This window comes from Anabrus simplex, chromosome 5, assembly GCF_040414725.1.
Source record: "Anabrus simplex isolate iqAnaSimp1 chromosome 5, ASM4041472v1, whole genome shotgun sequence".
NCBI classification, from domain to species: Eukaryota; Metazoa; Arthropoda; class Insecta; order Orthoptera; family Tettigoniidae; genus Anabrus; species Anabrus simplex.
In genome coordinates this window covers 387,343,872-387,632,229 of record NC_090269.1, presented here as the reverse complement: position 1 = coordinate 387,632,229, position 288,358 = coordinate 387,343,872, and the positions used below count along the sequence as shown (strand labels likewise).

General features: G+C 41.1%; 1 protein-coding gene across 1 annotated transcript; it reads right to left on the bottom strand.

Moving 5' to 3' along the window:
- Positions 1-162,979: 162,979 nt before the first annotated feature.
- On the bottom strand, positions 162,980-284,656 carry LOC136874962 (uncharacterized). Its single transcript, XM_067148674.2, has 6 exons — positions 284,512-284,656; positions 240,334-240,561; positions 188,750-188,860; positions 186,645-186,872; positions 168,967-169,097; positions 162,980-163,201 (listed from the first exon to the last, which is right to left on the bottom strand). The coding sequence occupies exons 1-6, from the start codon at positions 284,630-284,632 to the stop codon at positions 163,121-163,123; spliced, it is 900 nt and encodes a 299-aa protein (XP_067004775.1). The 5' UTR covers positions 284,633-284,656; the 3' UTR covers positions 162,980-163,120.
- Positions 284,657-288,358: the final 3,702 nt, after the last annotated feature.

Here is a 288,358-nt window from a genome sequence, read left to right as displayed (position 1 = left end):
ATTGTATTTCCTCTAATAACAATAACCACCACCACCACCACCACCATCACCACCCTCTAATTAACGTCCCCCCCTTTCTCTATTTATCATTTCTTTATCAATTACTACGGCAAGTTGTTTCGAGTTGAACCTCGTATTTCTTTCATTATTTCTTCCTATTTTTTAAATATATTTTTTATTTGGCTTTATTCTTTTTTAACGTTTTAAATTATTTTATAAAACCTATATATCCACTTTGAAATTTGACGAAATTAAATCCTACACTGTTTTCCTAGGACTTCATTCACGTCACCTTTTGCTCTTCGGCCGGAGAAACAAATGCCTACAAGACCTGCCTAGCAACGACTTTACATAAGCGAATATTTGACCTGCTTATGAACTTCAGCTATATTTGTTTTCGGCGCAAGATAGTGATGTTCTGTTTACTCTCTTGACTGTGATTATTGTGTTTTGAACATTTACTGAATTGCTACGTTATGATACAATGTTAATTTTTTGCCTGTATTCAATGTGCTAGTTGTTTTAAGATCTTCGCAAATTGGCTGATGATGACACTTAAAATGTGTTGAAACCGGTCCCATTAAACAGGTTGTAACTACTTTTTACCATCTTATTACGGAGTATTGAAAGGTGGATCCTAACCTATAATATTGTACATCTTATTTCTCTATTCAATACGGAACAATAATGAAGTTTTTAACTTTAAACATACCATTTATATTGATGTACTTATGGATCTGAATTACTTCCTTTTTATGATGAATTGCATCATACTCTAAATAAATAACCATAAAATATTGGTAAGTATAAATTCAGTTCGACTCCTTGCTGAGTAGTCAGCGTCGGGGACTTCGGTTCAGAGGGCCCTGAATTCGATTCCCGGCCGGGTCGGAGATTTCAATCACTTATAGTCGAACCCTCTCACTGGATGTTTGTGTTTGTCCTTCTTCATAAACATACAACATACAGTTCGCAAACGGGACTCTACCACGGTATGGGACAAGCTGTAGAGGAAAAATAAATAAATAAATAAATAAAGAAGAAAAGGATGAACAATTGTTTGTTATGACTTCGGCGTGTGAAGTATATGCCTATTTATATATTTCGTTTACCTGCAAGGTAGCCCAAAAAACTAAGGTAACAAGAGCTCACGCTACTCTTTTGTCAAAAATTACGAGGAAAAGTCGTGCGGCATTCGTCTGGATCTATTCCAACAGTCCGGTGTGTTTAACTTGGTGACTCTGAACAATTTTGGCCTGATCACACGGTTCGATTACAAATCACGTGGTATTTATTGTTGCGAATAAAATACTCTGTTTTACCGATCTAATTTAATGTAGGATGACCCAATAGTACACACACAATTACTACATTTGAGAATGAATGACAACAGTTCCCTAATTGCTGTCTATTTACAAAATCTCTGTCCTTCTCACAGTAGGTAGTCCGGCTCGCTGGTATTACCTCGGACGGACGATAATCCTTATTGACAGGCCTCACTTTTACTTTCCTTCGCACGCTCTGTCCCTTCACAAAACATCTGCAAGCAGACAGGTTCAAACACACAGTCTGTTATCGATCACGAAGCACAGCGACTGTTCCTTGGATCGGCTCCTGATATGTCTGCCGCTTACACAGCCTTTTCACGTGGCCACTAAAGGTCTGCATTTTCCGTTTGTGGTCGGTCGAACGAAGGTAGTCGTGTTGTTAAGTCCTGGTCTGCTTAGCGCTTGGCAGTCTGAACGAACGCACCACATTCAGTCCAAATGATTACTCATATTCGCAGTCACTACAGCATTCGTTGCGAACATAGAACGGGAGTCCAAAGCAAAAACTGACAGGAATCAATATGGATTACTAAAAAAGAAATTTATGTATTTATTTCATAGTACGAAGGTACATAGGCTTTGCCCAATTACGTTCCTCCATGACATATAGACTTTAAACTTTAAATACATCAAATAAATATAATAACAGTAGTAAAAATAATAGCAGGAAGTAAAAGAAGAAAACTAATAAGCAGAACACAATTTAAAATTATTACTACAAATGAAAAACATAATAATATATGTTATACATCAGCCATAGGAAATTAATAAACAAGTTAAAAATAATACAAAAACGTATGAGTAACTAGCATTCCAGAAAAAATAAATTTAATAATGATTTAACAAAAAATAGCCTTTATTTGCTTATTGAACCACCTAGCGCCAGCAAATAAATCAACTTGCGCACTAATTGAATTATAACTATTATAATGTTTTAACTAGTGCTGAATTAGAGTGATGAAAGCTTCTTTATCTTGGGATGTGAAATAGTGCTTGCTGTCGTGATGTTGTGGTACATGAAATGGAATGAAGGTAAGTAATTCTTGAGAGTCAATGTTTCCATTCAAAAATATTCCTCAATATATGTAACTAAATTAATGTTATCCTGGTTTACAAAGACGTGAAACTGAACAAACTTCATAAAAGTGGGTCGAAATATCAAATGGACAAAATACATTGAAACTTTAATGATACAAATATCCTAGAAATTTCTTTTGGACAGTCTCAGTTTGACGTGTTTGGCCCTTATAAAGGGGGTCCCAGATTACAGATGAATATTCTAACTTGCTTCGTACTAAACTTACATACAACTTAGCAATAAGTTCAGGTTGAATAAATAATTTGGCATTTCTAATAATAAAACCACGTATCTTGTTAGATAGACTCAATACATTTGCAATATAACCATTAGAAGTTAATTTCATGTCGAAAAATAATTCCTAAGTCAATAATAGACGTTACAATATCAAGTATCGTATCACCAATATAACACGTCGGGTTTATATATTCCTTTTTCCTGGTAAATTCCAGAACATTACATTTCCTAACATTTAAGAATAATTTGCTGCTATCACACCATAATATAATATTATTAACATCCTTTTGCAAATCATTCACGTCACTGCATTTATGTATGGTCTTATATAACTTTACATCATCAGAAAATAACATAACAATCAGAGGAACGAATAATTCCAGGCAAATCATTAACCAAAATGAGAAATAGGAGAGGCCCAAGATTGAACCCTTTTGGCACACCAGAAGAACTAACAACGTTATGTGAAATTTCACATTTGAAACCAACAGATTGCTGCCTATATTTTAAATGGGAACTTAATATTTAAAGTAATGGTTTAGAAACTCCAAACTGATGCAGCTTTGTCAAAATAATTTTGTGGTCCACCTTATCAATCTATATCCATCAATATTACATCGTATCTTCTATTTGTGCTTTGTAAATCTTTTGAGTAAAACCCAGCAAATTAGTAATGGCAGATCTGCCGGGCATAAAGCCATGCTGACATTGTGATAGCTCTACCTTAATATGGTCGCAACTCCTAGAATGAAGTATGTGCTCATTACCTTTGCTATATTATTTATTATTATTATTATTATTTATTTTCCACTAATTGTAGTTACAATTTAGGGATGGTGAATGGAGAAAGGGCATAGCCCCATATACACAAAAGTGCCTCCATCACCACTTAAAATTATAATATACAAATATACAATTACATTCTACATGATGTTCTTATATACAGTTAAAATATTTACATAGGCATATTTACATACAGTAATACTCACAAGACCTCTTCAACATTCAAGTCATTCGACACACACACACACACACACACACACACACACACACACACACACACACACACACACACACAGAGTCTCTCTCTCTCTCTCTCTCTCTCTCTAGAAACCCCACATATATTTTAGCTAGGCCGGCTCACTCATACACATTTACCGTCTCAATCACTCGGGACCCCATAACTTTCATCCATCCTCCCACTCATACTGAACATTCTCACTGTAGATAAATTATGTTTTGTACAGAGGGTTTTGTTACATTAATTACTTTACTTTAGGATTGGATTTTTTCACATTTTCCACTATTCCGGGAAAAAGGATGTCTTTAAAGAAAGATTGAACATGAAGCTTAATTGAGCAACCAGTATGTCAGCACAGCCCTTGATTATGTATGGTGGAATGCCATCAGGTCTGCTGGATTTCTTAGGTTTCAACGTTTTATTAATGACTGTTCTTACTTCATCTACCAGTATGTGAGTGATGTTCAATTTATCGATCCTGGGAAGAACAAAAACTTCATTCAAAGAAAGATGTTCCACATTAGAAGTAAAATACGTGTTCACATACGTCGATGCGAAATACTCGGCAAACCCATCTGCAGTGTTTCCTGGTGTGTAACAATGTTCATTCCACATGAACGTGATTCCCACTTACTTTTAACATATGTCCAAAACTGAATAATATTATTCTTAACTTCATTTTCTAAATTGTGAATATAGACAGCATAAGCCACGTGTAATTTCATTTTCAGTTCCGACCTAATTTGTCTGAATCTCGTATTGTAATATTTCGAAAATCTCCCTTCTATAGCACATTTCTTCTTTATTTTTTTGGACAATAATATCACGTGTGAACCTAACGGGATATTGGATTTTCGAATGACTTTCTGCTTTGGAACGCAGTTTTCGAAACATTTGTACAGCGATGTATAAAAGAAATCAACAGCAAGATCAATATTTTTGAAGGAAGACAATTAACTCTAGTCGAAGTCTCGTATGTTACAATACAGCCACAAAAAATCAAAAGTTGTAATTTCGCTATTAATTATTGGAGGCAATGGAACTTTTTTAATGGGCGGTAAAACTAAACATATTCGAGAGGGGTGTAAAAAGTCTGTTAAAGGTAAGTTGATGTGAAGAGACTATACCGTCATCTTGACCCACGACGACTTGGCTATGAACATGGACATTTTCATGGTTTTCGATTTGGACAGTTGTTATTAGTAGGCTGTGTACCTGATCTTGTTATATTTTGTTATGTTTGTTATATTTTATTATGAAAGTTTACGTTTGTTAAATAGTCTGTTGACAGTGCAAGTGAAACTTGCTCAGTATAGCTGTATCTTGTACTTCGTGGATAAATAAATAAATAAATAAATAAATAAATAAATAAATAAATAAAATGCAGGGAGCTGTAAGTCTTCAGGTACTAATGTGAATTCGTCATGCTTCAGTTCAACTTGAATATTACCTAATACTAAATCTAATGTTTTAAAATTACAATTTTGAATATTGTCACGTGATGTTAATCCAAGATATGAGATGAATTGAAATAGACGACGACTGCTCATTGATCCTTCATTAAAGTTATAACTGGCATTAATAACTTCAGGTATGTTGAAATCACTGACAATAAGGCAGTCAGATATTATAACACCCTCTATGTTTTCAACGTAATTGAAGTATACTTCATATACAGAATGTTTAGAAGACGGAGTAATGCACATAACATTTATGATTAGCTTACGAGTATGACCCTGAATGTAATAAATGGTTAATTCATTCTCAGGCATCATCAAATATTAGTAGAAGATTATAAATTTTAGAAAATAGAAGCAAATATTTACACACATATCTATATAAATAAAATTGTTTCTGTTTGTCTGTTTGTCTGTCTGTTTGTCTGTTCCACCATCACGTCGAAACGGCTGGATAGATCTCAACCAAACTTCATATTTAGAGTATACTGACCCCGGGGAAGGTTTCGATATGCATATCATTTTAAAATCTTTGAAAAGACGGGGGTTTTATAGGAAAAACGGTTTTCCTCCATTTTCTCTTATACTATTATAGGCAAAATATCGAATTTGTCGTATAAGGACGAGACAAAGCTCAATTTAATCCTCTTGACGCAAAGAACAAAACTCGGTAAGCCCTACGGGCCCGAAAACCATGTTTTAAGGCCCTAAAACCAACCGTTACGGAGATATTGGCACCACACTACCCCTGCTCTAGGAATCGGATAAAGAAATGAACTGCCGTAACCATGGCAACGTCAGCTCCAGGATTCTAGAGCAGTGAGATTATGGATGTACGTTTGGGCATAGCTGTCAACCAAAATAGGTACAAATAAGACTTAATATCTGGGAAAAAATATACTGTTGTGTAAGGCACTCATAGGACTCCTTTGGGCGGGGATGGAAAGGGGGTGAAGAACGAGTGTAAAAATCTATATAAATAAAATTGTTTCTGTTTGTCTGTCTGTTTGTCTGTTCCACCATCAAGTCGAAACGGCTGGATAGATCTCAACCAAACTTCATATTTAGGGTATACTCATCCCGGAGAAGGTTTTGATATGCATATCATTTTAAAATCCTTGAATAGACAGGGGGTTTATAGGAAAACCAGAATGGTTTTTCCACCATCACGTCGAAACGGCTGGATAGATCTCAACCAAACTTCATATTTAGAGTATACTCCTCCCGGGGAAGGTTTCGATATGCATATCATTTTAAAATCTTTGAATACACGGGCGGTTTGTAGGAAAACCAGAATGGTTTTTTCCACCATCACGTCGAAACGGCTGGATAGATCTCAACCAAACTATATATTTAGAGTATACTCCTCCCGGGGAAGGTTTCGATATGCATATCATTTTAAAATCTTTGAATACACGGGGGGTTTATAGGAAAACCAGAATGGTTTTTCCACCATCACGTCGAAACGGCTGGATAGATCTCAACCAAACTTCATATTTAGAGTATACTCGTCCCGGGGAAGGTTTCGATATGCATATCATTTTAAACTCTTTGAATAGACGGGGGTTTATATGAAGACAAGAATGGTTTTTCCACCATCACGTCGAAACGGCTCGATAGATCTCAACTAAACTTCGTATTTAGAGTATACTCCTCCCGGGGAAGGTTTTGATATGCATATCATTTTAAAATCTTTGAATACACGGGGGGTTATAGGGAAACCAGAATGGTTTTTCCACCATCACGTCGAAACGGCTGGATAGATCTCAACCAAACTTCATATTTAGAGTATACTCCTCCAGGGGAAGGTTTCGATATGCGTATCATTTTAAAATCTTTCAATACACGGGGGGTTTATAGGAAAACCGGAATGCTTTTCCACCATCACGTCGAAACGGCTGGATAGATCTCAACCAGATTTCATATTTAGAATATACTCATTTCGGGGAAGGTTTCGATATGCATATCATTTTAAAATCTTCGAATAGACGGGGGTTTATAGGAAAACCCGAATGTTTTTTCCACCATCACGTCGAAACGGCTCGATAGATCTCAACTAAACGTCATATTTAGAGTATACTCCTCCCGGGGAAGGTTTCGATATGCACATCATTTTATAATCTTTGAATACACGGGGGGTTTATAGGAAAACCAGAATGTTTTTCCACCATCACGTCGAAACGGCTGGATAGATCACAACCAAACTTCATATTTAGAGTATACTCCTCCCGGGGAAGGTTTAGATATGCATATCATTTTAGAAACTTTGAATACACGGGGGGTTTATAGGAAAACCAGAATGGTTTTTCCACCATCACGTCGAAACGGCTGGATACATCTCAACCAAATTTCATATTTAGAGTATACTCATCCCGGGGACGGTTTCGATATGCATATCATTTTAAAATCTTTGAATAGACGGGGGTTTATACGAAAAGCAGAATGGTTTTTCCACCATCACGTGGAAACGGCTCGATAGATCTCAACTAAACTTCATATTTAGAGTATACTCATCCCGGGGAAGGTTTCAATATGCATATCATTTTAAAATCTTTGAATAGACGGGGGTTTATAAGAAAACCAGAATGGTTTTCCTCCATTTTCTCTTATACTATTGATTTTCTGTAAACTTCGTTTACCGTACGTGAAACGTCTCTTAATTATAAACAACTTTCGTTATGTTCGTAATTTACCTTACTCTTTACATGACGGAGAAATTTACAATTTTCTGCTGGTACCATGCTCTGCATTGAGTGACCGACAGACCGACAACGAACCTACAGGTTACCATGGCAACGTCTCTGACTGCATGTCAGCAGGGAAGTAACGTATTGCCATTTTCCTCATCATGCTTTTAAATTCGTGGTTGTTCCTTGGGTAGAAGGCAAGAGAGGCGTCAATCGGCCTATCTGCGGGATATTGGCGGAATATCGTTGGATGTTATAACCGCCTTAGAATAGATTAAGTAATAACACCATTAGTCATCTTCTTATTATTTGTTTACCTAGGAATCAATGGGCCTAAATTTCTCCTCTGTTACCGCTTTATTATATCCATTACTCACACTAGCATAATTTATTGAGGGGCATTTGATTTTCCAATACATTAACTTGGCATTTACATATTTGTCGTTTTCCGGCTGCCCTCAATTATAATCCATTTTCTATTACTTTCAACTTTCTTAACTGTATTATTTCTTCCTTAATTACGCCGTATGTACGCGAGTGCTACAAACTACTGGATGTATTTCCACCAATACTCATATTTAGAATACACCTGTCCTTGATAGGTTTTAGGGCAAATATTGTTTCTAAATCCCTGAACTGACTGGGGGTTTATACGAAACCGAAAGTGTGATTTTGCACTTCCACAAAATATACACAACCAACGTTAATTTAAATCTACCTGCCTCGGTAGAAATGAATTTCTAAACCTTTTTTCTCATGTGCATCATTTCGATACGAGGATTAATAAGGGAGATATCATTAACGGACCGTTTTTTTGTACAAGTACCATCGGACTTAACACACGAGCGGGTGCGTGTAGAGCTTATTCCTTACAACTTGAAAACTACTGATGATATTCGAACCAAAATTCATATTTAGCATCCACCTGTCCAAAGGTAGGTTTTAAACGTAAATAACATTTCATGTTCCGGAATGGACTGGCGGTTTATAGGGAACCGAAATGGTGATTTTACTCTTCCACAATATATAGAGAACAAGACCAACCTGACTGGAAATCGACCAAACGTGATGGAATTCCACCTCTAAACCTTTTTTCATGTGCATTTTTTCGTCAGGAGGATTAATAAGGGAGATATCATGAATGGTCAGTTTTGCAGGTTAAGTCCAGCGGACATAACCAAAAAGGTGTTTTACATGGAGCAGATTCCTTATCTACATAAATCAAATCGTAACGACTGTGTGCCTCTACAATGACTATTTTGGCGAAATTTTCGTACAGCTTTCCGTTTAAGGGGTAATAATGACCATCCGCATAATTTTTGGTTTAGTTTCCTGAAAGTCCTAATTTTTACCCGCCTCGCCCAAAATCCAGATTGCGGCATAATCTGCCAGAAGAAAAAGAAGATAATTGAAATTTGACAAAATTATACGTTTTAGACTGTAACGAACGGAAAACATCCAAGATCATTAAATTTTTCACTTTTTATCCCCGAAGAATATCGAAATATGCAGGCAATTTTTATGATGGTGCATACCTTCGGAAATTCCTATCACATAACCGATTGCACAATCTCCGTTCAATTTGGAATGATCTACAACCTTGGTCTTATGACTTTTTGCCGTATCTATATCACTTTTACGTTTGATTTTTCTCTATTAATGGATGTTAAGTCAATTTGGAATTTTCACATGCATAATTCATACCTTCGATTACTTCTATGAAATACAGAATCATCAAACTCTTCACGAAAATTGGCCCACCCAGTAGCCATATATGAGCCAAATGCTATGTATGTGGCCGTCACATAATTATTCGAAAATTAATGTAATGTGAGATAATCTTACAAGAACGTTATTCTGTTCCACGTTTCTAACTCAATCTGACCCAAGAATAGATTACATATCATAGGACCAGCCATTTAGGCCACTAAATCCGGCGTGTCTTATAGTATAATCCTTTGTCGATATGACGTACGTTTAGTAGCAGTTAATCTGTAAATGAAGGTCTTCAATATTGTAAACACGCATATACTTTCGTATGTCGATCTATATATATTCACTGATGTCGATTTTTAGCGATCGAGAAAGGGTGGGTCTGCTATTGTAATCAGTACTCCCCACACCGACTTTGACTGGCAGTATGAAAGGGTTCCTTCTCCAACTCCTGTGTAACTGTCATTAGTAAGGAAGGTCTACAATTGGAATGAATAGTTCACTTCTCGATTTGACTTGCAGAAGGCAAGTGAGCATGCAGTTTTGTTTAAAACTCCCCTACCCGATTGTGTTTGGCAGTAGGCAAGGGTGCCCGCCATTATAAAGAAATGTCCTCATCTAAAATGTGACTGGCATTAGGCATAGTGGCCTGCTTTGATGGAAACTCACAAACTTGGTGTGACTGGCAGTAAGCTGGCTGGAAGTAGGAAAATGGGCCTGGCATTATAATGATAACTGCACAACTCAATTTCGAGTGATAGTAGGATAATTGCCTGCCATTATAATAAAAACTGTAATCTGTCTGGAAGTAGGAAAGGGGGGCTGCCATTTTAACGAAAACTCTCCAAATCGATTCTGTCCGTATAGTAGGCAATGGGGCCTGAAATTATAATGTAAACTTCCCAACTCGATTGTGAATGGCAGTAGGCCAGTGAGCCTGCCGTTATATCACAAATCCATAACAAACACTTTACATTGGAAACAACTTACGGGGACCTCCTCATGCTCTTCCTCGGATAACGCTAAGAGACATGCAATTTTAAAACAATCTTATTGACTGCATGCACACTATTTACTTCGATATTCGAATACAATGTAGAATACCGTAGCGAAGCACGGGTACATTCGCTAGTAATTAAATAATTTCAAAAAAGATGTACGTAGGTAGATCAAAAGTTTAGTTGCACTAATGCGCCGCAGCAACACGCTGTGTGTCGCAAACGTGGGCACAGCGCAGAAAGGGACAGACACTGCCCACACGTCTGTTAGGCAGGTCGCTGTGGTGTCTCGTCTAGTATTGTGTGAATAGCGGCCAAATGCAATAGCGCGTCAACTGGACGTTCACTCCAAATATGAGGTGCGTGCGACAATCCGATTCCTATGGGCCAAAAGGAAGAATTCCACGGATATTCATCGTGAAATTAGTGCTGTGTATGGGGAGCGGGCCATTTCCCGGCAAGGTATCGTAAAGTGGTGTCAGCAATTCGAGGCCGGACGTAGGGATATCACGGACAACCATCGCGTTGGCAGGCCCGCAACGTCGAGGACCCGTGCAAAGATCAACAGTGTGAATGCGATCATTAGACAGAACCGGCGCATTAAACTGAGAGAAATCGCAACGCAGACATGTCGTATGTCAGTGTGTTCGCCATTGTTCACGAGGACCTTGGATATCGTAAGCTGAGTCAAAGATGGGTCCCACGTCTTCTCACCGATGGGTACAATGGACAACGTGTCCAATCCTCCCTGGCATTTTTGCAACGCTATGCCGCAGAAGGCAACGGGTTTCTACGGTGAATCGTCACAGGCGACGAAACGTGGGTCCACCACTTCACCCCCGAAACGAAGTGAGCATCAATGAAATGGGTGCACCCCTCATCACCACAACGAAAGAAGGCCCAGGTTCAACCTTCAACCGGTAAGGTTATGGCGACATTGTTCTTTGACATGGAGGGTTTGCTGCACAGGGAATTCATGCCGAAAGGAACGACGATCAACGCGGCGTCGTATTGTCAAACGTTGCACCGGTTGCGTAAAGCGATTAAAGCGCCGGGGGAAATTCAGCCCCGGTGTGATTTTGTTGCACAATAACGCAACACCTCACAAGGCCCGCCAAACGAGAGAACTGCTGCAGCGTTTCAAGTGGGAGGTCTGGCAACATCCATCCTACAGTCCCGACCTAGCGCCATATGACTTTCATCTGTTCGGTAACCTCAAAACGGAGCTCGGTGGTCGACGTTTCCAGACCGATGAGGAGGTGAAGGTCGCTGTGTCCGAGTGGTTGCAGAACGCTGGAGGAAATTTCTATGCAACCGGCATCGACAAGTTGGTTGTGCGTTCGTAGAAATGTTTGGAGTCTCTTGGAAACTATGTGGAAAAGTGACGTTACAGTGTATGTCGTTATAGTCGTGTTGCTGTTGTATAGGTGGTGTAATAAATGGCCATAACTGGAAAGTGCAACTTATTTTCTGATCTGCCCTCGTATATGCAAATGCATGGAAATCAGGAAAATGAAGAGCGAAGTGTGGGAGTAGTACTTACTAATAACAGCTGAAAATAGGCAATATGCAGGATATGTGCAATGTAAATGCTGTGTCTCCTTAATAACGTTTGCGTCTACTACCTCACATATGAAAGCACGCGTGTGTAAAGTGTGACCGAATACAATGCGTCCATCAAATGCGTACCACGTGATAACAAACAAAACACTAGAGGGAAGTGCATCAAAATGCGTGCAACAGATGTCTGTCCCTTTACCGTTGTTTTGGGAATAGGTCCCTAGATCTACGTTTAAAATGAGTTAATGTTGGCACAGACTGTGGACGAATAAACGTTATCGATATTCTGACTACACCGATACATTTATTAAAATATCGCCTCTCTGATAACGATCCCCTTGCATAGTGCAAAAAGAACAGCACAGAATATCCAAGATTTGCTCTGCTAGCGAAGAAAATGTTGTCTATTCCAGCCTCCAATGCGGTAAATGAAAGACATTTCAATTCAGCTGGCAATTTTATTGGTGACAAAAGGAGCTCGATTAAACAAGATATAGTAATTGATGCTCCTTTGGTTCATTCTGTATTAAAACAGACATCACAATAATGATGAATGTTTGTGACGATGTGAAAGACAATACAAGTTAATGTTCCGTGTGTACTAATTTGACAAGTTGATCTTACAGTGGTTATAGTAAGTTTGTAATTACATCAAATAATACTCGGTTAAAATATTTGTATGCTGCACAACATTTTGTATTTAGCCACTCTCCGTTTAAATTTGCTCGTCGTAACTTCGCTGATATTGTCCCCAAGAGCACCAGCCGCCTTACGTCAGACTAAATGCTGCTAGCCGTGCTAGTCAACCTGAACAAAGTCGACCGTATGAGGTTCAAGTGAGCGTGGGCGAACAAACTGGATCGTTTCCAGACCTCTAGTGGCCACTCCACACAGTGAACTACTTAGCACTGATAGCTAAACAACGGTCACATAAAAGCAACGACTCAACCATGCTAACGAGCATTACAATTCTCCTCACAACAACGACAATTAACACTGCTCCAAATCAACTCACATCAGTAATAGAATCAGGAAACTTACTGAGATGCTTAAACAATTAGTGACAATTAGGGAGATCGTGGGTTTGAACCCCACTGTCGGCAGCCCTGAAGATGGTTTTCCATGGTTTCCCATTTTCACACCAGGAAAATGCTCTGGCTGTACCTATCCTAGAGAACGGTAAAATTATTCACTACAGTAAAACGGTTAGAAATCTCGACATAATTATAAATTAAACACTTGATTGGTCTCATCACACAAAAGAAACCCGTAAAAAAATTTGGAACATTTCACCCGCTTAAACGACATACAGAGATGTATTTCCGTATGAGCTAAAGGCCAACTAGGCCAACTAATTCAGACACTGTTGTTCTCTCTTCTCGTTTATTGTGACTTTCTTTTATTTGACATGACAAGGGAACAAACATGTAAACTGCAAAGAAAACTGAACCCCTGCCTGCGATTTATTTACAATACAGGGTACGATGTTTATATCAGCGCATACTATTAAACTGTCTCATGGTTGAAGCCTCATAAATGTCGGCAACTACACATTCTAACGATGGTGTTTAGATTGTTAACTGAAAACCAGACGTTGTATATTAATTTCTTCTAAATTCATATTTTTATCATCATTTCATGATCTAAATACCCGTTCGAGCTCTTCCTTTCTATTCCTGTGCACCCTACAAATAAAATTAATAGACCGAGCAAGTGGCCGAGTGGTTCGCGTCGCACATATGTGATCTTGCATTTGGAAGATCGTTGGTTGGACTCCCGACATTTCATCCAGCTCCTTAAGGACCAATCAATTGAAAGTACGGACCTATTAGTAAGCTTTGACGTCACGTCACTTTTCACCAAGGTGCCGCTAACAGAAGTATTTCCGCTATTAGACCAGAAACTTCCAGAAGACCTGTCAACACTAGCTAAAGAATGCCTCAGCGCCACTTATTTCTGTTTCAACGGGGAGTTCTACGAACAGACAGAAGGGGCCGCGATGGGGTCGCCACTCTCTCCAATAATAGCAAACTTGTATATGGAACACTTCGAACAGAAAGCCTTAGCTACATCCGCCCTGAAACGGAAATGTTTTCTCCGTTTTGTGGACGACACTTTTGTAATCTGGCCTCACGGGAGCAATAACCTACAGCTATTTCTGGACCATCTCAACTCCATACACGTAAATATTCAGTTCACCATGGAAATAGAAGTAGACGGAAAACTACCGTTCCTGGATGTGCTAGTAATACGTAACCCCAACGGGACGCTGAGTCGCGCAGTATACAGGAAACCCACTCACACAGACAGGTACCTACACGCCTCGTCTCACCATCACCCATCACAAAAGCAGGCTGTCCTAACATCACTAGTGAACAGGGCCATAGCGATATCTGACGCAGAGCACCTCGAGGAAGAAAAAGAACACCTCACGGAAACCCTTAGGAAAAATGGCTACTCGCTCAATAACATCCGACGAGTCCTTAAAAAATCAGAAGAGAACAAAGAAAAGGCCGCCGCAGGAGAAAACAACGGGAAAGAAGAACTGACCCGCCAGAAAACAGCGATACTGCCATACATTAAAAACACTACAGACAGGATCGGCAAGATACTGGACAAATACAACATAAAAACTATCTATAAACCTCACCGTAAGCTAGCCCGTTATCTACCACCAGTAAAAGACACAATAGAATTACAGGCCCCTGGAGTGTATCACATTGAATGTAGCTGCGGAGCTTGTTATGTAGGTGAGACAAAACGTCTGATCTCCACCCGCCTAAAAGAACATATCCGTCACACCAAGAACCAAAACACAGACATTTCAGCAGTAGCCAAGCATTCCTACGAAACTAGGCACGGAATATCATTTGACAAGACCAAGATCCTAGCAGCTATCCCTTGGAATCTGGAAAGGAAAATCCGCGAGGCTATCTAAATCAAGAAACATCCGAACAACATAAATTTAGAAGAAGGATACAAAATCAGTAATTCCTGGATGCCTATCATTCATAGTTTAAGACATACAGACTACAACATAAACACACGGGCCGCAACCCCATTACATAACAGCGCGGGCAAGCCCCCACTACCTGGCTGTGACAAATACTTTCCAGAAGTCTCGCGAGACAGCCAGGGCTTACGTCAGCCAGAAAGGCTAGGATATAAAAGGCCAAGATCAAGGCCACTCTAGTAGTGTAATTTCTGCCTGGGAGACTGATTACCTCGGATCGAGTAGGGGTATTTCAGTCGCCTTGACAAAGAATACTGCAATGTATTCGAAACGTCGGCAAACTGTACGTGATATACGTACAAGTACTACACAGTTCAACCCGGAAATTAAATTAAATCAATATTTTCCCCAGTTTGCCTTCTTGATTTCCAACTTTATATTCATACTAGCAAATGTGTGCGTGCTTCGCTGCGGTATTCTACATTGTCTGTGGATTTCTCCACAAATTACTATAAAGACAGTGAGTAAGATTAAATTAAATTGCATGTCTCTTGGCGCTATCCGAAAAACAAAACAGGGAGGACGCCGTACATGGCTTCCGATGTAAGGTAGGCACTGGGGAAGTTTTGACAATAATTGCAGGCCAGATTTCCTACTGCAATCATAATCGAGTTCGGGAGTTTCTACTATAACGGTAGGCTCACTTCGCAACCGCCATTCACAGCAGAGATGGAGTTTTCATTAAAAAGACGGGCCCCTTTTTATAATGCCAGTCACAGTTGAGTTGGAGATATGTGATGAAAATCGAGAAATGCAGAGCTATCTACCGTATCAACAATCGAAACACGACTATAAATCATAGGACCATAGCTGTAGACCTATCCAAATTGAATTGCAATTGTGCTGTTTTGTAATACGACTTACCGTTTAGAAAAACCTACCCCGAAACGAATGTCTGTACTGTCATTAAAATGCACCCATATTTCGACATTTTCCGGGGCTAAAAGTTATACACTTGAACAGCTTGGAATTTTTCCAATTCCGGAGGTGCATTTCGTCCTGAGGTTCACTCAAGTTACACCAAAAATTAGTACCGGGTTAATTCAGGGCAAATGCGGCCAGGCGATGAGCTAACCACTCTACCCTATCAAGTGCCGAGGTTACGGATAATGGAAGGTTTTGGGATTAGGAACTGCATACATACGGACAAATTAAGGAAGAAAGTAATAGAGTTAAAAAAGTTGAAATTAATAGGAAATGGGATTATAACTGAGGACAGTCGGATAGGACAAATACGTAAATACCAAGTGGATGTATTGGAAAATAAAATGCCCCTCAATAAATTGTGATGATGTGAGTTATGCATATAGGAAAGCGGCAACAGGGGAGATATTTAGGCGCATGGATTCTTCAATAAACAGATAATAGGATTATTTGCCTAAAGAGGCAAGGCAGAGGCAAGAAATTAAAGCGGATAACAGAAGTAGAATAGAAATACAGTAAAAACGATAGCAAATACCAGAAAACACCTTACGGTGTGAAATTATGGGCAACACTCCGCAGTACTCTTCAAGTGTTAACAATGTCCCTTAGTGCTATCCGAGGACAATTGTAACCAACGGTATTCCGCCAATATGCTGCCGATTAACTTCTCTCTTACTTACAACCACGAGTTTACAAGAATGATGACGAAAGTGGCAATATGTTACTTCCCTGCTGGCAAGCAGTCAGAGACGTTGCCATGGTAACCTGTAGGTTCGTTGTCTGTCTACCGGACAGTCAATGCAATGCATGAGACCCGCAGAAAATAGTATGTTTCTCCGTCATTTGAAGAGTAAGCGAAATTATGTACATAACAAAAATTATGTATAATAAAGGACGTTTAACACATAGTCCACGTCGTTGCTGGGAATTGGAGCGGGAGAGTTTTCCTTCCTTGGTGGTTCAGGCCTCTCGTCATCCCCATCAGAAGAATGAATTGCCTGTCTTCTAGCAGTGGCAGCAAAGCTGAGTGATGTTCCAATGTCGATCTTGAACTCCAATAGGTCATAAGTTCTTTACATCTGTGACCAAGGTGAAGTATCAGTCGCATTTCCCGCAGTGAACTACATGTTCACTAGGAGTTACATCTTCCACCAGTTGCACTACAACTGACCTTCCAACACCCAAATAAGGGGAAGGCTTGCCATTAGGCCACACTTTGGCTTCTTGATAGATGGAAAGATCTAGTACGAATCCGTCTGGGCTTGAAAGAACAAAATTTTTTATACCAACTGGATTTTTTTTTTTTTTGCAAACTGTCTCAGTGACGCTGTTCCATTAAATGGAATCATATGTACATCTACTGACATACTGCGTGAAACTGGAAGGGTCAAGCATTTTCTATGAAGAGTATCAATTATCGGCTGTACTTTCACATCTTTTCCTGTTTTTATTCATCTGAAGCACCTAAATTGTCCACAAAATGCAACTAATTCCTCAATTTCAACATTCTGTCTCTGGAAAGGACAGTCACTGCAGGTACCCTTAAACCCTGACGATAGTACATCCGAAATCTAGGATATTCCATGCATCCTGTAATAATATGTGAAATATCAATAAAAAATGTGCCCCTACAAGTTGCTTAATTTCCTTCGTAATGGTCTCAAGTGGTTTTTTATTATCCTGCAAGGCTCTGATATTAGTTTTTTCAGCTACAATCTTCCAGAAAAGTACTGCCCGAAGTACCTGAGTGACATCCATACTTCTCTCCCACAGATCATTCTTTCTCAGGTAGATCATTCACTTTGTCATCAAATTGCTGCCTCTTGCATTTCATATGTTGAGCCGATCACCTTAGATGTTAGGGCCCTTTAAACAACAAGCATCGTCATCATCATCATCATTTCATATGCCTTTGCTTGGTAGACTTTGATGTGCAGTAGATATGTATATCTTCAGATTCATCTGGCTCTGGTGATGAATCAGTTTTCTTCGGAAGAAACCACATCCCACGTTGGATCGTCATCATATGATAAATCAGCAATGTGCTGCCCTCCTCCAATAGAGTGAATATGTCCTCATGTGTGATAGGTTTCCTGTAAACTAAACATAAAAGAAATATTATTATTATTATTATTATTATTATTATTATTATTATTATTATTATTATTATTATTATTATTATTATTATTATTATTATTATTATTATTACACACAGTATAAGAATAATTAATCAACCTATAAATTAATTTTGGATATATTCTATTTCAATGGAACAAACATTCAGACTGAACTCAGTTAAGATCTCACTTTGCAAAGACGTCATATTCTCCCATCAAAAATCTGAGATACTGAACAGAGACCTGGTGTCCAGCCGACCGGACTTCCTAAGAAATAGACGATTAAGTAAATAAATTATCTAGCTACATTACGCTATATTACATAGAGAGCACCATTACATATATAAATAATTTCAATTCATAAATATGCAAGAATTAGTAAATTACTTCGATACTTACCCTGACTTCGTTGGAAAGTCTTCCTACCCATCTCAGCTATAGATGACATGATGGCTGAACACTAGTCAGCAACTTCAGAAGCATAAAATCAAAACTTAAAGAGTAAAAGACGGTACATCTGCAGCATACTGGACAGCAGGATTTAGAGAGTGTAATATGGTATTTCTAGTATTTACAGCTGTATATAAGTGTGTCCAGCCGGCTGGACTTCTGGACTGAGGAGGTTAAATGCCCCTCTAGCATAAGTTGTGCCTTCTACTGATTTCTGTGCAGTTTCTTCCAATATGATCCTCTTCTTGCATTTTCTTGCCTCTTTTGTCGCTTGACGTTTCCTATTCCCTGTCGTCACTACTCTTGTTTCATCTTCATCAACCGGGCGAGTTAGCCGTGCGCGTAGAGGCGCGCGGCTGTGAGCTTGCATCCGGGAGATAGTAGGTTCGAATCCCACTATCGGCAGCCCTGAAAATGGTTTTCCGTGGTTTCCCATTTTCACACCAGGCAAATGCTGGGGCTGTACCTTAATTAAGGCCACGGCCGCTCCCTTCCAATTCCTAGGCCTTTCCTATCCCATCGTCGCCATAAGACCTATCTGTGTCGGTGCGACGTAAAGCCCCTAGCAAAAAAAAAAATCATCTTCATCACGTAGAGCAAGTTCACAAAATGTTCCAGGTTCTATCCCTAACGCTTTCAGAACAAGCAGTCTACTCTTCATGCCACCATGGAATGTGATAGTTGCATCATTTGTAGCTATTTTTACTATTTTCTTTCCACAAAAGCCAGTTTTAGGGTAAGTTCTCCATATTTTTGAGACTCATTTGCATTTTGAGTGTTTGATCCCACACATCATAACAGCAGTTCAGTTGCGACTAACCTTTTAAATACAGGCTTGATTGCCTCCATTACTGCAGGTGGTAAGGTATTCTTATGAGTATTCGATTAAATGAAATGGAAAGAGCACGCAGGGGCGTGGCAGTGTGGCACACCACACTCAGGGCGAACATTTGGTGCAGGGCTTTGTCTTTTAAATCATAACTCAAAAACCATGGCATATAATGGCATTTTTCTTCCACCAAAATGTTCCTAAAGTATAGGAGCATAAAATTAAAAATATTTTGAAAAATTGATTTTTTTGAGGTCATAAGCTGTACCAGAGCGCTTAATGTACAGCTCCAGAATGTGCATACATACAGTACATACATCACCATCATCACAAACATTACAACGTTCAGTCTGCAAAGCAAACCAAAGTCACCTCCGTACAGGCCATGAAGGCCCTTGGAGAAGTGGAAGGTAAAGTCTTCCACCATTGTTAACCTCGGCACGTGATGGGGTAGAGTGGTTAGCTCTACGCCCGGCCGCCTTTTCCCCCAGGAATTAACCTGGTACTCATTTTTTGTGTAGGCTGAGTGAACCTCAGGGACATCTGCACATCCGGAAGTGGAAATCTCGTTTCTTAAATTTTACGACTTCCTGACGGGGATTCGAACCCACGTCCTTCCGGGCGAACCGAGCACGCCTTTACCGCCTCGGCCAGGCAGCCCCTGTTCAGTCTGCAAGCCTCTGTGAATTCACTAAACGTCTCCACAATCCTCTATTTGCAACTAGTGCTGTGGCCTCATTTAGTTCTCTACCTCTTTTCTTTAAATCGTTAGAACTGAGTCTAACCATTGTCATCTTGGTCTCCCTCTAATTCTCTTACCCTCTTACAGAGTCCATTATTCTCCTCGGTAACCTATCCTCCTCCATTCACCTCACATGACTCCACCACCGAAGCCGATTTATGCACACAGCTTCATCCATTGAGTTCATACCTAACTTACATTCATCTCCTCATTCCAAGCACCCTCCTCCCGTTGTTCCCACAGTTTTGTACCAGCATTCATTCTCGCTACCTTCAGGTCTGTTACTTCTAACTTATAATATATCCCGAGTCAACCCAGTTTTCGCTCCAGTAAAGCAAAGTTGATCTGAAAACAGACCGATGTAAAGATAGTTTCGTCCGGGAGCTGACTTCTTTCTTGCAGAATACTGACCGAGCTCGACAGCTGCAGTCGCTTAAGTGCGGCCAGTATCCAGTATTCGGGAGATAGTAGGTTCGAATCCCACTGTCGGCAGCCCGGAAAATGGTTTTCCATGGTTTCCCATTTTCACACCAGGCAAATGCTGGCGCTGTACCTCAATTAAGGCCACGGCCGCTTCCTTCCCACTCCTAGCCCTTTCCTGTCCCATAGTCGTCGTAAGACCTATGTGTGGCGGTGCGACGTAAAACAACTAACAGAATACTGTTGATCGCAACTGCGAGCTCACTGCATTATCTTCACTGCAACTTGATTTAATCTCTCTTACTATACCACTATCCTGGGAGAATACGCATTCTGAAAATGAAAATTTACAACCTGTTTTCCAGTCCATAGCCAGCTTAGGGATGGAAAGGATGAAGCCCCCATCTTGCGGCGAGGATAGGAATTGTGCCGGCTGCCGAGGCCTGTCACACTCCTCTGGGGCAATGTGTAATGACTGGCAGATGAAATGAAATGATAATGCAGAATGTTGCTGGAATGAATGATGACAGGGCAAACCGGAGTACCCGGAGATGTCCCACCTCCCCTTTATTCAGCACAAATCTCAAATGGAGTGATCGGGATTTGAACCACGGAACCCAGCGGTGAGAGGCCGGCGCGCTGCCGCCTGAGCCACGGAGGTTCAGGAGAAAACACCCTCTAAATACTTGAAATTATCTACCTGTTTCAGCTTTGTGTCACAAATCTGAAATTCACTTCTCTTGGATTTCTTACCTACTGACATCAATTTAGTCTGGTAATTGTAAACCACTGAAAACCATCTTCATGGTTGCCGACAGTGGTGTTCGAACCCACTATCTCCCGAATGCAAGCTCACAGCTGCGCAATCCTAACTGCATGGCCAACTCACTCGGTATATTTTGTGTTCTGCTTTTAAGTATCTGAAAATGGTCATTTGTTCAGACGAGATATGTGTCTTCGTGTATAGTACTGTAAATTCTTTTCATGTCTTGCACCTTAAATTTGTTTATATAGCAAGTTGTGTTCGACTGACTGGAGAGATATGCTTCTCATGAACACAGCAACCAACAGTAATTGCTCCTGCAGTTTCTCAATTACTTGGTGCGAACTATAAACAATAATTACGTACCCAGTCGATATTCATTTCATCATAGACTAGTTGGTAGGGATAATTGGTACTTTTTCAATATAAAACAGTGTTTTGAATAAACACCCGACTCTATTGCATTCAAATTAAATATTGATGAGTACGAGAGTGATTTCATATCTGGAATATGTTTCCCATGTGGCTAAAAGCAGAGTAATGTTCCATATTACGCCCTGGTAATGGAATTAAAGTTATGTTCCTAGCACCACATTACTGTACCTTCGAAAGTAAAAGTGAAGAAAGACCATCCTGTATTTAATTACAGTGATACATCACATGCAATGAACAACAGTCTGGCTGAGAATACATTGTGATGAAATATCCACATCTATGTACTGTATATAAAATAAGAGTTTTGTCTGTCCATTGCACAGAATTTAAAAAGGAGTGTATTTCTGTATCGGTCGTGTCCACAATAACAAGGAGATACACGTTTTAATTGTCTGTCTGTCTGTCTGTCTGTCTGTCTGTCTGTCTGTCTGTCTGTCTGTCTGTCTGTCTGTCTGTCTGTCTGTCTGTCTGTCTGTCTGTCTGTCTGTCTGTCTGTCTGTCTGTCTGTCTGTCTGTCTGTCTGTCTGTCTGTCTGTCTGTCTGTCTGTCTGTAAGCGCATCACGGGGAAATGGCTGAAGAGGATTTAATGAAAATCGGTTTGTAGAATAGGAGAATAAGAAACTACAGTCTAGACTAAAATTATTTTATTCATCCTGGATAAAATGGTAGTTTAGAGGAAGGCGTTTAAAATTGAATGTTTAAATAACTGTGTTGTTGGTCCTATCGAAAAGTACTACATAACAAAAGTTATAGTGTACACAATTTCAGATCTTTTACACTTTTTCAGTTTTATCGCACCGACTATGATAAGAGTGGTGTTTCGGAGTCGGAAGAAAATTAAATGTGAAGCTCTAGAATATCGAACGCTCATAAAATTGATCAACAATAACATTACATTGACCATTGTTTGCTGTGATGTTCCTTTACTCTTATCGTGCCACTCATATCCAATAGATGGGATTACTGCTGGATGCCGAGTATAACAGCCTGCCTAAATATTGGCGGAAATTAGCTGGGGAATTAGACAACATTCTTCTTTAGCATGCCATTCATCTAGTTCATACATTTTCTGATACTGCTGGTACGTAACACATAGTATTCCAGCTGTTCGATCCCTACTCAGAGGCGTTGATTGGAATGAACAGTGTCACACTTAATGAAAAAAGTGTCACACTTAATGAAATATTTGTAGGAAGGAATAAAAACATGATTTTAGCAGTAGTAGTAATAGCAGTAGTAATAGTAATAGAAGGACAGCTGCCTGGCCGAGGCGGTAAAAGCATCCTCAGTTCACCCGGAAGGACGTGGGTTCGCATCCCTGTCAGGAAGTCGTAAAATTTAAGAAATGAGATTTCCGCTTCCGGAGGTGCACATGGCCCTGAGGTTCACTCAGCCTACACCAGAAATGACTACCAGGTTAATTCCTGGGGGCAAAGACGCCCGGTCCTAGAGCTAACCACTCTACTCCTTCAAGTGCCTTTACCTTCCACCACTCCAAGGGCTTCCATGGCCTGTACGGAGATTGCTTTGCTTTTAGTAGTAGTAGTAGTAGCAGTAGTAGTAGTGTTCACGGCTGTGTGCGGCCTGGCCATTCCCGCTCTGGAACTTTAGACTGTTAGATCGGCAGCGTAGTACTAATCGTTAAAAGTGAAAAAAATGAAATGGCGCATGGCTTTTAGTGCCGGGAGTGTCCGAGGACAAGTTCGGCTCGCCAGGTGCAGGTCTTTTGATTTGACTCCCGTAGGCGCCCTGCGCGTCGTGTTGAGGATGATATGATGATGAAGACGACACACACACCCAGGCCCGTGTCAGCGAAATTAACCAATGATGGTTAAAATTCCCGACCCTGCCGGTAATCGAACCCGCGATCCCTGTGACCAAAGGCCAGCACGCTAACCATTTAGCCATGGATCCGGACGTGAGAAATGTGAGGATTTTAATTTGATTGAGTATTTTATATGATGGCATTGCTTCTCATCGTGACATTCCTACTGATGTCATTGTAATGACCTATGTTGATTTCAGTTGGGAAAACCATTGAGACAGCCATTCTGAGAAATTAAAACGCAGTTGGAGAGTGAGAGTCTGCCATTATGATGAAAACTTTTCAACTTGATTGTAACCGATGGTAGACAAGAGGGCCTACCATTACAATGAGAATTCCCTAACCCAGACTTCACATGAGTAAAGACGCATAGTGACATCAACCAATCAACTGATCTTCATTTAAGGCAGTCGCCCAGGTGGCAGAAACCCTATCTGTTCTTTTCCTAGCATTTTCTTAAATGATTGCAAAGAAACTGGAAATTTATTGAACATCACCCTTGGTAAGTTATTCCAGTCCCTAACTCCCCTTCCTATAACCGAACATTTGCCCCAATTTTTCTTCTTGAATTCCAGCTTTATCTCCATATTGTGATATTTCACACTTTTAAAGACACCTTTCAAACTTATTCGTCTACTGATTTCATTCCACGCCATCTCACCACTGACAGCTGGGAAGATACCACTTAGTCAAGTAGCTCGTCTCCTTTCTCCCAAGTCTTCCCAGCCCAAACTTTGCAACATTTTTGTAACGCTACTCTTTTGCCGAAAATCACCCAGAACAAATCGAGCTGCTTTTCTTTGGAATTTTTTCAGTTATTGAATCAAATAATCCTGGTGAGGGTCCCATACACTGGAACCATACCCTAGTTGGGGTCTTACCAGAGAATAATATGCCCTCTCCTTTACATTCTCACTACACCCCTAAAAATACCCTCATCACCATGCGAAGAGTTCTGTACCCTTTATTTACAATCATATTTATGTGATTATCTCAGTGAAGATTTTTCTTTATATTAAGTGGATCGGTACAGTAAACAACCTTCAAAAATTTGATTTTTCAAAGTATTTTTTTATGTTTAACTACGCTCTTCTAGTTCATTTTGGTGAAAGAATTATTTAAATATCTGCACTAGTTTAGGAGTTATGATTTAAAATGCTAGACGTTGCATAGGCTATTTAGAGAATCCTGAACGTTCTGGAGATAAGGTATGGCGTACGGTACATAACATACATTGGTGAAGGTGACACAAAGTCATTCAAAGCTGTGTAAGATATGCAACAGTATGGTCCTAGTGTATCAATCACCAAAGCTGAATGTGTTGAACATGTTCAGAAACGTATGGGCACACGACTGAGAAATCTGATGAAAGAATTCAAGGCGGAAAAACTTTCAGATGGCAAATTACTGTCTGGAATGAAGATACTGACAGATTCTGCAATAAAAACTCTGACGACCTACGGTGAAAATGCCATAAGAAGTAACTCAACATCAGTAAATGATATGAGAACTGCTATCTGGGCTATTTGGTACTATAAAAACTCATCTGATGAAAATCCACTTCATTACTTCTGCCCAGAAGGAGATCATTCCTGGTGTCCGTACCAGCGCGCTGTTACTGCAGGCAGAGTTCAAGAATACAAACACAAAAACACATTACAATCAGCCGTTATGGATGTGGTTAAGCCTGTTTTCAAGGATTTAGTTGCTATTAAACTGTTGAAAAGGTGTTTAGGAGGTTATACACAGATGTACCCAAAAACTGGATTCTGTGGAAATATAACTGTGAAGATTGCCACAAATGATGCAGTTATGACGTTTAGTGATGGAGTTAAGAGTAGGTTGGCTGTGCTGCAAAAAATGGGCTGAATCCTGGTGTCTTTTGTGAACGTGCAATGCTACAAGAGTACGTGATGCGTATGAAGTCTGCTGAAAAAAGGGTATGAGAAGCCACAAAAGGGGCCAACAAAGCAGAAGAAAATTAATACTGGTATATGAAGCTGAGAAAACGGTTTTAGAGGAAACATTCTATGCTCCAGCAGCATTTTTGCACACACTGGTAGGCTGCTGTGCCTTAACAGGCGTCATATAACTTTGGAGCTCATTTTCTCAAAACCATATTTTTCAAAACCATTTCCCTTGTAACTCCTAAATTAAATGGTGTATTGCAATGCCACTTTTATCACATGATCTTAGTGACAGTGTCTACAAAACTGACCTAATTCATATGCCTAGGGTTGATAATTGTTTGTAAAAAAATTATCTACCTGCAAAAAATGACCAAAATATGCAATATTTAAGTAACATAAAATTAAAAATACTAATTTGGCAAATACAGTTCTGGAAGTGGTCATTTTTGTAGCTGTCACTTCAATCAGTACACTTAAAAAAGCAGAACACTAATATATTGATAAATGGCCCAGCTATGAAGGAAACGGTGAGTACAGACACACAAGGAGCCACCATTTTGAATAATTAATTGGCGAATTCGATAATGCCAAAATCAATTCTGAGATATGTGCTTGCATAGTAAACATGTGGTATGCTTCATTTAGAAAGTTTCATTGTCATACATACAGTAGAATCTGATATACAAATTATTTAAAATATCCAAATTTTGAAGGTTGTTTACTGTACCCATCCCCTTAACACCTAGGTACTCCCAATGATCCCCGAAAGGAACTTTCACACCATCAACGCAGTAATTAAAGCTGAGAGGACTCTTCTATTTGTGAAACTCACAACCTTACTTTTAACCCCGTTTATCGTCATACCATTGCCTTCTGTCCATCTCACAACTTTATCGAGGTCTTCTTGCAGTTGCTCACAGTCTTGTAACTTATTTATTACTCTATACAGAATGACATAATCTGCAAAAAGCCTTACCTCTTATTCCCCTTCTTCACTCATATCATTGATATTCAGTATGTGTAAGAAATATAAGTGTAAAAATAATACTGCCCTGAGGAATTCCTCACGGAATTATTACAGGGTCACATAAATATTCGCCTACTCTAATTCTCTGATATATATTCTCTAGTAATACAGCCACCCATTCAGCCACTATTTTTTCTAGCCCAATTGAACTCATTTTTGCCACTAGTCTCCTATGATCCACCCTATCAAATGCCTTCGATATATCAATTGTGATACAGTCCATTTGACCTCCTGAATCCAGGATGTCTGCTATATCTTTCTAGAATCCTACAAGTTGAGCTGCCTTCTATCGAACCAGTTATTAATTTCGCAAACGTGCCTAATATAATCAGAAATAATGCTTCTCCAATGCTTACATGCAATGCAAATTAAACTGACTGGCCCGTAATTTTCAGCTTTTTGTCTATCACCCTTCCCTTTATACACAGGGGCTACTATAGCAACTCTCCATTCACTTGGTATAGCTCCTTCATGTAAACAATAATCAAATAAGTACTTCAGATATGGTAATACGGTATATCCCAACCCATTTCTTTATTTTATGCCCAGAAACCTTATCAATTCCAACTGCTTTTCTAGTTTTCAACATTTTTATATCTTACTATATATGGCATTGTAATCATAGGTAAATTTTAATACTTTTTTAGTATTAGTCACCTCCTCTATCTCGACATTAACATTGCACCCAACAATCTTTACATACTGCTGACTGAATACTTCTGCCATTTGTAGATCCTCGCATACACATTCCCCTTGTTCATTAATGATTCCTGGAACGTCCTTCTTGGAACCTGTTTCTGCCTTAAAGTACCTATACATACCATTCCATAATTCAATAAAATTTTTATGACCGCCAATTATGCTTGCCATCATGTTATCCTTAGCTGACTTCTTTGCTCGATTCAATTTCCTAGCAAGTTCCTTCAATTTCTCCTTACTGCCAGAGCCATTTCTAAGTCTATATCTTTCCAACCTGCACCTCCTTCTTAGTCTCTTTACTTCTCTGTCATAATATAGTGTGGACTTTACCATTCCTTACCACCTTTAAAGGTACAAACCTGTTTTCACATTCCTCAACAATTTCTTTAAGCACATCCCAGAGTTTGTTAACATTTTTATTTACAGTTTTCCACCGCTCGTTGTTACTTTTTTAAACTCCCTCGTACCTGCTTCATCTGCCATATGGTACTGCCTAATAGTCCTAAGTTTAGTACCTTCCTTTCTATCACATTTATTTTTTACTACTTCAAAAACAGCTTTGTGATCAATAATGCATCTAATACTTCGGTTTCTCTACAGAGCTCATCTGGTTTTACTGACACCATATCCAGAATATTCTTCCCTCTAGTCGGTTCCATACCGGGCGAGTTGGCCATGCGCATAGAGGCCCGCGTCTGTGAGCTTGCATCCGGGAGACAGTAGGTTCGAATCCCACCGTCGACAGCACTGAAGATGGTTTTCCGTGGTGTCCCATTTTCACACCAGGCAAATGCTGGGGCTGTACCTTAATTAAGGCCACGTCCGCTTCCTTCCAACTCCTAGGCCTTTTCTATCCCATCGTCGCCATAAGACCTATCTGTGTCGATGCAGCGTAAAGTCACTAGCGTTTGTTGTTGTTCGGTTGGTTCCATCACTTTCTGAATCAGCTGTTTTAACTTATTTGCCATTTACCATTTGTTAGTCATGCTTCCTGTCGTTCGCATTACCTTCCCAATTGAATTTGGTAAATTGAGATCACCCGCTACAATCATGTTCCTTTCCATATCGTTTCCCACATAGCTGATTACCTTATAAAATAATTCTGAATCAGCGTCAGCGCTACCTTTTCCCGGTCTGTACACTCCAAAGATATCAATTTGCCCATTATCGTTTGCGATGAGCCTTACATCCGGAATTTCATGTTTGTCATTATTAACTCTTTCGTATTTTACAAATTCTTCTTTCACCAGAATGAATACTCCCCCTCCTACCATTTCTAACCTATCTCTACGATACAAATTTCAGTTCCGTGAGAATAGTTCTACATCCATTATATCATTTCTCATCCATGATTCAGCTCCTATTACAATATCTGGTAAGTAAGTATATATCTATTAAATTATAATTCTATTCCTTTCTTTTTAATAGTTGTACAGTTCAGCACTAACAATTTTATGCCATCCCTGCTTGACTTCCAGATCCCTGTACCCTTCTCAACCCACCCTAGACCTTCCCGTTTCCCTGAATGTACCTCCCTGTAACACTTCTAAACAAATTTCCTAACTTATAAGTACCACTGCGGTTTAAGTGAAGGCTATCTGAGCGCAGATCCCTATCTCCTACCCACCCATTAGGATCTAGAAATCTCACTCCCAGTTTCCCACATACTCACTCCATAGTCTCATTTAAATCCCCAATCACCTTCCAGTCTCTCCTACACATTATTCCACTGCTAACAATCTCCGCTTCCTTAAACTGCACCCGTGCTGCATTTACCAGATCCCACACATCCCCAACTATGTTGCTACTTATACCTGTTTGTCTTACGTTGTTGGTACCAACGTGAAACACTACCACCTTCTCCATTCCCTCGTCCTTCTCTTCTACTTTCCTTAAAATCTGCCTTAACCTAATTCCTGGATAACACACTACCCTGGTTCCCGTTCCTTCACACACACTTTCCCCACATGTATAACAATGGAATCCCCCATGACCAGAGACTCAACCCTACCCACCTCATTTGATCTCCTTTCATCCTGGTCAGCCCTAACTTTCCTCACTGCTGCAGAAACTACTTCTTCCTCCCTTTTTTCCCTCCCATGATCCTGTTCCACCTGTCTTTCCCTATCCTCTGCTCTACATATCCCTTCCCCTTAAAACTTTAGCCCATCTCTCTTCTACAACTCCCCCCTTTCCTTCCCATCCCTCTTTTACACCTGCTGTATCCTGTACATTGTTTGGGGGAAGCCTACTTTCTTTCCTGTCCTCTGAGAGAATCCTAATTATCTCCCTCAAACTCTCCAACTCCTCCTTAAGCCTGGCCACACCCACAATTCCTACATTTGCACTCATTAGCCATTCTTTACGGAACAACGAAAAGAAAAGAAAAAATAAACTAACTTATTTTCTGCTAAATAAGAAAGGAAAGAAATATTGTCTAGGTTAGTACACAAAGATCACACGACAATAAGGTAATTAATATAGGCTACCACAACACTACTACTTAGTTGTAGTAAATTGTTATCTTACAACACCCCTAACAGGATGAAAACTGCTATTAATTACTGAAAACCGAAAGGAATACACAAGAATTACACAATTATAAACAGCAGTTAAGTCTACCCTAATTACAACAACAGAATTCGAGTTACTACAGTACTTCTACAACACTACACAAATATTTCACAGTAATAGAATAAGCACACTAATTTCTAATAATATACTACAATACACTACAATAATTTTAAACTACGTTCAGACGTATCCTTATTACAATAGGTTATTACTAAGCAGAAACCGAAATGCAAATTACAATTAACCGAGCTCGATAGGTGTAGTCGCTTAAGTGCGGCCAGTATCCAGTATTCGGGAGATAGTGGGTTCGAACCCCACTGTCGGCAGCCTTGAAGATGGTTTTCCGTGGTTTCCCATTTTCACACCAGGCAAATGCTTGGGCTATACCTTAATTAAGGCCACGGCCGATTCCTTCCCAGTCCTAACCCTTTCCTTCCCCATCGTCGCCATAAGACTTATGTGTGTCGGTGCGATGTAAAGCCAATAGCAACAAAAAAAATACAATAATCGTTTGAAATACGCAAGAAGTACTCAAAAATTACCACAAAGCTAAATCCGTAGACAGATTATTGCTAGTAGGCCTACTATTTTATCCTAGTATGCTCCAATAGGTCCGCCTCTGTGGTGTAGTGGTTAGCGTGATTAGCTGCCACCCCCGGAGGCCCGGGTTCGATTCCCGGCTCTGCCACGAAATTTGAAAAGTGGTACGAGGGCTGGAACGGGGTCCACTCAGCCTCGGGAGGTCAACTGAGTAGAGGTGGGTTCGATTCCCACCTCAGCCATCCTGGAAGTGGTTTTCCGTGGTTTCCCACTTCTCCTCCAGGCAAATGCCGGGATGGTACCTAACTTAAGGCCACGGCCGCTTCCTTCCCTCTTCCTTGTCTATCCCTTCCAGTCTTCCCATCCCCTCACAAGGCCCCTGTTCAGCATAGCAGGTGAGGCCGCCTGGGCGAGGTACTGGTCATACTCCCCAGTTGTAGCCCCCGACCAAGAGTCTGAAGCTCCAGGACACTGCCCTTGCGGCGGTAGAGGTGGAATCCCTCGCAAGTCCGAGGGAAAAACCGAACCTGGAGGGTAAACAGATGATGATGATGATGATGCTCCAATAGAAATAAAAACTGCTGTTTTGTTAAATGCTGAAGGAGCGAGAGGCTACCATACACAATACACACGAATACATAAGGCAAGATAATATATAATATACCGTATCTATGTACGCTATAGTTCTTAACTGAAATGCGGTTATGTTATTTTTAAAGCAGGTGGATTACTATTATTTTCCCTACTACGTGGGACGGGGAATAAAACTGCCCTTGAAGGCTGAAAAATATGAGGTTGACTACAATAACTTATCTAAAAATCTTTAGTCGAATCTACGCCGGAGACTTGAATTGCAATTATTGGGATATACGAATTTGATTATTAACTTTTACTCGATGAATATTCGAAGGTACAAAGTGCGAAGTATGCTGGAGACTTGTAACTACAAATGATCGGAACATCGTAATCAGCTGATTCTTGTATTATTGTTTTTTCAGCTACCCTCTACTCTTTGATCTCATCGGAATGCAGCTAACAATCGTCAACAATCCAAAGACTGTTGAGTAATTCAGCAGTGAAATACCGTGTATTCTCTTTAAACTCTTTCTTTAAAACGAAGTTTACAGGTGTATCATATTATTTAACTGAAAAAAATTATTACTTTCGTGATAGTTTGAACGGATATCAATACGAAATACCGTGTCTATTGTCTGCTCGAATGTAAAAGTTGCAGAAGTTAGAATTCCTTATAATAATCTGTCTTTGTGAATATACCTACAGATATGTAAATATTTTTAACAAAATTAATATTATTACCTAAATTACACCTAAACCTAAATCTGAAACAAAGTATAGTATACCTAGCTAGCCTACTTAACCTAGAAAACGTAAATCTACTGAATACCAACGGAACTACTTGATACAAAATTCAAATAAATATCACTACTCTCAATTTCTACCAACAAGCACTAAACACCAATATATAATTAGCATTAAATGGATCACACACACACACACACACACAAAATTAAACTATTTTAATAGGTTCCCCGTCGCATTTCTGGGGTAATGCTAAGAGCTGTGCAATTTAATACAGTCTTATTCACAACGTGTACACACCTAGCCTAGAATTATGTATACAATGTAGAGTTCTGTAGTGAAGCACGGGTACATCAGCTAGTATTGAATATTTGGAATATGGCTGCCAGACCAAGGGCACCATCACTACCGACGGCGAGAACCTGGGTACCTGATCACTAGAGGGCGGATTCTGATGCACTAAAAACGACAAGATATGCATACTCCGCAAAATACTTGTTTACCCTCGATTTATAAGGTTGGTTCTCCAAATATCCACTGCTGAAGTAGAATACTTGCAACTGCTTTATTTTTGGCATGATTTCTACTGGTTACTGGTCTTCATAAAACGAAGAATTGAATGTGTAATTTACAGATCCAAGACATCGGTGGCTCCGGCGACCTTGCAGTACACTGAACAGACGTGTCAACGTCGGCCCATTATGCTCAGATACTGCATAACAAGAAAGATGAACGGCAGAGATGAAAGATATGTTAGAGCTACAAAATATTGGTCTGGACAAGACGTTTGGTCTGGATAGGTTAGGTCCTGCTAGTGACAAGACCATAGGAATTTAAAAAATTGTGGCATTATTTAATTTCAGACTGACTCTGTTTTAATTCGTCTATGAAATATGTTTTTATAGTATTGTAAGCCGTAGAGTTAAGTACAGGAAATACTTAGGTTGTGCGTGAATTTGTATATAACGATTTTGGATTCAGAGAGTTAAACTAGTAGTATTTCTTGTCATATTTTCTTTCCATGGAATTGCTTGTTGTACTCTTGTTTATGTTTGTTGTTGTTGTTATTGTTGTTGGGTAATTATGTTAACTTTACTTTAATATTACACTACTGCAGGTGACATTTGCCACCGGGATGTTTCCCACTTGTGATGTATTTAATAATAATAATAATAATAATAATAATAATAATAATAATAATAATAATAATAATAACACTCGCAATTGTAAAAGAGACATTGACAGACACAAAATCTAAGGTTAAATTCATGGGGGAAATCTCAGACCCTTTTCCGATCAAAACAGGAGTAAGACAGGGAGATGGGCTCTCTCCACTACTCTTCAACTGCGTCCTTGAAAAGGTAATACAGGAATGGCGCAAACAGAAGTCTGCCCTCAAGATTGACCAACCAATCACTCTTGGTAGGGGCAAATTAGCAGTAGACTGCCTGGCATTTGCGGACGATCTGGCAATCTTAACTCGTGACGTTTCAACAGCCATAAACCAGATCGAACTCCTGAAAGAAACAGCGGAAAAAGTCGGCCTCCAAATATCGTTTGAAAAAACTGAATACATGACCTGCAGCAAAGAAGCCCCTAAATTCATGGAGACAAAATATGACAAAATAAAACGGATCCAGCAATTCAAATATCTCGGTGAAATAATTCAGGAGAATGGAATGGAAACAAAAGCCAATGAAGTTAGATGCCAAAAAATGGAAACTGCGTATAGACTCACCCAAAATATCTATAACAAAAAGTGTCTCTCCAAGCATGCTAAACTAAGACACTATAATACAGTTATAAAACCAGAATACCTCTATGGATCAGAGACACTAATTTTGAACAGGAAAACTGATCTAGAAAATATTCAGAAAAAGGAACGCAAGATCATTAGAAAAATTTTAGGCCCAAAACTCGTAGATGAACAGTACCGCCTTAGAGGGAAACAGGAAATCAAACAATTTTCTAACATTCACAGCGACATCAGAAAACGCAGATTAAGATTCTTTGGACATATAACAAGGATGAACCCAGATAGACTTACCAAGCAAATAGTTGAATTTTATGAAAACCGAAGTAAAGCTAAAACGGACACAATAAAATGGATTGGCGAAATTAAAACAGATCTCAAACTGGCAGGAATTACACCTGAAGACATCCAAAGCCGGGTTATCTTCAGAACCAAAGTTCATAAGTGGCAAGTTGACCAAGAGGAAAAACCAAAGAAGAAGACCGGAACAACATGGTCTCAAGAGAGAAAAGAAGCACACAGCAAACGAATGAAGGAAGTGTGGGCACAAAGAAAGGCAAATGCCTGTCTCTAAGTACTTTGCGTAGTCCTAATGGGCTCATTCGCAATATATATATATAATAATGCAATAAAAATATAAGTAGGGCCTATGTATACCTTTTCGGGTGGGTAGCTTAGTCTCTGCCAAGTATCAAGGAAGGATCTCTCCTCTCTGCTACTTCAGGCATTACAAGATATTACAGACTGGAACTTCATTGACGGTTTACCATTCACGTGTTACTTCTCTAACATAGCTCCTCAGTTTTGCAGCTGTCCTTCCGACCATTTAAAATAAGGCAAATACACCTACCCAATATGGGAAACAATCTTCGAGAACGGACCGCTAAATTGAGAAGAAATTGAGACTGCTGCTATTCTAAAATTACCCAGCTCGATAGCTGCAGTCGCTTAAGTGCGGCTAGTATCCAGTAATCGGGAGATAGTTGGTTCGAACCCCACTGTCGGCAGCCCTGAAGATGGTTTTCCGTGGTTTCCCCATTTTCACACCAGGCAAATGCTGGGGCTGTACCTTAATTAAGGCCATGGCCGAGGCCTTCCGTATCCCATCGTCGCCATAAGACATATCTGTGTCGGTGCGAGGTAAAGCAAATAGCTATTCTAAAATTTTAAATTCATCGGCTTTTTTCGATCACTTATCACATACATTTCACCTGGCACGTTGTCTCCTCTCAAACTTGGTTTCTCAAAATGCTCCCCTCCTAGCCATTCGTGGTGATAGTGTTTCTACACAGACTGTCAGCCTGAATATTCAACACAGAGATTTCGTCTTGATTTTTGAATTGTTATCAAACTAAAATGTTTAAACCTAGAGGTCCGCAAGCTCACCATTAGCACTTATTGTTTCGTTTCCGTCTGTATCATTTATTTTATTTTCTTAGTTTCAGCACATTTTTCGGATTTAATTATGTTTTATATTAACCTTTTTCACTAAATTTGTCCCACAAGGGGGCATTCCCTACTCGTCACCACCGATTTCGCTCAAATTTATAGAACATGCACGGCTTGGCTAGAAATAAAAGTACCCAAAGTGGGAACTCCAGATGGCCAAGCGTATAGAAAATAAAAATAAAAATGAAAATGTTGATGCGGCTCTCGCACCGTATAAGCCACTTATGTTAGTGCGCACGCCGAGCAGTTTTTGGCCAAGCGGTAAGAGCTTGGAGTAGTAATTCGATGGTCGTGGGTTCGACTCCGCGTGTGGAGAGTATTTTTCTCAATTTTTATATTATTCATTTACTTTAATTTATTTTATTTATTTACTTATATGAAAAAGGCATATAGGACGCCATTTTTTAATGAGCGCACAATTGTAGAAAATTTGGAGTTGCGAACTTTCCTGACGTATTCAAACAGAAATTATTCTTTTTTTTTTCTCCTTTATTGACTATCTCCTCTCCTTGGAGAATGTGCCATAAATGTGAATAGCCGTTTCGATGTAGGATTCGTTTCCACCTGACAAGCGAAGGTTGTTCCTGGCGGCTCTACACAAATAATAGATTCTTGGCGCAGGTAGAAAAAAAGTCTGACAATGCTAACCCAATTTTTTACCTTTTCAATGCCTTTTTGTATAAATAAAGAAATAAAATGAATGATTCACCTCGTTGCTTAATTGGAAAATGAATAATATAAAAGTTGACTGAAAAAACAGTCTCCACACGAGGAGTCGAACCCACGACCATCGAATTACCAGTTCGAGCTCTTACCGCTACGCGAACTGCCTCGGCGTGCGCAATAACGTTAGTGGCTTATACGGTGCGAGAGCCGGGTCAACATTTTCTTTTTTATTTCTTTTCTATACGCTTGGCCATCTGGAGTTCCCACTTCGGGCACTTTCATTTCTAGCCAAGCCCTGCATGTTCTATAAATTTGAGCGAAATCGGTGGTGACGAGTGGGGAATGCCACCTTGTCAGCGAGTTTTTATTTCCGTCATGTCTGTTTTGTTTTTTCTTTCTCTCCTTCATTAAGTTTTAACACATTTTTAGCTTATATTATGTAGATTGCTTTAACCCCCCTTATTTCACTGAAGATGACTCGAACGAGTCGAAACATGTTTGAATTGTATTGCTCCATCTAATGATGGAATTATGTTTTGTATTGAATTAGGGGGATACATTTAATTTTTCCTTTGTAAAGTAAAACTTTACGTATCGTAAAACATTATTTTTCTATGCTTCCAACATCCGTACCGAATACCAAAACGCCACCGAGAAAAGTTACCCATTGACAAGTTCTTGTTAATATTGTCAACGTTTCCGACGCGAATGGAATTTCTACATATTAATTTCTTAGCATTGTGGCCCCTATTTCAATAGCAATATATAAGTTGCTTTATACGAAATAACAATAAAAACTGCAAGAACGCATTTATATCCATGTACTGTAACAGTAAATGTGGTACTTAGGTAGATATGAGACGCAGGGCGTGTACCATTCGTTGAAGTGCGTACAGAGGGAGAGGGTTTGTTTAGAAATATATCTTAAAATTTTTCCTCTGAGTTTATTAATAAATTCAAAGTCATGTCACCTCTGTACAGCAGATACAGTAGAAAATGTTCCTCGTCCTAGGGCTGGCGATGTCCTTGGATTCCGGCAGCTCCTCCTTTTCCCATACCAGTGAACCACCATTCCTCCCCCGATGGAAGTTCTAGAAGATCCATTCGACGTCTTGAAGATCCATACGGTGCTGATGAAGGGCGTTGAGGTAGTCCTCGTGAATGATGAACGTGAATGAACATCGTTAAGCCTTCTGGCGAGTTAATGCAAAGACTGCTTCTGCACAGATGAGAGGAAAGTTTATCAATGGTTTTAACAAGGTTCAAACACGAAAAAAATGTATCTTTGAGAGTTTATCACACGGTGAAATGTCACTAAATTTTGTCCCGTGTTAAATGAAAAGAAGGCCACTAGACTCGAATGAGCATGTAAGTTTAATACTCATAAAAATAAAAGTCCACTCGAAACTTATCGTCGAATTTTAACAGAGTCACTTGAAGTTTGTGGCACTTGGCATAATGTAAAGTAATGCCGCACGACTTAGTTCTTAGTTTGAAGCACTGTTCAACGTAATTTAATTGGATTAGAAAATAAAGATGTTTCACTCGTGAATTCGAACTCATTCACGTATTAATAATAATGACATGAAATTACAAGACGAAATTAATCATGTATTGACAGTCCTCGGTTCGACTGTTCGTAAAATCGAAACGCACAACTGAATGTTTGTAGAATTGAAATGTGCTGTTTAGTAGAATTGAAATGCACAGTTCACAGATCATGACCTACAAATATTTACGCAGTTCATTAAATGGTAAATTAGTGACGTAGTCATGCTTGCAATCGAGTAAATCTGGATTAAAACACAGTTTCATAAACTTGAAGTATTTAGTACTCTGTAAGGAGCAAACTGTTCTAAGTCCTGTCCAGAACATTAAACTTCAAATTACGAGCACTCGAAAACATTCGCAAGTCTTAGACACTCGTGTAGAATAAACAGTCACTTGATAATGTTCAGACGAAGCACAATTTATATCACGTCCCGTCGGAGTAAAAGTTTATCACTCACAGTATAAAGAAATCCGTACAAGTCCATATTCGACGCGATTGGGTTAAAGTCCACGGACTCAAAGATTGATAGCCTCTTCACGCTAGATCACGGTCCTCGCGAACCGACTGTATGAACTCCACTGCCTAGTGTGCACATACACACTCTGGCCACACACTCAGGCCACACACGGCTCTGCTGAGCGAAGCAGTACTGTATTTATATCTGATCCGGGCCTTCACATCTCGTTCCATAACTTTATCGCCTCATATCAGATTTACGTGAAACTCTGCAGGAACGTAGATAAGGGATCGGGTTACACGATGATGTTGTTAAATTTGACTAATTATTATTGTGGGGAAAGTTATTACCCATAGAAACTCGAAGAACATTCCACATCAGTCTAGGCTCTGTGTTGTGGTGAGGCATGCTGTGACGTCACCCGCTCTCTACGTCACACGCACACAGCTGTTGCTCGCCGTCCAGACAGTCTTTGCAGCCGCCCCGGAGCGTAACGCGTAAGTTTTAAAATTTCTATTACGGGGACTTGGTTTTGTACCGCCGTTACAGGTACATTACATGAAAGCTAAATGTAAGGTTTAAATTATGTTTCTTGTCAAATCATTCCTACAACACGATATCATTTTTTTCTCTAATACTAAGAGTATGCACGTACCGACGAAACTAAAGTGTTTTGATTCCTTAAAATGTTATTAGAACTAATTTTATTTTTGGCACAGAATGTACTTTATACGAATTGGCTTCTCAAACCATAGTCATTGAAATATGGCCACTGTCATATCGTGCAAATCGCTGTGCGTGCCTTTGAATCACGACGGGCCCGAATTAGTTAACTAATATAGGTTCTTGGGTACGATTGGATGGCAATGGGCTTTGATATTTAGAAATTTCATGATCTGAATTGAAGCGGGATTACAATAATTGAAATTAATAGGGGTCCTCCTAATCAGTACACAGACATGTATTAATGTGAATCAATCACTTGTCGTTCATATGAGGAACTAGTTTCGGCACTAAACTTGTGCCATCATCAGCCAACGAGTCAAAGGCAAACAACATTAAAACTCAGTTTTAAAGAATCAAAACACTTTAAAACTCAGTTTTTTTAGTTATTGTGTTTGCCGGATTTGACACGTTGACTGATGATGGCACAAGTTTAGTGCCGAAACTAGTACCTTATATGAACGACATGTGATTGATTCACATTAATAAATGTCTGTGTATTGAATAGGAGGACCCCTATTCATTTCAATTATTGTACGGCAAAGGGCTAACAGCCGTGTTATTGTCTCATGTGAAAATGGGAAACCTCGCAAAACTATCTTCAGGGCTGCCGATGAGAGGGTTCGTTCTCACACTCTCCTGAATGCAAGCCTGCAGCTACTCGACCATCTCGCTCGGCACAATACTGTTTTCAACGTACCCTGACCTGCTGAATTATTGAAACGTTAGAATGTATCGGTCCACAAGCCACATGGAACAAAGCCTAGTAGTATAATTTAGTTTGTAAATTCGTCGACATGTCATCAAATAAAATAACTAAGTGTAGGTGCCTCCTACACATCTGGATTTAATTAACACTGAGGTTGAGGGAGTAAGCGAAATATTCGCATGGATGTAATTAATCTAGTGGCTGTGTTCACCCATTCATACTGTGTTACGTTGATCACCTGCTCGCACTCCACAGTAGCACATAACACTGAGTTGCGATAAGATAGATAAAGTCATAGTTCGGAGGCCTGGGCTTCAAGTCCCGACACATTCATATGGTACTGAGGAAAATACTATAGGAGTTCTGGGACTACCCATCCTCAGTATGCTTTTCAATGTCGAAATAATTATTTCTACATATACAAATATATATGGTGTTGAAAGATGACTTATTATATTACGAACATAGTGAAAGAACATGAAAGCAGTGAGAACGATTTCTAGTACAATCCGATGGGAACAATGGCTGGAGGGAGGTAAAGCATAAGTTAGGAATGAACTAGACGGATGAAGCTGTGCAGTGATAAGTCATATACGGAGCGGGAAGTCTGTGTGGTTAGGCGCGAGCAGCTGTGAGCTTGCATTCCTGTGATAGTAGGTTTGAACCCCACTGTCGGCAGCACTGATTATGGTTTTACATGGATTCCCATTTTCACACCAGGCAAATGCTGGGGACTGAAAAAAAAAGGCGATTGGAGTGGGACAGTTACTTAGGAGAATAATACGGCCAGAAGTGGAAGATAAGAGAAACAGAGTGAAGACAAGGTGGCGATGGTTGGACTCAGGTTTTAATTGTATAAAGTTAAGTGATGTGGAGCTGAATGGGGTTGCAAATATAGGATTGTGGAGCTATTTTGTTCATTGCCAAAGGTTTCCAGACCGAACGCTGAAAGTCATGACATTATATAATGAAAATATATATAGGCGTACACATAAGCAGAACTGAAGAAAATTCTCTTCGCAAAGGAAGGCAAACAAAGAGCAACGTCGCAGACGGACGCACGTACTAGGCCATCGCACTTGGTTGTAGATAAAGTGAACTCGTGTCCTCATATTTCCCAAGATGGTGCAGCTCTTAGCAAGAACACCCCCAATGGAGGTGAGCTTCATAGACATTTTAAACCATATTTCAGCCCTTCTGCCAATCTTACATTTCTGGCAGTACCGGGAATCGAACCCAGCCCACCGAAGACGGCAGTCAATGGCTGCGAATCGTTACGCTAATGAAAGCGGACATGAAGGTCGGTAAAGCACAGTTTTATTGATGACACTGAAAGCTCTACACAACACCTAATTTGCATGCACAAAATTACCTGTGCAAATGGGCAACATTATCTACAGGAGACCGAAGAAAATTTATCCTAGCCGGGCTGAGTGGCTCAGACGGTTGAGGTGCTGGCCTTCTGGCCCCAATTTGGCAGGTTCAATCTTGGCTCTGACCGGTGGTATTTGAAGATGCTCAAATACATCAGCCTCGTGTCGGTAGCTTTACTGGCACGTAAAAGGACTCCTGGGAGAATAAATTACGGCACCTCGGCGTCTCGGAAAACCATGAAAGCATTAGTGGGAAGTAAAGCAAATAACATTATTATTATTATTATTATTATTATTATTATTATTATTATTATTAAAATTTATCCCTTGAGTAGTACGAAAAACACCCTACTCTGAACTAAGGTTTTGTGTCTGAATTATGGGAAATTTATGCATCATGAAGTGATATGATTATCATTTTTTGCCACCCGCAAAATCACGGTTAAAGGTTAGAAACCAGAAGGGATCATCAGAATTTGTTTTTATATATAATTCATGTACTGTCGGTTGAAGGTCGGACAGGGTTGGCTTTTTCCTCGGACTCGGCAAGGGATGCCATCCCCACAGTGTCCTGGAGCGTGAGATTTCGAGTCCGGGATAAAATTGGGCAGGAGGACCAGTACCTCGGCCAGGCGGGCTCACCTGCAATGCTGAAGAAAGGCCTTGTGGGCCAAGGGAAGTTTGGAAAGATAGGCAAGGAAGAGGGAAGGAAGGAAGGAAGGAATGAAGGAATGAAGGAAGTGGCTGTGGCCTTAAGTTAGGTACCATCCCTGCATTTGCCTGTAGGAGAAAGGGGAAACCACGAAACGCCACTTCGAGGATGGCTGAGGTGGGAATCGAACCCACCTCTACTCAGTTGACCTCCCGAGGCTGAGTGGACCCCGTTTCAGCCTTCTTACCACTTTTCAAATTTCATGGCAGAGCTGGAAATCGAACCCGGGCCTCCTGGGGTGGCAGCTAATCACACTAACAACTAAACCACAGAGGCGGGTAAATTTTTGTCAATGGGCACTATGCAGAGTGAAGAATAATGCAGCCTTTTTGTCAAGAGTCCTGTTTTCAGACGAATCACGATTTCACAACAATGGCGTCGTGAATGTGCACTATTGGAGCGGAGAATTCCCATTGGATAAGACAGAGCCCATTCCAAGTGCCGCAGGGAGTAAATGTCTGGTGTGGGATCTTGGGTGACTATCTCATCAGCCCATATTTCAGCCTCGGTTTTAATCAGAGCAATTGTAGCATTTTAGTAGGTGACCATGCATTCATCTGGCATGATTAAAACTGAGAATATTTCCGGTGGAATCAGGAGAGATTTCATGTAAGTAATAAAGACGAACGGTATTCAATGTTCGTAGATGTACAGGTGAATGGGGAAACCATCGTATATTTGTACCTCCCATTCAGAATCCACATCTTGAATTATGGTGTGGGAGGCAATAAACTACACATTCAGGCGGTCTCCGGTATCCATCAAGGGACAAAAAATAGTGTTTCGTCCATCTCTGCTATCGCCAACCCAATCCTCCGAATGTATCGCGGGAAGCAAACTTTCAGCACGATAACGCGCATCCCCATGCCACGGAATTAGCACGGCATGGTTCACCCCATGTACTCCCTCTACCTTGGTCTGCTAGGTCTCCGAAACTTCGCATTACTGGAACGTGATAGAAGGGTTCTTGATCTCTAACCTGGTTCTGGAAACGTCCATGCCGCGCAACGCCAAGATTTATAGCAATCGTCGGATACTGAACGGCACATAGACATTCAGCATTTGTGCGATAGGTTGTGTGCCAGTGAAGCTGCTTGTGTAAACGCTCAGATTATTAAGGTGTCAAACATATTTTGCCCTGTATATATCTTGTGGGCAAAATAACTGGCCCGAAAAATATTCACAATAGGACTGACGCGGGATTGACCCTTGTGGATGAACATCACAGAAGATCCTGGAAATGACCTCGTCTGAAGATCCAAAAGACTTGACTCTACTTCAGTCAGAAACCACCAGCAGAACTCAAAACGCGAAGCTTCGTCTGGAAACTTTAACGCATGAACAACAGTAAATTAGTAACGATTCAGATACAGGTCCTTTTTGATAATGTCTAGAAATAACGAACTCTTAATTTGCACTTGCACAGATAAACGGCGTTGAGATTTCGTTGGACTTCCTTCCAGGCTTCCCTTCACTCGAGCAATGTTTTCTGATGTTCGAACTCTTTCCGGATAATTACGGTTTTTATTCGCTACAGAGCCCGTTTCACGCCATTTCGCCACTAAGTTTTGCATTGCACCTCCTCTATCTGGATATTATCCTTGTAACCAACAACACACCAAGTCAACAGACCAAACTAACAAGTTCAAACACGCTCTTTAAATTGGTCATAACGAAGAAAGATGTATGTAGTACTATGAATGCAAAAGTTAAAAATCCAAAATCGACTGTATTCGAGAACAACAATATAATCGCTGTGAGTAATAAACAAAAACTAATTTTAACCCGCGATCACTCGCGCTATGAGGTTCAATCTAACATTTTTTTACAAATTTTGCTACAATTTGTTTGTATTTAGCTTTGAATCTATGTCCATTTGAAAATGCCTCATTCGGTCCGTTGAGCACGCCATGATGTATTTGTGTAGTAACTCTGATATTTTGGAGGGGAGGAAAGAGTCGGAGAAATAGCGCTCACGCGTTGTGTTAGTTGCTATCTTACAGCGCGAACGGTCGTGTGTGTGTAACCAGTGAGTAGCGTTAGGGGAGACCTAACAGGGCGAGTGATCACGTGTGTGTGATTTTCTACTATTTGAGTTATTGTTATAACCGGCAATATTAGTGTAAGTCAAAGACAGCAAATTTTTAGCTGGTTGTTAGACGAAAATTACGTTGATCACATGAGATTTCCTGGGATTAATTAGGTGTTGCTTGTGATTTTTTGCTAGTGGTTTTACGTCACACCGATTCAGACAGGTCTTACGGCGACGATGGGATAGGAAAGGCCTAGGAGTTGGAAGGAAGCGGCCGTGGCCTTAATTAAGGTACAGCCCCAGCATTTGCCTGGTGTGAAAATGGGAAACCACGGAAAACCATCTTCAGGGCTGCCGAGAGTGGGATTCGAACCCACTATCTCCCGGATGCAAGTTCACAGCCGCGCACCTCTAACCGCACGGCCAACTCGCCCGGTTTGCTTGTGTGAAAATGCTGAAAATAACGTTACACCATAGAATAAAGTAACCTATCTTTTAGACCGTAAACCAATATACTGTAGATTTCATTAATATTCCAAATTGTATTTGTAATTTAGTAACTAAGCTGATACGTTTATAGGCCACTTTTATCAGTTGGTGCTATTTCATTTGAAATAAATGTAATGTTTAAATTTAGCTGTATGTCGTATTCAATAAAAATAATAAAGCATGTTAAAATTATTAGTGTACAATAAAATGTCTTCATCATCATTTCATCCTCATCACGACGCGCAGGTCGCTTACGGGTGTCAACTCGAAAGACCTGCACTTGGGGAGCCGAACATGTCTTCGTACACTCCCGGCACTAAAAGCCATACGCCATTTCATTTAATTGGACCAAAAAAGGAATATAATGAAATGAAATGGCGTATGACTTTTAGTGCCGGGATGTGTCCGAGGACATCGGCTCGCCGGGTGCAGGTCTTTTCAAATTTGGTGCCCGTAGGTGACCCGCGCGTCGTGCTGAGGATGAAATGATGATGAAGACAACACATACACCCAGTCCCCGTGCCAGGGGAATTAACCAATTATGGTTAAAATTCCCGACACTGCCGGGGATCGAACCCGGGACCCCTGTGACCAAAGGCCAGCACGCTAACCATTTAACCATGGAGCCGTACAAGGAATATAATACTTCCAGATTACTTTTACTCAGACAGTTGAGGCGCTGGCCTTCTGATCCCAACTTGCCTGGCGATCCTGGCTCAGCCGGGCTGAGTGGCTCAGACGGTTCAGGCGCTGGGCTTCTGTCCCCAACTTGGCAGGTTCTATCCTGGCTCAGTCCAGTTGTATCTGAAGGTGTTCAAATACGTCAGCCTCGTGTCGGTAGATTTACTGGCACGTAATAGAACTCCTGCGGGACTAAATACCGGCACCTCGATTTCTCCGAAAACAGTAAAGAAGAAGTTAGTGGGACGTAAAACAATAACATTATTATTAATTAGATTTCTGTTAGTAATTCGGGCTCCATGTGGTAAGATCGTATTGGTATTATATACTTTAATAACATAATTTATTTATTTATTTTTTATTTTATTTTTTTTATTTTATTTTATTTTATTTTATTTTATTTTATTTTATTTTATTTTATTTTATTTTATTTTATTTTATTTGCTTCAGTGAATAAGTGATTGATAATAAATTAATGTTATTTGCTTTACGTTGCGCTAACTACTTTTACGGTTCCGGAGACGCCGAGGTGCTGGAATTTAGTCCCTCAGGAGTTCTTTTACGTGCCATTAAATCTTCCGACACAAGGCTGACGTATTTGAGCACCTCCGAATACCACTGGACTGAGCCAGGATCGAACGTGCCAAGTAGGGGTCAGGAGGCCAGTGCCTCAGCCGTCTGAGCCACTCAGCCCGGAAACAAGCGATTGTGGTGTGAAGTAGGCCTACATAAAAGTAATTTTCTGTAGCTACTGCTCGTGCAACCCTTGTAAAACAGACGCTTCAACGAGGATGGAGAAATTGTTCTGTATGAGAAACTGCGAGTTAGTGTGATGGACGGTAATATCAAGTGTGATGTTCGAGTTTCAGGAATTTTGGGGACAGCGCAAACGATCAGTCGCCGAACCAAAACAATTAACCGTTTCACGATTAAAATCCCTCGACCTGTTTGGAAATCGAATCGTGAGCACCAAGGACTGACGACTAAGACGCTGATCGCTTAACACTGATGCAGGATGTGTTTAGAAGTGAAAACTACAAAGTAGTACCATGGACAGGCCCTTTATTTAATATGTTGGTTTAACCGGCCATTTAATTACCTGTTCAAGGCCGGTTGAGAAAGTGCCCTCTGAAATAACATATTCGACTTAGATGACATGGATTGCGGTCAAACAGATCCTTAACATATGCTCCAGTAGGTTTGGTCAGTTTATCTTAAAGCATTTTTCTTAATTTGAGATTATTTCTGGAAGTTGTGGGACTTAGCCTTATAACTGTATCTTACTTGGATTCACATGAAAGTTTCCTTATAGTTATATTTTATTATCACCTTGCATATTTAAGTAAACAATAAAAGAATGTCCTTGTACGTCTGACCACGTTAAGAATATTATTTGGTCTTGCTCACTAGTTCTACAATAATATTCTTCGTAAATATTGACAAAAGGACATTCGTGTTGTCAGTTCCGCTAACGAGAAATGCTTGAAAGGATTTCTCCGGAAATTACTTTCTCGTCAGTTTTGTCTTGGAAAGTGAACAGATGTCTCTTATTTCCGACTGCAACCTCGAGTAAATTAATTAATTATGAGTTCCCGTGACCTAGCAGCGTTATTGATACATCCCCAGGCCTTAATATTCTTCGCGTTTTAAACTTGTTATCGTTTGATGTCATCGTGATGATCACCATCGAATTATTATTATTATTATTATTATTATTATTATTATTATTATTATTATTATTATTATTATTATTACATTTATACCTTACAGGTCTTAAAGTGTCTTGGAAACTTGTGTGAAGGAGACAGTGTATCTTTCTAATGAGATGATGAATAGGCAGATGAATTCCTCTCAACAATCATGATGCTAAATGAGAAGAGAAAGAATTCCAAGTAATGCGAGGACTACAGAACCATCACCATGCAGCTTAAGTGTTATTGAGAGTACTAGCTCCAGGGCTGTATGGAAAACTTTTTTTTTTTTACTAATTGCTTTACGTCGCACCGACACAGATAGGTCTTATGGCGACGATGGGATACGAATGACCTAGGAATTGGAAGGAATCGGCCGTGGCTTTAATTAAGGTACAGCCCCGGCATTTGCCTGGTGTGAAAATTGGAAACCACGGAAAACCATCTTCAGGGCTGCCGACAGTGGGGCTCGAACCCACTATCTCTCGATTACTGGATACTGGCCGCACTTAAGCGACTGCAGCTATCGAGCTCGGTATAGAAAACTAAGCCCCAGGGGCTCTGAACTTTGGAGCGTGGGTTGGTGACCACAGGGCCCTCAGCTGAGTCCTGGCATTGCTTCCACTTACTTGTGCCAGGCTCCTCACTTTCAACTATCCTGTCTGACCTCTCTTGGTCAACTCTTGTTCTTTTCCGACCCCGACGCTATTAGGTTTGCGAGGGCTAGGGAGTCTTTCATTTTCACGCCCTTCGTGGCCCTCGTCTTTCTTTGACCGATATCTTTATTTTTCGAAGTGTTGGATCCCTTCTATTTTTCCCTCTGATTAGTGTTATATAGAGGATGGTTGCCTAGTTGTACTTCCTCTTAAAACAATAATCACCACCACCACCACCATAGAAAACTAAGCTTTACTGTAGAACAGTACCCTTTTTGAAGACATGAAATGAGTAGAGATGCGACGGGTTTGTAGAGATCCATAGGTGAGAGACGTAGTGAGAATGGAAGGGAAGACTTTGTTATTTGTATTGACTTGGCAAAGGCGTTCGATAGAGTACAATGGAAGGAGCTTTGGAAATCCTAAAGAGGAAAGCAGTGGATAGGAACAGATAAGACTGATCAATGGTACAAACAGGAAATGAGATGATATACCAAAGTAGGATAGGAATGGGGAGTTAGACAAGGCTGCTTCCTCTCTCCCATATCGTTCCATATTTACCTGGAAGAGATTGTAGGGAAATGCCTGTATGGAAGAGAAGAAGTACGTGTTGGTGACAGGAGGCTAGAGTGCATATGATTTGCGTATGAGGTGGTGTTGTTGACTGAATGTGAACTGGGTATAAATAGAATGCTTAGCGGACTGGAATGCAGCTTGTGAGAGTTTATTATTGTAAGGTGGCTTTAGTTCTGATTTTGTTTTCAGAGGAAGTACGATGGAGCACCCGTCCTCTAATAACATTAATCAGAGGGAAATAAGAAGAGGTCCGGTAATTCGAAGAACTGAGCTATCGACAAAAAGTAAGGGCCACGAAAAACCCCAAAGTTCTCGCAAACTTAATACCATCGGGGTCAGAAGGGAAAAATAGTAGATCAAGGAAGGTCGGATAGGAAAGTTATGAGCCTGGCACACGTCAGTTTTCTGACATTTTTCAGAAAATTGAAATTTAAGTACGTCAGTTGGACCTCTTTTGTGTTAGGACTAATATTTTCCTAATATTTTCGTTTTTGGTGGATAAAGCACGCGCAAATTCAATAAATACCTGTATATTCATGGCCACATTTCACAACAAATTGAAAAATAAATAATAATGTTATTCTTTTTACGTCCCACTAAATACATTTTTACGGTTTTTGGAGACGCCGAAGTGCTGGAATTTCGTCCCGCAGGACTTCTTTTACGTGCCAGTAAATCTCCCAACAGGAGGTTGACGTGTTTGAGCACTTTCAAATGCCACCGGACTGAGACAGAATCGAACCTACCAAGTTGGATTCAGAAGACCAGCGCCTCAACTAACTGAGCCACTCAGCTCGGCTGTTGAAAAATCAGAATAAGCCTGTATTTGTACTTAGTAACAAAAATATTCTTTCTTTCTTAATCCGTTTACCCTCTAGGGTTAGTTTTCCCCTGGGACTCATCAAGGGATCCCACCTCTACCGCCTCAAGGGCAGTGTCCTGGAGCTTCAGACTCTGGGTCGGGGATACAACTGGGGAGAATAACCAGTACCTCTCCCAGGCTGCCTCACCTGCTATGCTGAACAGGTGCCTTGCTGGGGAATGGGAAGATTGGAAGGGATAGACAAGGAAGCGGCCGTGGCCTTAAGTTAGGTACCATCCTGGCATTTTCCTGCGGGTGAAGTGTGAAACCACGGAAACCACTTCCAGGATGGCTGAGGTGGGAATCAAACCCACTTGTATTCAGTTGACCTCCCAAGGCTGAGTGGATCCCGTTCCAGCCCTCTTACCACTTTTCAAATTTCGTGGCAGAGCCGGGAATCGAACTCGGGCCTCTGGGGATGGCAGCTAATCATACTAACCACTACACCACAGAGGCGGACAACTAAGATATTTTCATGCAAAATTTCATTTCAATTGGTCGTGTATTTTGTTTACAAGACTGAGAGAACCATTGCTCGAATTTCACAAAATTCTGGGTGATTCATATAAAATTCATGACTGAATAGGAATACTCGAAATATTTCATTTACTTTTCAAATGACGTGGGAGGTCTTGTAGTTTTGACTGCATGTCGCGCGAGATTTTTAGGCACTTGTTAACAGATGGCGCAGTTGGAGTTGCAAATTGCAGTTGATCATTGTCATTGCCGTTTGGTGCCCGACTCGTTGGCTGAATGGTCAGCGTACTGGCCTTCGGTTCAGAGGGTTGCGGGTTCAATTCTCGGCCGGTTCAGGGATTTTAACCTGCATTGGTTAATTCCACTGGCTCGGGGACTGGGTGTTTGTGTTGTCCCCAACATCCCTGCAACTCACACACCACACATAACACTATCCTCCGTCACAATAACACGCAGTTACCTACACATGGCAGATGCCGCCCACTCTCATTGGAGGGTCTGTCTTAAAAGGGCTGCACCCGGCTAGAAATAGTCACACGAAATTGTTATTATTGTCGTTTGATCATTGCAGGCTCCATTGTTGCTTTTTCATTGTCTGTCAAGATTCAGTGCAGATTACAGCAATGGGTATCTTTTCTGAAAATTCCACAGTTCTAGTCCTTCAGCCAAGCAACTCAATGTTGAAAAGATCCTACAGATATGAACTACGAATTTCAGGTAATTAAATAATAAAATATGAGAATAAATTCTTTATTTATTCCTAAAATTTCCAACCCTTTTCTTGATCATCTTTATCATCCGGTCGATTAGATTAGCAATTTGCCTTTTTGGACCTCTACTAGCGATAATGTGAGTCAATGTAGAGTTTCACTTAAGCCCTTATAACTACATTCCGTGTGGACATTCTACAAGAATTCAAAGAACACCTGAGGATATTGAACCAAGGAATACATTACAGAAAAAAAGTATGTCAATTAATTCGGCTAGGATTTGAATAAAAAAGAAACGAGTAAAGAAACGAGCGATTTAGGCTGTTTTACGGAACTGCATTTAGGTCAGAAATGATTTTTTTTAAATTTTTATTTTTATTTTGATTTTGATAGAACTGTCCAAGATTCACAATTTAAAATCCCTCCTGGTCCTTTAGCGCTTCAACTTTTGGCACCCCTACTTTGGATGCTAAGAAATGTTTTCAACATGACAACTATTGGATAACGAAATCGGTCATAGCCACAAAAGGCCATACCAGGGAATTTGGTGTTCGTAATCGTCCAGACACGAACACAATACTGGCACTAGTTGGAAACAACTGGACATCTTGTGAGTGAAACCGGCAGACATCGTCTCGACTTCTGAGGGCGTTCAAGAGCGACTACAGCAGTCGCCCTCCGTAAGTCTTTAAGGTGTCTGACACAGTAAACCGGGTTTTTTCTTGTCAGAGGTACCAATATATACAAGAAAGAGATATTGAATATATATACTGAATATGAAAAATATACATGAACAAATTAATTGTACATAGTTACAAACAAATATTGCAAATATTGCAAACAAACAAATGGTAGAACATACATAAAAATCAAAAGGAGAAATCAAGTATTACATGAAAATATCTACACTATATATACATTATTTACACAAGTTGTGACCAGTATTTTGTAATGTATTTAGTATTATTCCTCGCTATGTACGATCAGTTCAGCATTTTATTCATGCGTCTCTTACTGTCTGCGTCACGGTGAATTCAAATCTCAAGATTCCTTGAACCTTCTCTGATTTGGTAATGGTGAGCCATCTGGCGTTCGAGTTTGAACCAGTCGTAGGAGGTGACCAAGCGGTGCTGCTATCTAGCCGGGAAGTAGTTAACCCTGCTAGGCCAGTGATCGTGGCTTGTCAATAATGAAATCGATTGCAGTTTTTTTTAATTCTTGTTGGTGATTTGGAAGAAGACGCCTTGAAAAATTACGCTTCTGGTTCTGGTCTGAGGATAAATTATCCGTGAAGAGAAGGAAAATGATTGTGGGATTTGATCCTGGATAAACATTTCTCCATCAGGGCGTAAGGGCCTGAAGAACTGGTTTGTTATTTTAAAGAGATTTCATTTCTTCTTGCGTCTGACCTTGTAAGTAGCTTCAAGCATATCTATTATGGTTAACCTACCCCATCGAAGGCTGCTAATTATTGTGTTAAGAGACGTGGACACTACTAAACACTACGATATGTGTGATTTCCTACAGCTGATCTTTCGGACTTTCGAGCTTAAAATTTTTAAGAGTTAAAAAAAAAAAAAAAAAAAAAAACTGGACTTCATCATATCTATGTAATACTTTAATGTAATACTCATACCTTTGGTATTTGAATTCGAGTGTATGAAAGATATTAATGTTTGCTTTAATGCTGTTTTGAAGTTTCCATGTTAGTAAAAGTATATTTACGTTGCGGAGCTCCCAACTAACTACTATATACGAAGTGTTTGCTTAAGCTTATGATGGTTAACTTCTTTTCCTCCTTTAAATCGTAATAATTATGTTATTATTTAAATATATTTAAGCTCTTCGGAGCAAGTAAGAGGATAAGAATTAGTTTTAGGATGAAAGCTTTTCTGATGAATTACTCGGTACTTGAGTTGGGATTTGATCATGGTGGTTGTCACTCTGTTACACCTACCGTGTAACAGAATGCAAACGAAAGGGGGCGTTGCTCCTTTGTGTCTGACACATGAGTGTCGGGTAATTATTATGTCTTGACTGTCATCTGATTTTTTTTTTTGGGAAGGATTGTTTGCCCGTGTTGCTTACCTTTCTTCAGTCTTGTGTGACTGATTTTATTGAAGTTACTGTTCCTTGTGGGGTATCTAATTATTGTGCTACTTGTGGATTTATTCCATGTCATTGCATTATATCTGACTCATTTTTGAAGTAATGTGTGTTGTGGGTTATAACTGTTTCTCATACCATTTGTGGTAACCGAGATAATCGTTTGGAGAAGTTTTCAGCCTACATATTGAAATATTTGATTCAAGTTTTCTTATTTGAGTTGACCTCCCTTTACTTAAGGGATCTGAATTTTAATTACAGATTGGAAGTTGGTACTTACCTTAAATTATTTGGGTTGACTTAGTATTTTAGGTTGAACTGAACTACATTGATTTATTGTTCTGGAAGATTTTCAGCCCTCATTCTTAAAACTTGATTTTTATATTATAATTCTGAATTGAGTTTCCTTCATTTATTGCTCAAAATTTAAATTATTTTAAGAAGGTCAGATGTTCCTTACGATTTTGGCTTATTAAAGTTTTTCTTTAAATTGATCAAGGAATTATTATTTCAGCCAATTAATTAAGCTTATTTTAAGTTGATTCGCTTGGCCTCTTGTGTCCAGTGCTTTCTCAATCAGCGACGGCCCTTTGTTGGGATAATTTGTAAGTATTTCATTTAATTTTGCTTATTTATCCCTGGTCGTGCGAACACTCTTGACTCTAACCTTATGTTGTGAGAGTGTGTTTGGTAGCGCAGAGCGTGGTTTCCATAGCAACTACGTTCTGTTATTCTCGTTATTTGTGTTTGGTATCAGATTGCGTGGTTTTCTGTACAGCTACGTTCTGATATCTTGTGAAAGCATATTTTTCTTTCTTGTTTCTTGTGACTGTTGGCTATTTCGTTAGATCATCGATATCACCTTGGCTGAAATAATAAATCAATTAAGTCTAGGAAATTAAACTTGTGAAGGGAAAGACAGGCTTGTGTCGAGTGCTAACCTTGGCGTTTTCTGTTTCATATCAATATGAGTGCACGTGCTGTGTTGTTGCCAAGAATGTTGAGGAAGGGGAAGGTAATAAATTAGATCTTGATCACCTGCCTCTCGATCAAGCTTAAAATTCGTGATCTTTGTGCTAGGTATCCTGAAGTTTTCACTGATAAATTGGGATTGACTAATGTGCTTAAATACCACATTGATATTACGGACAAGATTCCTGTTAGATCTCCGCCCTATAGGTTATCACCACCTAAGATGGTTGAATTAAAGAAAATCATCGATAAGATGCTTCAGGATGGTGTTATTCGACCTTCTATCTCTCCGTACTCGTCTCCGATGTTTCTGGTGCCCAAGTCATCTGGAGGTTTCAGGCCAGTGACGGATTATAGAGAGTTAAATCGTAAGATTGTCATGCAGTCTGTGCCTCTACCGGATTTGCATACGTGCTTCTCCTGGTTCCATGGTGGGATGAATTGAATGTGTGATTCTGTGAAGTAGGCTGGTTACCTGATTCCAGATTGTGTTCCCTCCTGAGTTTCTCATATCCCTAATTCTATCCTGTTTGATCTCATGTTTCATACCTTCGCATTTATTGTTGATCTGTTGTGATAACAAACTTATTGAGCTCTCTTCATCTAATAGTACTAGTGGTCTCCAACTCATCGTGCCTATTTATGCCTCGCTATGAATGGTTTTCAATTTCTATCTTGGATTTTACTTGTTTGATATCTAGTTCTAGGTTACTTGAAACATAATTATTAATTATGGATTAATTGCTTGTCCTTCTTCTTATTCAACTAGGTGATGTAGTTGTGGAGGAAAGTTGAACCTGTGTTAGTTGAAAAATCATTTTATGTTCTGGTCTGTCAATTATGTTCTAGTGTTTTGAAATTGTGGTATAGTCTACTGATTAGGTGTTTATGCCATCTTGAACTGGGGAAGTATAAGGAAAGTGATTTCATCCTGTTGAAGTATTGTATACCCGTGTGGACTTCTCGTTGTAAGGTGATCTGGTACCCTGCCTATTCATCGCTGTTATCATCATTTTCTAAGGTGTTTCGGGGGAAATTTCGACTTGTTTTATTGTATATTGTTTAATTAGAGTTGTAGATTCATGTAATGTACTTAGAGTTTTACTTCTTCCGTCCGTTATGGTGAAGTGATGTTGAGATAGTTAAAGGATTCATGACCTAAGGAGTGTACCTCCTTTTGACCTTATGGTATGGTTTCTGATCCTTGTGTATCGGTGAAGTTTTGAATTATGGGTTTGATTTTGGGAATTATGTTGGGGTGGCATTATGGTTTCGTTGAGAGGTGACTGTGTTCCTCTGAAGTCATGATGGTGTTATTGTGGTTGTTGTAATGATATTGGGTGGGCACTCTGTGATTTGTGAGATGCTGTCGAGGATTTGTATGTCCTTTACCTTCGTGGCTGACACATCGGCACTGGTGGTCATTTGAGTGGTGATGTATTGTGGTTATTTGAGTTACTTTTATGTGGGTTGTTGTAGTATGGACACCTTGAGGAGGTTGTACATTGCCTTTTTATTTTTTTTCTCTTGGTGTCAAGGTGGATTTGGTGAAAACTCATTTTATGTATCTACAACTCATTTTAGAAAAATTCTTAACTATGTGTTTATTTTCAGGTCTGTCGCCTGACTTGTGGTTCAATTTCTTATATTCCCTGCCATATCTTGTTCATCTGAGGTCATATTACTTATGCTTGTGGATTTAGACGTTCATTTCAATTAACCTGCCTGACTAAGGCATTTAATAATGGGAGTTACATCTGAATGATGTCGTTGGTATTGTAAGTTATCGTTCTGTCATGAAGAAGAATGAGTATGGGATTATTCTCCTCGTACAGTCGGTATTGCAGTCATCGATCCTCTACCTGCATATGGGGGCTTGTAGAAGGAGTATGTGATTTCAGAATAGTGTTGTCTCCCGTGTTTCTCCTGGTCATTTTCTGTTCCGGTGTAGGTGTTGATATTGTGTGTTGATTGCCTGGTAATTGCTGATAGTTCGGTTGTTGATGACCCACCTTACGCGTACCCTACATCTGAATTATACATATGTCTCCAACTGTAATTGACCTTTTACCATTGCTTTAAACATTCATATCTTCTACTCTTGCTTTGCTTACTGTTCTAAACGTGTTATTCGGTATACTTCTATTTATTATTGTTTCTTGTTTTCACCTTCTGCTTGGAACGAGTATATGTGTAGTAAGCCTATGGAAGTTGAAGCTGTGAGAATGGAATATTAATTTAAGCCAAGAAATGATTTGAAATGTTTTAAAAATGGTATTTCATCTATTGATTGGGGGTTTTGATTTCACAGATATGTCTGTTAAAATTTTAGCCTTATTGATATATTGATTGATTTGCTACACTTAAACTTGATGTGATAATTATCGTGAATGATCTGATGTTCAGGTTTCGGCTCTTGCTGTGGTATTCTGATCGGATTGGAGGAAAATGATGATAAAGTGATTAGTGTGATAAGTTACTTAAAGAATTATCTATGTTTGTTGCACTGACTTACTTCTTGTGGAGGCTTATGTTTTCCTATTTATTTTGGTCCTTTTCTTATTCTTCTTCTTCTTCTTGTGTTTTCCTTTTGCGGTATTTATGTGGTAATATGGTTAACACTCATGAAGTCTTGTCATTCCCTATAATTGAAGCCCTGAATTATGTTCGAATGAGAATTATGCTATGTTTTAAACATTGTAAGACCTGTTTTCTTGTGTTGATTATGTGTCTGAAAATTTATTGTGATTAAGCAAACTCCGATTACCTTAGTCACCTTAGTATTATCTGAACATTTCAAGGAAAATTGGCGCGCTAATGATATTGCGCGTGAAAACATGGACTTAATTGAACACTAAACAACTGCGAGTGGTCTGTATCACTGTTATATATCACCCTAGTATACCTCTGTTCACATTGAGACGTGTTTATGTTAAATTATTGAAGATGGAACCTTTCTTACACATATTTTTGAGACAACTGATGGTTTTTAACTATGCCTCCTTGATATACGCCACCCCATGTTGATGCTTTCGGGGGGGAGGCTGTAATGTATTTAGTATTATTCCTCGCTATGTACGATCAGTTCAGCATTTTATTCATGCGTCTCTTACTGTCTGCGTCACGGTGAATTCAAATCTCAAGATTCCTTGAACCTTCTCTGATTTGGTAATGGTGAGCCATCTGGCGTTCGAGTTTGAACCAGTCGTAGGAGGTGACCAAGCGGTGCTGCTATCTAGCCGGGAAGTAGTTAACCCTGCTAGGCCAGTGATCGTGGCTTGTCAATAATGAAATCGATTGCAGTTTTTTTTAATTCTTGTTGGTGATTTGGAAGAAGACGCCTTGAAAAATTACGCTTCTGGTTCTGGTCTGAGGATAAATTATCCGTGAAGAGAAGGAAAATGATTGTGGGATTTGATCCTGGATAAACATTTCTCCATCAGGGCGTAAGGGCCTGAAGAACTGGTTTGTTATTTTAAAGAGATTTCATTTCTTCTTGCGTCTGACCTTGTAAGTAGCTTCAAGCATATCTATTATGGTTAACCTACCCCATCGAAGGCTGCTAATTATTGTGTTAAGAGACGTGGACACTACTAAACACTACGATGTGTGTGATTTCCTACAGCTGATCTTTCGGACTTTCGAGCTTAAAATTTTTAAGAGTTAAAAAAAAAAGAAAAAAAAACTGGACTTCATCATATCTATGTAATACTTTAATGTAATACTCATACCTTTGGTATTTGAATTCGAGTGTATGAAAGATATTAATGTTTGCTTTAATGCTGTTTTGAAGTTTCCATGTTAGTAAAAGTATATTTACGTTGCGGAGCTCCCAACTAACTACTATATACGAAGTGTTTGCTTAAGCTTATGATGGTTAACTTCTTTTCCTCCTTTAAATCGTAATAATTATGTTATTATTTAAATATATTTAAGCTCTTCGGAGCAAGTAAGAGGATAAGAATTAGTTTTAGGATGAAAGCTTTTCTGATGAATTACTCGGTACTTGAGTTGGGATTTGATCATGGTGGTTGTCACTCTGTTACACCTACCGTGTAACAGAATGCAAACGAAAGGGGGCGTTGCTCCTTTGTGTCTGACACATGAGTGTCGGGTAATTATTATGTCTTGACTGTCATCTGATTTTTTTTTGGGAAGGATTGTTTGCCCGTGTTGCTTACCTTTCTTCAGTCTTGTGTGACTGATTTTATTGAAGTTACTGTTCCTTGTGGGGTATCTAATTATTGTGCTACTTGTGGATTTATTCCATGTCATTGCATTATATCTGACTCATTTTTGAAGTAATGTGTGTTGTGGGTTATAACTGTTTCTCATACCATTTGTGGTAACCGAGATAATCGTTTGGAGAAGTTTTCAGCCTACATATTGAAATATTTGATTCAAGTTTTCTTATTTGAGTTGACCTCCCTTTACTTAAGGGATCTGAATTTTAATTACAGATTGGAAGTTGGTACTTACCTTAAATTATTTGGGTTGACTTAGTATTTTAGGTTGAACTGAACTACATTGATTTATTGTTCTGGAAGATTTTCAGCCCTCATTCTTAAAACTTGATTTTTATATTATAATTCTGAATTGAGTTTCCTTCATTTATTGCTCAAAATTTAAATTATTTTAAGAAGGTCAGATGTTCCTTACGATTTTGGCTTATTAAAGTTTTTCTTTAAATTGATCAAGGAATTATTATTTCAGCCAATTAATTAAGCTTATTTTAAGTTGATTCGCTTGGCCTCTTGTGTCCAGTGCTTCCTCAATCAGCGACGGCCCTTTGTTGGGATAATTTGTAAGTATTTCATTTAATTTTGCTTATTTATCCCTGGTCGTGCGAACACTCTTGACTCTAACCTTATGTTGTGAGAATTTGAATACATTGATGGCATTGTTTCCAGCCAGTGCCGATTCCAACCCTGTAAAATGAATCTGGGCATAGACGACAGTGCAGGAGATGCCTAGAAGTCTGTTCCTCTCCACATTCGCACAATGAGTCCCCAGCATGCACGATTTCATAAGATTGCCCTTAAATCTTGCAACCCCAGTCCGCAGTCTGTTTGACGACTTCCATATACACCATTCTTCTTCGTGAGCAGGTGGCAACTTTTCTTCAATTTCAACACGTTCTGGATGATCTGCGTACCATTGTTTCCATAGCTTAACCCTGGCCTTCTTTGGGTCAGAATCAAGTGGAGTAGAAGACTGTGGAAAACTCTTCCTGGACTTCAGTCGAGCTGGTGGTGGCTGATGTTCATGAAGAGGATAATATGACATGCTGCAAACCTTTCGTCTCTCGATTTTAGCAGCCACCTCACGTCTGATATCAGGGGGGGCTATACCTGCAAGTGAATACAACTTCTGCGTGGGTGTTGGTTTCAAACAGCCTGTGATTAGCCTGCAGGTTTCATTCAAGGCAATGTCGACTTCTTTGCGTGAGCTGATTTGTACCACACGGGACTAGCATATTCAGCAGCAGAGTAGCAGAGTGCTGGGACTGTTGTCCTTACTGTCTGCGTATGGGCACTCCATCCAGAACCAGTTACCTTACCGCACGCGATGTGTCAAAGAACTGCGAAGAAGACCTGCTTAGAGCCACACAGCGTAACGTCTGTTCATGTGCTGCTTGAGCCAGATAAGGCTAAAAGGGTGGAATTTTGTCGTTGGTTCCAAATGAAAATTAGGCTTATTCACAATCATGGGATACTGTCCATTACATGGTTTAAAGACGAGGCATGGTTTCACCTCAGCGGTTACATAAACTCAAAGAACACACGCATTTGGTCAGCACAAAATCTACATGACATTCAAGAAACACCTGCGCACCCACGAAAAGTCGGAGTTTGGTGCGCACTATAAGTAGAGAGAAGCGTGAGTCCAATTTTTTCTACGATACAGTGAACACCGAAGAGTACCGGCGCATGATCAGTAAATTCATTGAGCAATTGGTCGATATTCAACTGAGTCAAGTCTACTTTCAACAGGGCGGAGCCAATTGTCATACGTTACTTGAGTCTATGACACTGAACCAAAGTTACTATGGCGACGGCATAATCTTCAACAATTTGTGGCCGCCAATATCACCGGACTTGACGTCACCAGACATCTTCATGTGGGGTTTTCTAAAGGGAAAGAGTCTACGCTGCACGCCCTAGACCTTTGGTCAGTCTGAAGGGGAATATTACACACAAAGTCAACGGTATTGACAACGCAACACCCCAGCTAACTGCCAGAAACTTAGAACGATGTGTTGAGCTATGCCTAGAGGTAGAAAAAGGGCATTTTCAGCACAAAATTTAATGGCAAGTAATCTCCCAAATATTCTGTACATCTAAGACGCAATAGCACATTACTTGTCAAACTGCGCATAACTTAAAATCGTGAGTTTTATATGAATCGTCCTATATTTTCTCTAATTGTATATTTTTAGTTCATTATACCGAAATAAAAACCAGGTAGTCATGGGACAGTTTGGTCTGAGAATGTTGGTGCAACATTGCATGAAATTCCATCCAGCTGTATACAGGATGGTCGAAAACAACGTGAACGGAATATATGAGCGTTAGTCATATTGATAAATAATTGGAAAAAATAATTAGATTTCTCGCGCCATTGTCATTTTTTCAGCTGCTGCAGTTAACTAATCAGATTGCGTCGCGGGCGAGTTCAGATGGGCTTTGCGAGGCGGTTTTTCTAAATCTGCACGTCATATGACCGGCTTGAGAACGCCAATAGAAGAAATGAACTACTCCAGGGGATGGACTTGAACTGGTACAGTCTAGCCTGAGCACGTGTCGCGAATAGACGTGCCGTGGCGAGTGTCCCGGTTGAGAGGAGTGGAGTAAAGGGGGGAACGGAAGGGTCAAACGGAGTGTGACAAGGAAGATGATCAGTTTGGAGAAGTTTAGGGTCGCTGTAGGAAAATGTAAAGGAAGAATAAAGAAGAGAACAGCCAGAAAAAAAGAAGGCAAAGTGGAGATAGGTCTGAAGGGGGAGTTGCTGTTGGTGGCAGCGGTGGTCTCAGTGTTGTTGGTGATTGGGGGCTTAGAAGTTAATCCAGGCCCTCAGATCAGTGGCAGCATGAACTGGGAGGACGTAGAAGTTATAAGGAAGATAGTTAAGGAAGTAGTGGAGGAGCTCTTACCGTTTGATCAGTTAAAACGATTGTAACTGGAGCAAGTTATGGAGCATGGAAAGACGAGGCAATGGTTCCGGGAGATCATGAAGGAAACTAGATCAAAAATGGAAACCAGTGACAGGGAAATTGTTACACTAAGGAAAAAATAAAAACTTTGGAAGAGGAGGTGAGAAACGTGAAACAGGAAATAGCAGACGCAAGTCAAGAAGGTAGAAAAAATCCATATTTATTTACGGTGTGAAGGAAGAGAAGACAGAAGCATTGGCTGAAACAATCAGTCAGTCACTACTGATCTGCATTTAAGACAGTCGCCCAGGTGACAGATTCCCTGTCACTTGCTTCTCTAGCCTTTTCTTAAATGATAGCAAAGAAATTGGATATTTATTGAACATATCCGTTGGTAAGTTATTCCCATCTCTAACTCCCCTTCCTATATACGAATATTTGCCACAATTTGTCCCCTTGAATTCCACCTTTACCTGCATGCTGTGATCTTTCCTACTTTTAAAGACACCACTCAAACTTATTCGTCTACTGATGTCATTCCACGCTATCTCTCCACTGACAACTCGGAACATACCACTTAGACGAGCAGCTTGTCTCCTTTCTCACAAGTCTTCCCAGCCCAAACTTTGCAACATTTTTGTAACGCTACTCTTTTGTCGGAAATCACGCACGGTGTGTTAGAGTTTATTGCTCATTTCTCGGCATGGCACTCAAGCCCGAGCAAGCCACATGCAGATTTAGCAACACCGCTTCGTACAGCCCATTTGAATTCGCCCGCACAGTGATCTTTTTGGCTACGTTCAGCAGCTTATAAAATGACAACGGTGCGAGATATCGACGTATTTTTTTCAAATTACCCATCAAAATGACCAACGCTCATATACTCGGTTCACGGTGTTTCCGACCACCCTGTATAGGTAACGTCGTTTCATAAGGCAGACAGTCAGGCGTCATTTCATTTGTACGTAGAGAATTTATGATGCACATTTCGACTTGGAAGTCGAACGCCGGGGAATTTCACTTCAGATAATCTGCAGACAGTACGAACGGACTCTGTACCGACAGACGAATGGTAAATGTGTCGTGGAATAGAATAATCAGGCCTATTATTTACTATTTCGTGTTCTCAGCAAACTTTACTGTAGTTTCTTTCATTGTTCAAACGACACTGACTGAATGGGATGAGGTGAAAGGCCAACGTAGCAGCAGCGGCTGACGGCTGCCTTGAGCGAAAACATTGGCCGGCCTACAGTGTCTCTTATAAACCCAGACCGAAGGCACAGTGTTTGTACTCTGCGCTACGGCAGCTGCCTCAGCCGTAATTATGCGGCGCGCGCCCGCCCTGCTTTTTCTTTGCAATTTGCTTTACGTTGCACCGACACAGATAGGTCTTATGGCGGCGATAGGATAGGAAAGGCCTAGGCGTGGGAAGGAAGCGGCCATGGCCTTAATTAAAGAACATCCCCAGCATTTGCCTGGTGTGAAAATGGGAAACCACGGAAAACCATCTTCCGGGCTACAGACAGTGAGGTTCGAACCCACTATCTCCCGAATGCAAGCTCACAGCTGCACGCCCCTAACTACACGGCCAACTTGCGCGGTTCGCCCTGCTTTAAGCGTGTATACAGTCTTACATGAAATCTTATCTTGTAAAATATGCTGGGAATGTCGTCCTTCCTGGGTTATACAGGCATTGTATCTAGTAACCACATTCTGGCTGACACGAGTGAGTTCTGCCACTGTAATGTTTCTGATTTCCTTCGTGATGTTTTCTTTCAGTTCCTCCAATGTGTGAGTGTTCGATACACATTTTCTTCCACTTTACCTCACAAAAAAATATCACGATAAGGAGAACGAGGGGAAAATACACCAGCACTGATCACACTTGTCTGCAAACACTTCGAGATTGTAAGAAGGGAATCATCTGCTGTATGAGCAGAGGCTGGTTCTTACTGAAACCACCCACATATTTTTTCTTCTGCCCTTAACTGATGTAAGAACGGCGTCAAAATGCCATCTTGGTACCTCTGAGCATTTACTGTCGTCTCAAAAAATACAAATAGGCCCAAGTATTCCTCTTGCACTAACAGCACACCAAACACCAATCTTCGTATCATAATGAGGGACTTCATAAACACCATTAGGAATTTCTGCACACCAAAAGCGAGAGTTATGGCTGTTCACACGACCATTTACATGAAATCAAGACGTTTATATAAGAAAATACGGTGTTTTAATTATACCTATCTCACCATGATAACAGTTGAGATTCAGACTGGCGACTCATACTTGCCAGATCGAACACGTGCAGACTGCTTGCAACGTCAAGAACTACGCTTGCGCCTCCCATAGTGCAGGTGCCGTAACCCAGAGTAGAAACACCGTGCATTCGGTCTGGCTTTATAAGGGAGACCCTGTAGTTTCCACGGCCGCCATATCAACAGATAATTGTGTAACCAGGTAGGCAGAGACATTCTCTACCTGTTATGTACAGCGTAGGAAGACTCCCTCTCTTACCCAAAACCTGGGGGCACCTCCCACGTTGACCCCTAACCTTATCAAATGGTGTTGATCTCAATGGCCTAATTTGTTATACTTTGGTCTTTTTAATCACAGGTAGCAGCCTTGATCCTGACTGAGGTCAGTGCCATTTAAGGGTGTTTAAACGCTACAATTGGCGCCCTAACTGATGAGCCGATACCACACTGGGGCGAAACGCTAGAAATGTTGCGAGAATAAAGGTTCAGTTTGAAAACGTATCTAAGAAAGGAGTTAGGACGAACTCTAAAGTAAATAATACTTTTAAATGACATCGAGTGAAATTCTTTTCTATTTTTATATGGATGGATTTAAGTTTTAGAAATGACTCTTTGTAAGTGCATACTGTCACCATAGAACTATGTTGACTGCTGTACCATTATCTGCTAACTGGTGGTATACCTCATTTATTACATATGCTGACCGAGCGTCCTGTGAAACCGATTGATTTTAAATAACATTTGACGTTCAATAACATGGTCTAATCATCCTAAAGTAATTGTATATTAGTTAATAATATGGAAAATTGAATTGTGTAGAACCCACAAATTTGTTACTGTTGACTGCACCACACACGCACTTCGTGCGTTCCACGCCCGACTCGTGGCAACGAGATGTGCTTATAGAAATTCCTGGTAACCGTATTAGGTTGAGTTAATTAAATCTATGGAGCTGGAACAGCATTCACACAACAGTGTTCTTAAAATAATAATACTTTTAAATATCAAAAAGTTGTGACACCTGATCCTTTCCTTCCCTTAGGAGATGCGCATCTGTACAGCCCTGAGACTTTTGTGTCACTATGTGGACAAAACATTACTTTGCAGGCAAAATCGCACTTTGTACGCAAACTTAGTGTATAAAGTAACACTTTGTATGGATAAACTCATTTCATGAATGTAAAATAACATTGTACGCATAACGTGCTCCAGATGGACACAGCTCAGCAAACGGGTTTCTTAAGGGGGCCCGAAATTAATATTTAGGGTCACTAAATCAATTTCCTTATTTATAATCTAAAATTAACTTCGGAATCTCGGGTATAAAATGATATATAAATCACATTTGTATTTCTCAGTTCTGTAATAAGGTTGGTGGTTTGATAACTGGGAAAATGTACAACCATGCACACAGTCTGCCTCTTGCTGTGATCGAAATAATAAAGCCAGTTTTTAGGGAAGCACATCCTGGTCTGCTTAAAAACATATCTGCAAGGCCGGACACAAAGCCCAAACCAGACTGTAAACTATGTCCTCTGGAGTCGGATTCTCAAGACAGTGTTTGTGGGTATTTATACCCTACACTTCGTAGTATTTCATGGGGTGGCAACATTCATTGAAGGATATGTAAAACGATTTAAGTCTTGGCTGTCGGGTGTCGAACTGTTGAGATCATGCTGTGATGCGAAAAGAAAATACTCCGAGATACCGACAGAAAAATTCTAGAATTTAACTAAAGAATCCAGAAAACGACAAAATCTGCCAAGCTAAAACTGCTAGAGCAGTCTGAAGAGGAGGAGGATGACCACGTTATTGGGCAAGCTTATTTTGACTTCTAACTTTGGAGGCTGTTTTGCAGTAAGTTGTACCTTTTCTCAGCTCCCACTGCATGCAGAATCTTGACACTTTCACAGTTTGTTTATTCAAGTGTTCGATATATACTACAGGACTCTAATTGATACATTTCAAATTTCTAGTCACCTTAATGAAAATTATGTTCTGTAAAGTGTATACTTTTGGACATGTCAAAAATTATATTTATTAATCCTGAGGGACAATTTTAATTATATACGCTTCAGTGGCTAAGTCAAGGTTACATGTCCTAGACACATAAATACGTCATACGTCTGTCATGGATAACTTTTTAGAAAAGGCACGTTAAGGATTGATAAATTAGCTTTGTAGGAATAGGTCATTCCAGGTGCTTCGAAGAATCAGACTTTCAAACCAATCTTTTCTTTTGTGACGGCAACCTTTCTGCTTTACCTCCGCAGGGAGTGGTCTACTCCTACAGATGAAAACTGCAAGTCTTTCTATGACTCACTAGATGGGTAACACAGTTAAAATTGAAATAATAAATAAAGAGGTTCAACCTATTCAAGACAAAAGAATAAGAAATGCAGTGATTACATTCTTATTTAATAATAAGCAGAAGTGGTAACGGTTTCGACCCTAGTCCAGGTCATCATCAGCCGATTAAAACATGAAAAACAATGCATAGGAAAAAGAAAATAAAAGATCAAGTTCACTCCGGATCAGTAGAAGAGGCGATATGAAAATGATGGGGGTAGACACTGTAAAATTCAGAAGAAGTAAAATGTAAGTCACTTAAAAGAAACAGTGCGTAATTTTCTGAACGGCAGTATGGCACGCGCACTAGATGGGTGTTAAAATTGTTGAGTACGAGAGGAGGGGTATTTGTTAACGTTATGACTTCGCTCACAGTAGAGCATTAGTAAACCTACCCATTTGATGTTGTTGGTGACTGAATGAAGCATGGGTGTCATAGTGATGACGAGTTGGTGCATTTGCTGGCAGTGTATGAGTATATTCGAAGAAATAGATTTCGTTCTATGAGGCTACATCGTGAAATAATTTACGTAACACAACCTTATAGGAGATGATTTTGTGGGATGACTAAGGTAGCGAGTGAAAGTGTCATATAGTATTCATGCTGTCTGGATGTGAGGAAGCGTTATGAGGCGTGTACCGTTGTATACGGAACAACATATTTCGTAAGTGAAATCGAAATATAGAGTGACGAATTAGCTGTGTATTTACAATTCATTAATTCCATCATCATATGCCTTTAGAGAAGATCGTCCCACTACACAGATAAAGCAAAGAGGTTGCCTACACATCGAGCATTTAGGGTGAAAATCCACTTCTCCTAAGCACCTGTTACATTAGGCAGCCCGACTTACTCGGACGCCCCGAGCTTGATACCCGACCAGCTCAGGGACACTTACATGGATATGAGAGTTGGTTCGAGGTCCACTGTGCCTACGTGATTACAGTTGAAGAGCTGTCTGAGGGTAAGATAACGTCTACGATCTAGAAATACAAGAATAACGGTAGAGAAGAATCGTTACGCTGTCCAGCGTCGCCTCATAAACTGCAGGTCTTCGGGCTGAGCAGCAATTACTTTCTTGGCCAAAGGATCCTCAGGGTCGGTACACAACATTATTTCGTGCGTACTTTTTCACTTTGTGTACACAGTGTAGACATTTTTATTTCGTGCGGATATTCTCACTTCGTGTACACGCCATTATTTAGTGTGAATATTCTCACTTTGTGTAAACAACATCACTCCGTACGAATATTACTTTGTGTTTACGACATTATTTCGTGCGAATTTTCTTACTTCGTGCACACGCTATTATTTCTGCAAATATTCTCACTGTGTGTAAACACCATTATTTCGTATGAACATTCTCACTTTGTGTTCACGACATTATTTCGTGCGAATATTCTCACTTTGTGTTCACAATATAATTTCGTGCGAATATTCTCACTTTGTGCACATGACATTATTTCATGCAAACATTCTCACTTTGCCACTTTGCGCATGTTTAACTCCGTGGCTGAATGGTCAGCGTTGAGGCCTTCGGTTCAGAGGGTATCGGTTTCGATTCCCGACCGGATAGGAGATTTTAATCGCGTCTGATTAATTCTCCTGACACGGGGACTGGGACTTTGTGTTCGTCCTAACACTCCAATCTTCATATTCAGATAACACACCACACTACCAACCACGACAGAAACACGCAGTAGTGATCACATCTCTCCATACAGGGTTGGCATCTGGAAGGGCATCCGGCTGTGAAACAGGGCCAAGTCCACATTTGCGACACAGTCGCACCACTAAACCGCAGGTGTGGGAAAAGTGGCAGAAGAATAAAAAGAAGAATCTCACTTCGTGCACACAATATTATTTCGTGCGAATATTCTCACCTTGTGTATTACGACATTATTTCATGCGAACACGCTCACTTTGTGTACAATATAATATATCGTGCGAACATTCCCATTTTGTGTGCACAATATTATTTCCTACGAATATTCTCACCTTGTGTATACAACATTATTTCGTCCGAAAATTCTCATTTTGTGTAGACAGAATTATTTCGTGCGAACATTCTCATTGTTTGTACACAACATTATTTCGTGCGAATAGTTTCACTTTGTGTACACAACATTATTACATGTGAATATTCTCACTTCGTGCACACAATATTATTTCGTGCGAACATGCTCACTTTGTGTACACAATATTATTTCGTGAGAACATGCTCACTTTGTGTACACAATATTATTTCGTGAGAACATGCTCACTTTGTGTACACAACATTATTTTGTGCGAATAGTTTCACTTTGTGTACACAACATTATTTCGTGAGAACATTCTCACTTTGTGTATACAATATTATTCCATGCGAAATGCTCACATTGTGTACACAATATTATTTCGTGCGAACATGCTACTTTGTGTATACAATATTATTTCGTACGAATATTCTCACCTTGTGTATACAATATTATTTCGTGTGAACTTTCTCACTTTGTGTACACAATATTTTGTGCGAAACATGGTCACTTTGTGCATACAACATAATAATTCTCACTTTGTGTTCACAACATTATTTCATTCTCATTTAATATCGCTGTTAAGGCCGTACTTCAAAATTATCAAATGTATTGAACCTTTATCATTCCAGTTTCCAAGGCTAATCGGCGGCAGTTGGCAGACGTGGTTTACTTCCTGGAGACAAGTTTTTATTGGGGGTGTCTTCTCTTTCCGCATCCATCATCAAGGGAGATCAGTTGTTCTCGGGTACCCAACCCATGTCAGTTTATTGCCTGTGTGTTACTTGAGACGAGCTTTGAATATTCCATTTAACGTGTGACACGAGAGAATATGACGTCTTATAAGTGTCAAGATATCCATACACGTGAAATATCTGAGTGCTGTGAAATTAATACATTATTAGTCATTAATATTGCCCCCTTACGTGTGGCAAACAGTTATTTCCAGTGTCAGTATTCATATTGCGATATTTTAGCCATATTATATGTTTGGAACATCTGTGCAAGATGCAATAGCGACATTATGAAAATATGTTTTAATGCTATTTATTCGGGGCGTCGACCTATAGGGATCTTTTGCCCCTACTTGCACCATGTGATATGAACCTGCGTGTAATTGGAATGGAGGAAGTGTAGAGTCTTGAATGTGAAGAAAGGAACGTTAAGGACGACACAAACACCCAGTCATCAGGCCAGGGATATTAATCATTTACAATTAAAAACCCCTGACCCAGCCGGGAATCGAACCCGGAGCCACCGGGTGTCAGGCGGACGCGTTGTCCCCTACACCACGGGACCGGACTTATGAAAAATAGTGCGCAACATTTTCCACATCGCCTGGAGCTACTGTACATATCTAGCCGGCCAGGTGAAGTGGTGTCTTACTTCCGTTGCTTTATGACGTGTTAAGATGAAGCCCGACTTGTATTAAGAAGTGTCTTTGTGTTACTTTGTGTTCTCTTAGGGAGAAACTTTACCTGTGGAGAAAGGTGTATGCTTTATATTAGAGAGCGGGTTAGCTCAAAGCTACGATTAAAGGCTCATTCGATTGAGATGTCGTACGACTTTACTTAAGAAGTTCAGAATACGCAAGACATATTTTATATGACTTCCGCCCCTCATACAAGCTTCAGTTTCAGAATAAAAAATTCATGTAGCTTCAAAGTGGAAGACGATGGCTTGAAATCCAATGAGGGACATTCAAGAGAAAAGAAGGATTTGCAGGATGTCATGTGGTTTCAACTGGATGGAGAATATGGAGCAGTTCTGGTCAGAGATCAATATACTATGACGAAAGGCTAGATTGATGGCGTTCGCCTGGAGAAAATGTTTGGGTGTCGAATAATGAACCGCATTAACATCCCAGGATGAAGACGGCGAACGTTAAGTATTCTTTAAAATTATAAGGTTTCTTAGATATTGAACATATTCGATCTTCATAGATGAAATCCTTGTAGCTTAGGTGTTTAGTAGTTAGATGGCCACCGAGCTGAGCGTCTCAGACAGCTGAGGCGCTGCCTTTTGCTCCCAACTTGGCAGGCCCGATCCTGGGTCTGTTCGAGAGTATTCGAAAGTACTCAAATACGTCAGCCTCGTGTGTGTAGATTTACCAGCAATTGAAAGAACTCCTCTGGGACAAAAATTCCGGCAATTTGGCGTCTCCGAAAACCCTAAGGGTAGTTAGTGGGACGGAGAAAACGATAACATTATTATTATTATTATTATTATTATTATTATTATTATTATTATTATTATTATTATTATTATTATTATTATTATTGTACAGGAGGTACACCCGCCCCGCGCATTCAAATTAAGCACCCTGGATAAGGCCACCTGGAACATAAACTTTGAAACTACTAGTACAAGACGTTTGGACATTTCTCAACAGGTGTCGCTACTATCAAGTTATGTTGTGGCCTCTGGGGTGAAGATGAACTATTAATTCCTAAAGTAACTTGGTATGTCAAGGTTTCCTAAACTGGAATATTTAGTGTTTGTTTTTGATGTTCAAAAGTTATCAACACTTCTATCTCTTCCCGTCAACTTAAGACGGTGGTCAATAAGAATATTTTTATTTATTTCTTTCTGTTTCTCTTTCATTCTTTCTTAATCTGCTTACCCTCCAGGGTTGGCTTTTCCCTCGGACTCAGCGAGGGATCCCACCTCTACCGCCTCAAGGGCAGTGTCCTGGAGCGTGAGAAATTGGGTCAGGGGCATACAACTGGGGAGGATGACCGGTACCTTGCCCAGGCGGCCTCACCTGCTATGCTAAACAGGGGCCTTGGTGGGGGATGGGAAGATTGGAATGGATAGAAAAGGAAGAGGGAAGGAAGCGGCCGTGGCCTTAAGTTAGGTACCATCCCGGCATTTGCCTGGAGTAGAAGTGGGGAACCACGGAAAACCACTTCCAGGATGGCTGAGGTGGAATTCGAACCCACCTCTACTCAGTTGACCTCCCGAGGCTGAGTGGACACCGTTCCAGCCCTCGTACCACTTTTCAAATTTCGTGGCAGAGCCGGGAATCGAACCCGGGCCTCCAGGGGTGGCAGCTAATCACACTAACCACTACACCACAGAGGCAGACACATTTATTTTTCTACAAATCAAAATTTTCTGATATTTTCTAATTAGAATTGGGGGTGTGTCAGGACCTCGGCCCAGAGTTTTCTGGAACTTTCCTCTCAGCTATAAAACCGAGGGCTGATGAGCCATGTTGTCTTAGTGACCGCTCCAGTCTAGAGTGTGTACGTAACGGAGGTGGGGGGGGGAAAGGCTCCCTCGCCCATCTTCGGGAGGTTCACCAGCTCAAGGTAATAGCAGTTTTGGCTTAATTATGTGATACCGGTAGTCTTTGAAAGCTAGCTCAAGGGGAAGATTTCAAATCTTTGGTAATGTAACTTTATTTTCTCAAATGTAATTTTCAAACTTCAAATGTAAATTTCAAACTAGTCAAAAGAACTTAACCAAAATCAGGGCATATAGAGTTTAGGTACCCTCTTGTATTCCCTCTCAACTTGTTCTTGAAGTGACTTTCATTTTGCAACCTATGAAATCTATCTTGTGATTTCCGTGACTTAAATAATTTTCTCCATCTAGTCACCTCCGTAATATAGGCTTAGCTGCCGTAAGCCCAAATAGGGTTTTAAGCATTTCTGGTAAATTTCAAGAAGCACAAGTGTTCGCCTCCTCACCATTTTGATTTTCGGTCAGTAACTTTAACCTTTAGCGTGATTAGCTGCCACCCCCGGAGGCCCGGGTTCGATTCCCGGCTCTGCCACGAAACTTGAAAAGTGGTACGAGGGCTGGGACGGGGTCCACTCAGCCTCGGGAGGTCAACTGAGTAGAGGTGGGTTCGATTCCCACCTCAGCCATCCTCGAAGTGGTTTTCCGTGGTTTCCCACTTCTCCTCCAGGCGAATGCCGGGATGGTACCTAACTTAAGGCCACGGTCGCTTCCTTCCCTCTTCCTTGCCTATCCCTTCCAATCTTCCCATCCCTCCACAAGGCCCCTGTTCAGCACAGCAGGTGAGGCCGCCTGGGCGAGGTACTGGTCATACTCCCCAGTTGTATCCCCCGACCAAGAGTCTGAAGCTCTAGGACACTGCCCTTGAGGCGGTAGAGGTGGGATCCCTCGCTAAGTCCGAGGGAAAAACCGAACCTGGAGGGTAAACAGATGATGATGATGATGATGATGAACTTTAACCTTTTGCTTCTACCAGAGGCCATGTAGAATGGGTACTTGTTACCCCTGTTTCATTCATTTCATATTAGAGATATCCGACTGTTGAAGATTTAAGGCAGTGAGTACTGTTAAATTTTGTTAACTATAGGTTGTACTTTTGATAGGCCTGGAAAGTGTAAATTTGTAGAGCTTTCTATTGGTGTTTCTTTATTTCTAAAGGATATTCCAAATACCAGTTTACATGTCTGTGACATCCTCAGTTTTTGAGATATAAGTATCCTCATGAAAGGTATTCAACCTCTTTAACACCTTTTTTTACCTCCCTTGAGGAAATTTTCCGAGAATAAAATGTACGTGTTTATTTTTAAAGGAGATTCTAAATACCAATTTTTACGACTGTAAACTTTTAAGTTTTTGAGATATAGATATGCTCATTTAAACAATCCATCCCCCTTTTCACCCTCTTATAGATGGAATATTATAAAATTCTCCCTTGGTGAGCACCTAGACACTAATATGAATGTATCCCCAAAATTTCATTTCTTTATGTCCAGTAGTCTTGGCTCAGCGATGATGAATCAGTCAGTCAAGACATGTTATTTTATATACACAGACTAGCAGGATACCCGTGCTTCGCTACGGTATTATACTGAAATTTATAATTGAATGCTTAACATTTTGTATATAATCCGCCAAAATTCACGATCTGACTGGAAAATTTCTCCCATTTTTCAATCTTTCTTTCCAGCAATCGATTTCGTACTTCCCGGGCTAGCTCCAGGTATTCCGTCCGGCCAGATGGGTCCCTAAATCTTTGTCATCTTTTCCTATAAGCATTTTTAATATGGATAAAATTCTTGAGGAGATCCGGTGTGGTGCCGTCTTGGATGCCTTGGAGGTACTGAACCCGCGGCCGGACTGCATTCGTAGTCATTACCCGGCTAGGACCCGTTTCCAGCGCGGTCTGCACATTTTGACGACGGTCCAGAACATTATTATTATTATTATTATTATTATTATTATTATTATTATTATTATTATTATTATTATTATTATTATTATTATTATTATTATTATTATTTATTGTATTTAGTCAGTTTACCGTCTACGTTTGGTCCCCCCCCCCCAGGGCTCGTCGAGCAATCATACCTCTACCGCCGCAAGGGGCTTTGTGCAGGATGAGAAGATTAGAAGGAATAGAGAAGGTAGAGGGAAGGAAACGGTCGTAGCCTTAAGTCAGGTACCATCTCGGCATTTACCTGGAGAAGAAATGGGAAACCCGCGGAAAACCACTTCGAAGATGGCTGAGGTGAGAATCGAACCCTTTCTACTCAGTTGGCGTTACGAGGCTGAGTGGACCCAGTTCCAGTCTTTCTACCATTTTTCAAATATAATGGCAGAGCCGGGAACCGACCCGGAACAACAGGGGTGGCAGCGAAGCGAAGCGTTAGTTAGTTCATTCCCCCTCCTCACACGAGGAGGGGCGGGCCATCAGCTCAACGAAGGAGCTCTTTGGCCGTAGAAGGGGAAAAGATAGAGAATGGGAAAACATACAATGAAAGTATGTATTGTACATACATGAAAAAGTAAAAGTAAACGGGAATGGCGCAGGGATAGCGTGACAACAAGCCAGGCCCCAGAGCAGACCCACACAACACCCCGCCCAGGCCGAACCCTACGAACACCAGAGTAAAGAGAAAAAGTTATGTATCTGATGTATCTCGGGTGCGCAATGCCGGAAAAGAGAGGCGTGACATAGAATTACACATAAAGGTGCATTTTCCAAGGTGCGATTGTATCCGCAACGGCGATTGTAGCCGCACGACGACAGCAGTCTCCATCTCCGCGCATGCGCAGTTTGAATTTGGTCTGCGACTCGCTGCGATTGCGGCTTGAGCCACTACACTGGTGCAGTGAGCAGTGCTGGCGGCCACAGTCGCTGCGACGGAAGTGACTATTGTTAAACACATACTCCGCAAGCATTCTCCTCTGTCAATCAAGGGCCGATAAAAGCCAGCCGTGCTCAGATGTAAACAGTCTTGATATCTTGTCAAGATTACTGGGTCATAATTTATAGAGAGCGTGCACGGTACTGGTAACAGAGCGCTCTGGCGGAATTCCGAGAATTAATACGGTGAGAGTGCGTTCCGCTGGAAGACTTGCTTCATAGTTACGGCAAAAGTATCGTTGCATCTTGTCGTCAAGATAAATATGAAGTAATACTATGGAAGTTGTAATGCTGTACATATAAAACTACATTTTAACCTGATAATGTTGTCGCAGGACGAAATGAATAACAATATTGTAACTACCTCATATCTGAGAATCTGTGAAAAGTCAAATTTCGCAAGAGAGATTTCCGGTGAAATTGATTGTGCTTTTGACAAACTATTGACAGCCAGCATGCGGTAAGCAAATGAACAGGAATTCAGTTCGAATAAGTAGATAACACGCCATGTTGCTAAGCGAAGTTCTGATAAGAAAGATTTATACGACTGGATTATGTGCAGGGGTTACAGTTCTACGTTCTTTATTATTGGTGGCAAGAAATTTGCTAGCACACAAGCTACGTAAACAATGTCGCTGATATACGGAAACAGATATTGAGGAATATTTTTCAAGATTTTGAAAACGGTCACTTGTGTATGCATCTGTCAACATTAATTCGCACACTTGCTACACTCTGAATTTGTAACACTTCATCTTCTGTAAATCTCCCATTATGAAGAAAAGGCGGTATAACAAGAATGAGGTGATTGTTTTAAAACCTGGGAATCCCTTGCCAGCTAATATAACGTTCCCTTCACTCAAAAGATTTAGGAAGCCTGAATTGTTAACAATAAAAGTATCACTAGTTCTTCCACCATAAGAAGGGGAAACAAAAACAATAGTTTCGTTTGGGGCCACAGCTAGTAAAAATTCAAATATAGGTCTATAACATGATTTGTACGAAGAATACATGTAACGTCTCTCATCTATTCTTGCTGGCGTTTCTGATTTAATTTCTGTGCAATCTATTATAACTCGTGCGTCAGGATAAAATGTTTTAAAAGCGCTAGGCAAAGCATTTTGCACGGTTAGTTTGCTAGGCCAGAAAATACAATTACAAGTACGTGTCTTGACTACTCCGAGAGCAGTAAAAAATATTCGCGCAGCAGTAGTCCGATGTACACCAAATATAACTGCCAAGGCAGCAAAGGTTATACCCAATTTTATTTTCATTAAAAAGAGTAAACAAAAATCTTTATTACTTATATTTATAGACACTTCAGAAACAAAGAAAGAAAGTAAAAACTGAATGTTTCAAATGAAACACTTGTTAAATCCTTCAACTGTGCCTCATTTTTTATGCTCTGATATCCATGAAATCCTCTGCTTATGTCCAAGGGGGTGTTGGGACCACAACTTTTATCCACCTTTTCCGAAATACTTGGAGGTACTGTGATTGACTAGCACTCTGTGCCTACATCATTCCCACTAAACACACAAGTGAATTCGAAAGTCGTTGCTTCAATCTCAAATGCTCCTTGCACCGACTCATTTTTCACAATAAATTCATGAGTTTCCTGATTAGAAGACGTATGTATATTTGAGCATTTCATTCGTTTACTCGCTCTTAAAACCGGGATACATCACATTTTATTTTCGGTTTCTCCTCATAGCTCTCATAAAATACAGATGATATATATGATGAATGATTTTCAATATTACTAGGCTTTCCTCCTACAAAATGTTCACTGCAAATGACGGAGCATTTGGTGGGTTCCGATGGGGTTCCATCTGCACTGAAATACAGGAAAACATTATTATTATTATTATTATTATTATTATTATTATTATTATTATTATTATTATTATTATTATTCGGCGTAGTCAAGACACGTGCGCATGGAAGGACATAAATGTAAACATACGAACCTGCTGCAATGCATAATTGAAATGAAATGTACTATTTCAAAGTGTACTTAAATGAACGTGTTCTTGACTTGGCAATATGTTTGAAATTTGCGATATGAAATGTGTGATTTACGTCACAAATGAAATAAGGTAGCCTACTGTACTTACTTTTTCCTTCCAACAGCCGAAATCCACTTCCTGCATCTGTCCGATTCCTATGGACGACCAGGAAATGTGTGAAATGTAATTCCTTTTCCATGCGTGTTTCTTGGTGTGTTGTGGCAGTTTACTGCACAAGAGTTTCTATTTGATTTAGGCATTTTGATATACTACTACTACTACCACCACAATTTCACACCCACAAGCTGGGTTCACACGGTGCGAGTGGACTCGGAGCGAGTGGACTAGCATGATGTGTGCGCATCTTCTGGCCAGCTACTCGCATGTAATGGGTGTTCACACGACGTTGTGAATTAAGATGGCGGACCTCGTAAGGGAAAGGATATCAGCTGTTGCTGATATGCTAATTGTCGAGTTAGTAAACAGTGTTGGAAAAATAAATAGAAACGAAAATGTAATGTGAGCGCGAGAGTGGATTACATGACGTAGTGCATTCGGTGCGTCGACACATTTTTTACGTCAAGTTCTAGAGGGCGATGAAAACACATTTAAAAATCACTTACGACTCACAGCTATCCAGTTCGATCAACTTCTACAGATGATTAAAGTACAAATACAGAAACGCAACACAAATATGAGAGCGGCTTCAACTGCCCGTCTGAAACTCCAGGTTACACTACGGTACTTGGCGACTTGTGACTGTCTCAGATCTTTGGAATCTTTATATCGAATTCCAAAGACTACAATATCCACGTTTGTGTCGGCTGTGTTGGATGCGATCTATGATGCACTGAAAGAATGAATTATAGTGTGTTCGCATGTATCAATTATTGTCACAGAATATAATACATTGTTAAACATTCACTCAGCCCGGTAATATTGAATGGTTTACAATGTCGGTATTACATTCTTTGACCCTTTAATAAATGATAGGCGACAACGGAGTAATAAATAAATACCGGTATATAAATAAATAAATAAATAAATAAATAAATAAATAAATATCACAATCTTACCAAGTTAGTGAAATTGCTTCTCGTATTCATTACTCCATTCAGGAATCTATCAGCGATGTTAAACCATTAAACTGTCGGTGAAAAAATTTCTTCGGGTGATGTGCCTGACTTCTTGGATTTCTTAATCTTTAATAGATTTTCTCTGTACGTGCTACAAATGTTTTTAGTTTTTGTTGATTTCTTCGACGCCTACGCCAGGAATATTCATTTTTCAGCAATCCGTAGCAACGCTGAATCCCTGGCATCTTTTATTTTATAACTGGGAAACCTAGCATTCCCCAACACTTCTTCAGATACGTATAATTGTACAAATTTTATTGTCTGCATATCGCTCCACTTCCTTCCTTGCACCGTCTTCAAGCTTTTCGCCATCTTGAATTTGTTACTCGCTTGTAGAAAGTTGGGCACGGTCCGAGTTGACTCGCTTCTCTCAAACTCAGGCAACTGGACTCGCATGAACTGTTCACATGATGCGAGTGGCGGGCCAAACATGCGCACGCATCATGCGAGTCCACTCACTCCGAGTCTACTCGCACCGTGTGAACCCAGCTACAGTTACACAGCCTGGACTGACTGCTCAAGACAAGATCACCAAAATGTTACAGATTTCTTCCGCTAGAGGCGCTAAGAGCGGCCGTGCACGCTCCCTATAGGAATTAATATACAGTGTAATATGTACTCTAAAATAAAATGCAAATCCCACTCTGCATTATCATTTTTTTGCATTTTTATTGATTCCTTCATTCCCTAGATTACACCGATGGAATGGCATGTAAATAATTGACATATTGGTGCAATTAATGTTGTGTCACTCAATTAAATTGCGGGTTTGTTAAACTTGAAGTTTACCGGGCCAGTTGACGGTGCTGTTAGGGGAGCGCAGCTGTGAGCTTGCATCCGGGAGATACGGCAGTCCTGAAGATGGTTTTCCGTGATTTTCCATTTTTACCCAGGCAAATGCTGGGGCTGTACCTTAATGAAGCCACGGCCGCTTCCTTCTAGCTCCTAGGCCTTTCCTATGCCATCGTCGCCATAAGACCTATCTGTGTCGGTGCAACATAAAGCCACTAGCAAAAAAAATCTTGAAGTCTATTACGACCACAGATGTACTGATCGTTATGTCTTAATGTAAAAACACTTATTCAGCTGAGCTAAACACTGTTAAAATAAGATTAAAATATCCGTACCTGAGAGTGAGTGCAAGTTTCTCAGCTGGGCTGATAGGTTTCTTGTACCGATTGCACGGGGTTTTCAAAATTTCACTTTTTAAAAGTTAGAGAATATAACTAAGCACTCAGTCTGAAATACTTCCTGAACTTTGTCTCATCACTTAAAAGATGCCTGTTAATTGAATTGTTATAGCGTCCTTCCTCATAGTGCGATGCAAATATACTGTTGACTTTCCTTCTTTTCGGGCAGAGATACCACATTAACAATTCTTCTTCTCCTTCCACTCAAATGTCAAGGAAAGCCCTGCCACTAACGAAATCGCCCGTGCTCTCGTCCATTTCTGACTGAATGGACTGCGCGACTGGCGGCTGGCGGCTGGAATCGTGTCTAAGTAAACACCCCACGTGCCCGTCGCTTGCGGCTGCTGTCGCCAACGTATGTGGCGACTCCAGTCGTTGCGGATCTGGCCACCGTGGCGGATACAGTCACACCTTGGAAAACGCACCTTAAGAGATTTCACATAGAGTGGGCGGGGACAGGTGGAAGGGTCGGGAGGAAGTTGTAAGAAACTGGGACATGGGTAGTGTTGCAACTGAAGATATCAGAGCGTGGTTGTGATGTTGGTGATGGAAGTGGCTAGGAGACGAAGGAGGTCCAATATCTGGAGGGGCGATAAGAGGGAGGGAAGCTGTGAGGTTGACGGATATACGGCTGGCGGAGGGGTGGTGGGTGGCGGGGCCGGTGGGGTACTGGATGAAGAGGTAAGAGGAGGGGAGCGTATGGTGTTGGGGGGGAGCGGGAATGCTCCACGCGATAAGTACGCCTGTGGAGACGGACGCTGGTGGCAATCAGCTGGTCGATGACTTCTGCAGAAGAAAGTTGCAGGCGGACCATAAATGTTGGACCATGGGCGTTAAAGATTCGAAATGCTCGACGGGCCGGGATGCCTGCCAGCTGGAGTTCATGCAAGACGTCCTGTTCGGAGATTGCAGGATCGATACCTCGGATGACACAGCTCGGACAAGGTATTGTCTGTTGGGCCGTGCGTGAGACTGCTGGGCTGGAGGAGGCAGACCGAGCGGCGGAGGTGGCATCCAAGTTGGTGACAGGTGGATCCTGGGGTGGAAGTAGGGAGGCGGGAACGGAGGTAGTTGGAGTAGACATAATAGGGGAAGGATGGCTGGTCGTGGTGGTAAGGGTAGTGGTATGCTGGAGAGGAGGAGTAGAAGTGGTGAAGGTAGGAGTAGTAGTGGTGGTGATTGGGGACGTACTAGTGGTGGGGAGCGAGGGAAATTGTTGGAGTGTACGGGGTGGATGGATGTCGACAGAACGAAGAGGCTGCAGATCATGGAGTGATTGCTTGATGAGAGACGCGGGAGTAGGAACCACCTCATGAAGCTTGCCATTGATGGTCGCTCCGCTGATGATGAAAGCTGCCGTGGCATCGGCATCCGGGAGATAGGCCAAAACCGCAGGTGAAGGTGGAGCATCTGGAGCAGCAGTAGGTCCGGCACGAAGACGTAGAATATCAGAGATTGGAATGCCAGATTGACGGAGTAGTAGGCGGAGGATGTCGTCGGTGTATCCGAGGTCCACGTCCTTGATGATACAAGTATACATGATGTGAGGGAAGGCGACAGCCAACTAGGCGTCTGCCCGTGTGCTTGTTCTTGGGCCGGCTGAGGATGCGAAGAGGTGAGCGCCACCCAGCCGAAAAAATGCGTGGACATACGAAGAGAGAGATGGGGTGGCAGCTAATCACACTGACCACTACACCACTGAGTTGAATTATTATTATTATTATTATTATTATTATTATTATGATTATTATTATTATTATTATTATTATGATTATTATTATTATTATTATTATTATTATTATTATTATTATTATTATTATTATTATTATTATTATTATTATTATTGTACCGGGCGGTACATCTCCACGCCTCGAATTCAAATATTGCGCCAGTTGAAATCCCTCTACAGGAGGAAGCCTGAACTTTAACAATCTGTATTAAATCAAAAGTTTCTCGGAAGATGTCTCTACTGTAAATTTTGAAGTGTTTTGAACTATGTCTATTTCGATTTGTATTTGTTCAATATCAATCAATACTGATCTGCATTTAGGGCAGTCGCCCAGGTGGCAGATTCCCTATCTGTTGCTTTCCTAGCCTTTTCCGAAATGATTTCAAAGAAATTGGAAATTTATTGAACATCTCCCTTGGTAAGTTATTCCAATCCCTAACTCCCCTTCCTATAAATGAATATTTGCCCCAGTTTGTCCTCTTGAATTCCAACTTTATCTTCATATCGTGATCTTTCCTACTTTTATAAACGCTCTGTAGCAAGAAGTGTGGACATTCTCTTCTAGATGGCACTACTCAAGAACGATAATTGTGCACCCTAGTGCGAAGTGAAGGAACTGTTTTTTTTGTTTGTTTTTTTTTTTTTAAGAAATTAGGTATTCATTAGTTTGTTCTTTGTTAAAGCCGACCAATAAAAATTTATGGGCGGGTTGTTATCATTCATGAAAGGTCTCGAATGTTGCACGAGGGTATATAAACTGCTGATTTTCTTGTCTCGGGGCCACTTCAGTAACATCTTTCGCAGTGTGTAAACATATATAGCAGGGGGCGGGAAGCGCCTCTTTCTCCAAGCAGCGGTTCATATACAAGGTAATGGCCTGTTAACATCTTTATGTCCTGCTAGCTCAGCAGTTTAACCCTCAGGGCAGGTTCGAAACTTTTCTCATGTAACCTATCTTTAAAATGTAATAGACATTTGGTAAAATTTCGTCTCTTTAACTACAAATTGGGATAGAGAGTGCCTAACCCTCTCGAGCTCCCACTCATATTGTTTTGAGGTGACTACGTTTTCATAACCGTTTTTCTTCTCTTCGTAATGTAATAAAATGTTCTTATCGTGTCACCTCCATAGTATGGGATTAGCCCCTGTATAACTGGCCGAGTGCCACCTAGGTTTTAAGAAGTTTCATGTAGGAGTGCAAGGTACGCCTCCAGTCATTTTTTTGGGGCCATTTAATTAACCCAGTGTTTGTTTTCTTCATGTAAAGGCCCTGTAGGTTGGGTACAAGATACCCCTGTTTCACGGTATATGTGCCTTAAGGGCAGTTAGGAATAAAGGTTGTTTTAGCCTTTGACAGGCTGGTAAAATTGAGAGCGGGTCTGCTCTTTTAATCTTAAAATTGTAATTAGGAGCAAGTGCTCCTTGTACTTAGGGGTTTTCTGCCCTGTAACTATTGTGGTGGTGAGCTGAGAGCTCATAAATTAATCTTGGGGCTCTGTAAATTCTTAAATTGTTAACTTGCTACTTGGTACCTGTCACATCTTTGTTATTTGTTGTCATTTGTTGATTTTGAAAAGAAAATATAACCTTTGTTAAAGTTTTAAATTAACTTTAATTTCGTAAGTTGAGACCTATTCCCGCCCGCACCTTCTTTCACCTCTAACTACCACGGAAAACTCCGTAACAATTATTATTATTATTATTATTATTATTATTATTATTATTATTATTATTATTATTATTATTATTATTATTATTATTATTTCAGGCTTAACCCTTTACCATTGAAACAATCAAGACGCACTCTTATAACACCCCCAGCACTCTCGGTTCATCTGAACAAAGGGACTTGCATGCAGTGGCGGCTCGTGATGATAAAAATGGATGGGGCACGTTCAACATATTAGGAACACTAGGAATCAAATCAATTAAATTTATCATACCTTTTTATTTCTTGCATATAAAACTGTGATTGTAGGTTCTATTTTTATCTTTGAACACTTGATTTATGCTAAGCTCTGGTCTTGGTCGACCCATTTCTTTAGCTAATAATCTGTTTTAGTAATTAAGGGAATTTATTTGTAAGTAGCTCACTTGATTCATTTTAAAAACACTTATGCTCGCACAGGAATACACTCAGATACATCACACTAATCTTCACACACTTTTCAGACTTACAATGAACACCGACACCGATGGACACGATTAATCTAACAGACGTACAAGGTAAGCACAGGTTTGCTACAAACACTACTTTTGCGCGCGTTAATAATACATTTGCCGACAAGAAAGTGGCTGGGTGCTATCTTGTAGGCTGAAGGAGAAGTAAGTTCAAAATACAAACTAGCGCTGAAGTGTCACGTCGTAGAAATACTGTGACCGGGTCAATGGAATTTGCCATAACCCCCTTCACCCCTCACAGCTCGCTGAATGAGGGGATGATGTTCAGGTATATTGAACGAGTCGGTCCCATCCAGGATTAGACCTTTACTATGTTGCCTAGTTTAGTCCAGGGCTGCTAGAACAAGAACAACCATGGTGAATCATAGCCTCTTGAACTCACTGAAAATGGTTGTGACACTAATCGTGCATAATGTTGTTCTGATTTTTATAATAGTTTTAATCGGTGGAGGGGCACGTGACCATGTGACCTAAAGGCAGAACCGCGCCTGCTTGCATGTCTCACTTCTGAGGTCAAACCGAATTCCTTGTAGTTTCAATATTTGTCCAGAGATACCAGTTAAAGCTTAATGTGAAGTGAGCGGCCTATAGCAGATTGATGTAGGCGTTATTCAGTTTGTAATCACCGTTAATTCACCAAGTATTGTGGCTCTGAAACCAAGTTCTGGATTCGGAAGGTGAGTGGGTTGAACCCCACCGTTAGCTGTTCTGAGAATAGTAATCGGTGGTGTCCCATTCTCACTTCCTGGCAAACACAGACACAGTTCCTATTCATACGCCAAAGCCCATCCCTTGTGGCTCTACGCCTCTGTATTCGGGAGGCGGAGAGGGGCTGGTCCTCACAGTCGGCTGTCCTGAGAATGCTTTTCCGTGGTTTTCCATTCCCCTGTACTAAGGCTAATGCAGGGGCAGTTCCTAGTATAGGCCACGGCCACCAATCCTCTCACCTTCTCCGATACAAATCTCCTGGCCTGAGAGACGTCGTCACCGTCTAAGAGGCCCGCCTCCCCCTTCAGGGGAGGAATGAAAACATTTAGTAGTAGTAGCCGATCCCTCCCGACGCTTCACCTCTCCTCATCACCACGACATATGTATCCTGACAAGAGAGAGGGTGTCACCTTCTATGTGGCCCACCCTACCTCCTTAGGGTGGAGAATGAAAATATTTTTTAAATGTTTACTTCTGAGTAGGGTATACAATTTCTAATCACCAGACTGCGTGCCAAAAGCCTTTAAATTCCAAACCTCTCCACAGTGCTCATACGGAGTGAGGGCATATGACACTGTTGGTGGTCATTTATCCGTTGAATGGAGACGTTAAACCATATGCAGACGCCTTTGTGCTATTCGACAGGAGTGGGCTATGTGTCGGCACCGGGTTTCACCCCCTCCCTTCCTACTATCATATACCACGTCATTCATTTCATCTCCTTAACTCCTCTGATGCGGTTGACGTCAGGAAGAGCATCCAGTCATAAAAATTCGCCACGACAGATTCGTCTCACCTCATACCCGACCCCGTAGAGAAACGGGATAAGGGTTGGACAAACAAACAAACAAACAAACAAACAAACAAAGAAACAAACTACTTGTGCTGCAATGACAAGAAAATGTGCTTTGTAATCTGGCATAATAAATAATGACGTAAGTTAAAACGGAAGCGCAAACATTTTGACCTGTAGTTGAATTCTGTCTGTCCGCCTCTGTAGTGTAGTGGTTAGCGTGATTAGCTGCCACCCCCGGAGGCCCGGGTTCGATTCCCGGCTCTCCCATGAAATTTGAAAAGTGGTATGAGGGCTGGAACGGGGTCCACTCAGCTTCGGGAGGTCAACTGAGTAGAGGTGGGTTCGATTCCCACCTCAGCCATCCTCGAAGTGGTTTTCCGTGGTTTCCCACTTCTCCTCCAGGCGAATGCCGGGATGGTACCTAACATAAGGCCACGGCCGCTTCCTTCCCTCTTCCTTGCCTATCCCTTCCAATCTTCCCACCCCTCCACAAGGCCCCTGTTCAGCATAGCAGGTGAGGCCGCCTGGGCGAGGTACTGGTCATTCTCCCCAGTTGTATCCCCGATCAAGAGTCTGAAGCTCCAGGACAGTGCCCTTGAGGCGGTAGAGGTGGGATCCCTCGCTGTGTCCGAGGGAAAAGCCGACCCTGGAGGGTAAACAGATGATGATGAGTTTTTTCTGTTGTGATGATAGACAAGGGGCTGCCTGGTCGAGACGGTAAAGGCATGCTCGGTTCCCCGGAAGGACGTGGGTTCGAATTCGAATTTAAGAAATGAGATTTCCACTTCCGGAGGAGCATATGGCCCTGAGGTTCACTCAGCCTACACCAAAAATGAGTACCATGTTTCCTACCATAATTCCTGGAGGCAAAGGCGGCCGGGCGTAGAGCTAACCACTTTACCCCATCAAGAGCCGCGGTTAACAATGGTGGAAGCCTTTACCTTCCACTCCTCCAAGGGCCTTCATGGCCTGTACCGAGGTGACTTTGTCTTTGTTGATGATAGACAACGAAGGACACAATCTGGAAATATAATGTCTCTAATTGTCTTCATAATGAACATATGCCTGGTTATTGGAGTGTAACGTACTATAGCTGTGGTGATTATGAAGTGCATGTTGTGTGACAGATAACTTTGTTGTCAGTAAGACGTATTAATGCTCAACGAGATTTATGAATCCTTTACACTTATATATTTTTAAGGTCAATAAAACGCATTGCACTATATTTCGATTACCTCATAGCAATATAAAATTGATCAAAATAATTATCGTGATGAAGAAAAGGTCAAAAGTTTAAAAATAAAATCACAGGAAAATCATTCGCATCCACACATAGACAGAAGTTACAATTTTGTGTAGAAAATGTAGGTAAATATTACGCCTTCGTAGGCCCTACATTTAGAACTGTCAATATTGGTTGAGCTCTGTTTAAGTCAATAGAGCTACAAAGTAACAATTATGTTCCGGACCTAGTGCGCATTTAATTAAAATGATACTGCTGTTCATTCATTAATGATGATGTGGATTACAATGAGGCCAAGCCATTATATGGCAGTTAATTTTGTTACAAGTCGATTAAAAGCTAGAATCATTGGATTACATCGATTCATGTGCCATTTTAATGACAACGAACCTCAACTGTGGTCCAAAGAAAAGGAATAAGTTTATTGATTGTTTTAAATGTCCGTTTCATACCAAATGTTTTAAATTATGCTTACTTTCATAGCCCGCCCCGAAGTCAGAGATTATTATCCAGAAATAAGAGCTGGTTCAAGGTCAACAGCCGAGTAGCCATTTGACGGTGATATAAAGGCTCCGGTCTAGAATGCCCAGAATAACGGCCGAGAAGGCTCGACGCGCTCATCGCCATAGAAAAGAGGACGAATTTTTCTGGTTGATTTCGGACAAAGAAGCAGTGTTACGAAAATTGGGAGTAAGGAGAAGAGCTGCCCGACTAAGCAGGTTGCTCCGAGCTGAGAGATGGCGGATAATAATAATAATAATAATAATAATAATAATAATAATAATAATAATAATAATGAAAATGAAAACCTACAACCTGTTTTCCAGTCATTGACCTGGTCAGGGATGTAATGAATGAAGCAGATATAGGCTATTAGTACGATGGGGTCGCCACTCCCAAAATGAATAATAATAAAAATGTTATTTGCTTTACGTCCCACTGACTCCTTTCACAGTTTCCGGAGACACCGACGTGCCGGAATTTAGTCCAGCAGGAGTTCTTGGATGTTCCAGTAAATCTACCGACACGAGGCTGACATATTTGAGCACCTTCAAATACCACCGGACCGAGCCAGGAGCGAAGCTGCCAAATCGATAAGCTTGAGTGGAGATGGAATTCAAGAGCAAAAATTGGGACAAATATTCATTTATAGCAAGAGGAATTAGAGTTTGGAATAATTATTTGTCCAGGGAAATGTTCGATGAATTTCCAAATTCTTTGAAATCATTTAAGAAAGGACTCGGTAAAAAAAGAGATATGGAATCTGCCACTTGGCGACAGCCCCAAATGCAGATCAAGATTGATTGATTGATTGATTGATTGATTGATTGATTGATTGATTGATTGATTGATTGATTGATTGATTGATTGATTGATTGATTGATTGATTGATTGATTGATTGATTGATTGCGCGCCACCTCGTAACCTCCGGGCTGAGCAGCGGTCACTTAGTCAAGGTCAATCAGGGAGATGCGTATTTTAAACAAGACACTTCTACTACAATACTTGTTTAGCCTGCTTATTGTATAATGACGCTATAATTATGCATGATGATGATGATGATGAGAAGAACCGAGTGAGTTGGCTGCGCAGTTATGGCCAAGTAGCTCTGAGCTTGCATTTGGGAGATAGTAGGTTCTGATCCCACCATCTGCAGTCTTGAAGACGGCTTTCCATGGTTTCCCATTTTCACACCAGCCAAATGCTGGGGTTTTACTTTAATTAATGCCATGGCCGTTACTTTCTCTATCCTGGGCCATCCTTGGGTCTTCAAAAACCTTCAATGTATTAGTGCGGTGTTAAACCCCTAGCAAGTAGAAGAAGAAGAATTAGGATTATGTTTACAATAATAATAATAATAATAATAATAATAATAATAATAATAATAATAATAATAATAATAATAATAATGTTATTGTATTTACTTCCCACTAATGGTTTTCGGAGACGCCGAGGCGCCGGATATTTGTCCCACAGGAGTTCTCTTACGTGTCAGTAAATCTAACGACACTAGGCTGACTTATTTGAGCACCTTCAAGGATTAGGTTTAAAATGTTTTCATTCATAAGGATTGTCACATTTTAAAGATATTGTATAGGAAAATAAATTAACTCATTAAAGCCCAAAACCAAACCAAATCCCATGGTGTAACAGCCCCGATGTGCGTTGCCTACCAAACGACTGCTGCTCAGCCCGGAGGCCTGCAGATTACGAACATTAAAACTCAAGTTATTTTAAATGTTATACAGAGTGGTGGAACAGCCCCTCCGCATCCCGTACAGATTAGGACAGGAAGTGTACATTAAGTGTAAGAACAGGTACCCAAATGTACAGCGAACCTATCACTGCGTACCAGACCAAACACTGCCGAAGGCGGCGAAAGCGCGCTGCGTTAAAATACGAATGCTGATCGAATTGAGACAGTTTCAAATTCCATCCTGTCCCTGTCCATTTTTACGTTTATTGCGGTGGATATTGGACGGCACACTTCTACTCATTTCCAAAGAACGATTCATTTATTCTTTCTTTCTTTCTTTCTTTCTTCCTTTCTGTCTTTGTGCTAGTGCTAGTGGCTACAGATAGGTCTTATGGGCGACGATGGGATAGGAAAGGCCTAGGAGTTGGAAGGAAGCGGCCGTGGCCTTAATTACGGTACAGTCCCAGCATTTTTCTGGTGTGGAAATGGGAAGCCGTGGAAAACCATCTTCAGGGCTGCCGACAGTGGGATTCGAACCCACTATCTCCCGGATGCAAGCTGACAGCCGCGCGCCCCTAACAGCACGGCCAACTTACCTGGTCTTTCTTTCTTTCATTCTTAACAAGTTTTCCCTCCAGAGTTGGTTTCTCCCTCGGACTCAGCGAGGAATCCCACCTCTACCGCCTCAAGGGCAGTGTCCTGGAACGTGAGACTTTGGGTCGGGGGAAGATTGGAAGGCATAGACGAGAAAGAGGGAAGGAAGCGGCCATGGCCGTAAGTTAGGTTTCTAGTGGATTACACCTATATTCGGAGTAATCATTCATTTGTTGATGGTGTGTGCAAAATGCTTCGTTGTGTAATACTACTCGCATGACAGATGGCCAATTCATGTTCACTTTGAAAGAGCCTGCGTACAGGCATGCACATTAATGGTGTCCCGAAATAAACAATCGACACTTCCCCACTCCAGTACTAAAAAGGAGGGTAGGGAGTGAAGGGGTAGTATTGAAGGCCAGTCCACTACCGAGAATGAGGGGAAGGGAGTGAACGGGTAGTGCTGAAGGCACAGTGTGTGTATTCCGTGACGGCCTACACTTCGTTATACTGTAACACTGTAAGATGGCTCCTATCTTACTACAAGTGAATCAAGACCGTATTAATGGCATGTGGGAGGCTCGCATAGTCCCCAAGCAACAGCTGAAGCAATACAATGCAGTCTTAAGACAGTTTGGAGGTGGGTAGAAATATGGCAAGGACAAGGTGAAGAAAGATTTGACGGGCGAGTTGGTCGTGCGGTTAGGGTGCGCGGCAGTGGGCTTGCATCAGGGAGAGAGTGGGTTCGAATCCCATTGTCGGCAGACCTGAAGATGGTTTTTCGTGGTTTCCCATTTTCACACTAGACAAATGCCGAGGCTGCACCTTAATTAAGGCCACGGCTGCTTCCTTCCACTTCCTAGGCCTTTCCTATCCCATCGTCGCCATGTATCTGTGTCAGTGGAAAGTAAGCAAATGTTTTCATTTAAGATATTAATTTACAACTGAAGATGACCACTAAGTGGTCGAAACATGTTCTGTGTATGCGAATGTATTTTTAATTTTGCCTAAGGCAAAAGAAATAAAGTATCGATTGGGTGGCTTTTTAGATTAATTTGTTGATTACTAATATAGATGGAATATTCCACATAAAGAAAGATATTAATTTTACCGTTTGAAATCTTCAATAAAATAAATCTATATTTTACACTCTCAATCTAAAGCACTCTCAACCTTTCAGGTATTTCATCACTAAATCATGCACAAGCTTTACTTTAAATTAACATTTTATAGGCTCGAAAATTTATCCCATATTACAGAATTTATGTTCCCATCTAGATGAACATTATTTAATGCAATATGAAGACCACTCACAAGTCTCTCTCCAATTCAAAATTTACTAACCTAGCTCATGTGATCTACATATTTACATGAAAATAACCCCGCATTTTACACGGATAATACTTCAAATTTAATGTACTCATCGCCATGTCGAGAAATCCATGGTTCGGACTTTGGGAAGGCCCTTGGTGTCATTTAACCCCTCATGACGCTGAAGTGGATCACTGGTACAAATCCTCCTCTAGTCCTCTTGAGCACCTTCATAATCCTGGGGTCTTCTCCACTGGAACAAATCCAATGACATTCAATTAAATTACGTCATTCACTAACACAAATTTTGAAACGTTAACACAGTTCCCGCGGTCGTATTTCCGGCGATACACTTGTCCCGTTAGTCAAAATTTTTACATACTTTCAGTACTTTAACTTTATCCGTAAATTGGACAGTCTTTCATACAGCGTATTGGCAAAATGTACATTGGCACTCCCGAACAAAGGTAAGGCCAGTTTACCATCGGACCGTGTGTCTGCCTCCAATACCTCACATCAAGTCATCCCTTCTCAACATGGCGGCCTCTTACATAATTTCACCCCTTCACGAACTACAGAGAGCGAACGGTCCCCACCGCATTTTGCTTATTATCCGTTGTACGAGTTCTGTAACACTGGGGACGCGGTTAAACGTGTAACTCAGAATTCTAAGTTATTTGGTTATGTGCAGAGAACAAATCGATCGGCGGTTTATCTAATATTTACATCAAATATAATACCTTTCCGGGGATCCCCCATCCGGAGTCTGCGTTATCAGCTGGCGTGGGTACGCTACTGGTGCTTATATAATCTTCTAAAACCAAACCCCATTGCACTACAGCCCTTGAAGGGCCTTGGCCTACCAAGCGACCGCTGCTCAGCCTGAAGGATTACGAGGTATCGTGTAGTCAGCACGACGAATCCTCTCGGCCGTTATTCTTGGCTTTGTACACCGGGGCCGCCATCTCACCGTCAGATAGCTCCTCAATTCTAATCACGTAGGCTGAGTGGACCTCGAACCAGCCCTCAGGTCCAGGTAAAAATCCCTGACCTGGCCGGGAATCGAACCCGGGGCCTCCGAGTAAGAGGCAGGCACGCTACCCCTACACCACGGGGCCGGCTTTTATATAATCTTCTGGTGGCATAATATTCCGCATGTTGAAATGTTATAAACAATTATAATTTTGGCAGAAGTCTGCTATAAAAACATATGATATGCCGAGGTTTCCCTTACTAATTACCACGCTTAACTCGAAATCACACAACACAAATCAAGCTTACACGTTGTCATTACCGAGTTTCGACCGTTTTAGTGGGTGGAGTTGTTGCTATACATTTTCCTTCCTTATCATATTCATCACTCGCTATCTTTCCTGGGATTTCTCCAGCGATGGCGGGCTTGTGTTTGCACCACCAAGTCGGAGGTGTAGTGCAATCTGATGCAACTTGACTTCGACATGGACAAAGGAGCTTGACAAAAGTGTCCACTGCCTAAACTAATTTTCAATTAATTATATATATGACCGATAAGGTTATAATACACAGTTCAAAAAATTTAGGGGAACATGTTTTTGAACGTATGCTATGCTCCACAAAACAATACCTCACAACCCTACCTTCATTAAGGCCACGGCCGCTTCCTTCCCATTCCTAGGCCGTTCCTGTCCCATCGTCGCCATAAGACCTATCTGTGTCGGTGCGACGTAAAGCAAATAGCATTTTCATGCCCTTCGTACTCCTTGTCTTTCTTTTGCTGATACCTTCACTTTTTGATGTGTCGGACCTCTTCCGTTTTCCTTCCGATTAGTGTTCATAGAGAATGGTTGCCCACTTCCTCTTAAAAAAATAATAATCACTATAACCACCTACCTACGCTCCCACTTTGGGAGGCTCCCACCAGCACGTTTTAACCTCGTGTGACAGGCAGAGGATACTATGTGTGTATTTTACGACCCCCACTCACAGGGAGGAAGCAAAATAAAACCAAACCCCATGGCGCAACAGCCCCGAAGGGCCTTGGCCTACCAAGAGACCGCTGCTCAGCCCGAAAGTCTGCAGATTATGAGGTGTCGTGCGGTTAGCACGACGAATCCTCTCGGCCGTTATTCTTGGCTTTCTTGACTGGGGCCGCCATCTCACCGTCAGATAGCTCCTGAATTGCAATCACGCAGGCTAAGTGGACCTCGAACCAGCCCTCAGATCCAGGTAAAAATTCCTGATCAGGCTGGGAATCGAACCACGGTCCTCCGGGTAAGTAACAGACACGCTACCCCAACACCGCGTGGCCGGAACAAGCTATAAGCAAGGAAATCGATATTAAGCGTTGCTTCCCGTGGCAGTAGTAATAATGTCCCCCTCAAAGTGTTCATAGTTTTAAGCATAACCCCTACATAGCAAAGGGAATTAAAGTTATGCCTGCACTCTGCATCTCCCATTGTCTTCAGATAAGTGCTACTTTATTACGCATATGTCTCCAGACCGTCACTTCCCAGAAGAATCTTGGAGTAATTCGTCATCGACAGAGTCCTGATGGCGCCAGCTGCAGCCATTGCATTACCATGCGTCTAGCATTCAATCGGCTTTACGGCGCGGTTTACTGGTGGCGCCATCTCGGGACCGACTGACACACTCATCACTCTGATTAGGGCTAATAAAGTTCAGTTCATTGTAACCTGCCAAGTTTCACGCGAGGAGAAGGCCTCAAAGTTGTCTTCGGTTCGCATAACCTTACTTCAATGTCAGAAAACATAAGTACGGTAATTCCAGACAAGAAAACATTGCGAGATTGATGATATTCAGTTCTTTGTCATTAACTTACATTATCTTTCCTCCAACGAGCGAGTTGGCCGTGCGGTTAGGGTCGCGTAGCTGTGAGCTTATATTCCGGAGATCGTGGGTTCCAATCGCACCGTCGGCAGCTCTGGAGATGATTTTCCTTACTTTTCCATTTTCACACCAGGCAAACCTTTCGATACATTAGTGCGACGTTAAACCGCTAGCAAAGAAATAGCATCTTCATAAGGATTATTCAACCCCTTTTGAACTTTTCTCTTTTTTTAATATTTGTTTTACGTCGCACTGGTACAAATCGGTTTTATGGGCACGATGAGTCAGGATAGAGTAGGAGCGGGAAGGAAGCGACAGTGGTCTTAATTAAGGTACAGCCTGGTGTGAAAGTGGGAAACCACGGAAAACTGGTCTTCAGGGCTGCCAACAGTGGGGTCCTGTTGAACTACTGCTCTCCTAGTTGGACAGCAGCTTCCCCTTTTCAATATTAATCAGTTAAGACAGAGCAGTATCCTTTGCTGCCGTCGAAAGAGATAGAAATTATATGGAAATCAGTCCATGCAGCAGGTATTAACAGGGTTGCTAACTGGTTGGTATTTTTCCGACAAGGCCAGAAATGTTACTACGAGTTTGATATAGACCAGTAGAGACATTTTAACGGCCCTCTCTCTATACTGACTGGTATTTTACGAAGTATTCTTTTTAAATTTTAATTTAAAGACAGCCAAGGGAAATTTACTGCCACTTAATACACCATGGAAAAGTTTTCTTCGTATAGGCAAACTGCTTATAAGCCTGTACTTTAAACTGATGGGGATTCTCTTCACGGGAGAAGAGGGCTACTTCATGATAGTATACGTACATATACTGAAGAAGTGTAAAGAAATGGAATCAGAGATAAGACTGTTTGCAGATGATGTTATTCTGTACAGAGTAACAAATACGTTACAAGATTGTGAGCAACTGCAAAATGACCTCGATAACGTTGTGAGATGGACAGTAGGCAATGGTATGATGATAAACGGGGATAAAAGTCAGGTTGTGAGTTTCACAAATAGGAAAAGTCCTCTCATTTTAAATTACTGCGTTGATGGGGTGAAAGTTCCTTCTGGAGATCATTGTAAATATTAATATAAGGAAAGATCTTCATTGGGTAATCACATAAATATGATTGTAAATAAAGGGTACAGATCTCTGCACATCGTTATGAGAGTATTTAGGGATTGTAGTAAGGATGTAAAGGAGAGAGCATATTTGTCTCTGGTGAGACCCCAACCAGAGTATGGTTCCAGTGTATGGGACCCTTACCAGGATTACTTGATTCAGGAATTGGAAAAAATTAAAGAAAAGCAGCTCGACTTGTTCTGGGCGATTTCCGACAAAAGAGTAGAGTTACAAAAATGTTGCAAAGTTTGGGCTGGGAAGACTTGGGAGAAAGGAGACGAGCTGCTGGACTAAGTGGTATGTTCCGAGCTGTCAGTGGAGAGATGGCGTGGGAGGACATCAGTAGACGAATAAGTTTGGATAGTGTCTTTAAAAGTAGGAAATATCATAATATGAAGATAAAGTTGAAATTCAAGAGGACCAATTGGGGTAAATATTCGTTTATGGGAAGGGGAGTTAGGGATTGGAATAACTTACCAAGGTAGATGTTCAATAGATTTCCAATTTCTTTGCAATCATTTAAGAAAAGGCCAGGAAAACAACAAATAGGGAATCTGCAACCTGGGCGACTGCCCTAAATGCAGATCAGGATTGATTGATTGATTGATTGATTGATTGATTGATTGATTGATTGATTGATTGATTGATTGATTGATTGATTGATTGATTGATTGATTGATTGATTGATTGATTGATTGATTGATTGATTGATCTTAAAGTGAATCTATGCATGTATTTTTTTGAAAGTATTTACAGCTTCAATGTATCTATGTAAGTCAGAATGTGTCAATTGAGATAATAACACTTTAACATGTATACAACCTGAATACCACAACTATTAAAGAAGGCCACAGTATAAAGCTCATTCATGCACTCGAGTAGTGGTAGCGAATATAGTATTTTTTAATCGGAATATATTTTTCCGTGGTTTCAAATGTTCACACCAGGCAAAGTCCATGGCTGTTAGTGCGTTAGTCCTCATCTGTCCCGTCGTCGTCGAAAACCTGTAAGAGTTATTGTAAAATATTATATTTTACCACGACAAATTGCTGATTGACTTCCCTCAACTTTCCTCTTTAATCAGAACACTTCAGCTTTATTTCCTCCACGTAGGAAGGCATACTCTCACAATGACCACAACACAGCATCCACTGCTTTACCTCTCGGCATTTCAACCTATTAATTATTACGTGTGTTTGTAGTTACAGGAGAATACTGGAACATGTATCAGACCTATCCTTATCAGTGGAGCGTGAGGTGCATTCAACAAGAGTACTGTGAACTTCCTCCTACACGTGTAACAAAAACACTCTGAGGCCGTATTTTACGGAATAAGTTGTACGGTGTTAGACTAAACCGTTGTTCGTGATACTTGTCGAGCATTGTGCAGTGTGAAATAGCACGAGAAACAAAACTGATAATGTGAAATATTCTACTGAAATCTGTGTAAATGGATTTCGTGAAATCTTAACCTCTTTTCTTGCTGTGAAGCTTTCACGGTCTGTTGAGTTATTTAGTTCTTCTTTCGGGTTTAACCGAGTTGTTGCTTACTTGTCCGCCTCTGTGGTGTAGTGGTTAGCGTGATTAGCTGCCACCCCCGGAGGCCCGGGTTCGATTCCCGGCTCTGCCACGAAATTTGAAAAGTGGTACGAGGGCTGGAACGGGGTCCACTCAGCCTCGGGAGGTCAACTGAGTAGAGGTGGGTTCGATTCCCACCTCAGCTATCCTCGAAGTGGTTTTCCGTGGTTTCCCACTTCTCCTCCAGGCGAATGCCGGGATGGTACCTAACTTAAGGCCACGGCCGCTTCCTTCCCTCTTCCTTGTCTATCCCTTCCAGTCTTCCCATCCCTCCACAAGGCCCCTGTTCAGCATAGCAGGTGAGGCCGCCTGGGCGAGGTACTGGTCATACTCCCCAGTTATATCCCCCGACCAAGAGTCTGAAGCTCTAGGACACTGCCCTTGAGGCGGTAGAGGTGGGATCCCTCGCTCAGTCCGAGGGAAAAACCGAACCTGGAGGGTAAACAGATGATGATGATGATGATGTTGCTTACTTACATTCCGTACAGTTTGCCGACGTTTCAAATGCACTGCGGTATTCTTTGCCAAGGCGACTAAAATACCCCTACTCGATCCGAGGTAGCCTACCAGGCAGAATAGACTACTTTAATACACCAATGCCGGACAGCTTTATCCCGACCAGGTTGAGCAGAGAGTGTGCACACGCGGGCGAGTTGGCCGTGTGGTTAGGAGCGCGCAGCTGTGAGTTCGCTTCCGGGAGATAATGGGTTCGAACCCCACTGTCGGCAGCCCTGAAGAAGGTTTTCAGTGGTTTTCCATTTTCACACCAGGAAAATGCCGGGGCTGTACCTTAATTAAGGCCACGTCCGCTTCCTTCCCATTCCTAGGCCTTTCCTATCCCATCGTCACCATAAGACATATCTCTGTCGGTGCGACGTACAGCAACTAGCAAAAAAAAAGAGTGTGAATAGAGACGGTAGTGACATCTAGTGCGTAGGTGTGACAAGCCCAGGAACTACTACAGTGCAGAAAAATGCGTTTCAACTCATTGGAAATATTTGTTAATATAATTGAACAATCATAATAATTAAGAATGAATTTTTAAAATATGGAATGTCCGCCTCTGTGGTGTAGTGGTTAGTGTGATAAGCTGCCACCTCCAGAGGCCTGGGTTCGATTCCCGGCACTGTCACGAAATTTGAAAAGTGGTACGAGGGTTGGAACGGAGCCCACTCAGCCTCGGGAAGTCAACTGAGTAGAGGTGTGTTCGATTCCTACCTCAGCCATCCTCCAAGTGGTTTTCCGTGGTTTCCCGTGGTTTCCCACTTGTCCACCAGGCAAATGCCGGGATGGTACCTAACTTAAGGCCACGGCCGCTTCCCTCCCTCTTTCTTGTCTATCCCTTCCAATCCTCCCATCCTCCCCGCAAGGCCCTGTTCACCATAGCAGGTGAGGCCGCCTGGGCGAGGTACTGGTCATCCTCCCCAGTTTCATCCCCACACCCAGAGTCTAAAGCTGCAGGACACTGCCTTTGAGGCGGTAGAGGTGGGGTCCCTCGCTGGGTACAAGGGAAAAACCGATCCTTGAGAGTAAACAGATGAAGAAAGAAAGAAAGAAAGAAAGAAAGAAAATAATTGAACTATGATAACAATTAAGAATGAATTTTTAAAATATGGAATAGGCCTACTTACTTCATAAACCTTCATTAGAGCATTATACTAGCCGTGCCTTTCGCTAGGTCTTAAAAATTAAAAGCCGAATTCTTTTGAGCATCCATCCAGCCTCTCTGGCCTTTTCCCAGCTACTTGGGATCAGCACTTCAAATGAGCTTAACCTACATTTACGACCGTATTTCTTTCTTGTCGTCAAACCTATGTGGAAGTATGTTTTCACTACTGCGTGTGATGTATGTGTTAAGACGAACACAAGTAAGCAGCCCCCGAGCTACATGATTAAGAGACTCGACTAAAATCTCCGCTCAGCCGGCGCTATGAAATGAGTAGTACTACTTACAATTTGTTTTACGTCGCACCGACACAGATAGGTCTTATGGGGATGATAGGAAAGGAAAGGGATAGAAGTGGGAAGGAAGCGGCCGTGGCCCTAATTAAGGTGCAGCTCCAGCATTTGCCTGGTGTAAAACTGTGAAACCAGGGAAAAACATCTTCAGGGCTGCAGAGAGTGGGGTTGAACCCACTATCTCCCGTATGCAAGCTCACAGTTGCGCGCCCATAACTGCACGGCTAACTCGCCTGGCACTACTACCCTTACCAGTACTACTACTGTCCGGCTCCATAGCTAAATGTTGAGCGTGCTGGCCTTTGGTCACAGGGGTCCCGGGTTCGATTCCCGGCAGGGTCGGAAATGTTAACCATCATTCGTTAATTTTGCTGGCACAGGGGCTGCGTGCATGTGACGTCTTCATCATCATTTCATCCTCACCACGACGCGCAGATCGCCTACGGGGTCAAATGAAAAGACCTGCACCTGGCCAGCCGGACATGTCCTCGGACATTCCCGGCATTAAAAGCCGTGGCCTTAAAATGGATTCCATCCCGGCATTTGCCTGGAGGAGAAGTGAAAAACCACGGAAGACCACTTCGAGGATGACTGAGGTAGGAATCGAACCCACCTCTAATTAGTTGACCTCCTGAGGGTGAGTGGACCCCATTCCAGGCCTCGAACCATTTTTTCAAATTTCGTTGCAGGTCCGGAAATCGAAACCGGACCTCCAGGGGGTGGCAGCTAATCACGCTAACCACTACACTACAGAGGCGGACTTCAAGAGCGTGCAAAAATCTAAATTGTGAGGTACGGTACGTCAGTGCTTCGAAAACCCAACCCTCAAAGGCCTTTAAATAACTTTGTATTTCACTATGTCTTTCTGGGATGCTTTCAAACCAATGATTTAGAAAGGAGGTTTGGAAAGTTCATAAGAATGAGTGGCTGTAATTTTCATGTTTCTGTGCAACAATGAAGTGACCAGTTTACTTAAACTTACAACTTGCATTCCTCCACACTGGGTTGGCGTCAGGGCCAAATCCACACAAGTGTGTGTGTTAGTGTTCAACACTTGAAAACATTGCATCAATAGTGCATCAGTTCCAAATGAACACGAAAGTGATCCGAGCGAGTTTGGCGTGCGGTTAGGGTTGCACGGCTATGAGCTTGCATTCGGGAGATGGTGGGTTCGAATCCTACCGACGGCAGCCTTGAAGATGGCGTTCCGTGGTTTCCTATTGTCACATCAGTCAAATGCTGGGGCTGTAACTTGATTAAGGCCACGGCCGCTTTTATTTTCCCTTTCCCATCCTTCCGTCGCCGAAAACATTCAATGTTTTGGTGTGACGTTAAATAAGCAATAAATTTAAAAAAATATTGTTTTAGGCTTGTTTGAAGATACTGATGGTATACTGACTGATTTAGAAGTAGCTGTTTTCATTGTCTGACTCCTTGGCTGAATGGTCAGCGTTGCGGCCTTCGGTTCTGGGGGCCTCGGGTTCGATTTTCAGACAGGTCAGGAATTTAAATCACATGGGATTAATTCTTCTGACTCTGGGACTGGTTGTTTGTGTTTGTTCCAACACTCTCCTCTTCATGTTCAGACAACACACCACATTACTAGCCATCACAAAAACACACAAAACACACGATAGTGATTACATTCCTCCACACTGGGCTGGCGTCAGGGCCAAATCCACATGTGCGACACAGTTCGCACCCGCGACCCCACGAGGTGTGGGAAAATCGATAGAAGAAGAAGAAGAGAAAAATATGTTGTTTTCGTTGCTGTTTATGGTAGGGTAAGTCTGTGTAATTTGGACCAATAATATGTTTGGTATTTGCAAGTTTGGTCACTCCCTGTCTGAGGCAAGGTCAGCAAGACAACCGAGGGGTACAATGTTAATACTTACATCCCTTGTAAACTTGTAAGGTGACAAGTTAAGTGTATTGTGAAGTAGTTATTTCAACCGAGAGGGTGTTTATCTTTTACAAGTACAGACGAATAGATAAGTTTTAACATAATTTAATTCATAAATTTTAAATCTTTCTTTCTTTCTTTCTTTCTTTCTTTCTTTCTTTCTTAATCTGTTTACCCTCCAGGGTCGGTTTTTCCCTCGGAATCAGTGTGGAAGTCTACCTCTACCGCCTCAAGGGCAGTGTCCTAGAGTGCGAGACTTTGGGTCGGGGATACAATTGAGAAGGAGGACCAGTACCTTGCCCAGGCCGCCTCACCTACTATGCTGAACAGGGGCCTTGTGGAGGGATGGAAAGATTGGAAGGGACAGGCAAGAAAGAGGGAAGGAAGCGGTCGTGGCTTTACGTTAGGTACCATCCCGGCATTTTCCTGGATGAGAAGTGGGAAACCACGGAAAAACACTTCCAGGATGCGTGAGGTGGGAATCGAACCCACCTCTACTCAGTTGACTTCCCGAGGCTGAGTGGACCCCGTTGCAGCCCTCGTATCACTTTTCAAATTTAGTGGCAGAGCCGGGAATCGAACCCGGGCCTCCAGAGCTAATCACTCTAGCCACTACACCACAGAGGCGGACTTTGAATATTATTTAGTTTTAGATTTTTTGCATTCCGTGTAATTTTGACCGTTGATACAATTGTAATTTTACTGGTGATTCTAAAAGAACTTTTTCTTTTTAATTCTAGGCCGACCCTGCGGTGTTGGAGTAGCGTGCCTGCATCTTAACTGGAAAGCCCGGGTTCGAATCCTGACCAGGTCAGGGACTTTTACCTGGATCTGAGGGCTGGTTTGAGGTCCACTCAGTCTACGTGATTACAATTGAAGGCCTATCTGACGGCATTGTATGCGGCAAGTAGACCTATTGTGATGATTGGATACAGTGCATTAGTTGGAAAAAATGGGCTTATGACAACTGCGCCAAACTTCGGTCGAATTGTTTTATCATAGTCCTCTACGCCAACTGATGATCGCAATTCATAGTGACGTTTTTTTTTTTGTTGTTTTTTTTTTTTTTGCTAGGGGCTTTACGTCGCACCGACACAGATAGGTCTTATGGCGACGATGGTATAGGAAAGGCCTAGGAGTTGGAAGGAAGCAGCCGTGGCCTTAATTAAGGTACAGCCCCAGCATTTGCCTGGTGTGAAAATGGGAAACTACGGAAAACCATCTTCAGGGCTGCCGATAGTGGGATTCGAACCTACTATCTCCCGGATGCAAGCTCACAGCCGCGCGCCTCTACGCGCACGGCCAACTCGCCCGGTATGACGTATTTTATTGCTGAGTATTTCATAATACATCCATTAAGTAACTTGTAAGTGTTTATGTTTGCCATCCAAATTACACGATCACCTGGTCAAAGTTATACGATCCTAATTACACGATAAACGTTTTAGAATAAAAATTCCTTTTAAACAAATTCTTAAGATAATATTAACATTTATTTTCACCAAATCATTTGATACATTCTACCAATTATTGTGTATAAATTTTGAGAATTTTTTTCATTAAGGTGAATAGAGTTATGAACGTTTAAAGTTAAGTGGTCCAAATTACACAGACTTCCCGTATAATGTAAACAGTAATAATAAGTGTAGTTCCTGTCATGATATTGCTTCTAGTTAGATATGATTTAGAATGTGTGCTTTCCCCTTGAGATGGAGTACCTGAACAACATAAATCGTGCAAGTATGAAGTATAAAAGCTGCATATGCATATATCTCGCTTATTCCTCATTACAAAACAAATTACTGACAATAAAAGTTGTTCCTAATCACAATTGCAGCACAATATTATGTATCTTTCTACAAGTGTGATGTGCTGAGCAGTGGAGAGGAAGTGAAGTGAAGCCACGTCTCTTCCATCCCCTCTCCATAGCAGCAAGGCATCACCGTTCGGGATATCTATTTTGCATATCGTTCGTGCACTTTCCCCCTTTACTACGAGTGTTGTGGTTATCTGTGTACGTTTGGCAGAATTCCCGTGGGAATTCAGCTCAGTAACATAACAGCTAATTCAACATTCAAGAACGTTCCCTCTTGTTTCAAATACATTTTTTATTAAATTTTTCTCGTAAATTTTATGTTCACTTTGTTTACAAAACATTCTACTTTTGTTGTACATCCACATTACAATGAAAATATATCACGAACATGGATGTTACTCATTTCAGTGAAGCATCTGCTTTCTTCTTCTTTCGTTTTGGCCGAGTATGGACCACGTTAATTCGAATTCAGCTTCATCTGTTTCTGGGCTTTAATCCTCGTCTGGTACTCATTCATCCTTTCGCTCTGCAATCTCCTCCTTTCTTCTGTTCGTGGACCTAACTTTTCCTCAAAACCTGTTCGTGGCCTTGATCCTCGACTTGTAAGCATCCCTGTTGGTGATTTCCGTTCCTTGTATCCCCATGTATCCCCATTTCTTCCACGTCCTTCTTTACCTGCAGATACCAGCGTATACCTGCTTTATTTTGTTTCTTATTTAGTCATTTTACCGTCCAGGTTTGGTTTCTACCCCGGACTCAGCGAAGGGTCCCCCCTCCGCTGCATCAGGAGCAGTGTTCTGGAGCGTGATACATTCGGGGATAAAACTGGGGAGGAGGACCAATATCTGTCCAGGTAGTCTCGCCTGCTATGCTGAACAGGGGCCATGTGGGGGAATGGGAAGATGGGAAGGGATAGGCAAGGAATAGGGAAGGAAGCGGTTGTGGCCTTAAGTTAGGTACCATCCATATATTTGTCTGAAGAAGAAAAGGGAAACCAGTTCAACGATGGCTGAGGTGGGAATCGAACCCCCTCTATCCAATTGACCTCCTGAGGCTGAGTGGACCCCATTCCAGTCCTCTTATCTCTTTTTCAAATTTCGTGGAAAAGCCAGAAATCGAACTCGGGCCTCCCGGGGTGGCAGCTAACCACTACAGCGCAGAGGTGGGCAGTTTATTTTAACATTCGATTAATTCGTCTGATGGTTTGAGCCACGAAGTCCTGTATTCGATTCCCGGCGGGGCCGTTGTGTTTTAAGGCTGTTTTACACATCTCCGCAATGTGCCGGTTCCTCCCGTGACGTGGCTTCATCTTCCGAGAAAATAAAACATAGTCGCGTCGAAAACGAAGCGATAGGTTCGAACACTTCCGCCGTTACGTTCAATGCTTCACCGTTATCCTTGTTTTCGCTCGCCAATGGTATTTTCTTGTTTTTCTCTGTACCCGCCTTCCCCTAGTCTGTTTTCTACGATTGACTGATTATCAGTGTACTTTGGGCAGAATTTTCATGAGAATTCATTTCAGTAAAATGACAGTTACTCCATCATCTAAGAACTACATGATTCCAATCACGGTTTCCTTCTTTCAAATACATATGTTTTCTCTCATAAATTTTACGTTTACTTTTCTTTTTACAGAATATTGCTGCCTTTTCTGCCAAGACCCAGTTTTTACAGTGCTCTATGTCTTCCGGCATGGGCTATAGAAAATTTGTTATTTTCAATTATGTGGCTCAGTCTCGCCCTTGATTTTGACAATATGAAAGTGACTGAGGTATGAGGGATGCTAGTAACGCTATTCTTGATGCAGCCAGTCATTGTAATGAATTATTTAAACGCCTCACTCATAGAGTCGGTAGGTGCATGCATTTCACTGTGCTTGGTAGATCGATATGTAATACCAACTTCTGGCTCGGTGAGGAAAGCAACGTAAAACCACCTCACTCCTCATTTCCCTTGCACGCCTAAGCCGGTGGCAGAACTGTTGAAGACCAAATAAGCCATCAGGATGAATACTTAACAACATAAAAAATATTAGACATTTGTACATCATGAATGTGGATATACCAGTCATCTTGCAACACACCAGCAGGAAAGGCAACACGACAGAGAAAAGATTCCGTTCAATTCAAAACCTACTTTCGGAAAACCAATGATAAATTGTGTTTGTACCGTATTTTTTTTTCAAGCTGGTGCATTTGACTCGTAAGAACAAGGATTTTCTTAAGGACATCCACCGTTTTACAATATTCAGCTGCTTCCATTCAAACTAATGTAGCTAAATCAGAACAAGGGTATTTAGGGGGTTAACTTCCTCTCAAATACATGATCCTTTAAATAATTGTTTGTTGCATATATTCATACTTGTTCACCGGTAGTATTACATCGTAAAAAAGAGGCTACATTCATAGGAAGCACAAAATGTATCAAAGTTGGTGTGAAGTTTGACGAAGATTGAGATTCTTATAATAATTCTATTGTGTTTTAATGCATTTAAAATGTTCTTTTTTTACAAAATTGCAGGACAAAAAGTTTTTACAATGTTACATAATAGACATGTAAATGGTATTCCTAATAATTGAAAACTCGAGCAAAGAAAGGAATGTAATTAATAATATAGAGCTTTATCATATTTTAATGTTTGTGATGTATAGTTTTCAAGTTTATCTCTGTAGCTGAAAATGGTCTTAGTAACAGACGAGATGTTGATTAGGTGGAAGTGTCCAAAATAAAGTTAAAGCTACTGATCATGAATATGGATGTTATTATTAATGTCTAACGAAATTAATTTTCATCCGTAAGTTCGTTGCCCAGTTAAAGTAAATAGTACAATTTAAATATATAGTATAAGCATTTCGTGTGGCTATTTCTAACCTGGTGCAGCCCTTGTAAGGCAGACCCTCCGACAAGTTCGGACGGTATCTGCCGTGTATAGGAAACTACGTGTTATTGTGGTGGATATGTATAAGTTGAAGGTAAGTTAGAGACAGCATAAACATCCAGCCCCAGAGCCAAGGGAATTAACCTTTTAAGACTGAAATCCCCAACACGGTTAGGAATAGAACCTGAGGCCTTCTGAACCGTAGTTCACTATGGTGGCCCTTCAGCGAGGGAGCCAGACATTAAGTATAAAGAGTAATGATTAGCGAGTGGATTTATAAGCAACAATATGCTAGATATTCCACCTCTGTGTTATAGTGGTTAGTGTGATTAGCTGCCAACCCCAGAGGCCCGGGTTCGATTCCCGACTCTTGCCTTTGGAGGCCCTTGGAGGGGTGGATGGTAAAGGCTTCCACCCTTCGTAACCTCGGCACGTGATGGGGTAGAGTGGTTAACTCCACGCCCGGCCGCCTTTGCCCCCAAGATTTTTTTTTTCTTCACGTCGCACCGACGCAGATATGTCTTATGGCGACGTTGGGATAGGAAATGCCTAGGAAGTGGAAGGAAGCGGCCGTGGCCTTAATTAAGGTACAGCCCCGGCATTTGCCTGGTGTGAAAATGGGAAACCACGGAAAACCATCTTCAGGGCTGCCGACAGTGGGGCTCGAACCCACTAGCTCCCGATTACTGGATACTGGCCGCACTTAAGCGACTGCAGCTATCGAGATCGGTCCCCCAGGAATTAACCTGGTACTCATTTTTGCTTTAGGCTGAGTGAACCTCAGGGCCATATGCTCCGATTCCCGACTCTGCCACAACATATTTGAAACATGGTACGATGATTGGAATGGAGTCCACTCAGTCTCGGAAGGTCAACTGAGTAGAGGGGGTTTCGATTCCCTCCTCAGCCATCCTCGAAGTGGTTTTCCCATTTCTCCTCCAGGTAAATGCCGGCATGGTACCTAACTTAACCCTACAGTGCATTAGTGATTCGATTTTCTAGCTTGCTGCTATCACCTTTACTGTAATTTTACGGTAGAGCTTCAACTGTACAGCCTGTACAGCCAAACAAACACATATACCTGTGATGCGTTGTTTGTCTGTTGTTGTTGTTGTTTGTCCATAACACACGACAAAACAGCTCTAAAACCAAAGATACACTTTCCACCCTGTCAACATCCACGCGTACCAACCACCGTTTATTTCCCGTGGGCCCTCCCCGTCACATTACCACAGGCTTTAGGAGTACGTCTGGATCAACCTCAAAGACATTACCAACCAACTGTCGTGTTGGTAATGTCTTTGCCTTGCAATACGTACCCGTCCGGCTCCATGGTTAAATGGCTAACGTGGTGGCCTTTGGCCACAGGCGTCCCGGGTTCGATTCCCGGTAGGGTCGGGAATTTTAACCATCATTGGTTAATTTCGCTGGGTCGAGGGCTGGGTGTATATGTCGTCTTCAACATCATTTCATCTTCATCACGAGGCGCAAGTCGCCTACGGGTGTCAAATCAAAAGACCTGCACCTGGAGAGCCGAACATGTCCTCGGACACTCTTCAGTCCCGAACGAGTTTTCACATTCAATATGTTATATTTTGCTCAAATAACTTTAAAATGTTAAAAAACATACATACATTATCATTATAGACTGTTATGCCTTCCAGCGTTCAGTCTGCAAGCCTCTGTGAATTTACTAAACTTCGCCTCAATCCTCGGTTTGCAACTAGTGTTGTGTCCTCATTTAGTTCTATACCTCTTATCTTTAAATCGTTAAAAACCGAGTCTAACCATCGTCGTCTTGGTCTACCTCTACTTCTCTTACCCTCCATAGCAGAGTCAATTATTCTCCTAGGTAACCTATCCTCCTCCATTCGCCTCACATGACCCCACCACCGAAGCCGGTTTGTGCGTACAGCTTCATCCATCTAGCTCATTCCTAAATTAGCCTTTATCTCCTCATTCCGAGTACCCTCCTGCCATTGTTCCCACCTGTTTGTACCAGCAATCATTCTTGCTACTTTCATGTCTGTTACTTCTAACTTATGAATAAGATATCCTGAGTCCAAAAGAAAAGATAATTTTGCTGATTTTTTAATGACTTGTAGCATATATGCTATATCAGGACTCAAGAGTTGATTTTTCTACCATTATTAATTTCTTCCTTATATTTTATTGTATTATTGCAAGTAATTAAAATGACATGTAGAGTATATGCTACATACGGACCGAGGAGGATAACAGAGTTTGCGCATGACGTCACATACAGTATTTAGCATTTTTGTGCCTTACTTTGGAGCGTTATTTCATTTAAACTGCGTTTCATTTTTTTTTTTTTTTTTCAACAGGTAGCCTCCTCTTTTATCTGCCAAATGAGACACTAAACATACACGTTCTACCCAAACAACAAAAGCGTCTTAAAATTTTGCTTTCCATATACCGGTTGTCGAGGAACGTAAGTCCACGTTAAAATAAAAAAAGAAATAACTTTACAATAATTGAATGAGTAAATACAATTATTCACTCATTAAAAAATCCTACTAAATTAATAAAACAACTAAATAACAAATGACTAGCAGCTTCCCGCAATGTACAATGTATGGTGTTGTTCGTTACTATCCTCACGGATGTATTTGCAAAGTTCCGACTTAATGAAATAAAGCACATAATCTGCTGCGGTAATAGAATGTAATGTTATGGCAACAAAACACTTGAAAATCTGGATTGTTCGTAAATTTGTGATTTTTACAAGTAAATTTCAATGTTTGACACACTTATAAGAATGATAGGATGATCGCGTTAGGTGTGCACATTGGCACGATTAAGGGACATATGTGTACCAAATTTCATGATTCTAGCTTATACATAAGTAGGCAAAATGTAATGTAAAATGTTAAAAATGCACCCAAATTTCACCCTATTCAACATTTGAACTCAATTTACCCCCTTAATATGGGAGGTACGAGGATATGGTTTAGAAACAAACATTTAGAGCGATAAATGAGGCGTCTGATGGCGCAAACCGTTTCTTAATATCATAAACCGTTTAGGAGATATGAATCTCGAAGTGGAAATCTGCACTTTTCAACGTGCTCATGCTTATCCGTCATCTATCTATATATATAAAAGCAAGTCGGGCTGGAGCGATGTATATATAAATGTTTAAAAATGAAAAAAGACGTGAATTAATGAGGCACTTCCAGAAATCTCATAAATTTGAAACTTGGTACGAGGGAAACTGATGACCCCAGGATCCCTAGAAAAATCGGAAATTCTCAAAATTCCCTGAAGGGGGCACGCTGGGGGGGCTCAAATTTTGGGCTCAGCATAAGAACACAGTCGTATAGTATATCCAAAACGATAACCTATAGGTTTCGTGGGCTTAAAAATTTTCGGGAATTTCCTCATTTTTATCCCCTATCCCCCACAAATCAAGATGGCGGCACAACCTGCCAGACGAGGTAGACAATTGAAATTTGGTGAATATATAGCTTTTGGTCCCTAACGGACGGCAAAATTCCAAGATGTTCAAATTTTTCACTTTTTACCCCCAAAGATATCGAAATATGGAGGCAATTTTAATGACTGTGCAGACATTCCTTTTGAGCTATTTTTTGGCTAAACGGTAAGTCGTATCACAAAACGGATGGCACAATGTCCCTTCAATTCGGAGTGATCTACAACTTTGGTCCTGTGACATTTTGTCGTATCTCTCTCCCTTATACGTTAAATTTGGCCGTATTTCTGGATTGTTCGTAAATTTGGTGATTTTTACAAGTAAATTTCAATGTTTGACATACTTATAAGAATGATAGGATGATCGCGTTAGGTGTGCACATTGGCACGATTAAGGGACATATGTGTACCAAATTTCATGATTCTAGCTTATACATAAGTAGGCAAAATGTAATGTAAAATGTTAAAAATGCACCCAAATTTCACCCTATTCAACATTTGAACTCAATTTACCCCCTTAATATGGGAGATACGAGGATATGGTTTAGAAACAAACATTTAGAGCGATAAATGAGGCGTCTGATGGCGCAAACTGTTTCTTAATATCATAAACCGTTTAGGGGATATGAATCTCGAAGTGGAAGTCTGCACTTTTCAACGTGCCCATGCTTATCCGTCATATATATAAATAACTAGCAAATGTACCCGTGCTTCGCTACGGTATTCTACATTGTATACGGATATCGACGTAAATACTGTGCGTGCAGCAAATGAGATTGTTTTAAAATTGCATGTCTCTTGGCCTTATCCGAGAAATAGCATGGGGAGGTCCACATACGTTGTTTCCAATGTAAAGTGAGGGTTGCGGAGTTGTGATGATAACGCCAGGCTCACTTGCCTACTGCCATTCACAATCGAGTTGGCAAGTTTACATTATAATTGCAGGCCCCAATGCCTACTGCGCGGTCACAATCGATTTGGGGAGTTTTAGTTACAATGGCAGACCCATTTCCTACTTTCAGACAGGTTACAGTTGAGGAGTTTTTATTATAATACCAGGCAACTTCCCTACCACCAGTCAAAATTGAGTTGTGCAGTTATCATTATAATGACAGTCCCTTTTTACTGCTGCTAGCGAGCTTACTGCCAGTCACACAGAATTAGTGAGTTTCCATAAAAATAGCAGGCCACTATGCCTAATGCTAGTCAAATTTTAGATTGGAACATTTGTTTAAATGGCGGGCACCCTGGCCTAGAGCCAAACACAATAGAGTAGGGGACTTTCGAACAAAACTGCATGATCCCTTGCCTTCTGCAAGACAAATCGAAAAGTGAATTATTCATTAAAATGGTAGGCCCTCCTTACTAATGCCAGTTACACAGGAGTTGGAGAAGGACAACATTCCTACTGCCAGCAGTCAAAGTCGGTGTAGGGAGTACTGCCTACAATAGCAGACACATCCTTTCTCGATCGCTACAAATCGACATCAATGAATATATACAGATGGACATACGAAAGTATATGAATGTTTACAATATTGCAGACCTTCATTTACAGATTAACTGTTGCTAAACGGTACGTCATATCGACAAAGGATTGTACCGTAAGGCGCAGTATTTAGCGATCTAAATGGCTGGTCCTATGATATTTTCTCGCATCTAATCTATTCATGGGTCAGATTGAATCAGAAACGTTGAATAGGTTGAAATTTGTGTAAGATTATCTTACATTGCATTACTTTTCGGATAATTATCTGACATAGCATTTGGCTCACATATGGGTACTGGGTGAACCAATGTTCGTGTAGAGTTTTATCACACTATCTTTCCTGTAAGTGATTGAAATGATGCACATGAGAAGAAAAGGTTTAGAAATTAATTTCCATTAAGGCAGGTAGATTTCCATTAAGTTTGGCTGTGTGTATTTTGAGGGAGTGCAAAATCACGGTTTCGGTTTCGTATAAACCCCCAATTAGTTCAGGGATTTAGAAACAATATTTGCCCTAAAACCTCCCCAAAGGATAGGTGGATTCTAAATATGAAGTTTGGTGGAAATATATCCAGTAGTTTTCAAGTTAGAGAAAGACAAACAGACCAAACAAACAAACAAACAAACAAAGAAACAAACAAACAAATTAACTAACTAACAGACACCAAGGAAACCTACCCTTGGACAGATGGATGCTATATATAAAATTTGGTTCAAATATCTTGTTAGTTTTCAAGTTGTAAGAAGTACGCTTTACACGTACCCGCTCTTGCGTTAAGTCCGCTGGGATTTGTACCGAAAAACGGCCCGTTAATGATATCTCCCTTACTAAATCCTGTTATCGAAATGATGCACATGAGAAAAAAGGTTTAGAAATTAATTTTCATTAAGGCAGGTTGATTTTCATTAAGTTCGTTTGTGTATACTTTGAGGGAGTGCAAAATCACGGTTTCGGTTTCGTAAAAATCCCCACTCAGTTCAGGGATTTCGAAACGATATTTGCGCTAAAACCTATCCAAGGAGAGGTGGATTCTAAATATGAAGTTTGGTGGAAATATATATTTAGTAGTTTTCAAGTTATAGAAGGACAGACAAACAGACAAACAGACACCAAAGTTAAAAATGATGCAGATGGTCATTATTACACCTGAAACGGATAACTGTACGGACATTTCGCCAAAATAATCAATGTACGGACACACAGTCGTTACGATTTTATTTTTTGCGCTAAAACCTACCCAAAGACAGGTGGATTCTAAATATGAAGTTCGGTGGAAATATATCCAGTAGTTTTCAAGTTATAGAAGGACAGACAAACAGACAAACAGACAAACAAAAAGACAAACAGACACCAAAGCTAAAAATGATGCAGGTGGTCATTATTACACCTGAAACGGATACCTGTACAGAAATTTCGCCAAAATAATCAATGTACAGACACACGGTCGTTACGATTTTATTTATATAGATGACGGATAAGCATGAGCACGTTGAAAAGTGCAGACTTCCACTTCGAGATTCATATCTCCTAAACGGTTTATGATATTAAGAAACGGTTTGCGCCATCAGACGCCTCATTTATCGCTCTACATGTTCGTTCCTAAACCATATCCTCGTATCTCCCATATTAAGGGAGTAAATTGAGTTCCCATTTTGAATAGGGTGAAATTTGGGTGCATTTTTAACATTTTACATTACGTTTTGCCTACTTATGTATAAGCTTGAATCATAAAATTTGGTACACATATGTCCCTTAATCGTGCCAATATGCGCACCTAACGCGATGATCCTATCATTCTTATAAGTGTGTCAAACAATGAAATATACGTGTAAAAATCACCAAATTCACGAACAATCCAGAAATACGGCCAAATTTAACGTATAAGGGAGAGAGATACGACAAAATGTCACAGGACCAAAGTTGTAGATCACTCCGAATTGAAGTGACATTGTGCCATCCGTTTTGTGATACGACTTACCGTTTAGCCAAAAAATAGCTCAAAAGGAATGTCTGCACAGTCATTAAAATTGCCTTCATATTTCGATATCGTTGGGGGTAAAAAGTGAAAAATTTGAACATCTTGGAATTTTCCCGTCGGTTAGGGACCAAAAGCTATAATTTCACCAAATTTCAATTGTCTACCTCGTCTGGCAGGTTGTGCCGCCATCTTGAATTGGGGGGATAGGGGATAAAAATGAGGAAATTCCCGAAAATTTTTAAGCCCACAAAACCTATAGGTTATCGTTTTGGATATACTATACGACTGTGTTCTTATGCTGAGCTCAAAATTTGAGCCCCCCCAGCGTGCCCCCTTCAGGGAATTTTGAGAATTTCCGATTTTTCTAGAGATCCTGGGGTCATCAGTTTCCCTCGTACCAAGTTTCAAATTCCTGAGATTTCTGGAAGTGCCTCATTAATTCACGTCTTTTTTCATTTTTAAATATTTATATATACATCGCTCCAGCCCGACTTGCTTTTATATATATAGAAATCGTAACGACCGTGTGTCTGTACATTGATTATTTTGGCGAAATTTCCGTACAGTTATCCGCTTCAGGTGTAATAATGACCATCTGCATCATTTTTAGCTTTGGTGTCTGTTTGTCTGTTTGTTTGTCTGTTTGTCTGTTTGTCTGTGCTTCTATAACTTGAAAACTACTAGATATATTTCCACCAAACTTCATATTTAGAATCCACCTGTCCTTGGGTAGGTTTTAGCGCAAAAAATAAAATCGTAACGACCGTGTGTCTGTACATTGATTATTTTGGCGAAATTTCCGTACAGTTATCCGTTTCAGGTGTAATAATGACCATCTGCATCATTTTTGGCTTTGGTGTCTGTCTGTTTGTTTGTCTTTTTGTCTCTTTGTCTGTTTGTCTGTTTGTCTGTCCTTCTATAATTTGAAAAATACTAAATATATATTTCCACCAAACTTCATATTTAGTATCCACATGTCCTTGGGTAGGTTTTAGCGCAAATATCGTTTCTAAATCCCTGAACTGAGTGGGGATTTTTACGAAACCGAAACCGTGATTTTGCACTCCCTCAAAGTATGCACAACCGAACTTAATGGAAATCAACCTGCCTTAATGAAAATTAATTTCTAAACCTTTTTTTCTCATGTGCATCATTTCGATTACAGGATTTAGTAAGGGAGATATCATTAACGGACCGTTTTTCGGTACAAATCCCAGCGGACTTTACGCAAGAGCGGGTGCGTGTAAAGCGTACTTCTTACAACTTGAAAACTAACAAGATATTTGAACCAAACTTTATATATAGCATCCATCTGTCCAAGGGTAGGTTTCCTTGGTGTCTGTTAGTTAGTTAGTTAGTTAGTTTGTTTGTTTGTTGGTCTGTTTGTCTTTCTCTAACTTGAAAACTACTGGATATATTTCCACCAAACTTCATATTTAGAATCCACCTGGCCTTTGGGGAGCTTTTAGGGCAAATATTGTTTCTAAATCCCTGAACTAATTGGGGGTTTATACGAAACCGAAACCGTGATTTTGCACTCCCTCAAAATACACACAACAAAACTTAATGGAAATCTACCTGCCTTAATGGAAATTAATTTCCAAACCTTTTCTTCTCTTGTGCATCATTTCAATCACTTACAGGAAAGATAGTATGATCAAACTCTACACGAACATTGGCCCGCCCAGTACCCATATGTGAGCCAAATGCTATGTCACATAATTATCCGAAAAGTAATGCAATGTAAGATTTCTTACACAAATTTCAACCTATTCAACGTTTCTGATTCAATCTGACCCATGAATAGATTAGATGCGAGAAAATATCATAGGACCAGCCATTTAGATCACTAAATACTGGTCCTTACGGTACGGTCCTTTGTCGATATGACGTACCGTTTAGCAGCAGTTAATCTGTAAATGAAGGTCCGAAATATTGTAAACATTCATATACTTTCGGATGTCCATCTGTATATATTCATTGATGTCGATTTGTAGCGATCGAGAAAGGATGTGTCTGCTATTGTAATCAGTACTCCCTACAACGACTTTGACTGCTGGCAGTAGGAATGGGGTCCTTCTCCAACTCCTGTGTAACTGGCATTAGTAAGGAGGGCCTACCATTTTAATGAATAATTCACTTTTCGATTTGTCTTGCAGAACGCAAGGGACCATGCAGTTTTGTTCGAAAGTCCCCTACTCTATTGTGTTTGGCTCTAGGCCAGGGTGCCCGCCATTATAAACAAATGTTCCAATCTAAAATTTGACTAGCATTAGGCATAGTGGCCTGCTATTTTCATGGAAACTCACTAATTCTGTGTGACTGGCAGTAAGCTGGCTAGCAGCAGTAAAAAGGGACTGTCATTATAATGATAACTGCACAACTCAATTTTGACTGGTGGTAGGGAAGTTGCCTGGTATTATAATAAAAACTCCTCAACTGTAACCTGTCTGAAAGTAGGAAATGGGTCTGCCATTGTAACTAAAACTCCCCAAAACGATTGTGACCGCGCAGTAGGCATTGGGGCCTGCAATTATAATGTAAACTTGCCAACTCGATTGTGAATGGCAGTAGGCAAGTGAGCCTGCCGCTATCATCACAACTCCGCAACCCTCACTTTACATTGGAAACAACGTATGTGGACCTCCCCATGCTATTTCTCGGATAAGGCTAAGAGACATGCAATTTTAAAACAATCTCATTTGATGAACGCACAGTATTTACGTCGATATCCGTATACAATGTAGAATAGCGTAGCGAAGCACGGGTACATTTGCTAGTACATCATACAAAGAAATTGAATTAAACGTTCCTTGGAACAACACTACGCGCCGAACTGTTAAAAAGTCCTTCAAAGATCTTCGTCATGGACACAAATGTACTCATAACTATTCTCAGAATCTACCAATGTAAGTAATTATTACCTCAAAAGAAAGCGCTTGATCCACTGAGCGTTTTTAGACCAAAACGAACTGCGTACCTTAATTAGAACGAAAGATATGATTGGTTCAATGAGAAAAAATGTTGAAGAAATGAGACGTCAAATTGAATGTGCACTCATAACTTTGCTCAGAATGAACCAATTTGAATAGTTAAGATCTGAAATGAAAGAACCTGATCCACTGAGTGTTTTTAGGCCAAAACAAACTCAGTACCTCAATTAGAACCAAAGATATAATTGCTTCAAAGTTACAAAGATTGAAAAAATTAAATAATTTGAGGAAGGTGGGTGTTAAGTGATTTATAGTACCTGACGACAAATTTGTGCATGAATACCTTTAAGTTAAAACAAAAATGAAGGAAATCGACCGGATAGAATGGCCGGACTGACTGACTTTAGTTTTCATAAAAAAATTAATGACTAGCAGCTTCCCGCAATGTACAATGTATGGTGTTGTTCGTTACTATCCTCACGGGTGTATTTGCAAAGTTACAACTTAATGAAATAAAGCACATGATCTGCTGCGGTAAAAGAATGTAATATTATGTCAACAAAACACTTGAAAATACATCACACAAAGAAATTGAATTAAACGTTCCTTGGAACAACACTACGCGCTGAATTGTTGAAAAGTCCTTGGAAGATCTTCGTCATGGAGACAAATCTACTCATAACTTTTCTCAGAATCTAGCAATTTACGTAGTTATTACCTCAAAAGAAAGCGCTTGATCCACTGAGTGGTTTAGACGAAAAGGAACTGTGTACCTCAATTAGAACGAAAGATTGAATTGCTTCAATGAGAAAAAAAAAATGTTGAAGAAATGGGTCGTCAAATTGAATGTTCACTCATAACTTTCCTCAGAATCAACCAATTTGAATAGTTAAGAGCTGAAATGACAGATATTAATCCACTGAGTGTTCTTAGGTCAAAACGAACTCCGTACCTCAATTAGAGCCAAAGATATGATAGCTTCAAAGAGACAAAAAATGGAAAATGAAATAATTTGAGGAAGGCGAAAGTTAAGTGATTTATAGTGCCTGATGAGAAATCGGTGCATGAATACCTTTCAGTAAAAAAAATGAAGGAAAATCGACCGGATAGAATGGCCGTACTGACTGAATTTACTTTTCATATTTTTTTTAAATATATAGATTAGCAGTTTCCCGCTGGCTCCGCCCGCAATGTGCAAAGTATGGTGATGTTCGTTACCCTCATCACGGATTATTTGCAAAGTTACGACTTAATGAAATAAAGCAAATGATCTGCTGCGGTAAAAGAATGTAATATTATGTCAACAAAACACTTGAAAATACATCACACAAAGAAATTGAATTAAACGTTCCTTGGAACAACACTACGCGCTGAATTGTTGAAAAGTCCTTGAAAGATCTTCGTCATGGAGACAAATGTACTCATAACTTTTCTCAGAATCTAGCAATTTAAGTGGTTATTACCTCAAAAGAAAGCGCTTGATCCACTGAGTGTTTTAGACCAAAACGAACTGCGTACCTCAATTAGAACCAAAGATGTGATAGCTTCAGAGACAAAAAATTGAAAAATTGAAAAATCAAATAATTTGAGGAAGGCGAAAGTTAAGTGATTTATAGTGCCTGATGACAAATCTGTGCATGAATACCTTTCAGATTAAAAAATGAAAGAAATCGACCGGATAGAATGGCCGTACTGACTGACTTTAGTTTTCATCAATTTTTTTAATATATAGATTATTACAAAAATTATAATCTGGCCCTAATCATCTTCATAATTAAAGATACAGTGACACTAATTAAACACTGAACAAATGCATGTAAAACCATAGTTCAATGCATTCTAAACCTGAACCTTTTTACTATAATTTATTCGAAAATATTTTAAAACCAGATAGATATATGTCGAAATGCATTACAAAGACCAAGATTGCATCATCCATCACCATCATCTTATATTCATGTTAAATCATTATGCACAATAGATACAAAGCTGACTGGTGTCAATTTGGAGTGAACACATCTCTAAAGGAGTTGTGTCTTTCCACAAGCAATTCCTGGTTTACTTTAAATGTATTCAGCCGGGAGACGGAGCTACGTATTACAGTAAATCTCTATGCATTTGCCTGTAATGTTATACTGGATCAACTGATATCAGTAGTCCGGATAAATTCACTGCAGGGCTTTCTAAACTTGAATTATGTTTACGAGCTACGTTGGAATACAGTAACGAGAGAGCCTGAAGTGGCAGGGGTTTTGCTGTGCTCAGAGACTGAATTCTAAAGTGAATTGAGGTGTTTAAATGTCGGCAGAATTTCCCACCATGGATGTTGTTATAATACATATATCACACCCTCGCACTATTTTCAGAATTATTGCCATTATTCGTATTGTTATTATTACTATTATATTTTCATTTGTATATTTATTCTTAATATTTTATGCTGGAAGGTCTCCATATGTGATTATGAGTAATTTATTTTGTGCAAGCGGATGGGAAAACAGTGCGATTTACAACTCAGAAACTTTCTGTGAATCATGTGGAACAGCCTAGAGTCCATGGAGTGGCGTTGTTAGTATTGTCTTGGGACCTGGAAGAGGGTCGGGGCGTGGTCTTGGTATGGCAAGAGGGTCTTCCACTCGTGATTGAATGGCCAGGACCAATCTAAACATATCATGTGAGAATAGGGGGAAGCTGAGGTCTACTAAGGCATGTGAGAAAACAGCGGAGAGGACTTGACTTCAAATTTTAGTGAAAGATGACTTGCCTTAAAACTTGTGTGGAACGTGGTTGACGTGAAATTTTGTGGAATGTGATGTGTGGTACAGACCTACAAACTGTGGAGTGCTTTTATCACTTGTGGTGGCTCGGTGTCTTATATATTGGTTGGAGCTATGGGGTGCTGTATTACATACTTTCCACAATTTATGTTCTGGAACAACAAGCGTGTGTTGCTGGAGTGGATGTATCTTTAAACCAAGTGTTGTAGTCAGTGAACACAGTATTATAAGGGTAAAGTGTCTGTGTGATATAACAAGTGCCAATTATGAAAATCCAAGACGGCTAAAACACTATAAATTCGGAAGTTACAGATGATCCCACATTAACGATTCAGTCAGACCACACAACCTTAAAATATTATTCCAATGAATTGATGGCCATCATTGACTCAAATTACTGGAAGAAAGTTCATCCTGAGTGTTCCTTGTTATGGTTTACAGACGGATTAAGAGCAGAGCTGGGAGTAGATTCGGGGATAAAAGCAGGACCCCTCTTTAGAGAAATATTCCACAGTATTTAGGACTGAAATACATGCTATCGTTCAGTGTGCATATGAAAATGTGAGAATAGCTTTCATAACCAACAAATGTTTATATTCTCAAACAGTCAAGCAGCAGTCAGAGCTTCACCGAGTCACAAAGTGACTTCTGAAACAGGCAGGTAGGCCATGGCCGCTTCCTTCCCATTCCTAACCCTTTCCTGCCCCATCGTCGCCATAAGATATATCTGTGTCGGTGTGACGTAAAGCAACTAGTAATAAAAAAAGAAAGAAACTGATAGAGAATGCCTTAGTGCACAGTCGAACCTTGGAGAACACAGTTATGTAGATGTGTTGTGGGCTCTGGGTCACAGAGGCACTGAGGGAATTGAAAGAGTTGATGTACTTGCTCGACAAAGATCAGTGCTAATGCTTCCTAGGAACCTTATTCATTCGTTGATGTGGAGAAAAGTCAAACAGTCAAGCAGCAGTCAGAGCTTCACCGGGTCCCAAAGTGACTTCTGAAACTGGAAGAGAATGCAAAGTGCTGTCTGAAAACCAAAGGACGTGCACAGGACACGCGCCTGTGAAGAAGCACCCTGAGAATTCTAATGAACAATAAAAATGCAGATTACGCAAGAAGGAGATTAAAAACTACTCATCAGTAAGGATCCGAAGTTGAAGAACAATAAATTGCCTAAAAATGTCCAATAAAAGGATCTCAACATATCCAAACAATAAGGACGTAAAACTAAGATCCAAATATATTCATAATTCTAGTTTTAATTGCATATTTAATGAAGGAATATAATGTTTAAAAATTCAAAATCTGGTGGTATGCAACATACAGTGTAAAAATATATGAGCGAAATCATCATCATCATCATCATCATCATCATCATCATCATCATCTGTTTACCCTCCAGGTTCGGCTTTTCCCTCGGACTCAGCGAGGGATCCCACCTCTACCGCCTCAAGGGCAGTGTCCCGGAGCTTCAGACTCTTGGTCGGGGGATACAACTGGGGAGAATGACCAGTACCTCGCCCAGGCGGCCTCACCTGCTATGCTGAACAGGGACCTTGTGGAGGGATGGGAAGATTGGAAGGGATAGGCAAGGAAGAGGGAAGGAAACGGCCGTAGCCTTAAGTTAGGTACCATCCCGGCGTTCGCCTGGAGGATAAGTGGGAAACCACGGAAAACCACTTCCAGGATGGCTGAGGTGGGAATCGAACCCACCTCTACTCAGTTGACCTCCCGAGGCTGAGTGGACGAGTCACCAAGGCAAACGGACCGGACGAGCCGACCGATTGATTTTGATCTAATAAAAGCGTCCCTTCCACTTCTGGTCGGGACTCTGTTTGCATGTATTAGCTCTAGAATTACCACAGTTATCCAAGTAAAGTGGTACGATCTAAGGAACTATAACTGATTTAATGAGCCATTCGCGGTTTCACCTTAATTTGGCTTGCAGTGAGACATGCATGGCTTAATCTTTGAGACAAGCATATGACTACTGGCAGGATCAACCAGGGAGCTGGCTGGCTCGAGAGCCGAAACCGAGCGTCGTAGCCCGCCGCCGACGAGTGCGGCCTGCGGGACACAGACTTGCTTTGCTCCGTTGGCCGACCGAGTGGCCGCCAACTAAAATTTCAAAGGCCGCCGAGCACGGGCTCTCACCCGGCCGGGCGTGCCTTCACTAGGGATCGGGTCCCTTCACCATCCATCGTCACATCTCCACTTCGACCGCTGCCGAGGCCGGCAGGACCGTACGAGAGGCGTACGATGCTACATTTTCACGCCCGAGCAAGGGCGAGCGGTTACCAACATTACTGAGCGCCGCATATGAGCATGAACACTGGGTGTGCAGAGGCTGCCCTCGTACCACTTTTCAAATTTCGTCGCAGAGCCGGGAATCGAACCCGGACCTCCGGGGGTGGCAGCTAATCACGCTAACCACTACACCACAGAGGCGGACTTATGAGTGAAATACTTAACATAATTTTAAAATAATAATTCCGTGTTTGTTAAAGAAAGTACTTGCAGAATTTACAACTAAATATTTTTTCCACCTAGAACGAATTCAACGAACCCGCAATGGACATCCTAGAGAAATAAATTTAAATTAGTATAACTAGAACCATATTTGGCTTAACCACACTGGGGTTACAGAATTTGGAATTCGGAAACCTTACCCCGGTTGGCTTTGCAGTAAATCACAATAGTGATCTCCAAGTTCTTAGGTATAAAGAATCATCTGCTTTCAGACAGGACGTTGCATAACTTCTCTCGCCATCAACGAATGATAAAGGTTCATACTTGAATCAAGTGAGATCTTCGTCTTCAAAAACTTTTATATCAGCATCTTCTCTCTTCTAAATTCCACCCATCTTGTACATAATTTGATACTCCTGGCTTTTCCAACACTAGTTTCATTTTTCATTTCATTTGATTTTCTCTATTTTCAGATATGGTTCAAAATATATGTATTCACTGCAGACAAGATATTTAAGAGGTGGTGGGGGAACTAATGATGATTCGAGTGGGCAGTAAAAAATGTAGTCGGAAGAAGACTTTAAAACAGGCTGAAAAGGACCAAGAAGCAAAAGAAAACGCCGAAGAAAACAAGAAAGGACAATAAAATCCACCATTTTCTGGCCTATGTATGTTGAGTATTCAGCCCGAAGGCTGGTTTGATCCTCTGCAGCTCCGCCAACAGCTGTCATAAATAGCCTAGGCGTCACTGAAGAGGCGTACTAGGGAAATGACGAGTGAGGTAGTTTCCCGTTGCTTTCCTCACCGAGCCAGCCGTTGCTATTACATATCAGTCTGCCAAGCCCACTGAAATGCATGCACCAACCAACCCTATGAGCGATATTTTCACACCATTCATAACAGGGACTGGCTGCATAAGGAATGGTATTACTAGCATCACTCATACCTCAGTCACTTTCATATTGTCAAAGCCAAGGATGAGACTGAGACAGGTCAATGAAAGTAACAAATTTGATATAGCCCATACCAGAAGACATAGTGCACTGTAAACACTACATCTCGCCAGCAAAGGCATGTCTGGCCTACAATGACCCAGAATGAAAATATATTATGTTGGGCCTCGTCGTCGGACACAAAATCTGCGCATGCCGGACTCAGCCCGGACGATGTACAATATACCAGGCGAGTCTTCTGCCCCGTATGTTTCTGGACGTTAGGCCACCTTGAAAGGTCAAGAACACAAAATTCGACAGTCATTTTCCTAAATCTGATATTGTACCAAAGCTTAGTGGAAGAACCTTGCGAAACAAAGTAGTCTCTAGCTACAGGCAACGACAAACTATTGCATCTCAGCAAGTCCGTTCTAAAACCCAAAGTCTGTATGCATCAGATAGTTACATACTGCATCGATTTGTCATAAGGCGAGGAAAAAATAGGTCGTGCCAAGCGATCAGGTTGAGTAGAATATGAAAGTGTCACTGAAAATATGATATAGATATAGGAAATAGATAGGAACTGGTGAAACGGAAGCAGATGTACAGTACGCTCAACACCACATAATTCGGTCGTGGCAGAAGATTACTTACTTCCAAAAGTCTCTTGTTTGGAATAGGGTGAATATATTGAACAGGTGGTGTGATTCCAACCGCCTCTGTGGTGTAGTGGTTAGTGTGATTACCTGCCTCCCATCCCCCTCTTCTCCCCGAGGCCCTGTTTCAATTCCCGGCTCTGCCAAGAAAATTTGAAAAATGGTACGAGAGCTGGAACGGAGTCCACTCAGCCTCGGGATGCCAACTGAGTAGAGGAAGTTTCGATTCCCTCCTTAGCCATGCTCTAAGTGGTTTTTCCCATAGTTTCCCACTTCTCCTCCAGGCAGGCAAGTGCCGGGATGGTCCCTAACATAAGGCCTCGGCCGCTTCCCTCCCTCTTCCTTGCCTGTCCCTTCCAATCTTCCCATCCCCAACAAGGCCCCTGTTTAGTATAGCAGGTGAGGCCAACTGGGCGAGGTGCTGGTTCTCCTCCCCGGTTGTATCTTCGACCCGATGTCTCACGCTCCAGGACACTGCCTTTGAGGTGGTAGAGGTGGAATCCATCCCCGAGTCCGAGGAAAAAACCAACCATGGAAGGTAAACGGAATAAGAAAGAAAGAAAGAAAGAAAGAAAGAAAGTGGGATACCAAGTATCATCTCTTCGGCCATCGGGTATCTACTGTGTATGAATATCTTCACGTTTTGATAACACACAAAATTAAATATTTCTTTACTGGCCAATTTTTTTGCTGTTGAGTGTACATTGTATAGGGTTTCTGAAATATCTGTAAAAGTTATCAACGTGTGGCTGTGAAATGCATGTGGAAGTGCTGGTACATTCACTGCTCAGTGAAGGGTGCGAATTCCAACTGAGAGAATTATTTTCATTCGCATCTGGAACTTCGTGGATGAAACTCAGAGCTATTCGTGCGACATTCGACGAATAGCACACAGCTTTCGTTAAGGTAACGATGTTTACTGCTTTGACTTGTCATTTCTTCGCGAAGTGTTCAACAGACGAGACAACAGCAAGAAAGAATTTCGAAGTGGGAGGAAAATGTCAGCATTTGGAAGAACGAATGGTTCTAAAGGAAGAGATTCCTCCTGGCCATTCAGAGAAGTGGACGTCCTAATACAACAAGATACAAGACCAACCAGCAGAAGTGGGAATTTTCTGTTGAGTCAGTTCTCTGCAAGTTCAGTGCTGTGCAGACTAATGACCATCTTCTGCCGTGTTCATCTGATTGAAGCGACACCAAACGCACTTGATGTGGCCAATTTCTGGCCACCTAATGTATAAAATGATGTCAACACATCTTTCTTTATATTTTATCTTTGTAATTTCTGACGCGATAAATAAATAAATAAATAAATAAATAAATAAATAAATAAATAAATACACAAATACATAAATAAATAAATAAATAAATAAATAATAGACGAGTAAGTCTATATGCTCTTTATCTACAGATAAGCAAGAGCGAAAGCACGACAGTGTCGAATGGACTTTTCCCCACCTTTCAAAAACCCGACTACATCCGCTGGGTTTGAACCATAGAGTTAGTAAATACTACACTAGAGGTAGCATTGGCGCTGCAGTCACATGCGATGTTGAAAGAGCGCGCTGTTTGGCAAAAGCTGGATTGTTTGGCACTGTCAGTACTGGAGCTTCCCGCTAAATTTAAGTATATACTTCTCTGAAGGAAAATGCCAGTCTCCTGTGCAGTTAATGGCTGCATAGAAGGTTCATAAAGGGCAGTGGCGTATCATTTCACAGGTACGTTTCCTTGAAATTCATTTCCGTGCGTATAAAATAATACTTTGCGTGACACTTATTGTCATATGAATTGGCCTACGTGGGCTGACTTAATGACTGATTCCCCTGTCGGCGTGAATGAGATTCTTTGGATCTTTCCTTGAAGACTGAAATTAATGTTTTAGGAAATATAAGGATGACATTTTCCTTTCACTAAAAGCGAATATCCAGAAAATGCATGTGCATGATACCGAACGAGTGGCTGTAGGCTTTAGGTCACATAGCTGTCAGCTTGCATTCAGGAGATAGTGGGTTTGAACCCCACTGTCGGGAGCCCTGAAGATGGTTTCCAATTTTTACACGAGGCAAATGCTGGGGCTGTACCCTAATTAAGGCCACAGTCGTTTCCTGCCGGGCTGAGTGGCTCAGACGGTTAAGGCGCTGGTCTTCTGACCCCAAATTGGCAGGTTCGAACCTGGCTCAGTCCGGTGATATTTGAAGGTGCTCAAATACGTCAGTCTCGTGTCGGTAGATTTACTGGCACGTAAAAGAACTCCTGCGGGACTAAATTCTGGCACCTCGGCGTCTCCGAAAACCGTAAAAGAGTAGTTAGTGGGACGTAAAGCAAATTGCATTATTATTAGTCGTTTCCTTTCCACTCCCAGCCCTTTCCTGTCCCATAGTCGCCGTAAGACCTATGTGTGTCGGTGCGACATAAAGCAAATTGGTACAAAAAAGAAAATAAGAAAAGATGTACATGACAGCCTGGAATTGTGCTTCGTTTTTCACTTTCTGTGTGTATTTATGGCATTAAAAGCTATTGAATATAATTTCTGTATATACAGTTTGTTGCTTTCCCTTCGTACAATACGTGTAGCAGTCCCCATTCATACCTTACCATATTTTAAAATGTAGAGACTATTATAGATGTCCTGCACCGTGTGAACATCTGAGTCCTTTACTTATTATTCCCTGAAATGTCATATGGAGATATAAGCATAATAAATTATTGACCAAGCGAGTTTACCGCGCGGTTAGGGCCACGCAGCTGTAAGCTTGCTTCCGGGAAATAGTGGGTTCAAACCCCACTGTCGGCAGCCCCGAAGATGGTTTTCCGTGGTTTCCCATTTTCACACCAGGTAAATGCCGGGGATGTACCTTAATTATGCACACAGGCGCTTCCTTCCCACTCCTAGTCTTTTCCTATCCTATCGTCGCCATAAGGCCTATCTGTGTCGGTGCGATGTTAACAAATTGCAAAAATTATTATAAGTATTTTTTCAGTTGTCTTCAATCATATAATTTACCACTCTCCCTTTCCATTAACGGAAATCATTTTATAAGTTAAAATCTTAAAGCAATCATGCATTTCAGGAAAAACTAAATAAAAATTCCATAACAGTCTGAAACCACAACCGAGGGTGGTATTTCCACTTGTAATCGCGTTTAGAAAACATCGATAATAATAATAATAATAATAATAATAATAATAATAATAATAATAATAATAATCAGAAAATGAAATCATACTGGGCCAAGAAAAAGCAGAAGACCTTAACTAAGAGTTAAGACGAGCCCCGTGGTCCCTAGTAGGCCAAAAGGAATAATAATAATAATAATAATAATAATAATAATAATAATAATAATAATAATAATAATAATAATAATAATAATAATAATAATAATGGCTTTACGTTCCACTACCTACTTACACGGTTTTCGGAGACGCTGAGGTGTCAGATTTTTTCCCACGGGAGTTCTTTCATGTGCCAGTAAATTTATCTACAAGAGGCTGACATACACTGACTGACAGAGCAAAAGCAACACCAAGAAGGAGTGGTCAGAACTTTATGCCAATTGCAGGGTAGACTGACGTCACTGAGGTATGCTCATGATGTGAAATGCGCCACTGTGCTGCGCACGTAGCGAACGATAAATGGGACACGGCGTTGGTGAATGGCCCACTTCGTACCGTGATTTCTCAGCCGACAGTCATTGTAGAACGTGTTGTCGTGTGCCACAGGACACGTGTATAGCTAAGAATGCCAGACCGCCGTCAACGGAGGCATTTCCAGCAGACAGACGACTTTACGAGGGGTATGGTGATCGGGCTGAGAAGGGCAGGTTGGTCGCTTCGTCAAATCGCAGCCGATACCCATAGGGATGTGTCCACGGTGCAGCGCCTGTGGCGAAGATGGTTGGCGCAGGGACATGTGGCACGTGCGAGGGGTCCAGGTGCAGCCCGAGTGACGTCAGCACGCGAGGATCGGCGCATCCGCTGCCAAGCGGTGGCAGCCCCGCACGCCACGTCAACCGCCATTCTTCAGCATGTGCAAGACACCCTGGCTGTTCCAATATCGACCAGAACAATTTCCCGTCGATTGGTTGAAGGAGGCCTGCACTCCCGGCGTCCGCTCAGAAGACTACCATTGACTCCACAGCATAGACGTGCACGCCTGGCATGGTGCCGGGCTAGAGCGACTTGGATGAAGGAATGGCGGAACGTTGTGTTCTCCGATGAGTCACGCTTCTGTTCTGTCAGTGATAGTCACCGCAGACGAGTGTGGCGTCGGCGTGGAGAAAGGTCAAATCCGGCAGTAACTGTGGAGTGCCCTACCGCTAGACAACGCGGCATCATGGTTTGGGGCGCTATTGCGTATGATTCCACGTCACCTCTAGTGGGTATTCAAGGCACGTTAAATGCCCACCGCTACGTGCAGCATGTGCTGCGGCCGGTGGCACTCCCGTACCTTCAGGGGCTGCCCAATGCTCTGTTTCAGCAGGATAATGCCCGCCCACACACTGCTCGCATCTCCCAACAGGCTCTACGAGGTGTACAGATGCTTCCGTGGCCAGCGTACTCTCCGGATCTCTCACCAATCGAACACGTGTGGGATCTCATTGGACGCCGTTTGCAAACTCTGCCCCAGCCTCGTACGGACGACCAACTGTGGCAAATGGTTGACAGAGAATGGAGAACCATCCCTCAGGACACCATCCGCACTCTTATTGACTCTGTACCTCGACGTGTTTCTGCGTGCATCGCCGCTCGCGGTGGTCCTACATCCTACTGAGTCGATGCCGTGCGCATTGTGTAACCTGCATATCGGTTTGAAATAAACATCAATTATTCTTCCGTGCCGACTCTGTTTTTTCCCCCAACTTTCATCCCTTTCGAACCACTCCTCCTTGGTGTTGCATTTGCTCTGTCAGTCAGTGTATTTGAGCATCTTCAATTATCATCGGGCTGAGCCAGGCTCGAACCTGCCAACTTGAGTTTAGAAAGCCAGCGTCTAAACCAGCGATAACAATATTTTGTCTACTTTACCCCAAAATCTCGACAACGCTTTTAGGCCTAAAAACTCGCTCATCCGCTTCGTACAAGAGAGGATTTTTTCGGTCGTTGGGCAGAACTATACTAAAGTCCTGGTCATTTACACAAAAGATAGCGAAATATACGTGCCCTCCTTCTAAACCTATGTTGTTAGAAGACTTAATATGAACAGTATATTGATTTTGTGTTTCTTACCTGCACCTGAACACCGTGATCTTTTATCACGCATTTCTCCTGTATTTATGCTTTTAGGGCTTTCTTTTTTACTGGAGAGAAGCATCGCAAGTATACTGTAATATCTGAGAATGTTTACATGTAAGAATTTTAAACCATATCTGTATCCACACAGTTTTAAAAGTCCTTTATTTACATTGATGAGTATAGCGGAGTGAGCTTTTTGCCAAACAGCTGCGATTTCAACATGCTCCGCTGGCTACAGCGATTCTCTCGTAGACGGTGGCGCCAATGCTACCTCTAGTCTATAATTTATTAACTCTATGGTTTGAACCCGCTATTTTGGAATCCGGAGGCCGACACTCTACCACCTGTCCACAGAGGCAGCTAGCCTGTAGAGAAATCCATAGACTGAAAAACGAGTCATGGTGTATCACAGTTCATAGTCTGGGTTCATACATTCTAGGTTCCTTATGGCGTCAATTTGATAGAAATCTGTCCAAATGTTCGCATTTTTTCATGTAGTGCCTGAGGAAAAGCTTGGAACTCTGTATGGAAGGAAGTAGCATTCGCATAGGCTGTTCATCTATCTAGAAGGGATGTCATGTGAGTTCATACGCTGAAATGAAATGGCGTATGGATTTTAGTGCCGGGAGTGTCCGAGGACAAGTTCGGCTCGCCAGGTGCAGGTCTTTTGATTTGACTCCCGTAGGCGACCTGTGCGTCGTGATGAGGATGAAATCATAATGAAGACGACCACATACACCCAGCCCCTGTGCCAGGGGAGTTAACCACTTATGGTTAAAATTCCCTATCCTGACGGGAATCGAACCCGGGACCTCCGTGAGCAAAGGCTAGCACGCTAACCATTTAGCTATGGAGCCGGACAGTTCATAGGTTAACCGCGATGTAAAGTTCTTTGCTAACTTGAGGTACATATCTCGTCCTAACGTTTCCTATTAAAGATAGATCATTCCTCGAGCAGTGCTCCCAGGTAATATTTTCGGTGTATGCGATGATAGGCGAGAGCTTGATGTGGAAGAGGGCTATCGACGTCTCTAAAAACAACTCACAAAGTCATTGTTGTAATCGTTGCAGCTGCTCTTTCTCTTATTTTCCCGGTGAAAATTTTCCCATTTGTTTGTAAGATCGCTCCTAGCTACTTTTAAAAGTTGACCCTAATAAGTTCAATGTATGCTGCTGGACGTTTCCCTCCACTGGACTGTTTTGTGCATCCATTCTCAGACTGTTTATATCCACCGAGGTAACGAGTTTATCGAACGCTTCGTGTAAGCGTTAAGGTAATTGTGATGCTAATACCATGTCATCACTCATCAGTAGATATCGGATATATATGCTGTATAAATCACAAATATAAGCATGCAACTATGCTGCAAAAAGTTGTGAAATATGCTTTTAAGTATGCACTTATTTTCATGCTATTAAACACTTGTATGAAATGCAAACGTGACATTCCTTTACTAGACTCACGCAATTCTCCCACACCAATACATAAATATCATTATCGTGAACAAACAACTGAATGAAAAACAAAAGTTCGTACTGATTACAGCTACGGCTGTTCCACTAGTACAAACAATCCGTGCATAGTTTTTGAGACGTATCAATCTATCAGTGTTCACTTTGAAACAAAATTCACACGTCTCCTAATAAGACATAGTTGTTATTTAATATAAATGACAAATCAATTAGTATGTTTGTAAGAAAACCGTTAAAAAAAGCACAGATGTGAGGAAACACACTTAAATACATATTCCTATTTCATTTTACACTGCACGCCCTACTTTTGCCATCCACAATTTGTTTGCTGTATAACACAACTGTCTTGTCCGAGTTTTCTGGCATAATCTGCGACGTTTGTTAAAACTAGCTTCAATGCGGAGAATAATCTCTCTACATCCACGGATGTGACAGGATAGTATTTAATTCGGGAGCGAGTGTAGGTGTTAAGCATTCTGTACATCCACATAATCGGTGCCAGCCAAATATTTGTTTATAGCTACCATGAAGTCGTAGCCCGGATTTCGTTTATAGATATGTCCGAGGTTTCCTGGGATACCTTCCAGTTCACGCTTCACGTTCTCCGTGATCTCCAGCGAATCACCATGACGCAACCCAAGTTTTCCTAACTTTTTGATTTATTCTGGTATGATTTGGAAATGTGTCTCGAAAAGTGTCAGTTCCCTTTGAACCGTTTTATTGCCGAAAGGCATTAATTATTTTACATTTTCTTGAATACTGCTTGTAAAACATGTTACAATATCACAATTAAAGTCAGAAACATGCACAATAAATCCGAAATTTTGAAATGTATGCATGATCTCAACGTCCCTTGTTGCAATGTTGAAAAATATTGGACTTGATCTTTTTGTAATAACCCCCGTCGTCTCCTGTATTACCTCTTGGGATGTTGTGGTCAATGTATCCAGTGTACTGCATGGATCATCTTGCTCTGGTAACTTTTCCTTCCTATTGGTTGGTTCAGTTTGTCTAGTAATATAGTCCGGTCCACTGAGTCGAATGCTTTATTATAATCAACAAACAATACGTAGAGCTTTCCCTAGGGAACTCAGAGAGCCTCGGTAAAAATTTCCGTTCAGCACTGAGGGGTATGGATAGTTAAGCACCTCTTCCGGAAGACAAATTTTTCCTCAGGTTTTACTGAATCCCTTAAGGCCGTCAGTCTTTTCAGTATTAAATTGGATAAGAGTTTGAGCCCTGTGTTCTCTAAGGTTATTCCGCAATAATAATAGAGTGGATTTTCCATCCTGTCTTTGTCCTTATACAAGAGTTGTATGATGGAGCATCTCATTATTTTTTTTTGTATTGTGGCTTTTTAAGACATTTATTGAATAAAATTGTCCAGGACTCTTTGAGAAATGGACTATTCTCCTTCAAGACTTTAATTAAAGATGACATCTGGATCACACGCATTGCCATTTTTTTTAATTACCTTGTGAACTTCTGCAATCGTAAAAGGTTCTATTCCTACTATTTCACTCAGTACCGTGAGGGAATGTCCATAACGTCATAAATGGACGTGAAGTGCATCGGATTTCTCTAGATAATTTCGGTGTTCTCGTCTGGAGTCCTTTGTATGGGTTTTCCTTTGCATGTTTAGCAATTCAACCTATTGTGCTCTGAGATACTTGTTACTATCATCCTGAAGGATTTCTCAACTTAATCTAGTCTCAAGGTTCTATGTAGTGCATCCAGTACTAATTTTCTGGCCTCGTAGCAGATTTAATTGAACCACGGCTTAGATCTAATAATAATAATAATAATAATAATAATAATATGTTGTATTTATTCTGGTAAAGTTAACCAGACGTAACCAGTCTTAACCTAGGATACTGTTAATAATAACTACTGATGACAATAATATGAAAACAATATTAACAATAATAACAGTAATAGTATTAATAAAATTACACACACGTAAAAAACAAATCATATCATCTATATAATACAGATCGTGCGCAGAGTAGGCCTACATTAAAGATATATGAATAATGAGTATTGACTTAAGAGAAAGTTAGAAAATATATACATTTCTACAGTATACTGAGATATTGCCTTCAATTGAGAGGTGAAGAGAAGAATTAGTAAAAAGAAGGAGAATAAGAATATATGTGAAAGGAAGAGGGAAATAATGATGAAAAAGCGGTAGGAGGAGGTGTTTTCAGGTCAAAACTTGATGATTCGTGCGTGTTTACATAGTATTTCGACACAGGCATGTTTAAAAGCTGACCTGCTGGACATGCTTCTAACGTCCACTGGTAAGAGATTCCATTGTGGGGCTGCGGTAACGGTGAATGAATTTTGTAGATGGCTGTTCTGTGTACAGGAAGGGATAAACACATGGTGCTGCAGGATCGGGTATTTTTGCTATGGTCTGTGGAGAGGAGCTTGATGCGATCACGGAGATAGGCTGGTTGAGAAGTTTTAAGAATATTATGCAAAAAGAAAAGAGTATGAAGTGTGCGCCACCCGAGCCGTGTGTAAGACGGTGTGAGATGGTCAGCGTAACGAAGTCCACAGATAAATCTTACACAAGCATTCTGAATACAGCGTAATTTCCTTCCCTAGCCTACTAATATTCATAGAAATATAACCTTGACTAATAAACAATTGGTCCTAAATGTAAGGAAAACTTGTCTAGAACGCCTGTCTAGAGTATAGTGCATTTAACGTCAAACGCTGCTGCAGGGGCAAACAAGAGAAAGGACATATAGAAAATACAAAGAAAGGAATTTCAAGACATGTGTCGAAAAATTTATTGAACATTTATGTAATCAAATGATGAGGTTTTAAAAATGAACGATGAAAATGTATACATTTATTAACACATCTCTGGAAATAATCATCAAATTCAGGCCATTTTATATGAACAACTAACTCATAACAAACAATTCTTGATAAAATATTAAATATTTTACAAGTTTCTTTACGTCGCACAGACGCAGATAGGTCTTATAGCGACGATGGGACAGGAAAGGGCTAGGAGTCGGAAGGAATCGACCTAGCTTTGATTAAGGTGCTTACCTGGTGTGAAAATGTGAAACCATCTTCAGGACTGCCGACAGTGGGGTTCGAACCCATTTTTACCCGAATACGAGCTGACAGCTACTTTAGATAATAATTCTAACTGTTAATTTAAGAACAGTGGTGATTGAAGGCTCAGTTCAATATTACGCAATTTCGTAGAGAATGATAGTTGGAAAGTTGTGTGCCTATGTGGTATCTCTTAATATTTCATGTCAGTTAGAGTGTAACATTTTTATGTTTGTGTTGCACCCCATGTAAATCTGTGAATATCCTTGAATAGGTGAATGGAGTTCATAAATGTGTAAGTAACAAAAACACATAATTTATTTATCTCTCTACCATCAGTAGCAGAAGAAGCAGAACAGTATTTCAGGAGAGAACGAGCATGGTTATATACATAACATTTGAGAGGGCAGTAAAAGTAATGCGAGTCTCCAGTAATAGAGTTCATAAACTTTAGAACTGTACAAAAATGTAACTAAGTTAGATAAAGTTTGAAGTGAAGATTATTACATTTAGGGTCCACCAATTTCCCCCAAGTGTGCCTGTAGGGACCCCAGATGCTGCGGAATACTCTGCCGTGAAACTAAGGAGGTTATTGTAAGGCGAGAGGGGCTCTTTACCTCCTGCAAGCCGTTGTATTCCCCTCCTTAAAGGGTCAATTACACAGTCACAGGAATATCCTCATAGACATGTGCACGTGTCACGAGCCTAGTATGGAAAATTAGTGTAACGGCCGACTGATTAATGGTAGTCCGAGAGTATTGGTGAATATTGTTTTGTGGAGGAGTATAAAAGTTAAAGTACAGTGATCTGTAAATGTAAAAGTTATAAAAAAGTACTTGGACACTTAACTACTATGAATTTTAGTCAGTATTATGAAACGAGTGTCTGTATGAATAAGAAATGAAGCCTTAGAACACATTATTATTGAAGCAATATAGCTATTAAACTATTAAGCTATTAATGTGAATATAGATCAAATGATGAGAAATGACAGTTTCTTGACGAAACACAATTATCTGATTTGTTCAACCCTTGAAGGTACAATGTTCCAACAACATATCACGGCGCTTTGTATTGACTGCACTCTCATTTAAACAGCAGTATGCGGCGAAAGGAAAGAAGATGGCATTAATCAAAGGCAGTTCATAGTGTAGTATCACGAGAAAGGCAAAATCATTAGAAACATTGTCGAAATGCTGCAAATGAAGAGAAATACAGCGCCTGATATCATCCATAGATAAAAGAACGAAGACAGGATAGAGATGAAATAACACAATGGCTGTCCCAAAATTCTCACAGACAGAATAGAATCAATGACTGTGAGACAATACAAAATAATCCTAGGTTAAGTGCTCCTAATTGGGCTATTGAAAATCAGTCAGCAAATGGTAAGAGAATCTTGGTCCATACAATTACGAGGACACTTGCGAGAGAAACAGGGATAAACGACTGAAGTTCGCAGAGTATGAAGATAATAATTTTGTTGGGAAAATGATATGTTTGCAGATGAAAGCAAATTCAGCGTGCATGATTCAGGTAATAGGCAATTAGTCTGGAGAACAATATTTCATCACGGCTGTGAAATACGACGGTAAAGATGTGATGGTATGGGGCTGTATGCCAGCTTCGGTGTGAGTAAGGGAGTTTGTATTGAAAACATCTTGGAAAAAGGAAGGCTGTCTAAAAAATTCTTCGATAAAATTTACGAAAAAGTGCAGAAAGACTTGATATTGCTGGAAAGCAACGCAACGATCCCGAGCGTAACTTTCATATAGTTCAGATGTATCTGCTCTCTAATTGCCCTGAAGTGCTCAGTCCTCCAGTAAAAAGTCCAGATATGAACCCGTTTGAACACCTACGGGCTGAATTTAAGGACAAGGTTCAATCTAGGCCTCCAAACCCTCCAAAATCAAAATAAGAATTGAAGAAATTTCTCGAAGAATGGTAAAACATCGCCTCAGAAACAACCAAACATTTATTAGTATTCACGACGTTTCAAGGAGGTTATAAATTGGAAGAGTAGTCGAATCATGTTTTAACTTGGAATTATCGAAGCGAACTATATTCTCATTGTGCTGTCAGGAAAATACTCTTATTTATTTTCAGATTTTTATCATTATAGCCGAATAATTGTGTTGTCAGGAAATTATTCTTACCCTATTTATTTTCAGATGGTGTGGTGGTGGTGATTACTGTTTTAAGAGGAAGTGCAACTAGGCATCCGTTCTCTATATAACACTAATCAGAGAGAAAAAATGGAAGGGATCCGACACTTTGAAAAATGAAGGTATCGGCCAAAGAAAGAAAAGGGCCACGAAGGGTGTGAAAATGAAAGACTCCTTAGCCCTCGTAAACCTAATAGCGTCGGTTTATTTTCAGATTTGTGTTATGACAGAAAATGTTCATTAATTTCATTTTATCATGACTGATAGCCTACAAAAGTACAAAGTGTTCATTATATACTTTGTTTTGTTTACAAAATGTATATAAATACACTGACTGACAGAGCAAATGCAACACCAAGAAGGAGTGGTTCGAAAGGGATGAAAGTTGGGGAAAAAACAGAGACAGCACGGACGAATAATTGATGTTTATTTCAAACCGATATGCAGGTTACACAATGCGCACGGCATCGACTCAGTAGGATGTAGGACCACCGCGAGCGGCGATGCACGCAGAAACACGTCGAGGTACAGAGTCAATAAGAGTGCGGATGGTGTCCTGAGGGATGGTTCTCCATTCTCTGTCAACCATTTGCCACAATTGGTCGTCCGTACGAGGCTGGGGCAGAGTTTGCAAACGGCGTCCAATGAGATCCCACACGTGTTCGATTGGTGAGAGATCCGGAGAGTACGCTGGCCACGGAAGCATCTGTACACCTCGTAGAGCCTGTTGGGAGATGCGAGCAGTGTGTGGGCGGGCATTATCCTGCTGAAACAGAGCATTGGGCAGCCCCTGAAGGTACGGGAGTGCCACCGGCCGCAGCACATGCTGCACGTAGCGGTGGGCATTTAACGTGCCTTGAATACGCACTAGAGGTGACGTGGAATCATACGCAATAGCGCCCCAAACCATGATGCCGCGTTGTCTAGCGGTAGGGCGCTCCACAGTTACTGCCGGATTTGACCTTTCTCCACGCCGACGCCACACTCGTCTGCGGTGACTATCACTGACAGAACAGAAGCGTGACTCATCGGAGAACACGACGTTCCGCCATTCCCTCATCCAAGTCGCTCTAGCCCGGCACCATGCCAGGCGTGCACGTCTATGCTGTGGAGTCAATGGTAGTCTTCTGAGCGGACGCCGGGAGTGCAGGCCTCCTTCAACCAATCGACGGGAAATTGTTCTGGTCGATATTGGAACAGCCAGGGTGTCTTGCACATGCTGAAGAATGGCGGTTGACGTGGCGTGCGGGGCTGCCACCGCTTGGCGGCGGATGCGCCGATCCTCGCGTGCTGACGTCACTCGGGCTGCGCCTGGACCCCTCGCACGTGCCACATGTCCCTGCGCCAACCATCTTCGCCACAGGCGCTGCACCGTGGACACATCCCTATGGATATCGGCTGCGATTTGACGAAGCGACCAACCTGCCCTTCTCAGCCCGATCAACATACCCATCGTAAGGTCGTCTGTCTGCTGGAAATGCCTCCGTTGACAGCGGCCTGGCATTCTTAGCTATACACGTGTCCTGTGGCACACGACAACACGTTCTACAATGACTGTCGGCTGAGAAATCACGGTACGAAGTGGGCCATTCGCCAACGCCGTGTCCCATTTATCGTTCGCTACGTGCGCAGCACAGCGGGGCATTTCACATCATGAGCATACCTCAGTGACGTCAGTCTACCCTGCAATTGGCATAAAGTTCTGACCACTCCTTCTTGGTGTTGCATTTGCTCTGTCAGTCAGTGTACATAACAATAATAGTATTAAATAGCAAGTACTCGAATAATTTTGTTATTACCAATATGAATAAAACTGAATAGTCATAAATTAACACTTTAACCGCGGTTGAGTCATTATTCCTCACTTTGTTGTGTTGGTCATGGCGTGCTAGTTTTGTATGACTTCTCATTATCTTTCTTTTTTTTTTAAGTTTCGTTAACAGTCACAAGTAATTTCATGTTTCGAGGGTCAAGCCTCCCTCCTACAACATCTAGCTCGGGCCAGATTCGTAACAATGTTTAAACATCTGTTTTCCTGTACAGCTTACTGGATTTATTTTGTCCTTGTTTCACAGGAAAGCTCAAACCTCATTGCTCTGGCCACGTTGACAGCAATGTTTTGGTTGAAGCGGCGGGGAGTGTTAGAACACCTCTTGATCGTGTCTGAACAAGCACAGTAATTGGCTGCTGCTTGCAAATTGTTCGGTGTAATGGAGTTTCAGCCTTGTGGTAGCATTTTGTGGAAAGGGTGTGAATAGTGGACAATGGCCGTGCGTCGTCGAGTACTTTCAAAAATGATATTATTGATATTATAAACTATATACAGGATGAATAACCTAAAATTTGCACTCCAAATATTTCTGAAATGGAACGTGTTTTCACAGAAATGAAGGGCTCATGATTTATTGTAGCCCATCCACAGGTTTTAATTATTATTAGAATGTGTACAATTTTAAAAAGTTAAGTTTTCAGATGAAACACTGCCTATTGACGTTAACAAAATAAAAATAGAGTAAATTAGAAAGCCAATGGCGTTTTTTTTAGAACACTAGTACAAGTAGTTTACGAGCTATCGTAGTTTGAAAATTTTTGTAAATACCTGCAGTTCACTGCTCCATGTGTCAGCGCTAACTTTAGAACAAAAGTAAATAAACCAATTCTTCGGATTCTGAAGAGGAAAGAGAAATGGCCTTCAAAGGTTGTGTTCAAAATGACGACAACCAGCTTCAATACAAGCTACCAGTCTGCCATGTAAAGAGTGATGCACACCTAGAATTTCACCAGATATTTCAGCTCAAAAAGCAGCAATACGACATTTTATAATATCTGGTGTAGTCGTTACGACTTTTTAAACAGTATCTGTTATCGTTCCTCAGAGAAAAATATCTAAAGGGGTCAAATCTGGTGAACGGGTCGGCCAAGATACAGGTCCCTTTCATCCAACCCAAAGATTTGTAAACAATTGATGAAGACAAGCTGTGGTACGTCGTGCACTGTGCGCTGGACAGTAATTACATATTCCTCATAGGCTACAGTGGAACATCTAACATCCACGAAAGTTAGTCTGTTATGAGGTTGAGATACTTTTGAGAATCTAGTATTTCTTCTATGTAAAAAATGGCCTATGAGCTGATGATTCACTATTCCACACCACCAAACTCCGTGAACGCTGACGTTCCACCATACTTTGTAGTCATTTTATTCTTCATCCGGGTTGAACCGTGTTGTTGTTTTTTGTACATTCCGTACAGTATCGCGAATTTTCGAAAAAGGTATAGCGCGACAGCAGTTGCACGACCAGGGATAGTAAGAACAAGAATATTAAATAAATCTAAGACACTTACCAAGATAATCTCAACCGAAAGTCGTGGCAACGTGTGGAAGTTCTCTGAACCCACCGAGGTCAGGTGGATTAAACAATAAATAAATTACTACTGACTATAAATAAAACAGGTTTAAGACACCAAGTACTTTAATGAACAACTAAGAAACCGAACAATTGAAAATAAATAATAAGTCCCAAGATTAAACCAAAGGAAACCTTGAATTAAATTAAGTGAAATGGGACCATAAAAATGTTCTAGTTTTGAAAATAGAAGAAACTGCTTTCACTATAAAATACTTAAAATCAGTTATTCATTTTTTTAAATGAGCAAACGTAGCGCTAATTGAAAATTCCTAACTTCAAGGCCTTGACTCTAACCTGCAATATGAGAGCGGAGCAGAGAAATGTTTCTTACCGACTCCTTCTAAAATGATCCAACAGGAATCACAGAAAATCAGCAATAGTTCCAAAGTTCCACCAAGAACAAGTCAGGAGCGAAAACCAAAAAAGTCAAGAATGGGAAGTCAATTACAAGGTTACCGGAACAAATACTTCTCAGATTAAATTATTCATACTTCCGAAATACTCAAAACACAGAGATACGTAAGAACGTATTCAGTACCACACTCATTACCCAGAACAAAAACACATCCACATTCAAATGACGTACGTCAGATGTTCACTAGAAACAGAGCATCAAACGTCACACGTAGCGCCAAATACTCCCACCCATTAGTTGTGATATTCACCATGGAAACGAGTCACATGATCAAAAAGGAAAATGGCTGCCCACCCGAAATGATAATCTTCAAAGAAAAAATTAGCCATTAAAGAAACAATTTTCCACTCATGCTTTCACCTGCCTTTACATGATAACTCAACCAGTTAAAAGAATTATCCCAATAGAATAGATACAAGCTAAAACACCAAGAAGTTATTATACACCTTACCAAGTATTGTAGTAAAAATAACATACTCATTATTAGAACACCTTTCAAGACATAATTTTGGTTAAAGGAAAAGTTTCCAGAGTGATTAACGGATCAAAATGATTTTCTAAATAAATACATTACAGCCCCATAAGAAATTGATAACTTATTAACCAAAGTAATTTTGATACAGTCACAGAAATTCTCACTCACGGCGATGTTTAAATAGGTAAGTGAAGATATATCGAACAACAGCACTCAGTTCAATTACACTTGGTGCTTCACGTTTTCACGTACCTCCGGGTTGAGAAAATTGAAAAGCTACTCCCAGTTTCTGAAGAAAATTACCAAATAAATCCAAACAAAGGATGTTGTGGTCATCGCCACACGGAGATCGGATCACCGGTGATACATCATCTTTCTTCTAATTCAGCTCAGGAATAGAATTAACACGTTGGGTGCCACGTGCCGCCATATGGCGTCACAGTGGTCTTCAAATTTCAGATGGCGTGACGCCATATAGCGGCACACCGATCTTGAAATCAGAGTTGGCGTGACGCCATATGGCAGCACAGTAGAGTTTCAGGCGATGCGCCGTAGATATTCAGCTGTGACATCTATGCGCGTAAAATCGGTACTACGTGAAGGGCGAACTTCACGGTCTATTCCAGCTATGTATTTTTACTGTATGCTACCATGTGGCGCCACAGTATTCATCTGAAGTCACTGACTGGCCAGTGACCATTGTCACAGGTGAACGTGCGCCAGGCATTCCTCGTTTACGTACGTATTATCACTCAGTTTGTATAGTTCTGCAAAAATATAAAAAATGGAAGATATTGGTGATAATCTTGGTAGAAATGGTAAGCGACTTGCAAAGAAAAGAATTAGTGAAGTGGATATTTGTTAATTACTGATGTATTCTGATGGAGAGGAAGGTGTAAGTGTTGAGGGCAGTGAATATAACGCTAGTGATGATGAGTGCAGTGACGGTGACAGTATGATGGATGTATAGGGTGATGCGGAAGGCGATGGCGATACTGATAGTGATTTTATAGGTGGGGACGGTGCTGGTGCAAATGGTGTAGACAATCATATGAACAATGATGCCTGGGGTCCTTGTGTAGGGGCACAGAAAGATATTCCATTTACAATCTTCAAATTGATACTTCTACAGCCACACCATATGAGTTTTACCGACTGTTCCTAACAGGCGAAGTTCTTGATTTGATGGTACTTTGAACTAATATCAATTACAAATCAAACACTAGCGTCTATGCACATTAAGCGGTCTAGTCGTTTGAAGGAATGGGTAGGAAATGAAAGCTTTTATAGGTTTGAGATTGTGGGTGGGTCTTGTAAGAATACCTTCATTATCAAATTACTGGAGCCAGTTTTCTTTATATGGAAATAGCGTAGCTGGTAAGGCAATGCCAAGAAATCGTTTTCAGTTACTACTTCAATTCTGGCACTTTGGTCCCAACGATGCTTCAGCTGGAAAGTTGCACAAGATGCAGCCACTGTCGGATATAATGCATATGAACCTCAAGAGTGTTAAAACTCCAAGTGAAAACCTCGTAGTTGATGAATCAATGATTCCGTGGAGGGGTCGTTTATCATTCCGGCAATGTATGCCTGGTAGGACCAGAGGAATGCGCTTGTGAACGGTTGGCTGTTGAGAGAGCTCTTGCATTATTGTAGTGAAAAAGTAGTTAAAACCTATTAAAATTATTTAAATTTTGTGTGCGCGTGTTCCATTTAGTGCTATTTATATATTGGTGTTTAGTGCTTGTTAGTAGAAATTGGAAGTAGTATTATTTATTTGAATTTTATAACAAGTAATTCAATTGGTGTTCAGTAGATTACGTTTTCTAGGTTAAGTAGGCTAGCTAGGTGTACTTTATTTCGAATTTAGGTTCAGAAAATACTTTAGGTAATATTATTAACTTTTAAAACAATATTTTTAAATATCTGTAGGTTCTTTGGTATAATAGCCTACTTACAAAGGCAGATTATCATAAGGAGTTGTAACTCATTGAAATTTCCGCCGCTACTTTTCCGATATTTCGTACAGATATCCGTTCAAACTATCACGAAGGTAATAATTTATTACATTAAATAACACAATAAGCCTCTAAACATCGATTTAAAGAGAATTCACGGTAATTTCACTGGATAATTACGGTACTTAACAGTTTTTTGGATTATTGACGATTGTTGCTACATGCACATGATAGTTGTGTAAATAAATACAAAGTCAGCTGATTCATTATTCCCATAATTTGTAGTCTTAGTTCCCTGCATACTTTGTACTTTCCACCTTCGTTTATTCATCGAGTAAAAGTTAATAATCAAATTCCTATATCCCAATAATATTGCATTTCAAGCCCCCGCCGTAGTTTTGACAGAAATTATAGTAGACAACCTCTTATTCTCAGCATTTAAGGACACTTTTATTCTCCGTCCCGCGTAGTAGAGAAAATAACACTAATCCACCAGCGGTAAAAGTTCATATAACCACACTTCAGCTGAAGATTGTAGTGCAGATACATTGTAGTGTAGATACAGTATATTTAGATAGTGCCGTATCTTGCCTGCTATATTCGTGTGTTATCTTTCGTGTGTATCTATTAGAGCGCAGTTCTAATAATAATTTGTCTAAGCATTTAGCTTTGTTGGTAATGTTTGAGTACAGTAGTTCTTCCAAATTTCATTTCTGTATGTGCTTAGTAGTGACATACGGCACCGGTATTGTAACTAAGATACGTCTGAAAGTAGTTTAAAAATTACGGTAGCGTACTGTACAGTAGTATACGAGTAGCCTAATATCCTATCAGAATTTAGTGTGTTTATTTTATTATTGTAAAATATTTGTGTAGTACTGGTGTAGGAGAGGTATCCGTAGAAACTCTTACTAAAATTCTGTTGCTGTAATTACGATAGGCTTAATTGCAGTTTGGAATTGTGTAGTTCTTGTGTATTCCTTTAGACATTCAGTAATTAACAGCAGTTTTTATCCTGTTAGGGGTTGTAGGATAAAAAATAGAGTAGTATTGTAGTGTAAACGTATATTAATTACCTTATTGTTGTGTGATCTTTGAGTACTATCCCAGACAATATATCCCTCCGTTCATTTATTTTTTGCAAATTATTTTATTTTTATTTTCATTTCTTCCGTAAAGAATGGCTAAGGAGCGCGAGTGTAGTTTCTATGGGTGTGGCGAGGCAATGAGGGGTATGAGAGAGGAGTTGGAGAGTTTGAGGGAGATAATTAGGATTCTCATAGAAGACAGGAAGGTAGATAGGACTCCCTCAAACAATGTACAGGTTACAGTAGGTGTACAAGAGGGAGGGGAAGGAAAGCGGGGAGTTGTAGAAAACAGGTGGTCTAATGTTCTAAGGGGAAGGAGATTGCAGGCTAAGGGCTCTATTCAGGATCAGAATTCAGGACAGGTGTCTGTGCGAAATCGGTACGAGTCACTCCAAGTAGAACAACAGAGGGAAGATGAGGGACGGGGAACTGTTGCTGAGATGTGTGGAAGTAGCAGGAAGGGAAAAGGTAGGAAAGGGAAATGTAGAGTAGAGGATAGGAAAAGACAGGTGGAACAGGGTCATGGGAAGGAGAAAAGGCAGGAGGAAGTAGCTTCTGCAGCTATCAGGAAAGATAGGGCTGACGAGGAGAGTAGGAGTCCAAATGAGGTGGGTAGGGTTGAGGCTCTGGTCATGGGAGATTCCATCGTTAGACACGTGGGGAAAGTGTGTGGAGGAAAGGGAACCAGGGTAGAATGTTATCCAGGAATTAGATTGGGGCAGATGTTGAGGAAAGTAGAAGAGAGGGAGGAGGGGAAGGAGAAGGTGGTAGTGTTTCACGTTGGTACTAACAACGTACGGCAAGCTGATATAAGTACCAACATAGTTGGAGATGTGTGGGATCCGGTAAATGCAGCACAGGTGAAGTTTAAGAAAGCGGAGATTGTTATTAGTGGAATACTGTGTAGGAGGGATACTGACTGGAGGGTGATTGGAGATTTAAATGAGACTATGGAGTGGGTATGTGGGAAACTGGGAGTGAAATTTCTAGATCGTAATGGGTGGGTAGGACATAGGGATACGCGCTGAGATGGCCTTCACTTAAACCGCAGTGGTACGTATAAGTTAGGAAATTTGTTTGGAAGGGTAATAGGGAGGTATATTTAGGGAAACGGGGTGGCCTAGGGAGCGGTGATAAGGGAACAGGGAACTGGAAATCAAGTAGGGATGACATAAAATTGTTAGTGTTGAACTGTAGCAGTATTATAAAGAAAGAAATATAATTGAGTAATTTAATAGAAATATATTTACCAGGTATTGTAATAGGAGTTGAATGACGGCTGAGAAATAATATAATGGATGCAGAAATTTCCTCACGGAACTGGAGTGTGTTTCGTAGAGATAGGATAGGAATGGTGGGAGGGGGAGTATTCATTCTGGTGAAAGAAGAATTTGTAAACTACGAAAAAGTTAAAGATGAGACACACGAAATTCTAGGTGTAAGGCTCATTTCTAAAGATAATAGGCAACTTGATACATTTGGAGTGTACAGACCGGGAAAGCGTAGCACTGACACGGATTCAGAATTATTTGATAAGATAATCAGCTATGTAGGAAACGACAAGGAAAGAAATGTTTTTGTAGCGGGAGATCTGAATTTACCAGATGTCAATTGGGAAGGAAATGCCAACGACAGGAAGCATGACCAACAAATGGCAAATAAGTTAACATGGGAAGGACAGCTGATTCAGAAAGTGATGGAATGAATCAGAGGGGAAAATATCCTGGATGTGGTGCTGATAAAACCAGATGAACTCTATAGAGAAACTGAAGTGATCATGAGGCTGTTTTTGTCGTAGTTAAAAATTAATGTGAAAGAAAGGAAGGTCTTAAAAGTAGGACTATTAGGCAGTACCATATGGCTGATAAAGCAGGCATGAGGCAGTTTCTAAAAAGTAACTATGATCGGTGGAAAACAGTAAATAAAAATGTAAACAGACTCTGGGATGGGTTTAAAGAAATTGTTGAGGAATGCGAAAACAGATTTGTACCTTTAAGGTAGGTAAGGAATGGTAAAGACCAACTTTATTATAATAGAGAAATAAAGAGACTAAGAAGGGGGTGCAGACTGGAAAGAAATAGAGTTAGAAATGGCTGTGGAAGTAAGGAGAAATTGAAGGAACTTACTAGAAAACTGAATCTAGCAAAGAAGGCAGCTAAGGATAACATGATGGTAAGCATAATTGGCAGTCATACAAATTTTAGTGAAAAGTGGAAGGGTATGTATAAGTATTTTAAGGCAGAAACAGGTTCCAAGAAGAACATTCCAGGAATAATTAATGAACAAGGGGACTGTGTATGTGAGGATCTTTAAAAGGCAGAAGTATTCAGTCAGCAGTATGTAAAGATTGTTGGTTACAAGGATAATGGTCAGATAGAGGAGGAGACTAAGGCTAAAGAAGTATTAAAATTTACATGTGATAACAATGATATTTACAATAAGATACAAAAGTTGAAAACTAGAAAAGCGGCTGGAATTGATCAGATTTCTGGGGATATACTAAAGACAATGGGTTGGGATATAATACAATATCTGAAGTACTTATTTGATTATTGTTTGGTCGGAGGAGCTATACCAGATGAATGGAGAGTTGCTATAGTAGCCTCTCTCTATAAAGGAAAGGGTGATAGACATAAAACTGAAAATTGCAGGCCAGTAAGTTTGACATGCATTGTATGTAAGCTTTGGGAAGGCATTCTTTCTGATTATATTAGACATGTTTGTGAAATTAATAACTGGTTCGATAGAAGGCAGTTCGGTTTCAGGAAAGGTTATTCCACTGAAGCTCAACTTGTAGGATTCCAGCAAGATATAGTAGATATCTTGGATTCTGGAGGTCAAATGGACTGTATCGCGATTGACCTGTCAAAAGCATTTGATAGGGTGGATCATGGGAGACTACTGGCAAAAATGAGTGCAATTGGACTAGACAAAAGAGTGACTGAATGAGTTGCTATATTTCTAGAAAATAGATCTCAGAGAATTAGAGTAGGTGAAGCTTTATCTGACCCTGTAATAATTAAGAGGGGAATTCCTCAAGGCAGTATTATCGGACCTTTATGTTTTCTCATATATATAAATGATATGAGTAAAGGAGTGGAATCGGAGGTAAGGCTTTTTGCGAATGATGTTATTCTCTATAGAGTAATAAATAAGTTACAAGATTGTGAGCAACTGCAACGTGACCTCGAAAATGTTGTGAGATGGACAGCAGGCAATGGTATGATGATAAACGAGATTAAAAGTCAGGTTATGAGTTTCACAAATAAGAAAAGTCCTCTCAGTTTTAATTACTGCGTTTGTCTGCTCTGAAGCGCCCGCATTACAGAGAGCGATATTATCATTCAATATATTTATGTTCTGTGCATTTAATTGGGTGCGTAGTAGACATTACCACTATTTATTCTCATTGTAGTGACTAATTTAATGAGTGAATCAAAATCTGGTGATTATTTATCGGGAGATTATATTAATTACGAGGAAATGTACCCGTGCTTCGCTACAGTATTCTGCATTGTATACGGACTTCTCCGTAAATTACTGTAAAGGTAGAGAACAACACTATGTTAAATTGCATGCCTCTTAGCGCTATCTTATAGACAAGGCAAGGAGGACAGAATACGTTGTTTCCGATGTGTAAGGTAGGCTTTGGGGAAGTTTTGAGGATAATGTCAGGCCATATTTCCTACAACCAATCACAGCTGAGTTCGGGAGTTTCTACTAAAACCGCAGGCTCACTTGACAACTTCCATTCACAATAGAGATGGAGAAGTTTCATTATAAGACTGGCCATTTTTCCTAATGCAAGTAACAATCGAGTTCGAAAGATTTGATTATAATAGACAAATGCAGCGCTATTTAACGTATCAACAATAGAACGGCTATTGTGCTATCTGTTTTCTAATACGACGTAAGGTTTAGCCACCAATTATCCCGAAACGAAGGTCTGCACCGTCATTAAAATGGATCCATACTTCGATATTTTCCGGGGCCAAAAGTTATACACTTAAACAGCTTGAAATTTTCCTCAAAGAATAGAGTGTCCACGTATCGGGATTAGCACTCGCATATATGTGGATACATTAAGGAAGAAAGTAATAGAGTTAGGAAAGTTGAAATTAATAGAAAATAGGATTATAACTGAGGACAGCCGGATAATATTTACATACCAAGTGGATGTTTTGGAAAATCAAATGTCCGTCAATAAATTGTGATAGTATGGGTTACGGATATAAGAAAGCGGTAACAGAGGAGAAATTTAGACGCAGGAATTCTTAAGTAAACAGATAACAAGATGACGTATGTTGTTAATACTTAAGCTCTTTAGGTTGCCACAACGATATTCCGCCAACGGAACGCCGGCAATGTGTGACGGTGGGAAATGTGACCTCAGGGTGGCAAAGTAAGACCCTCGGTGTCCCTCAGGGGTCGGTCTTGGGACCACTGTTATTTATCATCCAAATGAATGATATATCAAAAGCTCTTAAATTCTGCAAATTGCAAGTGTACGCAGATTATGTACAAATTTATTGTCATTCAAAACCGAGTGATATTGATACTGCAATTACTAAACTAAATTCCGACCTAAAACATCTTAGTGATTATGCAAATAAAACAGTTTACTAATAAACCCGAATAAAACTCAAGTTATTATTATCGGTACCAGTAAAAACCTATATTCCCTCAAGCAACGGGACATCTCTCCAATAATTTTAAACAATAAAATCATACCCTACTCTACTTCAGTAGGAATTATTATGACTGAGACCTTAAATTGGACTCAACAGGTGATAAGCACATGTGATAAAGTACACAAATGCTTATATCCTCTGAAGCAATTCTGTAATGCATTCTCGGTTCGACTTAAAGTGAAAATAATTCACTGTCTTATACTAGGTACCTATACTTGACTATTGTAACACTGTGTTGACTGAAATTACCTGCGACAGTAACAAGAAAATGGACCGGAGCCTGAATTGCTGCATAAGATATATATTTAATCTGCGATATGATGCTCATACATGACCATATTATAAGGAACTGTCATGGCTTCGAGTGCACCAGCGCCATGAATTTCACATGTTATCACTACTGCACAAAATACTTTCCACTAATACTCCCAACTATCTTTCTTCACCTTTTTCTTACCTCTCGTCATATCATGACCACAATACGAGATCTGGCTCCTCTCTTACCATACATGTAAACCGCACTGCTGCTTACAACCGCTCCTTCATAATCTCTGCGTCCAGGGCATGGAATTTGCTACCTGCGAACATTGGGGACAATCCCTCTTGCATGGAATTTGCTACCTGCGAACATTAGAGACAATCCCTCTCATCGCAAGTTTAAAGTGGCGTGCCGCGAGTATTTGTTGAGTAGACCCTGCTGACTTGCTGGATAATTGTTGAGTGAATGAAAGAATGAATGGGATGAATGAACGGATTATTGCAGTTACATCACTTAAGAGTATTTTACTTTGTGTAATTTAAAATTAAGTATTCTTTTATTGTCATTTTTAATATTATTACTCTTGTTTTTGCTATTAATATTATTTGTGTTATTTGTATTTGTAAGTACTGTATAAGTTATGTACATGTATACTCTTCTAGTGGTGAAGTGTAAGAGAGGGCCAATAAAGGCATTATCTATCTATCTATCTATCTATCCAATATCCCGCAGAATGGCCGATTAACGTCTATCTTGCTTTCTACCCAAGGAAAAACCAAGAGTTTACAGGGATGATGAGGAAAATGGCAATACGTTACTTCGCTGCCGGCAAGCAGTCAGAGACGTTGCCATGGTAAACTGTAGGTTCGTTCTTGGTCTGCCGGTTACTCAATGCAGAGCATGATACCCGCAGAAAATAGTAATTTTCTCCCTCATTTTAAGACTAAGTTAAATTATGAACAGAACAAAAGTTGTTTTTATAATGAAGAGACGATTCACATACAGTCCACGGATTTTACAGAAAATCAATAGTATAAGAGAAAATGGAGGAAAACGGTTCTGGTTTTCCTATAACACCCCCGTCTATTCAAATATTTTTAAATCATATGCATATTAAAACCTTTCCCGGGATGCGTATACTCTAAATGTGACGCTTGGTCGAGATCTATTCAGCCGTTTTGCCGTGATAGCGGAACAAACAGACAAATAGACACGAAAAATAAAGACCACCGATTCGGTTTGAGTTGACCTAAATTGGATAAATATCTGAAAAATTGGCAAAACAAACGAAAAACTGCCATCGGGCCCCCTACAACTTTATTTATATAGATTTGTTTCACGACATTGTCTCCAGAGAAACAAATTTTAGGCCACAAAATGCGGTTTTTTTTTTTTTTTTTCAGTATTGTTTGCAGCGCTGAACTAAGTTTAACCGACTATACGTCAACAAATACAGATTATTAGAAACCAAAAATCTTAATCTTATGTCGCGCACTGTATCATCAGAGCTTCAACGTTAATATTTACGATAATTTAAAAACTAATACTTTGTTGCAGGACAGAAGGATTTTATATTTAGGCTGTTCCCGACTCCTGTCCTAATGTTCATCACCGTGTAGATCTTTAGCCTGACGTGATCGATAGTTAAGTTTACGCCATCGCTTTTGTCACGTCTTTCATCTTTAGCAGAAATCTGTCGGGAGAACATAACATCCATGAAGGAATGAGGTCTCGCCTGAAAAGAATGTTCGATCATGAAAGTTGTATTTCTGAGTTAAATCAACAAACTGTAAATGAGCCGACCATCCAACGTACTAAAACTCCACGAGGAAAATAAAGAAATTAAACAGAGACAAAAGTGGTAAAAATAAAATATGCAGTAACAAAATCAGACAACTGATTTGGAGAAACACGAATTGAGTAAAGTCATAGGAAAGAGAGGGTAAGGACTCTAACTTCGTAGACCTCTACGTCTAACATAAGGATATCAGAAGAGACAGAGGAAATAAGACAGTCTAAGTTAATCATATGTGACGAAACAACCATGGCTCCCCATAACGCTCTTTCAGAAGTAGATCGGTTACTTAAAATGAACAATTTTCGCAAGAAAAGTGATCTTGCTTGGTGCAGAATTTCAACAGTGCCTGGCAGTAATTTCTCACTGTCACAGAGCAGCTGTTGTCCAGTCAAGTTCAAAACATTCTACTTTAAGGCCAAAATTAACATTTAACTTTAGTGAATGGCTTCTAAAACTCGGCAACGGAAAAATAGGCCAAATGGCATTATCCGGATTCAACAAAACTATATTTTAAAATGGATTGTTCGGGATTCACTTGATTCTTCTTTTCATCCAAGTGAGAGTACAATTGTTTCCAAAGTAGCAATTTTATGCCTAAGAAACGAATAATTTTAACGTCATCAGACAACAGTTTGTTAGGTGATCAAATAGCGTATATTAACATTGACTCCGTAATGATAATGAAGTTACTAAACATGGGTTGTCCAACCGAACAGGATTGACTGTACTGAAGCTAGACAAAAATATTGTTCATGCAGAAAATCTGAGCTTCAGGAAGAAAGTGTCAGTCCCTGTTTATCCCGATATACCATTCGTTCTTAAATGGAAGTAATTTCCCCCAAATTTAGACTTCTCTGCCACAATGAGTGTCACCAGCACAAACTTTAAAGCTGAAAGAAATCTCTCCATTCCAGTACGCAGATTCATAGATGTCAAAGTACAACTCCAGTCTACACCTACACTCGATATGGTTTGTAAGGAAATACTAATTAATACCTGTTCTGATTCCATTCAAATACCATATAAAACTCGAAGGTGTAACTTTTATTCATAAGATATATTAGAAGTCAATTTAAATTTCCAATTACGTCTTAGTAATTTTGGCTGTCGAATACAGGCTTATGTACTAGTAGAGAATAAAACAGTCAATGATAATCATATCTCTCCTAACGACTAGTCACCCACGCGTAATTCTCAGAAGTTCATAATATGACGGATGTCGATCTGCCATGACAGACAAAAGTACTGCTACAACAAGTACACTAATGAACAGCAGACCCATTCTTCTCACAGGCGTGGATGTGGCACTAATAATTAGTTCAGTAGGTCTGCTTTAACCCAGCAGGAAGCATGGATGGTCTCAGAGTTCAAAAAACAAAGCAGCACGTCGCTATTGTTCATTATGCTTGTGTGTCCGAAATTCACTGTGCGGAAAAAAAAATCAGCAGCATATTCTATAGTTCCATTTTTAAAGAAAATTACTGCATTGCTGACGTCCATTGCGTAGTGATAACAAAAATAATATTTCACAAGAGAGTCTTTGGAAAAATGGATTGAAGGCCGAATAGATTTCAACCTAGAAATAACATCCAGCATTTATAATTTACTTGCTATAAGCTTTCATTCGGAAGATGCTAGGTTCGAACACACTGTCAGCAACCCTGAAGATGGTTTTCTGTATTTTCCCATTTTTTACACCAGACACATGCTGGAGATGTACCTTCTAATGCCACTATAGCTTCCCTTCCATTCCCAGCCCTTTCCTATCCCATCGCCGCCGTGAGATCTGTATCGGTGTAACGTAAAGTAAATTGTAAATTAATACAATTTACCTGGTGTTTACAAACATGAATTCGCTCTTACTATTAGTATTATTATGCTTTTCCAACATCCTGCTGGAGTCTTGGCTGCGAACTGTGTCACACTTGTAAGTTTGGCCCTGTTTTAAGGCCGGATACACTTTCTGATGCCAACGCTATGCGGAGGGCTTTATTCACTATTGCGTGTTTCTTTTCTTGTTGGTGGTGTAAAGAAGTGTGTTGTGAGAGGTGTGTAACAAGGCAAAGACGAATACAAAATCCCCAAGTCAGAAGAATTTCTGAAAAAGACCGATCCGGCCAGGAATCGAGCTCAGGACCCCCTGAACTGAAAGCAATGACACTGACCTTTTAGTCTAGGAGCCGGTCTACAAACTTAAATGCAGCGAACACCTTAAACTGTAAACTGAACACATTTATCGACATTTCAAAACAAGTTGCACTGAACACTATACGATTACTTGAAAACACAAAGGAATCAGTTATTTATTTATTTATTTATTTATTTATTTAATTTATTTATTTATTTATTTATTTATTTATTTATTTATTTATTTATTTATTTATTTATTTATTTGTGAGTGTGATAAGGTCAGTGGCTTTGCTGCTGGCTGCCCATCCGGAAGACTAAGGTTCGAATTCCTGTCGATTCTGAGTTGAGATTTTCATCTCAAGAATGACGTGACGCCAGGAAGGGCATCCGGTCTTAGCCCCCAGCCAAAACCAAAATGCGAGTTGGCCGTGCGGTTAGGAGTGCGCAGCTGTGAGCTTGCATCCGGGAGATAATGGGTTCGAATCCCACTGTCGGCAGCCATGAAGATGGTTTTCCGTGGTTTCCCATTTTCACACCAGGCAAATGCTGGGGCTGTACCTTAATTAAGGCCACGGCCGCTTCATTTCCATTCCTAGGCCTTTCCTATCCCATCGTCGCCATGAGATCTGTCTTTGTCGGTGCGACGTGAAAAAATAGCAAAAAAACAAAATGAGCCTGGGTGGTTACAGCGATCTCAGAAATAACTGGGATAATCTAAAGAAATGTAGGTAGTTAGTTAGTTAGTTGCGTATGATTTTTCACATCACATTATAATATATGAGGTGTAACGAATACAAAGGGTGAAATATACGTATAAATGCATATTTTGAGGGAAAAGGTCATTGAAATCATTCATTTGGCCTAACTCAACATAAAGAGGGCTTGCAAAATGAATGTACCTTTTTCAGATAAAATTATTTATTCAGAAAAAGTACAGCTGAATCGTTTTCAATTGTCTGTATTCTATGTTTTTTAATATTTTCAAGGGTTTAAAGAAAAATTTAGAAAGCTACAACACAGGTTTTCACCAAACAAATACCATTCTGTTGCACTCGAAAACGCAAAGACCCTGGCGTAAGCAAGGAGGAAAGCTGTTCGTGTTTCAAATTCACAGCCACGCCCCTCAAAGTTAGGGTTACCATGTTGTGCGACACGAAAAAAGAAGCCATTCGAAAAAAATCAAATATCAATTACATTTCACATGAAAATTCATGTGCATGCTAAAATATTCAATGTTAAACATAACTTTACATTAATTATAGGCAATTCAATTACACTTGTCGCAAATCTATCTCAAAATACAGTTTAAGAGGTTTCTCTTCCTTTAGCGTAAGGCTTTTGCTGCCAGAAATGTGCAAGGATATGCTCGGTTCGTCAGTTTTGTATCAGCTTTCTTGGTACACTCCATTGGGATGAGCTGCATTTGCGCTGTGTGAGGGTGTCTTATCTACACAAGTTTCTCATTCCCCTCCCGGAGGGGTAAGGGCGAGCCACCTAAAGGGGATGAGGGTGTTGTCTGTGGGTGTAGGTGTAATCATACGGAATAGGAATTGGAAGGAAGCATCTATGGCCTTTCGAAAGTGGATTTCCAAGCAAGAGACACCAAGTTAGACATCACTGTGTAAATGAGAACACGGTTAAGAGCCTGCAGCTGTGAGCTTGCATCCGAAAGATATTGGGCTCGAATCCCACTGTCAGCAGCCCTGAAAATGGTTTTCCGTGGTTTCCCCACTTTCACACCAGGAAAATGCTGGGGCTGTACCTTAATTAAGGCCACGGCCGCTTCCTTCCAACTGCTAGCCCTTTCCTATCCCACCGTCGCCATAAGACCTATCTGTGTTGGTGCGACGTAAAGTCACTAGCATAAAAAACGAGAACAGTGATTTGAGTATCATCAATCCCTCCCATTGATGTAAACTAAGGACTCTTGCGACCACTGGCCACTGGAGAATGTAAACCACAAAATGCGAGTTGCTGTTATGTCAGGTTATATCTTTATCACATGGGAGAAATATAAAGTGAACCTCTGTCTGAACAAAGAAAAGAAATGGCTCAAGGCTTTTCATGCTAATTAACAGGAGTGAAGATTAAAATTTTGAACAGTGTAAGTAAATGTTATTTAACTCAGAGTATTCGTTAGCATGGGCATTCCCTAAGAATGAAGTGTGGTATTAGCCTTCATAGCAAATTGAACAGATTTCCTTTATACGCAAATAATTCAAAGCTCATCTTATCTTGAGTTTGGACGGACTAATATTTCTTTAATATTTTTTTGATGATTACGCAATATTTTCGGAATTAAAAATAATATTATTTGAGATAAATTATAACTTTCTAATTTAGATGTTAATTATGTAACTATATAAGTTTTGTCTAACATCGCGCCTGTACTAGAGTAGGCAAATTCAGTAGTGCATTTGTCTTGACCATACTATCATTCCTTCGAGAGTAAATCCGTACGTTTTTTTAATTTATTTGGTGCGTATGTATAATACAATGAAGGTTATACTTTAATTACAAACTAAAAATTATGACAAAAAGAAGAAAAAACAAGACTGTGTCGGTGTCGCTGTTGTAAGTTTTGAATCAGAATACGTACCGTCTGCCAGCTATAATCGAAATAATCTAGTCTTGTATTTGAAATGTTATCTTTTACATTTTCTTTCTTTCTTTCTTTCTTTCTTTCTTTCTTTCTATCTTTCTTCCTTCGTCCGTTTAACGTCCAGGGTTTCTTGTTTTTCTCGAACTCAGCGAGGGATCCCAAATTTACCGCCTCAAGGGCAGTGTCCTGGAGCTGGAGACATTGGGTCAGGGATACAACTGAGGGGAGGACCAGTACCTCGCCCAAGCGACCTCACCTGTTATGCTGAACAGGGGCGTTGCGGTGGGTGGGAAGATTGGAAAGGATAGGCAAGGAAGAAAGAAGGAAGCGGCCATGGCCTTAAATTAGGTACCATCCCGGTATTTGCCTGGATAAGACGTGGGAAACTACGGAAAACTACTTCGAGGATGGCTGAGGCGGGAATCGAACCCTCTTTACTCAGTTGACCTCCCGAGGCTAAGTGGACCCCGTTCCAGTCCTCGTACAACTTTTCAAATTTCGTTGTAAAGCCGGGAATTGAAAGCCATTTTCAGGGCTGCCAACGGTGGGATTGAAATCCACCATCTCCCGAATGCAAGCTTACAGCTGGCAGTACTATTGCATCATCCCATGATGTCACACTGAAATGGGACTCTTGTCCCTATAGATATGTTGGTCCTTCATCTTTTCAACAAGATATTGCACACTGCTGTAGCACATGTCAAGAAATGTTTTCGACCTGAAAACGTTGATGTAATTGTCTTAGCTCGTAAGTGTTAGTGCCAGTGTAAGACTGAATAATGAGAACACAGAGAGATAGCGCTATAACTGAACAGTGAATACAGTGATTGTATGCCTGTGGACTGTATACCAATTAGTGTTAGTTAATAAATCTTAGAATAAAAATTTTCCTAATGAAACAATTATTTTTTCTTCGAGCCAAACAGTGTTTGTGGCTTTAATTACTTTGCAGTTCTAGTATTTTTCCTTAAGTAAAAGTGGAAAAATCATTGTCAGGACTGCAGACGGCAGAATTCAAACCCATCATCTCCCAAATGCAGACTTACAGTTGCACAACCAAGCGCCGTGCAGCCAGTTCGCTCTATATTTCCGCTGTGTATGTTTTTTATCCCGTGAGTGGAATTGAATTCCTGATAATATCTGGCCTGTACAGAATACTAATGCATTTTAAGCAGCTGTGTGGGAGTTCTTGTGTGGCCAAACCTCAGTTAACTCATGTTAATTTATGGAAAGTCACAGTGCTATTCACTGACTTATGTTGAAATTCACATTCGCAAATTCATATTGCACATATTATATGTATCAATTACTTCGCTGGCATCTCTTTATCTTTTATTTAATTATCCTTAATTGGATTTAATTTGATTTCATTATCAGTTTAACTTCCAGGGTGTTTTTTTTTTTTTTTTTTTTTTTCAGACTCAGTGAGGGATTCCACCTCTACCGCCTCCTGGAGCGTGAGACTTTGGGCTGGGGATACAACTGCTGGGAGGATGGCCAGTAGCTCGCCCACGGGGCCTGCTGTGCTGAACAGGGTCCGTGCGAGGGACGGGAAGATACAAAGGGATAGACAAGGAAGAGGGAAGGAAGCCGCCGTGGCCGTAAGTTGGGAATCATCCCGGCATTTGCTGTAGGAAAAGTGGGAAACCACGGAAAAACACTTCGAGTATGGCTGAGTTGGGAATCGAACTCCATCTACTCAGTTGACATCCTGTGGCTGCGTGGACCCCGTTCTAGTCCTCGTAACACTTCTCAAATTACGTGGCAGAGCCAGGAATAGAACCTGGATCTCCGGGGTTGGCAGCTTATCACACTGACCACTACACCACAGATGCGGACAAACAGCCTTAATTACTAAAGTATAATCTGTTACAATATTAGGCTTACAGTTAGTAAACGTAGTACGCGTTTATACGCACTACGTTTAATATGTTTTTCTTTGAGTAATTTAGTTCAGTATTACCTATATCAACTGGCATTTGTCCGCCTCCGTAGCGTAAGGGTTAGCACTGTTTGCTGCAGTCCTTGGAGGCCCGAGTTCGATTTCCAGCAGCGCCAAAAAATTAAGAATTGCAGGAGGGCTATTCTTTGGCTAAAATCTCACTCCATTTGAGGGTGTGACTCAAAAAACTTTTACCGCCTCGAAACGAGGACATACTTTACTTTCTAGTTTTCATATATGAAATTAGGAATATATTTGTTACATTTGGATCACGTAACTGTCAGCTTGCATTCGGGAGACAGCGGGTTCGAACCCCACTGTCGCCAAACCTGAAGAGGGATTTCCATGGTTTCCCATTTTCACACTACACCTTAAATAAAGCCATAGTCGCTTCATTCCCATTCCTAGCCCTTTCCTCCTAGCTCTATCTGTGCCGATGGGACGTAAAACAACTTGTATGGAAACATAAGTGACATTGTTTGCAATATAATACGCAGTCTTATATTAATTAGTCTGGTAAGATACTAGAGAAAGCCGGTGCGGGTACTTGTCCCTATTTTACGTCCGATTGCCCTTCCTGACGCTAAACTTCTGTGCAGGGCTGCATTCACTATTGTGTATTTCTGTGATGGTTGATAGTGTAGTGTGTTGTGTGTGTATGAAGGTGAGAGTATTCGAACAAACGCAACATCTAGTCACGTATAGTTCCCTATCCGGCCGAGAATTGAACCCGGAACCGTCTGATGAACTGAAGTCTTCGACAATGACATTCAGCTAAGGAGACGGACAGAATAAATGAATCATAAATCAATCAAAACGGTATTAACGTATTGCTATATTAGTGGTAGTTAATATGTACCACGTTACAAAATCACAGGATCGAAGTGAGCGATCCGCTGGGAGATTAAAACAAGCAATGTTCTGTAATTCCAGGTCTCAGGTGGCCTCCCGCGAGGACTAACACACATTGCATCGCGAAATGAGGAGTGAGGTAGATAGCCATCTCCCACACACAACACCGCATGGAGAAGCGTAGGCAGAGAATGGTCTGGTTTGTTAGATATGTGTCATACAGTGCTCAAGAAAGGTTTGCATTTACTGGTTTAGTGGACTTTTCATTTTTCTACGCGTATGTACGTTCATTGTACCTTACGAAGGGTATATACGAAAGAACAGCATACAGTCACATAATGCAAAAGCAACAAAAACGCTACAAAAGCAAAAAATAATTGATAATGATGAATTTTGAACACAAAATCGTTCAATCAATTCATCAGTCGCCACTGATCCGCATTTGACGCCTGACTGAAATAACCTTCCGTAAATACGAATTGCCTTGTATCCATCCTGTTGATAATTTCACCCCTTGGAATACTATATCTACAAGGAACAAATACAAGCTGTTATTAAACTCTACATAGAGATCCTTACGTGTGGTTCCAGTTCGTTAGGCATATCATGTATATATTGAGCCCATAATTCTACATTACAGAAGAACCGCCACACGGCTATGTAGGGCCAGCTGCGAGAGGAAAAAGCGCGCATACATTTTGGTAAATATCCAGCCTGATGTTCTTTGCTTATTACTGACGGCGGGAGATGATCAAAGCATCGAGCAAGAACGGAAAATTCGGAAATTGATAATAAACGTTTGGCTAATAATCGCTATTGAGAGAGATTTCGGCTATGTCATTACAGAGGAATTAATTAATAAGAATTATTTCTGGAATCGTTTGATAAAGCTCAATTCACAGGGAGAAATATACCGTAATTAATTACGTCCGGAGGGAAGTTCTCCTGTCCATCGCCAGATTGGAAACAACACGAGGTAGGGTCATCCTTCCAGAAGACGCGGGATAATCACCCATGGAATTAATTAATTACGCCCGTGAAAGGAGCAGGAAAAATCAACGAACAACACCATTGTGATCTGGAAAATGGCCGGAATATCTGGTGTGAGTTATATAAAATTCGGTCAGCGGTATAGAAGATGCGATGAGATTGCACAACAAGGAGACGCATTGTCCGGCGTCACTAGATTTCTTATAAATGCTCTCCCTTGCATGAAAGAACACACTCCCCACCCATTAGTTCAAGAAGCTGGACCTGCGACAGTCTACACCAAGACCTGGACCTAGTAATTTAAATAGTTAGAAGATAGACTCGGAAATCTCAAAAGCCAGTTGGCTTGAGAGGTGGAAATTTTATAAACTGTTAAAGAGGAATAGAGGCAACTCTGCAATTAAAAACATTTTATTTACAACATTCATCCCGGTAGTAGAAAAAATCATAGTAGCTATTTGTAGGATTCATGAACGTCTACACGAGAGACAGCGAAGCCTAAGATAGCTCTTTTAAATTATCATTATTATTATTATTATTATTATTATTATTATTAACGCGGTTCCTTTGACAATCGGTAAGGGTGGTTTCTTGTGAGAGATAACATTATCTTCCAACGGTTACATTTGGTAAACACCTGGCAAGGGGTAGATGCTTTCTACGATTTCCATCAGTTGACTGGTCGAGAACGAAGCTGTACGGTATAGTCCATTTCGTGTTATGTGCATAATAAAATCTGTTGTTATGTTAGTTCAGGCTCAAGAAAATTAATTTGTGTTGCATCAAGACAAGTACAGAGTCAGTGTAATTGATAAGTTAGTACTTGAATAACACCACCTATCATTATGAGGCACTAAATATCGGAGGTTGCTGGCTTGCCAAATGCAGCCAAAATGACGCCACATCAATCAGCACAATTATAGGTCTGTCTAATTCCAATATTATGTATTTGTAATTAGAAATGTAAATGCTTGTCCTCTTATATTAGTTAGTGAACCATGACACTGTGTTGTATATGTAGCGTGTGTAGAAATAAGTTTGTTGCCATGGTGATTTTGTGTCATGTCCGTAGGAATTGTTTCCGGAAACACCGTAGGTGCCATTTTCGGTCATTTCGTAGCCGCGAGGTGCATAAAATTGCGTTAACTTTCTTAAAATGTGAAATTAAATATTACAATAAAAATTAGCTAAATATGTTCACGCCGGTAAAATTTGAAATAATGATAGAAGAATAAAGACAATGATTAAAAGTGTGATAAAGTCAAATAATAATATGTATGTATGTCGGGTATTCAGCCCGAAGGCTCGTTTGATCTTCTACAGCTCCACCAAAAAGCTACCATAGATAGCCTAGGCGTCACTGAAGAGGCATTGGCTGCATAAGGAGTGGTACTACTAGCATCGCTCATTCCTCGGTCACTTTCATATTGTCAAACCAAGGATGAGACTGAGACAAGTCAATGAAAGTAACAAATTGCTCTTGCCCATACCAGAAGACATAGAGCACTGTAAACACTACACCTCGCAAGCATGGGCATAAATAATAATAATAATAATAATAATAATAATAATAATAATAATAATAATAATAATAATAATAATAATAATAATAATAATAATAATTGTTACGTTGTTTCCGTTGCTCACACAGGAATTAGAAGCGCTTGGATTAAATGGCTGGACACCCCATGTGGGCGGGGGCAGTAGAGTAATACCAAATACAGTAGAGACGATACGCGACACTTACGGATTTAGCCTTGTTTAAATGGGAGACAATTCGACGGTGGCGCTCCTAGTTACTTGACCTGAAAAGTCGCGCTGAATTCAAATATCAATGGAAATGCATATACGAAAATGGATAAATAAATTACGTCTAGAAAGAAAGTATTATTGCGATATTAACTTCGAAATTGCTAAAACAATTCTGGATAAATGAACGAAGAATTATTTAAAAGGTTATTATTTAAAGACTGAAATTAGACATATAAAGAAGATGTGAAATGAACTGCTGTGAAATGGTTTGATCTTTCATTTATGCATTACTTCCTTTGCTTTAGCATTCCTGCCTGAACTTTTATGGTTAGATTTGTCTTTTTTCTCATTTAAAAAACATTGTATCATCACCTTAAGACACTTGTCAATAAAAATATCGGCACATTCCTTACACACATGATGCAATGAATTAACATTTAAAAGCTGGACAATTTTCCTCTTAACATGAAGCCTACTAACAGAAAGAAAATCTATAAAATCCCGGCTTTAATCTGAGAATAGGGATAAAAGAAAGAAAAGTATGAAAATGTTGTCGACAGTGATGCTTTGAGGAATATTTACGTACAATTAGAGTAAAAGTGTAACATACCCTTGGCTGTATAGTCGAGGATTTCTAAAGTCGCTAGCCTGGAAATGATCTGAACAGATCTTATAATTCTTATATAAACGTAACGTCCCTTCTTTCTTGTACACCTTATCCAAATCACTTCTGGGACATTTCAAAACCCACATATCACACCTACAACACATCGGTATTGAAGGTTAACTGCTGCACTATACAATAAAATATGCGCATTATATTTTAAGCCAGATAAAATATGGGTCGAGCAGGTCAGAAAATTATGTACTATAAAAATATCTTTGTCAGTGGAAGAATATATAGACAAACACAATATTACTTACATTTTCTTGTCACGACGGAAGCGAAAGAAAGACAGCGCATTCTTCACTACTTCATAGTGACTGCAGCCAAACACAGCACATACCTTTCCCCTCATGTTGAGAAGAGATATCAAGGGCTGACACACGCTACTATTTAATTATGTCAACTCACTGAAAACGCATAAATAACACCAAAACTTCACACACAAATACACGTGCTCGTATAACGGAATCAGTAGTTCTCAGGTCTACCCGCTAGAGAGAGCTCTAATAGCTGTCACTCGATATCTCGCTGAGTGTCGCGTATTGTCTCTACTGTATTTGGTAACACCTACAGTATCCTCTGCCTGTCGTAAGAGGCGACTAAAAGGGCCCCGAGGGCTCTTAACTTGGGAGCGTGAGTTGGCGACCACTGGGCTGTCAGCTGAGTCTTGGCATTGCTTCCATACTTTGTGCCAGGCTCCTCACTTTCATCTAGCCTATCCGACCTCCTTTGGTCAACTCTTGTTCTTTTCCGACCCCGACGGCATTAGAGCACTCGAGGCCTAGGGAGCCTTTCATTTTCACGCCCTTCGTGGCTCTTGTCTTTCTTTGGCCGAAACCTTCATTTTTCGAAGTGTCGGAACCCTTCCATTTTTTTCATTCTGTTTAGTGTTATATAGAATATGGTTGCCCTGTTGTACTTTCTCTTAAAACAATAATCACCACCAACACCACCTGAATGGCTGGACAAGGAAATGCTTAGAGCAGCACTTAACGTAAGAAATTTGGAAATTGTATTTCTTTTCTTTTTAAAAAAATTGAGAGGTAGAAAATCTGACCGACTAACAAACAATAGAACAGGTTATTAATGAGTTTGTCAGCTCTAACAATATCGGGGACTTAGAAGTCCTGAAAACATGTACAAAAACTGGAGATAATTTCCAAGGTGTTAATTTACATCTTGACAGGTGCATTACACAGTAGTCTGAGCTCCAAAATACCAGTCTAGCCTCACGGAGGCAATCAGTTTCCTTTGATACACTTAAGTTACACTAGGCAACCCATCGGGTGACCCCACTTTAGTGTTCATACACGGTTGTCCCATGTTTGGCTTATCAATTGTTCCACAATAAGATTCATCATTGTTCGAAAAACGAAGGAATAGTTACAAAATAAACAGGGGCATAATTGCCCATACTACATGGCCCTAGTAAAAAGGAAAGGTTGCAGATAACCGGCCATTAACAAAAGGCAAAGAGGCGAAACTAAAAACCTAAGTGGACTTACGGCCCAAAGATGTAACGAGGCTAATCCCATACTACAAGGAGGTGACTAAAGCAGGAACATTTGAAGCCAAGACAACATTTACAAAATGTTGAGGTTTAAAACTTTAATCACTCAATACAAGGCTGAATGGGAATCGACAGACGTCCACCACTCTTCGTTCCCTTACATTACATATTTCCCAGTAAGGAATAAAAACAGAGTCCTCAGACTTCGCCGATAATCCTACATTGAAACCATCAGTTTACAGAGTTACATCAAAAGAAAACAGCTGAAACCTTCCCCTCAAATCACCTCAAATATTATGTTTAGGTAAATTCTGCCCTTAACTTACATCGCTGGATGTTCTTCAAGCAGGTCGCGTCCCTGCCTCCTATGCCTCCGTCAAGTCGCACTCCCAAGCACTGTATAAATTCAGACAAGACGGCCCTAAAGTGTCCTGCTTTTATAGTTCCATAAGGGAAGCTTCCAGAACAGTTTGCCAATAGGCTGGATTCCTGTGCACACCCTCGATTTTGATAAGCTAGAGAACATGTTTACAAGCATTTAATAGGTAGATTACAATCGAGGAGGAACCAGCTAAAGTGTCGACAACTTCGGTACATTACGAAAAACAATCAGAAAAAATGTAACAACTCCAAAAATAAATATTACTCTATCAATTCTTTGGGGGAGTTTACAAGTCCGTTAGCACAGATGTCCATAGAGAAGGCGCGCAGTTTAAATCGCCGGAGAAGGTGTACCTCTGGTATAATAATAATAATAATAATAATAATAATAATAATAATAATAATAATAATAATAATAACTGACAACATTTTAAAGGCATATATATTTTCTCACTCCTCAATAACTGTTCTAAATCCACAAAACAGTAATCACCACCCCCTGTACATATTTCACTAAATGAATTTTGGCTCTGTAATGTGAAGAATACAATGGACGTGGTTCACCTGCTTATTATTATTATTATGTAACACTGCTTGCACCATTGATAGTATGTACCTATGATTGATTTTTTGGAAAAACTCAGTAATAAGTACCGCTATTATTAAATATACAACTTTTTAACGTCACTTAGACTGCTGTAGATATTAAAAGACTCCAGGGTGCCAGACAGGATTTCCCTCATGTGCCAAAGGGCTACGACAAGGGGTTGTCGCAGGTTATCAGTATCACACACAAACTTCACCGGGTTCAGCCGAGATCCAAAGTGCTGTATTTTGAATAGGACAACGATTGCCCCCTAAGTACGTCGCAGAGATTGGCGCAGAAGAGGTATTTTCCATGAAATCCATTTCAGGTATTTACTGTACTTCCCCTACCATCATATGCTGAGTTGGAATCAACTCAATGACGAATAACATTATCTATACAGTATATTAAAACATTTATTAAATTCAACGTTGTCCAGTCCGTCCGGCCGTTCTACTGGATCGATTTCATCCATTCTTTCTCTACTTTCTCCATAATTACCCGCAAATGAGCCATCAAGCATTGATAGGCTCTATGTTCAGTCAACCTGGAGTAATTCTAAAATCAAATGTTGCCTATGTGCGAATGTAGGCCTATATATGTGTGTTCCAACATATGTTTGGAATGTATGGAGCAATTTCTACCAAACTTGATACACATATGAGTTACTATCTGGAAAATATACTGAGAGGAGTAAAACACCCATAGGGGAGGTCGCAACACATAAAAATGGTTTGAAACGACCTACATTAGTCTCAAATTTATAGATTCCAGGATCGCTGAAATGAATAGTGACACCATGGTTGCAGTATATTTCTAAGTTCAGCTTCCATCGGCACGGGGTGGTGAGAAAGAGTTAAAAAGAAACTGTCAAAAATGACCGATTAGTGCTGAATCCAAAGTTTTCGGGAGCGCAAGGCCGATTAGCGACAGACCCGAGAAGAATGTATAATAAAAAACACAACCCTTTAAACACAACCAGGGCATTGCCAGCAGTGAATTTGTTGTGTTGTTACGATCTCCGCTTATACTACGTATATTCCCCACCTTGCATGCTGCTTTTTCTCCGATCACGTCGCCGCTGCTCCACGCATTCAACTGCTCTGCTCACCTGTAGTCTGTCTATTCAATTCATCACGTGACTCTGACGTCATCCTCTCCACGCTTCGCCTTCTCCGCTTGTGTGTGTGCTGGTGCTTACCTATTGGACACATGATAATGACGCTTCTGGAACATGCTGGCTTTCAGCTTCTTTACCTTTCTCGATCTTTCTGTACTGCTATATATTCCCACTCCGTCGCTCCTAAAATTGAGTCTGCCTTCGTCTCGGAGTGGTGGAGCACCAAAATAACTGTGCTCCGTTGTATAATATCAGTTCCATCTGGACTGTTATTTCCTCAACTAATTTGGTGAGCAAGACTTATCATTATGTTATTTGTACATTAAATTTTCTATTGGACCATCTGCCCCAGTTGAACTTTTCTTCCGCCGGCTTAAATTTGTATTTTCAAATCACATATGCAAGACTTTTTTTTCTACAAAAACCTTTCAATCACGAACTGCACTACGGACAATGTAAAAATTGTAAACACATCATCTGCCTCCTAGGACCGATGCTACTTTGTATTATAATTACCACAATAACTGATCCCGCAGTATAGACACACCCGGCGAAGAGAATCCTTTCCCCAGTTCGATCCCTGCCTCACCTCTCCTTTCCCTTCCCGTTGCATTTCTTTTCTTTCAGGTTTGCTTCCTTTTTTATATTCCGCTTTCATATTCTTCATTGTACGCTTTATATTGTTCATACGGTTTTTGGATACATTTCTTATAATCTGTATTGTAAATGTGGCACATTTTTCTTATCTTTTGAGGTTTCCTCTATATAATTCACTATCTATCAAACTCTTGTCTTCGATTTATTATCTTGTTGCTAAATGTTTCATTATTTATTTATTTATTGTTAAGTATATCTTATTTTTATTGTTAACCTTTGGTTTTCTCTTGTTCCTATATTCTTTCATTTCTTGGCCTAGCTCCTTCTCACTGCGCTTTTCCATCGTTCAATTATTATTATTATTATTATTATTATTATTATTATTATTATTATTATTATTATGTGTGCCTCTTCTCCTACGACCTTTTTGCTTAAGCTATATATATTAACTAATATTATCTCTGCATCGTATGTACATTACCACTACTGCCCTGCAGTTGTTTAATAATTGATAATTGCACGCTACCAACAGCATGATAGCAACAGTGTAAACAAATAAACATAACATTACTTAGGGAATCCTTGAGAGATAACACACATCTCTCCACTTTCATCCGCCTGCAGCTTAATTACCGCTCTGTTAAGGGTGGCCTAGGAGTTACTCTTGCTCCCCCACCCCTCGCCAGAACAACCTCATACCTTTTTACGCACGGAGTGCTAGGCTATGGAACCTTCTGCCACCTGATGTAAAAATGCTTTCTCTTCCTGACTTCCACCGTGCAGTAAACAAAATGTATATGTAAATAGAAACCCGTATGTGATGTATACAACTTGTATAAATTAGTAATTGAAGAATGGTGTGCAAGTACAATAGAATGTAGGCGAATGTGTATACGTGCGAGTGTTGGAGTGGTTATGAACGGGTATGAGCTCGGAAGAGTGTGTGTACAGGGGTATGAGTGAGGGTATGAATGACTGGGTCTTGTTACTCTTAATATATATAGCATAAATTAAGATAATTATTCTAAAATTACAGTGTTTGCAGTGTAAATATGAAATTTTAAAATCGTATGTAAATATTCAGTAGAGTTTATGTAAACATACATATGTGAGGATGGAGGCATTTCCGTGTATGTTGGGCCTGCTCTTTATTCAGCTACCACCCTTGGATTTTACATGCACAAGTTGAGGAAAATACAATAATAATAATAATAATATATAGTGCGATGTGTGAATATATACAGTTACCACCTATTTGTGTTATTTACGTGAAAGTATCGATTAAATCCCAGACAATCAGAGCTGCCACAAGGACAAATGTTTACGCAAAACAAAATAATCTAAAAAGTAGATTTAAACATATAACAATAACTCTAAAACTACAAAATACTTCGTAAAATGTAAACTAACGTCACAATAAAGAAATCTACAAAAAATCACTTCATGCATAATTAACAGGCAATACAAATCCTACAAGTAAACATTCAAAAATCTATCCGGGCAGTGCCGGGTACTACAGCTGGTATAATAGTATGCACTTTTTCTTTGATCATAATTAAATGTCTAAGTTTTGATTTTGGATAATATTATCTTACCATGTTACTCCATTGAATTCAATCTGTAGGTATGTACTTTTCTTTAATCTTTCATCCGTACCCTAAATTGATCCTAGAGTATGACGCCCTCTCTCTGACCAGGAGTTGTGTTGCGCTGATTTGACGTACAAAGAAGGAGCCTCGGGAAAATACACTCATGTTCATAAAAAATAGAACACCTTGAAAGACTAGAGACAGGAAGTTCATATTCACAGAACATGTTCATTGGTATGTTCTGCAGAAACGCTTAGCATTTCAGTCCCCTAGGTTCAGCATCTGTTCTATTGCCTAGTGGGCACTGGGTCCTCTGTGGGCACTGATCACTGATAACTTGTTCCATACGTGATGGCATCGACGTGTATAAGGCGCGAATGGCGTCCTGGGGTATAGCCATCCATGCTGCATTCACCTGGTTTCACAGTTCATCTTTGGTGGTTGGCATTGGGTCACAACGCTGCACCCGTCGTTTCGCCATATCCCGCACATTTTCGATTGGCGACAAGTCCGGTGATCGGGAGGACCAGGGCAACAGTCTAACATCATGTGACAACAAGAAGGCACGTGTTCGTGCAGCAACATGTAGTCCCGCATTGTCCTGCTGAAATGTGGCGTCTGGGGTATCGTGCATGAAGGGTACGGCTACGGGTCGCAGGATGTTATTCACGTAGGTCAAACTCATCAGTGTCCTGGACACGCACCAACTGTGATTTGTGGCTGTACCCAATTTCAATCCATACCATAAGGCCTTGAGTTGGCGCTGTATGTCTTGTGCGAATGCAGTCAACGTGATGCCTCCCCCTCCCCCCCCCCCCCCCCTGTCTGCGTCAAACCAAAATCCGGCCATCATTTTCAAACAAACAGAACTTGGATTCGTCCGAAAACACTATCTGCTGCCATTTCTGTCTCCACTGACGTCTTTCCATACAGCATTGCAGTCTGGCATGTTTATGCACATTAGTCAAAGGTAGGCGGAGGAGTGGACGACACGCCAGTAAACCAGACCGTAATTAACGGTGACGGACGGTCACTCCTGATAATGTACGATGTGTTACACTGTTCCACTGTTGCGCCAGAGCCGAGGAAGGCGCAGATCTGTCCTGCAATGACATTCGGATAAGGTGTCAATCTTCTCGGGAGGGAGGGGCGTCTGGGTGGTGCGATTAGACCGATCTCGTCATGTTCTACGGCCTTCTGTGAACCATTCTGTACACATCCGTTGCACTACCGATACACTTCATCCCACACGAGCAGCAATTTCCCGGATGGATTCATCACGTTCTCCCATGCCAAAAACGCGGCCTCTTTCAAACTCACTCATTTGACGGTACGGTTCTCGCACACGTCTGCGAGGCATACTTCATGTCTGCTCAAGTCACACTGATCCATTACCTTCGGTTTATAGCGACAACGAGAGCCACGGGCACATTTTACCAGTCGCTGGTGGTGCGCCGAGATATCGATGTCCACCTTGAACCTGAGGGCCGACTTGTTTCAGATGCTAATAATTTCTTCAGAATATACTAATGCACATGTCCTGTGAATATGAACTTCGTATCTCTAGTCTTTCAAGGTGTTCTGTCTTTTATGCTTTTTGCTAGTTGTTTTACGTCGCACCGACACAGATAGCTCTTACGGCGACGATGGGACAGGAAAGGGCTAGGAGTGTGAAGGAAACGGCCGTGGCCTTAATTAAGGTATAGCCCCAGTCTTTGCCTGGTGTGAAAATGGGAAACCACGGAAAACCATTTTCAGGGCTGCCGACAGTGGGGTTCGAACCTACTATCTCCCGAATACTGGATACTGGCCGCACTTAAGCGACTGCAGCTATCGAACTCGGTTGTCTTTTATGAACATGATGTATTGCTCATATCACAGTTCCAAAGGTCCCTTCCACCAATAACATTTGGGGGATAAAGCATTCTGTTTTATCTATTCATTTACGAGATATTTGTTTGTAACACTTTATCTGGACCACTCTGTATAAATGTAGAGACTGTCTTATTGAAGGTCTGAGTTACCTCCAGGACTCCATAAAATCTTGTAATATACTGTATATCGGTACTTTAAAGATTTTGGTGTAACACAAGGGGAAATCCAACATATATAACACAATGTAATTGGTATTACTTTCTTAATTAATTTATTTTCAAAATAACCTCAACTATTTATGTGGCCCGTTTTGTGGAAGTATTTACTGTAAGTCAAACAGGCTTTAGTCTGAGATAATCCACTAGTCAGGAATATTCTTTACGTCTTTACATATACTACACTGCTATCCGCCTATCCGTCTCTGGGATGATGGGTATAATTTGTAGTCTGCCATCCTTCACGACCACTCTGAATTCCTGAAATAGGAAAATACACTGGTAAGTACATAATATATTAAGAAAATCTGAATTTAGGGGGTGACTTGTCACAGTTTAAGGCACACATACTACTACAATATAGTATAAAGGCTGAATTTGAGATATGTTGAATCTTTTAAGAGATCGTAGAGAATAGAATGTAAGTAAACAATAGGAGTGAAATGTCTCTATAAAGTGACAATTAAGGCCGAAATAGCGAAGGGGGTGGCGATAGGCAACAATACTGGCGGAGCAGCGACAATGTGGGTGAGCCAGCAGCGAGTAAACTAATTGTTTAGGCTCACGATAAGAAAGGTCCTAGGAGAAGCTGGAAGCTAATTAACAACCACGGGTGGCCCAGATTGGCTGCGCAGTAGATGTTAGTTTTCTGTCGTCCTGCGCGTGACGTCATCAAAGGAGCACCGTGACTGTAGCATACAACCGCACGTGTATCTTATTTCGTTGTTTATCGCTGTCTGCCTTATAAAGAAAGGATTTCCAAGTAATATCTATACTTAGTTTCTTTCCGTATATTGCTATTGGTTTATATAGTGGCCTACTGTATTTTCGTGCAGTTATTTTCTTTTCGTCAGTTGCGTGAAGAGTGTAATAGTAGCTGGAATGAAATTTCTGTGTTCATAGTATAATTGTAGTGTATATATCTGCGTGGGAAATTTCTGTGTTGGTAAATCGAGTCAATTGCTCCCATTTCAGAAAGGTTTTATGACGACCATCCGTTCATTATTTGGCCTTTTTAGTGACCTCCAATATCTCAACATAAAGTACATTTTGACTGCTCGATTAAACCAAGACTGTCTGGAAAATTTATTTTCTCAGATAAGAGGACTCGGGAATTTCTATGAACATCCGCTATCAACCGAGGTGAAATTTAGATTGAGACTGTTACTTCTGGGCTCGAACTCAGAAAATATTCCGTTATCCAATAAAGCTGCAGTGATTTCAGAAACTGATAACGTGATACTGACATCTAAACTTGTAGATTTACTGCCGGATATGTCTGAAGCATTACGCATGATTGAAGGTGAGACAGAAATTCGGGACATTGCGATAGAAAATCGTGCCGTTAATGATTCACCGCAATCTACAGCGACACCTGATTGTTCAGCAGAGGGATTTCGGTACCTCGCCGGCTACATCGCCTACCGTGGAAGAAAATATGATAGGTCAATAGGAAATCCCACTGGGGAAATGCTTTCCATATCTTCTGGTACAACCTCTGTGGGATGGATAGAAGTGTTATCTCGGGGAGGTCTACTCGTTCCACCGGAAGAATGGCTAAACCAAGTAAAGAAATTTGAGTTAATTTTCACGGACGTGCTGAACTGTCACGCATACCTAATATTATACGCAAAGTGTGTCAAATAATTAGCAGTAAATTCCCCGCTGTACCACCAGAAATAGTAAAAATGTATGTTAGGACGAGAACATTTATACGCATACGACAAATGAACATTCGGGCAAGGACTGAAAAATCCATAGCAGCTCATCGGCGAAAGGCACGGCAGTGGATTTTATCTTCAAAAGCAACCACTTCATGACATCTGATCTCACAGGTAGGACTGTGTTCTAATTAAGTGTTTTTCCTGTTCTTTCTTATTTAATTTTAAAAAGTAGGAATATCTATGCAAGGTTTCGAATATGAACTTACTTCTGCTGCTGTTATAATATTTGTTAAGCTTTAAACTCGATATCTGCGGAAGTGAGTCATATATCGTGTGTTAACATGCGGTAGTTCCATTACGGAAGTTCTGCTGTCAACATTTAATATTACAAACATTTCGTATCTCTAAATATTTATGTTGACAGATTTGAGAGCACGTAGCCTTCCTCAAACTAAGTAGAGGAACTTGGATTTGTTAATAAATTTCGAGCGTTGGTCAGTGTGCCGTCACATTACATTTACGTCTTATTCGTAACAGAAATAATGAAACTTACTATGCTGTACTTTCTTTCAATCTTATAACAGCAGTAAACTTTGTGTCTGGTGTGCAATTAGTTCTTAGAAACTGTAATGTTTGCTGGTATTATGAGATTCCTACTGAACTGCGCGCTATGGGCTTGGCTGCTTTGCTCCTTCTGTGACGTCATTTTGTTAACCAATAGCAGCTCGTCTCGCGTTGGGCCCAACCTTTAGTAGTGTTTAAGAACCTTGATTAACAACGACGAATGGGCCAAGAATGATCTGGAATTAATTGTAAAATACGAGAATCTTCTGCGGGCCTATACAAAAAGCGAACCCGGAAAAACTGAGTCAGTCTTCAGTGAGTCAGTGTTTCGTCAATCGCGAGTGAGTTACGAGACGGTCACAAGTCTTGTGCGTCAGCGGGGACTCAGCTGATTCTAGACAGTCGTGATCACGCGGAGTGCTATATAGGAGCTATAGATTGAACTGTTCTGGAACGATGCTGCACTGTGAGGAGCCGTGTTGGAGAACAGAAGTTTGACGCACTGGTGTAAGACTGTAACACAAGGGTGAGTACAGAGTGAGTAAAAACCGCGTCCAGTGGAAAACTCAAACATGCGTGAACTTGTAAAATTACTGTAAATAGAAATTTAATAATCTAGTCGATAGTAAAACACGCTACTTCTCATAGTAGTGATTTTTAGTTTTAGGAACCTCGAAAACCCACCACAATACAACAGCAAGTGAAAAAACTAGTATTTCATTGTTTGTCATACTGAGAACACGTGGTTAATAGTTACAAACACGAATGTGTTCATTATTTCCCTCCGTGGATCAGTGGTAGAGTGAATGTAGCGTTGTTTAGGGACTTATAAACTTAGAAGCTCTACTTAAATACTTCCCGATAAGAAACATGGAACCAATGGAGGCCACTGTGTTACTTGTACAGAAGGTCGTTCGGGACCCCTGGTGACGAGTTTGAAGGCCGCTGGCGGTGCTGTTATCAACACGAGCACGTAGTAGCCGTAGGATCTACAACCTACGACTCATGTAACAAATTTGACCAACCCCCGACAAAAATTCACCATTACCGTTAAAAAAATGAAATGGCGTATGGCTTTTAGTGCCGGGAGTTCCCATGAACAAGTTCGGTACGCCGAGTGCAGGTCTTTTGATTTGACACCCGCAGGCGACCTGCGCGTCGTGATAAGGATGAAATTATTATGAAGATGATACATACACCCAGCCCCTGTGCCAGCGGAATTAACCAATGGTGATTAAAATTCCCGATCCTGCCGGGAATCGAAACGGGGATCCCTGTAACCATAGACCAGCGCGCTAGCCATAGAGCCGGACGGTATTACCGTATAGCTATAGTGTATAATACGTCTCAATTAAAGTAAAAATTAGTAATTTTACCATTCCTAAGTATGTCATACAGAAGATGTACTTAAAATAATTACTATTGTTTAAAAATGTTCCAGAAAATGTAGATAAACCTGCAAACAAATCTGAAAAAAAAAACATTATGTCCTAATATCAGTTTCAAGTGCCACAATAAATTTGAAATCTTCGAATGTTATAAAATTTTATACCCACACTAACTGCGTGTATGAACTGTGAAAAAAACTGAAAATAACTTTTAGGTTGATCCATTTGAATGTGTCCTTCTCGCTAGTCGTTCCTACGCGGTGCAGCCCATTGACAATAAAAGTTGGATACCTCTGGTTTAACCCATATACGTTTTCCTTTCTTTTAACATGGATTTGTTTAGGGGAGAGCCTCCGTGGCCCAGACGGCAGCGCGTCAGCCTCTCACCGCTGGATACCGTGGTTCAAAACCCGGTCACTCCATGTGAGATTTGTGCTGGACAAAGCGGAGGCGGGACAGGTTTTTCTCCGGGTACTCCGGTTTTCCCTGTCATCTTTCATTCCAGCAACACTCTCCATTCTCATTTCATAGCATCTATCAGTCATTAGTAAATCACTTTGGGAGTGGCGACCTCATCGTACTAATAGCCTATATCTGCTTCATTCGTTACATCCCTGACCCGGTCAATGACTGGAAAACAGGTTGTAGGTTTCATTTTCATTGTTTTGGGGCTGGGGGCCTATCTGCAATTAGCCTAAGCATTAGCGTCGACAGTTTTGCGTCGACAAAAAAAAAAAACAACTACCGTAACCAGGTGACCAGTGTACGTCATATGGATGAAGAACCGACGCCATTTTTTGGTGAACGGAAATGCATGTTTTTGGAAGATGTTGATATTCGACATATTAGACCAATAAAGAGAGGCTGGAAACAAAGCAATGGCGAATAATTTTAACGGGAAAACATTAATTAAAATTCGGAACACTGTGAAAGGAAGAGAAACCTATTTTCACACCAGGCAAATGCTGAGGCTGTACCTTAATTAAGGCCGCGGTCGCTTCCTTCCCACTCCTAGCCCTTTCTCCGCATCGTCTCCATAAGACGTATCTGTGTCGGTGCGACCCAAAGAAAATTTTTTAAAAATGGAAGAGAAAATTATGTACTTATTTCTATTTATAGGAACTTTTTATTTCCCCTGTGGGTAGAGTGCGAGGAAATATTCATTTTCTGTACCCCATGTATTTCCTAAGAGGCTACTAAGAGGGGAACAACCAAAGAATGTATACAGTATTCGTTCTCTCGTCTTCTATGCCCCAAAACGTACCCATGATTCTATGATTTTCCGAGTAGCGGAAAAATTTACATATACCTTTTTCTTGCTGCTGCTGCTGCTGCTGCTGCTGCAGGGTTTTTATTCCCTTCTTGGGAGAAGGGCGGGCCGCTCTAGAAACTTATGTCTTTCTCTCTGGCCGTGGGATGTAGGTGTACAAATAGAAAGTTTGGGTGGGTAAAAGTTTTGAAATTTTATAGGGGTAATTAAAAGGGGCCTCTTGACTTTAGATTTGTATTAATTTGAGAATGTTGCTTTGAGAAGTTTGTATTTTTGTTGGTCCTAGATGAAAGACAGATTTTTGTTTGGAAACAGATAGAGATTGGGAGAAATGGTTTTTTTCTTATTTTTTGCTAGTGGCTTTACGTCACACCGACACACATAGGTCTTATGGCGACGGTGGGATAGGAAAGGCCTGGGAGTTAGAAGGAAGCGGCCGTCGCCTTAATTGAGGTACAGCCCCAGCATTTCCCTGGTGTGAAAATAAGAAAACACAGAAAACCATCTTCTGGGCTACCGACAGTGGGATTTGATCCCACAATCTCCCGGATGCAAGCTAACAGCCGCGCGTCTCTAACCGCACGGCCAACTCACCCGGTGAGAAGTGTTTTGAGGAGATAGTTTTTTATATTTGGGATGTTAGAAAATTGATATGTTATTTGAGGGAGTTTGGATTTTGTTTTGAGAGCATGAAAAGAGAAGTAAAGAAGATTGAGCTTTGTGTGTGTGGTTTCTTTAATAGAAGAAGAATTGATTAAGGATTGTTCATGAATAGTTCAGAAGAAGAATAAGAATTTTTAGTAATATGTTTAAGGGGAATGATGAAGTAATATGTATATCTTTTTCTTGTTTCTATTTTAGAAGTACACATGTTGTAATTATTGAATTGATAGAAGGAAAACAAGTGCAAAACAGTTCTTCACCCATTTTTTGCTAAACTAGTGGCAATGCTTGCATGTTTTAACATTTTATAACAGTTTGTAAAATGTTTTGCAGAAAATAGTTGACAAATTTATTTGATAGTATAACACCAGTTTTACTAGTATCTGTCATGAAAATATTTAATTCATTTCTTGATATGATATTCGCTGACAATTACAGAGTAAGTATGGTGTGTTGCGTAACCGGTATATTACTTACCATTCCCTCTGGTAATGTCACATCCCTCATTCCGTCAGGTGTCTCCGTGGTGGATACTGCCTCTTCCTGCATTCCTGTTACGTTCGACTCTTCGGAGGTGGCATTCGTTTGAGAAAGTGCAGGGTTTAAGTCTGTTAATTTAAAAAACATAAGCATTATAGTCAAATACATTATTTAAATGAAGATCTGTTAATATCTGAATTTAATAAACATTGTAGTGAAAGTTTTGTAAAACATTCAGCACTAGTGGAAATTGTCTTGTGCGGTAGATATTACTAGACACCAGAAAAAACGTGTGTGACACGTGATTCCAAGTTCACGGGTTCGAACTCGGCCGGGGTAGTGGATATTTGATATCTTTGCAATCCATCTCATTCTTGTTGGCTGTTAAATGCCTCTAACAGCTCGTTCATTGCTACCTAACGAAAGTAACCCAGTTATAGGAACCACCAATCAGGCAGCAGCACAATCAGAATGTCGAAATTGCTAGGAAGCATGCCTAGATCCCACCACTTCAGATTTTTATTTTATTTTTTAATTATTTTAGTCTGTCGAAACAAACTTTGAGTAAATAAATTGATAAACTACCTGAAAGTTAAAACATATCGTACATCTGAAAAAGAAATTAAATTAAAAGAATGGCTTCCGATATTACACACCTCTTCAGAATATCTGATACCCGGTAGCTGAAGCCATCTAGTGTTTCTAGTTCTCCTTCATGATATAGAAACGTAGACAATGGACGCTGAAGACTGAACATAATTTATGCTTTTGAGATATACGAGGTACTATAGGCGTATTAGGAAGAACTTAAGCATATAGTGGATAGAGAAAGGAAAGAAACAACTCGATCCTAAGTGAATTTAAAGTACAAAGGAGACTATCCTTAATCCGATATTAAATAATGCTTCTGTTTTCTTCGTGTATATCGCACGTGATCAAGATCATACCACGGAAGAAAATATTAACCAAGATAAAGTTGTAGGGCAAAGAGCTCATGGAAGATGCCCAGTGTAATGGATATACCAGCTGAAGGAGAAAAAAAAATACCAGTCGATCTCTCTGTTATTACTCCCCAAACTACTATCTGATCTCGGAAAACCTCCGATGTGTTAACGCGACGTTAAATAACCAGAAGAAAAAGAAACAGCTTTTCCCTTTGCGAAAATCAAATGATCATAAATATGTCTCCCGGCCATGACCGTCCATCAACGGCTACTAATTTCAGATGGCAAGCTGCACGGTTGCTATGGTTACACTTCCGTCACACATTCTGTCGCGTCACGTTACACAAATTTTCGGATTACCTCCATACATAAGACATATTTAAGTCAACACGTTTCTTTCAATTCATCATCTTCGCCATGGTGAAGTGCACCACGATAGCTAGAAGAGAGACGGTAGGTGTCACGAGACGGATGGTCGTGATGTCACTGGACCGTCGCTCCCATTACACTACGCATTGTTTGGCGCGTTAATATCAGTCTATATACTCTTTGGTGTCGGTGATTTCATTCTAAGCAGTGAATTTTGGTGCATTGCTGTTCGTCTGCGGTCTGCACATTGTTTCTTTAATTATAGACTATAATTACATTCGAGTCTGCGAATGTTTTGAAAGTCGTGAACTTGTGCATATCGTTCGTGAATTAAGTGAATTCCAGTGTATATGTCATGTTTGTGCTGTTAAAATGCCGTGCTGTGCGGTGGCAGGCTGTACAAATCATCGCAGCCCTAATATACTTTTCTTAAATATGGCTTCATGCTCTACTAAATATTCGATATTATTATTATTATTATTATTATTATTATTATTATTATTATTATTATTATTATTATTATTATTATTATTATTATTATTATTATTATTATTGTGTTTAGTATTATATTATATTTTGTTAGCAATAAAAAGCAATAATGTTAGTACAGTACTTACTATTTTCAGGAAAATTAACAACATGCAGTATTTAATCTTGCGTATTTTATTTAGACTTTGAAAATCCACAGCCTGTTTCGGTTAATATTATTTCTTCATTGTTAAGCTCTGATTTATTTAATCTGTACGTGTATAGGATTGGGAACTGTAAATACTAACATTTCCGGTATACTGGAACATTTAAAAATGATTTTTAAACATATTAGCAAAAGGTCTCACTATTCTGGATTTCAAAGTTTATCTGCAATATTTACGAAAGCACACTAACAAAATAATAAAATAGTAGTTCTATGCAATATCTTAGTGGTTTTCATGTGATTTTTTTAATTACAACATAAAAGTAATTGTGATAAGGAACATAAGCGGGGTCCTCGGCATGCTGATTTGCAGTAAGTTACAGCGCCTGGCAGACGGTCCACGGTCCGCTGACGTCACAAGGTCCTGGCCGGCTGCGCGTGACACCTACCATCTCTTTTTAGCTACCGTTAAGTGCACCACGTGCACGGCTTTGCGCAGATACATCACTCGGCAAGAGTTCGAACAATGAATCTCTGAGCACAGCCAACTACATCTATACTGGCTTAACTTAAGTTGGCCGTGTTCCTAATTTTGTCGCCTTCCAAAGCAACACTAAGGAAACAAGAATGTTTAGAAGGCTGGAATTGGCACCAGATACCAGTTACAAGGAAAATGTAATGATGATCATCACCGAGCAGTTTATTGAAAAATGCCCTGAATCAGTAAAGTGAATGATTCTTCACCATTGTGGTGCATCCTACAACAATACCTATCTCTACGTATAACCACGAAACAGAACTCTTGCCGCAGAGTTTGGTGAGTGTCTTCTAACAAATTTTGATCGTGGATGTTCCATTGTAGTTCCATGGTAAGTATATGATTCGGGCAATGTGGAATTCCGCATGCTTGGTCTTTTCTCAATAAAATGTATCTCATTCAGTGAGATAAGGCTGTCATTTTAGTACAAGCAGCAACATTACAGCATCCACTGTAGTAACTGTGAGTGTCGACTTTGTATAAGTTTTATTCATAACATACGCTAAAATGTTCATTTCAAAATTTTAAATGGCTTGTCCTACTGTACTCGCAATTTTGGCTGTACTTAATATTCGCAATCGGTGAAATTAAATTGTAGCTCCCTTCTAGGAACTTAATTTAATATGAAAAACAGTAATCAAACGTAAAATTCAGTAATGTTAAATGGCATAAACTACCATGAACGTTTTAGATCAAAGCTATAAAAACATATTCTGAAGAGAAACAAACAACGTAAATATGAAAATTTTGCAATAGTTTGGTACGTCCTATATCATTGTAAATACGGTTTGTAAAATGAATGACAACAATGTAAAATGTTGAAACATAAACGTAACAAATTCACCACTAAATAACTTCGTTAAGCGCTTTCTATATATAGATAATGCCAAATAATTGTTAGTGCTTCATTAAAATTTTACAAATATGTTATAGCACATTAATCTATATATATAAAATAAGAGTTTTGTCTGTACATTGCTTAGAATTTGAAAATGGTGGTATTTCTGTATCGGTCATGTCCACAGTAACAAGGAAATGTACTTTTTACTTTTCCGTAATGTCTGTCTGTCTGTCTGTCTGTCTGTCTGTCTGTCTGTCTGTCTGTCTGTCTGTCTGTCTGTCTGTCTGTCTGTCTGTACACGCATCCCTAGAAAACGGCTAAAGAGAATTTAATGAAAATCGGTATGCAAAGTCGGGGAATAGGCCATAAATAATTTTATTCACGCTGATAGAAATGGTAGTTTAGGGAAAGGCCTAAATTTTAATTTTCAAATATTTATGTTATTGGTGGTCCTATCTTAATGAAAATTGGTATTCAAAGCCAAGGAATAAGTCGCTATAATCTAGGCTATAAATAATTTTATTCACGCTGAGTGAAATGGTAGTTTAGGGGAAGGCCATAAATGTTATTCTTATATATTTGCGTTATGAGTGGTTCTATCTCAGTGAAAATTGGCATGCGTAGTCAGAGAATGAGCCACTATAATCTAGCCTATGAATCATTCTATTCACACTGAGTGAAATGATAGTTTAGGGGAAGGCCTAAAATTTCATTCTCAAATATTTAAATTATTAGTGGTCGTATCGATAAACACTACATAACCAAAGTTATACATAATTAAATTTCCGACTATTTATGTCTTATATACGTACCGACTGTGATAACACAGATATTCATGAAATTGTGATTTTGTTGCTAAGTCCATATCAACGCCGAGCCACGAGAAAATGGGTTAACAGAATTTAATGAAAATCGGTATATAGAGTCGGGGAATGAGAAACAACAGTCTAAGCTATAAACAAATTTATTCACCCTGGATAAAATTGTAGTTTAGGGGAAGGCGCCTAAAATGTAATTTTTAAATACGTACGTTATTGGTGTTATCGAAAAATATTACATAACAAAAGTTATAGAGAATACAATTTCCGATCATTTATGTTTTAATCAGTTTTACCGTACCGACTATGGTAAGAGGGTAAGAGTGGTATTTCAGATTCGGAAGAAAACTAAATGTGAAGACCTACAATATCAAGAGCGCATAGCATTGATCAACAATAACATTACATTGACCATTGTTTGATGTGATGTTCTTTGTCTCTTATTCTGCCTCTCAACTCCGATAGATGGGACTACTGCTGTGTACCGAGTATAACAGCCTGACTGAATATTAGCGGTAAATAGCTGGGGAGTTAGAAAACTTTCTTCTTTAGCATGGCATTCCTCTGGTTCATACATTTTCTGATACAGCTGGTAGGCAACACACAAGTTCATCATAGTATTCCAGCTATGCGATCTCTAATCTGTCGCGCTGTTTTTGAATGAGCAGTATGCATACTTAAGGCAGAGGCTCACTTAGTAGTGGTAGTAGTAGTAGTAGTAGTAGTAGCATAGAATAACCATTCAGACCTATTCCAAATTATAGCACCACAATTCACTAAATAACTCGAAATTCGACCCTGAAAAAAGGCTTTCCTTAATTAAAGCTTCTTCCTCTTTACTTTTATTAAATTCTACATTAATTTTATTCCAAATTAACAGTGAATAGTGGGTTTCTCCTCTGGCTTGGAGGAAAAATGTGCCTCCGAGTCAGATAGAGTTTTCCGCCGCCAGTGTAGTGAATTAAGGTTTTCCGACTCATCGGGTACTCCTAGGAAACAGATTAGTAGAAGGGCATAGTTTATGCCGCGGGAGTCTGCACTATTCGACTCCCTCCCTCCGAAAAAAGACGAAGGGTGTTCACGGCTATCTGCGGCTTTGATCATTCCAGCTCTGGAACTTTGGACTGTTAGATCGCCAGCGTAGCCCTTGAAGGGCCTTTGCCTACCAAGCGACCGCTGCTCAGCCCGAAGGCATGCAGATTACGAGGTGTCGTGTGGTCAGCACGACGAATCCTCTCGGCCGTTATTCTTGGCTTTTTAGACCGGGGCCGCTATATCACCGTCAGATAGCTCCTCAATTCTAATCACGTAGGCTGAGTGGACCTCGAACCAGCCCTCAGGTCCAGGTAAAAATCCCTGACCTGGCCGGGAATCGAACCCGGGGCCTCCGGGTGAGAGGCAGGCACGCCACCCCTACACCACGGGGCCGGCATTATCAGAAATATACTACTTGTAAAATAGGGTTTGTAATGGGAAATTCAATAATAATAATATCAGAAATGGACGTGTATTTTGTGAAATAATTTTAAAACATTGCACTACATTGTGCAAATACTGCTACCGTAACTGTCGAGTCATCGCTCTGTCACTGTATACATTTAGCGATGAGCTCATATTTAGGGAGTTCCTAGAGTGCCCTAGGCATAGTCTATAACATTGTTAACCAGGTGGGAGTGACATCATTGTTATGTTTGGTGATTACGAAGGTGTGATAGCTAGTGTCTATATATACCAGTACCAGTCTTCAGTTGGATACAGATCCTTGCCATACGGAGTACTACTGAGATGGTAGTAGTCAGTCAGATGGATGGAGCCTTGGTCGATGGACAGTCGTATGGAGAGTAAGGCCACAGTTGGTCAGTCAGTGAGATGAAGAAGCAGCAGTCACATGGATATTTAGTCGTCAGTCACCATATGGATTAACCCTCTACTGCATGAATTATTTCTCGTTTTGGTTTGGTGAAGAAAATTTCAAGCTTTAATGTTCAACATACGATACGTACAGTGTTTTAGATCTTCTTAACTGGGGCTAATAGCTTAACACTCGTATGTGATGTGGATTGCCATAATGGGATATATATATATATTCGATTTTTCGCGATTTCACGCTAAGCTTTAACATTCAAAGACCGAACATTACTGCCTACTGACCATGGGTACGTATTGCAAGGCGCAAGTATACTTACACGACTGTAGGTCGGTAATGTCTTTGAGGTTGAGCCAGAGGTACTCCTGAAGCCTGTGGTAATGTGATGAGGAGAGCCCACGTAAAATAAACGGTGGTTGGTACGCGTGGATATTGACGGGGTGGAAAGAGTACCTACCTTTGGTTGTAGGGCTGTTTTGTCTTGTGTTACGTAAAAAGAACAAGGCATTACTGGTATATGTGTTTAATTGACTGTACAATTGAGGGGTGCCGTAAAATTACCTCTGTCCACAATCTGTATCACTTAAACAGGTGAAAAGTTATATGTTGCCTAATGGCAACGGTATGCAGTATCTCTTCGGTCGAGATTTTGTGTCGGTGAGGTGACAGACGAATATTGAGTCGTCATAATTCAGACTAACAGTTATCATTGAATTACTTGTAAAGTTGATTTTCAAGTGTGAATCTAATTTCAAGCCATGCTATATCTCGTCAGTGAAACAAAAAGGATACGTCACCAAATTAGGCTTGAGATACCTACAACTGATACCAACTCAAAGGAATACGTCGTAATAACACTCAAAGTGTTGAACCATTGAGGGATAAATTTCTTGTACAACTTTTAAATGTCCGGTCAAGAAGATTTCAAATTTAATGCCTACAGTTTTCTTCAGTTAGAATGTCAGAGTTTTATATTTTCATTGGTATTACCGCAGTAAATCTCACTCGTGAAAGTCAATTTTTAAAGAATATATTTTGTTCATTACGAAATATAATTGATTGTTTCATTTTTATAGTAGCTCAAATAACCTAGCGCCAATCTCCTTTTCCCAGAACCTATATGTTATGTTGTCAAAAGTAAGCCTATTACTTCACATCCTAGAGATATTCAAGACTCTCATTCTATTGTCGCTACATCTATTTGTAGCTGGCGCCCATCAACAATTGTATGTGTAAGTAATCAGGTAAGAACTAAGTGTGAGTACATAGTCCGAAGACTGAGTATTTTATTTCATGAATATTTTAATGTTGTTTTTTATTTTAATTCAATTTTATATTTTTAAATCTGTGAACCATGCCCTTTTTGTTTTCTTATCTTGAAAGTAGTTAATATCCGTTTAGATATCCTGCCTGGGCTCACTCGTGCCACGTGGCTATAAAAGGCAATCCTTCTTTTTCGAATCGTGTCACTCATCCTCTCCACGTGCTTGTATAATTCGCTGTTTTCTTTGATGGGACCCAGGATTTTTCTCAAAATCTTTCTTTCATCAGCCTCTAGTTTTTCCGTTAGACCTTTCTTGTTCATTGTAAGAGTCTCTCGAATAACTTTGCAGTAATATCTAATTTTGGCGTTTAAGGATATCGATATCTTATTGTAGATGTCTTTAGTTAGTTGGTAGGCCATTTCCATTTTGTTAATGCGTGACATGAAGGCTTCTTTCTCTAATAGTTTAGGCTCCACCCATGCTTCTTCTTCTTTATCTGTTACCCTCCAGGGTCGGTTTTTCCCCCGGACTCAGCGAGTGATCCCACCTCTACCGCCTCAAGGCCAGTGTCCTGGAGCTTCAGACTCTGGGTCGGGGGATACAACTGGGGAGGATGACCAGTACCTCGCCCGGGTGGCCTCACCTGCTATTCTGAACAGGGGCCTTGTGGGGGATGAGAAGATTGGAACGGATAAACAAGGAAGAGGGAAGGAAGCGGCCGTGGCCTTAAGTTAGGTACCATCCGGGCAGTTGCCTGGAGGAGAAGTGGGAAACCACTTCCAGGATGGCTGAGGTGGGAATCGAACCCACTTCTACTCAGATGATCTCCCGGGGCTGAGTGGACACCGTTCCAGCCCTCGTACCACTTTTCCAATTTCGTGGCAGAGCCGAGAATCGAACCCGGGCCTCCGGGGGTGGCAGCTTATCACGCTAACCACTACACCACAAAGGCAGACCTCCATCCATTCACCGAGTATTTAAACTTTTCTGCGTGCTCAATTTTTCCTAGTTCGACCTTCAGTTCCCTTGGCGCTGATTTTATGTTCGTCATGAAGTGCGTCTTCTGAAAGGAGATTTAAAGCCCAGCCTTCAAAGCTTGAGTCTTCACTTGTTTAAGTTGTTCTTCTGCCGTATCAGTGGAGTCTGAAAAGATAACTAGATCATTTGCGATGGCTAGAGAGTCGATTGCAAGATTCATATACACCTAGCCTAGCCTTACTTACCCCCATTTTCTACCCCTGAACTTTTCATTTATTTCCGCCATTGAGAGGATCGTGTAAGTTATTGACAGAAGAGAGATGCTACGGTAGTTGTTCACATCTGTTATCTCCCCTTTCTTATGTAGTGGATGAATTACGGCAGAGCTCCCTCCACTGAGTTTTTCGCTTTCCCAGATCTCTTGAATAATTGTAAAAAGCTTGTCGATTGCCGTATCCCCTGCGTACTTCCACAGTTCATCAGTATTATCAAATCTTCACCCGGTGCATTGCCGTCCTTCATCTCTTGGATTATATTCCTGATTTCTGCCTTCGTAGGGGGTGGGGGGAAGGGGGACGAATATGGGTGATCTCTGGAGCCTTACAGTTGAGGAGGCTTTCAAAATAACCGTTGAAATCCTTAAACTGTAGACTTGGGGGTTTGTTCAGATTGTGCTTGAAGGTTTTATAGAAGTTACGTGTGTTATTTTTCTGGAAGTCTTGCTCAATTTGTACCAACTTTTCTTATTAAACATACGTTTCATACCACGGATGGTTTTTGTTGCAGATTTTCTCGCGTTTAGGAATTGATCCTGTTCGCTTCATTTTTGTGGCAATTCCATGTCTGCCATGCAACCTGTCTTAGCTGTACTGCTGCATCACATTCATTACCCCACCAAGCATATTTTCTTGATTTCGTGAGTGGGACAGTCTCCTTAGCTATTCCGACTGTAGCCTCCTGTAATTGTTCCCATTTCTCTGGATTTAAAGTTTCCAACTTGCGGGTTTATTCTTGGTTGCTTCTTAGCTTGTCTCTGTCAAACTTATCAGTTTTTTTGGAGTAATCTTCTTGGTATTTCTTGGAATCAGTGTAACTTTGATCTTCGAAAGGTAGTGATCCGAGTCTAAATTGGCATTTCTCAGAACCTTTACATTCTGGATCTCTCGTTGCGCTTTCTGTGCAACGGCGACATGGTTAATTTGGAATTCACCAAGGTTGAAGTTTGGAGAAATCCAGGTCTTCTGTTTTCTGGGCAAGTGTTTGAACGCAGTTGACTTTAGGACCAGATTGATGCTCTGCATAACTCCACAAGCCTCTCCCCATTACGATTGGTTCTCCTGTGAGCTGGATAGTTTCAAGTAACCTTCTGATATTTTCGTTCCTTGCCAAGATGGGCATTTAAATCTGCAAGCAGAATGATGGCATGCTTGTCAGGTACCTTTGAGAGGATATCTTCTAGCTCCTCCCAGAATGTGTCAAATCCTTCCGGGTCCTTCTTATTCGCCTGATTGATCGGCGCATGTACGTTCACCATTGTGTAAACTCTATTTGTACGCCGAAAAGAAAGAGTAGAGACTCGGCTGTTAGGGGAGTGAAGACCACAATTAAGCCCAAAATCTTGCTCTTGACAATAAATCCTGTGCCTAAGTGTGGGATGGTTTTTATTACACGTTTACCGGTCTTGCCGTTGAAGATTCTATAACCTTGTGAATCGAAGCAATCTTCGTCCGTAAATCTTGTTTCCTGAATTTCAGCGATCAATATCTGATATCGGGACAAGGCATCAGTGACCTGTCCCAGTTTGCCGGTCTTGAGAAGGGAGTTTGTATTGAAAGTAGCCAGAAAGTTCCGGCGTTTGTGTCTGATCATTCCTGGAGCCTCCGATACCTCCATACATGTCGGCGCAGGCTCCCCATAATCCGAACTTCTGCATGCTTCACTCGATGTGAAGGTGGATTGGTTACCATCTCGGGCAGTAGCTTCTGATGAACTTTCCTCCATGGTTTGGACAGTTGAACTGTAGATTGGAGTCAGTGATATTTCTTACTGATCAAAATACTACCAAGGATGTGAGCCTTGGAGGGCCTCATGATGATTTCTCGCTAAGAGCAGGCGTTTCCTCCTACTCTAAATAGGTACGGTTTTCCCGCCAATACTCGGTTGGCAGATTGCAGTGGTTACCCACTGTGCGATATATATGTGATTATATTATTATTATTATTATTATTATTATTATTATTATTATTATTATTATTATTATTATTATTATTATTGTTACGGAGATTTCCGTGGTAGGTAGAGGTGAAAGAAGGTGCGGGTGTGAATAGGTCTCCAACTACGGAATTAAAGTTAAATGTAAAATTTAACAAGGTTATATTTTCTTTCCAAAATTCAGAAATAACAAGAATGGCAGGTACGGAGTAGCAAGACAACAAAGTACAATTACAGTATTTACAGGATTTGGGCTTCGAGCCCTGAAAACACAATTCTTGAGCAACTAGCCCAACTTTACGATATACAAATTTCAACAACGGGGCAGAAGACCCCAATCAAACCCTGGAGCACTTGCTCCAAATTACACCGTAAAGCCTCCTCGAGGCATACAAGACTCAGTTTCCGGAAAAGAGCCACTCGCTCTCAAATTTAAGCCTCTCCCAGGCCACACCAAACTCCACCTTCAAGCTGTCCTCAACGGACATAAACACAGGGGTAAAATACCCAATCTACTGAGGCCTATTAAGTGAGAAAAGGTTAATTATATGGCCTCTAAAATACCAACTTGAAAGGAGGCTCTCCGCACTCCTAATACACTTTATTTAAAACCTACTTGGCACTAGGCCGTTAATGCAAGGGCTAATCCCATACTACAGAGGTGACTTCAGAAAAGAACAATTTACATTATATTAACGAAGAATAGGTTGAGAAAAATAAGTTCACCTCAAAACAATATGATTGGGAGCTCGAGAGGGTTAAGCACTCTCTATCCCGATATGCAGTTTAAAAGATGAAATAGATACAGGTTTCTTTACATTCTAAGGAAGGTTACATAATGGAAAAAGCTTCGGACCCGCCCCGAGAGTTAAACTGCTGAGCTAGCAAAGAAAGAAGTTATTAATTGGCCATTACCTTGTTGTTGACCGCTGCCGAAGAAAGAGGCGCTTCCCGCCCCCTGCTATGTACTTTACACACTGAAAGATGGAACAGAAGTGGCGCAGAGACCCTAAAATCAGCAGTTTATATACTCTCGCGGAAGGTTCTAGGCGTTAGGGGAATGAGAACACCCGCCCACAATCACTTTATTGGAGAATAAAGAGAAACCCCTACACAAGATGAAGAAGAAACACATTATTGGTGGAAAATTAATTTCAGAAATTCGGGATTGGCTAGATTTAAAACAAGGGGAAAGAAAGGGGTAATATTGCCAACTTAACCAATGACTGAAAGGAATTTAACAAAGAACAAACTTTTGAAATAAAATTTTCTCCAAAGAACAGTTATTTTTCTTCGCACTAGGGTGCACTATTGTAGTTCCTCAGTAGTGTCCTCTAGAAGAGAAAGTTCACACTTCTTACTTCAAGCAAAACAAAAACACATCAAAAATGACACAGTTCTAAAACTCCAAAATTTACAGGTAGTGACATCTTCTGAGAAAGTAGAAAATTAATACCGTCAATAAAGTTCAGACTTCCTCCGGCAGAGGAGTTTCAACTGGCGCACCTTTTGAATTAGCGGCGTGGAGGTGTACCGCCCGGTACAATTATTATTATTATTATTATTATTATTATTATTATTATTATTATTATTATTATTATTATTATTATTATTATGTACCGGTTGGTACACCTATACGCCGCACATTTGAATTTTCCGCCAATAAATTCTCCTCTACCGGAGAAACTGTGAACTTTGAGAACTGTATAACTGTAATTCATGAGTTTTCTCAGAAGAGGTCTATACTATAAATTTTGGGATTACAAAGTTGTCTATACTGTGTGGATTTCAACGTGTTTTGTTTTCTATGGATCAAGAAGTGTGGACATTCGCTAACAGATGTCTCTACCCAAAAAACTATGATTATGCAGCCTGGTGCGAAGTGAAGGAACTTTTGTTGAAGAAATTGTGTATTTATAAGTTTTGGTCCTTACTAAATGTTGTTCTTTTATTTGTGGGTTGGCAATATTAAGCTTTCTTTCCGCCTGTTTTGAATTTAGCCAATCGGTAATTTCTGTAATTAATTTTCCACCTATCAGAGGTCTCTTCTTCGAATTTCCATGTGTAACTCTTAGCTACCCAATAAAGTGGAGCGGGTGTGTCTTTATTATTCATGAAAGGTCTCAATTCTTCCACGAGGGTTTAAAAACTGCTGATTTTCTCGGCTCTTCGCCACTTCAACAACATCTAGCTTAGTGTATGGAAGTACAGCAGGGGGCGGGTTGCGCCTCTTCCTTCGAGCAGCAGCTCTTCAGCAAAGGTAATGGCCTCTTAACTTTATTTTCTTTCTTGGTCAGCAGTTTAATTCCCGGGGAAGGTTCAAAACCTTTTCAAGTATCCTGCCTGTTTAAAATGTAACTTAGTGCCGGCTTATGTAAACATTTTCTTATTACTTTAAATGTAAATCGGGGATAGAGAGTGCTTTACCCTCTCGAGCTCCCCTCCATTTCGACTTGAGGTGACTACGTTTTCGTAACTGATTTTCTAATCTTTCCTAATGTGTTAAAATTTTCTTATACAAGTTACCTATGTAGTGTGGGAATAGCCCCTGTGTATCGGCCTAGCGCCACTTAGGTATTAAATTGTGTATTTAGGAGTGGTAATTCACGCCTCCATTCCTTTTGCATTTTGGGCCATTTTTATTAACCTAGTATTCATCCACTAAGGCCCGGTAGAATGAGTACAAGATACCCCTGTTTCTTTGTAAGTGTGCCTTGAGGGCAGTTTGTAGTAAAGTCCGTTTATGGCCTTTTGATAGCCTTGAAAGATTGAGAGCGGTCAGCTCTTTCTGGTATTTTGAAAGGTGCCTCTAGGAGGCTTGACATTACGAGGTGGGAGCAAATGCTCCATGTAATTAGGGGTTCTCTGCCCTTTGGTAATTTGTGGTTGTGAGCTGAGAGTTCAGGAATTGATAAACTTGGGGGCTCGTAGCACAGAATTGTAAAAAAATACCTTAACTTGTGCTTTCGTTTAAAGTTTTGTACCTGATTTTTCTTTGTTATTTCAACCTAGTGAAAATTGTCAAATCTTGTTATCAGTTGAAAATATAACCTTTATTTAAATTTTAAATTCATCTTTCGGACTAGTAGTTAGACCCATTCCAGCCCGCACCTTCTTTCACCTCTGCTGATCCACCAAAACACGGTAACAATTATTATTATTATTATTATTACAGCGTGACCTAGGTGTGATATTCCATACAAAATTACAATTTAAGACCCACGTAGAAACATATACAACCAAGGCTATGAAATTACTAGGCATTCTCTACCGTTTCACAGAAATAGCTTACCCCATTGCTCTTCGGCACTTCTTCCTCACAATCATTCAACCTCCCTTAAACTACTGCTCTCCGATTTGGACAACAGCCTCCCCCACCAATATTAACCAGTTAGACAGAGCAGTGTCATTCTTTGCTGCAATTGTAAGGAGCAAAAACCCGAAGCTCAGAAATCTGTGTACGCAGCAGGTATTAAGGGCAATAATTATGTCACCGCTGCACATCAGGCGACAGGTAGCTGACCTGAGTTTCCTCCACGGGATCTTAAATGGGCAATACCGCTCGGAACATCTTGTCTCACTCTTCTCTCTCCGCGTTCCTTCCTGCTCCACCAGAACCAAAGACCTTCTCCACATTCCACACACTCATCACTCAATACTTCAACGATCTTTCCTAATCCGCCTCCCAACACTCTATAACAATATTAATAGGAGGCAAGAGCTTGATATAGCATCAAATAAAAGCATATTCGAGAGGGGTGTAAATAGTCTCTTAAAGATAAGTTGATGTGAATGGATTATACCGTCATCTGGATCCACGACGACTCGACTATAAACATGGACATTCTTATGGTTTTCGATTTGGACAGTTGTTATTAGTAGGCTGTGTACCTGATCTTGTTATATTTTGTTATGTTTGTTATATTTTATTTTGAAAGTTTACATTTGTTAATTAGTCTGTTGACAGTGCAAGTAAAATTTGCTCAGTGTAGCTGTATCTTGTGCTTCGTGAATAAATAAATATTATTATTATTACTCAAGTCATCAGGTCGGAGTGGTGGCCAGCTTGAGAAAGAACATATTGTTGCGTGTTGGGGGTAGACAAATAAACACAGACACTGGTAACGTTAAAGTTCTAAAATGCATTATCTAACTACTTAATCTACACATTAACACAAATAGGCAAACCAGGATCACTACTTACAAAGTATAGATCACACAATTACACAGTTCGCGCTCTCTCCTAATTCTTTCTGTACATCCACTTTAGTTCACACTCGGACTCCATTCACTAGCACTTACAGTTTCACTCAGTCACGCAGTTGCCGCTATCACAGTCCTCATTTTACAGCCCGCATGTGATAGTCTCGCAGGTCGGATGACATACGCCGCCAATTCACTCCATTAGAACCACCGTTCACTGCCCCATGCCAGTACTCAGTGTTTTCTCACACGCCGCTACAGCACACGATGGTCGCTACACAGCGGCTGGCCTAAGAAATTCACTACGGCGACAGACACGCAGAACGAATACCCCGTTCCGCGGGCAGAACCCTCTCCACAGGCTGTCAACTCACACACAGACTGACTGCACTCAGCTCATCGACTAAACACTCACACTCAACCGAGCTCGCTTTTTTTTTCCGGGGGGGGGGGGGCGAAGCCCGCTCCCCCCGCGTGACCAACGACTCAATCTACATGGCCTCCGACATGCTATTATTTCTAAGAACAAGAAAGAGATAGCAGGGAAGAGTGGGAAGTGATACAAGGAGTATCTGCCGGTTTCCGACTCAGACTCGCTACCACGGCAAGAGTTTGTGTTAGGTATATGGTGTTGAAGTATGGTATTGAAGGGTCAGGGAAAAACCACATAGGCAGAAAGAAGAAAGAGCCTACATGTAAAACCTGACATCTTTTGATAGCACATGCAAGGATGTGGGCTGGAAAAAGACCAGAGGTTGTGTTAGTTAGGAACAGGTAGCATGCACAAAACATAAACCATTTCCTTGCCATTCCATCGTCTGGGGATCAGTCCGTCTGGGCACTGCTGTGACTAGCACGGTCCTTGCCGGCTGCGGAGCCATGCGTCGAGTACCACTAGGGCCTGTCGCACGGCTCCACCTCCTTGGGGTACCTCGTGCCCAGTCTCCGATCACGGAGAGTGAGGCCAAGCCCGCCGCTATCCACTGCCGTGCTGCTATCCACCATCACGGGCGCTCTCCTGGTTTGCGCCCGGGTTACAGGCCCCTCCTGGTAGGCCTGCGTCTGCGACCACTTCGCCTTGGTAGGTGGTCGACGATCCTGGTTCGCGGCCTTGTTGGTCTGCGTGTACTTCGTCTACTCCTGGAAGGGGGTGGGTCATGGCGCCGGGCCTCCTTCCTCTCTGCCCGCGCCATGGCCCTGTAGACTGGGCAACTGCGGTGGGAGGCCGGGTGGCCCCCCGCGCAATTGGCGCACACCGGCCCCTCCTTAAGTGTTGCGCAGGCCGTGTAGTGGTGATCACCACCACAGCGGTTGCACTTCACTTGGAGTCCACAGCTAACTTGACGGTGGCCCCACCTCAGACAGCGGAAACACTGCAAGAGCTGCTGAGGGGGACGTTTTACTCTCACCTGACTACCGCTACCCGCTGAGGTCCTCTCCTGATTGGCTCCTCAGTTGACTGCTGTCCTGGGAGCAGTCTTGGGCTGCGGCTGGGCGGTCCTCTCCTGATGAGCCAGCGTCGCCTTCTGGTTCCTGGTGCGGCGTCGTCTTCTTCCTCTTCCCTGGGGCTGCTTCTCGGCTGGGGGGGAGGCCTCGTCCTGGTGGCCCTCCTCCCGACCTGGTGACCCCGGGGTGACTGGTGGTTCCGGTGCGTTGCCATCTGCTTCTTCTCCCTGGCTGGCGGCGGCGGCGTCGGTCAGTGCTAACACTCGACTGCGTTCCCTGTCCTGTGGGGCGCACATCGAGGTCTGCATCTCGAACGACATGTTGACTGGCAGGGCCTGGACGGCGGCCTCAGCACGCCAAGGGGCGTCCTTGTCCACTGCCGTGCTACTATCCACCATCACGGACGCTCTCCTGGTTTGCGCCCGGGTTACAGGCCCCTCCTGGTAGGCCTGCGTCTGCGACCACTTCGCCTTGGTAGGTGGTCGACGATCCTGGTTCGCGGCCTTGTTGGTCTGCGTGTACTTCGTAAAGTACCGCATTCCAACTGAAGTCGCGTCGTCGCGGCGCTCGGGAGCGCCGCCGTCGTCCTCGGTCCTTGGCTCCGTCTGCGTGGCTGCCTCCTGGTAGCCCGAGACGTCCAGGTGCTCCCTGAGTCCTGGTAGTCGGACTACTTGGTGCTGCTGGGACGCCAGCTCTTCATATCTCCTGAGGCTGGTTGCATCCCTAGGGCGGATGATGACCGCACAGCCAGGGGTCACCTCGCTGATGATCTCGGAGAGCGACTCTCCGATGAACTCCGCGATGGCTCTAAGGAGGTCGATTATATAAATCGTCTCCTCGTAGGTGTGCTTCCCCCATCGGTTGTACACCAAGAGCGCTGGGCGTCGGAGATCGGGGGCGTCCGCAGCTATGAGCGCCGCTTGTAGTTTCGCTATAGCTCTCCCGCAGTCGTAGTCGGCCGGTCTCGCTGGAACAGTTAGCTTCTCCATCCTGGTCCTCCTGAAAATAAAGCTCCTGAAAGAGAAAGAGCGAGCACTGAGAAGTGCTCAGCTCAGACAAATGCTCTTCCGAAGTCGTACTAATAAGTACAGCTGCCTGGTTAGCACTAGAAGTACTGAGCGCCTGGCAAGGAGAGAGAGAGAGCGCAGCGAGAGGCACGTACGTCCTTTCACTTCGGCAGTCACCTCGTTCTTCCAACCGAGCTCGCAGATCTCACCTGCCTTATATACCTGGGCCAGTCGTTCCAGAACAGCCCGGAGGCTGGATACAATCAGAAACCTCACGAGAGGGAAGACTCCAGATTAACTGTTCTCGTGGCTTCCAGTTCGGCCTCGCGCCGCCACGGGCGCATACTATGGAAAGAGAGCGGGCTTTGCGCCTGGGCTCAACCATGAGAGGTGCGGCTTCAAAAGGGTGGACGTCACTTCTTCGGGCGCTGTCCCAACCCAAAGTCACATATTAAAATGGCGAACGTGGAGGCCTTCCACGTTGCAATATTGATCGCTATAGTCAACAGTAATGGTTTCGTTCTAGTGGTTCGTTTATTCTCAATCATACTTACCATTCACCACGAACTTCTGGTTATCCCTACGGTAGCCCAGTCCACAGCGGATCACGTAGGTCCAGTAGTAGATGGTATCACCCTTCTTCAGCTCCACGTCTGGATCTTCGAAGACCCATCGTCCATTAGTCGGATACATCACATCCTTGGACATGGTGCCTGCCTCTAAAGAGCTCATTGGCCTGTTCACGTTTCCATGGAAAGCGAATATTTCGATGCCCGGAGAATCTGAGGAGATACACAAGAAAATATTGCTGTACACGTGATGTAGATGAATGCAAATAAAATTTCAAGTAAACTAGTATCAGCCCTTCGTGACAGCAACTGGAAGAGGTGGCCCAAGAGTTTCAGTCCTATGAGAGCAGAGTTGAAGAAATGAAAAGAAATGAAATGAAAGCCAATTCGAGCAGGACGGGAATTGAACAAGAGTTGACCACGAGAGTGGTGGTGGTGGCGGTGGTGATCATTATTTTAACAGGAAGTACAAATAGTAACCATCCTCTACATAACACTAATCAGAGAGAAAAAAAATGAAAGGGATCCGATACTTCGGAAAATAAAATTATCAGCAAAAGAAAGCCACAAGTGGCGTGAAAATGAAAGACTCCCTAGCCACGAATGCTCTAATAGCATGGGGTCGGAAAACATCAAGAGTTGACCAAGAAAGGTCGGATAGAATAGATGAAAGTGAGAAGCCTGGCACAAGTAAGTGGAAACAATGCCTGGGCTCAGCTAGGGGCCCCGTAGTCGCCAACCCCCGTTCCCAAGTTGAGAGCCGCTCGGGCCCCTTTTAGTCGCCTCGTACGACAGGCAGAGGCCGCCCCCACCCACAGCAGGATTGATCACAGGAACTTGGAGAGGACGGTGCATACGAATTGAACGTAAGGTACTTAAACAATCTCTTTTTTTTTTTTTTTTAGTTTTAATTCCGTCGCTGATGGGGACGGCGGGCCATCTAGACGGAAACGCTGTCTCTTTAAGGCCAGGGAGATTTGTATCGGAGGTGTGCTTTGCGGAGAAGGTGAGGTGGATGCGTCCGGGGCCTATAACAGGAACTGTCCCAGCTTTTGCCTTAGTGCAGGAGAATAGAAAATCACGGAAAACCATTCTCAAAACAGCCGCCGGTAGGGACCAGCCCCTCTGCGTCCCAAAGGTAGAACTTCAAGACTAGCCAAAACTAGGCGTTATTAAGCTGAAACCGGTGTCAATTAACTGTTAACTACAAATTTTTCATTCCGTAGGCCTACCTGAAGGGGTACTGCCGGCCTCTTACAGGTCCCCCTGTGGGTGGGGGTGGTAGAATACATCCACGGTATCACCTACCTGACGTAAGAGGCAACTAGATTCTCTATATGGGTTTTCACCTGTAACCCATTCAGGTTTTAATTAAATGTGACTAATTTGGTTCCCCTTCGAGAATAGTGACTGAACATCTGAATACCTTTCCAAATGTTAATTGAATTATCGCATTAAGTTATGAAATATGAGGTCAAAACATTGCTTGATTCAGTGTTTACTTTTGAACGAGACAGTAAATAATACGACTCAAACACCAAACGTCATGTAAGGTCTCGGGTTAGTATTGTGCTCATTCACCACGCCCACTGCTCTGACCAGTTCACCAAAACGAAATTATCTATAAATTTAAAAACATTGCTGGGAATATGTGCATGAAAATTGGTACAAAGAAAAACATTTTCGTCCATAAAACGCCAACAGCAGGCCAACAGGTACAATAATCAAATTTAAGTTTTCAGCTTTTAGGTCGTGCCAAATAGAGGGAAGTAAAGTACAATACCTAAGAAACAAAGCAGAAATACCAATGCCATCGTAGCTCAATCGGTCGTGGAAACCCGAAGACTGCGGGTTCGTGTCCCGCCTGCGACCAATTGGCCATTTTAGCTCTGCCCTTAACATTCCTTTGCCGAATATCAATACAGCATTTCTGGGATAATAAAGTAGGAACCTACGACACAAACCAAGAAGTACCATTTTTAAATTAATTCCTCTGTTCAGTATGAAACACGAAATAATAATAATAGGCCCATATCCTAATTAGAAAAAAGTAATTCCTAACTGATTTCAACATTTCATAGGAAACTCACCTGGTATAGAGACTCTTAGACCTCGAGGCTGCAAAGGCTCTACTACGGCCTCTGGTACAGTGTAACGTCCCTGTGGCAGAGGCACCTCGTCTGTAGAATTAGTGACGTAGGCTGAAACACAAGGCACTCCTTGATTAGTAAATTAACATTCAGAAATTTCCTAAGACGATAGTAAAGAGAAATATAAGAAGAAGATTGGTTTTCTGTGGACATATTAAAAGGATGGAACTAGAAAATCTCAACAACAGGATTCTCACTTTCCAGGAGTCCGCTTCCGTAGCGTAACGGTTAGTGTTATTAGCTGCCATCCTCGGGGGCCCGGGTTCGAGTCCCGATACTGACGGAAATTTAAGAATGGCAGGAGGGCAGGTATGTGGTTGGAATAGTACATGCAGCTCACCTCCATTGGGGGTGTGCCTGAAAAGAGCTGCACCACCTCGGGATGAGGACACACACACGCGCGCGCGCGCGCGCGCGCGCGCGCGTTTTCCAGGAGAACAGGAAAACACAAACACCATAGATGAAAGAAGTCCATCAAAATCTAGAAAAGGGTGTAATCAGGGCAGAATACATGCGAAACAGAAGAAAGGTTCCGGAGGTGAAGGATATATCCGACGAGAAAACGAGAAAGAACAGAGTATTCTCGGCAGAGGAAGAAGCACGAGTAAGTCAACGGATAAAGGAGTACTGGTGAAAGAGAATAGAGATAGATAATTTGAACAAATGATGGAAATTGTATAATCGCAACACGTGGGTAGTTGAAACGAAAATAATAATAATAATAATAATAATAATAATAATAATAATAATAATAATAATAATAATAATGTCCGCCTCTGTGGTGTAGTGGTTAGTGTGATTAGCTGCCACCCCCGGAGGCCCGGGTTCGATTCCCGGCTCTGCCACGAAATTTGAAAAGGGGTGCGAGGGTTGGAACGGGGTCCACTCAGCCTCGGGAGGTCAACTGAGTAGAGGGGCGTTCGATTCCCTCCACAGCCATCTTTGAAGTGGTTTTCCGTGGTTTCTAACTTCTCCCCCAGGCAAATGATGGGATGGTACCTAAATTGATGTCACGGCCACTTTCCTACCTCTTTCTTGTCTATCCCTTCTAATCTTCCCATCCCCTACCAGGCCCCTGCTCAGCATAGCGAGTGTTGCAGCGTGGACGAGGTACTGGTCCTCCTTCCCAGTTGTATTCCCCGACCCAATGTCTCACGCTCGAGGACATTGCCCTTGAGGCGGTAGAGCTGGGTTTCCTCGCTCAGTCCGAGGGAAAAGCCAACCGTAGAGGGTAGACGGATTAAGAAAGAAAGAAAGAAAGAAAGAAAGAAAGAAAGAAAGAAAGAAAGAAAGAAAGAAAGAAAGAACGAATAATAATAAAAATAATAGGATTCTCTTCCTGATAAATAAACAACAGTCCTATTTTAGTATCGAAACAGTTGAATTCATGGTTGCTCTCTTGCTGAAAAGCTATCATAATTCGTCAGCAGATGACTGTCTATGTCTCACTATATGTACAGAGTGACCCAAAAGGTCGTGCAGAGGCTGAAGTAGCCTTTATCGGTCGAAATCTAACAACTTACGATTAAGAACTTATAATCTACGACTAAACCCTGCGTCAGGGCAAGACTGAGAATTTCGCGAGCGGTATAATGGACCATTTAACTGACGAACTTTTCTACAATGCTTTGCATTCCTAAACAATTTAGAGCTAACGATCACCGGAAAACTAGTCGTTGCTGCCACTGAATAGAGTAGGTTTGGTCTTAACAGCGGCTAGTTTTATCAGTCTTGCAGCTCTACATTCGCCGAGCAAGTTGCTGTGCGGTTTGCGTCATGTAGCTAATGGCATGCATTCTGGAGATAGTAGGTTCAAACCCCACTGTCGGCAGTCCTGAAGGTGCTTTTCCATGGTTTCCCATTTTCACACCAGGCAAATGCTGGGGCTGTATCTTAGTTAAAATCACGGTCACTTCCTTCTCACTCCTAGTCCTTTCCTATCCCATCGTCGCCATAAGACCTATCTGTGCCGCTGCGACCTACAACAGATTGTAATGAAACAAAGCTCTATATTTGGGAGACATAGGTGCTCGTCCCCACCACCGGCTGTCCTAAGAATTGTTTTCAGTGATTTTCGATACCCCTTCACGAAGGCGAATGCCGGGACAGATCACTTTATAAGCCACGACCACCATCCCTCTCACCTTCCCCGCACCACAATTATCACCATAGGTTTTTTTGTTTTTTGTTTTTTTACAATCTGCTGTACGTTGCACTAACACAGATAGGTCTTATGGCACCAATGAGTATTTGCTGATAGCTACATGGCCCAAACCGCACAGCCACTTGTTCAAATTACCACAATGAATCTCCCTGGAGAGAGAGAGGACTTTACCCTCTAAGAGGCCCGCCGTACCCTTTCAGGGTACAGTATGAAAACTTAGTTAGTTAGTTAGTTAGTTAGTTAGTTAGTCAGTTAGTTCGTTCGTTCGTTCGTTCGTTCGTTCGTTCGTTCGTTCGTTCGTTCGTTAGCTGTGCACGTAGTGAAGTTAGACATCAGACACTGGACAGTGAATGTCGTTCACAAAAGCTATTCTGTACATGCAGTAAATAAGTTTTTTTAAACTGCATGCCTATTAGCGTCATCCAGAAACACCAGAGGGAGATTCCCATACGTTGTTTCCAATGTAAGGTGTGAGTTGCGGAGTGTAACGATAACGTCTGGCTCACTTGGCTACCGCATTTCACAATCGAGTAGGAACATTTTCATTATAATGGGAGGCTCCATTACCTACTGCGCCGTCACAATCAATTTGGGGACTTTTCGTTACAACGGTAGGCGCCTTTTCCTACTTCCAGACAGATCACATCTGAGGAGTTTTTATTATAATAGCAGGCACATTCCCTATCGCTATTCAAAATTGAGTTGTGCTGTTGTCATTATAATGACAGGCCCCTTTTCTTTATGCCAGTTACACCGAGTTAATAACCTTGTATTACAATAGCAGGGAAACTATGCCTAACGCAGGTCACATTTTAGATGGGTAAATTTCCTTATAATGGCAGACACACTTGCCTACTCCCAAACACAATCGGTTAGGGGAGCTTTGAACAAAACTGCATGCTCCCTTGAGTTCTGCCAGTCAAATCGAGACGGTAATTATTAATTACAATGGTAGTCCCTCCTTATTAATGCTAGTTACAAAGGAGTTGGAGAAGGATCACATTCCTACTGCCAGTTAAATTCGATGTGGGGAGTAATGACTACAATAGCAGACGCCATCCTGCTGAGAGTCACTCTCGATGTAAAATATTAATTATAAAGGCGAAAACACCCTTTCTACGTCGCTATAAATCGACCTCAATGAATATACGTATATAGATCGACATACGAAGTATATGCATGTTTACAATATTGCAAACCTCCATTTACAGAAAAACTGCTGCTAAATGATACATGACATCGTCAAACGGATTGTACTATAAGACGCCTCATTTAGCGCTCTAAATGGCTGGTCTTAGATATTTTCTCCTGTCCCATCTATTTATGGGTAAAATCGAGTTAGAGACGTTGAATAGGATGACATTTTCGTAGGCTGTCTCACAGTGCATTACTTTTGGGTAAGAATGTGACAGCTACATACATAGAATTTGGCTCACGTATGGATACTGCGTGGGCCAATAATCTTGTAGAATTAGATGATTCTATATTTCACATAAGTGATTCGAATTACGAACTATACGCGTGCAAAGAGCAAAATGTAGGTATAATCGAGAAATTGAGACAAATCTAACATATAAGGAATAGAGATACGACGAAACGTTATAGGACCAAAGTTGTAGATCACTGCAAATTGAACTGAGATTGGGCCATCCATTTTCTGACACGACTGACCGTTTAGCCGCAAAGTACCTCGAAACGAAGGTCTGCACCGTCATTAAAATTGCCTCCATATTTAGATATTCTTCGCGGATAAAAAGTGAAAAACTTAAAGATTTAGGATGTTTTCCGTCGGTTAAAGCCTAATCGTATAATTTCGCCTAATTTCAATTTTCTGGCTCGTCTGGCAGATTGTGCCGCGATCTTGATTTTGGGCGAAGGGGGTGAAATTCAGGACTTTCAAGAAACTATAAGAAAAAATATGCAGATGTTCATTATTACCCCTTAAATGAATAGCTGCACAAAAATTTCGCCATAATAGTCAATGCACAGACACACTGTCATTACGATTTTATTGATATAGATAAGGAATCTGCTCCACGTACAGCACCTTTTGGGCTATGTCCGCTGGACTCAGCCTGCAAAACCGACCGTTCGTGATATCTCCCTTATTATTCCTCCTGTCGAAATTATGCATATGAGAAAAAAAGGTTTAGGAATTGATCTTCATTAAAGCAAGTTCTCTTCCATTAAGTTCGGTTGTGTATATTTTATGGGAGTGCAAATTCGCAGTTTCGGTTCGTATAAACCCCCAATCAATTAAGAAATTTAGAAACAATAACAGCCCCAAAACCTACCCAAAGACAGGTGGATTTTAAATATGAAGTAGAAATATATCCAGTAGTTTTCAAGTTATAGACAAACAGACAAACAGACAAAAAAGCTAAAATTTATGCGGGTGATCATTATTACATCTGAAACGGATAACTGTAGGGAAATTTCGCCAAAATAGCCAATGTACACACACATGGTCGTTACGATTTTATTTATATAGATAAGGAATCTGCTCCACGTTTAACACCTTTTGGGCTATGTCCGCTGCACTTAGCCTGAGAAACCGACCTTTCATAATATCTCCCTTATTGTTCCTCCTGTTGAAAAAATGCATATGAGAAAATAACAGAATTGGATATCCAATAAGTTTGGTCGATTTCCAGTCAGGTTGCTCTTCTACTTCATATATTGTGGGGGAGTAAAATCACCATGGCGTCTCCGAAGACCGTAAATGTAGTTAGTGGGACGTAAAACAAACAACATTATTATTAAAATGGCGGATGTTAAATATATAGTTTGGTTCAAATATCTTCAGTAGTTTTAAAGTTCTAAGAAATACGCTGTACACGCACCCGCTCTTGCGTTAAGTCCAGTGGAGTTGTACCAATTAATTCTGGTACCGAAATGATGCACATGAGAAAAAAGGTTTAGAAATTAATTTCCATTAAGGCAGGTAGATTTCCATTAAGTTTGGTTGTGTATATTTTGAAGCGGTGCAAAATCAAGGTTTCGGTTTCGTATAAAGCCCCAGTCAGTTCATGGATTTAGGAACAATACTTGCCCTAAAACATACCCAAGGATAGATGGATACTAAATATAAAGTTTGGTGGAAATATGTCCACTAGTATTCAAGTTATAGAAAGAGAGACAAAAAGACAAACAAACAGACGCCTAAAAACCTACCCTTCGACAGGTGGATGCTAAATATAAAGTTTGGTTCAAATATCTTCAGTAGTTTTCAAGTTGTAAAGAATACGCTTTACACGCACCCACTTTTGCGTTACGTCCGATCAGACTTGTACCGAAAAACGGTCCGTTAATGATATCTCCCGTATTAATCTTCTTATCGAAATTATTCACATGAGAAAAAAGGTTTAGAAATTAATTTTCATTAACGCAGGTAGATTTCCATTAAGTTTGGTTGTGTATATTTTGAGGGAGTGCAAAATCACGGCTTCGATTTCGTATAAATCCCCAGTCAGTTCAGGGATTTAGAAACAATATTTGCCCTAAAACCTACCCAAGGAAAGGCGGATTCTAAATATGAAGTTTTGTGGAAATATATCCAGTAGTTTTCAAGTTATAGAAGGACAGACAAACAGACACCAAAGCTAAAAATTGTGAAGATGGTCATTATTACACCTGAAACGGATAACTGTTCGGAAATTTCGCCCAAATAATCAATGTACAGACACACGGCCGTTACGATTTAATTTATATAGATTGTTATAAAATGAGAAAAGAACAAGGTGCTTCACATAGAATCAAACATATTTTACATTATGTCTGGCAATGACATAATTGAAATGGGGTCTTCTCTTTTATACTAATTCATTCAATACTAAACTTCGTTTTGTTCAATTATTTAACACCATCTTGTGACATCCAAATCACGATTCAACTCCTCTGTCGAAAAATTTAAGTCTAATGACGTGAATAGGATGCCTTACTGAAAATATAATTCTCGCAAATTGATTAGTTTCCACGTAAATTCATTCATACTTGATATTGCTGTTGTCCCTATACAAGGTCTTCATCTTTATTATTTTTATTGTGGGGAAAATTTTCATACTTGGTCTCTTATGACTTTACATGACTTGGGAGATCCGAGATATTCGATAAGTTTCCTTAATATGGCTAAAGATTGTTGTCATACCCTCAAAATTTTGTTAAAAATGAAATATTTATCTATTTATCTTATATTAACTCATTTGCAATACTAAGAATCATAAACAAGCTAAATATACCTTTCATTAATCATCCACCAGTATAGTAAACGAAAGGATGTGCCAAATATCAATATATTATTCTACCACCAATCATAGTTTGACCTCATTTCATATACCGCTGTGCCGTTAATTCGAATTTGCTCAATATCTCAATCTACTGCTTGCTTGGGAAAGAATGATCCTAAATACGGCGATAACTCTTGACATAAATTCTTATATCTTCACCATTAAGCATACGGAGGCTAACAATTACTCATATTCTGTCAGAATGTGTCTCAAACTGACATAAAATTAGCTGGTATCGTGCTAATACATTCGTCTCGACATGACAATAACCCTATAATAACCATTCAAACATGATCCTCTATCAACATGTATCATACAACTTCGTTACATCTTACACGTAACCCGTCGAAAAACAAACATTAAATCTCAACATCTCTGTTAATACACAATTCAAATCCATCTCTTCTTAATCATCATTCTTCTCATATAACATCTCATTATCCCTCCTTATAACACCACATTTGTTACGATAATAATCTCCCTCGACGATATAACTTCTGCAATATTCTTATAATCCAAGTAGGATCCATCTCTTCCCTTATTTCATGTAGGTGCGGTCGTGCTTGTCAGTCTGATTCCCTCCTAAAGCTCATCTGCGTTTTATAAAACATGCATTCTTCCCAATGTCTCCAGATTCATAACTGAATAGCCTTTCCGAGTAGAATGGTATGATAAATCGATATATACTCACTACAAACATCAACATAACCATGTCACTTCACATGTGAGTATACATGCTACATAAAATAATTAATATTCGTGGTTATTATGACCAGGACCTGCCGCTAACGGTTAGAATTTGGGACATACGATACATCTGAACTAAATATTTCACCGAATGAAATTATTTGTAGCAAATGTCATAAATACCTTTACACAGAAAACTTATATCTCGTCTCTCCTCTGGGACTGCTACCTTCTCCTCGGATGTTATGCGTGATCCATGCGGCTGATTTCCACCTCTCCAGACGTCATATCTGGTCCCAATGCATGGCTGTGCTCACACATAACACCATGTGCTCAGCTTCGTTGTGGAGTCCCGGGTAATCTTCTCCCTCAGCTTAGACGGATTCCATGATGTCACAATCGCTCAAGAAAGTAGAAATTAAAATTGTATTTGCAGAATACATATTTGAAATATTCATTTAGCCTCTCAATACATCTATATATTATTGTTTCTATGTAGAATTGCGATTCTGTTACTATGCAGATACGGTTTCGTGTTAATAAATATATGCAGATATGGTTTCTTGTTAATAAATATATTTTTCTCGGACAAATTATGGATTCCAATTGCTAATTTAATCACTCTTCAGTGTACTATATTGCCTGTAGTACGCAATTTTGCCTTCTCGCCTCTTCTTTTAAGGGGTCTCAATATCACCTTTCATCAATATTTAGATTTAAAGATCTCAAACCTTTCTCGTGTCTCGATTGCTGTTCTCTGTTATCTAGCTCGCAATTTTGCCTCAATCTTCTTATTTAAATTATTATTTCGTTCCACAATGACGACAGATTCCGTCTTCTTTCTTCTACGATGACTTCTTCTTCTTCTTCTTCTTCTTGAAAGGTGTGGTTGGACTACGATGACTTATTCAATGCAATATTTTATTCTTCAAGTAAAGAATGAATTAGTTTCAATTATTTTAAAACAATATTGTTCCGTCTTAATGTTCCTTTGCATGGCCTTTATAATTCTGCGCCTTCTAGACTTATACTGATCTGAATTTCGGTGACAAGTTTTATACATTTGTACTGCTTGAAGTTGCCGCGCGCCATTTTGTCTGCCCCTTCTTCTTTCGCATAAGCGCTTCGAATGTAATGTAATGGTACATTCGTGAACCTACGTTTAAGAAGTTGCAGTAAGTGGTGTAATACAGCTATATTTAGTGTCGAGTCATGGTTCTACCCCATACGTCACTGCGTTCATTGAGAAACAGGAGGTGTGGTCAGGGAGTTTACCCTACCTGCGGCAATTTAAACATCACGTGCAATATGTCGACGCTTGGTTTGAGTGAGATCATGGACTGATTTACTCATGACGTAGGCGTAAACCATGTGATAATTAGAATCTATAAAAGAGTTGGTATCCTATAGCAGTCAGTCATTTGGATGGAGAGGCCTCAGTCGGTCAGTCAGTTGAATAGTGAAGAAGCAGTCAGCTTGTTACGGAGTCGTCAGTGATCAGATGTATTAGAAGTTCGTAGTGTGTTCCGTGTATGTGTTCCGTCGAGTTCTTGTGTCGGTTTGGTGACAGCCGAAGATTGGGTCTACGAAATGGAGACCAGCAGTTCGGTGGATTACGTGTAAAGTTGATTTATAGGCCATACTAACTCTCGTTTGTGAAGCTAAAAGCATAGATTACCAAATTAGGTTCGAGATGCCTACAGCTAATGCCAATTCCAAGGAATACGTCCCAAGAACACTCAAAGTGTCCAAGGTACTGTAATGTGAACCAGTGAGGGATTAATTTCCCGTACAGATTTCAAATGTCCGGTCAAGAGTATCTTAAATTGAATGCCTAGAGCTTCAGTCCGTTTTAATTTCAGAGTTTTATATTGTACCTTCATTATCGCAGCAAATCTCACTATTTCAATTTCAAAATGTAAGAATATATTTTGTTTAGTATCAAGTACAGTTAATTATTTCATGGTAGATCAGATAACCTCAAAATTTAGTTGGGAAACCAAATGTCAATATCCTTTTCCCAGAACCTATGTTATGCTGTCAATGTACGCTTATTACCCCACACCCTAGAGATATTCAAGCCTCTCATTCTATTATTGTTACAGTTATTTGTAGCTGGCGCCCAACATCAATGAAAGAGTTAATGTTTCAGGTTACTGTATGTGTAATTAATCAGATAATTACAACGTGCAGGCCCAAGAGCAGAGCACATTTTATGTGGAAACCCGAAGGTAAGTAAAAAGTGAAACCACATAGTGCGAAGATTAAGTATTTTATTTTATGCATATTAAATTATACTTCCTCTGTTCCAAAATATTAGTCAGATTCCTTTCGCAAGTAATTTATTGACAATAAACAATACAGAAAGGAATATACTTATAACACTAACACACCACACCAAGCCGATGCTATTGACGGTACTCACAACTGCACCTGAACACTCAACACGTTCTAAGGCAGCACGAGCTGATTTGACAATATCGGAATCACACTGTAGAACAAGAGGTATACACCCCTGTCGTTGTAGTTTCTGTTTCCCCATGTGAGGCAGGTTGTAACAGTTCTTTTCATGAACCTTCATGCATTCAGCCATAACTTGTTGCAGGGTCAGGAAAACATTATTCAGGAAGGTCGTTGAAGGCTTTTTCAACAGCAGTAACTGTTGTATACAAGGCACTTGGTATACAGTAACACAACATAAAGTTTATTTCTTCAAGAGTTTTGTACAGTATTTACAAGAAATAAAATGAAACTTGTCTTGAAGCTTGATTGAATGCACGCAGTTAATGCTGTTATTAAATGATAGACTGAAAGTCTGTGGCACTAACATATATTTACAGAGAGAGAGTCCTATATACACATTTACACCTATCTTGAGGAGATAGTCTGTTTCACTGGGAAATGTCCTTGGATAGTCAAAAACTATCTGTCGTGGGATAACAAGTGTAACTTGTAGAGAGAGTCGTGTTAGTATAATGCTTGTATTGGACTTAGACTTGCAAGGAACTTGCATCAATATCTTAATTCGCAGAATGCTAAGATAGTCGTCGGAGCACTGGTGAGGACTTGGGAGTGTAGCAGAATGCTTGACTCGGGGCTCGACGTGGCTACGGGAACCAGGGAAGATGAGGCAATGTCCGGAGGTGAGACCTCCAAACCAGCAATCTGTCCACCTGTTCAAGACACATTTTTTAGAGGAATGCCTCCGTATGTGACTTGCGGTGTGGTCTGGTTATTGGACACTGGGGTAGTCCTCGGTAAGGCGAGGAACGTCGTTCCTTATATAGCGCTTGGCTGACGTCACCGACGAGCATGCCAGGCGCAGTGCAGTCCTCTCGTAGGCTCTGGAAACATCGGTGATGCGGCGGGTTGCGGAGCTTGTAGGCGCGGAGCTGAGCGCAGAGGACACACACAACAGTAACAAGTTCATCTACTGTGGACGTTGCCTCTTAATATTGGAGAGACCATATGGCATGGAAGAAGCCGAGATCTACGACATTCATATCTGAGCTATTTGGAGGCTGACAGTACAATTGTATGATTAGACCAGTATTAGAAGCGGCAGCTTTAAACTCAGGATCAGACGGATCAATGTGCGGTTTTGCATTATCCTGTTGCATGTAGATGGGTTTTGATGCTGTCCATGAAGGCCATTTTAACTGGATAGCAGGAAGAACATTCTCGATGAGCATCTTTCTGTATTCGTCCTGTGTAACGGAGTGGATAGGTTTCGTAACCAGTGTCCCCCTAGGCCTATTTCTGCTACTGCGTTTTGCTGGTTCCTGGACGATGAATGGAAATACCCCAAGTTTACCATCAAAGTACTGGTTACGCATTGAATCAGGACGGGGACATGCCACTGCTGCTAGAAACATCACCTTCGTGACGAAGCGTTTATTCTGACAGGTTCGATGTGGATAGGGTTCTTCATGAGCAAGGTAAAATCGTCCTTTTTCTGCAGTCATGTAAAACCATTTTTCATCAACATGAATCCGATCGAACATGCCCTGAAATCTTGCTCTGCGTATCGAAATTGCTGGATCCAACATTGTCAAACAAAACTGCAAACGCTTCTGTCTTCCTGTGAAGTTCAGTGTTGGTTTTAGTCTTGATGAATGTCGTCGAACAGCTTTTTCTTGGATTCTGCGATGCACTGTTGATTTTGCCATACCCAAAGCGACAGCTACAGATCTGATAGTCTTTCTTTGACGCAATGGAATGTTTTAAGTCTATCCTGATCAATGCATTTCTTCTTTCTACCAACTCTCCCTTTCATTCGAGCAGAGACATCAGCAACGATGTTGTCATTCATTATGGAGTTCTCACCTTGTTTCCATATGCGCTCTATGGACCGTCTATGAACGGCAAATTTCGCAGCACTTTCCTTTATTACACCTCTTTTGCAAGATGCCATTATTAATGCTCATAATGGCCCTCCTCTGATCATCATCAATATTTTTCACTCTTCGCACTTCTTCAATGGCACTTTATCACTTCAAGTACAATATGTAAACGGTACGTACTTCGTATTGACATCTATTGTACACACAAAGCGTCTGACTCACGTCACTATCACTGCATTCACCGATAGCTTGCGTTGATATGAACACCTCGGTTCATACGACCGCCTACCAAGGTCATGCATATATGTCCCAGACTGTTAAACCAGTTTATATGCTCTGCGACAGAGCAAACATCACTGTTCTGTGCTTAAATTGTTATTACGTTGCCATTGTTAACGATAAAAGCTCGTTGACGGAATGCAACTATTATTTTGGGAGTAACAGTCACAATATGCTTGCCTAGCTGACATGTACATTAGTATTAAGGCACGATATATTCAAGAAAGAAGAGTTCTGACTGAGATAAAGAGATACGAACTTGTGATTATTTAGGGGAATAATGTTAGGGACCCCAGCCAGAGGAGGAGCAATTCAGCGAAACGCTGTGCCGGTCCCAAGCCCGGGAAAATGGTGAGGGTGAATAGCTGGTTATTGAGTCCCAGTGGAGGTGCCTGTGCCAAGCAGGTGCATCTGGAAAATACTGGGAAATACTGGGAAATGCTCTAGTTGGCAGGTTTACCTGCCTACGCAACCAGCAAATCCTATCCCGTATGGGGATGAATGAAGGCGAATTCCCGGCGCCTTAAAACGGGGCCTTCTTGGCTAAGGTATGGTAACCTTCACAAAAGGTTCCCTGGTCCTCCAGGTTGTGGGTTCGACGTGGGGTTAACAGCCCCACCCCGGAAAAAAGAAATTGTTACGAATCCTCAACAAACAGAAGCCGGACGGATTGAATATAGACGACCCTGCAAGGATAAATGGCTGAGCTGGAGTCAGAGGATGGAGGAAGAAAGCAGAGGATCGGGACACCTGGAAGCATGTTGCTGAGACGGTCAAGGCTGGAACCCGGCTGTATAACCAAATAAGAAGAAGAATGTTAGGCACAATATGCAAATTTCTCTTGATTTTTTATTTTTATTAGAATCTGTTTGGAGTGTTTTCTTTGCTTGTGTGGGAACAGTGAGAGCTTGTAGTGGGTACCAGGGGATGAGCGAATGATACAATTGGACGGCAGGCGAAGAGAATACGAAGAGTTGAGACAAATTATAGTGATAGCCCATATGCCTTAGGAACTCCGGTGTGTAATGTGAGAAGTAATGAGAAATGTTGAGCGCTCTAAAAATTCGATGAGTTATGAAGGAACTAGAATATGTTAGTGCCCCCAAGACAAATCTAGGTAAAATGATGAATAAGTGATTGATCAGTGGATGTTCCTTGGGAAGTCCCGAGGATATGAATAAATGGGGCAAATGAATAAATTGGGCGGTAAGAAGTGAATCCTAGGAAGGGAAGTAGTGGCTGTAATTAGAAGGTTACGGTCCGCGCTGGCCCGTGAATGGAGAGTGTGACGAGTGACCATTTTCCTGGCGTAACAAAGGAACCTTTTTCTCCGGTCCCCTTCGTGCAGACTGGCTGTATATTGAACTTAAAGCTATGGGTCCCCTGCAACTACACACTGTTTCTTTTCCTTTTCAATAATCCAGCAAAGAACATTGGTGTTCGATAATAATATTGTAGCCATAAATGATCATTTAGATGGTTAAGATATATCCCCCAAGTGCAGCAGTACAAGGCAATAGATAGCTAAGGATTTTCAGATGTGTATCTCTCAATCAGGAGCCCTGCTCGAAACAAGATGACGGCCAGGATAAGCCGGCATGCGCAAACTTGCCTGAAGCTTTCGCCGGGGGTGAGAAGGAAGTGCAATCCATGTTTTTCTTACATTTGTAAATAAAGTGTACATATGATTTTGTTCAGTGTATTATTTCTTTTGAGTTCAAACGGAACCGATGTTCATCGTTGTATGTCCCGGTGTCTGGGTATGCGCTGTGTCCGGAGAATTTTGCTCATTGTTGTGTGTTTTTACGTAAATATTATTCTCATGTATTAATTATCGGTTAATTACGTGCTAAAAATAGAGTGTATTAAGTAGAAGAAATCGGCTCAAATGATATTATGGAGATGATCGACCGAAAGAAAGGAAAATTCTGACAGAAAGATAAGATGATATTTAATTGCCAGATTTCGATTATACTTCATTGCCAGACAAAGTCTGTGACGAGTTGAGATCCCTGAACGCCCGTCAGGCGAGTCAATTTATTTCGCGTACTGTTTTGTTTTTCTGGGTGTGAAGATTTTTATTATGACAGTGCTGTTTATCCTTACGTCTCGATTCAGAAATAAATTTACATTCATGACCCCATTTCATGATTCCTGTCATTTCTAGTAGTACTAAGCAGTATCCGGAAAACAGTTGAACCCATAAATCCTACTTTCACATGAGATAGGACTTCATTTTACATATTTTTCTCATTTACTTATTCCTTTTTTTTTTCGAATGACACCACCCCCAATAGTGCTCGAGTAATGCCAAGGCTCGCCCTACTTTCTAGTAGGAGGAGGGCGGTTCGAAGCCCGTGTTGGCGGTTCGGGCCGCTCTTCGATATAGTCTCATCCGTGGTTGTTCGTCAGGTTACACAGACGCATGATTATGCTTGGTTCTCCTATTCAAGCCCAGTAAGGGTGCACTACCAAGCTGTACCGTTCTCGATGAGCGAACGCCCACATGTTTAATCTGTTCTTTTTTACAAGTTGATTTACGTCTCATATAGGTCTTACGGCTACGATGAGACAGGAAGGGGCTTGGAGTAGGAATGAAGCGGCCCTGGTCTTAATTAAGGTGCCTGGTGTGAAAATTGGAAAACATGGAAAATAAATCTTCAGGGCTGCCGACAGTGGGGTTCGAACCCACTATTTCCCGAATGCAAGCTCACAGAAGCACACTGCTAACCGCACGGACAATTCACTCGTTAATTTTTCCTTTTATACGTAAAAGTACAATTTCCTGACAAATATTTAGAATTACGAAGAAATTCCATACAATATGCCTTTTTTAGGAAATTTAATTTAACCTATGTTCTTTATAAGACTAGCGGTTTATTGAGTATTTGCTTTTTATCAGATAAAGGCACCTAAACACAGGAAGGAATCTCTTCCTGTACTAGTACTAGTGTTCGGAAGTACAACATTTAATTCCAGGTACACTTAGGACTAACAGTTCATGCAGCGTAGTTATTTGTAAAGGTCTTGGATGCATGATTTTACTGACTTGCTCTACTGTTTTAAAAACTGTATATTCTTCAGTTAAGCTAGCTTAATTATATAGAGCTTATAATAATCTGTAAGAAATCAACTTTCTAATGATGAAAGAATTACGGAAATCGGTCGAGTAGTACCCTCCATATACAAACAAACAACCCGCCTGGTAGTTCGAGTCCTGTTGGTCGAAAAAAATTTCACGATCAGAATGTTGGCCAGCAAGGTAGAAGAGGTGGTGGTATACAATTTCTAATCACTGGATTCCGTTGCGAAATCCTGGATTAAATTCCAAACCTCTCCACAATGCTCATATGGATGACACTGCTGATGGTGATTTGTCCGCCGGATGGGGACGTAAAGCCTTGAGCAGACCTCTTGGTGTTATTCGACGGGAATAGGTTTCACTCTCGTTCTACTTCATTGTCATCACCCCCCCATCCAGACGCGCAGGTCGCCTTTGGGTGTCAAATAGAAAGACCTGCACCAGGCGAGCTGAACATATCCTTGAACGCTTTCTGTACTCAAGAAGCCTTACAATAAATAAATTAAATAAATAAATAAAAAACGAGCAAACAAACTTTATCTATTTATGATATTAGTATTGAGTTTGACGATCCTCTGAAAGAGGTGTAAACTGACAGGACCAGACATATACAAAGTGTATCAGAAATCGTTGAATAAACGGTGGAGCCGTGTTCCTCAAACCAAAACCAATACTGATCTATATTATCTGGGTTTTTGTTGTTAGAGTCATTGGTAGGAGCATGGAAGTTAACCAGAGAGTATCCCCTACTGTTAGACCTGAAAGATAGTACTGAAGTTCTGTCATTGGATGAAGAGAAGCCAAATATGCTAGCAACTAGTTTGTGGTGTACTGCGAACGCTGTCCCTAGGAAGGGTACATTCATCATGACTCTCTTACCAGGCTTTCCCTTATATAGCCTACTCTTGAGACGCCATGGCATTTTCATCTGGGAACCTAGTCTCTTGTAAGGCTGCAATGCTGATGTTCTCGTCTTTCAGGATTTCAAGGGTGTGTTTAAGTTTCCCGGTCTTGATCAGGGAGTTAATATTGATCGTAGCTAGGTATGTGATGTTCCTTTTTCTTTTAGTTATGACTGGGTCACATTAAGGCACAGGTCCCCCAGAATCCGACGACCTATATGCCCCGTCATGAACGGGGGTGGATTGGTTACCACCTGGGAATCTAGCATTATTATTTTCGTACTTCATGTTTGATACAGTCTGTCACACAAGTGTGTATAGTTGGTCACCCGAAAGTGACGAGTTGTTGACTAATCAAGGCTGTAAGCCTTGAAGCCCCCGCACTGACCGGCTCACTCACCCAGCTTCCCGCTGGGATTGGTTACCCAACTTTCCACTGGGTTGCTCTCAAATAGCACAGAAGACTTGCCTCTCTGGGGTGAAGACCTTGCGGAGAGAGGAGTGCGGGCGGTAAACCTATCTTTCCTCCACCACCCCGCGCCAGTCCTCAAGCTGACCGAATGGAAAGAAAACAAAAAGTCCTGGGTGAGACAAGTTACAGACTGCCTCCCTGTCAGAACAAGTAGTCTGCTGTCGCCATCTAGCGGGACGATCAGCGAAGCACATCATCTCTTGTAGGTTACGTGCTGGAGTTCGAGTGAAAAAGGCTAGTTGGTTTCTCTTATTATTATTATTATTATTATTATTATTATTATTATTATTATTATTATTATTATTATTATTAAAAATGTATATTCGGTGTACAGTACACTCCAACAACATAAGTGTGTTAGAATAATACATTTTGTCAGATGATCGAGTGATCTTAGCGACAGCCGTGGGTGCGTGTTTAGCGCGTTGGAGCCATAACCCCAATATCATGAGTTCGATCCCACCCAAGGTCGGTGATGTTTGCTCGGTGGCAAAAAACATGTCGTACATGGTAAAAGAGCAGAAGGGCGCATCCACGAGGCTGACTTCATTTCGGCAATGCATCAACCACAGACATACAGATTTAGACTGGCAACGAGCAGCAGGATTCTGAAGCCGGAAGCGTGCGGCCACCGCCATCTTACGTCACAACACTATCCCGATGCATTAATGTAAAATAGTAGCCGAAACGGGAATATTGGACAGGAGATAATTAAAGTAATTAAAATCACATCGAAATAATGACAATAACACTGATTCATTAAACCTATTAGCTCCTTTATTTTAAAAGAACAAACATTGGTATATCAATTTACAAATGCTTAAAAATCGCCATCCTCTTAAGACCGATCTATGGTCAGATCTGTTTCCATTCAACTCTCCTACGGCATAATGCACACGTATTCTCAAGAACAGTGATGAAATTATGCTAATAAGGCGATAAACATGCGTGTCTATTGGGTTTAGATCTAAAGCATGTGAGCTTAACCTTGTAAACAAATGTCTTTCATATAGAGCTGTGGCTTCATTAGGTATGTACCATTTTATGACTGAGCTTAAACCATTACATGCATTCTCTTTAAAATTCATCTCAGTAAGTTTTCACACATGAACAACGTATTTCGTAGGAACATAGAGATTATCCCTATTCTTCAAAGAAACGAATGGATAAGGATTTTCTTTTTTTTACAGCTGCTTCCTTATAAGTATCGCACCGTAGAGCTTTGACTAACGTCTTTACCACATCCCGAGAAATATTCAATAATATTATGTGAAAATAAACCTAACACCTATCGATTTATACAAGCTTACTAATTCTTCCACTCTAATTTTAACAGTAACTAGCAAATGTACCCGTGCTTCGCTACGGTATTCTACATTGTATACGGATATCGAAGTAAATACTGTGCGTGCAGTAAATAAGATTATTTTAAAATTGCATGTCTCTAAGCGTTATCCGAAAAATAGCATGGGGAGGTCCCGATACTTTGTTTCCAATGTAAAGTGTGGGTTGCGGAGTTGTGATGATAACGGCAGGCTCACTTGCCTACTGCCATTCACAATCGAGTTGAGAAGTTTACATTATAATTGCAGACCCCATTGCCTACTGCGAGGTCACAATCGATTTGGGGAGTTTTCGTTACAATGGCATGCCCCCTTTCCTACTTCCAGACAGATAACAGTTGAGGAGTTTTTATTATAATGGCAGGCAACTCCCCTACTACCTGTCAAAATTGAGTTGTGCAGTTATCACTATAATGACAGGCCCTTTTTCCTTCTGCCAGCCAGCTTACTGACAGTCACACAGATTTGGTGAGTTTCCATTAAAATAGCAGGCCACTATGCCTAATGTTAGTCACATTTTAGATGGGTACATTTGTTTATAATGGCGGGAACCTTACCTACAGCCAAACACAATCGGGTAGAGGAGTTTTGAACAAAACTGCATAATCCCTTGCCTTCTGCAAGTCAAATCGAGAAATGAATTATTCATTACAATGGTAGGCCCCCTTACTAATGCCAGTTACACAGGAGTCGGAGAAGGACCCCATTCCTACTGCCAGTCAAAGTCGGTGTGGGGAGTACTGATTACAATAGCAGACACAACCTTCCTCGATCGCTACAAATCGACATCAATGAATATATACAGATCGACTTACGAAAGTATATGCATGTTTACAATATTGCGGACCTTCATTTACAGATTAACTGCTGTTAAACGGTACGTCGTATCGACAAAGGATTGTACCATAAGACGCAGTATTTAGCGGCCTAAATGGTTGGCCCTATGATATTTTCTCGCATGTCATCTATTCATGGGTCAGATTGAGTTAGAAACGTTGAATAGGTTGAAATTTGTGTAAGATTATCTTACATTGCATTACTTTTCAGATAATTATGTGGCATAGCATTTGGCTCACATATGGGTACTGGGTGGGCCAATGTTCGTGTAGAGTTTGATGATTAAATCTTTCCTGTAAGTCACTGAAAGTATAAATTATGCAGGCAAAAGTCCAAATTTACTTAAAGTCGAGAAATAGAGACGAATCTAACGTATAAGAGATACTATACGACAAAAAGTTATAAGACCAAGGTTGAAGATCACTCCAAATTAAACGGAGATTGTGCCATCCGTTATGTCATAGGACTTCCCGTTTATCCCACGAAGTACCTCGAAACGAAGGTCTGCACCATCATTAAAACTGACTCCATATTTTTATATTCTTCGGGGATAAAAAGTGAAAAATTTAGAGATCTTGGAAGTTTTCCGTCCGTTACAGGCTAAAACGTATAATTTTGCCAAATTTCAATTTTCTTGCCCGTCTGGCAGATTATGCCGCAATCTGGATTTTGGGTGAGGGGAGTAAAAATTAGGACTTTCAGAAAACTATACCAAAAATATGCAGATGGTTATTAATACCCCTCAAACGGGTAGCTGTATGAAAATTTCACCAAAATAGTCAATGTACAGGCACACATAGTCATTACGATTTTATTTATATAGATAGATAAGGAATTTGCTCCACTCATAACACCTTTTGGGCTACGTCCGTTGGACTTAACCTGCACAACGGTCCGTTAATGATATCTCCCTTATTAATCCTGATATTGAAATGATGTCCATGAGAATAAAGGGTTTAGAAATTAATTTCCATTAACGCAGGTAGATTTCCATTAAGTTCGGTTGTGTATGTTCTGAGCGAGTTCAAAATCACGGTTTCGGTTTCGTATAAACCCCCAATCATTTCAGGGATTTAGAAACAATATATGCCTTAAAGCCTACCCAGGGACAGGTGGATTCTAAATATGAAGTTTGGTGGAAATATATCTAGTAGTTTTCAAGTTATAGAAAGACAGACAAACAAACAAACAAACAGACTAACAAACACCAAAGAAACCTACCCTTGGACAGGTGGATGCTAAATATAAAGTTTGGTGTAAATATCTTCAGTAGTTTTCAAGTTGTAAGAAATACGCTTTACACGCACCCGCCCTTGCGTTAAGTCCGGTGGGACTTGTACCGAAAAACGGTCCGTTAATGATATCTCCCTTATTAATCCTGTTATCGAAATGATGCACATGATGAAAAAAGGTTTAGAAATTAATTTTCATTAAGGCAGGTAGATTTCCATTGAGTTTGGTTGTGTATATTTTGAGGGAGTGCAAAATCACGGTTTCGGTTTCGTATAAATCCTCAGTCTGTTCAGAGATTTAGAAACAATGTTTGCGCTAAAACCTACCCAAGGACAGGTGGATTCTAAATACGAAGTTTGGTGGAAATATATCCAGTAGTTTTCAAGTTATAGAAGGACAGACAAACAAACAGACAAACCGACAAACCGACACCAAAGCTAAAAATTACGCAGATGGTCATTATTACACCTGAAATGGTTAACTGTACGGAAATGTCGCCAAAATAGTAAATGTACAGACACACAGTTGTTACGACTTTTGTATATAGATAGATAGATAGATAGATAGATAGATAGATAGATAGAAGATATTGACATTCTCACAGCATATCCTTAAAGAATAGAAGAGACCAAGACCACTATTATTTAATTACTAATATAACCAAAACAGAAACTCAACCTATAACCAAGCGTTGCAGTATTATTATTATTATTATTATTATTATTATTATTATTATTATTATTATTATTATTATTATTATTATTATTATTTCCGTCTCTGTGGTGTAGTGGTTAGCGTGATTAGCTGTGACCCCCAACAGCCCTTGAGGTGATAGAGGTGGAATCCCTCGCTGAGTCCGAAGGAAAAACCGACCCTGGAGGGTAAACAGATTAAGAAAGAAAGAAAGAAAGAAAGATTATTATTATTATTATTATTATTATTATTATTATTATTATTATTATTATTATTATTATTATTATTATATTATTCCGTACTCCATCATAAGGGGGCTAACGCCAACAAATATACATTGGAAGGAAGTTATCTGTGTCTCCTACATAATTAGGCATCTTTAATTAAATTTAATGTCCGATTCCTTGGCTGAATGGTCAGCGTTGAGGCCTCGACGAATATACAGGCATCATTTTAATCTGTAGGGAATATGGTGAGAATGCAGTGGAAGCTCCAAACAGACGCCCGCCTTCTACACACGTATTTCGCCGAACAGTATTAGTTTTCGTTTCATACAAAATAATTATTTCATAGAGTGGAATGTCTACACGTGTATGAATTAATTTATTAAATTTTATTTTCCGCACCTTTGGCCCGTTATGGCATATGTGCAGTAAAATGACTGTTGTTTGCTTCACAATATCCACAATGCATCACTAGTGCATGTGGGACAATATTGTAAGTAGATAGCACGACGCTCGCGGGCCGCCTGGTATGTGAAACATTCTTAAAACGAATTTGCAAGTATATTGTCCAACTGTTTAATAAAAAGTTGTTACCATGTAATAAATGGTCTGTCTAAAACATTGTGGTTGGCTCGGTTCAGAGGGTCCCGGGTTCGATTTTAATCGCGTCTCATTAATTCTGGCTCGGGGACTGGGTACTTTTGTTTGTCCCAACACTTTCCTCTTCATACTCACACAACATACTTCACTACCAACCACCACAAAAACACGCAATAGTGATTACATCCCTCCATAAAAGGTTGGCGTCAGAAAGGACATCCGGCCGTAAAACTGGGCTAAATCCACATGTACGATACAGTTCGCATCCGCCGCTCCACAAGTGTGGGAAAAGCGACAGAAGAAGCAGAATAATAGTAAATTTAATAGCATCAATAGCTAGACAACAAGTGTATATGAGCACGTGAGCCACAAAGCGCTGTATTGAAACTCCTGTTCCTTCGTTCTTCTTTCTTCGCGAATAGGAAAAACCACACCCAAACACTACGCAGGTATCCACCATTCTACCACACAGTAGTTTTCCGAAAATTAAAGTGAAATGTGCATAAAAGCAACATCAACCAAAACTGCATTAACACAGTAACATATTTACAGTGAATCTGTAGTGATGTAAGATGGCGGCGGCCGCAAGTTTGCGGCTTCACTAGCACCAATGCTAGGTGATACAGCGCTGCCAGTGTATATACTATATGGCTGTGGCATCAACAGCACGCCCCGATTCTCGCCCCCCCCCCCCCCCGGACCCAGGAGTCGCCTTTGTGGCTGTGCAGTACATTAAGTATCGGATGGAAACCCGTGCACGAGGAGGACATTTAGAACAGTTTCTTTGAGTTGAACACTTTCTATGAGCTGCCAATGTAACACGTCCTTGCAATATTACCTCCTAAACGAAGCATTTCCAGGTGTATGTTTACAGGACATTTTCCCCCTGTTTTCGTGTGAGGAAACTGAACCCCTTATAAAATTCACATTGGAATTTTATTCTTAAGATCAATATGATAATCGAAGATTGAGTAAAATTTAGATCCCCTCTCCCCATCTTTAAATATTGCAGATGGGAAACACTTGTTTTCTTTCTTTTCCTTACCTACTCGTTTCTTTGATGAGTTCTGCCTCTTCTCTGAACAGAAGCAAGCGGCAAGCTGATGGCGAGTTGTGATAGGGAGGTAGGAGAAACGAAGCGACCAAAGCCAATTTTTCCGCTAAAATTGAAGCTAGGGAAGAGCCGATCTTTTCCGATCATTCACGATACTGGTCAGCTGTGTCTGTGCTATGTGCAGTTCAATCTGTCTGTCCTACATCCAGTCCCGGGCCGTCAGCAGAGTGAGTAAAATTTAAAGGAAGATTCACAATCGTATCCTTACTATTTTTTTATCTGTTGAGTGAATATTACTGTATTGAAATATTTTATAGTGTAGCTGTGCGTTTTGTGTTTCTGGTAAGTGACTTACTTTTGTAAAACAAAATGAATGGCGTCAAGATTCTTCTGGAGATATCCGTTTCTAAAAGTAAATGCACATAATAACCAAAATACTGCTTGAAAATGTAACTACTGAATCAGTGCAACATTTCTACTATTCGGGACGAAACTTGTGTCAGAGCCACTCAAAATCATATCAGTATGCAACAATCAGAAAACATTTTCCAAGACCACAAAAGAAGCACAGTTCATGTTATATAAGGCCATGGCTGCGCCGACTCTGCTCTCTGGATGTGAAATATTGCACTGAGAAGTAATGATAAGCGCCTCATCCATGCGTCCGAAATGAGATGTCTACAATCAGATGAGGGATTCTCACATATGAACATACTAGCAAGATACCCGTGCTTCGCTACGGTATTATACTGAAATTTATAATTGAATGCTTATTGTTTTAGATATATAATCCGCCGAAATTCGCGATCTGACCAGTTTTCTGCGAGAATCCGCCAAAATTCGAGATCTGACTCGTTTTCTAATAGATTACGGCAAGTTTCCTCCCATTTTTCAATCTTTCTTTCCAGCAAACGATTTCGTACTTCCCGGGCTAGGTCCAGGTATTCCACCCAGTTAGTTGGGTCCCTAAATCTTTGCCATCTTTTCCTATAAACATTTTTAACATGAATCAAATCCTTCAGGGGATCTGTCGTGGTGTCGTCTTGGGTGCCTTGGCGGTAGCCTACTGAACCCGCGGCCGGACTGCATTCTTAGTCATTAGCCGTCCAGGACCCGTTTCCAGCGTGGTCCGCACATGTGACGACGGTCCAGAACATTATTATTATTATTATTATTATTATTATATGTTCTGGACCCCACAGCAATATGCAAGACCGCTACTTGGCGGTAAATTACATCTGCTGCCATTGTCATTGTTGACAATGTGGCCAGCACCATTGTCGCGCGTACGCAAGTGTGCGGGATTTCTGGCGATACGAATGACATACCTCCGTGTATTAGTGACCTTATTATAGAGGTGAACAATTTGACGGTCAATATCATTCCTATCGTTTATTTCAAATGTGTTTAAATTTTTATATGCCAGGAGAATCTACTCTAATCTAAGAACGTTCTCCGAAGGAAAAGATGGCTGTTGAAAAAGAACCCAGGAAAGATTAAAAATGATCGGTTTATGATCAGAATAAGTACATCGAAAGTCAACAGCCTGTTTCCTATCATTCGACAGGATCAGGGATGGAATGAATAAAGCCCCATCTAGCGGCGACAATATGAATTGTGCCGGCTGCCGAAGCTCCCCTCTGGGGCAATGATCGATGAGTGACAAATGAAATCATATATTGGACAGTGTTGCTGGAATTAATGATGACAGGGAAAGCCGGAGTATCCGGAGAAAAACCTGTCCCGCCGCCATTTTGTCCAGCACGAATGTCACATGGAGTGACCGGGATTTGAAACACGGAACCCAGCTGTGAGAGGCCGGCGCTCTGCCGCCTGAGCAACGGAGGCTCCTTATAAGTACATTATGAACAGTAAAATCAATTGGTCTCACCGCCTTTTACACCCCACCGCCGTTAAGTTTATTTACCCCCACCCCCCAAAAAATTAAAAGAAGGTGTGTTTCTTTATGTTTAAAGGAGATTCCAAATACCAATGTTTACATTTATTACCTTCAGTTTTGAGATATAAGTATCCCCTTAAAAATAATTCACTTATTTTAACTTCATTTCACACTCCCCCCCCCCCCCCACAAATTGATATTAAGACAAAAAATACTTGTTCCTTTAATAGTAAAGGATCTTCTAAATACCAATTATCACCACTCTAACCTCTTTAGTTTTTGATTTATGTGTCCTCATGAAAGGAATTCAGCTCCTTTTCACTCCCCCCCAAGGTTATTTCCCCCCACCAAAACGCGCTTTTCTTTGTTTTTAAAAGAGATCAAAATACCAATTTTCACGTCTGTAACAACTTTAGTTTTTATTAGATGTATGTATTCTCATACAATTAAGTCAATTAATTTTTTCAATCCTTTAACCCCCCAAACGCCGTTCATTGGATTTTCCGAGAATACGTGTTTGTTTACGTTTAAAGCAGATTCCAAAAATCAAATTTCACGTGCGTAACATCTTCATTTTTGAGATATCAGTAGCCTAATTAAAAGAATTCAACACCATTTTCAGTCACTTTTACCCCCCCCCCCACTTCCCAAGTGGTATTTCCGAAAACTAAAAACACGTTTCTTTATTTTTAATAGAATTAAAAAATTACCATTTTTCACTTCTGTAACATGTTAAGTTTTTTAAGTTATACTGTAGAAATTCTCATTTTAAAAATTCACCCCTTTTTAGTTCCCCTTAAGTGGAGTTTCCAAAGACAAATCACCTATGTTTCTTTTCACTTACAGGAGATTCCAAATACCCACTTTTTAGGTCTGTAACATTTTACGCTTCTCAGATATTCTGTAGATATAGTCTTTCAAAAAATTCACCCCAATTTGCCACTCCTGTTTAACCGCCATTAATTGAATTTTCCAAAAGCAAAAATATACGTGTTTCTTTATTTTTAAAGGAGATCCCATTTACAAATTTTCAGTTCTGTAATATCTTCAGTTTCTGAGATATATGTATCCTCATTAAAGGCATTCAACCAATTATTTACCCTTTTACACCCCTCCTATTGGGATTTAGAGAAAACAAAGAAATACGTGTTCCTTTATTTTTAAGGGAGATTCTAAACACCAATTTTTACATCTATAAACTTTAAAAGTTTTGAGATATAGATACACTCATTTTAAAAATTTCATCCCCCTTTTCACCCCCCATTATTTGGATTTTCCCAAAACGAAAAATACCTGTTTCTTTATTTTTAAAGTAGATCCCAAATACCAATTTTCAGGTCTGTAATATATTCAGTTTCTAAGATATATGTATTCTCTTTAAAGGCATTCAACCCAATTTTCACCCCCTTTTCACCCCTCCTATTGGGATTTTCCGAAAACAAAAACTACGTGTTCCTTGATTTATAATGAAGATTCTAAATACCGATTTTTACATCTCTAAACTTTAAAACTTTTGAGATATAGAGGCACTCATTCTAAAAATTCACCCCCCTTTTCACCCTCGCATTAATTGGATTTTCCAAAAACAAAATAATATGTGATACTTTATTTTTGAAAGCGATCAAAAGTACCAATTTTGAGGTCTGTAATATCTTCAGTTTCTGAGATATAAGTAATCTCTTTAAAGGCATTCAACCCATTTTTCACCCCTTTTTAACCCTCTTATTGGGATTTTCCGAAAACAAAAAAATACGTGTTCCTTTATTTTTAATGAAGATTCTAAATACCAACTTTTACATCTCTAAACTTTAAAACTTTTGAGATATAGATGCACTCATTTTAAAAATTCACCCCCCTATCACTCTCGTATTAATTGGATTTTACAAAAACAAAAAAATATGTGTTTCTTAATTTTTGACAGCGATCGAAAGTACCAAAATTGAGGTCTGTGATATCTTCAGTTTCTGAGATATAAGTAGCGGTATCCTGATTAAAGGCATTCAACCCCTTTTTCACCCTTTTCCACCCCTCCTATTGGGATTGTCTGAAAACAAAAAAATACGCGTTTCCTTATTTTTAAAGAAGATTCTAAATACCAATTTTCACATCTGTAAACTTTTAAAGTTTTCAGATATAGACACACTCATTTTAAAATTTCACCCCCCTTTTCACCCCCTTAGGGACGAAATATCCAAAAATCCTCTCTTAGCAAGCACCTACATTATAATATGAATATATCCCCCAAATTTCATTTCTTTATGTCCAGTAGTTTTGGCTCGGCGATGATGAATCAGTCAGTCAGTCAGTCAGGACAAGCTACTTTATATATATAGATGAACAGGATTAAGAATGAAAACATCCGCCTACAACTTTAGAATAAGCTAATAACTTGACAACCGAGCCCGATAGCTGCAGTCGCTGAAGTGTGGCCAGTATCCAGTATTCGGGAGATAGTGGGTTCGAACTCAACTGTCGGCAGCCCTGAAGATGGTTTTCCGTGGTTTCCCATTTTCACACCAGGCAAATGCTGGGGCTGTACCTTAATTAAGGCCACAGACGCTTCCTTCCCACTCCTAGCCATTTCCCGTCCCATCGTCGCCACAAGACCTATCTGTCGGTGCGACGTAAAGCCAGTAGCAAAAAAAAAAAAAAAAAGAAACTTAACCCTTAACTGGTGATGTGAGTTTTGTTGAATCTCTACAAAAATAGAAGCCGACACTTCTCTATGAGTACGGTTATGTGGTGTGGGCTATGACAGCCCAGGTAACTTTAAGTCAATCTATTGAAAGTCAACAAAGTATGTGGATGTAATACATTACAGCTCGCCTTTAAAAAAGTTAAATTATAACAATAAAATATTGTTTTTAGTAGATGAACTCATTTGTACATTTGTATATGCATTTGGTTCCAGTAATGTGAACCATGAAATAAACCCTAAAAATATTTTTCCTCTCTCCTGAAAAATTACTGATTTGTTGGTTACATTCTCATTCCGAGAGGTCTTCAATTTTAAACAATGTATGAACTGGAAGTGATACAATTGAAAATGATCTGCAAAGAATGTCTTACGTATGTATATAACAGAAGAGAAACCCTGTGCATGCACTGTAGATATTTAATACAAAAAGGGTGTGGGGTAATAAGCTTACTTTTGACAACATACCATTTAATTTCTGGGAAAAGGAGATTGGCGTTAGGTTTCCCCATTAAATTAGGGGTTAAGTGATTCTACTGTGGAAATGAAACGAAAGATTAATTTGATGGAACAAAATATATTCTTGAAATAATTTCAATAAAAAAATAGTAAGTCTTGTTGCGATAAAACAGATGAGAATATGAACTTATTACATTGCAACTGAAAGAAACTAGGCATGAATTTGAATTCTTCTTGACCGGACATTTAACAATTTAAACGAAATATATCCCTCACTGGTTCACACGACTGTACCTTCAACACTCTGAGTGTAATTACGACGTATTCCTTAGATGTAGATGTGTCACGCCTAATTTGGTGATGTATCCATGTGACTGCTTCTTCTTCATATTATATGACTTCTTTGTAAGTCTGTATGGTATGACATCATTGCAAGTGTATCCTTCAATGACTCCATCACTGTTCACCATCCACTTCTCTCTTCACCTTCCGTTTAACTAATGACTCCCGTTGACTCACTGAGGCCACTCCATCTCGTTCACTTAATGGCCAACTGTAGCTTCTCCTTCCAGTAGAATAATGACTGACGCTACAATATGCAGCCACCTTTTATAGACGTTAGGTTGACGCACCTACGTAACCTCCAGAAATAACAATAATCTACTCCCACCTCGCGACAGATATTACATGCAATGGTGAAATAGCCCGGGGCTCCCTAGGAAACTCAAAGAAACTGAGCACATCGCTAAATGCTCACGATGACATAGCCATGACTCTGCATTTACTCCAGCAGTATTACACGATGCAACAATGTCATATCCACATCTGATATACAGCAACTCTTTACTGTACATGTCTTTAGTGTTAATCTACACACACGTATATATGTATACATTTAACTACAATCACGCAAGCGACAAGCATTGCAGAATGGAACTGAATAACAATTATAATACAATAATAGTAATCTCAGAGATAAAAGAATAACAGTACGATAATAATAATAATAATAATAATAATAATAATAATAATAATAATAATAATAATAATAATAATAATAATAATAATAATAATAATAATATCACAGATGAAATAATAATAATAAAAATACAGATATCACCTTGTAACGGGATTTGAACCGTTACAGCACTTGGAATTGAATCAATCACTACTGATCTGCATTTAGGCCAGTCGTCCAGGTGGCATATTCCCTATCTGTTGTTTTTCTAGCCTTTTTCTCAAATGATTGCACCGGGCGAGTTGGCCGTGCGGTTAGGGGTGCGCATCTGTGAGCTTGCATCCGGGAGATAGTGGGTTCGAATCCCACTGTCGACAGCCCTGAAGATGGTTTTCCGTGGTTTCCCATTCTCACACCAGGCAAATGCTGGGGCTGTGCCTTAATTAAGGCCAGGGCCGCTTCCTTCCAACTCCTAGGCCTTTCCTATCCTACCGTCGCCATAAGACCTATCTGTGTCGGTGCGAGGTAAGGTCACTAGCAAAAAAATTATTGCAAAGAAATTGGAAATTTATCGAATATCTTCTGTGGTACGTTATTCCAATCCCGAACTCCCCTTCTTATGAACGAATATTTGCCCCAAGTTGTTCTCTTGAATTCCAACTTTATCTTAACACAAATAATAATAGTGTAATAATAAAAATACCAACAATAATAAAGAAACTGTCGAGGAAATATTTCAACATAGGCCTATAGGTGTGATTTCATCTATGGCCTTTATTTAAATGATCTGTTACATCTGGTGATGAACCAACCGCATGCACTGTCCATCATCTTGACTGATGTTCCATCCTTACACCACGGAGGGCAAAGTTCTGTAAACCAGTTTGAAGTTCAAACGGAAGACGTAAGACAACACCGCAGCATACAGATGTGATGATTCCACTGAAAACTCGCTTTGCAAAAATTTGTTGATTACATCCTTATTTCGGGGAGGTCTTCAATTATTGTAACTGTTTATGCATCTGGGGTTCACTAAACCTCAGCTCATTAGACACGTAACACATGTATGCCCCATTAGTTTGATGTATTTTTGACATAAATATATCTTATGACTGGGTCATCTGAAAATCTGCGTTGCGGGAGTTTAACCCTAGCAACCGTGCATGCTATGTCTTATAACTCGTGTGATCTGGAATTAGCAGCCATTGATCGATGGCCATGACCGTGAGACATATTCATGATCATTTAATTTTCTCAAAGGGAAAATTGTTTATTATTCTGTTTTTATGGGAACCTATTTTAGTTTTCAAGCCTTTATACTGTACAGTTTGTCTTTGTATTCTAGGAACGGCTTCCTCTAAAACAGCCTTGAATGTGAATTATCTTGGATCCGGTAACTGGGTAATGAAAGCTATTGTAGTGGCGATGAAGGTAATAAAGTTACACCAGGTGCTCAAAGCGACATTGACAACGAAGCGGAACAAGACGTCTCTGATACGAAGGATGAATCAAAGGAAAAATCACCTGATGCTCTTATTATAAAACAAAAATCTATGGAACAAATACAGTAAATTTTCTCCCTGATTCCTCCCCTTTAAACATGTTTTCATTTACGTTTCATCTCTCTCCCTCTATGACTGAATAATTGTTTATATAACTGCAATAGCAGTGAATTTTCGTAAATAATTTGAAATATATTACATTTACGAACAGAAAATTACTTTACTGAGCGAGCGGCTGAGTAGATTGGATTATATAGCTGTCAACTTGCATTCGGGAGATAGTAGGTTCGAACCCCACTGACGGCAGCCCTGAAGATAGGTTTCCGTGGTTTCCCATTTTCACACTAGGCAAATGCTGCGGCTGTACCTTAACGAAGGCTACGGTTGCTTTCGTCCAAGTCCTTGCCCTTTCCTATCCCATCGTCTCCATTCGACCCACCTGTGTCCGTGGGACGCAAAGCCAATAGTAAAAAGAAAAACAGAAGAAGTGACTTTGCTGATATTTTTCCGACATTCAAATTTGAAATTAAATTATGTTTATGTTCGCCGATGCCGAAAGAAAATATTATATGCTAGAAAACTGAATCTTAATGAGGCTCATTATAGTTCAAGTTTCATTATGATACAGGTTATCTACCAACCAGAGTTCAGATTTTCATTATGATACAGGTTATCTACCAACCAGAGTTCAGATTTTCATTATGATACGGGTTATCTACCAACCAGAGTTCAGATTTTCATTATGATACAGGTTATCTACCAACCAGAGTTCAGATTTTCATTATGATACAGGTTATCTACCAACCAGAGTTCAGATTTTCATTATGATTCAACTGTTTGACCAATTAGGCAAGGATAGCATCGCACCTGCGCTCAACGCACTAGCTTCGCACTTGTTTCCAAGATCGAACATGTCGGGTACACACATTAACATCAATGCACCTTCTACTTCCAATATTCCACAACCAAACGACACAATCCCGCAAACTCAATTCACCAACTGTACAATAAACAATGTGTATTTGAAATAAAGCTAGGTTATGATAACCTTTTATCAAAACTTTGAAAACGAATGCCATTGTCAAGGTCTCTGATCCACTCACGGAAAAATCAATAACGCAGCGCATGCGTTCTGGGCTCTGTTCAGTAAACTCAACTGTCAAGCGACATCTCGACAGAAATTATGAATTTTACAAAAATAGTTATAATTATCGTCGAGCATAAACAGTCGTATGCAACTCGCCTATAATGGTAAGGCACTAATTAAGACATTCGTATGGAAATTATAAAACGAGCGAATATAAACATACTCGTGTCTTAATTATTGCCATTATAGGCTTGTTGCATAATGTACTATTATGATTGCTGTAATTATTCTTATATTGTAGTTTGTGTTATGTATGAGTACTGAGCAATAGCTTTAAAATAAATGTCAGTTTATATGGGTACGTTACAAGCCCCAGTTCACCAGATACGGTACATCATTAAAAAATCACCTCACCAGTCAAGGTTTAAGCAAATCAATACGGAAAGAATTGAACCCAAGCAGATATGCGAAAATTGCATATCATTGCCGCCCCACTGGAAAGAGAGACGTAAGAAGACCAAAGAAACAAGGAATTAAAGCCGGAACAGGTCACTGGACCTAATTCTTGTCAGCAAAAAAAAGACCTCTTCAAATCTATTAGGCATACTGAAGACCGATAGCAGTGGCAGGGACATTAAACACTAGTATACTGTGCCACTAAAGAAAACGTCAACCACAATAACCTGTTGAGTCACGGTATGAACGAGATGTCTGGCTCCATAGCTACATGGTTAGCGTGCTGGCCTTTGGCCACAGGGGTCCCGGGGTCGATTCCCGACAAGGTAGGGAATTTTAACCGTCACTGGTTAATTTCCCTGACACGGAGGGTGGGTGTATGCGTTGTCTTCATCATCATTTCATCCTCATCACGACGCGCAGGTCGCCTACGGGGGCCAAATCAAAAGACCTGCACCTGGCGAGCCGAACCCGTCCTGGGATCTCCCGGCACTAAAAGCCAAACGCCATTTCATTTTCAACGAGGATACCGGTATCTCTGAAGTGGATACTGTTTCACATTGTATAGTTCATCGTCGGCCCCATCCGAACTAGTTTACATTGCCTCCGTCACAACTCACGTCCTACATGTTCGCACAATGAATTCTGTATTATTTTCCTCTGGCAGGAGATAAGAAAGTGGCGTATGTACGTCGCAGCTTTACCATGTCACATCCTGTTGACATTATAACAGTGAATTAGAGGCAGGAAGTGATGTATAAAAATATGTAGTAGTCCAACCTCCTTAGCTCAGTTGGGACCACTGGTACATACAATATGTTTTATCATTCTTCGTAGGAACTTTCACTGTTTGCATCTTTGACGAGTAAACTGAGTTTGGATAACCTTTCTTGTTGTATTCATGCATTATTACTTATACACTATAGACCATCTGGTGGCTATGTTCTTAGAGGTGTCAAGTCTATAATTATGCTCTGACACGATGGTTAGTCTTCGAGTCTAATTGGTAGAAAACTAATACACGAGTATACACTGACGGACAGAGCAAATGCAACACCAAGAAGGAGTGGTTCGAAAGGGATGAAAGTTGGGGAAAAAACAGAGACGGCACGGACGAATAATTGATGTTTATTTCAAACCGATATGCAGGTTACACAATGCGCACGGCATCGACTCAGTAGGATGTAGGACCACCGCGAGCGGCGATGCACGCAGAAACACGTCGAGGTACAGAGTCAATAAGAGTGCGGATGGTGTCCTGAGGGATGGTTCTCCATTCTCTGTCAACCATTTGCCACAGTTGGTCGTCCATACGAGGCTGGGGCAGAGTTTTTTAACGGCGTCCAATGAGATCCCACACGTGTTCGATTGGTGAGAGATCCGGAGAGTACGCTGGCCACAGAAGCATCTGTACACCTCGTAGAGCCTGTTGGGAGATGCGAGCAGTGTGTGGGCGGGCATTATCCTGCTGAAACAGAGCATTGGGCAGCCCCTGAAGGTACGGGAGTGCCACCGGCCGCAGCACATGCTGCACGTAGCGGTGGGCATTTAACGTGCCTTGAATACGCACTAGAGGTAACGTGGAATCATACGCAATAGCGCCCCAAACCATGATGCCGCGCTGTCTAGCGGTAGGGCGCTCCACAGTTACTGCCGGATTTGACCTTTCTCCACGCCGACGCCACACTCGTCTGCGGTGACAATCACTGACAGAACAGAAGCGTGACTCATCGGAGAACACGACGTTCCGCCATTCCCTCATCCAAGTCGCTCTAGCCCGGCACCATGCCAGGCGTGCACGTCTATGCTGTGGAGTCAATGGTGGTCTTCTGAGCGGACGCCGGGAGTGCAGGCCTCCTTCAACCAATCGACGGGAAATTGTTCTGGTCGATATTGGAACAGCCAGGGTGTCTTGCACATGCTGAAGAATGGCGGTTGACGTGGCGTGCGGGGCTGCCACCGCTTGGCGGCGGATGCGCCGATCCTCGCGTGCTGACGTCACTCGGGCTGCGCCTGGACCCCTCGCACGTGCCACATATCCCTGCGCCAACCATCTTCGCCACAGGCGCTGCACCGTGGATACATCCCTATGGGTATCGGCTGCGATTTGACGAAGCGACCAACCTGCCCTTCTCAGCCCGATCACCATACCCCTCGTAAAGTCGTCTGTCTGCTGGAAATGCCTCCGTTGACGGCGGCCTGGCATTCTTAGCTATACACGTGTCCTGTGGCACACGACAACACGTTCTACAATGACTGTCGGCTGAGAAATCACGGTACGAAGTGGGCCATTCGCCAACGCCGTGTCCCATTTATCGTTCGCTACGTGCGCAGCACAGCGGTGCATTTCACATCATGAGCATACCTCAGTGACGTCAGTCTACCCTGCAATTGGCATAAAGTTCTGACCACTCCTTCTTGGTGTTGCATTTGCTCTGTCAGTCAGTGTATTTACATTTTTCCGCTACAAGGAAAAGCATAGAATCATAATTACATATTGAGACATGAATGCTGGGAGTCATCCGAAAATTTGTGTAACGCAACAAACTGTACGACGAAAGTGACGTTACGTTAATCGTTACCGTAGACCTTGATCGCAACAAAGATGCTGCGGCTGTCGGTTTGTATAAATAGAGCGTGTTGAAATAGAAAGTGACGTCACATTAGTCGTAACCGTAGACCTTGATTGCCAAAGATGCTGCGGCTACAAATGATGCAATAAATCGTTCGTTATCAATATTTGAGTTTCATTTATTGAAAGACGCATTCATGCTCATTAACTTTTCTTTCTTTCTTCCTTCCTTTCTTTCTTTCTTCCTTGATCTGTTTACCCTCCATGGTCGGTTTTTCCCTCGGACTCAGCGAGGGATCCCACCTCTACCGCCTCAAGGGCAGTGTCCTGGAGCTTCAGACTCTGGGTCGGGGATACAACTGGGGAGGATGACCAGTATCTCGCCCAGGCGGCCTCGCCTGCTATGCTGAACAGGGGCCTTGTGGGGTGGATGGGAGGTTTTGGAAGGGATAGACAAGGAAGAGGGAAGGAAGCGGCCGTGGCCTTAGGTACCATCCCGGCATTTGCCTGGAGGAGAAGTAGGAAACCACGGAAAGCCACTTCCAGGATGGCTGAGGAGGGAATCGAATCCCCCTCTACTCAGTTGACCTCCCGAGGCTGAGTGGACGCCGTTCCAGCCCTCGTACCACTTTTCAAATTTCGTGGCAGAGTCGGGAATCGAACCCGGGCCTCCGGAGGTGGCAGCTAATCACACCAACTACTACAGTACGGAGGCTGACGTTTAAATACATAAAACAATTAAAAAAATGAAATAAATGTTTCGCAAATTTCTCTATATTGCGGTTTTTTACCATTTTCCAACGAGCAGTCTTGATTGATCTGATTAAGTCCACCAAAGTCCATCCACTCGTATCGTATGATGTCAAATTCCAATGCACTGCCGCCGCTAGCAACCAAGTTACAGCATTCACTTCCGATTTTTCCGCCAGTTGAAATTCTCCAATCATTAACTGCTCATTCGATAAAGAAGACAGAGCTCCTTGTATTTTCCGCACTGTATTGACAGTCCATGTCCAGACAGGTCGCGCTCCTCGACAAGATGTAACTCGGTGCACTGTGGTATCGAGCTCGCCGCATGTCCACACTTATTGTCTTCAGACAAGTTGTGACGAAAGCGCTTTGTTACTGATGGAACGTTGTCATTAATTACCGAGTAGACTGATGATCTCCACTGAATGGGTACTTGTTTGGATTTGACCATACCATTTTCCAATTTCTTTGAGGGAATTTTTGTTCAATCGGTACTGGTCTCTGTAATCCTTTCAGCAGGTAAGTGTAGAAATTCTTTGTCGAGTGAAATTCTTTTCTTTCTTTCAGGTCTTGCGGGAGACTGTCAAGGATACCAACGATGCGATGGTTCAGAAAGCAGAATGTATATGCCTATGTGGACCACCTCTTACATCAGGCTCCGGAAGTTGAAGAAATGTCAGTTCTGTTCGAGTTTGCAACCCTGATAGTGATTTAAGTATCGTTCTTCCCACTAGAGCCTTACATTTCAGGTCTACACAGATTAGGTTGAGTCCTCCATGGGTAATCGGCAAGTGCAGCTGATCATGTCTCGCCCGAAATAGAGAACTTCAAAGATAGTGCCCTAGACAAAGTTCTATACGCAGTGTTACTTGTTTTGTTGCAGGTAGAACTTGAGCAAAGTACCATATTTTAGATAATGCCAACACATTAATATTCCATGCTTTTTGAATGAAATTCAAAAACCTAGTGTGCTGCTGCGTTAAGGTGTTTCTACCTTTATTAGTAATCGACGCCCAATTCTCGGTTAGCATATCTTTAAAATTTTGCTGGAAAACAATTTCTAAGGTTTTCAACTTATTGTTAGTTACAAAAGGCAGTGATCGATTAGGCGCAGGTGATTGATGTCGACCAAGAAGCAGCATTCCGGACTTTTTCTTATTTACCTTCGATCATGAATCTTCCTCAAATTCGTAGATTAGAGTTAGAGTTCGCTCTTCGTCGGATGGTTCTGTTAGGATAATACACACGTCGTCAGCATACGCCCGCACTGTCACTTTTTGTGCACTGAGTGTCAGGCCAGTTATACACTGCTTTATTCGGTGAAGAAATGGTTCTAGCGCTACGATGAACAGATGCATAGAAAGGGGGCATCCTTGATGAACTGATTTCCGTGTAGGTATTTTCACAGTTAGATGTCCATTAATAATGATTCGTGATGTTGCTGTTCTATACAGTTCTATACAAAGACAAAGTCACCTCCGTACAGGCCATGAAGGCCCTTGGAGGAGTGGAAGGTAAAGGCTTCCACCACTGTTAACCGCGGCACGTGATGGGGTCGAGTGGTTAGCTCTACGCCCGGCCGCCTTTGCCCCCAGGAATTAACCTGGTACTCATTTTTGGTGTAGGCTGAGTGAACCTCAGGGCCATGTGCAACTCAGGAAATGGAAATCTCGTTTCTTAAGTTTTACGACTTCCTGGCGGGGATTCGAACCCACGTCCTTCCGGGCGAACCGAGCACGCCTTTACCGCCTCGGCCAGGCAGCCCCTTATATAGTTCTATACAGTCCTTTAATGCACTCAATCTAGATGGAAAGGTGAAAGTTGTGGACCATAGATACGGATGTTCGATTCTGTCGAAGGCCTTATTGTAGTCCAAACTTACGAGTGTCGTGGGAGGAAGGTCCGATGAGGCTTTGTCCTGTAACAGAATTATGTTTCTCAGCACCAACAGATTGAAGGTAATATTTTGACCTGATATCCCACACGATTGCCATTGTGCGATGATCTGTTGCTACTACAAGTTTATTCGAGATGCTATTATTTCAGTGAAGATCTTGTAATCTGTATTTAGCAAGGCGATCGGCCTGAAATCTTCCACTCCTAGAGGTCTTGTGGTTTTGGGAATTAAAATAATAATTGCGGACGTGAAATCTTTCGTTAAGATGTGTGACCTCTCTAGTATTTCTTGGTACACTTTAGACAGGTCTTCCCCTATTATGTCCCACATTATTTTGTAGAATTTATAAATTATTCCATCTGGGCCTGGAGAGCGATGACGCTGTGCTTGGGGAAAGTGCAGAGAGTATTTCCTCCGAGGTAATATCTGCAACAAAACTTGACCTATCTTCTTTATTCAACGTTGGTAGGCCGTGCTGTAGGATGCTGTGAAAGTGCTGATTAATGTGTGGGTCGTCATGGAGTAGTGTTGTGAAGTAGTCTGCACCAATATCCGACTGTTTGTGACCATGCTCATCCCGGAGTTTAGTAATTGCTTTTCTTTTCCCTTTACGTCTTTCAGTCAAAATGTGAAATAGTGAAGAACGCTCTTCTTCAACTACTGAGGGTACTTTTGCACGGATGAACGCCCCTTTCAGATGACTCTTGAATATTAATGATTGCGTGTTCGATTTCTTTCATTTCATTAGTGACATTCTCTCCACTGGCTTGCTGTCGTTGAAGCTGGTATAAAACTTCATAATAAAAATGCAATGTATTTCTCTTTTCCTTTGCCCGTTGTTTGGAAATCTTTTGAAAAAATCGCTTAATTTCTGGTTTAATATTATCAGTCCACCATGTCACCTGGTAATGCTTTTTAATCCTTTACTACGCAATTTCATCCATAGTGTTCGAAAACCATTTTTGACACTTTGGTCGTACAAAAGGAACGCATTAAGTTCCCAGTATCGATGCCCATGCAGAGGTGGTCGTACTGTTGTTGAGTAACGAAAGATGAGGACATGATGGTAACTGAATGGCACCGGTATAACCTCAGAACTGTGTAGCCTATTTATCATCTCTCATGATATATATGTCCTATCAATTATTTTTTCTTTCTATTTGCTTTACGTCGCACCGACACAGATAGGTCTTAAGGCGACGATGGGATAGGAAAGGCCTAGGGATGGGAAGGAAGCGACCGTGGCCTTAATTAAAGTACAGCCCCAGCATTTGCCTGGTGTGAAAATGAGAAACCACGGAAAACTATCTTCAGGGCTGCCGACAATGGGGTTCGAACCCACTATCTCCCGGATGAGAGCTCACAGCTGCACGCCCCTAACCACATGACCAACCTGTCCGGTCCTATCAATTCTAGAAGCTGACCCGGACTTGTAGAATGTAAATTGGACGTCTGCTCCATGCTTAAGTTCCCATACGTCATGTAAGTGCAATCCCTCAACAATATTTTGTAGGCTGCGACAGTTATTGACAGTTATTGAAATGTCCAGTTTGATCAGGCGGATTAAGAAATAGAAATATACTTATTTAAGGTTATTTAAAGTTATTTTAAGTTTAATACACAGTTAAAATCTATCTATCTATCTTAATCTGTTTAGCCTCCAGGGTTGGCTTTTCCCTCGGACTCGGCGAGGGATCCCACCTCTACCGCCTCAAGAGCAGTGTCCTGGAGTTTCAGACTTTGGGTCGGGGATACAACTGGGGAGAATGACCAGTACCTCGCCCAGGCGGCCTCACCTGCTATGCTGAGCAGGGGCCTTGTGGAGGGATGGGAAGATTGGAAGGGATAGACAAGGAAGAGGGAAGGAAGCGGCCGTGGCCTTAAGTGAGGTACCATCCCGGCATTTGCCTGGAGGAGAAGTGGGAAACCACGGAAAACCACTTCCAGGATGGCTGAGGTGGGAATCGAACCCACCTCTACTCAGTTGACCTCCCGAGGCTGAGTGGACCCCGTTCCAGCCCTCGTACCACTCTTCAAATTTCGTGGCAGAGCCGGGAATCGAACCCGGACCTCCGGGGGTGGCAGCTAATCACGCTAACCACTACACCACAGAGGCGGACCACAGTTAAAATCACCGGACAAAATTATGTTATTAATAGGGCCCTGCACAAAATATCTGATGTCATCTTCAAATAATCATTCTCTGTCAAGACGCCCTTGAGAACCGGACGGAGCATAAACATTAATAAAAAAGAGTGTCCTCAAATTTTACAACAACAATTCTACCATTGGGATGAAGCTCCGCTTCAGAAACAGTCAGTGCTACTCTATATATTATAGCCGTACCTCGACGTGATGGACCAATATTTTACTTCATATTCGTATCCCGACAGCCAATCTAAGTTTGGATCATTAACTTCTTGAAGAAACAGGATATGACCTCTTTTGTAGAAAACATAATTTTAAGGCATTATACCGCGCTTCATTTTTGATACGACTAACAATTTGCCGATTATTTTGTTTTTTGGCGGATAAATAAGCACAGTTTTTTAAGTACTGGGACCTTTCACTACACGAACCCAAATATGGCCGATGGTATAATGGTTTAATTAGGTAACACAAAGAGGAAAAGAACTATATTGTACCAGGAATAGTCATATCAAGATCATAGCTCGCATCTTGTAAAGTTATTACTCAAGTACTAGTTTAAATTTAAGGAATTTGAACAGTATATTTATTTAAGTGACTGTCACATATTTAATTATATGAATTTTTAGGATTTAAAAATCTTATCAGTATTATCTAGGATGATAAATAATGTCGTGCATATTGGTGTTCGACATGCCGTGGCCGGAAGGAAATGTTTACGACATGTTTGGCATACTAAGAAGTAGGACGAATGTATTTCCAAAATGAGAATTTGTGGAAATTAAGAGTTTATATTATGTAAAGACAGTCATCTTCCCTGAAGCCTTATATGCTTCAGAATGTCTAATATTCAACAGGAAGGGACTCACTGACAAGCTCAAAATCCAGGAGGGAAAAAATATAGAGGAATATATTAGGACCAGTCAAGGAACGGAACGAATACAAAAGGCGACCCAACCAAGAGCTCTACAAATATTGTGAAAAAATCATGAACTTGGCCAGGAAGAGAGCCTAGCATTTTATGGGCACGTCTACAGGACGCATCATCCCAGACTCACCAACCAGCTTCTCGTTTACTGGCAAAATATGAAGACCAGGTCACCATGATTGATGGAAGTGAACAAAGATTTCCAGGAACTGTGAGGAGCAGAAAGAGACTTCAAGGACCGGACATCTCTCAGGAGGATGCTTAAACAAAATATGTTCCAGGACAAAGCACCAAGAAGGAAGAGGGATACCCTCTGGACGAAGGAGAGGAAGGAACAACACAATCAGAGGATGTGCAATTATTGGGCAAACATCAAAACCCACCCTAAACGCAAAAGTTGAATATCGTGGTCCTTAGCTGGCCTATGCGAAACGAGAAAGAAGAAGAAAGGACGGTGGAGAAATAGTATTCAAGATTCAGACATCTGTAACACTTGTTTTAGGCGTGTAAAATGAGCATATTGTTGCCTAGGCGCCAAAAGCCCATACAAAAAGTACCACAATCCAGCTACTACTACTACTACTTGCTACCTTACTATTACGGCGATTGCTGCTACTCATTGTCTTTCAGTCCCTTCAGTTCTCAATACTGTGTGGAAGGATCCTATTGTTGTGGTAACACCGCTATTATCATGACGTTATTTGAATGAGCTATAATTGTTTACAACATCAGTGAAGCGTGTGGTGAATAACAGTTTCTTTTCTGCTGCGGAATATTGACCGAAACTCTATGAAATCCACTAAATGAAATCTGAGCATTACATGAATGCGTGTGACCGAGGTCGTTCGAGCAATATAAAGGCGAATGTTAGTTGATAACAGAACTATTGTGAAGTGTAATATGTGTGAACTACTTCTCATTCAGTGATTTAAGTTACAGGTTGGAAACGGAAGACGATATCAAACCTGAAATTAAATTGCACGACATGGAAGGCTAAAGAGAATGTGGGTTCTAAGAGGGAAAATATTATGTAATGCCTAGCCACCGGACAACCTGTACGAGACAAAGCGAACTCCAACAAACTTACCCTCACTTCCTTCTTTATCTATTTCTGTACGTATTCAACCTCATAATTCCTCCCTCCCTCATCCTTATTTTGTTGAACTTTAAATGTCCCACAGGTTACAGAAAATTAGAATAGGTAATGTTTACGATTATTGAATGTAGCTTGAAGGAAACTGATAGTCTTTAGAATACAGTATACTGTTGGGAATGCTATGATTTGCTATATGGATCTAAAGTCTTCGCACTGATAAAAGAATAATATAATCTGTAGTAGATCTTCTGAAGTCCGCCTCTGTGCTGTAGTGGTTAGTGTGATTACCTGCCACCCCCGGAGGCCCGGATTCGATTCCCGGCTCTGGCACGAAATTTGAAAAGTGGTACGAGGGCTGGAACAGGGTCCACTCAACCTCGGAAGGTCAACTGAGTAGTGGGTCGTTCAATGTTGTGAGATGGACAGCAGGCAATGGTATGTTGATAAACGGGGTTAAAAGTCAGGTTGTGAGTTTCACAAATAGGAAAAGTCCTCTCAGTTTTAATTACTGCGTTGATGGGGTGAAAGTTCCTTTTGGGGATCATTGTAAGTATCTAGGTGTTAATATAAGGAAAGATCTTCATTGGGGTAATCACATAAATGGGATTGTAAATAAAGGGTACCGATCTCTGCACATGGTTATGAGGGTGTTTAGGGGTTGTAGTAAGGATGTAAAGGAGGGGGCATATAAGTCTCTGGTAAGACCCCGACTAGAGTATGGTTCCAGTGTATGGGACCCTTACCAGGATTACCTGATTCAAGAACTGGAAAAAATCCAAAGAAAAGCAGCTCGATTTGTTCTGGGTGATTTCCGACAAAAGAGTAGCGTTACAAAAATGTTGCAATGTTTGGGTTGGGAAGAATTGAGAGAAAGAAGAAGAGCTGCTCGACTAAGTGGTATGTTCCGAGCTGTCGGCGGAGAGATGGCGTGGGATGACATTAGTAGACGAATAAGTTTGAAAGGCGTTTATAAAAGTAGGAAAGATGACAATATGAAGATAAAGTTGGAATTCAAGAGGACAAACTGGGGCAAATATTCATTTATAGGAAGGGGAGTTAGGGATTTGAATAACTTACCAAGGGAGATGTTCAATAAATTTCCAATTTCTTTGAAATCATTTCGGAAAAGGCTAGGAAAGCAACAGATAGGGAATCTGCCACCTGGGCGACTGCCCTCAATGCAGATCAGTATTGATTGATGATGACTGAATTCCCTCCTCAGCCATTCTCGAAGTGGTTTTCCGCGGTTTCCCACTTCTCCTACAGACAAATGCTGGGATGGCACCTAACTTAAGGCCGCGCTCGCTTCCTTCCCTCTTCCTTATCTATCCCTTTCAATCTTACCATCTCCCTACAAGGCCCCTGTTCAGCACAGCAGGTGAAGCCGCGTGGGTGAGGTACTGGTCCTCCTCTCCAGTTGTATAACCCCGACCCAAAGTCTCACGCTCGCTGAGCCCGAGCCATAAAAAGCCAACTCTGGAGAGTAAACAGATTAGGAAAGAAAGAAAGAAAGAACAGGCCGTTCGTCATTATTATACCATTTCGTAGTTAGAATGATACATTTGGAACGCCTATCTTCGAATACATACAGGATGAACCCGAACTCCATCGACAAACTTTGGAAGGTTGTTCAGGGATAACTTCTGGGTATATTGATATACTTAAACCTAAGTGGACCAGGCATTTTTTGTTGTTGTTGTTGTAACACGCTGGACCAAGGGAGGGCTAAATAATGTCCACAATTATATTGTACCCATATGGTTGTATTTACAATTTTTGTATAAGTATGTTATTTATTACGTGAATTAAGTAAGAAATATTGTACAATAAGGAACAAATACATAATTTAAACACACATTTTAAATTAATTTATGAAGGTTAATGCTTGAACAAATTCTTACACATCATTCACATCTTCATTCAGATTAATCCACCTCACTTACACACTCATAGCATATGTTTGTCTTTTGAATGTGTTTTCCACAAACATACAAGATGCATTTTCCACAAACTATGGTCGTTTTTGCTAATGTGTTTAGTTTTTCACTCTTGGTGCGGCACTATTTGCTACATGTATGGCACCCCCCCCCCCCATTTCCCTGATGGCTACTGCTGATTCTGCGTTGTTTCTTCTTGAGGATGGCTTCCATTGACATGATGATATTGTTTTGCAATCCAATTATGTTTGCAGCACGATGTTCTGCATTTGATTTTATTAGTTGTAACCCCAGTTCCTGTAGATAAAAGCGCTGCCTGTTTATTTTATTTTTGTACGAGTCTGGGAAATCATAATGTACAGTGTATAATAATTTATGCATGCAATATCAATTAGGGTGTAAAATACTGATCGCGGACAACTACTAGTACATCTCTTACTAGTATACTTCCTAGCCATTTGATCAATGGTGTTAACAGAGCCTTTGGTCGAATTATAGAATAAATTTATATCTGACATTTTTTCCATCTTTAGAAACTTTGGTATCCTGATGTTATGATGACAGCATGAGTAGGTTCTCCTTAGGTTCAGAAATATAAGACACTAACGTGACAGGTGGTTTTCGAGATGCAGGGTCAGTGAATGCGAACTTGCTCCAGTGCAATTCTCTTCCAGTTATGGTGTTCAGTTCTTCAGAAAAATGTTTGCGATTATGCTTCATGGTGTCAAGTAAAGTAATCTTACACTTCAGCAAGTTCGACCGATGTATAGAACCGGTCAGTAGTCACATTCCGACCTGTGCCCTTTATTGGAGCAACAAGCCTTTTGGCAAGTTCTCTATGGCCTCTTGAATCAGAGGTTGTTCCTTTTTGTTTGCCAGCATAAACGTCCATACTATGAACGTATCGATAGTCACAGTCAGCAAGAAGTGTGATGAGGATCCCATATTTACCCGGTTTTTCTTTCAAAAAGACTTTAAATGGGCATCTACCTCGAAACATTGAAAGCATTTCATCTATGGTAGTGTTTCCACCAGCCGTACAATTCTTTGGAAATATGTCGTTCAAAAGTTGAAATATTTCTCGTACAGGAGCAAATTTGTCACTAGATCTCCCAACCTGCCATGTGTTCTTATCATCAAATCTGATGACAGTTAGAACATCACGGAATCTGTTCCGACTCATGATGGCTATGTACACTGACCTTCCAAGCTCTTGGGTCAAGGTAATCTAGGATGTTGTCGTTATCGCCCATCAACATGAGAATACCTATGAATGCGAGAATTTCACTTGGGCTTGTTTCTTCTACACTCTTTCTCTCTGCTTTCTCGTTTGTGTGTAGCACAATTTTAGACACAACTTCATCAGTAAACACTTTCTAAAAGATTCTTGTACTGTGGTTAATTGACCAGTTTATTTCAGTCCAGGCTTTTCACGTATTATAGTTGTACAAGTTCTTCGTGTGGGACGAGGCGGATAAGGTACATAAACCCTTCCACTTTTAGCTACATACTTCACAATTCTTACACTTGCACCATTATTGTTATCACTAATATTCCTATCAGTTTCGCCGTCACTTGAAGTGTATACAGTAAAATTGAGTTCTGCGTCATCATCACTATCACAATTATTATAATCACAGCTTTTTAATTTATACTGATCTGCATTTAGCGCAGTCGCCCAGGTGGCAGATTCCCTATCTGTTGTTTTCCTAGCCTTTTCTTAAATGATTTCAATGACATTGGAAATTTATTGAACATCTCCCTTGGTAAGTTATTCCAATCGATAACTCTCCTTCCTATAAATGAATATTTGTCCCAATTTGTCCTCTTGTTTTCCAACTTTATCTTCATATTGTGATCTTTCCTACTTTTAAAGACGCCACTCAAACTTATTCGTCTACTAATGTCATTCCACGCCATTTCTCCGCTGACAGCTCGGAACATACCATTCAGTCGAGCAGCTCGTCTCCTTTCTCCCAAGTCTTCCCAGCCCAAACTTTGCAACATTTTTGTAACGCTACCCTTTTGTCAGAAATCACCCAGAACAAATCGAGCTGCTTTCCTTTGGATTTTTTTCCAGTTCTTGAATCAAGTAATCCTGCTGAGGGTCCCATACACTGGAACCATACTCTAGTTGGGGTCTTACCAGAGACTTATATGCCCTTTCCTTTACATACTTACTACAACCCCTAAACACCCTCATAACCATGTGCAGAGACCTGTACCCTTTATTTAAAATCTCATTTATGTGATTACCCCAATGAAGATCTTTCCTTATATTAACACCCAGATACTTACAATGATCCCCTAAAGGAACTTTCACCCCATCAACGCAGTAATTATAACTGAGAGGACATTTCCTATTTGTGAAGCTCACCACCTGACTTTTAATCCCGTTTATCATCATACCATTGGCTACTGCCCATCTCACAACATTATCGAGGTCATTTTACAGTTGCTCACAATCTTGTAACGTATTTATTACTCTATACAGAATAACATCATCCGAAAAAAGCCTTACCTCTGATTTCACTCCTTTACTCATATCATTGATATATATTAAAAAACATAAAGGTCCAATAATACTGCTTTGAGGAATTTCCCTCTTAAATATTACAGGGTCAGATAAAGCTTCGCCTACTCTAATTCTCTGAGATCTATTTTTTAGAAATATAGCCACCTATTCAGTCACTCTTTTGTCAAGTCCAACTTCACTCATTTTTGCCAGTAGTCCCCCATGATCCACCCTATCAAATGATTTAGACAGGTCAATCGCGATGTCTTCAAACTGATGAACTAATGAACTTCAGTTTCACTATCTCACTCATCAAAAATATCACAATTCCCTTCCTCGTGAGGTTCTAAAACTGCTTCCGACTCTCCTTCCATGTTATATAATTATCTGCACATATTTCTGAAGCAAACCACGATCAGAGAGAGAATGACACTGTTTATAAAATGAGTATTTAGTCCATGCAGCAATGCAATATAATGTTGGTTCAAAATAAGTCCATTGTTACCCCTGTTTGCAGTTTCGAACAATGAGGGCCATTGTTATAACATACGTTTATAACTTCAAATAAAAAATTGTTGCAAGTCGGACAAAGCGAGGACTATTTTGTGACCACTTCGAAATTTAGTCTATATAATTAGATTTTCAACCAAAGAAAAGCCACTGTCTTCCTTGAATCGTTAATATTATATTATTTCTGACACAACATTAGAACTTCATGGTCTGAACATGTTCTATATTATTATTGCAATAGTTCTAAAATAAAGTGTGGACATAAATTCAATCAATCAATCACTAGTGATCTGCATTTAGGGCAGTAGCCTAGGTGGCAGATTCCCTATCTGTTGCTTTCCTACCCTTTTCTTAAATGATCGCAAAGAAATTGGAAATTTATTGATAAGTTTATTGGTAAGTTATTCCAACCCCTAACTCCCCTTCCTATAAATGAATATTTGCCCCAGTTTGTCCTCCTGAATTCCAACTTTATCTTCATATTGTGATCTTTCCTACTTTTATAAACGTCACTCAAACGTATTCGTCTACTAATGTCATTCCACGCAATCTCTTCGCTGACAGCTCGGAACATGCCATTCAGTCGAGCAGCTCGTCTCCTTTCTCCCAAGTCTTCCCAGCCCAAACTTTGCAACATTTTTGTAACGCTACTATTTTGTCAGAAATCACCCAGAACAAACCGAGCTTCTTTTCTTTAGATGTTTCCAGTTCTTGAAAGTAATCCTAGTGAGGGTCCCATACACTGGAACCATACTCTAGTTTGGGTCTTACCAGAGACTTATATGCCCTCTCCTTTACACCCTTACTACAATCCCTAAATACCCTCATAACCATGTGCAGAGATCTGTACCCTTTATTAACAATCATATTTATGTGATCACCCCAATGAAGATATTTCCTTATATTAACACCTAGGTACTTACAATGATCCTCAACAGGAACTTTCACCCCATCAAACTCACAACCTGACTTTTAACCCCGTTTATCATCATCCCATTGCCTACTGTCCATCTCACAACATTGTCGAGATCATTTTTCATTTTCATTTTCACAATCTTGTAACTTATTTATTACTCTGTACAGAATAAAATCATCTGCAAAAGCCTTATCTCTGACTCCACTTCTTTACATATCATTGATATATATAAGAAAACATAAAGGTCCAATAATACTGCCTTGAGGAATTCCCCTCTTAATTATTACAGGGTCAGATTAAGCTTCGCCTACTCTAATTCTCTGAGTTCTATTTTCTAGAAATATAGCCACCCATTCAGTCACTATTTTTTCTAGTCTAATAGCACTCATTTTTGCCAGTAGTCTCCCATGGTCTACCCTACCAAATGCCTTAGATAGATCAATTGCGATACAGTCCATTTGACCTCCTGAATCCAGGATATCTGCCATATCTTGCTGGAATCTTACAGGTTGAGCTTCAGTGGAAAAACCTTTCCTAAACCCGAACTGCCTTCTGTCAAGCCAGTTATTAACTTCGCAAACATGTCTATAACCCTCCCTTGGTCCACGTAGGGTTAAGGGACCCGTGGTCTCCGATGGCTCTTTACAGAATTACATTTCGTTTGGTTTTCTTCCCACTTAGCTTTGTATCTGTATTGAGAAATGAAAATCCACAGCCTATATCCAGTCATTCGACCGGGTCAGGAATGGAATGAATGAAGCCTCCATCTAGCGGTGAGGATAGGAACCGTGCCGCCTGCCGAAGTCTGTCGCACTCCTCTGGGCCAATGATTAACGACTGACAGTTGAAATGAAATGAAATGAAATGATACTGGAGAGTGTTGCTGGAATGGAAGATGACAGGGATAACCGGAATACCCGGAGAAGAAACTTCCCACCTCCACTTCGTCCAGCACAAATCTCACATGGACCGACCGGGATTTTAAACACGGAACCCATTGGTGAGAGGCCAGCGCGCTGCCGCCTGTGCCACGGAGGCACTCTGTATCTGTATTGCCCTGAAAAAAATTAATATTATTTGTTTTACGTCCGTCCTAAATGCTAATTCTTGACGACGCCAGGGTGTCGGTATTTTTGCCCCACAGGAATTCTTCAACGTACCGGAAGCCAACGACAGGGGGTTGTTACCTTTAAAACACCCTTAAAAGCATATTACAGGCTTTTTGAAAGTTGTGAGCGTATGTTCACAGAAACAAGAACGTTTGGGGTAACAAATTGAATAAATCATAATTACGTTATTACTCTATAACGAGCCTCCGGAGGCCACGGGTCCCTTACTCAGAAGTTAACCCTGAACTACCTCCGAAAGGTTGTAAGTGGAGTTCGGGTTTACATTGTATAATTCAAGTGTAGCATGCTAATGTTTAGAAAGCAATGGCTATGAGATATAGGAGTATATCTAGCGTCGAATAAGTACTGACTTCAATTTAATTGTCGTGGGAATGTCGAGCTTGTTGCAGTTTATTAATGTCTTCAAGAACGAGTGTTCATGAATATAATTATTATCTAATAATAATGTTACTTGTTTTACGTCCCACTAACTACTCTTTTACGGTTTTCGAAGACGTCGAGGTGCCGGAATTTAGTCCCACAGGAGTTCCTTTACTTGCCAGTAAATCTACCGACACGAGGCTGACGTATTTGAGCACCTTCAAATAACACCGAACTGAGCCAGGATCGAACCTGGGGTCAGAAGGCCAGCGCCTCAACCGTCTGAGCCACTCAGCCCGGCATAATTATTATCAAGGGAAGATAGTCTTCGAACCATGTGAAATGGATACGGAATACATGCGAACGAGAAAGTAATGAAATATAAGAATGTTGGGAAGGTTACAGTGAGTGAATTTTCTGTTATTTATTCGCGTGGGCGGATAGTATTGAATTGTGTCTCATATCCCTTAGTGATAGAAAGAAGGGCCATCTATATAATACAAGTCCTATACGTTAACTAACATACCGAGTTTGATTTTAATTTATTGGTTGTGATGATAACGTCCTCAAAGAGTAGAATTCATCTCTGTAATGGTGAAACATGAAGGTCGTCTGTGAAAGATTTTTTTTGCTAGTGGCTTTACGTCACACGTCTTATGGCGACGATGGGATAGGAAAGGCCTATGAGTTGGAAGGAAGCGGGCCTGGCCTTAATTAAGGTACAGCCCCAGCATTTGCCTGGTGTGAAAATGGGGAACCACGGAAAACCATCTTCAGGGCTGCCGACAGTGGGATTCGAACCCACTATCTCCCGGATGAAAGTGTGAAAGATCAAAACATACACATGTGTGTATGATGACAGGAAAGGAATCATCCAGTGACAATCTAGTTAAATACACGTATGTGACAGGAGATAATCTAGCTACTGTTATTTATTTATTTATTTATTTATTTATTTATTTATTTATTTATTTATTTATTTATTTATTTATTTATTTATTTATTTATTTATTTATTTATTTATTTACCAGTCCGCCTCTGTAGCGTAACAGTTAGCAATATTAGCTGCCAACCTCGATGGCGGGGTTCGATTATCGGTAACGCCAGAAATTTAAGAATAGCTTGAGTGCGGGTATAAGGTTAAAATAGTTCATGTAGCTCACCTCCACTGGGGGTGTGCCTGAAAAGAGCTGCACCACCTCAGGACGAGAACACGAGTTTACTTATGCGTTTACCCTCCTGGGTTGGTTTTTCTCCCGGACTCAGCGAGGGAATATTACATGTTATTTTCAAAGAGGAATGATGTGAAAGGTAAATACTACATGATGAATTTAAAGCAAAGAAATTTTAGGACAATTCCACATCCATAGCTTTGCATTTTGAGTAATATCACATATTTCTGATGTGTAATAAGAATTCGACTTACGATTGACACTTAAGTAAGTTAATTTTCATATCTTCTAAAGTTAGGAACGATGTTTATTATTAAAATTCCCGCAGTGGAATTCGTTTCGTCTTCATTGTCAATCAGCTAGACTCCATTGTCGGTTATGATTATTCGTCAAAAATTGCATAATATTCACCGAGCACGTAATCAATATTTACGGTCAAAAAAAGAATCCTATTGTTATTATCCATTTAATTTTACCTGCAATCCATATTCAGTTTCTTCTTCAGACTCTCTGAGTTTTATTTAAATAAACAGGCATCTTTCAAACATATCGAGACTCATCATTCACATGTAGTTATAGAACACCTTACCTTCCCTGTAATTAAGCTTAGTGCCAGCGACGGAAGAAGAAGATACCCGACACCAATCCACAACTCGTACGCTCGTGAGAGGTGAGTATCGTGAACTGCGGCAGAAGAAAGAAGAGATAGACGGGCATATTACGAACGCATTAATGTCCGCCATATTGAAACGTTTTATTATTTGAAAAATCAAAGTAGGCTTGTGTTTGAACTGAACAGGCTATCTAAGATACGTAGGCCATCCAGATATTAAGTTTCGCTGTTTCATTTCTTTTAAAGTAAACGTATTTAGCCGAGAAATGTGAACATACGCGACATATCTATGATGTAGCAATCACATAGCGGCCGGCCAAGTCCCGCCTGGTGTCAGTAGCGCAGCAGCAGTGGCTCGTATTCTTTCTCATGCCACCTGCGAGGTTCGGTATGTGATGACATTTCTACGGAAACTGCGATCGGCCATTCAAAACAAAAGGTGTAGCTTGCTCAGTTCAGGTGTTGTACTGACCCATGGCAATGTTCGCCCACATAAGCAACTATTCTGCAATAGTTTGGCTGGGAGGTCTTTGATCATCCACCGTACAGTTCTGATCTTGCTCCCAGTGATTTTCTTCTTTTCTTGCACTTGAAGAAACTCCTGTCCTCCTATCAGCCTTTTCCCACGCATGAAGAGCTGAAGACGAATGTCATATGTTGGTTTCATTCTCAAGCGGCAGACGTATATGGCACTGGCACAAAACATTTGCTCCCACGATATGATAAGTGTCTCAATTCTTGTGGTGATTATGTCGAAAAATAGCTCCAACATCGCTGCATCGGGTGCCAATCAATTTTTTCATGTATATATGTTGCTTTTATTTTAAAAATAGGGAAACTCAATTTCTGAATGGCCCTCGTAAATTCATATTAAATCTCACCTTAATGGATCCCTGATTCAGTCTCTAGAGCCAATGATTTCAGAGAAGAAAGAAGTATAGCTTTTAGGGTGACACGAGATCGAGACAGGGGGAAGATCAAAATTCTCACAGTCTGCTGATCTGCCAATGGGTGGCAGAAGAGACCATACAACATGTATTTATTCTAAGAGGTCTGGGAAAAGAAGCAGTGGTAACATGTGCATATATACGAAACCATTTATTGTAGAACCACCACAGCAGTACAGGCCTTCCGTATAATCACCTGCAACATATTGCGCAGATGTGTAGAAATTTGGGGAACAGTTCGAAGTCCGCGGATTCATGTCCTGTGAATAGGGTGGGTGCTTTAGAACCTCCCACATCCACCATGCCAGCAATTCCCCCACAGGAATATTGTGATAGCGGGCGTTGGATGTAGAGAAAATACATACTGAGACGCGCTACACGGTAGTTCAATACTAAGCAAAAGATGAGAGAGAAAACTCACAGTCATATAGTTTAGTGTCAGCTGACTTGACGAACTGATTATGTAGAAGTAGCACAGAAGACACAAAGTGACGTTTCCGTCGGGAACTGTGAACGACTACGTACAAACCAGATCTACGCACTAAGTTACTGGAAATTTTACAAAGCCGTTTCAAACGTATTATTTATAGTTGACAGCAATGCCATTGTCTCGATATCTAAACACCTGGACATGGTATTTCCAACCTGCAGAGTTAACAAAAATCAAGACATTATCTATAATATGCCCATCAGCAAACAAAGATTCAGCAATGTGTTACAATGTGTTGGTAGTCTTCCAACATAAGAAACTGTGATCTAAAAGAGAACAGTACGTACATTCGATGATCCAGTACAAGTTAGTCCTCTGGTATCCTCGTCCGTAAACCTGCACGTAGAGCCAGTAGTAGACCACATCCTCGGGTCTAAGCTGCACCGTAAGGTCCTCGAATATCCAGCGCCCACTTTGAGGCTCAATAATGTCCCTGGACATATCGCCTGCAGCGAGGTAGCGTAGCGGCTTGTTCACTGATCCATGGAAGGCGAACAGCTCCACACCGGGTGAATCTGTAACAAGAGACATATCTTACTAAGGAATATACTTCATACGGTGGGCCGATGGCCTTCGCTGTTAGGCCCCTTAAAACAAGCACAAGCAACTTCATACGGTAGTCCTAATTTTCTTATTCTTCTTCCTGTCATTTTCTCAGTTACCTGAGGTCCACACTTTGTATGGACTTGGCCTAATTTTAAAGCCATATGAGTTTCCTGACGCCAACACTATGTAGAGAGATGTACTCACTATTACGTGTTTCTGTAGTGGTTTGTGGTGTGTGTTGTATATAAATGCAGATGTGTATTAAGACGAACACAAATATCCCCAGGAAGGGCCCATCACACGGGCGGAATCCAGGACCGCGCTCCGGGCCAAGGACTGCAGCACGGAGGTGGAGACGGGCACCCCATGGCGTTCCAAGGCTATTACCCGGGTCTCCCAGCCTACCAATGCCTCCTTCACAATGAAGATACCTGAATGTGTCCTACAGGATAGGCACCATACCAGGATGCCTTCCACGAAAAAGAAGACGGAATAACTGCGGCCGCGCCCTCACGATCCCCAGACCAGAAGGAACGGCGTTACCAAGATGAGGACTCCTCCCCTGCGAAAAGTTACCATTATCAGGAAGAAGAAGAAGCAGACGCTGACGTCGCACGGGAAGGAGAAGAATATGCCAGCCCACCAGGATCAGCCACCCAGCCACAACTCACGACTGCACCCAGGGAGGCAATCGAAAGAAGGACCATCCAGGAGAGGACCCGAGCACGTAGTGGCAATCAGGTGAGATCAACAAGTTCCCCTAACAGCTCTTGCAGTGTTTCCGCTGCATGAGATGGGGCCACCATCAGGTTAGTTGTGAGCTCCCAGTATGCTGTAATCACTGTTTTGCTGACCATCACTCTCACCACCATACAGATTGCATGGCACCTAGAGAGGCGCCGGTGTGCGCCAACCACGCAGTGGGCACCTGGCCTCTCATCGCAGTGGCCCAGTGTACAGAGTCATGGCTCGGGCAGAGAGGAAAGAGGCCCTTCGCCAAGAGCTAGCCCCCTCCAGTAGATCCCCGCCTAGACGGACGTGGCCACATTCTCCGGGATCAGAGATCAGGTACCAGGAACCCCGGGAAGACTAGGTTGCGTCGCACGTTCTAGCACTTCTTACGACGTGGCTTCGTAGCCGGCAAGGCCCGCGCTAGCCATAGTAGTGTCTGAAAGGATTGATTCCCTGCATAAATAGACTGACTTGGAACAGGTTAATGACCTGTGCATGGTACTTATTCCTAACTAGCATTACCTAGACTTTTCCAGACCATATCCTTTGCATGTGTTATTTAGAACATGGGGACAGGAACGATACTTCCTTAACATAATTACTTCCCAACCCTCTCTGATGTCTCTTTCTCTTAAAATTAATAGCATGTTGGAAGCGATGTAGCTTGAGGTGATCTTGTAGGCTTAGACCCCCCACCCCGAAGTAAAAGAACTCTAAGAGTGTCTTTCTGCGTGGGAGACTGTGTAACGTGTGACGGTTCGACGGTGCCACGGTTGGTGGGCTAACAAGGTAGGACATTTCTGATATGTAGAAGCCAACCACTATCATCGTAACTTCCTTCCATGTGATCGAAATATTTTAAAACTTCTAGTTGCTGTATAAATTATGTAACTGTTAGGTTCGGACCAACTGTTTTATTACTAAATTATGTAGGGGAGTTCTGAGTTGTTAAAGGACTAGTGCGGGGCTTGGTGGCTCAGGCGGCAGAGTCGCTGCGCTGGCCTTCTGACTCCAACTTGGCAAGTTCGATCCTGGCTCAGTCCGGTGGTATTTGAAGGTGCTCAAATACGTTAGCCTCGTGTCGGTAGATTTACTGGCACGTAAAAATAACTCATACGGGACTAAATTCCGGCACCTCGACGGCTCCGAAAACCGTAAAAGTAGTTAGTGGGGCGTAATGCAAATAACCATACCCCATGGCACTACAGCCCTTGAAGGGCCTTGGCCTACCAAGCGACCGCTGCTAAGCCCGAAGGCCTGCAGATTACGAGGTGTCGTGTGGTCAGCACAACGAATCCTCTCGGCCGTTATTCTTGGCTTTCTAGACCGGCGCCGCTATCTCACCGTCAGATAGCTCCTCAATTCTAATCACGTAGGCTGAGTTGACCTCGAATCAGCCCTCAGGTCCAGGTAAAAATCCCTGACCTGGCCGGAAATCGAACCCGGGGCCTCCGCGTAAGAGGCAGACACACTACCCCTACACCACGGGGCCGGCAAAGCAAATACCATCATTATTATTAAGGGAGTAGTATGGCAAGTGTAAATTCGCTTTATTTTATATCGCCATCCGGGGCTAACTTAAAGATCAGACCTTCGTAAATATCACAAGAATATTCGAGTGTGTTACCCTCGGTATCCTCTTACTGCTACAATTAATGAACCTCGTAAATGTTGATAGTCATATCTAGTTGTAAGCTTGGCCAAGAAACATATTACTGGGTTCTGTATGTGAGGCTCTCCTATTTTCTGTCGTCGTAATTGTGATAAACAAATAATACCAATACTATCCAGTAAAATACAGGAACCGGGGTTCTACAGAACACAATAGGGTCTGGGGCTCAGTATTTTTCTGTAATGATGGATAACCGACGTCATTGCATGACTATGGTGTGCAACAATGAAAAATGTATACGAGTTTCTTAAATATTCATCTAGACAAAATATTGTACTTCCATCCTCCTTTTCCAGCCAGGAATGCTCTGAGTTGTTGTATACAAGAACAGGTATACAGGAACACAACTATATTTTATTGCTTCAGATAGTCTTAACAACATATATACATACATTCAAATAAAAACTTTCCTCGAAGCAGTATGAAAATTATAAACAGTTAACGTTGCTTGAAGACTGAAGTTCCACAAAATGTACACTTTATATACATATATACATGAATCTATCTTGATGCGAAAGTTCATTGAAAAGCTAGAGTTCTTGATAGTTGAACTATCTGTTCTATACCGTCACAAGAGTAATCAGTAGCGAAAGCTTGCACTAATAGAATATTAGTTGTTTCTGTAACTTGTCAGGAACTGACTTTGAAATGGATAATTAGTAGAATACTAATTGATGTGTTTGAGCCTAGGTGGGACTGAGATTTTTTTTTATGGCCAGTGGATGGGAGCCCCGGGGCGAAAAGTATGCCCCCCTACTCATCTGTTTCCGAGGAATTGCCGATGAGGCGAAAAGTCACTGTTCTCGCTACACTGGCAGGGGAGAAACAATCTGTCTGATAGGCTGGGAGGCCTACAGTCAGAAGAGAAACCCCCTCTTCGCTTCAGTTTACGTGCTCAAAAAGAAGATTAAATCGGAGTAATATTGGTATCAGAGTGCTTCTTAAGAAACGGCCCTTAGCAGGAGAGTAATTTAGAGAAAATTTAGTGGTAAGAAGGTTTCAATTTGGAAAAGACCGAAAAGTTGGCCGGTTCGAATTTAAAACAGGTCATAGAGGATCCAAGGGCCACGGTACTTCAGGCGAGTACTTGGCTTCTTGGTCCTCATGACCCGCTTTAACAGTAAAATACCAGGGTCCTCTGATTGGTTCGAGAGGATCCTAGCCCTGGTCATCCTCACTATTTTATTTATCTGAGATCTAAGTGTGGGGATACGAAACTCGGCCCGTATCCTCTTGTTAGATTTCAGATATGGTGCTCTGGTCATCATTCTAAGTGTCTTATTCTGGAAGGCTTGTAATTTTGAAAGTGGAGTTTTCGCAATATAGCCCCAGGCCTCACAGCCATACAGCAGGATGGGCCTGATACATGCTAGGTAAATATTTCTCTTGATGGAGGTAGAGATATATTTATTGCCTAGCAGAGGTCTCAGTGCTTTCATTCGTGCCGTGGCACGCTGTCGGGCCTGTTCTATATTGTAGCTCCAGGACAAAGTTCTGTCCATTGTAAGGCCAAGATATCTAATTTGGTTCGTCCAAGACACGGGGACGTTATTGATAGTGAGGCGGTGAAGGTTAGGCCGGCGCCGGGTGAAAACAATTGCCTGGGTTTTATCCGCATTTATTTTCACCTTATTCCGGAGACACCACTCCCAGAAGGAATCGATCCATTGCTGTAATCGCCGGACAGCATAGTCATTTCGCTTCATGCCGATGTAAATGGCTATGTCATCCGCGTACTGCTGGATCTCTACACCTTCCCGTGTAGGAAGATCGTTCACGTATAGGCCGTAGAGTGTGGGGCTCAGCACTCCACCCTGTGGGACTCCTGCTCTGAGTACCCGAGGGGTGGATTGCTCCCCTTCACAGGAAACATAAAATTTCCTGTTAGTCAAATACGACTGAATAATTTTGACTAGGTAAGTTGGGACTCTATATAATTCCAAAAGTTTTACGATTAAATTATCGTGCCAGACAGTGTCAAATGCTTTCTCTACGTCGAAAAATACTGCTGGCACGCTACGGCGCATATTGAACGACCTTGTGACATACTGTGTCAGGCGGAGCACCGCAAGGGGGGCACTGCGCCTGGACCTCAACCCAAACTGCTCAGGTCGCAGTATGTTGTGGGTGTTTAGGTATCCATTGAGGCGAGAGAGAAGAAGTCTCTCGAAAATCTTAGAGATATGTGATAACAGGATTATCGGGCGATAATTTTGTGGGAATAATTTATCCTTCCCTGGCTTCGGGAAGACTATCATTTTACCAGTCTTCCAGACGTCAGTGAAATATCCCAGTTTAATGCAGGCCGAAAAGATGGTTGCTAAGAAAATTACTGCCCTGTATGGCAGTGACTTAATTTCCTTGTTCGAAACCCTGTCATCACCGGGAGACTTCTTCTCGTTTAAATTTTTAATAACCCTGCGAACCTCGCGAGGCTGGAAGTCAGGTACGTTAAGGTCTGGTGTCCATTGTCTTTCGAAAGCCAAGGCTTTTCTGCGTATCTCACGGGTCCGTCGTTCGTCATCGTCATCGTCATCGTCAGCTAAGTTGTGAGTTACGCATTGGCTTTCAATAGTGTCCGCGAAAGCCTCAGCTTTATCATAGGGGGAGAACACCAGGCCGTGCCGGCCGTGGATGGCACGCCGGGGTTCCTGGGTTCGAGTCAGACCGCGAGTGACACGCCAAAAGTCGCGCTCTGACTCCTGTTCTGAAAGATGTCGGCAGAATTCCTCCCATCTTTCAATCTTACGTTCCAGCAAGCGATTGCGGACTTCACGGGCTAATTCCAGGTATTCCGCCCGGTCAGCTGGGTCCCGGAATCGTTGCCATCTCTTCCTATATCTATTTTTAATTTGGATCAAATCCTTAAGGAGATCCGGTGTAGTGTCGTCCTCAGAACCAGGGCAGTTCTGAGAACGATTATTATTATTATTATGATTGGATTTAGCTGCTCGAATGATGTATTTCCGGGCGTTGCAGACCTTATTATTAAGGTGCGCAATCGCGCGGTCAACATCATTCTCGCTGGTGATCGAAAAGGTTTTAAGATTTTTATTGACATGCCACGTCGGAAGGCAGCGCCTTTATATAGCTGGCTGATGTAACAGGCAGGCGCAGTGCAGACGTCTCGGAGAGTCGAAAACAATCCAGGCTGTTGCGTGCGCGTAGCAGGCGGCGCAGAGCGAGGAGCGCGAAGACACACACGACACCCTCCCCTCCTAATTACGCCGGTACTCTTGTGACGGTATAGAACAGATAGTTCAACTATCAAGAACTCTAGCTTTTCAATGAACTTTCGCATCAAGATAGATTCATGTATATATGTATATAAAGTGTACATTTTGTGGAACTTCAGTCTTCAAGCAACGTTAACTGTTTATAATTTTCATACTGCTTCGAGGAAAGTTTTTATCTGAATGTATATATGTTGTTAAGACTATCTGAAGCAATAAGATATAGTTGTGTTCCTGTATACCTGTTCTTGTATACAACACAAGTAAAATTGGCGACGAGGTAAACTAACGCGCAGACCTCGCCAATTACACTAAAATTGGCGACGAGCAAAACTAACACGCAGATTTCGCAAATTACATTAAAATTGGCGACAAGGTACACACAGTACTACGTACCTCACTTACCACACAAATTCGGCGAAGAAGTAAACAACGTCATCAGTACTGTCATGAGATTCGCCTGCAGTATGTCCATTATTGGTCGTCTAAATTCAACTTCCTTGCCTCTAATATTAGCTTCCTGTAAGTAGGGCATTTCATTTTATCTGAGCGGTGGCCCTCCACTTGGCACATGGTGCAAAACGAAATGTTCCCACAATCCTTCGCCAGATGGCCTTCTTGTCCACAATTTAGACAGCTCCGTGACCGGTCATCCTTAACGTCGCAGTGTGGCGCTTTATGTCCAAATCCCAAACATTTAAAACACCTTGCAACTGTAACTCTTTCCTTCACCATACAGGTTACCCATCCCACATTTATTTTCTTTTTCTTTAACAGTATTTTCAATGGTTCCATTGGCAAGATTACGGTAGCATTCAGATTTCCGAACCTCCCCGGTCTTACGGACGTAATATTGATCTGAGATTCTTCAACAGCAGCTTCTAAGGAGAGTGCTGCTCTAACATAGTTTTCATTTAAATCCGGATCCATACCGTACACTAGAATTGTTGTCTCCTTCCTTTTTGTTGAAACCTCTATTTCCTTGACGTTTTTAGTTATCTCACGTTGTAATTCGTCAGCCTTTCCTTTGCCTTCTACAGTAAGTATAAGGTCATCCTTTGCTGTTTTCCTTATTCGTTTTATTTTAACGCCAATTTTTTCTATGTTTACTCCTTCCTTTACTGTTTTAAGCAATTCGGCGTACGTTTTGCCCGCAGCTTTGCACATAACTGTTTCCTGAGTATTATCATTTAAGGATTTCTTTTTCGATGTTAATCCCACAGAAACAGCCTGTTTTACCTGTGTTTTACCCGATTCCAAGCACCCTATTTCAATATCACTCTTAGTAGTAGTAGTAATAGTAGTAGTAGTAGTAGTAGTAGTAGTAGTAGTAGCGTCACACTACTGTACTGATATGTAGGCCTAACTTAGTCTTAAAATTATCTGTCCGTAGTATTATTTCTTTTTAGAATTACTTTTATGTTTACATTTTTAAATTTTATTGTTTATAGTGGTTAAGTGTAAGAGAGGGCCGCGAGCCCTAACTTCGCCACAAATGTAAGTCAGGAATAAAATTAAAATAAATAAATAATATTTGTTATTTGTTTACAAGTTGCCTTACGTCGCACCGACACAGATAGGTCTTATGGCGACGATGGGACAGGAAAGGGCTACTAGTGGGGAGGAAGTATCCACAGCCTTAATTAAGGTACAGCACCAGCATTTACCTAGTGTGAAAATGGGAAGCCACGGAAAACCATCTTCAGGGCTGCCGACAGTGGGGTTCGAACCCACTATCTCCCGAATACTGGATACTGGCCGCTCTTAAGTGACTGCAGCTATCGAGCTCGGTCCTTGATAAATTATTCCAATCCCTAATTCCTCTTCCTATGAACGAATATTTGTTCCAGTTTGTCCGCTTGAATTCCAACTTTATCTTAATTTTATCTTTCCTACTTTTAAAATCTCCACTCTAGCTTATTTGTCTACGAATGTTATGAATGTCACGAATACTGGCCAGAAATAGCAGCAAATAACAGAAAAATAAGTTGACGGCTTATTGTCGACATTGGAGCCGGAGAAATATATAACAATCGCTGAAAAATCGTAGGCAAAGGGCCTAGAGGTTCACTCAACCTATTTGAGAAATGGATTTGGTTTACCTCAAAGATGGCCGGACACAGAACTAACCATTCTATCCCACTTAAAGCTGGAGTATCGAAAAGTAGAAACCTTTACCTTCCACCAATATTATTTCGTAGAACACAGATTGAACGTGAGCGCTAGTGTAGTTATCTCAAACAGAAACCATATCCAAGCTGAGTGTCATGCTGGTGGCGAGCCTATAGTGCGAACAAGAGAGACAAGCGTACGTACACTTGTACGAAGAGATTTATCATAGAAAGTAGGAAGTAGTGTTCCATTTTACACATTTATTTATTTATTTATTTATTTATTTATTTATTTATTTATTTATTTATTTATTTATTTATTTATTTGTATGTTTGTTTGTTTAATTTTGTCGGCCCCGTGCCGACCACATGACACCGCTTATTCTGCAGCCCTTCGGACTGAGTAGCGGTTGTTTGGTAGACCAAGAGCCTTCGGGGTTCTTGCGCCATGGGATTTATTTATTTATTTATTTATTTATTTATTTATTTATTTATTTATTTATTTATTTATTTATTTATTTATTTATTTATTTATTTATTTATTTATTTATTTATTTATTTATTTATTTACAAAGCACAAGATATAGCTGCACTGAGTACATTTCACTTGCATTGTCGACAGACTAATTAACAAAAATAAACTTTCATAATAAAATATAACAAACATAACAGTTCAGTAACAAGATGAGGTACACAGCATATTAATAACAACTGTCCAAGTCGAAAACTATGAGAATGACCACGTTCATAGCCAATTCGTCGTGTCAAAATGACAGTATAACCACTTCACATCAAAGTATTCTTGAGAGATTGTTTACACGCCTCTGAATATACACTGACTGACAGAGCAAATGCAACACCAAGAAGGAGTGGTTCGAAAGGGATGAAAGTTGGGGAAAAAACAGAGACGGCACGGACGAATAATTGATGTTTATTTCAAACCGATATGCAGGTTACACAATGCGCACGGCATCGACTCAGTAGGATGTAGGACCACCGCGAGCGGCGATGCACGCAGAAACACGTCGAGGTACAGAGTCAATAAGAGTGCGGATGGTGTCCTGAGGGACGGTTCTCCATTCTCTGTCAACCATTTGCCACAGTTGGTCGTCCGTACGAGGCTGGGGCAGAGTTTGCAAACGGCGTCCAATGAGATCCCACACGTGTTCGATTGGTGAGAGATCCGGAGAGTACGCTGGCCACGGAAGCATCTGTACACCTCGTAGAGCCTGTTGGGAGATGCGAGCAGTGTGTGGGCGGGCATTATCCTGCTGAAACAGAGCATTGGGCAGCCCCTGAAGGTACGGGAGTGCTACCGGCCGCAGCACATGCTGCACATAGCGGTGGGCATTTAACGTGCCTTGAATACGCACTAGAGGTGACGTGGAATCATACGCAGTAGCGCCCCAAACCATGATGCCGCGTTGTCTAGCGGTAGGGCGCTCCACAGTTACTGCCGGATTTGACCTTTCTCCACGCCGACGCCACACTCGTCTGCGGTGACTATCACTGACAGAACAGAAGCGTGACTCATCGGAGAACACGACGTTCCGCCATTCCCTCATCCAAGTCGCTCTAGCCCGGCACCATGCCAGGCGTGCACGTCTATGCTGTGGAGTCAATGGTAGTCTTCTGAGCGGACGCCGGGAGTGCAGGCCTAATTCAACCAATCGACGGGAAATTGTTCTGGTCGATATTGGAACAGCCAGGGTGTCTTGCACATGCTGAAGAATGGCGGTTGACGTGGCGTGCGGGGCTACCACCGCTTGGCGGCGGATGCGCAGATCCTCGCGTGTTGACGTCACTCGGGCTGCGCCTGGACCCCTCGCACGTGCCACATGTCCCTGCGCCAACCATCTTCGCCACAGGCGCTGCACCGTGGACACATCCCTATGGGTATCGGCTGCGATTTGACAAAACGACCAACCTGCCCTTCTCAGCCCGATCACCATACCCCTCGTAAAGTCGTCTGTGTGCTGGAAATGCCTCCGTTGACGGCGGCCTGGCATTCTTAGCTACACACGTGTCCTGTGGCACACGACAACACGTTCTACAATGACTGTCGGCTGAGAAATCACGGTACGAAGTGGGCCATTCGCCAACGCCGTGTCCCATTTATCGTTCGCTACGTGCGCAGCACAGCGGCGCATTTCACATCATGAGCATACCTCAGTGACGTCAGTCTACCCTGCAATTGGCATAAAGTTCTGACCACTCCTTCTTGGTGTTGCATTTGCTCTGTCTGTCAGTCAGTGTACTTTTACTTGATGTTGTGTATCAAGCTCCTGTCCCCTATATTATTAGAGAGAGTTTGGAGACGGATTGGAAAGGATCGTTGGAATATTGTGAGCTAAGTGTGGAGAATGTGGAGAAGGTCTTTAACTCTATTGGAACGGGAAGGAACTCTGAGAAAGAAGAGTGAGACACGATATCCCAATTGGTAATACCCATTTAAGATTCCGTGGGGGAAACTCAGGTGGTGGTGGTGGTGATTATTGTTTTAAGAGCAAGTACAACTAGGCAATCGTCCTCTATATAATACTAATCAGAGAGAAAAATTGGAAGGGATCCGACACTTCGAAAAATGAAAGTTTAAGTGTCTGTCAAAGAAGAAAAGGGCCACGAAGGGCGTGAAAAGGAAAGACACCCTAGGCCTCCACGATATCTAATACCGTCGGGGTCAGAAAAGAACAAGAGTTGACCGAGGGAGATCGGATAGGATAGATGAAAGTGAGGAGCCTAGCACAAGTAAGTGGAAGCAATCTCAGGACTCAGATAAGGGCCCCGTGTCGCTTACCCACGCTCCTAAGTTGAGAGTCTCTGGGGCCCCTTTTAGTCGCCTCTTAGACTGGCAGGGGATGCCGTGGGTATTATTCTACCGCCCCCGCGCACAGGGGGATGGAAACTCAGGTCAGCTGGTGTGCAGCGGTGACCCATGTATTGGCCTTAATACCTGCTGCGTAAACTGATTTCTAAGCTCGGGGTTTCCGTTCCTTACAATGGCGTCAAAGAATGACACTACGTACCCTCTCTAACTGGATAATACTGGAAGGAGAGACTGTTGTCCAAATCGGAGAGCAGCAGTTCAAGGCAGGTTGAATGATTGTGAGAAAGAAGAGATGAAGAAAAGTGGGTCCAGAGATTTCTGTAAAACGGTAGAGAATTCTTAGTTACCTCATAGCTTTGGTTGTATATGCTGTTGCTTGACTACGGCGATGGGTTTGTCGAGTAGGTAATATACAAGTGTATGAGATATACATATGGTTAAATGGTTGCATTTTTCTGGATTGAGGATAAGATATGTGTTTGAGAGGACGTTAAGTAAGGACTGTAGAAATGCTGCATCTGCTGGATTCCTGATCACAATAAATATCTTGCAATCGTCAGCAAAGAGTAGGGTGTATTTGCTGTTTCGTTAATTCTGGACGGCAGATCGTCCCCAAACAAGGTGGAGGTGACTGGTAACCATGAGGATGATGTGCCTGGTATTAGTAATCTCTGCCACTTGTTATGCAGGAAGACAGCAAGAATGAAGGAATAAAAATATAAATAAAACGTACGTACATAATATCAGTATGTCTAAGGATCTAGGCCACTCTTACTGTTTTGTTCATTGAGAAGATGCGACAAGCTTGAAATTTTAGCGCACGTTCTAGTCTCCTGCCGTAAGCGAGAACTGTTAACAATCAACCATCACAACAGAGTGTGCTCAGTGATTGCTAACAGCCTTCGTAAATGCAACAGCCTCAAGGTGAGCGAAAAAGTAGAATGCTTTTACGCAGATGGTTCAACAAATGAGCTGACATCGTCATCAATCGAGTAAACGTTTCTGGTCTTTTTACCGACCCTACAATCTGCTTCGAGATCAACGATCATCAGTCGCGGAAAGGGAAGCGTGCAATTTATCAGTCATGTTCTCAAAATCTGGGGGCAGAGTACGAAATAAATCCATGGGAAATTGTTAGGCTGATGTTTGGTGCGAGGGGCAATATTCCTCGCGAAAAGCTGGACTTTTGACAAGACTGAAAATACCCGAGAACACGATCGAGGTAATTGTATCTTCAGTACTGATCTCCTCCATTAATATTATAAAAACATCACTTGTACTCATTGCAGTGAAGTTAACCGTAAAAGTTAGTCTCATTCTGATATGAACAGATTCAAAGATATGATCTCGATGTTTTTTGATTAACCATTGTTCTGGTAGATTGATTAAGAAGCTAATACATTGCAAACTCATGGTTGGGGAGGCTATCAGTACGATACATGCTGATTCGTTTTGCAAAGCTGAAATATTATTGTCAGAAATTCTCCACCCCTGTATGCTATTTTCAGCATAATCAGCATTTAGTTCTTCGCATTGTCTGGTTGCTTGAGACCACGTTGCATGACTTCTCGTCTAATACCTACATAAATTCCCTTTCTGGTAAAGGTCCTCCCCACAGAGTTTAGAATTCAGCTCATCAGCCGAACCACTAGATATTTCGTATGTCATCCACTATTAACTGTGAAAGAAAAAGTACTGTTATTGCCACTACCATGGCTGGCACGCGAGCCTTCTATTTTGGATCCACAACTTCGTAAGACCGCGACACCTTTACGGAGATCGATTTATTTTCCTTCGCTTACTTTTATGATCTAATGCATCCCTTATAAAATAATCAAAAGATAAAAATCACAAAGGGCAAGGATCTCCTAAACTGAAACAACAAAATCAAAGTGATGAACTAGAAATCGGTGGCAATAGAAGTACACAAGTCGAGGCAACAAGAACATGAAAATTGCCTGAAGCTACTTACCAGAACTGGTTTACGAGATGGAGTGAGATTATCCACATCATTCCTAAACTTGCATGTTTCGTAATAATTGAAGTCGTGACAGGCCTGCTTCTTCATTACAGAGAACCTGACCCTAGTTGTACCCTTGACTTTTTGTATTACTGAGACCAGTAGATGGTGACGATGATTGTTACTTTAAGAGGACTAACACTGAAGTCATCGACTCTAGAGATTTGTAGACTTACAGCCAGTCAGAGCAGTAGGTACCAATTGAGGCTTGCTCATCGAGTGCTTTCTTTCACATTCAATCTTTGTTTCTCCCACTTCGAGTGTATGCATGAAAGACTAAGTTTTGCAGATGTCGTGGCAGTACAAATAAAAGATATAATCTCACTAATATCACAAATTAAAATGGAAAATACTTTCGGGTGGTTGTTAGAAACCATCAAGTCTGACGGACTTGCTTATCTACATTTACTTTCTCACACAATTAGAGTAGGACTGAGAAATATCGAAAAATCTGTGGATGTCTCCAACGGTGCATGCGGCGTGTCAACACATTAGGCATTCCATTGCGCAACCGCAGCACTGCATCAGAATTACACGCGAAGGATACTTACTTTTTAAAAAACACCTCTCGTAATTACCTATATACTATATGCCTGTATGAAATTACTGGAAACTCTTCCTCATCTAAGATACTTTCACGTCAATAGCTGAGCATGCCCTATCGCTGGGTCATGATATCATGTTCCAAGATGTTCGAGCTCTTACCCACACTAAACACTACAGGTCTACGATTTATATGGGAATCAGTGGCCAAATACGTAAAAATCTAACAATTTCAACAGGGACTCTGGCTATCAATTAAGTATACGTGGTTGCCAGCCATTAAAGATTTACAAAGGTAGTTTTATTCCCTGTCCTTTCTATATTGTTATTTTGTTTTGGTCTTTTCCAAATTCGTACGTTCGTCATCACCAGATGGTTAATTCCAAGCATGTGTTAATCTCATGTTTTCATACGGTGTACACCGGAAATGGCCCCCACCTCTCCCCCTCTCACACCGTCTCACATCATCATCATCCGCTGGTTTTCTCCATATACTTTCTTTCCATTCTTCAGCACTGTTCTATTCCTCCTGGTGTCTTTCGTTACTTCTATTTCCTCTACCCATTCGTCCCTGATTCGTCTGACGTCTTCTCTGATACTTCTCAAGCCCGCACTGTGTGTTATAACATCTCGTTATCAAGCCAACAAGCACCTTATTGCGAACACATTGGCAACATTTACGACAGCAAAACAATATAAATAATAAGGGAAATGCGGCAATTTGCGGTATACAGCTTCCTGTCAATGAGTAGGAGGCCAGCGCTCCAGCGGCATTATGGTGAAACTTTCCAATTACAGCTTTATGCTGGGCTTCACAAGCGATTGTCAAGGCCGGTATAAGGAACGCAGCGAGGGATCCAGTCGGCCGTATTTGGGGCTTAATATTGTCGTCAGCTCCCGCTTGGAGTGCTGTGCCAGCAAACAGCGAGCCACCTGGTGACGAACGAGCGTACCACTACAATTCTCCAACGATAAAATATTCTTAAATTCAAACTCTCATCATTGTAGAAGACTTCCTCGTAAAGGTGAGTTGCAACTGGAATCGCGAAGAGTCGATTCCATATGCCTGGGGAATCGGATACCTGATTCCAGAATCGATTCCAAGAAACTAGTAGCACCATCTATGATGCAGATAAGTAAACACGTGCAGCACGAATGTGTTCGGTAATGTGAGTTCATTTTTTTTTATAAACAGGTCACTCGGCAAGCAATGGGGCCCCGGGTTCGATTCCCGGCAGCGTTGGGAATTTTAACCATCATTAGTTTATTCCGCTGGCACGAGGACTGGGTGTATGTGTCGTCTTCATCATCATTTCATCCAGATCACGACGCGCAGGTCGCGTACTGGCGTCAAATCAAAAGACTTGCATCTGGCGAGCCGAACTTGTCCTTCGATACTCCCGGCACTAAAAGCCATACTCCATTCGATTCTCTGCAAGCAATGCCTGCTCTCATTATAGAGTCCTAGAGTTACATACTTAAATGCGACTGTAATATAGTCAGAATATATGATTCCTTGAAACTAGTGAGATTGTATGGAATGTCAATCAACCAGAACTTGTACGGGGATTATAACTTAGTACTACTATTTCAACAGAATGCAATATCCGGCTCCATGGTTAAATGGTTAGCGTGTTGGCCTTTGATAACAGGGGTCTCGGGTTCGATTCCGGGCCAGGTCGGAGATTTTAACCTTAAATGGTTCATTCCCTTGGCTCGGGGAACGAATGTTTGTACTGTCCTCAACATCCATTATAGACTCAAACACCACACATAACACTATCCTCCACCACAATAACACGCAGTTACCTACATATGGCAAATGCCGCCCACCCTCATGGGAGGGTCTGCATAACAAGGGCTGCACTCGGCTAGAAATAGCCACACGAAATTATTATAACATGATGTGGGGTACTGTAGTCACGTCCTAGTTCGTGAACCATGGGCAACGGCTGAGTGGCCTAGTAAGTGGTCCTGAGAGTCGGGATACCAGTTGCTATGGAATGGGAGTGGGCATCTCGGACATATTCTGAGTCGTGGCCCTCCTTGCGCTCAGGGGGCTAGGACTATACAATTCACCGGTGGTCCTCACTTGGACTATGTGCAAGTAGGGCAGCATCCTACTTCATGAATTTACCGAGCTCAGAACATTTTAAGCAAGCCTCGGACCTATGGGAGTAACGGAGTCCCACTCTCATTTGACAGGCGAGGGACTCCTCGGAAACAACTTGGCGAACGAAATGGAATTCGATGGGGAGCTATCAATATAATGGGGCTTATGGAAGAAAGAAAGTAGAACTGGCTGAGTCAGCAAAGAGGGTGCATCTGGATGTGCGAGGAGTAAGTGATATTCGGGTAAGGAGAGATAACGAGGAAGAGATATGAGATTATAAACTGTACTTGACGGGTGTTAGAAAGGGAAGGGCAGAGTCTGGGGTAGGCAAGCAACATAATTTCTGTTAGGCACGTAAATGAGCGATGATGTGGGTAGATTTGTCAGTTGGAGGAATTAGGACTAGAATTGTCTCCGTGTATTCACCATATGAGGGTGCAGATGACGATGAAGTTGACAAGTTTTATGAAGCATTGAGTGACATCCTGGTCAGGGTCAACAGCAAGGATAGAATAGTGCCAATGGGCGATTTCAATGCGAGAGTTGGGAATAGAACTGAAGGATACGAAAGGGTGATTGGTAAATGTGGGAAAGATATGGAAGCTAATGGGAATGGGAAGCGTTTGCTGGACTTCTGTGCTAGTATGGGTTTAGCTGTTACGAATACATTCTTCAAGCATAAGGCTATTCACCGCTACACATGGGAGGCTGGGGGTACCAGATCCATAATAGACTATATCTTAACCGACTTCGAATTCAGGAAATCAGTTAGGAATGTACGAGTTTTCCGGGGATTTTCGATGATACAGACCACTATCTGATCTGTAGTGAACTACTGTAAGTATCTCTAGGCGTAGGGTGGAGAAAGTGAAATCTGTCTGCAAACGAATAAGGGTAGAAAATCTGCAGGACGAGGAAATTAGACAGAAGTTCATGGATATGATTAGTGAGAAGTTTCGAACAATGGACAGTAAGCAGGTTCAGGATATAGAAAGAGAATGGGTCAACAGCAAGGATAGAATAGTGCTAATGGGCGATTTCAATGCGAGAGTTGGGAATAGAACTGAAGGATACGAAAGGGTGATTGGTAAATGTGGGAAAGATATGGAAGCTAATGGGAATGGGAAGCGTTTGCTGGACTTCTGTGCTAGTATGGGTTTAGCTCTAGGCGTAGGGTGGAGAAAGTGAAATCTGTCTGCAAACGAATAAGGGTAGAAAATCTCCAGGACGAGGAAATTAGACAGAAGTTCAGAAGGATGCTGTAGTAGAAACAGCAAGGGAGTGCCTAGGAACAACTGTGTGTAAAGATGGGAAAAGGCGAACATCTTGGTAGAATGATGAAGTGAGAGCAGCTTGTAAACATAAAAAGAAGGCTTATCAGAAATGGCTCCAAACAAGGTCCGAGGCAGACAGGGATCCGTACGTAGGTGAAAGAAACAGAGCGAAACAAATAGTTGTTGAATCCAAAAAGAAGTCTTGCGAAGATTTCGGTAATAAACTGGAAAGGCTAGGTCAAACAGCAGGGAAACCTTTCTGGACATTATTAAATAATCTTAGGAAGGGAGGGAAAAGGGAAATGAACAGCGTTTTGAGTAATTCAGGTGAACTCATAATAGATCCCAGGGAATCACTGGAGAGGTGGAGGGAATATTTTGAACATCTTCTCAATGTAAAAGGAAATCATCCTGGTGGTGTTGCGAACAGCCAAGCTCATGGGGAGGAGGAAAATGATGTTGGTGAAATTACGCTTGAGAAAGTGGAAAGGATGGTAATAAACTCCATTGTCATAAAGCAGCAGGAATAGATGAAATTAGACCTGAAATGGTGAAGTATAGTGGGAAGGCAGGGATGAAATGGCTTCATAGAATAATATTAGCATGGAGTGTTGGTAAGGTACCTTCAGATTGGACAAAAGCAGTAACTGCACCTATCTGTAAGCAAAGGAACACGAAGGATTGCAACAACTATCGAGGTATCTCATTGTTTAGTATACCAGGCAAAGTATTCACTGGTATCTTGGAAGCGAGGGTGCGATCAGTCGTTGAGAGGAAGTTGGATGAAATCCAGTGTGGTTTCAGACCACAGAGAGGCTGTCAGGATCAGAGTTTCAGTATGCGCCAAGTAATTGAAAAATGCTACGAGAGGAATAGGCAGTTGTGTTTATGTTTCATAGATCTAGAGAAAGCATATGACAGGGTACCGAGGGAAAAGATGTTCGCTATACTAGGGGACTATGGAATTAAAGGTAGTTTATTAAAATCAATCAAAGGCTTTTATGTTGACAATTGGGCTTCAGTGAGAATTGATGGTAGAATGAGTTCTTGGTTCAGGGTACTTACAGGGGTTAGACAAGGCTGTAATCTTTCACCTTTGCTGTTCGTAGTTTGCATGGGTCATCTGCTGAAATGTATAAAATAGCAGGGAGGGATTCAGTTAGGTGGAAATGTAGTAATCAGTCTGGCCTATGCTGACGACTTGGTCTTAATGGCAGATTGTGCCGAAAGCCTGCAATCTAATATCTTGGAACTTGAAAATAGGTGCAATAAGTATGGTATGAAAATTAGCCTCTCGAAGGCTAAATTGATGTCAGTAGGTAAGAAATTCAACAGAATTTAATGTCAGATTGGTGATACAAAGGTAGAACAGGTCGATAATTTCAAGTATTTAGGTTGTGTGTTCTCCCAGGATGGTAATATTGTAAGTGAGATTGAATCAAGGTGTCGTAAAGCTAATGCAGTGAGCTCGCAGTTGCGAACAACAGTGTTATGTAAGAAGGAAGTCAGCTCCCAAACGAAACTATCTTTACATCGGTCTGTTTTCAGACCAACTTTGCTTTACGGGAGTGAAAACTGGGTGGACTCAGAATATCTTATTCATAAGTTAGAAGTAACAGACATGAAAGTAGCAAGAATGCAGTGGCGGTTCGTGCATGAAGGGCTTTTGGGCGCCGCCCACCGCTTTTACTAAAACACGTAACATAATTTCACTCCGTAGCTGATTATATAACGAGATGGACAATGTAGCAAAGTCTAACTTATGGTAGTGTGTTATTCAGTTATACAATGTTATCTTTATTGTTTTGACTGTAAACGTTTCGCTTTTTTATTTTCAAAGACATGGCATCCGTTCAGCAAGCACGATGTTTTCTCTTTAGTCCAGCACAATGTTTTCTCTTTAGACATTAGGCGGTCGGGTGCTGGCAGGAGAGCCCTCAGTAAGCTCCTAGAGTTTGACAAGGGTGAGGGGTGCGGGAGGAGCCTTGGAAGACGATATGGGCTTGTCAGGGGAAGGAAGAGTGCAGGCGGGGTGTATGCTTAGAGCATTTAATACTTGGTCTGTCCGGCAGAGCCCGTAGCAACGTCGCCAACCAATTTACAATGTACCTAGGCCTTTTCTTATACGTCTTACGTTAACTGTTGTTAGAGGTTAATTCTAAAACTGTTTACAAAACAATGGATTCCATTAGACTGGCTATTTAAACAATTCAGTTCTAAAAATAAGCTAAAATAAAGATTTAAAATCTAATTATAAGGTGACGGCACTATTTGTACGTTGGTCACATTGCTTTGAGATTTGAGGAAGCCGAAAGGAATTCTGGCGTGCATTGTTTATTTGTTCTCGTGAATGTCATTGTCGTTTGTGATCAGTGAAACAGGAGTAGCCGTGATTGCAGTAGCTGTTAGCCGGCTAATGTGTGTGTGTTTAAATGCCATTGTAGTGTAGTGTTGCTGTGCAAGTGTTCAATAGATAAAACTATGGTACCATAATAGTTTAAATAACATTGTAAATTCTACCTTCAGTTTTAAGTGTCGTTTTAATATCTTCATTCGTGTGTTTAGTACTTACCTGACCATTTGAAAACTAAATGTTACAGTCTTAATTTAGGAAGACAAGGAAGATGAATTCTGTAAATAGTATTTTAAGTAGTGACGGAAATTTAAGTTTTGAACATAGGATAGAATTAAAGAAATTAGGGCCTCCTCGACCGAATTTAAATATTGCACAAGAACAGAAGGGTTACAAGAACAAAAATGCATATACTAGGAAATTCAGTCCGTCACTTTATAAGCAGGCTGATTGGCTGTGCGGATGTGAGATAAGGAATGCGTTCTTCTGTTACTCTTGTTTAGCAATGAATGTCGTTGACGCTCCATGGACATCAGTCGGGGTATCAGACATAAAACACCTAGGTGAAAAAGTGAAAAAGCATAAAATGAGCGAGAAACATATAAACGCTGGTACTGAATTTGCTATGCTTGGTAGAGTAGATATTCGATGCCGATTAGACAGTGCATACAGACTTAAAATTAAACAACCAAATGAACAGGTTTCAAAGAATCGATACATTCTTAGTAAATTAATTGATGCTATTAAGTTCTGTGGGAAGTTTGAACTAGCGCTCAGGGGCCACGATGAGACATACACGTCTGATAACCCAGGCATTTTTCGAGGTTTAGTCAATTTAATGTCAGATCTAGACAGCACACTGAAAGAACATATCGAAAGAGCAAATAACAGAGTATTTGTTGGGTTATCTAATACCATACAGAACGAGCTTCTGAATTCAATCTATGCCGTGTGTCGTCAAATGATTTCGGAAGAAATCTCTCAAACAAATTTTGTGGCAATTCAAGTTGATGAAACCACCGATTGTTCCACCTTATCTCAACTCGTTTTTGTTGTACGGTACGAGCTGGGTAGCAAAATAAATGAAAGATTCATTAGTTTTGTGTCGCCTGATAATCACTCAGCAAAAGGCATTATCTCTGCAGTATTCCAGGAGTTGGAAAAACTTAAGCTGGACCAAACTCCGGACAAAGTCATTGCGCAGACGTACGACGGTCATTCAGTAATGAGTGGAAGGCAGACTGGCGTTCAAGCAAGGGTCAAGGTCGTTTACAAAAACGCTCATTTTGTGCACTGCTACGCGCATCAATTAAATTTAATTGTTGAGCGATGTGCTACTCAGAATAAGCAGGTCAGGATCTTTTTTAGTAATTTAGAAGGGTTTTCATCATTTTTTTTTCAAAATCTGCGAAACGAACTGCTGTTTTGGACGAAGTGGTAAAAAGGCTCATCCCAAAAAATGCCGCCACAAGGTGGAACTTCAAGGCACGATGGGTAAGTACGGTTTTTATGTACAGAAATGAAATATCGGAGTGTCTCGAGAAGATCGCCGATGACAATAATGACTATTCGACAGTGAGAAAAGCTGTAGGCCTAAGGAATCTACTGAAGGATCCCGATTTTCTATTCTGGCTAGAGCTATTCTCTAAAGTTATGCCTCACTGTGACTTTCTATTCAACGAGCTTCAGCACCGCGAAATTGATAGTATAAAAGCTCAAAAAAGGTATATCTGATTTCAAGTTATCGGTGCAACGAGTCAGAAACTCTCTCGATTACGACCATCACTGGCTTAATGGCACAGACACCACCGATGGAAATCCAGCAGGCTCAAGTCAGAAACGCGCACGGTTTGAAGATAATAGAAAGATTGCAGCGAGAGAGGTGTGCGACGTTATTTTATCCGGGATAGAGAACCGTTTTTTGTTCAGTGACCATCTGTCTGTTGCCAAACTTTTCCAGCCTAGTTTATTTCCGAGGTATAGGATACTGTTCCCGCAAACTGAATTTGAAATTGCTGCTAGATTATTTCCTATTAACCAAATTGAACTAAGGCATGAACTCTCAGTTTTATACGGCAGAAGTGATTTTGCTAACGCGTCAGGTGCCCTAACTCTTCCGACATGCATTTGTGACAACAACCTGGAAGTACTTCTTCCCGAGTCAATTAAGTTATTACGAATTATTTGTACAATTCCCATGACAACGTCAGAAAATTAAAGGTGCTTCTCTACGCTGAAAAGGATTAAGTCGTTCACTAGGAATACCATGGAGGAAGACCGACTTAACGCGCTTGCTATGTGCTCCGTCGAGAAACAGCTGTTGGCAGTTCCTAACTTCAACGAACGTGTCATCAACCACTTCGCAGAGCAGAAGGAGAGGAGAATGGATTTTGTATACAAGCAAGTCAGCTAAGGTATCGTTACCTACTTTTTTGTATTATTTTCATGTGTATCTTCATCCCGTCATTATCATCATCATCAAAGTACGAACTGTATACTTATAATAACAATTGACTGACATTTCGTAATCTACTAGAATTGTTTTTCGGATACAGTTGTTGAGTTTTCTTGTTAGTGGTGTTCGCTTAGATGTCTTCACACTTCACTTCACTTCACTTCACTTCCCTACATGTGTTGTAATACACTGACTGACAGAGCAAATGCAACACCAAGAAGGAGTGGTTCGAAAGGGATGAAAGTTGGGGAAAAAACAGAGACGGCACGGACGAATAATTGATGTTTATTTCAAACCGATATGCAGGTTACACAATGCGCACGGCATCGACTCAGTAGGATGTAGGACCACCGCGAGCGGCGATGCACGCAGAAACACGTCGAGGTACAGAGTCAATAAGAGTGCGGATGGTGTCCTGAGGGATGGTTCTCCATTCTCTGTCAACCATTTGCCACAGTTGGTCGTCCGTACGAGGCTGGGGCAGAGTTTGCAAACGGCGTCCAATGAGATCCCACACATGTTCGATTGGTGAGAGATCCGGAGAGTACGCTGGCCACGGAAGCATATGTACACCTCGTAGAACCTGTTGGGAGATGCGAGCAGTGTGTGGGCGGGCATTATCCTGCTGAAACAGAGCATTGGGCAGCCCCTGAAGGTACGGGAGTGCTACCGGCCGCAGCACATGCTGCACGTAGCGGTGGGCATTTAACGTGCCTTGAATACGCACTAGAGGTGACGTGGAATCATACGCAATAGCGCCCCAAACCATGATGCCGCGTTGTCTAGCGGTAGGGCGCTCCACAGTTACTGCCGGATTTGACCTTTCTCCACGCCGACGCCACACTCGTCTGCGGTGACTATCACTGACAGAACAGAAGCGTGACTCATCGGAGAACACGACGTTCCGCCATTCCCTCATCCAAGTCGCTCTAGCCCGGCACCATGCCAGGCGTGCACGTCTATGCTGTGGAGTCAATGGTAGTCTTCTGAGCGGACGCCGGGAGTGCAGGCCTCCTTCAACCAATCGACGGGAAATTGTTCTGGTCCTGTGGCACACGACAACACGTTCTACAATGACTGTCGGCTGAGAAATCACGGTACGAAGTGGGCCATTCGCCAACGCCGTGTCCCATTTATCGTTCGCTACGTGCGCAGCACAGCGGCGCATTTCACATCATGAGCATACCTCAGTGACGTCGGTCTACCCTGCAATTGGCATAAAGTTCTGACCACTCCTTCTTGGTGTTGCATTTGCTCTGTCAGTCAGTGTATATTAGCCTATTTTTTTTTTTTGAACCTCAACCTGAAAAGTAGGCTATATCGAGTCATGAATTTAGTGGTTTTGTGAACATAAGTATATGTTTATTGTCGATGTTTTAAGGATATGTAGATTGTAATGCTTCCGGATTTGCGATGCTTTATGTTTCTACTTTTTTCCGCTTCGCGATATTATCTGATTTTCGCTACGTGATCATTCTGCCTCGGAAGAAGATACATACAGTATTTAGCCAGTGTCATCGGATTATTATTATTATTATTATTATTATTATTATTATTATTATTATTATTATTATTATTATTATTATTATTATTATTATTATTATTATATTTCATCTACAATTATCGTGGTGCTGGACAGTGTAAACTGGGCCGTTGGAGGGGGGGGGGGGGAGGAGATGACGGCACAGCCCTGCCAGAGTAAAATGTCACGAACCGCCACTGCAAAAATGATTGCTGGTACAAACAGGTGGGAACAATGACAGGAGGGTGCTCGGAATGAGGAGATAAAGGCTAATTTAGGAATGAACTCGATGGATGAAGCTGTACGCATAAACCGACTTCGGTGGTGGGGTCATGTGAGGCGAATGGAGGAGGATAGGTTACCTAGGAAAATAATGGACTCTGTTATGGAGGGTAAGAGAAGTAGAGGTAGACCAAGACGACAATGGTTAGACTCGGTTTCTAACGATTTAGAGATAAGAGGTATAGAACTAAATGAGGCCACAACACTAGTTGGAAATCGAGGATTGTGGCGACGTTTAGTAAATTCACAGAGGCTTGCAGACTGAACACTGAAAGGCATAACAGTCTATAATGATAATGTATGCATGTAATGTATGTATGTAATTGTACTAAGTCGACAACCTTAGCTAGTGTTAAGCAGTGATGAAATCAAAAATAGCAATTCTTACAAAACCAAACCCCACAGCGTAACAACCAAGCGACCGCTGCTCTGCCCGAAGGCCTGCAGATTACGAGGTGTCGTGTGGTCAGGTAAAAATCGCTGTCCTGGCCAGGAATCGAACCCGAGGCCACCGAGTAAGAAGCAGGCACGCTACTCCTAAACCGCAGGGTCGGCAGTAACAATAACAGTTTCTCATAATAGTATTTAGTATTAGTATGAAATGTTCATTGCAAATTAAATGTATCGGAATACAGGTACGCTACAAGATAAGTGTTACTTATTACAAATATGACTTATTTTCATAGACTGTATACGTTTATACTAGCGATATTTGAAAACCACATTAGAAGCAGAATACAGTATAAGCATAAATAACAACGTCCGTTGCTACACCCAGCGTCGCAATGTGTAATGTTATTTCCAGACTACCAGGTTTAATTGTTATTTCGTTATTATGTGGCATAATTCATTCATAACAACCAGTAAGACATTTAATTTGAATGGGTGTTATATCATACTATGCTGTATACAAACGAAATAGTAAATACTGCACGTTCGAATTTGCCGCAGTTATACGCGGACGACTCCCAGGACACTCTGCTGACGTTATCGCGGAACCAATTCCTCGCACGCGACATTGAGTGCGGCCTCGGAGACGTAGGAACCGATTCTCGCGATTCCAGGCGCCATTCGCGCACATCACTACTTCCCCGGGAACAGTCCAGATTTTCCTCTGAAGACGTAGAGCAAAGTTCTCTGCGAAACGTAAAGAGTTTCACCTTGTTTTCTTGACATGGCATAAGCCCAAAAGCCCGTACCATGTCTACCTGGTCTACTTCGACGCTGCATTCACCAGCTAGAATCTCATCCCTCCCGGTCAACCACCGCTCAGTTTCCTCGTACTCACATTGAACACCAACTGTTCTGTGGGCCTTCACCTACAGCATAGCCGACTTTACCGACTTACAGAAGATTTAAAAGAGTCCTCTTTCTACAGCACAGTTCACAGAACACACTACAGTTGGGCCCACAAGAGTTGAAGTCCGGCATTTGAGCGGCGCAAGCAGTAACTACGAAGTACGCTGCGTTGTCATAGTTACCTCACTCTGCGGCATATCACCCTTTCATACAGGCTGAATATTTAATCAACTATGTTGGCCTAATGCTATTCAATAAACTTTGACCCGTTCCTAAGCTCGTGCTAGTAATCCCGTCATTTAAGACAGAACACGTTATTGCCGATAAATATGAGATTTCATATTCACTAAACTGACAATAACCTCAGCAATTGTACATGTTAACTAGAGAATAGAACGGTACAACTAGCCACTGATTAACTTACAAGAAATAAACGAACTACGAAAATAAGATACACGAAACACTCAAATTTTTACTTAAACCACCAAAGACTAACACAGTACCACTCTGAATATCAGAAAAGCGACTGAGAAGAAAGCCAACCTACGTGGCGATAGCATCCTTAAATCTGGCATCTCTGTTGTTGCCATAGCAACAGACCGTTTTCGAACAGCGTTAGTCAACTTTTTCTCGCCGGTGGCGCTGAACGTCCGACTTCAACTCTCGTGGGCCCAACTGTAGAAAGAGAAGGAGTCTTCAAAATCTTCTGGAAGTTGGCGATGTCGGCTGTGATGTAGGTGAAGGACCATAGAGCAAGTGAGCGATCAGTGCGAGTACAAGGACGGTGAGGAGTGGATGACCCGGAAGCTACGAGACTGCACGGCGAATGCAGCGTCGAAGTAAATTAGGTAAAGCCTAGAGCCGGACTGAGTAGTTGAGGCGGTAGAGCACTGGCCTCCTGAATTCAACTTGGCAATTTCGATACTGGCTCAGGTCGGTGGTATCTCAAGGTGCTCAAACACTTCGCCTCGTCTCGGTAGATTTGTTACCACGTAAAAAACTACTGTGGGACAAAATTCCGGCACCTGGACGTCTCAGAAAAACATAAAATGTAGTTAGTGGGAACGTAAAACCAATAACATAATGATTATTATATCGTAAGTGGCCATTCAGCAAAAGAATATGGGACGCATGTGAGGGGAAAATATTCTCCTGAGACCCTTGGAAGTGAATACGCTGTCTAACCGGTTAATCCTATTCAAAACTGAAGCTTACCATATGTATATTTTATTCAATTTCCTATAAAAATCTTTTAATGTATAGTCCTTCCGGCTAAAACCATTTTTCAGGAAAGTGTGTTTTAGTGTGTTTTAGCACGTTTTACCCGAATTAACTTAAATAATGGATATTCTCAACGGCGTACTAGTGCCAGCGTCTTGGAAAGATGCAGCATTCCACTGATGAGCCCACTGCTGCACTGGGGCGAAACGCTGGTAATTTCACGATTGAAAAAGCCTAAAGATTTAAGAGCTTGGATGAATATACTGTTAGACTAGTCGTATCAGAAAAGGGGTTTAAATTCAGGATTTAGAACACACATCGTCTATAAACTACGAATGGGTTCCAGGAAATTGCACTTCCTCTCATGTGCAACAATATACACCGAGTATGAAGCTGGAGATCATCTCTTTACGGCTGTCTAAGTAAAAAATACAAATATATCTTCCTAGAAAAAATGAAAACCTACAGCATGTTTTCCAGTCTTTGACCGGGTCAGGGATGTAATGACTGATTTTTTTTTTTTATTGGCTTTACGTCTCACCGACAAAGATAGGTCTTACGGCGACGATGGGACAGGACTGGGAAGGAAGCGGCCGTGGCCATAAATAAGGTACAGCTCCAGCATTCTCCTGGTGTGAAAATGGGAAACCACGGAAAAGTCGTATCAGAAAAGGGGTTTAAATTCAGGATTTAGAATACACATCGTCTATAAACTACGAATGGGTTCCAGGAAATTGCACTTCCTCTCATGTGCAACAGTATACACCGAGTATGAAGCTGGAGATCATCTCTTTACGGCTGTCTAAGTAAAAAATACAAATATATCTTCCTAGAAAAAATGAAAACCTACAGCATGTTTTCCAGTCTTTGACCGGGTCAGGGATGTAATGAATGATTTTTTTTTTGCTATTGGCTTTACGTCTCACCGACACAGATAGGTCTTACGGCGACGATGGGACAGGACTGGGAAGGAAGCGGCCGTGGCCATAAATAAGGTACAGCCCCAGCATTTTCCTGGTGTGAAAATGGGAAACCACGGAAAACCACCTTCACGGCTGCCGACAGTGGGGTTCGAATCCACTATCTCCCGAATACTGGATACTGGCCACACTTAAGCGACTGCAGCTATCGAGCTCGGTATGAATGAAACAGATATAGGCTATTATTACAATGGGGTCGCCACTCCCAAGGTGATTATTAATGACTGATAAATGCTATAAAATTATGTGGAGAGTGTTGCTGGAATGAAAGATGACAGGGAAATCCGGAGTTCCCGGAGAAAAAAATCTGTCCCGCCTCCGCTTTGTCCTGCACAAATCTCACATGGAGTGACCGGAATTTGAACAACGGTATCCAGCGGTGAGTGGCCGACGCGCTGCCGTCTGAGCCACGGAGGCTCTTCGTCTGCCTAGAAGTAAAATACAAATATATCTTCCTAGAAGTAAAATACAAATGTATCTTCCTAGAAGTCAACAAGACAAGATTAATTAGTTTTAGTCTGGAAATTATGCTGATGCTGTTTTAATGGACCGAAGAAGTTGATCGTACGGTTAGGGTAAGCTGTAAGCTTGCAATCAGGAGATAGTGGATTCGAACCCTGTCGGCAGCTCTGAAGATGGTTTCCCGTTGTTTCTCATTTTCACGCTACTGTAAGTAAATGCTAGGGATGTACCTTAATTAAGGTCACGGGCGCTTCCTTCACAATCATAGTCCTTTCAAATCCTTATGGCACCAAAAACCTTCAATGTGTCAGTGTAACGTTAAACACGTAACAAAAAATGTTTAAAAGGGCCTAACATCTACGTTATCGGCTCCATACTCACTGGAAAACACTCAGTTATTACAACGTTCTACGTTCTTCTAATGATCTCATACACCTCCAATTCTCCTTTAAAAAACATTCACCACGTAACGCTATTTAAGTTCTACCCATTCGTCACACTTTTGTAATCTATAGGCCTAATCTTTTGATAATGAGGAGTATGTACTAACACCAGTTATTTCTAAATTGCCATAGTCTACTAAAACAAAAAATAAAAGAGTAAAGTTTATTCGAAAATGAATTGCTACCTTACGTAATGGAGGTGACAAAAATGATGTGTGATTGCCGATATAAAATACTTTAATTGTATTGTTATCCTGCATATCCACAAGTTTTAAAGGGAGGAATTTACATAGGAGGAATAGCAAAAACAGCAGTGACTCGGGTGGCATTTCCGTACACTGCTAACAACGAATAAAAGAAAGGTGTTAGAGCACAGCGGTAAAGGGAATCAAACTTTCGCCGGGATACACGTAAGTTAACTTCTCATCGTGTACGAATGTCCGACTCGTTGGCTGAACGGTCAGCGTACTGGCCTTCGGTTCAGAGGGTCCCGGGTTCGATCCCCGGCCGGGTGGGGGATTTTAACCTTAATTGGTTAATTCCAATGGCACGGGGACTGGGCGTATGTGTTTTCTTCATCATCATTTCATCCTCATCGTGACGCGCAGGTCGCCTACGGGAGTCAAATAGAAAGACCTGCACCTGGCGAGCCGAACCCGTCCTGGGATATCCCGGCACTAAAAGCCATACGACATTTCATTTCATCGTGTACGAATGATGCAATGCGCAATAGTTCCTTAACAGTTAAGACTTTATCCAGTTCTGTTCGTGTCGGGTAACGGCCGTAACGTGTTACCGGATACTCAATTACTCTGGTCCCAACATCAAGCCTAGTTCTTACGTCATCGGAAACAAAACTGTCCACGCATTCTCCACGTGCTGAAGTCGCACATTTGCGACCGTGCAAACGAAGCGGCGAGTGGAGGCTAGAAGAAAATAACGAACAGAACTGAACTGAATTTTTTAATCTTTGCTACTGTATAATAATAATAATAATAATAATAATAATAATAATAATAATAATAAATTGATTGATTGATTGATTGATTGATTGATTGATTGATTGATTGATTGATTGATTGATTGATTGATTGATTGATTGATTGATTGATTGATTGATTGATTGATTGATTGATTGATTGATTGATTGATTGATTGACGATAAAAGAGTAGTTTTACGAAAATGTTACAAACTTGGACTGGGAAGACTTGGTTGGGAATAACGAGATGAGCTGCTCGACTAAGTGGTATGTTTTGAGCTGTCAGCGGAGAGATGGCGTAGAATGGCATTAGCAGACAAATAAGCTTGTAACATTTATTGGCTTGGAAAAAGCTTTCGATAATGCTGAGTGGAAATTTCTTTTTCGAGTAAGGGGGAATATGGGACTTGACTAGAAAGACAGACGCCTCATTGTGAATCTATATAAAGCTCAAACCACGGAAGTTAATATTGATGGTACTATAAGAGAAGACAAATTTAGAAGAGTACGACAAGGCTGACCACTGTCACCATACATCTTTAATCTGTTCATAGCAAATGCAGTTAGAGAAATGAAAGAGCATATTAAAGTGGGGGGGGGGAGCATTTTAATGGTATTCAGGTGCACAGTATTCGCTTTGCAGATGATATTGCTGGCTTAGCTAATTCTGAAAAGGATTCAAAGATTCAACAAATCCTTAGAAAAATACAAACTAATATATATATAAAGGAAACAAAATTCATGATAGGAGACAAAAAGAAGCCTACAAGTAGAAACAACTTAAAATTAAATAACACACAGATAGAACAAGTCATATTATTCTCCTATTTGGGTAGTGCAATTACCTCTGATAACAGGTATTTTTCGGAAATCAAGAAAAGATTTTTGCTAGTTGCTTTACGTCGCACCGACACAGATAGGTCTTATGGCGACGATGGGACAGGAAAGGGCTAGGACTGGGAAGGAAGCGGCCGTGGCCTTAATTAAGGTACAGCCCCAGCATTTGCCTGGTGTGAAAATCGGAAACCACGGAAAACCATTTTCAGGTCTGCCGACAGTGGGGTTCGAACGTACTATCTCCCGAATACTGGATACTGGCCGCACTTAAGCGACTGCAGCTATCGAGCTCGGTACCATCTCAGTTTGGTGACCAGAAAATAATTTCTCAAGACCTTTGTTTGAATTGTGCTACTCTATGGATGCGAAACCTGAACATTAGGGAAACAGGAAAAACAACACTTGAGACTGCAGAAATGTAGTTTGGGAGAAGAATTACAAAAACAAGTTGGATGGATAAAAAACAAATGACCTCGTTTTAAGCACATAAAAGAGGATCAATGTTTATTAAATACGATAAAGAAGAGGAAAACAAAGTTCCTTGAACACGTTCTGAGATATGACTCTGTTCTCCAAACCATCATTGAAAATAAAGTACTGGGAAAGAAACCGAGGGGACGACCAAGGATATCATACAACAGAAACTCCGTCGGTGAACTGGCATGTGGTTCAAGGCATTGCCTTCGGCAGATGCTGATGATTGTGATTAGCTTTTAAAAGTAGGAAAGATGATGATATGAAGATAAAGTTGAAGTTCAAGAGAACAAATTTGGGTCAAATACTCGTTTGAAGGAAGAGTAATTAGGGATTAGAATAAATTACCAAGGGGTATGTTCAATAGATTTCCAACTTTTTTAAATAATATAAGAAAACACTAGGTAAACTAATAGACTAATAGAGATTTTTTTCTTCTGGACGACAGCCCTACCTGTAGATCAGTGCTGACTGATTGCAATATATTCTTCCAAATTCTTCTCAAAAGAATGGTACTGTAGGCTATATATTTCATTGTAGTATTTACTTTTATGTATATAGTATACTAATAAAAGGACTGCGTGTTGTTAAGTTGTAATTCCAAGTTGTATAATCAATTTTTCTCACAATTATATTTTCGTAAATGTAGGTACATTTTCCAAGAACTGTTAGAAATAGCTGAAAATTGGACCATATATTTTAGATCTACTGAATTGAATTGTCGTATGGCTTTCAGTGCCGGGATATCCCAGGACGGGTTCGGCTCGCCAGGTGCAGGTCTTTCTATTTGACTCCCGTAGGCGACCTGCGCGTCGTGATGAGAATGAAATGATGATGAAGACAACACATACACCCAGCCCCCGTGCCATTGGAATTAACCAATTAAGGTTAAAATCCCCGGCCCGGCCGGAAATCGAACCCGGGACCCTCTGAACCGAAGGCCAGTACGCTGACCGTTCAGCCAACGAGTCGGACTTTAGATCTACTAATAAGTGCTTATGAGTAAAATTCTGTACTTAGGTATAATAGATTCCAAGATATTAATTTTTGAAGAAATTTGCCTATCTCCCTGACAATTTAGATTCCAAGTGTAACGGTTCAAATCCCGTTACAAGATGATATCTGTATTTTTATTATTTTATCTGTATTATTATTATTATTATTATTATTATTATTATTATTATTATTATTATTTATTATTATGTCCGTATTATTATGTTATCTGTGATATTGTTACTATTATTGTAATTATCCGTTTTATTCAATTCGATTTTGCAATTGCCTGTTGCTTGCAAGATTGTACTTAGATGTATGCATATATACGTATGTGTAGATTATCATTAAACACCTGTACAGTGAGAATTGTTGTATATATCAGAGATTGGGTGTGACGTTGGGACATTGTGCAAGATTAGTGGCGATTCTGCCAAGTCATCGCCGCGCCATGGCTACGGCATTGTATTTATTTAGATATGCGCTCACGGAGTTAGCCGCCTCCGGGCTATTTCACCACTGTATGTAATATTTGCCACGTTGTGGGAGTATGTCATGGTTATTTCTGGAGATTACGTAGCTGTGTCAACCAACGTCTATATAAGGGGGATGCATATTGTAGCGTCAGTCATTAGTTATACGGATGCAGTACAGTGAAGTAGTCTACTAGATCAAGAGGCCTTAGTTGGTCAGTCAACCAGTGTGAACGAGAGATGGTGAAGACTCAGTGAGCCATTATTGATCATTGAGAGAGTGAGACCAAATGGTTGGTCCGTCACTTAGTGGAAGACACGGATGCAAGGGCTTACCATGAAGTCAGAGAGGGCAACCCAGGACCTACCAAGAGGTCATACCATATTGACTTACAAAGAAGTCAGATGAGATGGAGAAGAAGCAGTCACAAGGATGTATCACCAAGTTAGGCGTGACACATCTACAGTAAACACCAGATCAAAGGAATACGTCGTAATTACACTCAAAGTGTTGAAGGTACAGTCAAGTGAATCAGTGAGGAAAATATTTCGTATAAATTGTTAAATGTCCGGTCAAGAAGAATTCAAATTCATGCCTAGTTTCTTTCAGTTGCAATGTCTTAATTTCATATTCTCATCTGTTTTATCGCAACAAGACTCACTATTTTTTGATATATTATTTAAAGAATATATATTGTTCTATCAAACGAATTCATAGTTTTATTTCATTGACGGTAAAATATCTTAACCTCAAAATTAATGGGGAAACCAAACGCCAATCTCCTTTTACCAGAACTTATATGGTATGTTGTCAAAAGTAAGCTTATTACCCCACACCCTAGAGATAGTCAAGAGTCTCATTCTATTATTGCTGCACTGAGTGACAGCTGGCGCCCTTCAAATAACGTATGTGTAAGTAAGCAGGTAACAAGTAAGTGTGAGTACAAGGTTCGACGAGTGTGTATTTTATATAATGAATATTAATTTTCATAATTTCCATTTTAAATGCAGATATTTCATATTTTTCAAATTAAATGCAGATTTATATAATATAATATTTGTAATTCAGTCAAACAGTTAGGAAGTTCACACAAGATATTAATTTTTGAAGAAATTTGCCTATCTCCCTGACAATTATTTTCTCTGCTTAAATTTTTTTCAATTATGAAATCGATTTTACTTATCAGACCTAGTTAAAAATGGTAGAAAGCCAAGCTGAGTGGCTCAGACGGTTAAGGCGCTGGCCTTCTAACCCCAACTTGGCAGGTTCGATCCTGGCTCAGTCAGGTGGTATTTGAAGGTGCTCAAATACGACAGCCTCGTGTCGGTAGATTTACTGGCACGTAAAAGAACTCCTGCGGGACTAAATTCCGGCACCTCGGCGTCTCCGAAGACCGTAAAAGTAGTTAGTGGGACGTAAAACAAATAACATCATTATTATTATTATTATTATTATTATTATTATTATTATTATTATTAAAAATGGTAGAAAAAGTTATAAAAATCCCAAGCCTATATTTCTAAACAGTTTTCTCAGAAACTGTATCTAAAATTGCACAATTTTATTTTTATTTGGAAGTGTTTTGAGTTAGAGTAGAGAAACCGTTTAAGAACGAAGAGCAGGCTGTGATAAATTCCTCGAAAGAAATTGAAAGAAAAAAGTACATTCTAATCTTTTAAAAAGTGATGTCAGTACCAAGATGTACACCTTTTTCTCCTTGGAATACTTCCCAATTCCTGTAAAGGAAATATTAAATCGAATGTAAGGAGTAAACTGTTGTTCAACGAAACATTTCTGTATAAGCAACATTTTTCATATTTCCTCATTGCTCTAAGCTAAATGGCTCGGGTAGTAAGAGCGTTGTCTTTCTAACCACAAGATGTGAGTTCGATACCGGCTCAGTCCGGTGGTATTTGAAGGTAATCAAATACGCCAGCCAGAAGATATACTAGCGCGTAAAAATACTCCAGTGGAACAAAATTCTAGCGCCTCGTCTCCAAAGCCGTAAAAGTAGTTTCGGACGTACAATTATTATTATTATTATTATTATTATTATTATTATTATTATTATTATTATTATTATTATTATCATTATTCGTTCGTAATCAGTTTACCCTCCAGGGTCGGTTTTCCCTCAGACTCAGCGAAGGATCCCACCTCTACCGCCTCAAGGGCAGTGTCCTGGAGCTTCAAACTCTAGGTCGGGGATACAACTGGGGAGGATGACCAGTACCTCGCCCAGGTGTCCTCACCTGCTATGCTGAACAGGGGCCTTGTGGGGGGATGGGACGTTTGAAAGGGATAGACAAGGAAGAGGGAAGGAAGCGGCTGTGGCCTTAAGTTACGTACCATTCCGGCATTTCCCTAGAGGAGAAGTGGGAAACCACGAAAAACCACTTCCAGGATGGCTGAGGAGGGAATCGAACCCCCCTCTACTCAGTTGACCTCCCGAGGCTGAGAGCACCCCGTTCCAGCCCTCGTACCACTTTTCAAATTTCGTGGCAGAGCCGGGAATCGAACCCGGGCCTCTGGGGGTGGCAGCTAATCACACTAACCACTACACCACAGAGGCGGACATTATTATTATTATTTATTATTATAATAAGTTCGCATGGTGTATCTGGAATGTGGCCCCCAAACCGATGGCAACATCGACAATTATGACTTGAAGATCACGCAGTCACTATAGTAACATCTGACTGCGATGCCACCAACGATATCCTGTCAAGAGTAAATGCAGCATGGCTCAAGTGGAGGCAAGTTACCGGCGTTCTCTGTGACAAGCTGTCGTAGGTAGGACATCGTAATTGGTGTAAAACCTTCAATTATTATGTTTAAATTATAGTTTTTTAATGCTAAATTATATTTTATTAAGTGTTAAACATGACTAGTATATGGTTTCCCTGTAATTATGTAGTATAAATTTGTATAACCTCAAATACGTATTGTGTATAAGTTTAACCTCAAAATCGATATAGTCGAAAGCAGTAGAAAATTCCATAATGTTCGTACGTTAGACTTAGCAAATTGTACTATAATTTGGTATAGGTGAAAGGTTCTGGAAACTTACTGTAAGGTTGTATTATCCAGATACATGTAGAGACATTACGAATGTTGTAGATGTTTCCATATGGATTAGTAAATAGTCGACGAATGTTCGAGTACCCATTCGACTAACTGGTCGATCGATGTTTCGAGTGTGTTCCATTAGAGTGTTGTAAGAACTCTTCCAGAAGTCGATCATTTTAGATGGTTGATCGAGTAGTATAAATATCGAGCTGTCAGTCAGTGGAGTTAGTTCTTAGTTCTTAGGGCTCAGGCAAGTGATGGACTGGGAGTGACTGTTGGGCTACGAGGTGGAGTCAGAGTATGGGACTCGAGTGAGTGAGGCGGTGAATTCAAGGGAGCACATGTTATAATGCTCGAATCAGTGTTGTTGATATCTGTACTTGTCAGAATCGACTTCAGGGTACTCCGCTATTGAGTGTTGTATACAGCGTCATTTGCTACTGTGTGTAAATGTGTGTTGTGACGTACAGTGTAAATAAAGTAATTTATACAAAGAAGTGAACGTGTTCTCGTGTGATATTTATTTACGTCAAATAAAATCGCATCGCAGAACGATAAATTGGCGACCGTGACAGGACACTTCAAGACTCGGCAATGAAGATCGACCAAATGGGCTTGGTGATGTTACGGAAAGCGCTGACATCCCGAGGTTTACCGACGGCTGGAAGCAAAGCGAACTTACAATAGATGCTGTGCCAGGATTTGATAGACAACAGAGAGGACCCAGTCACCTCGGAGGAAGGAACCAACTACCGGGTAATGTTCGCACAACTGACTGCTTGGATTCAGGCCGAGACCAAAAAGATCCAGGCCCAGACTCAAGAAATAAAGGCCCAGACTTAAGAAATAAAGGATCAAATCAAGTCTTTGGGCAGCGAAGTGCGCTCTCTCAGAACCAAGGTGATCACTGATGTCATGCAGGACAACAACGAACCGGACGGGAAGCGGTCCGAAGTGATGCTTGCGGTTGTGAAGTCCGTAGTTCAAAGCCCGGCGGAAACAGCGAGTGCGCTGTGTGAAAGTACGACAGCTCTGGAGACACGGGTGAAGCCTGCAAGCATTGATGGCGGCTCCGGCGCCGTGAAGATGGCAACTCCACGGGACGACAGGATCATTGCAGCGATGGTGGAGTCCGTAATTCAAGGCCCAGCGAAAACAGCGAGTGCGCTGTGTGAAAGTACAACAGCTCTGGAGACACGGGTGAAGCCTGCAAGCAGTGATAGCGGCTCCGGCGTCGTGAAGATAGCAACTCCACGGGACGACGGGATCATCGTAGTAATGGTGGAGTCCATAGTTCAAGGCCCAGCGGAAACAGCGAGTGCGCTGAGCGAAAGTACGACAGCTCTGAAAACACGTGTGAAGCCTATAAACAGTGATGGCGGCTCCGGCGTCGTGAAGATAGTAACTCCACGGGACGACGGGATCATGGTTGCGATGGTGGAATCCGTAGTTCAAGGCCCAGCGGAAATACCGAGTGTCCTGTGTGAAAGCACGACAGCTTCGGAGACACGAGTGGAGGCTGCAAACAGTGATGGTGGCTCCGGTGTCGTGAAGATGGCAACTCCACGGGTCGACGGGATCATTGTAGCCCCCAACAACCGAAAAACGAGGGTGCCACCTAACCAGACCACTAGTCCCAGCACGAAATCATATGCCGGTAGGAAAGTTGAATTCAGCACCCCGGAAAAAGAGGAGACTCAACAGGACCAAGGTCACGACGTGCGAGCCTCTCCCGTGCATCACATCGGTGGACTACGAAGACGACGCGTACGTCCTGGCAGAACACAAAGGTACGAGCGAGGGGAAAGTCAGTGGAGTGTTGACTGCCACGCGAGGACCTGCGGATCATTGCTACCGAGAACAGGGACACCGTCGACCAGACCCAGCGGATCCCCCATGGAAAGGTGGTGGCCATCGATTGAACCATCTAGCTGCGATATGTGTACTTAAACAACGCCAACGAGAAACCAGTGTGATTGAGGTAGTTTATGTGTAATTAAATAATGAAGACTAAGAGAGACGAAGACATAGATATAAGGACACCTAGATTTAAGACCTAGAGTAAATAATGTACAGGGTAGATATTGAAGGTTTTAGGGGGATAATATTGTCGTAGGTACATCTTAATTGGTTTAAACCCTTCAATTATTATGTTTACCATATTTTAATTATAGTTTTTTAATGCTAAATTATATTTTATTAAGTGTTAAACATGACTAGTATATGGTTTCCCTATAATTATGTAGTATAAATTTGTGTAACCTCAAATACACTGACTGACAGAGCAAATGCAACACCAAGAAGGAGTGGTTCGAAAGGGATGAAAGTTGGGGAAAAAACAGAGACGGCACGGACGAATAATTGATGTTTATTTCAAACCGATATGCAGGTTACACAATGCGCACGGCATCGACTCAGTAGGATGTAGGACCACCGCGAGCTACGATGCACACAGAAACACGTCGAGGTACAGAGTCAATAAGAGTGCGGATGGTGTCCTGAGGGATGGTTCTCCATTCTCTGTCAACCATTTGCCACAGTTGGTCGTCCGTACGAGGCTGGGGCAGAGTTTGCAAACGGCGTCCAATGAGATCCCACACGTGTTCGATTGGTGAGAGATCCGGAGAGTACGCTGGCCACGGAAGCATCTGTACACCTCGTAGAGCCTGTTGGGAGATGCGAGCAGCGTGTGGGCGGGCATTATCCTGCTGAAACAGAGCATTGGGCAGCCCCTAAAGGTACGGGAGTGCCACCGGCCGCAGCACATGCTGCACGTAGCGGTGGGCATTTAACGTGCCTTGAATACCCACTAGAGGTGACGTGGAATCATACGCAATAGCGCCCCAAACCATGATGCCGCGTTGTCTAGCGGTAGGGCGCTCCACAGTTACTGCCGGATTTGACCTTTCTCCACGCCGACGCCACACTCGTCTGCGGTGACTATCACTGACAGAACAGAAGCGTGACTCATCGGAGAACACGACGTTCCGCCATTCCCTCATCCAAGTCGCTCTAGCCCGGCACCATGCCAGGCGTGCACGTCTATGCTGTGGAGTCAATGGTAGTCTTCTGAGCGGACGCCGGGAGTGCAGGCCTCCTTCAACCAATCGACGGGAAATTGTTCTGGTCGATATTGGAACAGCCAGGGTGTCTTGCACATGCTGAAGAATGGCGGTTGACGTGGCGTGCGGGGCTGCCACCGCTTGGCGGCGGATGCGCCGATCCTCGCGTGCTGACGTCACTCGGGCTGCGCCTGGACCCCTCGCACGTGCCACATATCCCTGCGCCAACCATCTTCGCCACAGGCGCTGCACCGTGGATACATCCCTATGGGTATCGGCTGCGATTTGACGAAGCGACCAACCTGCCCTTCTCAGCCCGATCACCATACCCCTCGTAAAGTCGTCTGTCTGCTGGAAATGCCTCCGTTGACGGCGGCCTGGCATTCTTAGCTATACACGTGTCCTGTGGCACACGACAACACGTTCTACAATGACTGTCGGCTGAGAAATCGCGGTACGAAGTGGGCCATTCGCCAACGCCGTGTCCCATTTATCGTTCGCTACGTGCGCAGCACAGCGGCGCATTTCACATCATGAGCATACCTCAGTGACGTCAGTCTACCCTGCAATTGGCATAAAGTTCTGTCCACTCCTTCTTGGTGTTGCATTTGCTCTGTCAGTCAGTGTACGTATTGTGTATAAGTTTAACCTCAAAATCTATATAGTCGAAAGCAGTAGAAAAGTCCATACTGTTCGTATGTTAGACTTAGCAAATTGTACTATAATTTGGTATAGGCGAAAGGTTCTTGAAACTTACTGTAAGGTTGTATTATCCAGATACATGTAGAGACATTACGAATGTTGTAGATGTTTCCATATGGATTAGTAAATAGTCGACGAATGTTCGAGTACCCATTCGACTAGCTGGTCGATCGATGTTTCGAGTGTGTTCCATTAGAGTGTTGTAAGAACTCTTCCAGAGGTCGATCATTCTAGATGGTTGATCGAGTAGTATAAATATCGAGCTGTTAGTCAGTGGAGTTAGTTCTTAGTTCTTAGGACTCAGGCAAGTGATGGACTGGGAGCACTGATCTCTATACATGGATCGCTGATGGCAGCTCTCCGCTGCAGGAGAAAGTACGCCAAGTTGAGCGCGCGGTTCGCCATATTGGCGTACCCATCCTAGAGCTCTCCTTATGGGGAAGCAATGATAATATAGTCGATTTTAAATCGCAATTAATGTCGCAGTGGAATAATTAAAAATATAGAGACATGTTCACTCAAAGCATCAGGACATTGGGATCACTGACATGGCATTCCGAGGTCAGTAAATCTCCGGGATAGCAATAAATATGAGTGTATAATAACGGCCGACAAATATTAACTTAGGTGCTGAATACATGCAATTAGCGATTGGTAACACAATACGAGTGAAAATCAGTTTCTGGAAACATTGCTGTAAATTGTATACATGTATGCCACGAAATTATGCATTCTTAAAATGATGTACCTATAAACGTAGCTCACTATACAGGCCTAGATTCGACATATCTTAATCGGTGCTTGATAATGAATTTCTATTTCCTGTTTCCATGAAATAACGCGCAGTTTATCAAATTAAAATATCATTGAAGCAAATATACACATTTATAAAACCAGCAAATATTCAAAACTTGTCAGTATATCTCATTACCTGCAGCTTAATTTACTAGTACAGACCTCTTTAATTAAATTCAGCTAGCAAAGCAATATTGATAGTCATCATCAGAAATATGTAACACCAGTTAAAAGAGTCCCAAATACCACGAATAGTATAATGGGATAGCCTAAAACACCCACCACACTTTCCCTTCTCCCACCACTCCAGTGTCTGAAACCCATAATTATTATTGATGTAAATAAGGTCTAGAATTCCTCCAGACTTCATTTTCTAAGATTGTTATAAGGTCACGTCAATTATTTCATCAAAACCGTCAGTTTAATTATGACAAATAAATAAAAATATAAGTAAATCTTTACTTTAATGTTCAGTAAAATTGAAAACAGCTGGCTGTACATCACTTCTAAGGCGTACAGTTTGTCCTGTTCTATCAAAATAGTCTTCCTCTAAGTGATCTGAGCAAAGAACAGCTGTTTTAGAAGGCTCCCAATTCTCTCTCCTGATACTCCTAATCGATGATCTATGTTCGGGTCTCGAAAAAGGAAACCTACAAAAATTAATTGCCATTTTGCTCCCAGAATATGCGAAATAAGATACAATAAACCTAAAACTCAAAACACTACCCTAGGAAGATTCTTATGTACGGTATAAAATTCCCCGATGAAATTATTTCTCCTTCTGCTGATCGGTTCTGTTTGTACATCCATAAGCTGAACACTGCGGTATGTTAATACCCCGTAGAATGTTTCTTCATTCATATTTCACGTAAACACATACATATTTAAACTGAATCTTGTAATTCACAAGCATACTACAAGGCAACGAACCTAAATTTGTAAAATACACTACTATTTACCTTGCAATAACACACCACAGAACACTCGTGGAACTACTATCAAGAGACCTGGCGTCACTGAACTAAGCATAAACAAAGAAAGCGTGCTCCTCGTGGTCTACTGCATCGTGCGCTCGCTGCCATCTTACTACGCCAGTCATCTTCTATTCGGCTTACTGCTACCCAAGCTACCAGCCATCCATGTATAGAGATCAGTGACTGGGAGTGAATGTTGGTCTCCGAGGTGGAGTCAGAGTATGGGACTCGAGTGAGTGAGGCGGTGAATTCAAGAGAGCACATGTTATAGTGCGCGAATCAGTGTCGTTGATATCTGTACTTGTCAGAATCGACTTCAGGGTACTCCGCTGTTGAGTGTTGTATACAGCGTCATTTGCTACTGTGTGTAATTGTGTGTTGTGACGTACAGTGTAAATAAAGTAATTTATAATTTATACAAGGAAGTGAACGTGTTCTCGTGTGATATTTATTTACGTCAAATAAAATCGCATCGCAGAACGATAAAGAATATTTTAAGGCGTATGTATATAAGACAGTAGAGCGCCCTGTAGCTCTCTACGGATCAGAACGTCGCCCTGTGATGAGGAAACAAGGCCAAATCATCCACGTCATGCAGATGAAAATGCTCCGATGGACTCTAAGCACAGGCCCCTGAGCAACTAAAGATTCCGGACCCCTCCCCCCCCCCCCCCGCCTCCGTTTTAATTTAGACCAGAACTGCGAACTTTCAAGTTATTTTATTACCTAGACTTGCCTGATTATCAGCCCCTGGTGGCAAAGTTTGCACCAAACATGGGTGTAATAATGGTGTAAAATTGGTGCTAAACTTTTTATCGGTGCAAACACGATGTAGTATTTGTGGTGCTAATTTGGTGGAAAAGTGACAATGGATGCACAGATTTAACCCAATGAAAAATGCACCATAAGTACACAACATATTTTTCTACATTGATTTGCACCATTTTTACACCAACAAAGTTGGTGTAAGAGAAGTGACATTTTGCACCATAGTTACACCTAAACTGAAGTACATTAATCAGACAATTTCTGAGCAACATCCGCGCCAAACGCACATCAAAGTTTTTCTTTCAACCTTCTTTATTGTGAACACCACTCTTGAACCAAATTTGCTTCAATAATGCTCCAAAGTTACACCAAAAATTTAGGTGCATTTTTAGTGCAAAATTTATACAATTTTCTTCGTATTTTTTGTATTCTTATTGGCATTTAAATACTTAAGCTTTAAATTTGTATTTTAAAATTATTTTCTTTTGGGTCCAGGCTTCCCGGTTGCCTCCCCCGCCCCAGTCCCGTCCCCCCGGCCTAATACGCTATGACCATATGACAAACCAAGATGTGCGACGAAGATTACGCATGGCCCCGATTGTAGAGAAAGTGAGAGAGGCAACGTTTCGATGCAATGGTCATGTCATGTCAAGACAGCAGTTCGGTGGCAAAAGTAGCCCTTCAGATCGACCCTGGAGGTTGTGGGCCACGTGGAAGACCAATGAAACGGACTCCTTTGTAGAAGGCATGCGGATTGCAGGCCTCAGCCCAGAAGACGTACAGGATCGAGTAAAATGGAAAGACATAGGCCTGGTTTCATCAACACATGTTAAATATATACTAACAAGTAGTTAGTTAATACGGAGTTAAAAATTTAACATCTTGTTAGGTTTCTTGCGTTTCATCGAACTTTTCTTGTGAAATGTTAACTAATGACTGTTAACTCTCCCAATATTGCGAACGGGTGCGAATCAAGGAGGCAGTAGTACGAACATGATGTTTTACAGCGCGCTCCGATGCACTTTTGTTTGAGTATAGCTGTAAAATATGGCGCGTGAACTGAAACGGAATCGTAGTTCTAATTTTTCCTCCTTCGAAAGAGAGTTGTTAATTGAATTAGTTAGTAAATATATATAAGTTATTGAGTGCAAGCGCACAGATGGCTTGACGATAAAAGAAAAGTACGAGGCGTGGGAGAAAGTCCGCGAGGGTTTCAATGGGGTTAACAGATACCTTTTAGCGGGTATCCACTGTCACCTAACAAAATCACTTCGTTAATTGCCCCACTTCAAACTGTGCTCCGATATGGGAGTTATTAAATATTGTATTGTCGTGTGCAGAACCAGACCACCTAGCAAGTATATCCCTGATTTGGAAGTTAGGCTCACTAATCACCTGAACATTAACATTAACAGAGAAATATCCCTTCCGATTACGATATATTTCGGCCCAATTGTTTCCGGGTGATTGGATTCTTACATGTGTGCAATCTATTGCACCTAGAACAAACACCAGGAAAACGGCTTATTTCATAGAAGTCGCGGATAATTTGCTGACGCTCTTCTGCTGAAGGGAATGTTATATACCTCCTTCTCATGGATGCTATTGCTGCAGACACTCGACAAACAACTCTACTAACAGTGGCTTTAGAAATTCCAGCATTGTCTACGGCCATTATGTGAAAAGAACCAGTAGCAAAAAATCGTAATATTATCAGTACCTGCAACATTGGAGAAAGAGGTAAGTTTCTCTTCATAGGATAATCCTACCTCACTGGAATTTCGTCAACAACCGTAGCAACGACTATTTTCGATAACCTGTATCTATGAAGAAATTTTGCATCCGTCAAATTTTCAGTCAATACGTCGCTGAACTCTTTTTCGATCAGGATTGTTTTGTAAAAGATCTAAATAGAGCAATTTCGCATCGAAAGCGAGATTCAAAGCAGCCATTTTGGAACAGGTTGCTAAATGCTAATGTTAGCCATTTAACATTAGAAATGGCTAATGTTAACTTTAATACGCAGTTTAACATTTGTTAATGTTAACAGTTGTTGATGAAACGCAAATTTTCTTAAATCGAATGTTAAAATGATTTAACACCTTGTTAAGTACTAACATGTGTTGATGAAACCGGGCCACAGTCAGATAGCGTACCTCGTACATACGCTAGGAAAGAATTATTATTATTATTGCCACAGAGGGATTTGGCCGTGCAGTTAGAGTCACGTAGCTGTGAGCTTGCATTCGGGAGATGGTGGGTTTGAATTCTACCGTTGGCAGTGGTTTTCCGTGTACCTTAATTAAGGCCACGACCACAACCTTCGCGACCCTTTCCCGTCTTTCCGTCGCCGAAAACTTTTGATGTGTTAGTGCGACAGGGTCAGGAATGGAATTAAGCCGGCGAGGATAGGAACTGCGCCGGCTGCCGAACCCTGTCGTATTCCTCTGGGGCAATAATTAATGAATGACAGATGGAATGAAATGATAGTGGAGAGTGTTGCTGGAATTAGAGATGACAAGGAAAACCGGAATAAACGGAGAAAAACCTGTCCCACCTCCGCTTTGCCCAGCACAAATCTCACATGGAGTGACCGGGATGTGAACACGGAACCCAGCGGTGAAAGGCCGGCTCGCTGCCACATGAGCCACGGAGGCTCTAATAATAATAATAATAATAATAATAATAATAATAATAATAATAATAATAATAATAATAGTGTTTTACATCCCACTAATTACTCCTGTTTTCGGAGACGCCGAGGTGCCAAAATTTTGTCTCGCAGGAGTTATTTTACGTAGCAGTAAATCTATCGACACGAGGCTGACTTATTGGAGCACCTTCAAATACCACCGGACTGAGCCAGAATCTAAGAAGCCTTGAAAGTTTGATTTTAAATTGTAAACTGAACATACTATTCGCTGCAAAACTGTTCACCTTGATCACATTGTTCTTGTTTTGTATTTTAATGTACGATTTTGTAGTGCACCGGTATTGCAATCTGAATATCAACATAATTCACTTGTACCAATGACCTTATAATGACCTAGTGTTGCATGCGCGCACCACACACGCATACTCCATTGTGTTCTATCGCTATTTTGTAACTATAACCCCCTCCCATTGGTCGATCCCGGCTACGCTACTGCCGTCCGAGCTACTAATCGTGGCAAGAAGACAATTCTCTTATTGTAACCTATCATAAGACGAAGACAAGTGTTGAGTATAAGGAACAATGATAGCACTCACCTGGGATAGAGACGCGAATGCCAGTGGGCCAGAGTGCCTCCAGGCGCGGTTCAGGTACCAAATAGCGCTGTGTTGAGCTTGCTCCAAGGAGAAGCATGAGAACTACCGCTGGTGGCCACATCCTACCCGAGACTGGTCCTACTCGTTAGCTGACAGCGGTACTATCGGCCAAGCGGGATTTCCCTCGCATGCTACCAGACAATGGCACGATAAATAACTTCCCAGAAAGAACTTCCTCAACGTTTCTTGATTCCTGGTCGCGGCACACTTGAGTGAGGGGAAGTATTGAAGATAAGTCACGGTGCAGTCAAGGACTCAACGGACCGGGCGAGTTGGCCGTGCGGTTAGAGTCGCGCAGCTGTAAGCTTGCATCCGGGAGATAGTGGGTTCGAATCCTACTGTCGGTAGCCCTGAATATGTTTTTCCGTGTTTCCCATTTTCACACCAGGAAAATGCTCGCGCTGCACCTTAATTTAAGGCCACGGCCGCTTCCTTCCCACACCTAGGCCTTCCCTATCCCATCGTCGCCATAAGACCTGTGTCGGTGCGACGTAAAGCACATAGCAAGGACTCAAGGGTTTGTGTTAACGTCACTACTTGCAAATTCTGTAACTGAGAGCCAAACCAATGTAACATACACTTTATTCATTTTATGAAGCTTAGAGCCATATAAACGGAAGTCCACTGTCATTTTATTTTTATGGCAATAAAATAATGATTCACAATTTTAAGAGTACATTATATTAATGAATGTGTTCGGTAATCAAAATTACACCAGCAGCGCGCCGGCCTCTCGCCGCTGGATACCGTGGTTCAAATCCCGGTCGCTCCATGTGAGATTTGTGCTGGACAAAGCGAAGGCGGGATAGGTATTTCTCCGGGTACTCCGGTCTGCCCTGTCATCTTTCATTCCAGATCTGCCAACAGTGGGGTTCAAACCCACTATCTCCAGAATGCAAACTGACAGCTACGTGACCCAAATATTATTATTATTATTATTATTATTATTATTATTATTATTATTATTATTATTATTATTATTATTATTATTATTATTATTATTATTATTATTATTATTGATGTTAAAGAAGAGAGAGCCAAACCAACCTGTCACATTTTAGTCCTTTTACAGGGGAGAGGGAAAACGTCAGTTGAAGAGCATTTTTCCTGCATTGTGACTTAGGCAATAAACAGTAATAAACATTATTGTTCTTTATATATTATTATTATTATTATTATTATTATTGAAACGAAACGGCGTATGACTTTTAGTGCCGGGAGTGTCCGAGGACAAGTTCGGCTCGCCAGGTGCAGGTCATTTGAATTGACTCCCGTAGGCGACCTGCGCGTCGTGATGAGGATGAAATGATGATGAAGACGACACATACACACAGCCCCCGCGCCAGCGAAATTAAACAATTATGGTTAAATTTCCCGACCCTGCCGGGAATCGAACCCGGGACCCCTCTGACCAAAGGCCAGCACGCTAACCATTTAGCCACGGAGCCGGACATTATTGATATTAAAGAATAGAGAGCCAAACCAACCTGTCATATTTTATTTACATAAATGTTCATCATTGTTCTTGATATATTTTGTTATTATTATTATTATTATTATTATTATTATTATTATTATTATTATTATTATTATTATTATTATTATTGATGTTAAAGCAGAGAGAGCCAATAGAGAGGGAAGAAAGTTCTCCTAAATAAATTTACGGTTTACCGCCTATAGTCTCAGCCACCCTACCGCAACAATGACCTTTTTTCAACCAGTCATAAGGATATTGTAACTTTATATTTCATTTTTGGTGCTTGGGCAGGTATAGTAGGTACATCCCTTTCCCTTAGCTTGTTAATCCGAGCAGAACTTGGGCAACATTGGCTCGGGAACTGGGTCTGTCTTTAACTCTCACTCCACACACGTATCAGTCAATCAATCAATCAATCAATCAATCAATCAATCAATCAATCAATCAATCAATCAATCAATCAATCAATCAATCAATCAATCAATCAATCACCACAGATTCGCATTTAGTCTGCTGCACAAGTGGCAGATTTCCTGTCATTTTTTACATTTTTATATAAATGTTAGGTTCTTCAGTCTGCCAAAACTAATTTTGAACTAAATAAACTTATAAACTACCTGAAAACGAAAACATATGGTAAAATAATTATACCTTAAAAAAAGGAAACAACTTAATTGAAAATAAATTAAAAGGATTTAACGTTAAAATGAATTAATTTATAAATATATTTCAAAACTGGTTTTGGGAGACTGAAAACCTAGCTGTTATACAATTAAGTGAGTGGAAGGTGAAATGAGATGGCTTCAGATAACATTAACAATATCCCCTATCAGTTGTTTACCCAGTCGTTTATTAAACATTTCAAAGAATTTGGAAATTTATTAAACATCCTCCTTCTTATTCTTATTCTTCTTCCTCTTCTGTTTACCCTCCAGGGTCGGTTTTTCCCTCGGACTCAACGAGGGATCCAATCTCTACCACCTCAAGGGCAGTGTCCTGGAGCTTCAGACTCTGGGTCGGGGGATACAACTGGGGAGGATGACCAGTAGTTCGCCCAGGCCGCCTCACTTGCTATGCTGAACAGCGGCCTTGTGGGGGGATGGGAAGACTGGAAGGGATTAAACAAGGAAGAGGGAAGGAAACGGCCGTGACCTTAAGTTAGGTACCATCCCGGCATTTTCCTGGAGGAGAAGTGGGAAACCACGGAAAACCACTTCCAGGATGGCTGAGGAGGCAATCGAACACCCCCTCTACTCAGTTGACCTCCCGAGGCTGAGTGGACCCCGTTCCAGCCCTCGTACCACTTTTCAAATTTTGTGGCAGAGTCGGGAATCGAACCCGGGCCTCTGGGGGTGGCAGCTAATCACACTAGCTACTACACCACAGAGACGGACTTGAACATCTCCCTTGATAAATTATTCCAATTTCTAACTCCTCTTCCTATAAACGAATATTTGCCCCAATTTGTCCTCTTGAATTCCAACTTACAGGGCTGAGTGGCTCGGACGGTTGAGGCGCTGACCTTCTAACCCCAACTTGGCAGATTTGATCATGACTCAGTACGGTGGTATTTGAAGGTGCTCAAATACGTCAGCCCCGTGTCGGTAGAGTTACTGGCACGTAAAAGAACTCCTGCGGGACTAAATTCCGACACCTCGGCGTCTCCGAAAACCGTAAAAAGTAGTTACTGAGACGTACAGCAATTAACATTATTATTATTATTATTATTATTATTATTATTATTATTATTATTATTATTATTATTATTATTATTATTATTATTATTATTATTATTATTATTATTACAAATTTAGCTTCATATTGTGATTAGTTGCCACCCATAGAGGCCCCGGTTCGATTCTCGGCTCTGCCACGAAACTTGAAAAGTGGCACGAGGGGTGAAAGGGTGTCTACTCAGCCTCGAGAAGTCAACTGAATAGAGGAGGGGGATTCGATTCCCACTTCAGGCATCCTCGAAGTGATTTTCCGTTGTTTCACATTTCTCCTCCAGGCTAATGTCGGGATGGTACCTAACTTATGGCCACGGCCGCTTCCTTCCTTCCTTCCTTCCTTCCTCCTTCCTTCCTTCCTTCCTTCCTTCCTTCCTTCCTTCCTTGTCTTCCCCTTCCGATTTTCCCATCGCCCCATAAGGCCACTGTTCAGCATAGCAGGTGAGGCCGTCTGGGGGAGGTACTGGTCCTCCTCCCGAGTTTTATCCCCCGACCAAAATTCTGACGCTCCAGAACATTGCCCTTGAGGCGGTAGAGGTGGGGTTCCTCACTGAATCCGAGGGAAAAATCAACCCTGAGA

Coding starts and splice junctions, on each gene's coding strand:
- LOC136874962 (XM_067148674.2), bottom strand. CDS start 284,632: ATGTGGCCACCAGCGGTAGTTCTCATGCTTCTCCTTGGAGCAAGCTCA. Junction 169,098..186,644: donor CCAGAAGTTCGTGGTGAATG/GTAAGTATGATT, acceptor TTAAATTAACAG/ACTTAAACCCTGCACTTTCT. Junction 163,202..168,966: donor TGACATTACCAGAGGGAATG/GTAAGTAATATA, acceptor TTCCTATTTCAG/GAATTCAGAGTGGTCGTGAA.